The sequence below is a fragment of the Lacerta agilis genome, chromosome 5 (assembly GCF_009819535.1).
Source record: "Lacerta agilis isolate rLacAgi1 chromosome 5, rLacAgi1.pri, whole genome shotgun sequence".
NCBI lineage: Eukaryota > Metazoa > Chordata > Lepidosauria > Squamata > Lacertidae > Lacerta > Lacerta agilis.
In genome coordinates, this window is record NC_046316.1 from 73,482,026 (window position 1) to 73,770,383 (window position 288,358).

General features: G+C 43.0%; 1 protein-coding gene across 16 annotated transcripts; it reads left to right on the plus strand.

Moving 5' to 3' along the window:
- Positions 1-53,300: 53,300 nt before the first annotated feature.
- MBNL1 (muscleblind like splicing regulator 1) lies at positions 53,301-229,812 on the plus strand. Of its 16 annotated transcripts, none has more exons than XM_033150464.1 (12): positions 53,301-53,699; positions 187,594-187,764; positions 191,024-191,116; positions 196,511-196,618; positions 201,325-201,525; positions 207,138-207,395; positions 209,350-209,403; positions 210,408-210,561; positions 215,231-215,266; positions 216,131-216,225; positions 223,693-223,767; positions 227,222-229,812. In XM_033150464.1, the coding sequence occupies exons 2-11, from the start codon at positions 187,696-187,698 to the stop codon at positions 223,747-223,749; spliced, it is 1,125 nt and encodes a 374-aa protein (XP_033006355.1). In that variant the 5' UTR covers positions 53,301-53,699; positions 187,594-187,695; the 3' UTR covers positions 223,750-223,767; positions 227,222-229,812. The 16 variants fall into 16 exon arrangements, 14 of the variants coding, with proteins under 14 accessions (XP_033006355.1, XP_033006358.1, XP_033006344.1 ...); XM_033150467.1 differs by lacking the exon at positions 53,301-53,699 and adding an exon at positions 91,497-91,516; XR_004426678.1 differs by lacking the exons at positions 53,301-53,699; positions 227,222-229,812 and adding exons at positions 91,811-92,698; positions 220,476-220,541.
- Positions 229,813-288,358: the final 58,546 nt, after the last annotated feature.

Here is a 288,358-nt window from a genome sequence, read left to right on the forward strand (position 1 = left end):
ATTAATCACCTGCTGGCTCAAACTGCATGTCAAGCATTTTCCAGGATGTTATATACATATTTTTTAAAGCCCTTCAAAGCTCACATACATTCTGCTTGTTACGGCTGGCATCTTCTTCTCTACTCATGATAGCATAGCAGATGGATCATCACCAGCTTCTATGTCCTAAGCAGAAACTGAATTTTGCACAAACCAGCCCAAAACATCTGGATGTGGATAAAATGTGTGTGTGCAAATGCACGTGTACAAAATTGCAACATGAGCAATTGCCACTCCCATGGAAAAGGTAAAAAGAACTGTACTTCAGTCTGTCTTAGAGTCCATTCAAACTGAAAAAGAGGCTCCAGATCAGGTTGGTGTGGTAGGTTCAAATCTTTACATTTTCCCACCAAAACTCTAGAAGGGAGCTCCAGGTGTGTATCTTTTAGGTACCAATTGGTCCTAAATCATAGGAAGGGGGGGGCTTTTACTATCTTGCCATGGTAAATGTTGGCAGTTCTGAGCTGGGTTTTCTACCGATGCTGCTCCTTTCACTGCTAGAGTAGTGGATGCCCTCCTCTCTCTAATCTGCACTAATGACTCATTTCATCGTCAGGATTTGCACATGCCATATGACGGGGATGACTCCACATTGTGTTTCCTTCTTCTTGTAAAGAGCCCTCCCCCTGCCATCAGGCCCCTCTGCTGGATGGGTGATGTTTCAGTGTGAAACCAACTTTGAATGGTGATGCAATGAGTCCTGGTAACATAAACATTTTGGCCATGATTAGGGGGTAGGGAAATATTTCAGTATCTCGCGTTTCTAATCTTAAGTGCAGCAATCAACAATTCTACATCAGTTAATTTAGAATTCTTTTTTTTTTAAAAAAAATCAGCATTTGTCCTACAATACTCATTTTTATATGCATTTTTGTCCAGTATACACATTTTCGCAAAGCAATGTCCCCTAATGTAATGCATTTTGTATGCTATTTTCATGAACATGCTGTATGTGTATACATGGACACTTTAGTATATGCGTTTTGGTGTGCATTGCTCAGCTGGAGAACTGCACTGCAAATTTCGAGTAAGCGTGAATTTTAAATGATGGTTCTGTTTTGGTTCACATATTGTTCCAGAAAATGCAAATCAGGTAAGTTCACCTTTAAATATAAATTGAAATAGAAATGCTGCCCCATTCCTACTCATGATAACTAAGTTCATCAGCTAGTAAGAGAAGGAAAGCAGAAATGAAATGGTCCTGTGCTGAAATAATTAATGATGGCTTCACCATATGCCTTTCATGAAAAGATTGGCCATGTTATTTGGCCTTTAATGGAAGTTTCAAAGAATGCTCTTTGAATGCGCAATGGCATTCTGTATTTCACCCTCCTCCCTCATTTATTAAAATATGGGTAAAGAATATTTATAGAAGCTTCCAAATACAGATCCAAATGAGTCAGCACCTACATTCAAAACATTATTTTTTTTTGAAACGAGTAAAATAACTGGGGACAGTTTAGGCAATGTAAACGCATTTTAATGTTGATATATGGAAAAGACCAAAAGCAAAAATTTAAATATAAGATGTATGTACTCTGAACTGTGGGAACTATTTGAGGAGAGTTGTCCAAGAACTTTGGGAGTATGGGTGTAGTTCCAGTCATAACATCACCGGACTTACTCCAAACCCATAATAGTAAGCTTAAGTAATGTCTAAATATGTGCTTCAAACCACAATGCCCTATTTCCAGCGAAGAGTTGTAAACTATAATGCACTGTATCTCAGTTCTCCTGCCTTGGGGTTACCAGGGTGCCAGCTGCACAAGACGATAAAGCCAGCTACAACTGCAATCCGAAACACTCTTAACTAGACGAGCACAATTTTCCTTCAAGTAGGCCTGCCAAGGATCACTCTGCTTGAGAAAGATATGGGCTTGAATTTTGTTTCTTCTGCCCATTGTCCTGCTACATTATGTACAGTGTGACCTTGTTTGCACATAATGAGCGTTCCCCCACATCAAATGGGGTGCGCCTTTTGCGTGGTCGCGAGTAGCCCCCTTGGATCACGGTGCAGCTCCTGGCAGTTGGTCCTGCCAGCGCCTTCCCAGGTTTGATACCTGTGGACTCCACCTACTCTAGCAGCTGCCCAATCCCGGCTGGGGAGGTGTTGCCGGGGGGATTGGCCAGGTAGAAGGAGGGATTATACAGTACACACAATAGAACCTGAGTCATACCTGGGAAGCAGCCGTTGGATTCAGAGCTTCCCCACCCTCCACTCCCTCAATTGACATTTACTTTGCAGGTTTAACCACCTTTTTTCCACAGCCACACAGGCACACAGGCGCTGCTATGACAAGGTCGCTGTTGAAGGGCCGGAAAGGACTTTCCCTGCATTGGCAGGTTTCGCCTTTCCCTTAGCAATTCGTCACAACTTTGGCGGTTGCAGGCCTTGGGTGGAATCCTTTAGTCATCTACAAGGTTGGGGGGGCATGGGGCGGTGACCCCTGTCCCCATCGCGGTGGTGATAACAGGGTTCCCGTTAAAGTGGTCTCAGGGGGAGGCATTGACCATACGCCCAGAGGTAGTCACTGCCCTCCCCCTCCAGCAGCGGCGAACATAGGGGGTGGGCTATCTGCTTGAACATATGTTCTCCAGAGCTAGCCCACTCCCCACTCATGCTGGATAACCCTGAAGTTACCCAGAAACCCGGCTGGGGGGCTGGGAAGGATAAACGCCCAATGCCTGAGCCAAGGTCTTTCTACATCTGAATATTAATAAAGTTGTGGCCAATTTAATCCCATAGAACATTGTCACATGTCATTATTTCCCTCAGGGGCTGCCCGGGGTTCGGGGGACTCCGCCTGGCCGCGCAATGTTAAATCATGGTTTACTGTTATGAGGATGAGCCAAATGTTTCTGCTTCCATTTTAAATCAACCACAGTTTTGTGGTTACATCTGAACACTAAACTGTGATAAAGTTAATCACTGTTTAACTGTGGTTTGTAGCACAGTGGTGTGAAGTTGGTTTGTTCCCACAAGCCATTGCTCACACTAACCACAGTTTGACTGGGTTCAGCAATTTGCACTAAAATGAAAACCACCGAACGCCTTGTGGCAATGCTTGAAAAGCCCTTTATGACTCCAAAAATATCTGGAAGGCCACTTCCTTTCCTAAAAAACCATGTTGAGTGCTGAGACGGAGTCGTCTTGGTAGTTTTGCTGCCCCCAGAGGCTAAGGAGAAGGCATTCTCTAAGCCTGACTTTTGACACTTTTTTGAGGTGTATATTTTTAGGACCCACCTTGTTTATGATTGTAAGTTGTTTCAAACTGTTTTTAGTGGTGTTGGTTACGTTCTGTAACCCATCTTGGCATCTTAGGGGTGAAGGGCAGGTGATGAAAAAACAAAGGGTAGCATGCAAGCCTATGATAACACTAGTACATAGGTGTTGTACACAGCCATTGCTTTCTGTTTTGGTTGCTGTGAGTAACAATTTATCACAGAATCTCTTGTTTGTTTGTGGAGAGGCAGCCACTTCCAGCTTGTGCGCCACATACATATAAAGCTTTCTGCAGGCTTATGGGCCACGCAGAACCCTCTGACGTTGACTTTGAGCATGCTGCTAACAATTCCTTGGCAAGCAGCCGTGATCTCATGATTAAAATAGTATGTCTCAGTGTACATTATATTATTTCAAAAACAAAAAATGAATGTTTATATAACTCTTCTAAATTCAATATTTTTAGACTGCACAAAGCAAACTACAAGCATTTTGATGATGATGATGGTTGTAATTTTGCTGGTGTTTTAATGGAAAAAATTGACACCTCATTTTGAAGAGTATACCAGCTCAAAATGTGTGAGGATCTGATACGTTTGATTAAATCCGGGATCTGAATTTCTGTTATTGCTCCTAATTGCCTCCTGTACAGCCTCCAGATTACAAAGCCAACGATTCAGTGTCCGTCCGCAAGTGTGCGTGCATTCCCAAAAACATCTGGAGCCTTGTCTGGAGGTAAAGAATTAATAATGCAGAAAGAATTAACATGCAACCAGAATTAGCAGAATATGAACTGGTTCTTTCGTGGACACTCACTGCTCAGGATCAGGGAGCAGCAAAGAGAACTTTGCCAGCAGATTTTACACATGCCTATTGAGAACAAATAACTCCCGAGTAGCTCAGATGATTAATAGTAGTGCTGCCAAAAATAAATGTGCAGCCTCCTCATTCTTCAGTAAATGAATGCATCTTCTCAGAGACAGGCCACTGTGCAAATATGTTAAGAATGCATAATGCTTAACATTCATGGACTTTTGGAGTGTGTTTTGTTTCCCCTCCTCAAAACTAACAGCAAAACGTCGGTATAAATTATGCAGCGGTGCGTATCAGTGCCACAAATGCTATTCTACTTCCTTTTTATTTTTATTGGTCTAGTGGTGTTTACAGGGGTGACTCACTCAGTTTCCTTTGTAGGTATGTACCATACATATGTACGCGGGTGGCGCTGTGGGTTAAACCACACAGCCTAGGGCTTGCCGATCAGAAGGTGGGCGGTTCGAATCCCCGCGACAGGGTGAGCTCCCGTTGCTCAGTCCCTGCTCCTGCCAACCTAGCAGTTTGAAAGCATGTCAAAGTGCAAGTAGATAAATAGGTACCGCTCTGGCGGGAAGGTAAACGGCGTTTCCGTGTGCTGCTCTGGTTCGCCAGAAGTGGCTTAGTCATGCTGGCCACATGACCCAGAAGCTGTATGCCAGCTCCCTCGGCCAATAAAGTGAGATGAGCGCCACAACCCCAGAGTCGTCAGCGACTGGACCTAATGGTCAGGGGTCCCTTTACCTTTACCATAATATGCTTTTGTAGAAACCTGGACAGGAATCTAATCCTGTCTTTCAGAGGGAGGCTGAGGAGAAAGTTCTGGCTCTGTTTAGCTTTGTTTATGTTGCAGGGCACTGGAGAGTGTTTTTCTGTCCTCTGCACAATCTCCACCCTAGCGTATAAAGGCGAGGTTGGCAGAGTGCCCCCAGGAATGAGTGCAAGCATAAAAACAGAAGTATGAAAAGAATTTCCTCAGTCAGGTGCTGGGATAATTACCTGTCTGTATGTTTCCTCAGAACAACTCTTAGCACCTCTGAAGTAATTGTTTAGCTAGAGGACAGGTGTACATTCTGAGTGTTTAAAGAAATTTGTTTAACAAGCTGCAGCGTCCCTGAATCACACAGAGCGGATGTTTTGCCACAGCTGAAGCTGAAGACAAATGTTTCAGAGGACTGACGTGCTGGTATTTTGCTCCAAAAGGTTCCACTCCAAAACACTGAATGTAAATGATCTATGCTACAATTAGCTTCAGAACAAATCAACAACAACCTGTGCTGTCAGGGCAAAGGGGATTTGTCTAAAAAAAAAGCACAACAAATTGTTAAAAAAGCTCAACAACTTTCGGGGTGTCCTGGTTTTGCAGTCACTTTCTGGATTCTTTCTTGGCCTTGACCTGGGTTTGGATATGAGCCTGGGGCTTGGAATGCACTAGGAAGGAAGTTGTGCTTTGCTGATCCAGAAAGGGATGAAATCAAGGTTTAAAATATTTTTACTCAGCCTTACTGATCCAGAGGCCTCTTCAGGTTTGGGTCCTGGGCCCGCAGCAAGGCCCAGGTCCTACATCAGTGCCCTCCTAACTATGGAGTTACCCAGCATCAAGTATGGAGGCGACCCCAGGCTGCCATTATAAATTTCACACAATGCACAAAGCCTCCAATGGAACAGATTAAGATGGCTCCTGTCCATCGAGATGATACCTGGTTCTGGGGTCTGAAATCACCCGCAGCTCTCGATCACAATAGTCCATATTTGACTAGTTGTGCCAATGGCTCAAGCCTGAAAACGGATCGAGGCCCATGGCACAGGGTCAGCCATAATAAAATAGACATTAAACCATAATAAAATAGGCATTTAAAGCAATAAACCGACAGCATCATTAAGCACAATGCACAAATTACAAGTGCAAAAAAGAGAGAAAAGCATCTACTGTTTTAAAATATAACACTGTTCTGATACTTTTTCACATTGTATGCAGAAAAAAATCCAAGCTGCGAAGAAAAATATCATGGCAATGGATAGCATAAAATCAACACATAAAACAAGTACAAAATGCAACATACCCTCTCCAACATTTCTCTCCGATGAATATAGGGATGTCCTTTTCCATAATAATTATTTTACTATTTATACATTGCCCATCTGACATTGCCCCAGCTGCTCTGGGCAGCTTTTCATTAAACATTGAAAGAAAAAAATCCTATACAGGGCTGCCTTCAGGTGACTCAGGGGTTGCATAAATCCATATCCTCCAACAAAATAAGAGAAGCGGGACATTCCAGGATCAAATCAGAAACTGAGGTGGCTTCTGTAAATCCGGGGCTGTCCGGAAAACAAGGACACTTGGAGGGTCTGAAATCAGATCAGCTTAATGAATCAGCATAGTTGGGATATCCCTCAAGGTAAGCCTAGGTGAGCACAGGGGTTTTAAGCAGGTTCAGCATATTCGAAAGACCATTAAAGGCCCTGGTCTTAGTAGACCTAAGATGGACCTGGGAAGTGTATACAAGGTAAAACATCCCTACAGGTAACCTGGTGACAGGGGCGTAGTAAGGGGCACACTGCCCCAGGTTCCATAATGGAGGGGGTGACAAATTATCAAGGAACAATTACTGCCCTACTAGGGCAGTTCATAAAAAACTTTTTTTAAAAAAAATGCCTGCTCCAAAGGTCTTATCTTACTATACTAGGGATTATATAGCTATATATGAAATTTCATGCACATCGGTTAATATCTTGACCCTCCTCCACCAAAATAGCTGTTTACTTGGCTGTTTTCCTATGTCGTGAAGGCTGAAATTTCAGTTCAGTGGAGCACTTACTGTTCCCAACCCTAACCCTGTGGAAAGCCATCTAATTAGACTTTAAGTTGATTTTGAGATGTTTTTAGGAAGTGATTTAATTATTGTTTGATTTTATACCAATGTTATGTATCTGGTGTTAGCCACCCTGAGCCCGACTTCGGCTGGGGAGGGCGGGATATAAATAAAAGTTTTTTTTATTATTATTACTTGTTATTATTCCTTTGTAAGAAAATATGAAATAACGTAAAACCATTTTTGCAGGGGGGGATTAATTGGGGGGGGGGGGTGACAAGCAATTTTCCGCACCGGGTACCACCTGACCTTCCTACGCCTCTGCCTGGTGACCAAGTTGTTCAGGGCCTTAAATGCCAATAGCAAGACCTTAAACATGACCTAAAAGTTTTAAAGAGAGAATAAAAATGCATTATTCTGGCGCCTTAAGGAATATAAACTGGGCACCAAGAAAGTCTCTTTGAGTAGGGACATCCAAACCATGGTGGTACCACAGATGGGAAAGGTCTTTGCTAAGGTTTCGACAAACTGCCTGCCAAGGGCTGCAGGGCAATGCTTGGAATGGAGAATGGCTAAGGACCTCCTTTAAGCTTTGAGGTCCAAGATGGCAGAAAGGCAGTATAACTATACATAAAGGCTTGCTTTTTTTTCTTTCCCATTTTGAAATGCAATTCTCTCCTCCTCTCAATGCACCACTGCAAGCTACTTGAAGCTTCCTCTTCCCCTTTCACTGAGTTTCAAAAGTGGCTTGCGAAGTGGTTGTGGTTTGGGGTGGGGTGTGGGGGTTAGCGCATGTTCACTAATTGCTCCTGCACTTCTCTAGATTGTGGCCATTGTGCTGGCGACCGATTAGGCACGGAGTCCTATATTTTTGCCCGTGGGTGCTTTTCTAAGATGTGAATTATTATTTTTTAAATAATAATAATAAAAACCCCCGAGTGTACTAATGTGCATTAAAAAAAAATTAGCTCTAAATAGCTGTCATTTTGAAGACATAACGCCATAGAGTGGCGTCTAGAACCATAAAACTGCTCTCTTTTTCTGAGCTATTTAAATGGCAAATGATGTATAAAAATTATTACTTCAAGTAGGAGGCCTGGGCTATGACTCACCCTGCAAGATCTGAGTGCATGCATAAGGAAAGAAACTTATCCACTCTTAAGCCGAGAAAAACAATAGATGAGCCTTGGCATTTGTACAGTGGGCAAAGCACTTCCAACTTCGGCAGCAAACTTTGTCCTGTCTGGCTATGATTAAAACCAGACCGAGCAGCAGGGGCGGTGTGTGTGTGTGTGTGTGTGTGTGAAATCAGAGAAGATGACACAAATGGCATGCATAGCTTTAACTAAAATAATTTTTTAATAAAAAAAAATACACATTTACAGGTATGCTTGGAGGACTAAATGAATGGAGAGTGGAATTCATCACTAATGGTTTTCTGTATGGTTAATGTTCTGTGGCCTTGAGAAATATTCTTTGGAAAACACTAATAATGCAAGTGTGAATGATTTGGTTCTTGTTCATTTCCCCACCTACAATCTATTATCTACTCTTTTTTTCTTTTTAAAGAGCACAAATCTGGGGGCAAAGAGCAAAACAACAACAACAAATCCAATAGATTTAGTTCAATAGAGGGTGGAAAAGGAAAACTCTTTCTGTCTCAACTCCTCTCTCTCTCTCTCTCTCTCTCTCTCTCTCTCTCTCTGTGTGTGTGTGTGTGTGTGTGTGTGCATGTGTAGGAACAGGTGTCCCAATGTTGTTCACTTCCAATTCCAGTGCAGCCGGCGGATGATGCAAGTTAAAGTCCAACAACATCTAGAAAGCTACAGAATTCCCATCCTTGATGTAGACTAAGGCCCTATCTTTAAATCAGTATGATACCACTTTAAATATGCACGGCTCCCCCCTCCCAAAGAATCCTGGGAACTGTAGTTTATTAAGGTTGCTAAGAACTGTAAGGAGAACCCTATTCCCCTCACAGAGCCAGAATTCCCAGAGTGAATAAACAATGAATCCACCATCCCAGGGAGCTCTTGGAATTGTAGCTCTGTGAGCAAAAAACAACAACGTTTCAGGGGAAATTAGGAGACATTTTCACTAAAAATGCTGCTGAGTTTTCAATAAGACCTTTAAAAAAATAAATCACAAAATGATGCAGGTAAGTGGAGAAGTTTAAGAGTTTTAAAATGAGAAACAGACACTGAAAACTGCAGGTCCATCCACCCCTAGCAGAAGTATACCTTTGCCCAACCCAACCTTCCCTTCCAACCTGGCATAAGGGAGGTTGGCTTGCTTGGTCCATCTTGAGAAGCTCAGTGGAGCTTTCTTCCAGGACCGAAGGCTGAAGGAAGAGGGAAGTGGGATTATTTTGAAGGAAGTGGGAAGAAAAAAGGAGTGAGGTTGTTCAACCCGACTCCAGACTGCTGGAAAAGAAGTGGGATTATTATAAAGGTAAAGGGACCCCTGCCCGTTAGGTCCAGTCTCGGACGACTCTGGGGTTGTGGCGCTCATCTCGCTTTATTGGCCAAGGGAGCCGGCATACAGCTTCCGGGTCAATTGGCCGGCATGACTAAGCCGCTTCCGGCGAACCAGATCAGTGCACGGAAACGCCGTTTACCTTCCCGCCAGAGCGGTACCTATTTATCTACTTGCATTTTGGCTTGCTTTCGAACTGCTAGGTTGGCAGGATTGTTATAGGGCTGCCTAAATGAGAAATGGGAGGCGCCCGCAACCTGCCTTGAGCACTGCTTGCTTCTGCCAGCATATATATGGGGTTGCGGTTCACATCTCTGTTGTTCATCTCAACTTACTTGGTTCCCTTTTGCCACAATGGGTGGCTTTGTGGGCACACAGGCATATCAGCCAGCGTGAAGGCAGAAGATGCTCCGGTGGAGTCTGTTGCCATTGCTATGCTGGAAAGGGTTGCCATCTCTATGGCAACTGTGACTCGGCAGCTACTTCTCCTTTTCCCTATGTGACAATTCACAAAGTAGGCCTGTGCCTAGGCAGCCACCGGGAAATCACTCCCTAAGGAAATTAGCATGGCACAACAAAACATGCTCTGCATTTGCAAAGAGCTTCTGAGAACCTCAGAGCTCCTTATTATAATCCCTAAAAAAAAAAAAACCACCCCCCATTATTTATCACGTAATCTAGCTTTGCTAAACGGCTGCGCGTCTTCTTTCATGATTCCTACTCCCATGTGAAAGAGCATGCTTGTGCGGTGAAAAGGGTCTTGGGTTTTACAGTAATCAAATATCCGAGAGTGAAAAATGAGCATTGCAAATGTCTCGAGAGCCAGTGTGGTGTAGTGGTCAAGAGCGGTAGACTCGTAATCTGGGGAACCGGGTTCGCGTCCCCGCTCCTCCACATGCAGCTGCTGGGTGACCTTGGGCTAGTCACACTTCTCTGAAGTCTCTCGGCCCCACTCACCTCACAGAGTGTTTGTTGTGGGGAAGGAAGGGAAAGGAGAATGTTAGCCACTTTAAGGCTCCTTCGGGCAGTGATAAAGCGGGATATCAAATCCAAACTCCTCCTCCTCCTCCTCCTCCTCCTCCTCCTCCTCCTTCTCGAACAAGTGGGGACAGCCACCCCTCACCTCACCTCACCTCCCTGCCACTGCCACTGCCACCTTGAACTACTACAGACCACATAATGTTTCAAGGGCAGAGAAACTGTGAAAGCAAAGCAGAGATGATGGGTTGGGGTATTCAAGATTGGCCATTATTTATTATTATTATTATTATTATTATTATTATTATTATTATTATTATTATTTAATATATTTATTTACCGTCCTTCATCACAAGATCTCAGGGTGGTTCAAATAATAAAATGCAGGATAAAAACAAGTAAATAAGTAAAATAAAACAGCAAAACAATACCCCCCTATTCCCACAGACACATTTAAAAGGCCGTGTAATATTTATCAGCCCAAGGCCTGGTTGAAGAGGTAAGTTTTTGCCTGATGCCAGTCGAACCTCCATGGGGAGGGTTTTCCAAAAACGGGGAGCTGCTACAGAGAAGGCCCATTCTTGTGTTGCCACCCTCTGGACCTCACAAGGAGGTGGCACATGAAAAAAGGCCTCAGATTATTATTAATGCAGAATCCGGGACGGTTTATATGGGGAGAGACAGTCCTTCAGGTATTGCAGTCCTTCAGCCGTTTAAGATGGTTAGATGAAAAGAGGGCATATTTAATCATTTTATAGAAGAAGCAATTCCAGCAGGTCTTGTTTGTCTTGCACAGTACACCTGCTGAATTGCCCTCTTCTGCAGAATGATTAAAGGTGAAAGAGCACAGCCTTCCTATTTGCATCTGTCCCCCGCCTTTCCCTTGCCTATGCAGTCGCTCATTCTGGATATGTTGCCCAGGACTTAGGCTTAATGTGAAAAGGTAGGTGCTTCTCCACAGCTATTATGCATTGCCTACAAATGAAAAGCCCTGTCATGCTACTCACAGAGGTGCCTGGGTGAAGAAGAGTGGCCAGCTGATTGGGCATCCCAGATGATGTCACAACCAACTGATGGCCACTAGGGGGTGAGTCTTTTCTGTAATAGCACCTTCTATGTAGAATCACCTTGCATTTGACAGGCCCCAACTTTGATGGTACTATTTTTTGGTGCCTCCTAGAAACTTCTTCATTTAATGAGACTTTTGTTGATATTTAATTCCTGTTTGGTTCTTTTCTGCCTGATTTTCTCTTGCATCTAATGTTTATACTGTTGCACTCTAGAGTTGTACAGATGGAAGGGACCCCAAGGGTCATGGGATTTAACTGCAGGAATCACTTTTAATGTGTATATACTGCCTTGAGACTTTGGTGACAGGTGCTACAGAACTGTTTTTAGTAAACAGATTGACTCACTTGAGCTCACAGTTGCAACTGCAAGTACTTTATGTGTTTGGATTATGTTATAATTTCCTAAGAAGTTCTGTAGAATAAGGAGGAGAATTAACAGGACAGCAATCCAGTTTCTTTGGAATAGTTGCGGTGCGTGTTCAGGTTATGCCTTTTGTTACTTAAATGGGACTTGAATAAGAACTCGTTTGCTTGTTGGAAATGTTCTCAGCTATATGAATCTTACAACTGTTCAGTCACTGAAAATAATAGGACTCAGATCAATGTCACTGCTCCCACTTGTTTATACAATTTGATGCTGCCATATGCAAAACTGAAGGGGCTTGTACTTTCAACAGGTATGTTGTAGAGAGTAGTTCAGTGTAAATGACTCATAATTCATCACTAGTGTCTTAAGATTCCATTTCTACAGAAGTCCATGAATGAGGCTTTGTATGACAAGAGCTCCAGAGGGCTGTAGCAGCTCTCAGCTCTGACAGCTGCTGCAGCCACTTGTGGATGGCTTCCTTCCAGTACCTTCTCAGCACCTTCTCAGTATCTTCTCAGCATCTAGCTTCTCACAGAAGCAGAAGGAAGCCCGGAAGTTGCAATGAAAGGGAAATTGCAGTAATTTCCTTGTTTATTCTCTGCAACGAGAAGCTGAGTGCTGTGGGGAATGTGTTTGGATGGCAATCATGAGGGAGGGAGAGGGGAAAGGGAATGCTGCATTTGCTCTCATGGGTAGCCCTAAGTTGTGTATTCACAAGATCCTGAAAGATCCAAGCTGTAAGTTATGATTATTCACATCCCAACAATCATGAGAAAGATCAGTTGCATTGTGAAGAAGGTGGTCATCTGCCTTGGCCAATAACTAGGTTAGTCTGTTGTGGTATAAACTCAGTACAGTAACACTGTAGAAAAGGGTGACCAGAGTGATCAAAGGCCTGAAGCAACACACTCAAAGGTTATAACTTCTGGAGCTTTTAAGTTTAGCATAGAACAGTCATTTTCACCATTTTTGGGTCCACAGCTCCCTTGACCAATCACATTATTTCACTTATACTGGAGTTCCATTGCAGGACTTGTGCAAATGGGGATTCCCCCATTCTGCCACTGCCACTTTTTGGCACCATTTTTGGCACACAAGTCACTGGGAGTACATGTGCCAAGGGGAACCCAAGCAACACCGCTCAGTCACATTACCTCCAATACTAGTCTCTGGGAATCGTGAGCATTCTGGACTTCCTGTAGCCATTGTAAGAACAAAAATGGTAGACTAGATGGGCCTCTGGTCTCATTCAGCAGCGCTCTTCTTATGTTCTAACATATTAGTCCTGGTTGACCAAGCATACCCTAAGCTGAAATTTGTTTTGTTTTGCTCTCTGTGTCACAATGAGTCAGTGCAGCTTGTTAACTAGAAGACTGGTGGTTCAAGCCTACCCAGGGACGGCTGTTGGCAGGATTCCTGCATTGCAGGGCATTGGACAAGATAACCCTCAGGGTCCCTTCCAACACTACAATTCTATGATTCTATGAAATCCCTTCAGTTCCAGCCATCATGGCAAGGGGTTAGGGGGGCTATAATCCATTCTACAATTCTAATTTTTTGAGCAGCAACAAAAATTGTGCTTGTGAATCCAACTATTGTTACTGGGAAACGGGGAAACCCAGCCTGATGGGCGAGGTATAAATAATAAATTATGTTGTTGTTGTTGTTGTTGTTGCTGCTGCTGCTGCTGCTGCTGCTGCTCTTTAAACCATGGATGTGTAGTTCTTTATTGTTTTACTTTGTTATATGCTAAGCAACCTTTAAAAGTCACGATTCAGTATTACACAAATCATTTCCTCATCAACCCATGAACATTTGATTGATAGAAATAATATTGAGAATACAGATCTATTTAGGTGTATGCAGTGAAGAACCAGACGAATGGGTTGGATCCTTGTACTCTCAAGAGATGTGTTGTAGTTCAAAATAGGAGACTAGTTAGTCATAACTAATGACTTGAGATCCAGTTTACACAGAAGCCCACAAATTAGACACCATATGACACCTTACTTAGGATACCTGAACAGCAGAATGTCACTTCGGAATATAGAAGTAACCATGGAAAAAATATTTGGTTACTGCAGGGGTCAGCAGTGTGGTGCCCATGGGTGCCAGGGTATCTATTGCAGGGGTCAGCAACCTTTTCCAGCCGTGGGCCGGTCCACCGTTCTTCAGACCATGTGGTGGGCCGGACTATATTTTTTGGGGGGAGATGAATGAATTCCTATGCCCCACAAATAACCCAGAGGTGCATTTTAAATAAAAGCACACATCCTTACATTCTACTCATGTAAAAACAGGCTGATTCCCGGACCATCCGTGGGCCAGATTGAGAAGGCAATTATGCCGCATCTGGCCCGCGGGCCTTAGGTTGCCTACCCCTGGTCTACTGTGTTTGCAGAGCCACTTCTGCCTTCTCAGTCCTGCTGCTCATTGTGGGAGGGGAATGACTGGACTAGCTCCAGCATCAAGCCTGATGCCATTGTGCTATGAGAGTGCAGCTAGCACAGGATTCGGAAGAACCAATGCTGGCTTAGCTTGGATCCTCCATACCCTCAGAATGCCCCAGTTCGGAGCCTCCTGATGGCTACTATTGGTGGGCAAACCACTCCTGTGCATCCTCGCGTTTGGCAGGTAAAAAGTGGGAGGTTGGCTCAGCTTGGAGAACTGAGTTCCTTTGCCTAATACAACAGGAATCTGTCCCCATTGTAAGGATGTGGGTTGGATTGATCTGCTGTGGGTTTACTTGAGCCAGTGGTATTAATAGATTTGTCTCTTGAGATTACTGAGCCGTTGTTTTTTTATGCCATGGGTGCAATCAAAGGATTAATAAATAAATGTTGAAATAAAATAAATATTGGCCTGTTCTCCCGAACAAGAGCAAATAGTTGCTTTTGGTAGTGACTTTTCAGAAAATCTTGCATAGCTAGAGCATTACTGCAGTGAGTAATTTATTTTTTATTTTTTTTAAGGAGAGGAAGGGAAAGGGAGAGAAAGTTGTCCATATAAGAAGAAACAGTGAAGTGCATGTGACTGGAAGATTTAGAAGTTTTAAATATGGGAGATAGAAGAAAAGCTTTCAATAAACAACATGAAGTGACATGGTTTATTAGCATATGAATAAAACACATGGCAAGAAAAATGCTTCCAGGTTTTAGCTTATCTTTTTTAACTGCTCGGGGCAAGAAGACTTGCTTATTTCATAAAATGATGCAGGTCCCGCAGAGGAAAAGACTGAGTTAACGTTATTCCTCGATGAAACCTTGAGAGCTCCTCTGGGTTGTTGCTGGGGTATTTCTCTGCTAAACAAGGAATGCAACCGGTCGTTGTACCGAGTGTGAACAATATCCCTCATAATAGCAAAAGGGAGGCTAAAGAGCAGGGCCCCTGAAAAAGAATTAGCCTTGAATTTCTGTTGATCACTGTCACGGATGTATTTTTATTCAAAAGGGCCTGCTTTTGCTAAATAACTAACTAACATTCAGCTGCCTTTTCCTGAAGAGGGAAGAAAAGGGTTGAGATGTGGCAACATTCCGCTTGCCACATCTTTAAAAATATCCCTGGCAATAAATTGTGTCACTGGTCGAGTAGGTTTATTCCTCTTTGTACTAAGCAACCATGTCAGATATAGATATATAAATATAAAGATGTGCATGCGCGTGCACACACACACACACACACACACACACACACACACTGAGGCTTACCAGGGTGTGCGTTTTTATTGTTTATGTCTGTCTTAGAGACACTGGAGCTCCTAAAATGCCCACATTTTGACACAGGGATAAGGATTCTGTTTTGTTCTTGGTATCAGTGGCAAACATGTTTAGAACCTTTCGCTATATAATCATCGGTTATCTCTCCCTCCCTCCCAAAGACAAAAGTCACATTTCTCCTTTTACCCATTATTTAAGATGTATCTTGGTTTTTGCAGGACATGGGTGGCTAGAGATGGTAAAGAAATTCAGTTCCATTCACGTTTCAGCGGGGATTCCCTCTTCTCAAAATTTTACAATGCAGTTCTCCAACCTCAAAATTTATGCAAATGTGCTTATTAGGGGAAAGTGTTCGTAAAATTGCATATATTGGTTTTTTTTTAAAGTATTAGATTGCTTGCAAACCTATTGTCTTGGGGGGGGGGAAATCATATCTGCAAACTGACACGGAAATGTTGTGAACTCAACTTTAGACTAGGAAAGTAAGAACCTGAGAGAAACCAAAGTTGAGAAAGTCGTATTTCCCAATGTCCAGCCCAATCCTATGTATGTTTACTCAGAAGTAAGTCACATCGTGTACATGAAGTTTGTTCCCAAAAGAGTGTGCATAGAATTGCAGCCCTCATCTACAAGAACTGATATAATGGGCTAATACTGTAAATCATCGTCATCCACCTTTCCCATCTCTTGGATATTACAAATTAGCTGCTAAGAGCTGAGCCACCAATAAAACACGGGCAAATTGCAAGCATTATAGTGCCCTGCCTGAAGAAGAGCTATGCAAATAGTTGGGTGAAGAAGTTACTGTACATGAAATATTGGAGCAAAGTTTAAAACATTTGGGGGGGGGGGTGTTCAGAAATATGAAGAACATATGAAGATCAGGCCAAAGGCTTATCTAGTCCATCAACCTGCTTCCTGCTGTTGCCAACCAAGTGCCTCTGAGAAAGCCCACAAGGCAGCAATTTTCTTCTCTTACTGTTGTTTCCCAGGGACTTAGCAATATACTGGTACTTAGCAATATACTGTTGTTAGCAAATTCACTTAAGTAATGTAGATGAAGACTGGAGAGAAAATAAACCCTGGTAACACTTTGCTGAGATAACTGAACCAAGTATATTATTTGAGGAGAAAGGAACATGTTTGTCTTTGGGCCATGTACATAGCAGGAAGGTAAAAGGTAAAGGTAAAGGGACCCCTGACAATTAAGTCCAGTCGTGAACGACTCTGGGGTTGCGGCACTCATCTCGCTTTAAAGGCCGAGGAAGTCGGCGTTTGTCCACTTCCGCAGACAGTTTTTCCGGGTCATGTGGCCAGCATGACTAAGCCACTTCTGGCGAAACCAGAGCAGTGCACGGAAACACCGTTTACCTTCTCGCCAGAGCGGTACCTATTTGTCTACTTGCACTGCGTGCTTTAGAACTGCTAGGTTGGCAGGAGCTGGGACCGAACAACGGGAGCTCACCCTGTCGCAGGGATTTGAACCGCCGACCTTTCGATCGGCAAGCTCAAGCAGCACAGTGGTTTAATCCATAGTGCCACCCACGTCCCGATCATAGCAGGAAGACATTCAACTAAATATACAGAGGAAAACTCCCTCAGAACTGCAATTCAGTCAGAGCATGTGCTACCTCAGCAAACATCATGCCACTCTGCCTAGTTGCTAAACAACACCACTAGTTATCCCCCTCTCTTGTCTACTTGACTTTGACACTGAGAGAATTAACCCTTCCTTTACAAACTGAATGATCCCCGCTGTTGCACTTCCAACATACTGAAGAGAGTAGTTTTGTTCTGCAGCTACTATCAGAGGCATTAGGGCACTTGAGCACATTACATAAGCATTTTCAGGGATTTTCTGAGCGACGCAGAATAAGTTTGTATTCCTTTTTCATGCCTGTTGCAAAATGTTCAGACTAGGAGCAGGATGTTGGAACTTGACCTTTTCAATATTAGTGAAAACCTGACATTTTTCACAATAATCCCTCATTCTGTTATTTGTCATTTGCCCTTAACCTGTGTGTCAATTTGTGAAATATTTGGTGAAAGAACCTCGAGCTGTTGAACATTAACCTGCTTGAGAAATTCTCTCAAACTCTAGAGTTGGAGCCAGGGATCTGCAGAAAGCCCATAAAAGGGAAGGCATAGAATTTCACTTGCTGGGACGTCAGGGCTGAAATATTCAAACAGGAGAAATTATGTTGCTCACTCCTCTACCAGAAGGGCTATGAACTAAAACTATTCATACTATTCCAACTTTGCATTTTCATGACATGGAGCAAAGTTATAAACTATCATCCAGAAGCCATATGAGCTAATAATCATCTGTAAACCAGATTTGCCCCATTTCCTTCAGCTGGATGAATAGCCTGATACTAAGACAAATAATTACTCAGAATGAGAGGATCTGCAAGCTTGAGAAAGCTCACAGTAATAATCTAAAACCATATAAACAGAACATCCTAGTATTTGAGTGATGCTCTTCTAGGGAAGATATGTCACCATGCAGTAGTACACTAATATACCGTAATATTTGAGTAAGTGACAGGATGGTGTAATGGTTAAAGAGTGCCAGGTTAGGCCTGGGGGGGGGGAGTAACCCTGTTCTCTGCTCAGGCATGGTGCTTACTAGGAAACAATTTTCTCTGCCTAACTACTTCACAGGAAAAACAATGACATGTTGGTGCAAAAAAAGAAGAAACAGGAAGAAAAGGAGAATTCCTGCATGCCAAGATCCAAGTTTGGGGCAAGTACTCTGGAGAAAGAATTCCAGTAGAGATTCAGAATCACAAAATATGCAGCAAAGTAAAGCATATAGACTATAGGCAGTTAAGAGTTTTAAAATACATGCCCTTTAAATTTCCTCCCAAAGTTTCCCACTTCCCCTAGCACAGAAAAAGACCACACATCTCGTAAGCTAAAAAATGGCTTACTTACAAACTCTCCAAAGGTGAGATTCATGTGCTTCAGAAAGTTGCACAGGCAGGCAGTAAAACTTGGCTTAGTTACAGAGTGGTGAAAGTTCCTAAATTATTGGTACAGGAACTCAAGTAGCTTGCGACAGCCATGTGGTCTGGGCTTGTAGCAAGCAGCTCCGACATCCTCATACCTTGAGCTTCTCAGGTAGACTGAAGGGGAACAAAGGCTTGATTACCTAGTCCCTCCTAAGGTGAGCTAAGCCTGGCAGGACACCTTACTCTATGGCTTAACCTCTTTGTGCATTAACTATCAGTTGCAAACATATTGCCCTTATTCAACAATATTAGTTATTTATTTGGAAAAGATTAACCTGACAAATTATATAGGCAGTGGAGCCTTTCTCACAGAGAGAGAACTGGGATTTGGTTTTAATTTTTCACACCGACCTCTGTGTTCTTGAGGGCTTGTAATATATTTCTAAAGGAGGAATCAAGGCTCATATTTATGTGATTCTATCAAGTGCCCAAACACCAGTGTCTCAGGGACCAACTACACCATCTTGGGATTTATGTTGTTCATCCAACCAAAGCAAAAACCTGTGCTTGTGTGGTGTGTGTGTCTGTGTGTTGCAATGTTGATTATTTCTGCATTAGAAAAGAACGCTTATGCAATACGTGAGATTTATATTGTTTGGCCGTCAAAGATTTCCACTCTGATCTTATGTTTCTATACTTGAAACGCTCCACTCACCAGAATTCTAAGTGCTGTTACAATATTGCGCCTGTTCCGTGTCACATGCATGAAACCCAATGTGTTTTGTACTGACTTGCATTTATGTTTCCATCATTAGGAAACAATAAAAACCTTGCTTGAAGAATTCTGTTCCAGAAACACAATTGAAAGGGTGTTGGGTTGTTGTTCCATGCTCTTCTAGTGGTGTTGATTATTCACAGGTTTCCTAAATTTCTTTTACACGGTGTTCAAGGAGGAGGAGGAGACCTGCTGCACCTGGAACTGGGGGTGGAGAGTATAGCCAAATGTTGCACAGCTGTGGGAAGCCTGAGGCAGTAACCGTCACCTTGGGTCTGTTCACAGAAAGCAAGTCTAGAGTGATGTGTGTTGTTTCCAGGAACTCGTAATATCTTGCTTAAGCGCCTGTTGTTGCTACAGCTTTCTGCACGCCGCTTAGAGATACTTTAAATATATTATGCAGTATATGGGAATTAAATAATCAGAATCATTTCTACGCACTTAGGTTGTGGGGCAACAGTCAGTTCGAGCACCTGCTTGTCAAAATTATCCCTTTCTTAAAAATCAGAGACATAGAAGGCAATGTGAATCGAGCCAGTGAGTCGACATGTAGATAAATATTAGCACTAACTAATAAGCCATTGGTCACAGGGTCACATCGGGAAGAAGGGCTCAGAAAACGGCTTGAACGCCCGGGACACAGCTCTGCGGCTGAAGCTAAGCAGACTTGAAGCTGTAAGCTGCCTGGATGTTAGGCTAATCTTTGGCAAAGCAGCTACACGAGTAAAGATCAAAACAGATGTGACATTGTTAATGCAATTAGTCATTGGGTGCATGTTTTGTTTTGTTTTGTAAAGTAAATAATAGCCATGCTTGCCCCTAATGCAGATCAGGCCTGGGTGGGTGGGGGGATGGGGTGTGTGTCTTTAGCCAGTTGTCCCTACCACACTCACAATCCAGATCGGAGACTCCCCATACCGCACTTTCCAATGGGAGGGAAGCCCACTTTGCAACAGTGCCAGCTTCTTTCCCAGGGACCAGGACCCATAGCAGTTTTGCCAGGAATGGCTCCATCTTGGCGTCATGGCAGGGGCAAAGGATGCCACATTCCTGATCCTCGCTGAGGCTCTTCGCAGTTATTTACCAGGTGCAGGGGGAGGCCAGCTGAATTTATGCAATTACTAATTATGTGGAAAGCACCATGTCTCTTTTATCCCTAAGCATTGCCACAGAGAAGTCATCTTCCCCGCCCAGCCTCAAATCTCACTTGGCAACTGTGGGTAATTTGCAACCTCTTAACCTAATCTACTTTGCAGGGCAAAAAAAGAAAAGAAAAGAAAAATCATTCCAGTAGCACCTTAGAGACCAACTAAGTTTGTTCTTGGTATGAGCTTTCGTGTGCATGCACACTTCTTCAGATACGTGCACACTAAAGCTCATACCAAGAACAAACTTAGTTGGTCTCTAAGGTGCTACTGGAAAGATTTTTTATTATTTTTTTTTGTTTTGACTATGGCAGACCAACACGGCTACCTACCTGTAACTACATTGCAGTGTTCTTGTGAGGATTAAACGGGGGCAAGGAAGCAATTCTCACTGCCCTGGAGTCTTTAGGCGAAGGATAGGGGCAAAAAGTGATGGAAATAAATTCAACAAAGGCCGGTCCATTGGGGCAAGGGGGGCACTGCTCCACCAAGCTCAGTCTACCCCCTGTTAGCCCTTGCCTGCCTACCTCCTTACTTACAACCAGTCTAGGAGGTGACAGTGACTTCAGTTTCTTCTTCCTCCTTAGCCTGTTTTGCCCTTGAAGGACAAAAGTAGAATTAGCTGGCTCTGTCTGGCATTGGCTCTGCTTTTACCCAACTCTTGAGCTCCCTGACCTCTGCCTCAACAGGCACCAGGCATCACTGAATAAATTAAGCCTCAGCCAACAACTTTATGGAATTCTTTGCAGTGTTGGAAGCTCCATTTTTAGTGATTAATAGAAAGTTAGATAATTGTCATAAGAGGTCATTCCATTTTTATCAGGCCTTTAGCCTTTAATTATCAATGGTCTGTCTGTGTGTGTGTGTGTGTGTGTGTGTGTGTGATGTTTTAAGCTTGTTTTAAAAAATCAGATTGTTTTTTAGGCTTTTAAAAATGCCAACTTTAATTGTGTGTGTGTGTGTGTGGCTGTTTGTCTAAAACGTCATCGATTTGAGTTGCCATGGTAAAAAGCTAATAACAAATTTTGAATATGATGGTAATAAATGTCCTATTGGAGGGGAAATAAGTACAAAAGACTATTTTCACACACACACACACACACACCTGGGGATTGCTGAACAAATAATCTCAACTTGTAAAGACTTCAAAATAATTTTATTTAATTTTTTAAAATATTTTTTATTCATTTTTAAAAAACACTAGACATAACCAAAAAGAAAAAAGAAAAAAAGAAGAAAACATAACCATACATTCCTTCATAATATACTAATCTCTTTCACACAGACTGGATGATTATACATGATTTTCTTAATCACAATTTCCCCCCCCTGTTCTCCATCACTTCAAAATGGAAAATAATAATAATGATAATGATAATAATAATAATAATAATAATAATAATAATAATAATAATAACAACAACAACATTAAAAACAAAAACATGTCATTCACATGTCATTTAATGATCATGTTACAGGAGCTATTGCAAAGCATATAGCCTGTTCATATCACACCTCATTTTTAAATAACCCAGAAAGCTATCCCACTTTTTTACGACTTTGCTTCTGGGGTTATCTTTAATGTTTTCCGATAATACTGCCAGTTCGATATGTTCAATAGTTTTACTGAACCATTCTTTTTTGTTTTTGTTTTGCTAGCAAAAAAGGACTTCAAAATATTTTTTATAAACAAAATAAATACCAATTTTTGCTCAAGGTGAGTCATTATTTAGTGCATAGGTTTTTGCGCAGAAACTGTTCTAGTTTATTCTATTACAGTGAGGCAGCAGGAGGATGTATGGCTCTTGCTGCCCTCAAATTCTCACAGAGAAGAAATATCTCACAACCTGCTGTCGCTCTGCAAGAGCTATGAAAGGGGGACTTTCCCTCCCCTACCCACTGCCCAACTGGTGCTCAAGGCTGTGAGAGGCTTCACTTAGAAGCATTATTTTGCCTTCCCCCTGCTGCCAAAAAAAAAAAAACATTTTTATGCATAGAATTTCTCTTCTTCCTCGTGTGTGAGACTACATGGCTGTTAAAGCTATCCCTTGTGCTCTTCGGATATTTCACAAGATGGTGCTAGGTTTTCTGTCCTGTGGGCTTTGGGAAAGTAAACCTAAAGCTCTTTGCAGTCTAAATATAAACCTCCTTTCTAAAGTTGGTCTTAAAGGGAGGGAGCACTCTTGGTTGGGTTTAGAAATGCTCTAAAATAGCCAGGCAGCCCACGGGTGGCAGCCTACTCCCCGCCCCTGGAACCCTAATTTTTTACATTTTATTTTATAATTTATTTGTGTTGTGCGTACATGTGTACTGAACATGGAAGAGGCTCAGAAGTGTGTGTGTGTGCGCGCACGAGTTTCCATGGCACTGGTCTGCAAGCATTGTATAGGAAAGTCACATGGGCTCAATTCTGATCCAAGCCCCAGGCTTTGTCACCTATCATAGGATAGCTTGCCTTACTGCCTCAGTTCTTTAATGGCAACAGGGGTGGTTTCAGCAGGTTGGAAATAGAAAAGGCAGGTGGGCAAAGGAGAGACACACTTTCCAGATCGCTCTGTTAATTCACAGAACATGCTACCACTGTCAGTCTAGCTGCTTCAGTCCGCCCAAGCCAGTGTGGTGTAGTGGTTAAGAGCGGTAGACTCGTAATCTGGTGAACCGGGTTCGCGTCTCCGCTCCTCCACATGCAGCTGCTGTGTGACCTTGGGCTAGTCACACTTCTCTGAAGTCTCTCAGCCCCACTCACCTCACAGAGTGTTTGTTGTGGGGGAGGAAGGGAAAGGAGAATGTTAGCCGCTTTGAGACTCCTTCGGGTAGTGATAAAGCGGGATATCAAATCCAAACTCCTCCTCCTCCTCCTCTTCTTCTTCTTCTTCTTCTTCTTCTTCTTCTTCTTCTAGCAGAATTTGCAACTAGGTGGCCTGCCCAATGCCACAGTTTCATCTTGCTAGAGCGGGCAACCCTCTCATCAACTGATTTCACGATCAGTCAAGATTTTCTTTACTGCGTGAACACTGGCAGAGGAAGGGGTTGCGGTGGGTGTGGGTCGCCCCGGGTGCCATCCCTGAGGGGGGGGGCTGACATCGCCACACCACCCCCTGGGATGCTTGCCCCACAGCCTCTGTGCGTGAACAAATGTCTGTTTTTAAAATAAAATAAAGGATTGCCACATAGACCACTGATTGCCTATGATGGACTCCGCTTGAAAAAGAACAGGTGCATTTATCTCTTGATATAATCAGTGTTTAAAGCATCCTAGAAATAGAATGAAGACATTTTGAACAGTATGAATAAGAACTGGCACCATAAACATTTGTGACTTAATGCTGTGTGTTCGTTGCTAGGCTGCAGTGGTAGATGCAAATGAACCTTCTGCACACTGAAGGTAAGATTCGATAGTTGAGATCACTAGTTCATTCTCTATGCATTATTTGGTTCTGCAAATGTTGTTTGAAGATAAATTCGAGGTCCTGGATTTCATCTCCATCGATAACACTGGTACGCAGGTATAGCTATGTTTGTGTTAAAGATTTATCCTGTGTTCCCCTTGTTTAGCAGATGTTTGAGAACTGTTCCTTGCTGCCACGTATATTGTTTATGGTGAGGCTTAGGCATAAAATAAATGTACTAGTTGGCTAAGGGAGGCTGGAACATGTTAAGTGCTTAGCTGTTATATAAGGAGATACAAAGGAAAAAGAATTGGCTTTCTGTTCCATGATGTTTTCCTATTAAAAATGTCTTCATAATCTGGCTGATTATTTCGTAGAAAAGTAGGGTAGACATTAAAGAAATAAAGTAGTAGGACTTGTACAGTTTACTACTAATAGTAAATAAAGCTGTAACTTTGATACAGCAGTGAAAAGAATCTTAACTGTGCTAGGCTATACTTTTTGAATACGTAAAATATTACACCCTTTAAACCCTTTCAAATAATTCTCGATTAAATTTTGATATTTTTCTCCAATGCCACATTATTATTATTATTATTATTATTATTATTATTATTATTATTATTATTATTAAATATCTATACCACCCTTCATCCAAAGATCAGAAGGTGGTTCACAACAGAAAAACAAAAAACAAAATGAGAGCACAAAATACATACTGGTAATAAAACAAAATTCAGGAGGACACCAGCCATTAAAAATCAAAAGCAGGGAATGCCTCCCTCTTTCCTTTTCAGTGCTGAGGTCAGGAAGCCTCCATAATCGTCTTGTGAAAGCCCCCTTCCCTTTCTCCTCCCAAAATGTTCCTTCCAGCCCCAGTCACTGAGCAGGGAGGTGATATAATGGGATAACAACTTCTTAGGAATTCATAAGGCAACAACTCTGTGCCAGCAATAAATCTGGTAGCTCTGACACCAAAGTGATGGAGAAGGATGGTGACTAACCTTTTTTTGACCCAAGGAGCATACAATTGGCCAATCCCTCGGGGGGGGGGGGGGGAGGCACATGCCAACAGTGGGAATAGCCACCCCACACAAACATAATCTCACATGCAAGCCCACAGGACATATACAGAGACAGCCCCTCTCCATCAATCTGTGTCATTAGCTGGGGAGAGGGATTAGAATCATAGAATCATAGAGTTGGAAGAGACCACAAGGGCCATCCAGTCCAACCCCCTGCCAAGCAGGAAACACCATCAAAGCATTCCTGACAGATGGCTGTCAAGCCTCTGCTTAAAGACCTCCAAAGAAGGAGACTCCACCATACTCCTTGGTAGCAAATTCCACTGGATTATAGCCTCCGACTCTTAAAATGACCAGTCTGGTGGTTAAGGAGATTTGTCAGGGTGATGGGATGGGCAGAGAGAATTAAATCTCCTTGCCTACCTTAGCTCTTTGTCTACTTAAAAAAAAAAAAAAAAAAAAAAAACACCTTTGCTGCTTCTGACAAAATTAGCAGGGTCTCCAGAATGCAGAAAAACTTGCTTCAGGGTGTCAGATCAGGGCCACCCCTGATTTCTACTGTGGAAATTTTACTGGAGACCCTGTTAATTTGCTTGCTGCAATGTTGCCATATAAATTGGCATTAACAACCTGTGGAGTTCATTATGACCCGTGTAGGTCATAATGTTGTTGCATTTGGCACATTCCTTTGCCTATTTACTCAGTTCGATGGGACGTAGTCAAGTATGTGCACACACAAAAAAATGCAGCATTGTATTTGTAGCTGCTAGAGACTCTGACAAGAAGATGACAAGGAGAATGAATATGACGCCATTGTTGAAAATGAGTATTGCATTAAGTGATTAATGGGACTGAAGTGTGCAAGCACACGAAAGCTCATACGAAGAACAAACTTAGTTGGTCTCTTAAGGTGCTACTGGAAGGATTTTTTTTATTTTTCTATTTTGTTGGCAGACCAACATGGCTACCTACCTGTAACTGGAGCTAATAGCTAGGAAATGTTCCGGGTGAAAAGTGAATAAAACTTTGGTATCCTCCAACCTTTGCTCGGTGCCTGGTTTTGCTTACTGAAATAACTCTAAGCCAAAGCTCATAATACTCCTAGAGCCTTTCTGGACCAGGGAAAAGGCCGCAGCCCCATAGTAGCCAACTAGATGACTATGAGAAACCCATAGGCAGGGCATGAACAGAATTGTGCCCCCTCCCTCATGTTCCCAGCAACTAGCATTCAGAAGCATGCTGTCTCTGATTCTGAAAGTAGCATATGCCATCATGACTAGTAGCCACCAATAGTCTTTTTTTCTTACAAGGAAAGGCCAGCTGGATCAGGCCAAAGGCCCATCTGGTCCAGCTTTCTGCTCTCACATTGGCCAGCCATATTCCCATGGGAAGCTTCCAAGCAGAACTTGAGTGCAACGGCCAAGTTTCATGGCTGAAGAGCAATTTGGATCAAGTCCAACCCTGGTCCAAATCCAGCAGTCCAAGGCACCACACCAGGCATCGAGGCAAATGATGAGGAAAGGGACGAGCAAATGCGACTGGCAACTTGACAGGAAGTTGTTTAAAATACGAACGGGAAAATGAAATCGTTTTGTGTGAGGGAGAAGTGAAAGAGAGAAGGGAGCCTAGGAACCCAACATGGGGATTGTGGAACCGAGAATATTATGTGTGAATATGAACACCCAACTCCGTAATGCTACAACACCGGCAACGCATACCTTGAAGGCAGAGGTAATCCATGTGGTATCCTCCAGATGCGGTTGGACTAACTCTCATCACGCCCAGCCAACATGGCCAATGGTAGGTATGCTGGCAGTTAGGGTCCAACAATGTCTAGAGAGCACTGTGTTGGCTACCACTGCCTTAGAACCATATCAGGCAGATAAATTGGCCCAGAACTTTAAGGCGAGGCGCAAGCCATTGTTATTAGAATTGCTACTGCTAAGTGAATATGTAGACAGTTTCAGCATGAGTTGTTTAAGGTGCAGTCCATGAAAACCAGGTAGCTGCCACTTAATTCAATTTCTACATATCTTTAAAAATTGTTGAAAACGATAATTTGGCACAAGCTTTTTTGTTTTTTTTTTAAGCCCTGTAAAATTAATTAATAAATTTTAACATTACTCCGATTCTGGATGAGGCCATTCCAAGGAATGTCAGTGGGCCTCAAAAAATAAAAATAATCACGCTTTTGTTGCTCCATTGAAGTGACCCAAATAGGCTGATCATAACTTAGCCACTATAAACAATGGGTGGTGTCCAATGATGTCAGAGTAGACCTGTTGAAATTAATGATCCCTAGTTTGTTGATTTCCATAGGTCTGCTGAGTATGGCTTATACTGGATATCACCCATTGGAACTGCAGTTGGAGGTCTGGCAGTGACAGCGTACTTCATGTTATCCAACAACGTTATTCAGGAGGAAGTATGTACCTACATTTGCTGCCAGCGCTCCCATTTGTTTAAGGCCCTTGGAATTTCGGAGAAATGAAAAGAAATCCATCACGATATGTCAACTAAAGTTTGAAATTCTAGGATTTATGGCCTATTCATATATTCCCCAGCAACAAAAAAAACAACGAGGCACCAAGTGATACTCTGAAAGTCACGGCGTCAAAGAGGCATATCGCCTGCCTCTGCTGTGTGCAGCAGTCTGTCCCTGAATACCAGCTGCTTGGAATCGCAACTGTGGAAAGTAACTACTGTGCTCATGTCCTGCCTGCAGGCTTCTTCACACAGACATCTGGCTAACTACTATGAGGATCAAATGCTAGATGGGCTTTCGGCCTGGTATTCTTACATTGAGACAGACATTTAGTAACATTGTGACATCTTCACATAAGAAATTAAGGACTGTTCATTTCTTATCTTTTCCTGCAATGCATGCTGTTGGTCACTGACAGGAGTGGAGATCAATGCGGGGTACAGGATCCGCACATGAATGTGACAGACAGAGTGCACAAATAGTTCTAACGCACACAAACAATGACAAGGCGCCCGAGCTTCAGCTCGGAGAACAGTTCAGCACGAAAAGTTCATTAAAAAAAAAAAAAAGATTGGCATCAAAGACTGCTTGCGAGCTCTCACATGCAAGGCAGGAGAGAGGTTTTCTGCAGAAGCATGCAAACTTTGACGGAACTTGCTCTCTTACTCAGTTTAACCATTGTTTAACATCCCCACCCCCAGGAAATACTGGTTCTTTTATCGGAGCTCATCTCTCCTCCAAACACTACGGACATCGCATCCTGTCTGAATGGTAACGAAGATAATATTTGATTTCTAGAGGCAATCCTGAAAGTAAAGCTTGCAAGACTTGGATCTCAGCTAACTGGTTTCTTAGGTTTAACAAAGGGTCTTAATCAACTTGCAATTCCCCCCCTTTTTTTACAGCAAGTTAAACAAGGTCTTAGATTAGAATTTAGAAACTTAACAGACCATTATTTCCCATAGACAACGTTTGGTACACAAAGTGTAAGGGCCTTGCAGATTTCATTATTTGAGAGTTTTTGTTCAGGCAACTATCCAGCAACTGAAGTGCTGGCTGCAAAAGCTAGGGAGAGCTCTTTTGGTAGGTCATCGGAGTGTCTGTAACCCTTCAACAAATACTCAGCATTTCTGATCAGCTTTGATTAAAGGAACAGCAAAGCTTGTGCCAGGAGAATGCAGAATTTTTGCCTTAGGCCACGATTCTGGAAAACAGCTATCTCTACACAACTGAGTATGGTGGGTATACTTTGAAGAAGCATCTCCAGAGAAGGAAAGGACACATAATGCATTATTTTCAGATAAATCTACCTGTACTTGTGCATTTCAGCAACTCTCTCAAATATAAATCCCCACACTTTCCCTTGCACATTCTGAAAGTAGGTGTTTCACTCCTTTGAATGTGGGGTGGTGCAGAAATACAATTGTTGACATCCATCAACAACAACAGAGTGCACCTCCAGGGTGTGTGTGTGTGAAATCAAACTGCTGTGTTAGCAGCACTGAAGTGACCTCCTCAGAGCTCAGGCCTGGGAAGTGTGTATGGGGGTCCTGGGCTGCCCAGATGACAAGACACCCCCCCCCGGCTTCCAAAGGAAAGCAGAGCCATATGTTTGGCATCAGCTTGGCTGCAGGAGTTGCTGAAAGGAGGTGTACTGGGCACCATCCAACTGTCTGAGGGACTCTAGTCCAGATTTGTGTAGGGTTTACTCCTTAGTCTTTTCTTCTCCCAAAGATAACCCAGAAGAAGAAGAAGAAGAAGAAGAAGAAGAAGAAGAAGAAGAAGAAGAAGAAGAGAAGTTTGGATTTGATATCCCGCTTTATCACTACCCGAAGGAGTCTCAAAGCGGTTAACATTCTCCTTTCCCTTCCTCCCCCACAACAAACACTCAGTGAGGTGAGTGGGACTGAGAGACTTCAGAGAAGTGTGACTAGCCTAAGGTCACTCAGCAGCTGCATGTGGAGGAGCGGAGACACGAATCCAGATTACGAGTCTACCGCTCTTAACCACTACACCACACTGGCTCTCCACAAGACAGTGGAGGATAGATAAGAAATGACTGGGATAATTTGGTTGCTTCTGGCCAGAGCAGGAATGGGATTATAAAAGAGCATATCCCTGGTTCAGATGTTTCAAAGAAGTGGTGTGAGAAGAAGCATAAGCGATTCCTGCTTCAACTCCATAAACAAACAAACAAACAAACAAATCTCTCAAAGTATATACTCAAAAAGAAAGCATTAAGATAATCCATGCAACCATGTTTGATAATCCATGTTTGATGCGTAGTTCTGCTTTGTTGGTACATTCAGCATCAAAAGAGTTCCAGGAAAACCTCTCATGAAGAGGAATGTCATCAGTGTAAGCTGTAAGATCAAGCTCCCCTATGGGATTACTTATGGTGTGTGGGTTGAGTGGGGTCTTCCATCACTTCCCACTTCTCCCTTCTCCTGCCCACCAAGGCCCTCTTAGAAGAAGGAGGAGGCCAAAGCAGTTGCTGCTGCTTGAGGAAGTTCCCTTGCCACTAAGGAGCACACTGGGATTCCCCAGCATTCTAGGCAGGAAACTTGAGCTACTTGTGTATGTTTCTGGCCAATACTGGTCATATTTCCATGAGTGATTTCTATTCTGGACCACAGTCAAACATGTAAACTGCTGGAATTTCCACCAGAATTCTCTGACGCCCCTTGATTGTAAGTGAGCATTCCACTAACGAGAAGAGGTGCTAAGGCCTTGCAAAGAGTGAGTGCCTGGAGGCGGTTGGAGGACAGATGGTGGCTAACAGATTGAGGTTGAATCCTGACAAGACAGAAGTACTGTTTGGGGGGGGGGGGGGACCAGGGGTGGGAGGACTCCCTGGTCCTGAATGGGGTAACTGTGCCCCTGAAGGACCAGGTGCGCAGCCTGGGAGTCATTTTGGACTCACAGCTGTCCATGGAGGCACAGGTTAATTCTGTGTCCAGGGCTGCTGTCTACCAGCTCCGGGATGAGACCCTACCTGCCTGTGGAATGTCTCGCCAGAGTGGTGCATGCTCTAGTTATCTGCCGTTTGGACTACTGCAATGCGCTCTACATGGGGCTACCTTTGAAGGAGACCCGGAAACTGCAATTAATCCAGAATGTGGCTGCTAGACTGGTGACTGGGAGTGGCCACTGGGACCATATAACACCGGTCCTGAGAGATCTGCATTGGCTCCCAGTACATTTCCAAGCATAATTCAAAGTGCTGATGCTGACCTTTAAAGCCCTAAACAGTGTCGGTCCTGTATACCTGAAGGAGTGTCTCCACCCCCTATCTGAAGAAGTGTGCATGCACACAAAAGCTCATACCAATAACAAACTTAGTTGGTCTCTAAGGTGCTACTGGAAGGATTTTTTTTATTTTGTTTCAACTACGGCAGACCAACACAGCTACCTACCTGTAACATCCACCCCCATCGTTCAGCCCGGACACTGAGGTCCAGTGCCGAGGGCCTTCTGGCAGTTCCCTCATTGTGAGAAGTGAAGTTACAGGGAACCAGATAGAGGGCCTTCTTGGTAGTGGCGCCCGCCCTGTGGAACACCCTCCCATCAGATGTCAAGGAAATAAGCAACTATCCTATTTTTAAAAGACATCTGAAGGCAGCCCTGTTTAGGGAAGTTTTTAATATTTAATGCTGTATTGTTTTTAACACTCGATTGGGAGCTGCCCAGAGTGGCTGGGGAAACTCAGCCAGATGGGCGGGGTATAACTAAATTGTTGTTGTTGTTGTTGTTGTTGTTATGCTCTGATGTGAAATTCTCAGATTTCACAACACTTGCTTTAGTTCAGTTGCTGAAAAACTTGAGTTTTTGCAATGAGCCAGTGCTTTGGATGTAGCAGTTGGGGTTTTGTAGAATTTGCTGATTGCCATTGTCTCTGCTTTCATCTAGCAGGATCTTGCTGTCGTAGGAAATGTGTTTGAACACCTTACAAGACAGATGGAAACCTGAAGGTGGGTGATCAAATATCCTGAAAGTGGTAAGCAGTTAAACCAGTCCTAAAAGAATGTGGCAGATCTAGCAAATCTGCAAAATGATTTGATGAGGTGCAGTTCACCCAAGTGTCGTACTGTGTACTGTTGTACTAACATTAATAGATGTTAGTACCAGGGGGCCCACAGCACAAGACCATCACCACCAACACACAAATCCTTGTCCCCCAATGCAGCTGCATATTTTTCTTCTTCTGCTATTGTTACCACAGTGGTGGCAGCAACATCATTTACTGCCCTTCTCACAGAATCATAGAATTGTAGAGTTGGAAGGGACCCCAAGGGTCATCTAGTCCAACCCCCTGCAATGCAGGAATCTCAGCTAAAGCATCCATGACAGATGGCCATCCAATCTCGGCAGAAGCACATACCGATCCGCGTGCGTGCGTGCGCAGCGTGGCGCTTTGTCAAGCGTCCCTTTCGCCGAGCGTCCGGGGCTCCAATACAGATCCCGGAGTCAAAACAAGGTACCACTGTATTTGGAATCTCCTTTCTTGTAATTAGAAGCCATTGGTTCATGTCCTACCTTCCAGAGCATGAGAGAACAAGCTTGTTCCATCTTCCATGTGACAGCCCTTGAGATATTAGAAGATGGCTATGATATCTCCTCTCAGTCTCCTCTTTTCCAGGCTAACCAAACCCAGCTTCTTCAACCATTCTTCATAAGGCTTGGTTTCCAGACTCTTGATCATCTTGGTTGCCCTCCTCTGCACATGTTCCAGCTTGTAAACATCCTTCTTACATTGCGGTGCCCAGAATTGAACAAAGTATTCTGAAGAAAATCCACATCTTCTTTAGGTATCAATGTAATAAATGCTTCTTTCCATGTCTCTGGGATATCACCCTGTATTCTAAGTATTCCAGCTGCGGTTCTCACAAGGTCTTTGATGCAGCAGCTGCCTGCTGTTTTAATTTACCCAGAATGCAATGCCCTGGCCCATAGACTAAAATGGGTCTAGCAACCACATTGGTAAATAGAGGCACAGCCCTGTTGAACCATCTAAGCTGCTTAGGCCCCCAGCCAGTGCTTAACTTGGACCACTGATTGTACACAGCCAGAGCTTTGTTTGAAGCAACCCATCACCACCTCTTCCTATTGAGATGAAGCTCTCTGGAAATAATTATTATCCTTTTCCATAAATGCTGAGAATTTGAGCTTCTCCGTATAAATAATGCTCCATATAATTCAGCCTTAACTTCATTAAGGCTAAAGTTATTTTTTCCTGTCCTTTAGGACTGAGCCTTCTCTGCCCATGGTATTGTTTCCATTGACGCATCCTTGATACAGTTTCATGGGCAATTGAACTTGCAAAAAAAAAAAAAAAGTGATTCTGGAGATTTCTCCGGAGGGAGAAAATGAAAGGTTATCTTGGAGAGTTATTCGGTAGATCTAATGCTAGCAATATAGTTTTCAGGAGGCTCTGCTAATAACTGAGCCTAATGTTTGTAACCTTTCAGTAATTACTTAGCATTTTTGGCTCCAGCGCTGAATAAAGGGACAAGATATGTGCCAGGAGGTTGCAGAATTCCTGCCAGCGTTTTGACACCAGAGACTCCTGCTTCCATGCCAACTCATGCTGCAGTTTGAGAGTCAGAAATCTGCTATAACATCCACTCTTTCCCTCTCTTTTGAATGGCCAAAAGTTTGCAGCAAAAAATACTGCCATCTTCTTGTTACTCTTCTATGCCTGTTTCACACAGTTTCTAAACAAGATACATTAATTTGGGTCAATCATCTGGTGGTGGAGATCCCCGTAGAACCTTTAAAACAACAACAACAACAACAACAACAACAACAACAACAACAACACTTAATTGTTATGTGCCCAGATCCCTCCTACCAAGTGCCCTCCTGGTGCAGGAAGTTGAATATAGTTGGACTTCTGGGTAAACATATATTGGGCAATGCTGGCAGCCATTATACTATTGAACTTACCGCACAATTGTAGTCGTGTCTGTTAGAAATGGGGAAGAAATTTGGTTCAGCTTGCATTTTAATGGGAACCCACCTAATTTGCATTTCCCAAAACAATATGCAAATGAAAGCACAGCTATCCTTCCAAATCTGCAAATCTGTGAATTTTGCAGTGCAGTTCTCTATCTAAAATACGTCTACCTAAGTGTCCCTTTAAATGTGTTTACAGTATTAATAAAAACATACACATCATACAGGTATGTATATGTGTGTGTGAGAGAGAACAAAAATAGCATACAAAAAGACATTATATTCGAGAAAATTGCCTGCAAAAATATGCATATTACAGTAGGAGAAAAGTACATTAAAATGCTGGTGAATTCTCATGACGACATTAAACAAAAATTGCAGACTGATGGAGAAAAGTGATGAACTGAACTGCAAACTTCAAAAATGAGGAACTGAAAGTTGACAGATACACCCATCCGTCATGTCTACATAGAAGGAAGTCTCATTGATTCAGTTGGACTCAAGTCCCCAATAAGCATGGATCCCACTTCCCCTCTCTTGAGAAGCTGAGAACTCCTTACACCTCCATTTCCTGTGCAGGTACTGACTATGTTGAGGCATCTTCCGCATCAAGACTGTAACAACGTTGTATGCCCTTCAAGTCTGTTTTGTTGCATGGGGATCTAAAAAGTTAACATGTGCAAACATTTATGGTACACTCTGCCATGCAAATATATATACGCCTGCTCCATTGAATGCCCTCCCATCAGATGTCAAGGAAATAAATAACGAGAAAACTTTTAGAAGACACCTGAAGAAGAGTGTGGGAACGGAAGACTGTCTTATCTCTTCCGTCTGAGCATGTTATTGTACTGTACTTTCACTTTTGCAGTATGCACTGCTTGTTCTGCCAGAGCTTGGAGAACACAGACGTGATTATGGATTCTCTGTATAGAATGTAAATGAAAGGTAGTTTAGATCTACAGATGTTTCCTTCTTCTTGCTATGTGATGCCAGAAGACTTGTATGCACTTTTCATAAGAGAAGTGTCGCAGAGAGGCACTCTGGAGTGAAGAGACATGCCATTCCAGAGACGTGCCTAGCGTTTGCCAACAGGCCCTGTATACGGAAGTTTTTAATGTTTGGCGTTCCGTTGTGTTTTTATATTTGTTGGAAGCTGCCCAGAGTGGTACAAATAATAAAGTTGTTGTTGTTATTATTTGGTGGGAAACAACTACTTCTGAATTGAGTTCATCAGAATTGTGTGGTAGCAAGAGCACAAAGAAAGGATTATAAATGCGAAGTGGGCTCTGAAACTACATATTGCATTGGATCCTTACTGGGCTGGGTTGGATTGGTGGCATGGCGCTGGCCTCCCAACAGTGGCATGACTGCATCCTACTGCGTGTAGAATGGCAGTGGCAAGGCCAGGGCATTGCGGGCATACTGACAAGAGCATTGCAAAGCCCCTACACTAGCCCCAGAAGCAGCAATAGCAATAACTCCTTTTTGTGACACCGGAACACAAAGCAGCAGCTAGGCTAAGCTGGCCTCTCCACCAGCCACTCCTGAGCCTACTCTGCAACATGACTGCTCCATCCATGTTATTCCCCAGGATACTATAAGCTCTCAGGAGCTCAAGGAAGGGAATTTCCCCCTTTCCCCCTCTCCAGTTTTATTTTTCATTTTCAACTGACACTCAACATCCTGTGGCTCCTGAGAATAATCAGTACTCCCAAGCTAGGGGCTTTTTTGGCGTGCGGGAGGGGGAGGGGTGAAGGTTAAGGCGTTGTTTTGTTTGTATTTTTTGCAAGAGCACCAGGGTTTCCCGGCTGTGTACTGATACTTCCCTCGAGTTTCTCAATGGCCCCATTTCTCTCGGCACTCACCACCTCCGTTCACTGTTAGGGGGAGAATGTGGCTTGCAAAATCTTGACACGAAATGTGAGGCTTTGCACCTGCTCTGCAATGGGAGTTAAATTCAGTAGTTGGTAGCAGTTTGGGTTTTGCAAGAGTTTATCAGTTGTTGACATATGAAGAGGATGCCAAATCTAAAGGGAGAGAGAGAGAGGGAGAGATGACACAGTTTCCATGAACGTCTACTGATCTTCTTGTCAGTTGGCTGGTGTAAGTGTCTGTTGTAGGGCAGATGTCAGTGGCTGGATTAGCGGCTGGGTCATAAGATAAGCTTCTCTAATTGGCCTGTTCTAAAGCACACAGCCATTACGGAGCAACACCACCTTCATCTTTTAAACTCTATGTGTAAAGTTACACTGCAATTAAGAGAAGTGGCATGGAACACGAAAGCAGTTCCTTTGTTTTTATTTTTAATAAGTGAAATAAAATGTTGGTCCTTCCAAAAAAAAAAAAAAAGGAATATGCAAACCGCAGTCAGTTTCCTTGGTTACAATACAACAGTATCTTTCGGTGAATAGCTGCTTTCACATTCGTGGACCTATAAAGTTGAAGGGGACATAATTGCTCTGCCCTTTCACTACTTCCCCTTTAGTTCCACCTCTGTGGCAAAAAGAAGAAGTCGTAATTAGCACAAAGTGTCATTTGGATCAGCTCTGTGAAAACGTTAAGAATGTATGAAGAGCTTTGCTGGATCAAACCAAAGGTCCACGTACTCCAGCATTCTGTTTTCACAGTGACAACGCAGATCGATAACTATGGGAATCCCACAAGCAGGAAGTGGGTACAACAGAACTCATGTCCTACAAGAAGATTGCTTACTCGGAGAGAAAATGCCCCTGTGGCTCTGGACAAATTAGAAACAACAGAGCATGTGCTTCTCCAGTGCCTATACTGTAGAGACATTCATATTAGCCTCATCTCCCCACTACTCCATAAGTACCCAGGGTGCACAGGACAATTTTATACCCCCTGCTGCTGTCAGATTTCGTACAAAGATTACCACAATTAAGGACAAAAGTGGAAAGGACCTAACAGAAGCAGAAGACATCAAGAAGAGGTGGCAAGAATACACAGAGGAACTATACCAGAAAGATATGGAGGTCTCATACACCCCAGGTAATGTGGTTGTTGACCTTGAGCCAGACATCCTGGAGAGTGAAGTCAAATGGGCCTTAGAAAGCCTTGCTAACAACAAGGCCAGTGGAAGTGATGATATTCCAGCTGAACTATTTAAAATCCTAAAAGATGATGCTGTTAAGGTGCTACACTCAATATGCCAGCAAGTTTGGAAAACTCAGCAGTGGCCAGAGGATTGGAGAAGATCAGTCTACATCCCAATCCCAAAGAAGGGCAGTGCCAAAGAATGCTCTAACTACCGCACAATTGCACTCATTTCACACGCTAGCAAGGTTATGCTTAAAATTCTACAAGGCAGGCTTAAGCAGTATGTGGACCGAGAACTCCCAGAAGTGCAAGCTGGATTTCGAAGGGGCAGAGGAACCCGAGACCAAATTGCAAACATGCGCTGGATTATGGAGAAAGCTAGAGAGTTCCAGAAAAACATCTACTTCTGCTTCATTGACTACGCAAAAGCATTTGACTGTGTTGACCACAGCAAACTATGGCAAGTTCTTAAAGAAATGGGAGTGCCTGATCACCTCAACCGTCTCCTGAGAAATCTCTATGTGAGACAAGAAGCTACAGTTAGAACTGGATATGGAATAACTGATTGGGGTTATGAGTATGACAAGGCTGTATATTGTCTCCCTGCTTATTTAACTTATATGCAGAATTCATCATGCGAAAGGCTGGGCTGGATGAATCCCATACCGGAATTAAGATTGCCGGGAAAAATATCAACAACCTCAGATATGCTGATGATACTACCTTGATGGCAGAAAGCGAGGAGGAATTAAAGAACCTTTTAATGAGGGTGAAAGAGGAGAGCGCAAAATATGGTCTGAAGCTCAACATCAAAAAAACTAAGATCATGGCCACTGGTCCCATCACCTCCTGGCAAATAGAAGGGGAAGTAATAGAGGCAGTGAGAGATTTCACTTTCTTGGGTTCCATGATCACTGCAGATGGTGACAGCAGTCACGAAATTAGAAGACGCCTGCTTCTTGGGAGAAAAGCAATGACAAACCTAGACAGCATCTTAAAAAGCAAAGACATCACCTTGCCGACAAAGGTCCGTATAGTTCAGGCATAGGCAACCTTCGGCTCTCCAGATGTTTTGGCCTACAACTCCCATGATCCCTAGCTAACAGGACCAGTGGTCAGGGATGATGGGAATTGTAGTCCAAAACATCTGGAGAGCCGAAGGTTGCCTATGCCTGGTATAGTTAAAGCTATGGTTTTCCCAGTAGTAATGTACGGAAATGAAAGCTGGGCCATCAAGAAGGCTGACCGCCGAAGAATTGATGCTTTTGAATTATGGTGCTGGAGGAGACTCTTGAGAGTCCCATGGACTGCAAGAAGATCAAACCTATCCATTCTCAAGGAAATCGGACCTGAGTGCTCACTAGAAGGACAGATCCTGAAGTTGAGGCTCCAGTACTTTGGCCACTTCATGAGAAGAGAAGACTCCCTGGAAAAGACCCTGATGTTGGGAAAGATGGAGGGCACAAGGAGAAGGGGACGACAGAGGATGAGATGGTTGGACAGTGTTCTCGAAGCTACTAACATGAGTTTGGCCAAACTGCGGGAGGCAGTGAAGGATAGGCCTGCCTGGCGTGCTCTGGTCCGTGGGGTCACGAAGAGTCGGACACGACTGAACGACTGAACAACAACAACAGCTGCTGTCAGATACCAATCCTGCTACAACATACAATGCTGCCAGATTCTGCACAGCAGCGTTCAAAATTTGTCACAAACAAATTAAACTAGATTTAATAAACACTCACATCAGAGTGCTCTCTAAACTGATAGTTGTAGTTTTTTATATACAGTACTAACCTTTTATGCTCTTCCATATGCACTTAATGTTCTTAACCCTTCTTTTAGATTCTTATAGTCCTTTAGATATACCTTCTGTTTTAATATTTTTTTAGCTTTCCAAAACGTTTTACATATTCTAAATGATTGTGCCCCACACTACTTACTGGTATGTTGGTCTATGACCGTAATAAAGATTTCATTGATTGAACTCATGTCCCTTGTGATTCCCACTGAAGCACCACTGACTTTCAGAGTGCCTTCCTTGTCCTGGGTAACCAACAATTGCTATCAGAAAGCGGGAAAACCCGGGAGCCTCACATAATGAACCACTCTGCCCTTTGCATCTCAGCCTAAGCCATCGACCATTTCCAGGCAATAGACTTAGAGACAAACTGGACACATCATTAAATCAGGAGGGGCTGTAGGGCAACACTGGAGCTAGCCACTGCTACTCTGCTGCACCCTAACCTCGCCCACCCATCCCCAATCTCATCTGTAAGTGGCAGTGATGCTGAAAGTGGGGTGCTAGGGTCAAAGAAGGGGAGAAAGACATAGGTTGCAGTTCCCAGAGGGTCTTTGGAAATCACCTTAGCAATGAGTGCTGCACACTGAAGGGGAGGGACAGGGGTGGCGCTGTAGTCTAAACCACAGAGCTTCTTGTGCTTGCCGATCAGAAGGTCAGCAGTTCAAATCCCTGCAACAGGGTGAGCTCCTGTTGCTCTGTCCCAGCTTCTGCCAACCTAGCAGTCCGAAAGCACGTCAGTGCAAGTAGATAAATAGGTACCGCTATGGCGGGAAGGTAAATGGTGTTTCAGTGCGCTCTGGTTTCCATCACGGTGTTCCATTGCGCCAGAAGCAGTTGAGTCCTGCTGGCCACATGACCCGGAAAGCTGGCTCCCTCGGCCTGAAAACGAGATGAATGCCACAACCCATAATTGCCTTGGGTTGGACTTAACCATCCAGGGATCCTTTACCTTTTTTTTTTTACCTTTACAGAAGAGGGTGACATTTTGAAATGCACCTGAAGGGGAAATTTCAAAAACCCAAAGCAAAGCCCATCTTCTCTATTTAGTTGGAAAGATTATATGTTGCTTTCCAAATAAATGGTTTCAAAAGTTTCCATAGTACAAGGTGTCTTGCAAACATATTGGCAGAGCAAGCCTTTAAATGTATAGTGTGAATGTGGAGGAACAAATAATGAAGAAGTAATACCTTGAAACCATTGTCACGACAGCTGACCCACAGTGGGGGATTATCGGGTTCTGCTGACTCAACCTGGTTAATTAGCACTTGACTGATGTAGATGATCAGCCTGGTGCTTCGGAGAAGCTAATTATCTATGATATCTGAAATTAATCAAAATCGCATTAATGATGATTTGATTTCCTGATATGAAATAGATTGCCAACAGTGAATGTCTCAGCAGTGTTCGCAGATTCAACATACTGCTAGAATTACTATTTTTTTAAAGAAATAAAAATTACAGCACTTATCTTGGATGACTCCCCATGTTTCTGCCGATAGGATATTGACCTGAATTAGTGCAAATTGTTTATTATATATATACTTTTACAACTGAATGAACTCAAGGGCTAATAATAATGATAAAAAATACTTCATCAAATGTCTCCATTACATAGTGGTCGCTGTAATTGTTTCCTGCAATAATGATAGCTAAGGCAAATTTCAACCGTTTGTTTGTAAGTTGGTGACAATCAGACTTAATCACTTGACTTGATAAAAACGTTCAGGTAATTAGTAATTCAAGTTTACAAAGGATTTAGAAAGGAGAAAAAATGGTGCAATTAATGTTCCACATTTGAAAAGTGTGTCATTGCATTTTAAGGCTTGAACTACTTATGATCTTGGCAAACGTTATTTTCCAAACTCCCTTTTGCTGAGGTTACATGAAAAGGCGAGGGGAAAGGGGAGTCCTTTAACAAAGAATAATAGTATTTATTTCCAACCCTGGGTGTTTCCAGTTGATCTAAGTGATAGCAGGGTGGAATCAGGGCTATGGAAAGAAAATGATTATTATCTCCAAGGAGTTCAACGTAGGTAGTTCTTTTACTCCCCAATTTATCCTCACAACAAGCCTGTGAGGCAAAGGTAAATGTAAAGGTACCCCTTACCGTAAGGTCCAGTCGCGGACGACTCTGGGGTTGCGGCGCTCATCTCGCTCTATAGGCCGAGGGAGCCGGCGTTTGTCCACAGACAGCTTCCGGGTCATGTGGCCAGCATGACTAAGCCACTTCTGGCAAACCAGAGCAGCTCACGGAAATGCCATTTACCTTCCTGGCGGAGCGGTACTTATTTATCTACTTGCACTTTGATGTGCTTTCAAACCGCTAGGTTGGCAGGAGCTGGGACCAAGCAACGGGAGCTCACCCCGTCGCGGGGATTCAAACCGCCGAACTTCCAATTGGCAAGCCCTAGGCTCAGTGGTTTAGACCACAGCGCCACCCGCTTCCTGTGAGGTAGGTTGGGCTAAGAGACTGACTGGCGCAAATAACAAAGAGCATCATGGCTGAGTGGGGAATTGAACCTGGGCCTCCCGGGGCAATAGAGTGACACATTATTGGGACTGAATCTGGAAATAGGCAGCGATCTGACATGCAGAATCCAAAGCTATGGTTTCAATTGCCCTTCGGTTGCAAGGCTCAAGGATCTTGTGTTGACATACAAAGCCCTGAACCATCCAGAATATCTTAAGGACCACCTGAGTCCTTGTAGCTTGGCTTGACCACTGAGCTCACCCAGGGGAGTACTGCTAGTTCTCCCTTGTGTCTTCAGATGCATTTAGCGTTGCTGTGGGACACCTTTGCAGCAAATTGGCGCTAAATAGAGTGAGCTCGCAGAGACAGAGAGATTTCTTCACAAAGACTGCCCTATTATCAGGTGTACCCTTTTACGGGACTGGAGCCCAATCAAATGTACAAGTCAAACCTTGCCCACAGCGCAGAGACTCTATTTTCAGGCAAAATTCCTGGTGTGGTGCAAGAAATAGCTATAATTTTGTAATGCTATTTATATACTTGCATGCTCTTGCAGTCTAAGAAAGCACATCCATTGTTCACCAAATAATTCAAGTTGCACTAACAGCACAAAAAAATGTTTAAGTACTTCCTCCTCAATAAAATTAGCATAAAAATATATTGGGTTGATTAAGGTAGCTTCTGGGAGTAGTCAAAACATTCCCATTAGGCAGTCGAGTCCTTGGCAAGGTTCACAGGGGTTTGTTTTGCTTGGATTCTAACTTAATTCTAAAGGCCTACAAATAATGGTAAATTGAATGAAACTTTGGGCTGAAGTTATAGATGAATATCCCTCCCCAAAGCTGAAATAGATCATTTTTTTTTAAGTACTGAGTTGCTATTTATTATTCTGTCTGTAAGAGACCTTCATACAGTTACTGCAGGAGCTACTATCATGTGGGAGATTGCTTAATATCATTCAGATGTCTTTATTTATCTTGGTTGGCCTTCCAGAATAGATAGTAACAGCATAGCACTGAACACATGAAAAATATTGGGTGCTATTAACACCCAGATGGGCGGGGTATAAAATAATAATAATAATAATAATTATAATTATAATTACTACTACTACAGAAAATAAGATATATTACAAGAGGCAAGATCTCTTCAAGAATTCTACTTGCATGTAAAACCAATGGGAAAGAATGGGCCCAGTTGGTTAGAGCATGGGGCTGATAATGCCAAGAAGAAGAGTTTGGATTTGATATCCCGCTTTATCACTACCCGAAGGAGTCTCAAAGTGGCTAACATTCTCCTTTCCCTTCCTCCCCCACAACAAACACTCTGTGAGGTGAGTGGGGCTGAGAGACTTCAAAGTGTGACTAGCCCAAGGACACCCAGCAGCTGCATGTGGAGGAGCGGAGACATGAACCCGGTTCACCAGATTACAAGTCTACCGCTCTTAACCACTATACCACACTGGCTCTTGGTCATGGTTTTGACCCCTTTGCAGGCGATCTGCATATTCCTGCATTGCAGTGGGTTGGACTAGATGACCCTTAGGAGTACCTCCCAACTCTAGACTTCTATGATTCTATCATAAGCACCGCCCCCCCCCCATTGCCACCCCATCACCCTTTACAAGTTGGAGGTCAACCTTCTGGAGTGTGGAGCCTCATGTACTCAGGGAAGCTCCATGTTTTATTTGGAGCCCTGGATGATTAGGGTTCCAAATCATGTAGAGACCTTCCACAGGAGTCTGACACTCTCTACTTCAGAAGTTCACCTTCCAACTCATGGAAAGTGGCAAAAGATGTGTGTGTGTTTGTGTACGCCTAGTTCACTCATGCCTGAAGAGCCACCTGCCTCATCCATTTTCTTGTCTTTTGTTTGGCTGCTTAACAGTTTCCTTATGGTGGGTTGGATATATATTCATTATATATGATGGGTTGAATATATATTCATTATATTTGTAAAGAGTGCTGCACTTTTACAAAACTCCCCAGTAGGATCACAACAATTATGAAATATTATCAAATGCAAAGAAAACAATTGCAAAAACTTTTACAAAACTCTCTATTGATTGATACATAATTAATACAAGAAGAACTACTAAGAACAACAAAATCAAAAGTCCTCATCTAATAATTTAAGGGTCCATTCACACACAGCATCTTACCTCCCTTCCTGGTGACCCAAGAATGTGATGGGATGCTCAACAGAGAGACACAGCTGGTTATACAAAACCGGGCTTCTTGCCCTGGGATAAGTGTAACAACCCTATGTTGTTGAGTACTCAAAGTGAGACACCTGTCAAAGTACAAAACTGCAGTTGGTACCCAATGCTGCTGGATGCGGGACAGCAATGAGATAGAGGCAGCATTGCTCTCTCCTGTAAGCTCTTTGAGAACAAGATGCTGGTTAGGATGGACCTTGGGCCAGATTCAGCAAGGCACTCCTTATGGTTTTGGGTTTTCAAATATTGTTTCTTACAACACATCTAGAACTGCACTCGACTACTGTCAACATCCAACCACTGTTGAAACAAGATCAGATGCAGTCTGGATTGCTGGATGCTGCCCCTCGTCTGGATGCTGCCCCTCGTGAGCTAGCTTAAAGGAGTTTTAAAGATGTACCTCAAAACAACAGAGCTTTTGGAATATTATGGTCATACCTTATTTCACAATTCACAATATGCCAGCTGTAAAGAGAGAGAAAAAGAGGGAGGGGGGGGAAGGCAATTTCTGAGCTAGGGATCACAAGGAAAGGAATTGAAAATAAAATAGCCCATAACATTGTTGCTGTTATACAAATTTATGGTGTGGCTGCATCTGAAATACTGTGTTCTGATTGTCTCTTCTCAAAAATCATTCTCAGAATGCTGAATTAGATGTTCTGCTGGCCTGGTCCAGCAGGCATTTCTTGTACAGTGGTACCTCGGGTTACATACACTTCAGGTTACATACTCCGCTAACCCAGAAATAATGTTTCAGGTTAAGAACAGTTTCAGGTTAAGAACGGACCTCTAGAACTAATTAAGTACATAAGCAGAGGTACCATTGTATTCTAATGTTTTGATTCACCTGCACTGAAGATATCAATTTTGCCCATTGTCTACTAATAAGGATGTTGCGATTATTATGGGATTGGCCATGTATATAGTCTGCTTTAAATTTCATTTTGCTGCTCTTGTTGGTGATGCTTTATCAGCAAGTTTTTACACCTGCAGAAAGGTAGTGGAGAGTTGATGTAAAAAGTATTATAGCCCTGGCCATAAGGCAACAATTTTCCAAATTACGCCCTGTAGTTCCAGCTCCAAATTAAGTTTGTGGGCTTGAAGAGGAAGGAAAAAAACAACAACACAAAACAACCTCTTTGAATTGCACTTTGAAAATAGATTTATGCCCTGTTTAAAAACTCTGCAGTCTCAGGGAGGTAAACATTGTTTGGACAAAATGTAACATTTTGAGACAAGCTGCTCACTGCTTACAAGCTGCTTGGAGCATAATTTTAACATAGGAACAGATGCAAAGCTAAGGCTGAACTATCCTGAGCTCTCTCTCTCTCTCTCTTTATTAAAACAGTGACTTGCAGTATTTTAACAAGAGACTTGGGAAATCAATTTAGGCAAAGTCATATTGAGGCACTGCTACGACGACGAAGGAAAGCCTCGAAATCGATGTATATTTAGGGTTTCATCACGTGAAATGTTTCACCACAGGCATTAACTTCCGTTGCTTCGGTTTGTACATGGAAGCAAGCAGATACTTTTTATTTTAAAAGCTCAGAAACAACTGCAGGTTCTTTTCTTCATGCATACTAAAAAAATCAGATAACTTGGGTTTTTCCTTCCCTACATTTTTTGTAGTTTACAGTCTAATGTAATTTTAAAAAGGGGAAATGAAGAGGGGCGGGGGGAAAGAGATTTTCACAATGATAAATTATTATATTCAGGAGAAAGAGTATGGATAAATATTGTCTTGCTTTTTCATTCCAAAATTGGATAAATAAAGTCCACTTCTCAATCAATTTTCCTTGCTAGTTGTTGCTTGAATTTTCCTTTGGTATGTTTATTTTGTTATTGCTGCTGTCTCCCAGATTCTTCCGAAGCAATCTGCATTGTTGAACAATGCAAAGTTTAGCACTGGTCAATAAACTTTCCGCCAGTCGGAGATGTGTGCTTCTCACTTCTGATGGGATAAAACACAGTAGGTAGTGTATTTCTAGATACTATACATCCTGTTAAAATAAGCAGCTGCTTCAAATACGGAAAGTACCTCTCTTTGGGTGAAATCCCAATCGTGAAGGCAGAGCCTGGGATGTGGGATATAATTATAGAAGCATTTGAACGTTTAAAAAGTTCAGTAGTTTTGAGCAGCTCCTGCAAGAGTACTGAGCCAAGTTTGCCTGGGTGTATGATAAATCGTGTCCGCCCTTAAAGAGGGTACGTATTGCGGTGAGACCTGGCAACCTAATCCCCGTGTTGTGGGTGGGAGTGATTGACAGCCACAACACCCAATTGGTAGGTCCCTCAATGCTGGGTACAATCTGACCAATGGGACGCAAGCTAAACGGATCGAGGGACCTACAAATGCCCATGCACGTGTCTCACAGCTTCCTCTTTCAGTGCGTGCATTCGGTACACCCGCCACCTCTCCCTACTTTTAGGGCTTGTGCGCTTGACCTTGCTATGCCGTTGTGTGTCGTCTGTTGTTGGGACAGGGGCACAGCAGGAATTTCCCCCACTTGGCTGATTGGCTGTTGCCATTTGGGTTTCGCCTGTCGTGTAGCACATTGTCGCAACTTGTAAGGTTGCGGATAGGCTCTGGTTCAGGTGACTGGGATGGGAGAACGCTCTCACCATCCCTATGTGAAGGGTATTCCGTTGAAGGAATCCAGGGACTCGATGGTTTGGTCAACCCCTGAGAGGGGGTTGTGCCCGTGCCTGAGTCCAGGGGGATATTTGGATGGCGGATAGAGCAGGTCCGCTGCTTTCCACTATCCAGGTGTTCACCCTTGGCTGACCTATGCTGGAACCCTGGGTCAGCACTACCTGTGGAGCAGGGAGCTAGTCGAACCTGAGCCTATGCAACCACTCACTTGCTGTAATCGATAAAGTTGTGGCCTAAATTCTACCAAAAACCAAACCTAAAATTTGAGTCGCATCTGAATTTATTTGGGGTTGGGTTAAAAGGTCTGAAGACGCAAAATGGTAAGTAAGCAGATAGGATATTCACCAGAAATAACAAGCACCAAACACTGTTAATGGGGTGAGAATATATTTTGTGGCATTTTCTATTTGTATCCAAATTTAACAATGGTAGCTGTATCAGAAAAGGCCCAGTGCTTTGCAATATCATAGTAACACCGGGTTTGTTTGTTTTTTAACATTTTAAAAGAAGTAGTAATCAAAGTCAAATTTCAAAACAAAATATTGTGGTTTTCATATTCAGAATTTGTAGTGTTGACAAACTTCAAATGTATGCAGTATAAAATTTTGCTTTGGGTCTTATAATTCTGATATATAGTTAATATTCAATAGGTTATACTCAAAGTAGACCTGCTGAAATGAATGGACCGAAGTTAGTTGTGTTTTTTAGTTTCAGCGGGTTGCTCTGAGTACGACTGATACTGGATACACCTAAAGTCATCTAAAGCTTAGACTGCATGCTTTGTTTGGTTTTGACTGTTCTGTGAGTAGTTTGCACAAGCCACTTGTAACAGGTAAACGGTAAAGGTAAAGAACCCCTGGATGGTTAAGTCCAGTCAAAGGTGATTATGGGGTTGCGGCGCTCATCTCGCTTTCAGGCTGAGGGAGCCGCTGTTTTTTCCACAGGCAGCTTTCCAGGTCATGTGGCCAGCATGACTAAACCGCTTCTGGCGTTACGGAACACTGTGACAGAAACCAGAGTGCACGGAAACACCGTTTACCTTCCCGCCACAACTGTACCTATTTATCTACTTGCACTGGTGTGCTTTCAAACTGCAAGGTTGGCTGTAGCTAGGACAGAGCAACGAGTGCTCACCCTGTCGCAGGGAGTAGAACCACCGACCTTCCGATCGCCAAGCCCAAGAGGCTCAGTGGTTTAGACCACAGCGCCACCGGCTCCCCTCCCCTTGTAAAACAGATGCCCCAATCCATTTGAGGGCAAATGCATCTAGAAGATGTGTGCCCCCTTAGCTGAAAGAGCAATCACATGAGTAAATGGGTACTATGTATGGGGTTCCCCACTCCAGTCCAACAACTGGATTGCATAATAGCGAAAGAGCCTTGAAAGATCAGACCAAAGTTCGGTCTAAGGCATGCATGAGGAACCTGTGTCCTTCCAGACATTGCTAGACTACAACTCCAATCATCCTTGAGGCTGGCTGGGGGCTAGGGGTGCCGGAGGCCAGCATAGGTCCCACACCCGATTCACAAAACGTTCATGGAGATCTTTCAAAATGTTGAAGTCCTCCCAGTTTGATGCCCAACAACTGGCTGGTGGGATCTTAACATTTAAAAACATGCTGCTCCGTTTAGATTGGGGGGTGGTGCTATTTCAGAACTAAACAAAAGCTCGTCAGTGTTATGCTTTGGTGTTGATGCCTATGTTGCCATGTTGACTGAGAGCGAGACAGAACTTCACTGTGCCTGTGACGTTGAGGGGAGGGTGCGAGGAAGTCTCGCTTCTGTGGTTTAGAATGGCAAGCTTCTGACGGCTGCAGAAGCTCCTGAAATATTATATTCATCTGCGTAGACAGTTATTTTCTTTGTGGCTTGACTCCTTATGACTCATTCGTAGGTTGGTGTCATGGCAGTGTTCGCTTTCCAGCCTTCTGTACAATGTCTGATGCAGGTGGGGTGGGTCATTCTGCAGTTTTGAGTACAAGGTCACCTTCAGGATATAGTGGGGCTTTTGCCTCCCCTCTAGTTCTTCATAATATGTTCTCTGAAGAATTCCTCTCTGCCCCAAGATGACCTCAAGGCAGCTATTGGCATATTTAGTGAAGATCTAGGGGGACTAAATCGGGAGAGACAAAGTGCTTCTGTGCGAGGACGAGAACAGTGTTTAATGGGGAAACAAACACTCACCTGCTCTCTCTCTTTCTCTCGAGTACCTGAGTGATTTCTGACGAACAGAACAAAAGGAGAGAATAATTGTGCAGTCAGAAAGACATGCACGGTCTTAAACTGAAGCTTGAAGCTTTAAAGGAATGGTCTCTTTTGAAAACATAAGGAAAATAAAATAAAAGTGGAACGTTGTTTGTCACTGATAAAAATCTGTGAGATGGGGCATGTCTTAAGACAGTGGGGTAGTGATCCAAGCTCATGCGGGGAGAGGGTTGGCCGCGTCAAACACTCTTGATTATTTCTTCAGATTCCCTGCAGAATCTGTGTCTCGAGAGTCTCAGAGCTGCCCAATCAGCATGAAAGGGGAGCTGTTTGACCACTCTGCTCTCCAAAGCTTACATTTAAGAACACTGAAAACACAAGCTGCTTCAGTTTCAAGAGAACAGTGTGCAAGGTTTGTTATGCACAATGGGACTTCACAGAAAACACAACAAAAGAAGATACTGGGTTCTGCAAATCACTCCCCCGTGTATGTGCACAGAAAATAGGAGATTTAGCTGAAAGGCAGGCAACTCGTAGAGCTCTGCAGTGCTTGTTGCAATGCGTCCCTAATTATTAATATTGTATAACTATAAGATTTTTTTGCATAATTTCAGAAGGGCCGTGACCTAATGAAGGGACCCTGCACTTCTGACTTTGCCACTGCACTACTGGCCTTATATTATGCTAGCAAGGACTGCCTTCTCCCACATCAGAAAAGGGAAAACTGGAGTCCTGCTGCTGTACCATAGCTGCCATAATCAATGGTCATTGGCCATGTGGCTGATGGGAGTTGTAGTCCAAAATATTTGGCAGGTAACAGGATGGGCTGTACACTCAAGGTCACTGCTGAGGTGAGAGCTAGGTATGTCCCCTTAGATGGTCATCTGTCATGGATGCTTATGCTGTGATTTGTGCATTGCCTGGGGTTCGACTAGATGACCCTTGGATCCCTTTCAACTCTTACATTTCTATGACTTTATGACTCCATAACATTATCTCCAGAAGTGTACGCATCCACGCACATGTGCAGTATGGATGAAACCCACCTTTAGTCATAATCAGAGAAGGCCCGCTGAAATAAACAAAGTCAATTTATTTCAGTGGGTCTTCTCTGATTATGGCTTTGTTGGGTGTCTGTATCGGTTGTGCAAAGGAGGAAAGGATGAGCTGGCTTAGCATCCCGGACCCTCTGGGATCATTCTAAAATCACTGTGGGAGGCAGTAACTCACTATGCTTATATGGAAAGATAGGAAGATCTGTGCCATTCTGCTCAGAGCACCAGGCTGATTGTGAGCACATTATAAATCCCAACACACATAGCTGGTATTATTGACAAGTGCGCTCCTTTTCACAATGGCCGCATAGATTTTACAAGTAGGCTTCAGCAGAAAAGGCACTTCTGTTTAAACACGGACTAGTCAGATTCGAGCCGTCAGGATGGCCTTTTCTAAATTCAGGGCACTGGTATTTAATGTCATTGTAGAGGTCCTAGAAGCTTACTTTACGCTGTCCGTGCTCAGTTTCCTCTCTGTAGTCAGCTTGCAGCTGCACAGAAACCAATCCCAGTTAATGATTGTACAATTGTGGCTTCCATAACCAGACTTGGGTCAGTTCTATATACACATTATGCAGAATGGCTTGGGGAAACTCTGGACTGTACCATTTGAGGCTGTAGATAGGTGGTCTTATTTTCTGCATGCTCCCTCCCACTACACTGAATCTTTATCTTAGGCCAACATTAAACTTTTTCTATGATGTGCTAGCTTGCTACATGGAAGAAGCTTCCTTTTTTTGCCCTGGACTCACTTTCAGAAATGGTACAGCACTTGCAATTTGAAGTGGTGTCTTCCAGAATCCTAACACCCCAGTCCACCATTATTTTTTATGATGCGTAGAATGTTTATTTCATAGAATCATAAAACTGTAGAGTTGGAAGGGACCATGAGGGTCATCTTGCCCAACCCCCTGCAGTGCAGGAATCTTTTTGTCTTGCGTGGGACTCGAACCCACGTTCATGTACTCAGTGCTATAGCACATGCTCTGCATGTAAAAGGTTCCAGGTTTAATGCCAAGCATATTCAAGGTAGGACTAGAGGAGAGACCCTTTTCTGAAACCCTGGAGAGTTGCCGCCAGTCAGGGTAGACTGAGCTATATGAACCAATAGCCTGGTTCTATGTAAGGCAGATTCCTATAGTCTGCTTTAACTGAAGTGAATGTTAGCACAACTATTTGGGAAGATCTGCAGCTCAATAGCAGAGCACCTGCTTGGCATGCAGAAGGTCTCAGGTTCAATTCTGGCATCTCCAGGTATGGCTGAGAAAGACCCCTGTCTGGCACCACTGAAAGCCACTGCCAGTTTGTGTAGACACTACTGAGGTAGATGGCTGGCTGGTCTAAGGCAGCTTCCTATGTTCCTCAGATAAAATCACCATCAATTTACTAATCCTACACAATCAACTCAAGGCAATATACAGCAAAAACAGCAAAACGCTTTTTTTTTTTTTTTTAAAGATAGCTTTTGAAGAAAACAAGGACAATACAAAACAGACATTCATGGCAGGGACAAAAACACCTTCAGTTATTTCTAGAGGGTGTTTGACACTTCTCAACACAAATGCTCTGAAACAGAATGGGCCTTTTCTGCTGTGGCTCCCCATTTGTGAATGTGCTTTCTCTGCAGGGAGGCTCGCTAGGCAAAAACATTCCCCTTCAAGCACATCTTGGGATGATTAAATGATCCATGGCCTTGTAAATGTGTTGGGGGGGGGGGGGTTGTTAGCTATGTTACGTATTTTGTGTTTTAATTTTGTATTTTAAACAGCCCTGCGATCTTTGGGTGAAGGACGGTATTATGAATTTAATACGTAATAGCAACAGGAGCAGCCACAATGAAAGCTCTGCTCTGAGTTACTGTGGAGCAGGATTCTGAGATCTTTGGAACTTGCAGAAGCTCTCTTCAAGACCACAGCGACCTACTGGGTATATAAGGGATAAGGTAACCTGGTGCTAAACTGTATAGTACCCAAACTGTGTTCGTACCAACATCTTGAACTTGGCCGGGCAGTAGATTGGTAGCTCACTTCTGCATCTGAACCTGTAGCTCCAGGTGAGTGTTCTGTCACCAAAAGGCATCAGTAGAAATTAATTGTAGGAGTTTTCGTTGCTATGGAAGTTGACTAGGTAAGCCAGAGAAAATTTTATGCAGCTAAAAAGGAAGCTTTTCCCTATCAAATGGGCATGCCCCCAAAACAAAGTAGACCCATTTAAATTAATGCACATGTTAATTGTGGCCATGAATTTCAATTGGTCTACTCTGGGTATAATATTGGATCCAATGCTCTATCGGGAAACAAGAAGGGGGTGAGCTTAATAAAACATAGATTTTTTTTTTTGCATGTTTCTACTACGTGGAATCTGCTGCTCCTCATATAGTTCTCTTTCAGTTCTCCTGTGTGTACCCTAGAGGTTCCTATGGGATTGGTGCAGAATCAGTAAGTATAAATAGTACTGTGCGGCTTGAGCAGAATGTGCTAAATCAGGGCATCTGATGCCATTTTCACAAATGATGCACCAACCGACTGAAGATCGGTATTTGAATTTTCTGCATCTGCAATGCAAATGCAAACTTTGCACTGGCTAGGACGCACATCCAACTTCTGAAACCCCCAACCCCTGCTGGCTTTGTCCCCCTGGGACCTTCACAATCCCGCCCGCGCTACACAAAATAACATGCGAGAGTCTCAGCTAGAGCCACTGTCTCACTACCAGGGGGCCTGAAGGCTGTGACCGTAGACACAAAACTGTTAACTCTGCATCCAGGGCCCTGTCACTGCTAGTTTGGAAAGTGGTCTACACTCGCCACAGTTCTCCCATCATTTCTGATGTAATACTGCATGTTGATGCCTTTCTCTCTCTCCCTCCCCCCCAAAACCAGCTTCGATCCAAACTGAGAAAAAGAATGACCTTGCTGCTTTTTAAGCTGATCATGTGTACCTAGCTTGTCGGTATTTTGCGGAAGAGATTCAAGTGCATATGTTAGGTTTGCACGATCGAAGTGGATTAAAGGGCTCAGTCACCCTAATGCGATAAAGCCACTCGAAACAAAACAAAAACTTTTTGATGTTTGGAAAGTGTCAGTGAAATATAGAATTGTAGAGTTGGAAGGGACCCTGAGGATCATCTAGTCCAACCCCTTACAATGCAGGAATATGCAGCCGTCCCATACAGGGATTGAACTTGCAACCGTGGCATTATCAAAACCGTGCTCGAACTGAGCTATCCAGGCTGATCATAGAATGTTAAGAGTTGGAAGGGACCCCAGGGTCATCTAGTCCAACCCCCTGCAATGCAGGAATCTCAGCTAAAGCATCCATGACAGATGGCCATCCAACCCCTGCTTAAAAACTTCCAAGGAAGGAGAGTCCACAACCTCTAGTGGAAGTCTGTTCCACAGCCGAACAGCTCTGTCAGAAAGTTTTTCCCGGTTAAGTTGGAATCTCCGTTCTTGTAACTTAAAACCATTGATTCGGATCCATTGTTTTGTCAATGGTTTCAAGTCCGACCCTCCAGAGCGAGATGCAAGATGCATTGAAAAGTGGGGGATGAATGGGAAGATGTGTAAACACCCCATAAGCAAATTGGCATGAATGCAGGTATGCATGCTCATTGTCGAATAACCACTTTGTAAACAAATTAGGACGAATGCTCATAGTCTAGCCACTGTATAGGCCTTGTGGAAGCAAATTAGGATAAATGCTGAATAAACAAGTTGGCTGGAAAATCCCTCAAACTATTTTTTTTTTACAAAGCATATGAATATACCCAAGATTACCAGCACACACAAAAAGGAAGCTCCCATTGAAACAGCAGCAATAACCACCCTGTACCTAGAAAACTAGCACAGAAATGATTTGCTGCTAACTTTCCAGATGCAGGGACGTGTGCATATGCAGAACTGAGTCATGCAGCCACGCCCTGCCAGCGGCAGCCAGGAATGGTACAGTCATCTGCCATTTGGCTCAAGGAGCACCTTGGCTCTAATGCAGCATTTGGGCCACAAATAAAGACACACCAATGACCGAGAAGGTCTGGAACTAAAGGCCAGGAAGCAGCGGGCGTCTGGCGAATTAAGCGCGCCGAGAATTTTAAGTAACCTCACAGCGAAGTGCTGCAAAGTCTGCGGGCTCTTAACCTTAACCTTGCGGGCTCCCCGTTGCCAGCGCGCGCCATGCAAATCCCACCCGGCCCAGGCGCGACCCTCCCCGGAGCGAGCCCCCCGCATGTGCCGCACTGGCGGCGGCGCAACTGCGAGGCTGTTTTTCTCGCTTCCCTTCCTCGCCCCTCTCCGTTTCACCCATGAAATCCGGGAGATACCAAGGCGAGCCTTTTTCCTAGGGGGTCCCGAGGGCGGCTTTTCCGCCGCTTTTGCATCCCCCCACTCTACCGCCGTGCCTCCGGCCGGCTGGATTTGCCAGTTCCTAGCATACTTGCAAAAATGAGAAAAAAGTTTGGCTTCCCTTTTCTTCCTCCCACTTAAAAAAAGGCAACCCCGCGCGGAAGGGTGGATTTTTTTTTCCAAATTAAAACACACACACACACTTTTCTTCTCTTTTCTTTTTAAATGCAAGCCCTCCTCCCTCCGTGTGCATTCTTGCAGGCTCCACAAAGTACGCCCAGCCGCTTCCTGGTCGGGGTTTTTTGCAGCGTGGAGGAGGGGCAGTTGCAGGCAGCAGCGGAAACCAGACATTACAGATAAGAGTGTGCAGCGCACAGCCGTCGGCAACTGTCTCTCTTTTTCTCTCTCGCGCGCGCTCGCTCTCCTCTGCTTCCCCCCCTTTGCACTGCAGTTGCATGAGGATTGGGGCGACGAGAATGCCACTGTGACGGAGGCGTGTGACAAGTCCCCATCTTTTTTTTTTCTTTCCCCCCATATTCTTTCTTTCTTTTTTTTTTGGTGTTTTTTCCCCTCCCAATTTCTTGGTCATCCTCTCTCGCGAATCCCCCACAATGCCTTGGTCGATCTGTCTACAATCTGATGGTTGCCTCTGGAAGGAAATGTGAGAGGTAAGAAGAGCGTGTGTTTTAATTTTTTTTTTTTTAACCCCGCGCCTTTTTCTTCTTCTTCTTCTCTTTCATCATCACCATCTGGCTTTCGATGGTCGCGTTGTCGCCGTCGTGACATGTCGCCGATCCTTCAGGTTCTGGCAGATCGGGGCTAGAGGTGGTGGGGTTTATTTTATTAAAACAACCACGCTTTCCAAACAACACACCCGGTGGCTAAAAGGAGAGGAGGGAGGAAGTGAGACGTTAAGGCAGGGATAAGAAGTGCAGGGATATTGTTCTCTCCCCCCCCCCACACCCCATAGGGGTGGCTTTCCGATCGAGCCTCAGAGAAGAGATTTTTTTATTTAAAAAGGAAGGAGCAGGGGCTGCAGTTCTGCTTCGGGCAGCCGCTTCCTGCCCGTGCGTGCGCGCCTGTACCGCTCTGCAGGGTCGTGCAGTCTTGCAGTCTTTTACGCACGTAGTCAGGACAAATACACACGGAGGGAGAGGGGAGGGAGAGAGAGACAGCCACGCGCGCGCACGGAAGCTTGGAGACACCGGCTTGAGCAGGTGCATGGAAAGGTCTCCCTCCCAATCACTCCCTGACCTTTCTTCCAAGCTTAAATTACCCCCCTGAACTTGACTGTGTGCTGCAATGCCCCCTTATTATAGACCGGGCGCCGGCTCTCTCTCTCTCTCTCTCTCTCCTCCTCCACAGGACTTTTGACAACCTTCCCATTTCATAGCGCCCAGCTTACCTACCGCAAGACATCGTCGCCACAAGGTCTAGCAGGGTTTGAGGCTGGTTTCCTTGCAAGGTGCCCCCCCCCATTTCCCCTCCCATCCTGATTTTCGGGAAGGGGTAGTAGACTCACTCACCGGCCTGTTCAGTCTCACTTTCCTTTTTGAAAAGTGGGCCAAATGCGTTTGCAGAGAGGTTAATTCCTCCTGCACATACATGGTGGGTGACATCTCTGGCTGGGCTTCCTTATATGGAAGGCGCTGTCATTTGGGATCTTGGGGCTTTTGCACAAGTTGATAGGGCAGGAAACCCCCCCCCCCCTTCCCCAAAGGGTGGGGAAGTTTTTTTTTTTTTAAATAAACAAAACAAATTTTCCCGGCGCTCAACTATACGTGGCACATAGTAACTGAAGTTTGATATATATGCATGTTTGCCTTGATAAGGAATGAAATAGCATTTTAAAACCCATCATATTGATTACATTTTAAATCCAGAAGTGTGTGTCAGAGAGATCAAACTGTGTGTCCTTTAATGGGCAGGAATTTGTTAATAGCACTGCATCATGAGAAAACAATATGATTCAGGTTTCTCTAGGGGGATGTTAACTGTGGTGCAGTGTACAGTCTCGTCTCCAAAGTAGTTAACTGGCACAGGTAGGCAGAAAGAGCCACTTCACTCCCTGGTAGATACAGAGCTTCTTAAATGCTAAAAGTGAGTTGTTGGCAGATCAAAACTCTTAAGGGATTTTTTTTTTTAGAGAGAGAATCTGTGTGGGTTTATCTATAGCTGTACCATCTTAATTATAATTAAATTTGTATACTTCCCTTCATCCAAAGGTCAGAGGGCAGTTCACAAGATAAATAATACATACTCATCTTGAGAATATATACATGATATATATATAATGTAATACTGAGTATATATATTCTATATTAGGAGAACATTAGTTTGCAGGTGTTTAGGCCTCTTCATGGGGCTTTCTGTATTCAACTTGTGTGGTTATACGGTATATCCTTACTTTACACATGTTTATGTGTTTTGAGGAATCATTATCAGTGTTTTAGATAAAGCTTGACTGTTCAGTTAGGAATATGATTCGAAGTCTCCCAAGATACTCCTGTTTCCTCTGGTGCTTGGCTGCGTGTTGCAATTTCTTTTGAGCAGTACATCGCCAGGCAAGGCAAAGGAGAGCTAGCTGTCAGTTCACAGGGATTTTCACAACAGCTGAAAAACCTTCTGATGTGGACGAAAAGTCATGTGGTCAATCATCTGAACCATGTCCTAAAGACTGAAAGTGAAAACAGCCAGTATAATCGGGTTAATTGTTGCAGTGGGGAAGATATGAATTCAGAGTTAGACGCATGTGGGGGGGGGAGGGAATGATGTTGCTTAAGGAATTTTCAGTGGCCTGTAAAGGAGACTGAGTAATCCAGTTGCAAAATCTTACAGCTGGCCCACAATGACTAAAGAGAACTTCAGGGAGTCCCAGCCCAGCTCATACACCTGGGCACCAGTGTCTGGAAATTACTTTGGGAAATAAAGTTACAGCTGCTCACATAGAGTGCTTTGGAACAAATGCAATGTCTTTGCTAGCGGATCTGATTTTGGAGGCATTTTATTCCTTACGTTTATTTAGGCCTTGGTCCTATACCTTACTTACCCGGGAGTAAGTGCTGTTGAATTCAGTGGGGCTTGCCTGTGAGTAGACATTTTAATAGGACTAATTCATCTACTCCCAACTACTGTACAGTAAACACATACCAAGGCTGCAGTCCTAGACTGCCTTTTCCGGGAATAAGCCCTATTTGATTAACTTTTGAGTAGACACCTATCCAGTTGTGCTGTGAGATTTCATAAATAGCCGACAGTTAATGCTGCTGCAGAAATTGGTGGTGCTCCTTCACTTGCTAAGCATTTATGGCAAAAGGACTGATCAGGCTAGCTAAGTATCTGATGGAGACTTGCAGGCGTGCTGTTTCAAGGAAAGGTGGCAAGATGTGCATGGAATGATCATTAAATTTTGATATAGGTCAAAGGTGAGAGAATAAAAGTAGGGTGGAAGGAGAGGGGGAAAGTGATAAAAGGACTGTGTGCATTAATTATAGGTAGAAGATAAGCTGTGTGCTCTTCCTTTATTGTATCGTCTTAAGAGGGTGCTTTTGTTGAAAAGCAGATTAAATTCTAGCCCTCTTCAAAAGCAGTGATAACAATTCAATATTGGCGTAATTTAGATATCTGGAGTGCTTTGTGGGCTTCTCTGATCTTCCTTCCTTCCATCTCCTCTGCCACCCCTGGCTTCTCATTTGCTTTCCCTTCTTCCCTTTTTTGTTTGGTTAGCAATAAGGAATTGTAGTTTGCTGTAACATCTGACCTGGATTAACTATAGCAGGGGTGTGAAACCTGTGGCCTTCCAGATGTTGTGGGATGCCCAGCTCCCACCAGCCTCAAACAGCATAGCCAGCTGTTAGGGATGAAGGGAACGGAAGCCCAGCAACATCTGGAGGGCCCTCATCCCTGAACTGTGGCTCCTGGTCCTAGTTGACTTTCAAATCAGAATTTGAAACCAGGTCCTGATCCGTTTTTTGAGGTGGTCGTGGGGAACTACCTTGTGCAGTGGTAACCACAGGTAGCGTGGTTCAAATGTTGCGGTAGCTAGGAAAGGAGGGAATTCATGTAGGAAGAGGAAGAAGGGCGATGGTGGAGTCTTGAAGCCCATCTCCCCAAACCATGGTTGAGTGATCAGCCCAAGGTGGCGACTGAACTAGACCGTTGTCTCAAGGCCCAATTCAGAAGGAGAGTTTAATGGAAGTTTTTTTTTTTTTTAAAGAATAAATATGTGCATGTGGATGAGTGTGCTCATTTTTTTGTTCTTATGGTACCTCAAGATTTCGGAACACCTCATTGCAGCTCTGTGGCTAGAGTTTACAGAAGGCAGTCCTGTGTTTGAAGAAGCCGTCTACTTGACAGGCTGTCTGGTGCAAGCTCAGCTTAAAGGTGACAGAGGAGAGCAAGAGTGGCATTAACGTTGCCCATCCGGAGTCAGCAAGACTGATCAGGCACACAGGGTACCAGGTCATAGACTTTCTGAAGACATCTGAAGGCAGCCTTTTTTTAGGGAAGCTTTTAATGTTTGATGGACTATTGTATTTTATTATTTTTCTGGAAGCCACCCAGAGTAACTGGGGAAACGCAGCCAGATGGGCAGGGTATAAATAAATTATTATTATTATTATTATTAAGAAGAAGAAGAAGAAGAGTTTGGATTTGATATCCCGCTTTTCACTACCCGAAGGAGTCTCAAAGTGGCTAACATTCTCCTTTCCCTTCCTCCCCCACAACAAACACTCTGTGAGGTGAGTGGGGCTGAGAGACTTCAGAGAAGTGTGACTAGCCCAAGGTCACCCAGCAGCTGCATGTGGAGGAGCGGAGACGCGAACCCGGTTCCCCAGATTACGAGTCTACCGCTCTTAACCACTACACCACACTGGCTCTCCTACACCATTTATTTCCCACTGGTGTGCGGTGCATTACATTTCAGTTTAAATAATAGCAATTCTTAAAATTCACATCTATACCTATAAATTATCACATGCAAATTTCATGTAACATTTGTCCTGTTTTTGTGCAGATCACACACACACACCACCTTGCAATGCACATGTGATCCATGGCAGAAAAGAAATTTAAACTTGTGCCTCCCACATACAGATTCAGAGCTTACATCTCTTCACCACTCTAAAATTTCTGGGATAAAAGTATCCCTTTGCCTGTTGGTTCATGTTTACTGCATCTTCGAGAGGTCCCTGTTAGACCAGTGCTTGAGGCCCTAAGATTTTTTCGGCAGGTACCGGTGTGGGGGGGAAATGTAGAAGACGATTAGAAAATCACAGGCACCTCCTTTCCTTGGCAACGCTAGAGAAACGTATAAAACCAGGTTATCCTATAAATGTTCCAGACACCCTAATTGGATTCCATTATTATTTAGAATTACTGTTTCTTCAGACCACCTCTTTACGTATTTGCTGCTAAACAGTTCCTTCTTGAGTGATTAAGGCCAGAGTAGCGTGCAACAAAGTGTTTCTGCGCTAGATCATTTTGATAAGGTTGAGAAGATCCTTGAAAATCCATTTCTTAAGCAGGGTGTCGGGAGAGGTGATCAGTCATTTATTGTGTAGACCTAAAAGGGGCATTTTGCTGGCCTTTTGCTTCTCATGCTGCAGATCATTATGCAACGTGGAACATCTCCATTGGATTGAGTTCCTGAAGCGCTGATTCTGATAGAGGCTCTGGGACTTGTTTGTTGCACAGGTTGCGAATTGTGTTTGCGTGAGGGATGGAGCGATGCGACCCTTAAGTTTACAGGGCAATATACAAATTCAATAAATAATAAAAATAATATGTACAGTTCTATTGAGCAGTTTCGGGTTATAGCAGTATAGGCCTCTGTATATTTGAAAAGTATTTCTTGGCTTCTATGAGGCGCAGAGTTTTAACGCCAGGATCCTTAGAGCTCTGTCAAGAACGTACAAAAGTTTGAACGTACCCGCTGGAATTTTTTAATGCCACCTCTCTTTGAACAGCAGACTCTGCTGACCCCATAAGGCCATATCACAAACAGGTTTTTAGAAGCATCTTTGTTTCAAGAGCCATTTCCCATGTGGTGGCTGTTTGAGGAGCTCAAGATGCTCACAGGCCCCTTCGGGTTGCAGAACTACCGGTAGGTTGTTTAATCCTTCATATCTTGGCACTTTATTTAAATGCATTTTGATCCCACCGTTCTTTCAAGGACTCCAAGCTGTGTTTGAAACTCTCTCTCATATATACAGGTAGGCCTATATAAAATTGCCAAATGGCACCTGAAACCTAGATTATGGTTGCCACAACAGAATGTCTAGGTGCCTTTTGCGGTTGGAATATTATTATTATTATTGATTTCATTTCTGTACCACTTTATATTTTAAAGAAAAAAATCCCCACGTGGTTTACAACACATTAAAACATCCAACAAAACAACCCGGAATAAAACAAATTCAAGCTTCAAGGAAAATATTTCAGATCCTTCTCTGAGTGACATTTTGCTTTCTCCATATTTATTTACCTACTTCATTTATATAGCTACCCCATAGAAGAGGTACTCTAGGAAGATGCTGTGGTGCAGTGGTTGGAGTGTCGGACTAGGATCTGGGAGATAGGGGTTCAAATCCCCACTCAGTCAGGAAGTTGACTGGGTGACCTTGGGCCAGTCACAACCTCTTAACCTACCTCACAGAGTTGTCGTTGGGATTAACTGAGGAGGGGGGGATGAACCATGTACTCCTTAGAGGAAAAAGCTGGGAAATACAGTGGTACCTCGACTTACGAATTACTCGACATATGAATTTTTCAACTTACGAATGGACATCTGTTGGCGGTTTTAGATGGGGTTTACTCGACTTACGAATTTTAGATGCGGTTTTCTCGACTTACGAATTTTTCCGAATTTTTCGTTTCCAATGCATTCCTATGGGAAAATCGCTTTTTTCGACTTACGAATTTTTCGACCTACGAATGTGCATTCGGAACGGATTAAATTCGTAAGTCGAGGTACCACTGTAAATAAGCTCTTCTGCTTACCTGCTTAAGAAACATGGAGGAAGAAGCCAGATGGAGATATCAGCCGCCAACCTGGCATCCAGAGATCTCCACGTGATCATAATTAGACCTGTGCTAATAGCAAAATGTGCCTGGCTAATTTCTAACACTGACTTCAAGGTGGCACACATGGTACTGGGTACTTCCTCCCCCACTAGCCAAGCCCTGTGAAGTGGGTTGTTTGAAATACTTTTCTTTCCACTCTTTGTCCCCAAGGAGATCAGCCCACCATAACCTAAAAACAGTAATAATAATAATAACAGTAATAATAATAATAATAATAATAATAATAATAATAATAGAAAAATGAGCACGCATTGAGTGACAACCAAGGTTAGGTTGAGAGAGAGAGATTGGCTCAAGGTCACCCTGTGAGCTTAATGGCAGAGTAGCAATTTAAGACCTAGTCTTGCACTCTAGTTTGGTCTCACCCAACATAGTTTCCTCCAGATGTTTTGGACTGCAACACTTATCAGCCCCAGCCAGCATGGCTCATAGTCAGGGGTGATAGGAATTGATGTCCAGGAACATGGCGGGGGGGAGGGGGGAGGAGGGCACTGTTGTGATATAAGTACAACCCGAGCTGCAAAGAGCCTCGTCAGCGAGGTGGTCACTTGACTTAAGAGTCATGTTTCCTCTCTGTGGGAATCACACTGGGCATACCAGCTCCCACACATGTGATGTCATTGTAATTTACTATTGTATTCCTTACTTTCTGTTTTGCATCGGAGATGCAAGACGCTTTAATAGACAGCTCTGAATTAACGAGCTGGCTACGCAGACATTCTGCTCTTTATCTACAATAAATTAGGTTTTAGCCAAAAGGCTTGTGTGTGTTGTTTTCAAGCTGGGAGCAACCGCATATTACATTGTGCCCCTGGACTCCAGAAGCCAGAGGGCACAGAAGCTTCGTCCGCCTTGGGGGTCAGTGTCTCAACTTGCCCCCGCGGGAAGTTTTCATAACAGGCACTAGGTTGAGAGACACTGCTCTAGATTCTGCATGCATTTAGCTATATGGATTAGGGATGTGTTGGTTCCCTGTTCTATTGCATTTGAGCTGGGGGGGGGGAGATCTATGTTGGTGGCGCTGTTTCTTTATTTTATCATTTATTGTGTGATCCATCCTAAAAATATGCATATCGAGGGACACTTTGGTTTCTATAAAATAAAATAAAAATAAGGTTTGCGGATCAGGTTTGCAAATGCTCACATGAACGTCGCAGCTACATTTTCACGCTGTGAAACAGGCTTGTGCATTTGTTTAGACCGGGTGTGGAACCTCGGCTTTCAGAGAATCCCACCTGCTGCGTGCTGCAATCTGTTTTGCAGCTATCTTAGGTTTGAAGCATCATTTCTCACATCATGTTATCCAGTGGGCTCCGTGACCATTTATTTATTCATTGCGCTTGCAGGTTGCCTCATAATAATAAAAAAAAGTTTCCAGGGCAGCTTGCAACGTAACATGTGTCAAAAAAAAAGAAAAGAAAAAAGGTTTGCTTTCAGCATGCTAGGTTTGTGAAGTTCCTCGTGTGCTGAAACCATTTGGGCACCTCTTCCTTCCACAGGAATGTGGATGTCACAACCCTCTTCCAAGGGTTAGAAGTTAAGACACTGTGTGACATTGCTAAGTGACATTGCTTCTGTAGTATGGGTGTACTCCCATCCTTTTCAACTCAGTCGGTAGAGCATGAAACTCTTCATCTCAGGGTCGTGGGTTCAAGGCCCGCGTTGGGCAAAATATTATTACATTTCAAGGGATGGGATTAGATTAACCTTGTGGTCCGTCCCAGCTCTACAATTCTATTATTCTATGGCACAGTGTTAATTGGGCTTTTAGCGACATGGGTAGATCTTCATTTGATATGGCACAAATATGGGGGGAGGGGAAATCGCAGCCTCATTTCTGTGCATAAGAAAGGCTACCTGACTTAGTGAAATCCTATTATTATTATTATTATTGATGATAATACTAATTATTAGATTTTGAAAGGAATGAAATATTGCACAAGACCAGTTTCATACACAAACACATTCAAACACACACTTGTTCTTATCCGACCTTCACCAGCAGGTCCCAGGGAGGGTTGCAACATTTTATAATCGAGTATTAAAAAGAGTTAAAGCAAATTACAGTCGCAGGAATCATGCTATTATATAAAATATTAGTCACCTATAACCCAAAAATAACATAATAGCGTATCTGCAATGAGAAGAATGTCCCATTGAGTTCATTGAGACTTAACTCCCATGTAAATGCCTATTATGACTGCAGCCTTAGGTAGCATTCCTACAGCAAGGATCCTTGTTGGGATGAGTAGATTAGGATCCAGTGGATCTCCCGGCACAGCTGAGCTACATTGGCTTAACTCCTGCACCTTCAGCTCAGCGGGACATAGAATCAAAGAATGCCAGCATATCTCCTCCCTCCGAGCTGAGCTTGGTGGATGTCGAGTGTAACTTTATGCTGGTTTAACTTGCATAATAATAATAATAATAATAATAATTTATTATTTATACCCCGCCCATCTGGCCAGGTCTCCCCAGCCACTGGCTTGCTTTAAGGCAGCTTCTTGTGTATAGGATTTCTCCCTTAATGACAGAGCGCCTTTAGAATTTGTTTTTGCAAATTGGCTTTGGACAGTTTTGCTACTGATGGTGTTTGTGGATGGGTGTCAGGGATTTCCCGGCTCCTCGCGAGGGGAGGTCCTACTTGGGAGGAGAGCCGGGGCAGAGGTATTCCTTGTGAGGAGCGAGGGGAGAGAGGTCCTCCTCCCGAGGAGGAGGGGGACAGGAGGACTACTCGAGAGGAAGGGCTGGGAGGAGGTCCTCCTCGGGAGGAGGACTGGGAGAGCAGCCCTTTGCGAGAGGAAGTCTCTCTAAGTTACAGTGAACCCCAGCCACTACTGTCCACGGACTCCTCCTCCTCTAGCATTTCTCCTGAGGTCTCTCCAAGGGAGGAGGAGGTGCAGAGGTTTGGAGACTCTGGGCAAAGACCCAGCAACGCCAGTCAGAGAGGATCTGAGGAAGAGCTGCCGCTTCCGGCGCCAGCACAGCATCGGGGGGTCAGGAGGCACCGCAGACGTCGTTTTAGGGTGCCGAGACTTTGGTGCTGCGCGAGAAACAGGAGAGCGGCACTTCCGGATTCTTCAAATGACTGAGCGGTCATGTTTTGAACAAGCTCTGTAAATAGAAATGCACAATAAATAGTCTTAGTAACTGAAGGCTCTGTCGTTACTCATGAGCAACCCTGGGAAGGATCCTGACAATGGGCATGGGAGAAGCAGCTCATAGCCAATGCCCAGGAATGTGATCTGGTGGCCTGAGAAACTCAAAAGCAATGGCATCCCCTTATTTCTGGAAATGATTGTTTACTTCTAGTTATGGCCTGAAGAATTGGACTGGGAGGGGATGGGAAAGCCCCATTAGGGGTCTGCAAATGTTGCAGGTCTGTCCAAATTTCTAGGACCTGTGTTGTTTTGCTTTTCAGTACGTGGACAGTTTGTGAAGCAGCATTAACTAATAACAGCATTACTGTGGCTACTATTTTGGGTTTCTGGGAGCAGACTTGATTTATGGATTGAAACTCAGTTTATATGGATTGAAATATGAGCTGCTCAGAAGGGATGCATTATTGCACAGAGCAGACTGTGGCTAAAAGGAGACTTACAGAGGAAAAACTGCATTGCTTTCTTCTCTGCTATATGGCATTAGCCGCCATTACATTGGCTGTCTGTGTAAATATACCTCTGGATTTCTGTTTTTTATATGCTCAGATGTAAAAGCTTCTGTTGTGAAATTTAATGGAGAGGTAGCAGGAAAATGTAGCAAATAACCCCCGTGATTAGGTAGACAGGCCTTAACGCCTCTCGATGACTAGAATAGCTAGTTCATTTCTCCTCCACTATCATTCTCCTGAGAAGAAGTAGAAGGGGGGAAAATGAAATAAAAATACATTTTAGGTGAAAAGTTGTTGCCACCATAAGTATTAGTTCTCCAGAGCTTATCTTATATGTACTTTTTTCTTGTGTGTCAAAATCAAAATCTTATGGTATTTACATTAAATTAAAAATTATGTTTTCCAAATATCCTTATTACATGGGAGTCAAGTTTTGCTCTGCAAAATATCTTTGGTGATTTGTGCTGCTGGACGTTGTCTCTTAAAACTGTCTCATCTCATTTGCATACAATTGGTTCAGCTGGTGCGGTCTAACTCGAATGATTCCTCATTTCCTTTCATCAATTCTGCCCTGCAACTGAGATGCAGGAGATGACTTGCACATTCTCACCTTTACCCACTGAGTTAGAAACCTTATTTTTGTAACAATTAAATAATTTGGCAAACTTGGGCAGTTTCCTTGTGAGAGCCGCAATGATCTGGAATCTGTCTGTTCTTTTATTGCCCTTAAGGACATTGTTCCACTAGCAACTTGGAACGATATTTCTCCTTCATGTCATGTGGAAGAGCAGAAACCAAGCAAATACCCTGTTCACTCTTTGGTTGTGTTTGGAAGTAGCACCAACCATGGTTTAATGTTCAGTGGTCCAAATTCCTCCCTCCTTAATAAATAAAAATCCATGCTGTAGCAGCAACAGTCACGTGGACAGAGAAATCAGTCCATTGAGGTCTCAAGTATTTTAAAAACATGCCCACCTCATTTGTGTGATTCTACTGCCACACCCACATGCACATGTCTCATAGTGCCCGGACACTTTCAGCCCGGACACTGAGATGCAGCGCTGAGGGCCTTCTGTCAGTTCCCTCACTGCGAGAAGCAAAACTACAGGGAACCAGGCAGAGGGCCTTCTCGGTAGTGGCGACTGCTCTGTGGAACGCCCTCCCATCAGAGGTCAAGGGAATAAACAACTACCTGAAATTCAGAAAATACCTGAAGGCAGCCCTGTTTAGGGAAGTTTTTAAACTGATATTTTAAATGTATTTTAATATTTGATGGAAGTCGCCCAGAGTGGCTGGGGAGACCCAGCCAGATGGGCGGGGTACAAATAATAAATTATAATTATAAATAATAATAATAATAATAATAATTATTATTATTATTATTATTATTATTATTATTATTATTATTATAGTGCGGCCATGAAGTTTATAACCACCCAGAGTCAATAATGCCACAGTGCCTGGCTGCATTTCCTCTCCTGGCACATGACAGACTATTTCATAATCATAGGGGTTATATTTGTCCCCTACTCTGGTGCAGCCATGGAGAAATCTGGGATTTCTCCTTCCATTTTAGATGAACCCAATTTGTCACTTGAACCCTCAACCGAGTTTAACTACGGTTAGTTGAAACAAACCAGCTTCGTAAACGATGGCTTGATGTTTTCATGTTTCAAGAAACCACAGTTAAAGATTAGCGACAAGTTTGTGTGGGTTTGGGCAACACAGCAAGCTGCAGTTAATACAAAATGGAAGTGAAAGAGTCCTAGCAGCTGTTCTGGAGGAGGAGGAGGAGATGCTCCCTGAGGCTCCCTCTCAATACATCTGAATGAACACACACACACACACACACACACACACACTTTGCCCATCAGCATATCAATTACCTGTTTCTTGTGCATATCTGTGTAGATGTTACAGTGATTGCTCAAAAATGGATGAATGTTGATGTTCACACATGAGTGCAGGCAATCCCAGACAAATTTTGCGAATGTCTGACATTTCAGAAACATGCTGGTAGATTCTGGCAGGCACCTAGATGCTGATTGTCAGCATTTGCTTTTCACATCCCAAAAGTGAGACAATAGTTTCTCTCCAGGCACACCAGAATTAATCTGGGGTGAGTCTTAATATTTGCACATTCAGATTTGGACGCTTACTGTAAGATACACTATTCATTCAGAACCTACTTGATTATGCTAGAGATAAATTGGTAATCGACAAATTCAAGCCCCTTTATTGATTTTTGATTTAAAAAAAAAAAAGGACCAGTTTACATTTTGCAAGAAGGCTGAACTCAATGTGGTCTCAAAGCAGCCTGAGAGTGGATAGCTTCGTACTTTCCCAATGGCAGTCATAGTCATATGTTCATAATCTACCATGAACAATGGAATCTGCCACTATATCAGTACACAAACAGCAGTTCTCCATAGTAACCTGACCCTCTTGGGTCAAATATCACGGAGCCCTTTGATAACATGCAAATTGTCCCCAAACCATGGTTTGTATTTTGTGGATTATGGTTTGTGGGTTATGTTGCAGTCTCTGAAGGCTTTTACTGTCTATGTTATAGACATTTCCCACAATCTATTTATCTAGGCAAATTTCTTAATATTTTCATTTCTTTGTTTCTTGTTTTTTAAAAATATTTTGACTGACAGTGTATATATATATATTGCTTGCCTCAAAAAAAAGAGTCGTTTCAGATTTTAGAATATAACCATTCATTAATTTAGTGCCAGGTTCTAATTAAAACAACCTATCTGTAGACTGCACTACATATAAAAAAAATAAGTGTGCTCTTTTATCTTGCTGCAACACGTTTTCTGTACTGCACATGAAGACACTTTGTTTGTGGAATTTCAGACTTCCATGTGCCAGAAGTTAAATAGAGTCTTAAGTTTTGTTTGCTTAGCTCATTGAGAATAACAAAGTAATAAGTCACATGCCTTAGATCTGCCATAGATTTGACAAAGTAATATCAACATTTGGACAGTGTCCCTGTCGTTTTCCTGAAAGATAAATAAATATTATTAAAAATGTACCCTAAGTGCACTTGTTAATCCTGTGCTGAATTGATCTTAAAAGTGTTTTGATGGGAGTGTGGCACACTGCTGAGCCTAGTCTGTATGCACTTCTACTGGCAATGATGGTCAACAGTTTTTTGTCTCTTGTAAATGTAACACCCAACTCATCAGCACATTTGCTTAGAGAATGGGTGTGCAACCAACATCCCTCCAGATGTGGTTGGAGTTCCACTGCCAGTCAACCTCAGTCAGCATGCCCAATGGTTAGAGATGATGACAGCTGCAGTCCACCAACATCTGGAGAACCACAGATTCACCACTCCCTGGCTAATCCCCTTGTGATTTCATGGGAAAGCCCTTTGTGATTTCACTGATTAACCTGTGCTTCATTTCCCTTTAGATATGAGTACAGTTGTTTCATGTCGGCGGTTCAAATCCCCGCGACGGGGTGAGCTCCCGTTGCTTGGTCCCTCCTCCTGCCAACCTAGCAGTTTGAAAGCACGTCAGAGTGCAAGTAGATAAGTAGGTACCGCTCCGGCGAGAAGGTAAATGGCATTTCCGTGTGCTGCTCTGGTTCGCCAGAAGCGGCTGGCCACATGACCCGGAAGCTGTAAGCCGGCTCCCTCGGCCAATAAGAAGAAGAAGAAGAGTTTGGATTTGATATCCCGCTTTTCACTACCCGAAGGAGTCTCAAAGCGGCTAACATTCTCCTTTCCCTTCCTCCCCCACAACAAACACTCTGTGAGGTGAGTGGGGCTGAGAGACTTCAAAGAAGTGTGACTAGCCCAAGGTCACCCAGCAGCTGCATGTGGAGGAGTGCAGACACGAACCCGGTTCCCCAGATTACGAGTCTGTCGCTCTTAACCACTACACCGAGTTCCCCAGATTACGAGTCTGTCGCTCTTAACCACTACAGCGAGATGAGCGCCGCAACCCCAGGGTCGTCCGCGACCGGACCTAATGGTCAGGGGTCCCTTTACCTTTACCTTACAGTTTCATGTTGTGCTAAATATGGAAGAACACAGCCAGATGTAAGCCTGAGCTCTTCAGAGAGGATCCTGTTGTTCCTCATTCATTGCTGATATTTAGATACTAACACTGATTGTTATGGGAGTTGTTCTTATTTTACAGTGTTCAATACGGATTGTGTTCGGCATGATTTGTTGCATTCCTTCTGTCTTCCTCCTTATCTAGAGCTAGGACCTTCCTGCACTTACCAATTTAGTTGGTGTTTCTTTTTCTTTCTTTCTTTTCTGAGGGAGGTGGGGATTTTTGGCATGCTGCCACACGGTGCTGTCTTTATTCAGCTAGTATTCCAGAACAGTGTACCAGAAAAAAGTCATTTTCTTCAACTGCAAAAGATCTGCCTTTTGTGAAAGATCCAGAATGGATCCTCAACCTTTTCATTTGTGTTTCTGTGTGGAGTGGGGTGGGCGAGCATAGTTTGGGAAACATTTGTTTTGTGCCACTTACCTTTGAATGGTGTGAGCCTCCCAGTTTATGAGCTTGGTTTAGAGGAGAATTATGGCAGATGGAGAGGAGGGTACTGAGGTAAAGTACTGCTAGTGACAGCAGTAATTAGCTGCAGAAAAAAAAATCATTGCAATAATCATGTTATCCATAGTTCTTGCGGATATGCAGTTCCTCTTCTAATCTCCTATACTCCCACAAGATTAGAATTCTGGACTATTATGCTCCAATTTCATACACACACATGTTCATAACACTCCTTTTTGTTACAATTTTTATTAAATTTCTGTTTTGCATTTTAGAATATTCACTTAAACAACCTTAAAATATCAATGACTTCCCTTCCTCTCTTTCCATGGTTCATTTTGCACAACATAAAGCCCTGCATATTTTATATAAACCAAACCATTCAATATTCCATTATAACATCCATCAAAACTTATTTACACGGTTGAATTTATCTTAATGCTGCCCACGTTTTCAGATATACACATTTCCCCTCCATATATTCAATAAACATTTTCCAATATTCTTTAAACATATGTTTTCTTGTTTTCTTATTCTGTATGTTAGGACTGCAAGCTGCGCATTTTCCATCAGTTTAAGTTGCCATTCTTCTTTGGTTGGGGCCTCGCTCGTTTTCCATTTTTGGGTTAACAAAACACGAGCCGCAGTAGTGGCATACATAAATAGCCTTTTTTGACACCTGGGAATTTCCGTCTGTGTTAATCCCCAACAAAAAGGACTCTGGTTTGGGGTTTTTTTTTTTGGGAAAAGTACTTTAAAACATTTTTTCCCAGTTCATTATAAATTATTTCCCAGTACTCTCTTACCCTTTTACAGGTCCACCACATATGATAGAACGTACCCTCAGTCTCATTACATCTCCAACAATTATCTGATTCAGACTTATAAATCTTAGCAAGTCTCTTTGGCGTTCGATACCATCTGTGAATCATTTTCAGGTAGTTCTCCTCTAAGGAATAACATGCTGTAAATTTCAGATCACTCTTCCAAAGTTTTCCCCAAAGATGAAAAATTATATCGTGTCCTATATCTATTGCCCAGTGTGTCAACATGTTCATAACTCTTAACTGGCTGGAAGAACCCAAGGATGTGTATGGAGCGTGACAACAACCACAGGACCTCTCTCAATTTCGGCACAACCTGCCATTAGTGTTGAAAAGAAAACCCTGCACTCTCTAATAGCAGCGACATGCGACTAAAGGTGCGGACAGTCAGCTTCAAATTCACTCTTAACTACGCCAGATCAAACCGCAACTACAGTATTCCACTATCGAAAGTGGAAAAGCAATGTAGCCAGCTGAATCTCTATTGGAAAAATGTTTAGCAGGATGCTGCAAACTTTGAATATCATGCAATACGGTGTAATTGCACTGAGTACCCTAGATTAGGTAAAGGTAAAGGGACCCCTGACTATTAGGTCCAGTCGTGTCCGACTCTGGGGTTGCGGCGCTCATCTCATGTTACTGGCTGAGGGAGCCGGCGTATAACTTCCGGCTCATGTGGCCAGCATGACTAAGCCGCTTCTGGCGAACCAGAGCAGCACACGGAAATGCCGTTTACCTTCCCGCCGGAGCGGTACCTATTTATGTACTTGCACTTTAGGTACTTTTCAAGGGTTTTTTCTTTTACTTTTTTTTAAGGAGAGAGAGAAAAAGAAAAGAATCAAATGACATTTGGTTATGTTTTTAAACACTTAAAGCACAGTCACTCAAGCAATAGATGGAAGCAGGAAAAGACAATTAAAAATTTCAAGGTTTGACTTTATACAGAGGGAGAACTGGGTAGAACCATCGTTATCTTCATTCAATAAATCTTGGCGAGGAGGAAAATAATATTGTAAGGGCATAATAACATAGGAAAGAAAGGGGTGAGTTATTCCTTTTTTTGTTTACCTTGGCCTTGAGCTGCTCTGACTTGACAAGTTAATGTTTGCATAATCAATGCATCCCATAATTTTTATATCCACTTGTTCTGCAAGGACAGGACGGACTCTTCCCACTCACACTTACTGGGAATGTCAGTAGTGCAGCCGGTAGCAAACTGAAAAAATAATATTCTGCGCTGCATACGGAAGATTGTCTGAACTGTTTAATTCAACAAATTGCTTTCTAGATGATCCTTAAGGATACGTCGTGTAAAGATAAGATCCACTTACATTATTGTCACATGCTGACTATATAACATTTTGCTTTCCTCTGTATCCTATCTTTTAGAAGTTGGATTTAATTACCAGTTGGAACGTCTGTCTGATGCAATTCCAGTAATGATGTTAATGGGGATTATTTAATTATATAATAAAGGGAAGGGTTGCCTGAAGTGCGAAAATGCAGAAGACTAAGGTAGAGTGCCAAGTGCTTATGGAAGGCATGCAAGCAGGAAATATTTGGGTAGGGAAGGTTTGTACAATGCTAGCGTGGAAGAGCGACTCACGTGGTTTCATTGCTTCACAATAGGTTCCAATGTTATGTTTGCACATGTCACTGAAGAGAAGTCATAATTTCCTTTTTACCCTCTAGAGAAGTGTCACTGCCAGGCTTGTAAACAGCTTGTGATCTGAGTACCTATGAGTTCAGAAGAAGAGTCTGCTGAATCAGACTAGAGGACTCATCTGGTCCAGCATCTTGTTTTCATGTTGATCAACCAGATGCCTGTGGGAAGCAGGACTTGAGCACAGCAGCACTCTCTCATCCTGTGGTTTCTAGAAACTGGCATTCAGATGGGTACCACCTCTGACAGTGAACGTAGAGCACAGCTATGTTCCTCTCCATTCGTTTGTCTGATCCTCTTCTCAAGCCATCTAGGTTGGTGGCCATCACTGTCCCCTGGAGGAGAGGGTTCCATAGCTTAACTATGCGCTGCATGAAGGAGTACCTGTTTCGATCAGTCCTGAAGCGTCCAACATTCATCTTCATTGGACATCCATGAGTTCTGGTCCTGTGAGAGAGGGAGGACGACTTTCCTTCATCAACTTCCTCCAAGCCACATGTAACTTTATAAACGTCACCTTTTGCTCGCCTTTCCTCTAAACTAAAAAGTCCCAAAGGCGGCGACCATTCTTCATAGGGGAGTCACTCCATCCCCTTGATCATTTTGGTTGCCTCCTGAGCAAGAACTGGTTCTGAGTGATCAGATTGGTAAGAGTTTTTTAAAAAAAGTTTAACTTTTGGAGCTGCAAATGACTAAAACAGGTTTGCATGGATAGGTAGGCTAGTAATTTGATATTCTTGTTTGCAAGGCTGGAAGTATCTGTACTGAGCCTAAAGCGCCTATTGAAAGAGAGCTATAAACTAGGAGGCAGTGAGGAGATACTATTGCTGCCTGGCAAAGTCTCAGCTTAAACATTCACAGTGTACATTGAAAGCATTCATAGGAACACAGGAAGCTGCCTAGACCATTGGTTCATCTGGTTCAGGATTGCCCACACTCGCTGATTGCAACTCTCTAGGATTTCAGGCACACGTGGAGACACTAGGGATCGAACCCAAGACCTTCTGTGTGCAAGGCAGATGCTCTACCACTGAGCTATGGACCTTCCCCAGAGACTCTTGAGAACTGTAGTTGTTAAGTGTGCTGGGAATTTTAGCTCTGCGAGGCGCCTTCTAACAACTTTCAGCACCCTTCATGAACCACAGGTTCCTAGAGTTCTCGGGCGGAAGACATGGCTGTTAAAGAGGTGTACAAGTGCTTTAAACATTTGATGTGGAGGTGAGCAAGGTGCGCTGATGATGCAAAGATTTACCTTGTCGTGCCAGAGCAGTGCAAGCCCCAAGCAGATCAGGGGGATTCATCAGGCAGCTCGGGTAGGTCATGTCCCTGCAGAACCTAGAGACATTTCACTCCGCAGGGAATGCAGTGGGCACATCACATCAAGTAACATCCAGAGATGTAAAATTTCTGGAAATTTTGAAGCTTGGAAAAAAAACCCGTTTTTTTTCTGGGGGAAAAACGGAAATTTTTGGAAAAATTGAAAAAAAATATATCTACATTAGCACTTCTTTTTTCTTTTCCAGATTGAAAGTCATTATGTTACTTTAGAAACATAAAATATAACTATGGTCAATTTTAATGGGCATAAAATTATCACAACAAGCATATTACAAATATAGTGTATCCAAACAATTATTACAAACAGAATTTACTTTTAAAATAATATTTATTTGTATTTGTAACAATGGAGCAACAATCTCCTGAACTGTTTACTAGTTTATGTGGAACAAAAAAACCACAAAACACAAAGCAATTTTTAAAATCTAGAAGTAACAATTATTCATTGGAGAGTTCATTTTGTAACCTAGGACTTGCTTGTCCTCACAGAAATTAGAATAATCTGATACCATACATATTTTTTAGAAATGATATATAAAATATTTGAACTCCTTATCTTAAAATATTTTATTCATCATGTTAAAATAAAACATTCCATAATCTATTTTTTCATTTTTTCAATTGTTCCAATTTTTTGGGGAAAAAAAACAAAAAAGGCTTCAGGAAAAAAAACAGAAAAAAACTGGTGCCCCCCCCGAATTTTTTCCGGTTTCCCCCCGGGCCTTCACATGTCTAGTAAACATCACAGATGCTTGTGGGAATCAGTTGTAGCTCTGGCAGGTTTGGGCATGGTATCACAATTGCTTTGCAAAAGAGAAGCGGGCAAGGAGAACATTCAACCAAGTGTTCTATTTGGGGTTATTTGACCAAGAAGAAGAAAAACTGCAGTACCTTGGTTTCTGAGCACTCCTTTGGAGCTTGGCCCTTGCACTTAAAAATAAGCCCATTTTGCGTAGATATGGAAGGGAAGCCTTGCTTTCATAAAGGAAATAATTTACGTAGGAACTGCAGCACTTGATTTTCTATTACCGGTAAATGTGAACACTTTTGTGAAGATAGAAGAACATGCTAAGAGCATTGGATAACTCGGCTATAAATAGCTTCTCCTTTTAGTACAACAATAGATATGCCTTTGCTGCGTAAAGTGAGGGGGCAAGTGACGCCTACAAGCTCAGATTTGGAAGAAAATCTAGTTCTTTCTCTTAATAAAACTGCTTCAGGAGAAGGAAAAGTTATTTGAATTAATTGCATCTGGGTGCTTCATAGTTTTCCAGGGGAGATGCTGCAGAATATCAGAAGCCTGGTGACTCAGGCAGACTTTTTTTTTTTTTTTGGGGGGGGGTGGATAGTATTTTTGAAGCAACCGTACCTGGGTTTTGCTGTAAAAAAGTCTACTCTTTTTGTTTAATATTATTTAACTAAATAACCCTTACAACAACCCTGTAGAGCAAGCCATCATTAATATCCAATAGGTACAAGAGTGGTGAGGTACAGCTGAGTGTCTTGTGCCTCTGTTATTAAACTACAAGGTGCGCTGGCAACTGTGGCTTTTTGGCCCGGTTCACATGTAACACAAGAAACCACGGTTTCCTACCATGTGAAAGAGCTACAGCAAATCTTGGGCTCACATGCTCCTTTCTCCTCCTCTCTTGTGCTATCCCATTGCCTGTGAACTTGGATAACTGTGATTGGTTTATACCATGGTTAATGAAAACAAGCCAGGATCTGGAACTATGGTTTATTCCTGGTGTAATTTCATTAACTGGAGTTTAAATCAGCTCTCTCCTACTGGGTGCCCTCCATATGTTTTTGGATTAAAACTCCCAGCTGCCTCGGTCAGCAGCCAGGACTAATGTAGCTGTACTCCAGAACATATGGAGGGAGAACGCTGGTTAAAAAAAAAAAACCAAACAAACCACAGTTTCTTGTGTTTGGGCTTCACAGAGAACTGTGGTTTGCTTCTGATCTCCAGTGGTAAACTGGGGAAGGGTGAATCCAAGCCTTATTGCAGCATATGAAACCAAATTCCACTTATATCCGAACTAGTCAGACACAGCTCACTAATGTTCTCTAACTCAGTGTTGAGGCATGACTGAGACGCTGACTAGTTCATGCTTGTCTACATACCGTAGTGCTTTCTTGTCCCTGGATCAAAAAATTACCAAATTGTCCTCCTGCTGCTAGTGAACTCAGAGCATTATAGAATTGCAGGAGGGCAAATATTCCATTTCAAGCTCTGGAAAGTCATCTCCCAGCTACACATCATTAAGTACAGGATTAACCTCACATAAGTGGTCCCAGGACAGCAGATCTCTGAAATGTACCTTTTCTCACATATGCGATTTGTGCTATTAACTTATTGTGAATGTGCAATTGGGTTTTCTTAAAAGCAGCATTTAGATAAATTGCCATTGCTGTGTTCTACATTGCATAATGGTAAATTGCTTACCGGTAAGTTATATGTCTGCAAATATTGCCTTTGTAATATATATGAAAGACGTGCCACCTTTACCCACTTCTGATTCAGGTCCTTGGGGCCTTTTGTTAATTGCCATTTAGGTTTTCAAGCAATTTTATACACTTGACTCATCTTTCCATGGTCCTTTTCTTCCGTATGGGTTGCTAAATATTTATTGTTTCAGCCAGTAAAGCTATAACACCACCCAGAAGGTATTGCACGAGGGGGGAGCAGAATCCTATGCATTAGAGCGACTCATATGTGCTTTCAAAAGAGAAGGTTATACATTTTCCAAAAAGCTTTAAGGGATCAGCTTCCTTGCCTGCCACTTTAAACCCGGTTCCAGTGGAAATCAGCATATTCCAACAAACTTTGGCCTGGCTTTGTGTGAATAACTGTGTCATTAAACCCTTCTATCATCAAAAGCTTCCTATCATCATAGTCTCGTCGTAAGCCTTTCACAAATAAAGATTACAGCCTCCCGGAGTAGTAACCTATATCTTCATGGGTTTTGTTGGGTCTGTAAATGGCTAATGAGGCTGATCCTTGTCCAAAATGTCCTCCTACAAATTGGGTGCATGATAGCGGAATTACAGGATAAGTCAGGTCATCCTCTACAAAAATTCCATTGCAAGCCCTTGCAGATTTGCATCTTATCCTTAGCTCCACACATCTCAGCTTCATCCTAGACAGTTTGCTTTCCTAATGTTTGCTCATTTGTCTGCTATAACCCAAGATCTGAAAAAAGGGAACCTTCCTGAGATCTAATGTTGTGCAGGCAGATGGATTGTTCTGTTCCTGTCTCCCCCATATTGTTGCTTGTTCAGTTATGTCCGACTCTTCGTGACCCATGGACCAGAGCACGCCAGGCACCCCTATCCTCCACTGCCTCCTGCAGTTGGCCAAACCCATGCTAGTCGCTTCGAGACACTGGTCCAACCATCTCATCCTCTGTCGTCCCCTTCTCCTTGTGCCCTCCATCTTTCCCAAACATCAGGGTCTTTCCCAGGGAGTCTTCTCTTCTCATGAGGTCTCCCCATATATCCCCCAGTATATCCCAAAAGCCTTTTCAGAGGGTTGGGAAGGGGCTACCACACATCATGGACTGTGTCATCCAGAACTACAGTGAGACCAAGTTATGTGATACTCAGAGTAGACTCATTGAAATTATTGATCATGAATAACTTAAGTCCATTTATTTCAGTGGGGGTAAGTATTACTTAGTTATATAGAACCCTAACTCTATAGTCTTAAGAGAGTATTGTTGCTGCTCATGGGCAGATGGTTTTAGTAAACATTTTATTGGATTTTATGTGATTTTATTATTTATTAATTCTTTTGGCATTGCTTTATCAAGTGTGTGTGTGTGGGGGGGCTGCCTTCAAAGTTGGGGTAGAAATCCTTTAAATAATAAATAACAAACATTTATTTATTTCGAGCCATTTGATGGAATTTAAAAGCAAGTTCATCGGACCTGACTTGCATACAACATTTCTGCAGAATTTTGAGTTTTTCAGCTGCATCTATCGTAATGCAGATGCAACAGCAGTGCCGGGTAATTCTTGACGCATAACTCTGACTTGTAGTAACTTGAATCGCTTACTCCCACATCCATCACAGCAAAGGCCGGAAGCTTCTCTTGGCCTTCCCAGGGACTGGTGTACAGCCACAGTGATTTTCTCCCTGCTTTTTCACTATGAACCATGTCTGCTCCCATGACATATCACAAAGCTGCTTTGAAACTACTCCTGGAGTTTCAAATGATTTGCAGAACACCAAACTGTTTTGCGACACCAAGGACCTTGCGTTTGAGGGACACACTTCTAAAGTTGAATTGGGGCCGAGGTGCTAGTTTTAATCCTTTGGATCCTGACTGTAATATGCAACTCTCCACTAAGTCACTCATAGTTCCACTGTGAAGTAAGCACCCAGAAGTTAGCACATGCTCCTTAGTACGTGTGCCCTGGCGAGAACAAAAATTCTGAAACCCAATATCATGAAACATGACTTGCACAATTTTCATTGCAGATAATGGGTAGTTAAATTAGTATGTATTAAAAGCCTCCAAGACTGTTATTCCTCATTAGTGTTTCCATAGTAATGATATTATGGCTGCTGAGACATGTTTGCAGTTTCCCCAACTTATTATATTACATCGAGTGACAATAACAGATTGGAAAGGGTGCAATGTTATCTTAACAATAATTGAACCACCAATGGAAACAAACTTCTCAAACACTTAAATACTCCAAGGAAGTGTATCTAAGCACTTGGATTCACCCAAGCATGAAAAGTGACCAGAATAGTTTTAATCACTTGTAAGTGTTGGATTATTTCTGGCTGCATATCAGAATATCACTGATCCAAATTATTCGTTGGGCACCCAAAATCTTCAGGGTTACCCAGAGATTCTGTTGCTAGGTGTATGTTTGAATTCCCATAAATGACTCAAATGGTAAAGCATTCTCTTCTACCTGGACTGCGCCAGTTCAGGATACAGTGGAGCGGGAGAGGTTATTTTGCATGGGAAGAGGTCTGATCTGCACAGGCAAGAGAATGAGCTCATGGTAGCTATCATGGTGCTTTCTAGATGGTGTAAGACTACACTCCCATCGCCTCTGACTATTGCCCAGGCTGATGGCATTTTAGTCCAAATGTCGGGAGGGGCCAGAATAGGCTAGAATGAAGGTGACTCGGAAACTACAACTAATGCAGAATGCGGCAGCTAGACTGGTAACTGGGAGTGGACTTTGGGACCAAATAACACCAGTCCTAAAGGATCTTCACTGAACCCCAGTACATTTCCAAGCACAATTCAAAGTGTTGGTGCTGACCTTTAAAGCCCTAAACGGCATCGGCCCAGTATACCTGAAGGAGTGTCTCCATCCTCATTGTTCAGCCTAGAAACTGAGGTCCCCTCCGAGGGTCTTCTGCTGATTCCCTCACTGCGAGAAGTGAAGCTTCAGAGAACCAGGCAGAGGGCCTTCTTGGTAGTGGCGCCCTCCTTGTCAAGGAGATGCCCTTCAGATGTCAAGGAGATAAAGAACTACATAACTTTTAGAAGACATCTGAAGGCAGCCCTATATCGGGAGGTTCTTAATGCTTGTATTAAGTTTTTGTATTAAGATGTTTGTATTAAGTTTTTAGATATGCTGTAAGCTGCCCAGAGTGGCTGGGGAAACCCAGCCAGATGGGTGGGGTAATAATAATAATAATAATAATAATAATAATAATAATAATAATAATAATAATGATGATGATGATAATAATATAGAATGCCATTTTTGTATACTCTCCCATTATTACTATTTTTTTAAACCCTTCAGATAACCAACACTAGAACACCAGGAAGAGCGGTTCTCATCTGTTCTGGTGCCTGTTGTGCTAGTGTTCTACTTACAGGGAGTTTGTGATGTAGGGGAGACCTAAAACTTGGTTCCCACCTGGTGCTGCCTTTAAAGCCTATCCATTCATTCCCGCCTCATTCTGCTCGTGTATGGACCAGATCCGAATGTGGAAAAGTTCAAGCTCTGTCGAGATTTTAGCATGTCAAAGAGAAGGCTAAGGTGAGCCCTGTACCTTGACTTGGCAGTTTCCTACATGCAATCTGCCTATCTTGGCGGTTTTACAGAATGACAAGTCTTTCATCCAGCCAGCACTCGGTGCTGACATTTTTTCAGAGTGTTTCATTTTCTGGTCAGGGATGAGGAAGGAAAAATTACACCTCCCTCTAAGTGCAAATGGGGAAAAAAATCCCAGTTGTAGGACTTTTGAAACATATAAATCAGACTGGCTGTTAGTCCCAGCCCTGCAATGGGTTAATGCCACTGCATTATTTAAAAAGTATATTATGTAGCTTTGGGGCAAATCCCAACATTTAATTAAAACTAAAAAAAAACTATACCGCGTTATAACAAATCTACAGCTTATTTATGTACTTACGTTTTTTAAACAAAGCATATTCTGCCTTTCAATTAAAGTCCAAAGTCCAAAATGGGTTAACCTTAGTCACTGGATTGCTTAGGATGTACATAATAATTAATGGTAATAATTATTTATTATTGCCCCAGCCGCTCTGGGTGGCTCCCAACATAATATTAAAAAAACAAAAAGCATCAAACTTAAAAACTTCCCTAAACAGGGCTGCCTTCAGATGTCTTCTAAAAGTTTATTTCCTTGACATCTGATGGGAGGGCCACTACCGAGAAGGCCCTCTGCCTGGCTCCCTGTAACTTCGATTCTCGCAGTGAGGGAACCGCCAGAAGACCCTCAGAGCTGGACCTCAATGTCCAGGCTGGATGAGGTGGGTGGAGATGCTCCTTCAGGTATACACGACTTATTAAATTGAGAAGTGCATAAGCCTTTTGTCCATATGTTCTGTTCTTTGTCTCTTCTGCTCTAGTCTTGCCTGTGTTTACTAGATCTAATTCCATCGTTTGCCAGGGCTGGACAAACTAGGATCTTGAAGTTGGTTTAAGAGCTGGTCAGATGTGCTCTGATCCCGGTCACCATGGATTTCTGGTTCAGGAGAAATGGGAGAGGGTTGGGGTTAACGCAGGAGTCTTCAGTCGTAGTGTCCCAAGTTGGGAGCAGAGAAGGCATTATGAGAACGAATTGCAAAGGCATGAAGCTCACGCATGCATGTTGCCTTGGGTTCTATCATGGCAGGAAGGCAAAGATAAAATGTAAGAGACTAGCATGTTTCTAAACTGGGCCCCGTAGTGCCTCCTTAAATGGATTGCATTCCTATTGTTTTTGAGGCTAGGGCTCTGGCAATTTCCATAAGATGCGCTGTCTTTGCCAATATGAGCAAGTTTAACAGAACACAGAGAAGTAGGATGTCTCTAAACTGTGTTGGGTCCCTCCAGTGTAAAGTTTTATAGTCAGGCGGCATTTGAATTAGACATAAAGTCAGCAATGGTTTTTAAGCTTCATTTTGAGGGATCATTGGGCAGTTGTTGGGGTCTTCAGTTAGAAGATCAGTAATGGCTTTTAATGCATCCTTGAGGATGAGTCAGCACGTATAATGCAGTGACACAGAATTAGGCAGCATGGCTTGCAAATGACATTTATAATTATGCAAGTTTATTTTTGACGTTCTTGATTATTAAATTTATATCCCCGTTTTAAAGGCGGATAATGATAATAATACAAATGCAGTGGATAAAATATAATGAAATAGGTTAAAGCTTCAATAAAATACAGAATAACACATGTAAAAAGGCAGGTGAGTCATCACTCAAATATTTATAATCTGTACTTTCATAATGTATATCAAGTCCGTTTACATGAGAACGACAGTTAGAGATCAGCGCAATTTACTTGGTCTGCATTCAGCCAATGTATTACGGATTACTTAAGAGGTTTTTCTTCTAGGATTCAGGTGATTCAGATGTGTGGTTAGCCAAACAAAAGGTTTTGCCTGTGAAAGTGAGTAACAATTTATTTCACTTCCTCAGTGCCTTTTCCATGACTGCTGTGTCTCACGAACAGCTTGGCCTGAAAGCTTGCTTGGTTTATGCAGCATTGTATAATACAAGAACATATTGTGTTCAGTTGGTGAACAGTTTTGGAATTACTCACTATATGTTGTGAGAATATCGCACTCCAGACATTCACATAGCTTCTATGGATTTTTTCACACTGCAGATTAGGCCTAGCTAATTTACAAACTCTGCTAATGAGCCCTTTGGGTTTTGAACATCTGTAGAACAAAACTTTAGTAAGAAAGTCCCAAGTGTATTCAAAACATTCTTAAAATATTTTTACTGTTTTTCGGAGTCATGTGCTGCCTGCTAAGGTTGCCCTGCCAAGATGCAACCCTCTGGTCTGGTGAGTTTACTCCACTGAGCTCACTTTCAATAATACTGTTGTGTGGCACTACTTTACTGTACTAGATCAGTACTGAACTGTGCTTTATTCATTTTGGGAGGCAGGGGGACAAATCACCCAATTTTGGAGCCTGCCGTCAACGTTTCGTAACTAAAATGTGCATATCACATCTTGACTGTACAAGATGAGTGCGAAATGCAATTTTGAGGGGGAAATCAAAATGTTCAACCGCGTGTGCGATTTGAATTTTTGCATCAACATTCGATATTAACATCCCAGAGCTAAACCTTTACAACAACATTTAAGCTTTTCGCCTGGCTTCTTTTGTCAAATGCCACTGCAGTTGCACGTCATCTGTCAGATACTGAAAAACATTGCATGTCCACAGAAAAATCAAATGCTGAATGTCAAATGCTCATGTAGAAAATCGTTTTCAGGGGCACAGAATGGCTCAGTGAAGTAGCTAGATCACTTTTCTCAGTATTATTTTGCCATAGAATATTGCATATCCTGGATAAAAACATAATCCATGAAAAGTAAAAGGTTAGCATATTTAAAAGTCTGGAGCACCTGGCTTGGGTCTGACGAATGCTGATTGTGCATGCGCAAGATCTCATTTAGCATACCGAACCAGAGAAGAACTTCCGGTGGAAATGGTGTTGTTTGAGCTTGACAATTTGTCTACCAAACTAGGTAATTGCAAACTTCATGGCTACAAAAAACACAAGAGAGACGAACCCTGCCACTTCCTGTTTGTTTGCCAGCTTGATAATCGGAATATGGTGCTAGATGGTTTTCACCTAGTGTGGCGTTGTTGTTTTTTTAATACGTAGTTCCAAGTCCAGCCATCTGCCCCCGTGGTTCATGGTTTAATTTTATCTTGTCACCTATCTCTTGACTGCATTCTTGTTGGCTGGTGAAGTAATTACTGCACACTTTATTTATCTGATTGGAACTTTAGCTCATGCTACCGTCGAAGCTTAGAGCCATTTAGAAATCATTTGAAATGCATGCATAAGAACTATCTCATTACAACTCTGTGCAGGGCTGCCAGTCAATCGGGGTGAAAACACAACACAGTTGGGCTGCTTTGGGTTTTTTGTTTTTTTTTTTTTTGCTTTTAGGGTAGAAAATTAAGGAGCAAATATTTTTGGTTCCCAGGCTTCCAGTTCCCTGCCCTTAATGTGAAAGGGTGAGATTCAAACCCTGGCCGCTGCTTAATGGAGCACACCACTGTCTGTAGCCCTGCCACTCATGCTGGCTGGGTCAGAAAGTGGGACACAAGAAAATCACTGCACTTTCCTGAATTGTGTGATGGCAGTGGGGCCAGCTTGGGATCTAGTGGATCCTGGACCAGCTCTGCTCTTCCCCTTCCCCACCCTAGAACTCCCTGTTTCCGGACTTTCCACAGGCTGCTGCTGGCAGGGCTGATAGCAGTGGCACATCAGCCCTCCCACATGTTTGACAGATGGAACGGGAAACTCTGTAATACAGTGGTACCTCGGGTTACATACGCTTCAGGTTACATATGCTTCAGGTTACATACACCGCTAACCCAGAAATAACGCTTCAGGTTAAGAACAGAAATCGTGCCCTGGCGGTGCAGCGGGAAGCCCCATTAGCTAAAGTGGTGCTTCAGGTTAAGAACAGTTTCAGGTTAAGAACGGACCTCCAGAACGAATTAAGTACGTAACCAGAGGTACCACTGTACTCCCATCCCTCTTTGCCAGCAGCCTCGTGGAAAGTGGGCATCATGGGTTTTAGTCCCCGGTGAATAGCAGGACTTTACAGATTTGGGTTGGATGCTAGCCGACCAGTATTTTCTGTTGTTGTTGTTTAGTCGTTTAGTCGTGTCCGACTCTTCGTGACCCCATGGACCAGAGTACGCCAGGCATGCCTATCTTTCACTGTCTCCCGCAGTTTGGCCAAACTCATGCTAGTCGCTTCGAGAACACTGTCCAACCATCTCTTCTTCTGTCATCCCCTTCTCCTTGTGCCCTCCATCTTTCCCAACATCAGGGTCTTTTCAGGGAGTCTTCTCTTCTCATGAAGTGGCCAAAGTATCGGAGCCTCAGCTTCACGGTCTGTCATTCCAGTGCTGGTTTCCTTCAGAATGGATAGGTTTTATCTTCTTGGAGTCCATGGGACTCACAAGAGTCTCCTCCAGCACCATAATTCAAAAGTACCGTAGTATTTTCTACTAGCTGATTATGAAGCGCAGTCCCACTGTGATACTGCGACAGTAGCATAATGCATTTTCAAAAGCCAGTAGCAGGTCCACCAGCTATATATTAGGAATCCAGGCATTATCTAGGCTAATAAACACTCCAGACATTTTTCTTTTTATCTGCAATTCAGTTCACGACTTTTGACTTCTTTTTGTTCCTTGCTTTTCTAATTTCTAAGGCTGATTAATGTACATTAAACAAATGCAGTTTGTACATTTCCTTGCATGTGTGTTTTGACTTCCCATGGAGCAAAACAACCAGTATCTGCTAAATCAATTACAGAACCGTGGATGCATGTATACGAAGCATAAACAGAGGGTTCCTACTCAAATGTGTTTTTCCTTTGATGACAAGTGTAATGAGAATATGAAAATGAATCCATTTCTTTGGAGCAATAATAGAACGTAGTTTAAAGTGAAATCTTCCGTTTGTAGCTGATGTTTGTAATTTCTTCAATGCTAATTCTTTAGCCTCCCCATTTAGTAATCCTCTGAATAACTGATTAATTGAATGGCTGGAAAAATCTGGAAACAAGTTTCAGTTATGTTCCTTAGTCGTTTGAACCCCAGAGAGCAAGATTATTTCTATTTTCTTGTATAGTTTAGGAACAACATTCTTTCTGAGATGCCCTGACACAGGCGGGTCAGCAAACTTTTTCAGCAGGGGGCTGGTCCGCTGTCCCTCAGACCTTGTGGGGGGCCAGACTATATATTTTAGGGGGTGAAATGAACGAATTCCTATGCCCCACAAATAACCCAGAGATGCATTTTAAATAAAAGCACACATTGTACTCCTGTAAAAACACCAGGCAGGCCCCACAAATAACCCAGATATACACTTTAAATAAAAGGACACATTCTACTCATGTAAAAACACACTGATTCCTGGACCATCCGTGGGCCAGATTTAGAAGGCGATTGGGCCGCATCCGGCCCCTGGGCCTTAGTTTGCTTACCATGCTGTACAGCTTCCCACCACAATGCTAGCTTTGTGGCAGTGGCATCCCTGGACCTGGGAGGTAGCAGGGTAAGGGTGAGACAACTGGGAGGTCAGCACTGGGTAGTCATAACCAAGATGGTGCTCCTACTGGTGCGCCTGCAAAACCCTTACCTCCCTCCAGCCTCCCACCTCATGCCTCCCCCATGCAAGCAGCAGTGGCACTATTTCCAGGAAGTTAGTGTAGTGGCTACTCCCCACTGGTGAGCTGCTTCTGCTTGCCACTCTTGCAGGATAGACGTAGCCATGTATGGTGGCCCACGGAAGTCTCCAATGGCTTCCTTCATTTGCTATATGTCTGGGACTGTAAACAACAACAACACTGGTTGGTCAGGCAGGCCTCTTATACATGACTGGAGTAGGGATGGTAGATTCTGAATTTTTTTTGCTCTCATTTCGCAGTCTAAATTTGGCTCCCCAAATCTCTGTAGCAATTTTTTAATTTCCTTCAAAAAAAATCTTCATGGAAATTATTCAGCAATTTTGTGTAAATTTCTCATAATAACTGCATGTTGTATGTGCCATTTTGACCAATGTGCACATGCTTGCCAGTAGTTTCTCCCAGTATAATGCATTATATATTTTCACTAACATATTCATTTTTCATGCACACGTCCTTCTCATATATGTATTTTTGTAAATATTGAATGGTTGGACAGCTGCATTGCAAAATCTGGATAAGTGTGAATTTTGAAGGATGGCAGTATTTCAGTTCTCATATTGTTTCAGAAAGTGTGAATTTGATCAATGTGACTTTAAAGCGAACAGAATCAAATTTATCCCCCATCCGTAGACTGTGGATTGCATTTTGATTACCACCAGCTTCACTTTCTGTCTGCTCTCCTCTTCCTGAATGTCCTTGTGATCTTTCCTGTTTAGTTCCAAATATTCCAGAATTTGGCAAGAAAGTACTGTTGTCTCAATCATGCCCATCTCTTGAGATTACTTGGAATAAAGTCCATTTCTACTAGCATTAAATAGAAGAATGCATAAGCAAATAGTGAAAATGCATACAATTCATTGGAAAATATTAAAATAATGAAAAACTGACTTTAGAAATTGCAACGTGTTATTCTTAGTTCAGCCCCCCTGCCCTGAAGCTACTACTTTGATAAAGCCTGTAATTTCAGATGTTGAGACCTATCTTGATTATGGTTGGGGCTGTGGATTTAGATCAGAGGTGGGGAACTGTTAATCATTCAGATGTTGTTGTTGTTGTTTAGTCGTTTAGTTGTGTCCAACTCTTCATGACCCCATGGACCAGAGCACGCCAGACGCTCCTGTCTTCCACTGCTTTCCGCAGTTTGGTCAGACTCATGTTGGTAGCTTCGAGAACACTGTCCAACCATCTCGTCCTCTGTCATCCCCTTCTCCTTGTGCCCTCAGTCTTTCTCAACATCAGGGTCTTTTCCAGGGAGTCTTCTCTTCTCATGAGGTGAATTACAAATCCCATAAGCATTCATGATCAAAGTTAGGAATGATGGGAGCTGTAGTTCAGTTAACATCTGAAGAGCCAACAGGTTCCTCACCCCTGATTTAGATATTTAACAGGATGGGAGCATGTAGACATCTGTGAAGGAATAATGGGTATGTAGTTTGAACCATTGCACTTGTGGGCAAGTTTATCTTTACCATTTAACACCTGATTTAAACAGATTGTTGGTTCCTTCACTGCTCAGTCCCGTAAAAACAGAACAATAGAAAACCTAGAGAGAGCAACCATTGTTTTACATAGATTCCTATTTTACTTCCATTACATTTTGATTTTTGGGTGTGTATTGACCACAAATCTGGTAATTTAAAGTTTTATGATCTGGAGCTTTTTTTTCTTTTTCTTTAGGTGGAAATATATACCTGGAAAGGTGAATATTAGAGAATTCATTGTCCAGGCTCTGTCACAATTTTCCACATAACTTGCAGAGCCTCATAATCTTCAGCCCATAATCATACCGGTTCAAGCATTTAAGCCTTATTCCTACAGTAGATATAACAGGGGAGCAAAATATTTGTTATGACATACTGCCCATAAAGTGTTGTGTTTTGATTTAGAAAACTGATATAAAAATGTCACCGGATGCTTAGTCAAGATATTCAGCAGAATAATGCAGTGTTCGTGCCCATATTTTTAGGGCTGAGGTGCTCTTTAAATGGCAGTATTTTGCCTTGGTGTTCCCCTTTTTTAAAAAAAACAAAACAAAACTGGAAGATGTGTTAAGGGCAGATGGAAAAAAAATAAATCAGGGCCAGTTTGTGAAATTGGTTTTGTGAAGTATATTAGTATAATTTCATGCCCTTTCCACATGACCCTCTTTAATTCTGCTCTACCCAGCTCATATTCTCCCAAGTTAATGTTTATTTACGTCTTCCTCCTTGTAACCCCAGAAGCTCAGCTTATGTGGAAACATAGCCGTATGAGCGGGAGGGGTGGAAATAACCAAAACATTGCAGCCACTTGGAGCATGCAAGGAGCACACAGTTGCTTCATACAGATTAAGGCAAGCTTGTGAATCACTGCCCTTTATCCTGCTAATTTAGACTTGTTTTAAATATCCTCTTTGGGCTTTGTTAAGCTCTTCAGAATTCTTCTTGGTGTCTTTCACCGAAGTTGCTGAACTGAGGCCAGAATGAGCCTGGAAGCAGATCTTCCCTGTAGCAGAACCTTGAACTTACTTCTCAGTGGTGTCTGTTAAATATTTGCAGTTCAAGGGTTTTCAAACTTTGCCCCAGTGAGACTTGGGGACGGGGAGGGTGGAATGTGTTCAAAGCATCGCAGGGATAAAGGCAAGGCAAGGGGAGACAGCTTAAATGCTCCGTGCTCATTTTCCTCCCAGGTTGGGGGAATGGGCAGGTTAAATGAAACTAGAAGGGATAGGGGAGGCTACACAGCAGTGGATCCATGGCAAAAGGGCCAGTGCTTGCTAAAAGTGCAGAAATAATTAGGGAGTTGTATCATTGTCCACTGGCACAACCAATCAGTGCAACAAGCTCAGAGGCAGAAGGCAGAAAAACGGCATGGTCTAAACTAGGAAGCTGAGATGTGGTCAAAGAGGAGCAGCTTATGAAATAGTGGAAGCTCCACACACTTTGATATACATCTGTAGCTGGGTGTTTGAAATAAATTTCAATTTTAACGTTTGTGGGCATCCTGGAGGTTGATCAGTGTTGGGAACAGGATATTGGGCTAGAACAGGCAGGGGGATGCTATCTTGCAGCCATCCAGGTTTTTGAACTACTATTCCATTCATCTCCAATCGTTGGCCATACTGGTTGAGGAGGATGGGGGCTGGAATCCAACAACATCCACAGTCACATGCTAGTCATTCCTGGGTTAGACCCTAAGTCTGCTTAGTATACTTCTTGTCTTGTATTCTCAGGCTTATGGGATTGAGCACTAATTGTCAATGAACCTCATTGGAAGGGTTCAAACCGTTATCTCTGTTACTGTCCCTGTTTAACATTTATGTTTTTGAAATCTTATACCTTCCCTTCTTTTCAAATAAAATTCAGGGTGGAGGCTTACAAAAACAGGTTGACAATAATGAAATATATGGCAATCCCCATTAAAAACTACAGATGGGGACATCAAACCCCCAAACCCCAAACAGAATCCCAAGATGGCTAATGAAATGAAGGCACAAAAGATACACCAGCAAAAAGAGAACAATCAGGTAATAGCTGTTTGGAAAAAACAAACACCCACCATGTCTGTTAGCCACTTAAAACAACACAGTGGTGTGTGTGATGTACCTCATGTGAAGAGGTATTGAACAGGTTAGAGGCCCTAGCTGTAGTTCCTGGGGGGGTCCCAGTTTCCGTCATGGTGTTCCATTGTGCCAGAAGCGGTTTAGTCATGTTGGCCACATGACCTGGAAAGCTGTCTGTGGACAAACGCCGGCTCCCTTGGCCTAAAAGCAAGATGAGTGCCACAACCCCATAGTCGCCTTTGACTGGACTTGACTGTCCAGGGGTCCTTTACCCAGTTCAATAAGGGATAGATTTCTTTAGGAATATATTTTTATTTTTATTTTTTTTAAAAACCTACTGCTGTTATTGACAACGAACATTCCCGATGCAAAAATAAATAATAACACCACCATTCTTTGAAACAACTTCACCAACTAATAACAACGTTGCTGCCATTTTGATGTATTGTGACTAATACATTAAACAAGCTAGCAATGTAACACTGTTTAATCTTTATCTGTTTAGGGGTTTTAAAGGTTAACACTAACACCTTGAATTTGCTGATCAATAACAATGTGCTGTGCTGTTCAAAGAACAGGGTGGAGTTGGTTTTGCCCTATAATTATTTGCCATAGCCGCATATATCCATGCAGTATGTATCTATTTGCTGCATGAAATACTTGGCAGTGGGTAAATACAGTGGTACCTCGGGTTACATACACTTCAGGTTACATACTCCGCTAACCCAGAATAACGCTTCAGGTTAAGAACTTTGCTTCAGGATAAGAACAGAAATCGTGCTCTGGCGGCGCAGCAGCAGTGGGAGACCACATTAGCTAAAGTGGTGCTTCAGGTTAAGAACAGTTTCAGGTTAAGAACGGACCTCCGGAATGAATTAAGTACATAACCAGAGGTACCACTGTACCAAAGTAGGATGTGCATTGTTAATTTTAGTATTCAGAATCTTGCTACAGAAATGTTGGAGATCCTTATTAAATGGATAACAACATATACAGTTTCTTGCGATCAATCATTTATGGTATATTTATTGTGGCGATAAGCAGGTAATCAAAAACACATGTCTCTTTTCAACTTATTTTTCTGAAGAGCATTGTATGTGTTTTATAGCGTATTTTGAGATAAAGAGAAAGTAATGATTTCCATAGCAGTAGACATAATGAACTAAAAGGATTGCTAGAAAAAGTGAAAAATAAATAAAATCCAGAAATTGCTATTCCTTTAGCAACCTCTTACGTCGTGTAATATTGATCGCTTGTGACTTTGCACGCTGTAACTTTGAGAAAAGGTAGATTTTTATCTCCTCTTCCAAAGAGCATTTAAAGAGTGGCATGGTGATTCCACTGATGAATGACTGAAGGAGGTTTCTGGATTGATGAATCTGGAACTGGGGTGGTGTTTTCACAGACCAAATTCCAATAACATGCCAAGACTGATTGCGGCATGCTCTGCACCTAATCACAGAGGATTTCTGTGTCCTAGCTGGTTTGTGCTGAATTTATGGCTTTTAATTGGGGGTGGTGGGGTGGGAGACCACTGGAGGAGAGGCGAACATTCCTCATTTTACTTTGCTCCAAGAAATCAAAATACTAAAGACAGCAAGGTTAAAAATCTCCCAGTCTCACTGTTTTATCTTCTTGATTCCTTGTCTTTATAAGAGGTTAGGAGCAAAATCAAATGTGTTTACTTAGAAGTAAGTGCCATTGAGTTCAGGGGCTTAGGGAAGAGTGTACTTAAGCACCTTGAACTTCATAAATCTTACTACTTAGTAGGCATGTATAAAATTGCACTGCAAAGCTGCAATCTTTTGCCCACTTCCCTGGCAGTGGTCCCCACTGAACTCAGTGGGACTTGCTTTTGAGCAGACATAGAATCATACAATTGTAGAGTTGGAAGGGACCCTGCGGATCATCTAGTCCAACCCACTTCAATGCAGGAATATGCAGCTGCCCCTTATGGGGATCGAACTTGCAACCTTGGCATTATCAGCACCATGCTTTAGCCAACTGAGCTACGTATTAGCACTGTACTGAAATGTGTGAGGGCTGGAATGGTGGAAGAAATTTGAATATCGCCTGATGCATCAGGCAAGACTAGTATGTTCGTCGTTTTCTTGGTTGTGTAGATGTACTGGGGAAAAGATGGCATAGTAATTCATTTTTATTAGAATAGTCCTTAACTCGTTTTACTGGAGGGGCCCCTTGAGGAAGAGCAGGAGATGGGTGGTTTGGAGGCACTATGCTAGCTTTCCAGGAGGAGGGTTGCTGCTGCTTACAAGGGGGGGGGGGAGGGAGACAGGAAAGGGCAGTAAGGCCAGCATAGTGCAAATGCACCATCAGGAACACAGGATTGGCTTTGCCAGTGGGTTTACACCACCAGACTTCCACATTGCCTCGTCCCTGTTCTTCCAGCATGCAACAGTGACCCACCTCCCAGGAAGCTAGTGTAGTGGCTCACATGGCAAGTCAGAATCCTTCAGGCCAGGATTCTGCTAGTAGTTTCAGGTGTGTGGCTAGGAGCGGCCCCTTCATACATTTCTCATGCCTAGAATTGGCTGCAGATGGCCAGTGGTATTCCTCAGGTGGTTGGACTTTGTTCTGGGCTTGCCTCTTTCTGATCCCATCTTTAGGTTCTGATGGCTGTTGCAAGGATACCTAAAGGCACTTCCATACATAAGGATTAAAATACGCACCTGCAAGTAGAAATCACTGTGCTTTCCCCCATGCTTAGAGAATATAATTGGGCAGGCAAAGGGTGCTCCGAGCTTTCTGAGAGAGAGAGAGAACAAATCCTAAGGAACAAATTCAGCGCTTGTGAAAACACCCTCTGCGTTTCTGAGTTAACTAAACTGGAACAAAACCATGCAATCTTGTGAAAGTCTCGTCAGATTAATTTGGTTTATGAAATTTACAACAGCTCTTCTCTCTCCCACGGGCCGGAAAAATACCGCAGTTGTTTGCCTCTCTGAATATAATCATTACCATCTTCATCTCTCTCTCTCTCTCTCTCTCTCTCTCTCTCTTCTCTCTCTCTCTCTTTTTTTTTTTTCTGGCAGAGAGTATCCTGACTAGTATAGTGCAAAGCAAACTCTTTTCTTAAAGAAGCCATTTTAAGACGTGAGCCCCTGGGAGCTGGGTTCTGGTGTGAACATGAGCCTCAGAAAACCGTAGGCTATCGCTTTAAGTCAGAAGTGTCGACCTGAAGCATATCGTGTTGCTTAAAACCAGATTGCCTGCTTATATTAAGGTGACTGTGGTGGAATCACTTTATCCCCTCTGAGATTGGCTTTGGAGGTGTCCGGGCAGGCTGAAGATACCCACTGCTCCCTCCGTGACCTAGGCTTCTGCCTCTGGAAGGCATTTTTATCCTTCCTAACCTGCCTGGGATCTACTGGCAGGCTCTGTGCTGACTGAACGGAATAGTTTCCAGCACTTTAAACAGAGCGAGAGAGAGAGAGAGAAGTCGTGCTGCTTTCTGTAGAGGAGGCAGGGCTTATGGTTTAGAAGGAAGTGAACTGGATAGGTCAGGAGACTGTACCATTTGTGAACACCCCTTTCCATTTTATATTCATCTGTCAGATACAGTAGGCGTGCTCTGGGCTTCGATGCAAGCAAGGGAGAAAAGCAGCCTAAATGTGATCTGCGTTGGGAAGCTTGCTGCTTTTCCTGCTTTCCTTTTTATCCACCCCCCCCCCTTGCTCTGCAGCCCACCCCCTTTCCTCTGCCTGACACGCAGGCACTTGGTGCTGGAGTTGGAAGCTGTTTTTTTTGGGGGGGGGAAGCTAACATGGTTTATTCCACTCGCTGCATGTTGGGTAAATTTCAAAACCCACATGGTCGTCCTCTTGCAGTGGAATAAAGTCGCATCTGATGGACGTCTTCTCTGCTTATAGCATAGCAATGAACGTCTGACAGGCGCGACCTTTCATAAGACAGCCCACACGACTGGCTTTCTGCCCAGAATATTGCTGCAACACTGTCTGTGATTGGTTATCTCCCTATCATCATGCCTTGCTTCAGAAGGGGAGGACGGCCCCTTTTAATAAGTCCACGATGGCCGGCTGCAATATGCTGCACTGTAAGTGTTTTTTTTTTTGTTTGTTTTGAGCCGAGAAAGGGAGGGGGGGGAGAGAGAGAGAGAGAATCATGCTGTGTAGAGAGTAGTAAGACGAAAGGAGCACATGGCGACATGATTATGCTGTGAGACATCAGTGAAATGCTGCTTGGTAAATTTAACGTATCTGTTTTTTCTACAGGTTGGTACTAAGAAGTGCCTTTCCTGACGTCTCTGCTGCTTGGAACCGCTTCTAGAGCAGACTCTGTTTGCCTTGCTTGCTGCCAGCTAGACTGCGACGACCGCTCATCCACTCTCCACTTCTAGCCCAGCCACCCCTCCCCTCATTCCTACTTATAATCACCAAGAGAAAGAGAAAGAGAGGAGGAGGAAGAAGGAAAAATACAAAAAAACCAAAAAAAAAAAACAACAAAAAAAAAAACAAAAAAAAAAAAGCTCATAAGCCATCAGGCGTTGCCCCTAGGCTGCTTTAGTTATTCTTTTAGAAATTAAGCATAACGACAACAACAAAAGTTTGCTGGAAAAGTGAGATAATCTTCTGTCAGAAAGGAAAAAAATCAAAGAGAGGAGGAGCAAAATAAACCGTTCCTTGATTTATCTCTTTAAACTGCTGCATCTGCCTGTGCCAAACTAATCGTAACCAATTGCGCCACACCAAAAAAAAAAATTGAACAAATCAAAATCTCAATAATAAAATTAATAATAACAATTGCAAATTCAGCCGTGTGGAGATTCCCCTTTTCAGGCAACTTTTTCCTGAGAGCAGCTTGGAAACCCTCTGTTGAAGGGACTGCTGGTTGCATTTTGGCCTCCCAATTTGGCACTCAAGGATGGTTTACTGAGAGCACAAGGCTCATTCCAGGCCACACGTTTAAATGCTCATTTTTCTGACGACCTTAAGTTCCAAAACCAACCCCCTCTTCTGATTGACAGTTTCGTGCTGTGACTTTCTAGTGGGAAATCTATTCCTTGCTGTTGCGACAACACAACTTTACATCTTTTAACGTTGGGCTTTGGGGCTTTGGGGGAAGCATTTTGAAGGTGGCATTTTTCATCGTTTCCAGTCTTATCAGTTTGGCCTCTTCTCTCTCTCCTTTTTTTTAATTTGTTTGTTTCATTGACAATTTTAACTACCTGTAAAAAAAATAAAAATCTAAACATGGCTGTAAGTGTCACACCAATCCGGGACACAAAATGGCTAACACTGGAAGTGTGTCGTGAGTTCCAAAGAGGGACTTGCTCACGTCCAGATACGGAATGTAAATTTGCACATCCATCGAAAAGCTGCCAAGTTGAAAATGGACGAGTAATCGCCTGCTTTGATTCATTGAAAGTGAGTAAATATTACCATTCTTTTCAAAGCTAAGACAAAAATAATGACTGAAACAGTTGTAATCACTGAAGCAATTTTGAATTTTAAGGGATGCTATTTTTTAATCTTATTAATGAGGTTGTGGGTTTTAAATAATTATGCTTTAAGGCAGGAGAGTGTGTGGGCATTTTCAGACGGGCTAGGCTGTTTTCTTGCAGTTTATTATAGTTCCTTCATCCTTACCTTAGAATTACAGTGTGTCTTTAAGTTGGAATGTTAAGAAGCACCATTTTGTGAACCTCAGAAGAGCGTTAGTCCATAGAACTGCAAAAAGCAAATACATTACACCATTTAGGACTGAAAGATAAACTCAGGTCTGAACTGTTAAAGGCTGGGATTATCTACTCTGAAAGCACTTACTGCAATAAATTTGTTAGTCATTAGGACATGAAAGGCTTCTGCTTTTTTCTTTTGTAGAAAAATTTCAACGGATAATTCTCTCTGTGTGTTTAAAGTGAAAAAATAGAATCCTCAAACTAAAGGCCATGTCTTCTGAACAATTGCTTGGTGCTGAGAGCATACCTAGATAGTCGTTGTGTGTAGGTCAGCAGTCACAATTTCTCTCCGTTAACATTTCACTAAAATTCTTAATTAAAAGATCACTTGTATAAGTCTCAGCTTATGAAAGGATCGCCTGTTTGAAAACCATGTTTCTGCACTTATGAAAGAGAACTATAGCTAATGCTCTATGGATACATTACTGCTTCAGGAAAAATAGATGATGCTTAGAACTGCTGTTTTCAAATATGTTTCTGCTTTCATCAGTCAGGCGTGAGACTTATCTTCTGCCCTAGTTTACCATGCTTGAAATCCCAGACTTGTTTATTTGGGGGACAGGTTGTAGCTAAGTGGTAGAGCATCTGCTTTGCATGCAGAAGGTTTCAAGTTCACTCCCTGGCATCTGTATGGCTGGAATTGTTCCTTGTCTGAAACCCTGGTAGCGTCTCTGCCATTCAGCGTTGGAAATTACTGAGCTAGATATACCAGTGGTCTGGCATAAGGCATATGTTCCTAAGCATTACAGATTAGGGCTTCAGTCTAGCATGCATTTACCTGGGAGTAATCCCCATTGAACATGGTGGAATTTACTTCCAAGTAAAAATGCACAGGCTTATGTTCAATGCACCTTGACCTCATGTTTCCACAGTCCATGCAGGCAAAGGGCTTGAATTTCAAATTGCTTAGTCTGATTGACTTAAATGAACTGAACTGATTTAGTATTAGGCTTCATTTAGGGTTCTGAATCTGGTTGAGTAGCCAGGATGGCTTTTGCATGTTACAGAGCAGTGAGAATCGATACGTGGTTGAGTCATGCACACATGTCTAATATAAGTGATGCCTGTAATTGATGAACCTATGGCTGGACAAAGTGGAAGTTGAAGGAGAAATATGTATGTTTGCTTGTTTTTAAAAACAAATAGGTGCTGCCATTCCAGCCAAATATTTGGACTTGGAATTAGACTGCGAAGGGGCAAATGTTCAACTCTGCCTCGTTTATGACTGGACTTGTTCATACTGACTGACTGGACAGCAGTCGCCGGAACTGTGAGAAAAGTAAATTCTCATGCTCTGTGTTTGCTTTGGGCGGCTGAAGGCATGTTGTGGGTTGTGTCTTGCCATTTGGCCATACCACACTCAAGGTCAGCTTAGATTTTCTTGCTGTAGAATAACGTTGTAATACCACTCGTCAGTCACATAGGTCATGTTGGAGTGATGATCATCTGCCTGCCTGCCTGCCTATCTATATATCTATTGCTGTTTCGGATGCTCCATAGCTAGCGCCCAATTTTATTGGCCCCGGGAGCCTTGGTTGCCAAAGCTAGTGAGCCAAGGATTTGTCGTTTCATTCTGCTGCTTGGCAACTATAGCCATTCTTAAGGATTAGGAAAGCTCTCCATTAAGCATTGCTGCTAGGTAACTTCCATTCATTTGATTAAGGGGATCATTGTGCAAGCGCTGTTGCAATGACCGAGGGATGCAGCACAAAGGGCAGATAAAAAACACCCATACTACACCTTAGCCATAGGCCACGGGTAAGGAGTGTCAGCCCCAGCGGCCAGATGTGGCCCTCCAAGCTTCTCTATCTGGGTCTTTGTGACTCTCACCAGCCCTGCTCCAAACCCGTTTCAATAGCTTTTGCCTGACTGGAAGCTTTTGCAGACTACGAGAGAGTTTGTTTCTTTTCCTCCCCACCCCCAAACATTTTATTTGTTTATAAAATTGTATATCCTCCCCTTCAGTTCTGCTGAAATCTTGGAGCAACTTACAGTGGTGAAATAAAACAAGCGATTTGTTTTCTCATATTTGTATCTCACTTCTCATCCATTACGGAACCCAAGGTGAAACGCGTGGTTTCTGGGGTGTCTTCCATTCATTCGGTGTTCCAGGTGTTCCACAGAGTGGGAAGTGGGAAGTGACGGAAGACAGGATGCTGTCTACTGTGTTCCCTGAAGTGGGACTTTTGTCTTTTGTTCTTTTTCTTTGCTGCCTGATGCTAGACAGAGAGGGAGCCATGATGGAGTGCTCTGTGTGTATTATACCTGTATGTAATAAAGTAGATTAGCCTACATGCTGAGTTGCTGTGGTCTGTTACACGACTGTGCAAACCTCTGCGGATCCAGTAAGTGTGCTGATGACCTCCCACATCAGCTGCTGTGATGTTCGGGCTGGAGAAGCTTATGAGAAGCTCCCGAACGATCGTCCACGAAGGAGGGAACATGCCAGTCGGGCATGTGTCTCTGCCAGGGTCCTACTTGTGAGAGGCCATTTCCTGACATCGGAATGGGGAAAGGCTGTAGCTCAGTGGTAGAGCACCTGCTTTTCATGCAGAAGACCCCAGGTTCAATCCCTGGCATCCCCAGTTAGAACTGGGGAGAGATTCCTGCCTAAAACGTTGTAGAGCAGCTGGCAGTTAGTGTAGCTAGTACTGAGCTAGGTGGAGCATTGCTCCGACTCTATATAAGGTAACTTCCTTTGCCCCAGGCTCAGGCGTTCTTAGCACCAGCAAGGTAAGTGCCTTCGGACCATACTCTCATCCATTTAAAAACGTGGATTTTCAATGCAAAATGAAACAAAGCACAAACTATACAGGGAAGGGATGAGATCTGTGTTAGAAACTCAGATATATAAGGCAGACTCCAAATGGCTCCTTAAACCAAGGTTACAGTCACCAAAATGAAATGTCTAGTTGTCATTTTTGGCAAGACAGCTCTAAATAATGGACTGACTGTGATTGAATATCAGTTAACACCTGGCTAGTTCAGATAACAGCATCCCTGCTCCTGTTCCCCTGTTGAGCCTGAAGGGGACTTCAGTCTTCTGTGGCAAGTATGGATGATGTCTCGATGCCTAAGCATGGAAACTTTTAAACTGGTGTGGGGAAGACATGACCCACCAGATGTTGTGGAACTATAACTCACATCTGCACCAGCAAATATAATTGATGGCCAGGGATGGTGGAAACTATAGCTCAGTAACATCTGGAGGGCCAAAGGTTCCTCACACCTGCTTTAAAATGTTGAATAGGACACAAAATGAATATTGTGTTAGGCCACAAATGGTGTGCAGCTGCAGTCAAACTATAATTAAACATTTTATGTCCCTTGATCACGAAATTTTGCTTTTTATGGAACTATTCACAAGGCTGGTTTAACTGCTTATGGGAGTTGTCTACTCATGGGAACAAGTGTGCTGTTGGGAGGAGGAATTGCAAAGGAGACCTCAGCTTGACTTCTTAGAGTGGATTCTAGTTTTTGAGCTCCCACCATGCATGGAAGTTAATGCGGTATCTTACTCGAGGCTCCACAACCACCCTAGAACTAGCACCCAGTAAGCAATGATAGAGTTGTCATGCCCAGAATTCAGAGTCTGGTGAAATTGAAAATCCACGCACACACAATATAGTGTGACTTTATTTTGATTTTGATTGACCATACAAAATTTGTTTTTCCAGTGTTTTGCAAGCCAACTTCTAAGCATAGCTGTCAACTTTTCTCCTTTTCTTGCAAGGAATCCTATTTGGAATAAGGGAATTACCCTTAAAAAAGGAAAAAGTTGACAGCTATGCTTCTAAGACATTTTCCTAAAAGATGTGTTGCAAATGTAAAAAATGGAATCACAGAATTGTAGAGTTGGAAGGGACCCTGAGGATCATCTAGTCCAACCTTCTGCAATGCAGGAATATGCAGCTGTCACATACAGGGATCGAACCTGCAACCTTGGCGTTATCAACGCCAAGCTCTAACCAACTGTGCTATAATACAGAAAAGCTGTGAATCCAACAGATGTGTGTTTGTGCATCGTTACTCTCACATAAATAAGATTATCATTTAACCTCGACCAGCATATTCTGGCATAAATTGGTAATGAACACATGTCCTTGGAGAGAACTCATTATTTGGAAGACTCTGAATCCTGAAGACAGATGCAATCCCCAGATATTTCCCATTTTAACACCATAGCAAATTACTTTCACTCATTTGCTTAGTTAGTGCATCACATGTATGACTCCCTACTGGCATGTGCATATATATATATATATATATATATATATATATATATATCTCCAGGAGGGGGAATGAAAAGCTTGGCAAATGTGCTAACACACATGTTAATTAAGCCTGAGTATACTTTCAAACGATGGAACAGAATCAGAAGATTTCTTTCAAGCACATTATGAATCTTTTCAACTCAATGCAGGATATTTTGAAACGTTAAAGCTTAAGAATTGTCTCTTGGGGTTGATCCATGCGGCTATCAATCTCAGGTCACTGGATTAAATTGTAGAGCTCTTCTTCTCCTCCCTGTGGCCAGAGTGCAATAATTTATGCAGAAAGCTCCAGAGCTCAGTGGTTGGGCCCATACTGTATATAGAGAAGGTCCTAAGTTCAGTCCGTGGCATCTGGCCAATACCTTAGTGACCAGGGCTGTAAGTCAGCAAAATATGTAGGCATCACTGGACTAGAGGAATCAGTGGTTATTTGACACCAATAACCTCAGCACACTCATATACCGGTAACTTATATGACTCCATAATAGTTTAGCAGAGCACGTTTTTCACCAAATGGAACAAGTTAGTAGTGGGGTAACCGGTACCAAGTTATGTGTCTTCATATGCATACTGATTATTTATAGTGATGCATGATTTACAAAAAAATAAAATAAAAAAGAAAGGTAATCGGCAAATAAAACAAATTTAATAAAATCCTAATAAACCACAACGAAAACTAAAGTTTACTGTTCTGAAAAGGATAGCAGCGGAGAGGCTAAATTGACCTCTCTTGGAAGAATGTTTGAGCATCGAAGCTACCACCAAGAAGGCTCTGTTCCTTATAGAGGCTTAACCTAGCCTCTCCATAAGAGAGAATCTGGAGCAGGATACCCTCAGAAGATCTTAAGTGTGTGTGTGTGTGTAAGTTTGTAATAGGAGAAGATGTTGCCCGGGATAATCAGGACCTAAGCTGTTTAGGACTGTAAAGGTCAGGACTTCAAATTGGGCTTAGAAACGAATTGGCAGCCGGTGCAGCTGTCTCAGAATAGGTGAAATATGAGAGATCCTATCCGTGTCTGTCAGCAGGCAGGCTGCCATGTTCTCGCCACAAGCTGAAATTTCTGAACTGTTTTCAAAGGTAGCCCCATGTAGAGAGTATGGCAGTAGTCTAATCTGAACATTGCTAAAGCATGAATGGCATTGGCTGAAACATTGCTAGCATGCACCTTGAGATGTCTGACATACGGGAGTCGAAAGCAGGCAATTCCAAGCTTTTAATAAGTAAGCATTTTAATATTTTACAGTCTATGTCCTGCCTTAGAATCTTTCTGAACCCCTTTATAGGCCAGGATTGTTACCGAATTTCTTTCCTACTCCCAGCAGGAAAATAAATACACCTGCACCCCCTGTTTGTAATTAGCTTTAATGTAAGTAGAGATTACTGGTGTTATTTATTATGCAGGCTTTCGGGCAATTAAAGGGGAAAAAATGAGGTTGTATTCTGAGGTCTTTTCTGCCTCATGGCGAAAAATAATAATAATACGAACTTAAACTGTTGAAAATGAACAGCAAGTAAAACGTTTCTGTAAAAATAAGGTGTATATTGCAAAATAAGCTATACGTTGTATATCATGAACTAAAAAGTTTGGTGATGATTACATTTATGTGAGGTATATTTTCTGTACAAACACCGCAGTAGGAAAAACAGTTACAAAACCGTTAATCTAAACAGTTATAAGAACATTTAACCACCTCTAAAATGCATATGAAAATAATAGTAAATTAGTTCTAAAGGCCTTTCATATTGGAAAGGACATTGAAGGTTTGAGCGTGCCTATGTTATGAGGGTGTTAATAGGGGGGAAACCAGTTATTACTCAGAGAGAGAGAGAGAGAGAGAGAGAGAGAGAGAGAGAGAGAGTATATATATATGTGACTTGTTTAGGTTAAAAAAATAAAAATAAACATCTAGCAAGCTCTCCGGTCTGATAAAAGGTGTTCAAGGTAAGGCAGAATGTTTGTAGTTCTTGTCTAGCAGCTGCATTTGAGTGCAAGATGGATATCGGCCAATATGCTTTTGCTATTTTTAGAATACTGTAGCAGGCAAAGCAAACACTTTCTGAGGAGACCCTGTGAAATGGCAGAACCTTCGGCTGTGCTGTTTCAGTCTTTGGCTATGCTCCCAGGTACCACTGCATTTCATATTCTCTATGGACCAGGGGCATTTGGTTCAAAGATAAAAATGCAGTTTTTAGATGGCAACCTACTGAAACCTACACACACACCACACACGGTAAATCTTTTAAAAGAAGCCCCATGGAACATGTGTACTCTGTATCCACGGGGCCTCTTTTAAAGGACTCACCCTGTATATAGTGTGTGTGTGAGAGAGAGGGAGTGAGGGAAGTGAATTGATTAAAAAAAAACAGGGAGGGAATCTATCTTGGTGGTAGAACAGATGTTTTGCATGTAGAAGGTGCCAGGTTCGATCCTTGGGATCTCCACTTGGAAGGATCACATAAAGAAGATAGAAAAGGCCTAAGGCACTGCTAATTGGTTTAGTTTCTGTAGCTGAACTGGCTGGTATGGGATAGTGCAGGGGTAGCCAACATCATGCTTGCAGGGACTGATGGGAATTGTAGTCCCAACAACATGTGGAGGGGCCGCACATTGGTTACCCCCAGTGAAGTGGCTAAGGGACCGAGCTATGGGGTAGAAAATTCCATCTAGCACAATAAATTCCTGAGGTCAGCTTGTTTAATATTCGCATTCAGCCTCTCAAAGGAAGAAGATCCCCTTTAAAATATCATTTCAAATTATGTAAGTTTTGTGGGATGAAAAGAAGCAACAATTTTGAACAATTTGATTTTGCCTAATTTCATGGTAGCGCAAGCTTTATTTGGTTGGTGGTCAAGAAACAAATTGTGGAAGTGCAATTTTGTTTCTTTGAACTGCAGCAGGAATTGCCTCCCGTTAAAACTCAGCTTGCCTCAGCTTAAAACATTCGAAAGCTTCATTCACTCTAAGGTCTACCTTGTTACTTCCCAGGGGGCTAACTGCTGTTTTCTGTTCCAATGTGCAGGAACACTTTTACTTATGGACCTCAAATTTTTTTCTTGCTAGGACTAAACTACTAAACCTTTGTTACCCATGCTTGAATTTTATTGAAGTCTGTGCGATTTTCACCACATGATGGCCATCATACTGTGTATGCAAAAGTTGAATTGAGAGCGGCATCAGACAAATTGGGGAGGCATGTAAAGGTAAAGGTAAAGGGATCCCTGACTGTTAGGTCCAGTCGCAGACGACTCTGGGGTTGCGGTGCTCATCTCGCTTTACTGCCCGAGGGAGCCGGCGTACAGCTTCCGGGTCATGTGGCCAGCTTCTGGCGAACCAGAGCAGCGCACGAAAACGCCGTTTACCTTCCCGCCGGAGCGGTACCTATTTATCTACTTGCACTTTGACGTGCTTTCGAACTGCTAGGTTGGCAGAAGCAGGGACCGAGCGACGGGAGCTCACCCTGTTGCTGGGATTTGAACCGCCGACCTTCTGATCGGCAAGCCCTAGGCTCAGTGGTTTAGACCACAGTGCCACCCGCGTCCCGGAGAGTCATGTACAGTAATTACTTAAAAAGTAAACTACTTAAAAAGACTTAACTAGGTGACACCATTTTGGTTGGCAGCTGACTAGCTTCCAGCATCTTGGATAAATTTGCTGTTATTATTCCACTTTAGGAATGGAATAGACTACATAACTGGGGCGTGGAGATTGATATTCCCCTATTTGGTTAAAAGTGCAAGTAACTTCCTGACCATCTGAACCGTGCTTGCTCTTTAGCATTAAGTTCATTTTTGCTTCTCCTAGGCTCTAAACAGAAAGGAATCAGACATATATAACGGTTGCACTGGGAGGCTCAAAAAAGTGTTTGTATGTGTACTGTTATTATTACTTATATTGTATATACCCTGCCCATTTGGCGGCGTTCCTCCAGCCTCTCTGGGCGGCTTCCAGCACATATAAAAACATAATAAAATGTCGAACATAAAAAACATCCTGATGCACGGTTGCCTTCAGATGTCTTCTGAAAGTTGTGTAGTTCTTATCAGCAACTTGCTCTGAGCATTGTACATAAAACAAATTCGGGGGGGGGGGGGTGGATATCCATATTCTTTGCCCATTTTTTTCTGTTTCTCCTTAGCATCTGCACTGCTCACACAAGGTAAACAGTTCGATCCTGTTGATGTCTACTGAGAAATAAGTGCCATTATTTGGAGTGCGGTTTGCTCCCAGGGAAGGGCATTTAGAATCAGAACTCATATCGCTTGTCCAAACAAGGGCGTATGGCAGGAAGGGAGAGATGGGTTTTTATGGGATATTGAGGTACAAGTGAGACACAAAAAGGCCTTTAGCCACTGGAAATCATTTCCATGCCTTTGTTGTGTCTCAGAGCAGAGGCAGTGTGTAATAGCGGTTAAACTGTTGTGCAGGGGAAAATCCAGGTTCACATTTAGCTGTAAAGCTTGCTAGGTGACCTTGGCCTAGTCACAATTTCTCATCTTAACCTACCTTACAGGATAGAAGGGGAGCAAGACCTGTGTATGGCACCCTAAGTCCTTGGAGGAAGGGCAGGGTAAACGTGAAATCATATGGGTTAGTTATCAGTTTCATACAAAACAAAACAATGACTAATCTGGAATCTAAAGGACATGTTGGGTACTGTGCTGACAGCTAGATTCCATAATTTACAGCATGCACCAGCATATTGGTGTCTCTGCCTGTTGTTTTTCTATTTACATCTTGCAAGTCCTTTCTGCTTCACAAGTGATGGGTAATCAGCTGAGTATATAGAGCTTCCTCCACCCACTTCCTTCAAACTAAACATGGTCAGCTGAGTTTTTAAGCTGTTCCTTTATCTCTCCCCCCCCAACCCCACCCCAAACTATGTCACACACTGCAGGCGTGAAATGAGCTTGTCGACTCTTAAGTTCTCAGTGTCCACATCATTACAAAAATACAAAGGCTGAGCTTATGCTAGCATACTTGCTGTCAAGTTTTAGGACTGAATTATTTTAAAGTGTGAACTTCGCCAGGGCAAAAAGCAAAGAGACATATAGTGAGCCAACTCAGAGCAAAAAAAAAAAGGGGGGGGAGTGTTTCCCCCCCAGGATATTAATCCCGCATATATCACTTACAGTGAATACACTTAAAATGGTAGGAACCTAAATTAACAGAAATTCTGGCAAACAACAGACACTCTTATTATTATTTTGCTGGATCTCAAATACAAATTGTGATGAAGAGAAAAGGAAATCAGGAACCGATACGTACTTAATACAAGATGTTTGTGTAACATCAATTTTTGATGCTGTTTCACAGTGCATCTGTTTTCAAATAGGTCTCGTTTAGCATGACCCACAGGTGTTACTTGGGCTATTGTGCCACGCTGAGCAAATAAAAGGAAGGAAACTCTGATTAGCAGCACAGTCTTTAGTTGTGTTCAGTCAGAAGTTAAGTCCCATTGATTCAAGTAAGACACGCTTCCAAGCAACTCTCTTTAGGGTTGCAATGTCAAGCCATCAAGCATAAGTGAGTCATATTAAGTTCTGTTTGCCCTGTGGGTTTAACTAGATGTCATGGCTGCTGCCCGCTTGCATCTCCTCCATGCATCATATTGGTAACATCAAGTCAAAGCCTGTTCCTTATCTTGCCCTGGCCAAGATTCCTACAACACATGAATATTGTCGGTTCAGCATATGCCAATTTCTGTATGGTGGATCCGTCCCTGAATACCATTCAGATATTGCAGCTGGTACAGAATGCAGTGGCTAGAGTGTTGTTGAACCTTTTTGCACAGAGCCATATTAGCTTGACCTTATGACACCAAATACTGGCTGCCTGTTCATTATAGAGATTAATTCAGTGTGCTGGTTTTGATGTATAAAACTCTGAACAGTTTGGGACCTGATTATCTGAAGGAATGCCTCTGCCTGTATTTCCCTGTCTGTATTTTATGATGAGTTATGGAGTCTGTTTTGATGACACCATAATTGCGTGACGTTATAGGACCTTTTTGGCATTGGCACCCCTGGTCTGGGATACAGTCACCTCCCCAATTGCCTGGTGGCAATGTTGTCAACCTTTCAGCTTTTTCCTTTCCCTTTATTTCAACATGATTATTTTTGACCTGTGTCGGGACAGATAGGAGATACAAAGTAGTGTTCTGTAATTTTACTGTTTTCATAATGGTTCCCTTCCCCCACCCTCCTCTCTCTCTCTCTCTCTCTCTCTCTCTGTGTGTGTGTGTGTGTGTGTGTGTTGTTGTTGTATTGCAATATAAATTTCATAAACAAAACAAAACTGGCTAGCAGAATTGCACAAAGACTTGGCCAAGATGACTATTTAAATGCTCATATTTTACAGGTAAGTAGAGCTTGAGTTTTCACAGTTGGTTATTGGCTGACTATTATTATTTTGCCTTGGATTTTCCTTTGCTATTGTTGATCTACTGGGGGAGTCAGGAATCCTCACTAATCTTCTGCAATTCACCCAAATATCTATATGTTTCAGTCTGCTGTCTGATCACCCCCATTGAAAGGTAAACAAGTGCTTCTTCAGTTTGGAATACTGTATGTGAGACATGAGTCCTTAAATCAGCCAAAGAGCTTTAGAACAGCCATTAATAGAGGTAACACCATACTCAAATGTTACTGCTTATGAGGGACATTTTATACTAACCCTTTATAGTAACTTACTGCCCTTCTAAGAGTTTGGATCTGACTTTACTTAGCCCAAAATCATCAGCAGTTTGATTTTGCTGAAGGCCAGTGAGAGGTTTGGGTTCGCTCTTCTAATTTTGGAGAAGGAGCCATCACTGGCAAGTAATTTTGTTGGAGTAAAACTTGTCAAATCAGAAGCATATATTCGTTTTGGGGAGGCAGAACAACATCCCAGAGTACTCTGTGGTGGCATTTGTGCTGAAATGGGAACTCCCAGTCCACCAGTACCAAAGAGCAAAGTTGATATCTGTAACCTGACCCTATAGAAATAGATCTATTTTTAATTTGTGCTGAATCTCAAAGACACAACGCTTAAGCCAAATCAATTAGTCACGTAGGTGGACAAATGCCAGATATGGAGTGCAGTCCCCCCCCCCCTTGCTGGCTTTTAAATAATAATAAAAATGCTGTTTCCTTTAACAGGAGAAATTTAAAATCTGGCAAAGGCTAATCACTGCGATAGGGTTGGATCTATCCCAAAATTAAGCCTCTTAAAGTCTGAAAAAACACTTCTTTGGGGTGGGCAAGGCCCTGAAATTCCACCTAGACTGCCTTCAAACAAGTTTGGCAAAACAAAGCACTAAAGACAGATCTTCAGTCAAATAATATGCTAGGTTAAAATGTGTGTTTGAATCATGTGCTTGGGATTTTCTGCATTTTTCTCATTTTAAAAAAGCAGCAGTGGGGAGCCTTGATCTAGGTTTGGGGCAGAGGTAATATGGATTCATCCCTGGCAATGAGTCAGTGCATCTGGCTGTTAACCAGAAGATTGGTGGTTCGAACCCACTCAGGGACGGCTGCGGGCAGGACTCCTGCATTGCAAGGGGGTTGACTCTCGGGTTCCCTTCCAACTCTACAATTCTATGGGACTGTGCTTCTATCATTTCCAGGGTGGATAAAAATCAATTTTTAAAAATGAAAATATTAAAAAATCAGTTTTTAATTTTTTTTAAATAAAAAAATGCTTTTGGAGGAGAAATCTTTCTAAAGATAGTTTTCTATTTAAGTTACAATATAACCCAAAGGCTATTTATCAGGAAATAAGGATTTGTTTTAAGTTTTTCATGAGTGCTAAAACTCAGTCTAAGGTTTTTTTTGTTAAAAAAAGAAGTTTAACCACATCAGTTAACAAACGTGGATACATGATGTTATTGTTTTAGTTAAATAAATTGTTTAAATTGTTATTAAGGAAATGTTTATTTTTCTCCTTCCAATAACGTATAGCAGAAAAGTTGTCCAAATGTAAACAGTTAACTTATTAAACCTCACGATAATTTCACAATTATCTGTCTATGTATTTCTAATAGTGTAACCAAATCAGTAATTTTTTATATAACTGTAAAAACTACTCTGAAAATTTATTATTCCAAAAATGATACCTTTATCTGGTTGTAAATATTAAGATTATACCAGCAAGAATGAGTCTTATCTGTAAAAAAAAATTAAATCAAGTCTTACTGACTCATGATTTAAATCGTGATTTAAATTGATTTGATTTAAATCAAATCCACTGGTCATTTCACCACTAAACATTGCCCCAGCCCCTCAATCTTCAACTGCCCTATGCCCCCAGAAGCTGTTATTTTCTTCACACAGCAGTTTTGGCGGCAGATAGCAGCTCAGTCGTTGGTTGTTTTTTTTTGTGTGTGTGTGTGGGGGGGGTTTGTGTGTGGTTTTTTTTCCAGTGAGAAAGCAGCATGGGGGAAAGGGTTAACCCCCCCCCCCCTCAAGTCACCCACCCACATAAATACATGCTGTAGCCCTCATTCAAACCAGTTCCCGTTTCATCTTTTTATACAGGGAATGTTGTGGGGTATTCCAGGCATGAAATAAAATGCGTGGATCACAATGCTACAACTTCTGAGTGATAGCCAGCCGAAGTCATACTCAGTATAGGCCGACCGAAATGAATAGACAAGTAACTTAAATAATAACGACTTTTAATTCCTTTGCTTTCACTCTTGAGTACGATTAATGCAAGTTTTCTCCTGTCTGTTTTGTCTAGTGGAATATAATAAGCGCTCTGTGTGCAGGACTATGTCAACCATATCACTTGTTTGTCAAATGCAGTGGTTAAAGGTATGGGATGCTTCTCGAGTTAATGGATATAGTATGAACCAGCTGAGGTAAATTAGAGATTTCTTTACCAGTTTGCATATGCAAATATTGCTTCCTATGATATCCAGCAAATTTTCATTGAAACTGTTAGGTTAGTCTCCTGAGGTTTTTAGACACATGTTGAAATAATTTTCTGGAACAGAATAAGAATCGGCTCCACTTTAATTACTGTTTCCTTTAAATGGAAAAAGAGAACACACATTGATACATTGTCCTTTTATTTAAATGTTTGTTTTCTGCCAAGTGCAACTTAAGCAAGTATCCCTTTTAACTTCATATTCTTGCTAAAATTGCTGTTACATGCTCGTAACTTTCAAAAGAGATACTTAAAATGTAACAGTTTCCCTGTGATTTAAACACATTGTCTTTGTCTGATTGGAGTGATTTGAACTCAAGAGAAATTCCATAAATCCATTTCCAAATCAGATGTACTTCTAATATGGAGCTAGGGCAACATAGTCCGTAACCTCACTTTCATGAAACTGAAACATATTTTATATTGTAAACCACCCTGTGATCTTCGAATGAAGAACTGTATAGATATTTTATAAAACAAATAAATAAATAAAACAATTTTAATGCTTTTTAAATTAATTATTTGCTGTTTCAATTAATTTGTGCGTGCATATACACACACGCTATTTCATTTTTAAATAGTTTTCATTTTGTAAACAACCGCGAGGTTTTTATACCATCCATATTTTAACGTGGATTTCTTGTAGTACACACTTTTTTTTGTAAGCAGCTTTGCCTAATAGGCACATACTTGCAAAATAATTTCCCCTAAAACAATTCATTTTTGTATATTTTAACTAATATATGCATTTAAATGCACACTCTACCCTAAATAGATGTATTTTTGTACACATTCCTTGGCTGGAGGAGCGAGGATTTCAAAAGATGGCCTTGTTCCGGTTCATGTATTATTTCGGAAAGCGTGAGCTAGATAGATTTGCCTTTAAATGTGAACAGAATCAAATTTCTCCCCCATCGCTACTAATAGCTAATATGGCATTCCCCAGCTGAGTGATAGATAAGAGCATAATAAAAACTCTGCTGGATTGTGCCAAAGGCCCATCTCGTTCAGCATCCTGTTCTCACAGTAGCCAAACAGATGCCTTTGTGAATTGATTAATAAGCTTTGGTGCCTTTCATCAGATCACTAGTGCTGGACTAATAATCATGCAGCTAGAATGAAACCTTATGGTAATTTGCAAGTAGCTTCTCTGTGTGAACTCTTTAAAGATGTTCAGCAGCACAGGATTTCTAGCCTAGGTAAGGTTAAAATAATTGTAAAGAGAGGAACAGGCACCCCTTGTTATTTTTGGAGGGTGGGTGTTATTAAATCCCCAACAGTCTTTCATATCAAATTCATTTGGATCTAAGCATGCACGCTCTTATAGTAAAGGTAAAGGGACCCCTGACCATTAGGTCCAGTCGTGTCCGACTCTGGGGTTGCGGTGCTCGTCTCGCTTTACTGGCCGAGGGAGCCGGCGTACAGCTTCTGGGTCATGTGGCCAGCATGACAAAGCCGCTTCTGGCGAACCAGAGCAGTGCATGGAAACTCCATTTACCTTCCCACCGGAGCAGTACCTATTTATCTACTTGCACTTTGACGTGCTTTTGAACTGCTAGGTGGGCATGAGCTGGGACCGAGCAACGGGAGCTCACCCTGTCGGAGGGATTCGAACCGCCGACCTTCTGATCAGCAAGCCCTAGGCTCTGTGGTTTAACCCACAGCACCACCCGCGTCCCTAGCTCTTATACCATTGCACAATTCTGTTGCCAAAGAGTACACATTTTCATTAGAATTAGAACATGAATTTTGCAGTGACTTTTGCTGTGTGTACCCCTTCTTACCCAGCCCTAATAATTGCTACATTCCATTTTCAGAGTTAATATTCCCAGCTGCAACGGTGAAGCTCCACTCACCACATTTGAGTCTGATCTGGATACCTCCCCCCCCCAAAAAAAAAAACTTCCCACCCCTTTTCTTTTCTCCAAGTTGTTCTAAGCTGGAGTTGGGAGCATTGTTATAGGAGCAGATTTCATTCCTTGAAATCTGGAAGCGCAGAATGTTGTGTAAGTCATCAAGGACTTAGACTCCACGAGAAATGCTGCAAAGAATATGATTGTTCAGCAACAAAATCGTAGCAATAGCGAGTAACCAAGTAACTGCACTTGGAATGTTATAAAAATACAACGGTTCAGTGGCAAAATAGATCCATTAATTGTTCCGAACTGAATGAATTTCAAATGCTGCATTAATTAATTTATTAGAAATAATAAAAAGTTAGTGAACACTGTGCTAATATATGTATATATATCCTGCTGCAAGAACAGCACGTTTCTTTGACATGTAGAAATTATTCCTATTCCCAGATCCCTTCTGTGTCACAGAGAGGTGCAAGAAGGGAGACGTGGTACAGAAGCCACTGGATTATAAATGGAATGCTGTTGGATCAAACCAAACGTCTATCTAATCGAGCACCCTATTTCTCACAGCGGGTAACCGTGAGCGCAAGGGCCCCTGAGGGCAAGGGCCTTCTTCTGCTGTTATTTCCCAGTGACTGGTCCTCAGAAACATGCCATTGAATCTGGAGGTAGTATATAGCCATCATGAATAGCACTCAAGTTAAGAGCATCTTCATGTGATCTTCAGGTGCCTCCACATTCAGAAGTGAAGAAGATGGCTAAGTGAGGCAGGGACTTTTCAGTAGCAGCACCCCGGTTTTTGGAACTATTTCCCTATTCTTTAGTGGAATATTTCTACTGAAAATGGAGATTCCTGAAAGACTGGATCCCTGACCTCGTGACTACTGTAAATCTCACTCAACAACCCCTACAGGTTCTGAGGTTTTCACCAGGCATTGACCACACACATATAAGCATATTTGACAGTCATAAGGACTGGTAACATATTAAAAAAAAAAAAAAAGAATTGAAATTCATAGGATACTGCATTCTGTGGTTAACACATTTTGTTTTTTGTTTTTCTGTGCTTCCCTATAATAATACTATTTGTACCACACTGGTTATATATAATAATCACAGAAGTTGTTTATCTTCCTTGTGACTGGATGTTAAGCACTTACATTTGAAAACATTAGCAGTTTTGTTACAAACAGCATTCCCTGCTGTTATAGATTGAACTTCCGAACAAAATGACACTGCAAAGCTGACATAGTTAAAAACTGGGAGAAAAATGAAAGCAGGAGGGTTTTTAAAGAACGAGGGATGGGTAAGACAAATGGTTTCTGCCTTTAAGATATTAAGATATTAAGATGGCTTGTAATGAAGGAACAGCTGAAGGGCACAGTGACAAAACAGGGAGACTGGAGCAAAAAGCCTACATTTGTCTGGCATATATTTGTGTTCAAAGTCAAGGAGATTGTGACTCCTTAAAGTTTCCCTTTAAATACAAAAACTGGTTCGAAAAATACAGCATGTTGTTTTTCAGATATCCTGATTTATTTGCTCTTTCCAAAAAAAGTTGAATTGGGCATTTAGTCTTATATTCCAGACTAGAATTTTTTTTTTGATGTTATTTCCAAAGCCCTTAATGTTATCATCCTCTGAAGCCAAATTGTTCACACTCATAGTCAGATTAATTCTGTTAAATGCGGAGTGGTCAGAGATCTCGGAGTGATGCACACTCTGTTGTGACGCTTTATCTACTTGCCATGTGCAAAACTAATCCGTTCCAGACATGTTTTTAAAAGATAAGTCTACGGTTGTATTCAGACCGGTGAGAGCCACTCATAATGCCATGGCAAGATTGTAATCCTTGGGTGGCTTGTCAGGGCTGACAGCTCTATTAATTTACGACCCACGTTGCAGATAGATGGTTAAAAAGGAAATGGTTATAAGTAATTAAGCCACTTGTGCTGAGCGGGTTTCATAGGGCAGGTACCGAGATAATTTTATCTAGCTTTCTAGGTCATAGAGTTATTCAAATGAGGACTCTGACAATTAGAGAAGATGAAAGTGCGAGTGAAAGAGAGGAAATCAGATTTTCACGTTCCTTAAACCTATATTCCTGCATAAACCAAGGCCAGATCGGATGTGGTACCAATATAATCTTATATACTTTTCTGTGCCACAGAGTTACTAAAACGAGGACTCTAAAAACTGGAGAAAGATGAGAGAAGATATATGATTTTTATATTCCTTAATCCTATTTTCCTGAATAAATCAGTGTTTCACCATTTGCACTCTGTTCATATATAAACCAGGTTTTGTGTGTGTCTGTGAGGGGGGAGGGAGTCATCTTTTTTATGGCCACAAAAAATGGCTAGCTCAGGTGAGGGGAGCTTAACTTCATTCCCTTCTCCATGTTAGTTTCCTTTGCTTCTACCATTGTCATCCCTTTTCCTTTAGTGGTTTCAGATTTTGGTAGCATTAGACTCCCTACGATCACCCATCATTTTATATGTGAATGGTGCAGGCATATTTTATGTAATTATTGGTGCAATTATTTCTCACCTTTCCTCACAGAGCTCAAGGTGACCTGCATGGTTCTCCTCATGCCCTCACAATAATCTTGTGAGGTTTGTTGGGCTGAGAGACAAGGACTGGGCCCTAGGTTACCCTGTGAGTTTCATGGCTGAGTGGGGATTTGAACCAGGGTCTCCCATGCCCTAGTCCTGTACATTGGTACCTTTGGTTATGAACAGGATCCGTTCTGGAGCCCCGCTCGTAACCTGAAAGGTCCGCATCCTGAAGCGTCACGTCTGTGCATGTGCGTGACATGTTTTGGTGCTTCTGCGCATGCGCTTGACGTCATTTTGCGCGTCTGCGCATGTGTGAACCGCCGAACCCGGAAGTAACCTGTTTCGGTACCTTCTGGGTTCGGCACGTTCGGAACCCGTGACGAACGCAACACGCAGCATTCGTAACACGAGGTATGAGTGTACTCTAACCGCTACATCACAGTGCATAAGCAAAAATGGGTACAACTGTCATGGTAGGTTCGGCCCCCTTTTTTTGCAAAAGAAAATCAGAACTACATTGCAATCTTATGCAGGTTTACTTAGAAGCAAGTCCCACTGAGTTCAGTGAGACTGATGCCCAAGTAAGTGCCCATAGGAATTCATAATATTGCACTAATTTATGCATTTGTTGTCTTTTGCAAGTGGTGATAATGATGATAATAATAAAACTATGTAATTACACTAGATAGAAGATCTGAGAGAGGAAAAACAGTTGGGGAAGATGGTTTAATCCAACCCAAAACTGGTGCAAAATATAGAGCAAACAGCAACTAATTGAGGACATGCATTTTGTTCCACTCCTTTGCGGGGGAAACTGCACATAAGCTTAAAGAGGTCTCTTTAGAGCAAATGTACACTCTTAAATTTCCTTTAGGGAGGACATTCTTTCCCCACGAAGGAGTTCAGCGCTCTCCGCTATCACTTGGTGGTTGGGTTTAAATCAAGGTAGGTTCAAGGCTACCTGCACTCTGTAATGTTGTGTTTTCCCCATTAAGTCCTCTTTTGTGCTCTCTGATTTACAATCAGAAGAGGTACAGCAACTTACTTGGGTTCAGGGTCAGACTATCCCTGTCTTTGTGGAGAAAGCAGACTTGCAAATAATATTAGCTCTATAGCCTGTTAACCCATGCAGTGCAGTTCTGAAGTGAGATGGGAAAGGTGTTTTTTTTTTTTTTTTGCTATTTCTGTGGCACAGCTTTGAGAAACAGAAACAGAAACGGCAAGATAAGCTTAAAATAGAAGTTATTGCCAAATACATCCTGTCAAGCCACCTGGCATGACTGCAGAGAGGAGCAGAATGGCAAACGCTCCAGTAGTAAAATTTGAACATTGGGTGTTGGGTTGGTTGTTTTTTTGTTTTTTTTTAAATTGTGCTAAAAATATTCACTGACCACATAGACAGACATCTGGCTGTCAGGAGCCATGGCAGTACTGCTGCTCTTTATAACTGATATCTGGAATGGAGTACCTATTATTATTATTATTATTACTACTACTACTACTACTTATTAAATGTATTTATAATCCGCCTTTCTGCCAAATGGGGATTCAAGGCAGTTTACAACATTTTAAAACATCCTTATAAACTATGATGTAATAAAAACTAGTTAAGAACGATAGTTAAAATACATTAAAACATATTTAAAATCAGCATTAATGTACAGTTTGCCCTGACACCTGAAGCCCATACTTTAAACACCTGAAGCCCATACTGTCTCCCCCTACTAAGAACCGTTCCTTTTACCAATGTTTATGATAACCCAGATCTGTTTGCAGGGAAAGGCACGACTAGTGGAATGGGAACTCTGTCAGGCCTCACATTACTGTAGCATCACTTGAGAAAATATTCTTAGTACAAAAGGGAAACTAAACAGAACGAATCAAATGTAACCTTCGCCAGCCCTCCATGGTTTCAAATTGAGTGCGGTGTACCCAGGCTAAAAATGAAATTAGCAAAAGCGAAACCCAACCACTTCAAGCAAATTTGCAAAAGTAGAACTGAAAGCTCCACTTGCAAGACCACACAAACTGACAAAAAGCCCAACTGACCCCCTGACAGAAGGGGAAATCCGTCAGATTTTGACATTGTGCAAGTCTTAAGAATTGGCACTGAAGCCCTTGATTGAGAAAATGCATGTTGCTCCTTGTTCTGGGTTTTCTGGAGAGGGCAAAATGAAAACTGTGTCTGATTTGGAGCCTGGCCCATTCTGTGAAGAGGTGAACCAACACAACATTAGAGCCAGGAGCCTATTGTGTCTTTTTTGGCCACCAAGGCAACTGAGGAACAGCTTGTGGTTAAGCTGCATGATAACATTCTTGCTCCTTTGCATCAGTCCCTGCTGACTATACATTTCCCCTGTTTTCTGCATTCAGTCCTCGCATCTTATTATGGAGGAAGGCTATCTGTCCCATCCTGTCTGTTTCAAGTAGTTCTAGTCATTTCAACCTGAGCAGCCAGAGTTCCTCCATATTCCATCTGTCCCAGTGAATATGGCAGCTCCATGAACATATACCTTGGTTGCATGGATCTGCTTCTTCCATTCAGTATCTTTGGATGGAAGGGAGCTGAACAAAGTGCTTTTGGAAGGAAGGAAGCACAATATAAATTGGGCATTTGGTTTTATATTCCCCACTGCTTGCACAGTTTCTGTGGATATCTCTGAGGTGTCTTGCATTTAGGAATAAATGGGAATAAATCATGCGCATCAGAATGAACATCCAGTCCTGCATGTTGCGTATAACTTTCAGTGAGATGCATATCCAAATGCAGATTCAAGCCTTTGCTTTCAGTGGAATGCAGACCTGGGTGTTCATCCCCATTCTTAACCCCTCGTGCATACAGTCACCAATAAATTTCCCCCCACACCCAAGAAACAGACCGAAAGTGGGTTTGGGAGAATCATCCATCTACTCCAGCAAAACTACAATACCTACTTTAGAAATTCCAGATTACCATGATATACCTAGTCTAGGTCAGTTGTATTCCCTATTAAGTTGGCCTCTGTTCAATTTGAGAGAGAGTCTATTTCTCCACCCTGCCCTCTCCACATTTCCTCTTCTATCTTCATTTTATCTTCTGTGTGGAGATTTCCTCATAGTTACAAGTTTGGAAAACCATCCAAGAGCTGTTGCAGTTTTTTGTGGTTTTTTTATATATATATTGCACTTAATGTCCTGTCCTTTTAGTAGCTTTTTAATGCTGAATTGCAGGTTCAGCGAGAAATTAGGCTTGTAAAGATGTTTGCCTGAAAGTGCAGTGATTGATATTACAAGGAATGCAGTGCTGGGTAGCTGCATAAGCTTTTCAAAATAAGCTACATTTTAACAGGAAAACAAAGGTTATGAGATTTTACTGAATTTAATAGTAACACTTAAGTTAATTTTAAATAACCAAACTTCTTGCTGAATTAAGTTTTTATTTTAAATTTTTAAAAAAGATCACCAACTCTGACAAACCATACCAAAATCTGCAGCAACAGAACTAAAAAATAAGTAAATGAATAAAACATGTAAGTACATCAGAGAGAGAGAGAGAGAGAGAGAGAGAGAGAGAGAGAGAGGGGAATCCAGAAAAGAAGCAATGTGACTGTAAGATGTAAAGGAAAAAAGAAACACTGCGAATAAAACGGATGAATTTTACCCTGTAGTAGTGTATCGATATTCTCCACTTTCAAGAGCCAGCCTCTCCGCTTCCCATACTGAGCTCACATGAGACTTTGGGAAGAACATTTGACAGTAACCACAAAGTGTGATTTCGCTTCTGTTTGAATGATTTGCAGCAGCCTCCACTGCAGAAGGTGTTAGAAGGAATATTCACACTTGGAGCAATTTTTATTTTTTATTTTTTATGGCAGCGTTTCTCAAGGATGGTGAAATGAAAGAGGGAGGGGAGGGGTAAAATACAAAGAAAGTCCAAAACTGGGAGGCGAAATGAATGTAAAAAAATTACCTCCTTCTCTATCTTCCATCTAGAGAAGCAAGGTGCAATATCAAGAGTGCAGGGACACATTCCAGACAGGCAAAAACTTTTTTTGGGGGGGGCAGGACAACGAGGGTCACTAGGATGCGTGTGGCCTGGAGAGGGACATGAGAGTCGGGTAGGGAAGGATCTGGTAGCTGCATTGGGCTCCTGAGCCTCAGATTCCTAAACCCCAGTTGAGCTTTTCCAGTGACCTGTATCTTGTATAAATCTGTTCGTAAGAGCAACTACTGACAGTTATAGCGGTCTTTCCCCAGCTGCGGAAACAGAGAGTAACAGTGTGGCTGCTGCATGAGATTTCTCTCTTCTCTCTCACACACACAGATTTTCTTCCACGACTAGTCAGTAGAGGCACAGCTTGACCAGACATCCCCTGCGACGCTAATTTTGAAAGCTGTTCAGTGCACCCCACTAAAGGTGGAATAGTTTTGTAATGAATACAGTGGTACCTCTGGTTACGTACTTAATTCGTTCCGGAGGTCCGTTCTTAACCTGAAACTGTTCTTAACCTGAAGCACCACTTTAGCTAATGGGGCCTCCCGCTGCCGCTGTGCCGCCAGAGTACGATTTCTGTTCTTATCCTGAAGCAAAGTTCTTAACCTGAAGCGTTATTTCTGGGTTAGCGGAGTCTGTAACCTGAAGCATATGTAACCTGAAGCGTATGTAACCTGAGGTACCACTGTATAGCAAGGACTCATAACTGCTTATCAAGCCTGTTGCAGGTTGTTGTTGTTGTGTAGGATCTGTCATGCCCACATATAATATAACCCACCTGATTCACCTTACTGGAGCGGAAGCATTTGGATCTGAGTTGATTCCCTTCCCCCCACTGATGATGGATCAGATTCCTTCCCTCTCCATCACTACCACCAAATACTTCGACCTAAAATTCCCTCGCCAAGGAAGCTCCCTCCTTCAGATTGCCAGTTCTTCGCCTCGGAAGGCTCTGTTTTATTTCTGTTTGTCTGTGGGGCTGCGATTCCTGTTTTGACTGGCAGCACCGATAATCTACAGGGGTTCTGTTTTTTTTAAATTTTGCTAGCAATTTAAAGGGGCAGCCTTTTGGAGAAGGGGTGCCGGCGCAAATCCGCTTGCAGAGTCTCAAAAGATAGGATAAGAATGGGGAAATTCGAGACAAAAGAAGGCAATATGCTTTAACCTGCTTCCCAAGTGCAAATAAATGATGGAAACAATCATGACAGCTGCTTCTCTCTGGGACTGCAGCAGTCGCCGGGGAGCCAACAATACCTAAGGGTTATGAAACAGATGACAGATGTGCCCATTAAGAGACACATGGGCCTAGTTCCTGTCATGTCCTCTAGCTGTTTCCCCTAATATGTATTATCTCAATCTTGTTCAGCTAACTAGACTTTATCTGTGGCCTATTATCCATCTGACACCAGTTAAGATGCAGGGTGGCAAAGATGCTTGACGCGACCTGGCTGAAAATCATTATGCTCCTGCTTTGCGGTACTTTCTTTCAACGTGCGGTGATGATAGTTAATAAACGTGTTTGTTTATTGTATTTATTGGCATTTGTATTGTGCCCAATTAACCAGGTTCTCTGGGAGGTTGACATATTCTTTTAAAAAACCAATATGATTCTAATGCAATCAAAATTGCTGTTTTTATTTGTACATTAGAGCATTTGTAAATGTTCGAAACACTTTATGTGTATTGCCTTATTGCCGTTCTTATAATAGCTCTTCAAGGTGAGAGAAATGTGTATAAGTAGACATGTTGACGATTGTTCTCTAAAGGCCACATAGAGAATTCATGACAGAGATGAGTTTCTGAGAAGTGAGAATTCCCCTTTTCCCCAAAGCAGCTTTGAATTAGTATCTATCCATTTACTTAAATCAGTATTAAACACCAATGCAACAACAGATAAAATAGCAAACAGTTAAATGCAACTACCAGCAGCAAAATTAACTAAAGACCAGCATGTCAATAAACCAGAAGCTTGGGGAAATAGTCTCATTTTCTTACCTAGACTGAGGCAATAGAAATGTTCCTCGTAATTGCATTATTTTATTAATATGTTCATTGTATTTATTTTGTAGATTTATATCCCACTTTTCAACCAGAGACCCCCAAAGTGCATAAAACACTTACAAAACAGAAAAGTTAAACCTTGCCTGCACACCCAAATATTGAATAGTTAGTAAAAAGTGTTCTATAACAGCAGAAGTTGACTGTTGAAGTGGAAGAATATCAAAACACCACGAGGTACATTTTGTTGTTGTTGTGGGGGCAAGGCCTGCCTCATAAATGCTTCGAACATCATCTAAGTAGGGCAGACTTTATTTGTACCAGGGTGAAATTCCCCCCTTGAGAAAGAGAGAAACTGATTTCCATAATGAAAAGTTTCCTTTTCTGAGCGAGAACAGGAAGCCCCATAAACCTTACAAGGAAGCCTGGCCCTTGTGATTTCCAGATCTATCCCTTGGTGATAAATGTCAGATAAACATCCTCAGAGTTGTATGCTTATCTGAGTCCAGCAAAAAGCTGTTCCCCCCCCCCCCAAATCTCCTGTTGTTCTACGCCGTATCTGTTATAGCCTGAATTAAATTTTCCTATGCCCAGGGTTATTTTTAAATTTAAAAACAGGGATTTTCTTAACTTTAACTTACATTTCACACATTAATATGAATTACATACATTGCAATGACACACACGCTTTGGCTTTTGCCTGGTTTGCAGAACAGCCTTCATCTTGGATGTATAGAGTAGAGCCCGACGAAATCTGAGAACTCCTACAGCAGATTTTTTTTAAAAAAAATGTGGTGGGGGCAGGAATGGGAGGGGAAGTTTTGGGCAGTGTCCGATGCACTTGTTCAGTCAGTGAAAGGATTTATGCTTAGTGCAACAGAATTCCTTTCTGCCCCCCCCCCTCCAGCCTCCTTAAACCTGCTCTGGAGGGTTTGGTGAAGCCCCAGGGCAGATTTAGGGGGTGCACAGTGAGGAGAGAGGGGGAACAGTTCCATTACACAACTCTAAATCCTTGTGCTAATGAAATGAGTTACCTGGCAATACATGGTTGCACAAATGATTGTAGGGACATCTACAAATACACCCAAACGCTCCAGAAGTAAATAACTGAAAGCGTTACAGCTTTTGTACTTTTTCCTCTCTCCTTTATTTTCTCTACCCTTCATCAAGTTTCAGTCAATAGTTCACCAGGGAGAGATGGTGGAAGGTGAGTCCTCCATTTTCTACCCTGCCTGTTTCCTCTCTATAGGAGACGGTTGGCCCCAGCCCCAAACTTGTTGCACACACATTGTTTCCCATGGGAGTCTTGCCCAATGAACATTTGATCTGTGCTGCCTGCTGCGACACTCCTGATGACATATAGAGAAGTCTGAACCTGCCTCTTTGCCTCTACTAATAGGCTCTGGACGTAATGAATAATACTAGTAATAAAGCACCAATCGTATATATCATAGCAGGATAGAAATAAAAAGGAATTTACCTTGATAGTGTAACGGAAGTTTTAGACCTGCCTGGTTATGCCCTCTACCACTGAGCTACGCTCTCTGTATGCACACATATTTCCACATTAGGCCTTTGTAATACATTATATATAAACTTCTTTTGCGCCATTGATCTTTTGTCCTGGCTCTTGGGATTTTGATTTCTTTTGGGGGTTTTGCTGTTTCTTTCTTTCTTTTTTTACTTATGTTGTTTTGTATTGCTGGCTCTCGCTGTAATAAAATTGATTGATTGATTGATTGATTAGGCCTTTGTACACCAGTCTCCAAAATGAACAAACCACTTCTGTAATATCAAGTTTGATATGCTGAGCTCATTAAAGAAATTATTTATTTTTTCACCAGAGGCTTAAGGTGTTCAGAATCAGCTGTTAACAACATTCTGGCATTCTGCTCCCAAGTAGAATATAGATATTTTTGTAATCCCCCTCCCACCCTCAAATAGGTACTTTTGGCATGGTGGCTGCAGTATAAAGCAAAAATCCAGAAGTTACAGTGAAAAAGAAATAGTTCATGGAGGTGGTGCTCTCCAACTCATAAAGTAGCCTACCTGGTACATAAAGCTATGCGATTCCTTCTGAAATTATTTTGCATGTGTGGCAGAAAGCCAGTGATGTTGGTTGAATGCAGACAACATTGTCTTTCCTTCTCTCCGAGGCATTCAGAGCAGAATGGAGGTCAATGACACAGTAGCTTGCAAATCGCATTGCAGAGGCAGGCACAGACAGAACTAAATAGATGGCTGCATTTATTTTCATTAGCTCTGTTGTGTTGTACAGGGCCTTAATTGGTTTAGAATTTGTACTGTGTTGCTGAACATGAAAACTGCAATTAATTGTGTGTGTGTGTGTGTGTGTCATACACGCACAGAAACACACACATCTATATACTTGTCATGCTATAGCTTTAGTATCCTGTTAGTTTTGTTTTGAATATCGTTGCTATATCAGGGTAGCAGTTCAATTGTATCTTGTCTCCCCCCCCCCTCCGTGTGTTAACCTCATGAACCTGCTAATCTTTTTCACATGTTCTGCGAAATGGAAAAAAAAGTGTTGCTGCAGACATCTGTTAGAAATTTATTCTGAAAAGCATTTCCCTACATATTTTCCTATGTTTGGTGTTATGCATGGCTTCTAAGATATATCGTTTATCTTCTATCCTCAATTTTCTTTTTTGGTAGAAAAATTGAAGGACAGTGGTGGCATTTTAATAATATTTTTACAATTTCAGCACTCCCCCCCCCATCCAATAATACCTTGGAATTCAGTGTGTAAATATTTTTGTTTTGTGTTTGTGTGGTCAGTAATTCTTCTCTATTATTTTGATACAATCCAAATCCTTTGTTTCACAGAAACAGCTGATTTCTGCAGCTGTTTCCATTAACGAAAAGCCTGCAGCAGTTCCTTTCCTTGCAATAAAAAATGCAATTAAATACACACCACATTAAGTAACATCAGAATGTGGCCTTTGTGGTTCTGGAAAGTCAAGGATCAACTTCCTCTGAGGATCTCAGACTTGTCTGTATCCATGCCTGCCCGGGACTGAACAGCAGTTTTGTTATTCCATGGTGTGGAGTTGCTTCGTTCTAATTTTCAAATAACAATTATGTAATCTCTGATAAGTAATAAGCTACAAGATAACGATGATAATGATGATGATACTGAGAGCTATATACCGGTACATGTAATGTGGGAGATCCGTGGTTTCCCGATGTTTTAAGTTTTGTTTAATAGCAACTGGTTTGTGCATGGCACTAAATGGGATTGAAGCAATGGTGATAGAAAAAGAGGAATTTATTTCTCTGCCTTTGCCTTTTCCTAAATCTGAATCATTCAAACACTTCCCAAGTAATCCCCAACCCCACTGGGGCAAATAGTAGATTTGCGGGAGGTGATGTAGATACATGTGATGAGAGGAGGAAAGCTTATCGTATTTTTTGCTTCATAAGATGCACTTCTTTCCTCCTAAAAAGTAAGGGGAAATATCTGTGCGTCTTATGGAGTGAATGGTGGTCCCTGGAGCCGAATTGCCCAGGGGCCAAAAGCAGATCTTGCTTTTTTTTTTACAAAGAGAAAAGGGGGTGTTGAAAGGACCCCACTCAGCAGCTGATCAGCAAGAGATCAGGAGAGAGATAAGAGTCCCTGGCTCCATTTTGGCTCCGCCCCCTTGCCCAGGCCTCCATTGTTGAATGTGCTGCAGAGGGAGGTTGTTTGTTTCCCCAGCGACATGTGACTGGCTGATTAGATTATCTGTCTGGAAACTGTAGAAAGGCTCCCTTTCCTTAAGAAGCTGCAGAAATGTGAGTTGAACCCCATAAAAATGGGGCTTTTCCTCTTTGCTTTCCCCCCTTTGCAAAAGAAGCTTTGCTTTTCCCCCTTTGCAAAAAAGCTGCAAAACTTTGAGCTGATTCTCAAAAAAACAAGGCTTTTCCCTTTGCAAAAAAGCTGCAAAGCTTTGAGCTGATCCTCCAAAAAACAGGGCTTTTAGAGGAGGAAAACCAGAAAAAATATTTTTTTTCTTGTTTCCTCCTCTAAAAACAAGGTGCACCCTATGGTCCGGTGCACCCTATGGAGCGAAAAATACGATAATTCCCACCTCCCTGCTGTTTAAGCATTGTTACCCTGATCTAATTTGAAGCTGCCCATGTCTTCTATAACTCAGACATACTGTAGTGCAGCCCATTATATATCTACTTAGAAGTAGGTTCAATGAGCCTTTCTTCAAGTTAAGTGGGAATAGGATTGCAACCTATAAATACCAGGAGCTCTATGAATCTCCCGTACCATTTGGACTTTGCTCATTGCTCAAAACACTTTGCACATTTTCTTACAAAGTAATCCTGTGTCTCCCATCACATAAGCAAGTATTATGCCAGATCTAGTGTAACATAACACATTGCTGCTACCTCTTCAGCAAATGCAAAATAAAGAACAATAGCAATAGAAACAAAAGCTTGCATAGCGACACTGACAGAATCCTTCCAGTGCCCATGACAGAACCCTGTGTTACCCCACTTGTCACTTTTCTCTGGATGATGAGGAACGACTCTGGGGTTGCGGTGCTCATCTCGCTTTACTGGCTGAGGAAGCCAACGTTTGTCCGCAGACAGTTTTTCCGGGTCATGTGGCCAGCATGACCAAGCCACTTCTGGCGAAACCAGAGCAGCACACGGAAACGCCGTTTACCTTCCTGCCGGAGCAGTACCTATTTACCTACTTGCACTTTGACATGCTTTTGAACTGCTAGGTTGGCAGGAGCTGGGACTGAGCAACGGGAGCTCACCCCGTCGCGAGGATTCAAACCGCCGACCTTCTGATCGGCAAGCCCTAGGCTCTGTGGTTTAACCAACAGCGCCATCCGCGCTTCTTACTTACAACCTTGTTACTTACAACCAATGAGATTGCAGCTCTGCCTGTCTTGGGCTCTGGCTCCACCTACTGCTGGTCTTTCTGTGTACTGCCCGATGACCAGACCCAAAGAGTACCTGCCACCATTGGTATCTAGAATATGCCTCTATTAATCCTTGTCACTTAGTTTGAATGTTACGGGTACATTTCATTTCATTTCATCAGCTCAGTTGGATGCTTCACAAAGGAAAGCTATTTCCCCCTCAGTCTCACAGTGGCAAAATGTCTTACTTCAGAGCTGTCAAAAAAAGACAAGTTTCTTTTTACTGAATATTCACATATTTAGTTTATTGCATGCTGCTTTTCTGCCTGCATGAAATATCTCCTAAGTTAGGTTTCAATCATTTTTGTAACTGCAAAATTGGAACATTTATTATTATTGTTATTGTTGTTGTTGTTATTATTATTATTATTATTAAAATATAAGGGATATATTTCGGAAATAAGTGGGTTGTTCCTTCAGGTTTTCAGCTAGCTTCAAAATGAGGGTTTGAATCTGCCCTTTTCCTACCCCTCCTCCTGAACTGGGCATATTTGTCCCATAAATAGTTACCTTCGAGGGCCTCATGTTCCTTCTGAATCTTTATACTTAGCCTTGGCTAGGATATTTAAAAGAGAGAGAGAGAGAGAGAGATTAACTTGAATTTGAGAGGTGTTTTCAGTCTGTTCCTACTGGATCAGCCAGAAGGAGGCCTCCGTTTGGCTCATGTGACAACGTTACGGCATACACACCAAAAAGAGAACCAGGTTAAAATTTGGCTCAGGCGGTTTTGCTTCTCAATCGCATAAGATACCCATGGCAGCAGTGTATCAATTTTATTGTCTCCCATTTTCAGACATGCAGTCATTGGGTTTAACTACCAGCTGGCGATAAATACTGGGCACAGTCCAGCCAAAATTAACCCACTTGCAGTTCAGTTCAAAGTTTGTTCAAAGTCAAGACCATATGTTATAACTAGCACAAGTAAGATGAAAACAGTTTTCAGTGCTTCATGACTCTGGAGACTAAACAGTGCTTAGGAACAGCCAGTACCCTTAGTTATCATTGTGAGAATCTACCACATTTTTATTTAGATATTTTTGGCACCGTGTTGTTGCTGTAAATGGAAACGAGTCTTCTTTTGCAATTGTTTCTCTCTTTCTGCCAGCAAGTCAATTCTCTGCTTTGGGTTGAATAGACCATAATTTGGCTTGAGCTATTAGTTGGTTCAATTATTTAGTTCTTACGTCCGTGTAAATGGAATACCCCAAAAAATAATGGGGTGGAGGTATAAGAGGGGACGACATACCACTTGTAAGTCCCATTGATTTCAATTGAAGAGATACAAGCATGTGCTCAATTTTCACTTCAACATCTGTAGGACTTAAAGGTGATGGATTTGGGCCAGATTTTTGCTTACTATTAATAGTACATACAGAAGAAGCAACATATTGTTTTCTGCTTAGAATCATGCGGTGATCCAACCCAACTTCCTGTCAATACAGGAAATCTACTACTATAGCTTCCCTTATAGGTAAAACATTTTCATGTTTTTATTGTGATGATGTCGAGTAGCATAATTATTAATAAAATAGAACGGAGAAGAATCTTACAAGCATTTCTTTATCTGAATCAATTATGGTTCTCTTTTGGAAATAGGGCTCACCCCTTTTGTATTAATGTTACAGGATAAAAATGTGGGCCTCTGAGAGTCATCATTTTTATTGGTTTTAAGGAGATATCCTCTTGTATCCTGCTATGCTGCACACTTACAAAAGGAATTAGCATCTCAGTACATGGACCACAAACAGCACCTAAAATGAAGTAGGAAAAGAAGCAGAGGGCTGAATGGACAAATAATCTGCTTTCATCTCTTGCAGTGAAGAAGTGTGCATGCACACGAAAGCTCATACCAAGAACAAACTTAGTTGGTCTCTAAGGTGCTACTGGAAGAAATTTTTATTTTGTTTTGTTTTGACTATGGCAGACCAACACGGCTACCTACCTGTAACTGTATCCCACACTGTTACTTTTTAAAGATACATTTGTTCATGCATGCTTTTGGGATATAGATTTGCCCTAGTTTGTAGCAGTCTTTGGTATTGTGCTTACTATGTTTAGCTGTTGCTTTAGTTCAGTATTTTTTTGGGGGGGGGGTGTATCAATTAGTTGGTATAGCTGGTTATGGGACGTAGGTGGCGCTGTGGGTTAAACCACAGAGGCTAGGGCTTGCTGATCAGAAGGTCGGTGGTTCGAATCCCTGCAATGGGGTGCAGCTCCTGTTGCTCGGTCCCAACTCCTGCCCACCTAGCAGTTCGGAAGCATGTCAAAGGTGCAAGTAGATAAATAGGTACCGCTCCGGCGGGAAGGTAAACAGTGTTTCCGTGTGCTGCTCTGGTTCTCCAAAAGCAGCTTTGTCATGCTGGCCACATGACCCAGAAGCTGTACTCCGGCTCCCTCGGCCAGTAACGCAAGATGAGCACCGCAACCCCAGAGTTGGACACGACTGGACCTAATGCTGGTTTTATCATATTGTGCATGGCCCTGGGTTTCTCCAGGATAAAAGGCTAAAAAGGATAAAAGACTGAACAACAACAACAACAATCATCACCATCATCAATGAGTCACTTAGAATCTACCATTTCACAGGACTCTGGGGTTCTACTGGCATATACTCCCCCCCCCCCCCCCGGTAGAGTTTGCCTCTAGGCTAAACACATCTGCCTAGCCATAATATTTGTGTGTCTTATACACGAACCACATTTCATAATGCCCCATTGGTAAGCCTTCAGAGGGATAAATGGAAAGTCTACACAGTCTTCCTGTGGCCATGCATGTCCCCACCCAAATGGTCGCAACATCCTTGTGAATTATGCTTGTTCCACTACCATTTTGAAAAGACTACAAAGAGCACCTGAGTTTTTAAAATTTCGAACATCAGATTACCAAAGCAACAGCTCTTCCTCTTGCTTTTGCATCTTCTGGGCATCTTATGTCCAGGTTTGGTCTAGGGTTAATGTGTCTCTTGACCAGTGGGGTGTAGTGGTTAAGAGCGATAGACTCGTAATCTGGGGAACCGGGTTCGCATCTCCGCTCCTCCACATGCAGCTGCTGTGTGACCTTGGACTAGTCACACTTCTTTGAAGTCTCTCAGCCCCACTCACCTCACAGAGTGTTTGTTGTGGGGAAGGAAGGGAAAGGAGAATGTTAGCCACTTTAAGGCTCCTTCGAGTAGTGATAAAGCGGGATATCAAATCCAAACTCTCCTCCTCCTCCTCCTCCTCCTCCTCCAGAAGTTCTGCTGTTCTTTGAAAAAATAACTTTGGTTAACCAAATTTCAGGCAGATGTCTTTCCCTGTAGAGATGCTTCTGTTTAGGTAGCTGCACGTGTTAGAGCTTTTACACAGCACTCTTTGTTCGCTGGTTAACCACTGAAGAAAATTTTGCAAACATGATCCTTGCAGATAAGCAGCTCTTTTAGTTCCCTGTTTATACTCACGGAGCAGCTCCACCCTGACCAAGCTTTCCCAATAAATATAATAGCACAAGGGTTGCCAACGCAGTTGCTTGTACTTCCTGTGGTGCCTGCAAAGAGTCAGTATCCCCTTGGAAGTTCACAATGAGACTGTTTGCCGTCCCTGCTCTGTACCTATTTGCACTGGCTCAGCCTCTACTACAATGAACACATCACCTTGAACATTTCATTGGCTGTTAGGGCTGGACAGCCACCTTCCCTTCTTTTCTGAACAGATGAGGGTTGGGAAGAGCTTCTCTCTGTGAGTGCATGCGGTGGTCACTGATGCCGTTGGCTTTTTCTGTTGACGGGGGGCTGATGCAGGGGGTATGCCTGCAGTGTCTTGGCGGGTCCTGTCTCCTTTTATGCACTTTGAGGTGTGGCAGCCATTTTGTGTTACATCCACTCCTCACAGCAACCATTTTGTGAAGGACACCCAATGGCACTTTCTCAAAATTTCAAGTGTCCCAACTGTTTGGCAGACTCTGTAATAGCATGTGGCATTAAGCAATTCCCAGTTCTCCTTTTAGCTGTTGCAAGGGTCAGTAGTGTTTCATTTACCTCAATACTCATGTTTCTTCTTATTTATGTATCAACCCCATTCATAGCTCACCAAATAACCACTTCAAGGTCTCAGGTTTGATCCCTGTATAGGAAATCTGCACATTCCTGCATTGCAGGGGGTTGGATGAGATGATCTTCAAGGTCCCTTCCAACTCTGATTCTATCATAAAGTGAGGTGTGCTGCTCTAGTGCAGTCTGTGCACATATTCAGCAACATGCCTTGGGGCATATGCAAAAGCTTTGCCATAAATCAATAAATAAAAACGTGAATACTACTACTACTACTACTAGCTTTTTTTCAGGCATTCTCCCGAATGCATGAGGGCTGAAAGTGGAGAGGTGTCGTGATGTGCAAGCAAAACCTGTCTCTACCTACTCTTCCCATGGTGAGCAGGAATGTCTGAAAGGCCCTTCTGAATGTGTTCAGCTCAGCACACTTAAAAGCCTTCCTGCAATCTGTAATGAAAAAGCACCCGCATGCAACAGGGTGCAGGAGAGCATGTAGGAAGCAGCCTTATGCAGTCAGACCACAGGTCCCTCCTTCTTATTGAATCTGGGAGATTCCACTTGCAAAACCCCTGAGCTATGATGACCCTCTCCTGTAGGTGGGAGGGTTCAGCTTTCTATTTGCACTGCTGAGTATAAAAAAACAAATAAATAGATCACACCTCTGCATTATATGTGAGGGTGACTGACATTAAGAGGAACAAAAATGGCTTCCTCAATGGTGTCTAGTTTGGCACTGGGTGGATGATTGAAGGAGAAGATGCCAGAGGCTGTTTATTGTGTTCCTCAGCACTGGAAATGGGGTCGGGCCTATTAGCATGTACTGTTTTAGAGACCCAACCCTACGAGACCATAAAGCAAAACATTCCTATCAACTCACTGTGGAGTTAGAGATGAGCACGAATGTTCCATTTCACTCTTGTTAGTAAAGAGATGAAACGTTGCATGCTATATTTATACCTTTAGTATTTTTTTAAACAACATCTTTTGGCATGGATGTTGTCGTGAAGCAGCATACTTCACAGTAGCATGCCTGATTTTTTTTTTAATGCAGCTGCTCCAGATTTACAGAGGTGTGGATCACAGTCTTGGGAATTGTTTAAATCTTATCTTTATTTCAATTTTGTATTCCAGCCTACTGGTGCTGTTCTGTTCCGTTATTATTATATTATCTCCCCGGTTCATGAGATAAGCAGTTTTTGCAGGCCCTTTTCAGTGGAGCTGAAAAGTGTGCTTACTCACCAGATAAGAGTCTGATTAGACAGTTATCTGTAGTGCATGGTTGTCTTTGTGAAATATTGATCTACAAAATGGGCAATAAGGCTTGGAAAAGCGCTTTGTGTGGAAAGGCAGTTCTGACTCAGTTCTCTGCTTGTCAGTCGATTGACAGCATAATGCAATTCACTCATTTCCACTAGTGTTTAAAAGTGTGTGCGAGTGTGTGTGTGAGAGAGAGAGAGAGAGAAAGAGAGAGGGTAAGAAAAGATGGAATGCATGACTTATTGATATATTTATCTGTAGCATTATCCATTTAAATTCTGTGCCCTTGGCCAAGAGGTTTGTAGATGGCAAGAGATAACAGTGGTCCTAAACTTAGGTAAGGTAAAAAGGTAAAGGACCCCTGGATGGTTAAGTCCAGTCAAAGGTGACTATGGGGTATGGCGCTCATCTTGCTTCAGGCCGAGGGAGTTGGCATTTGTCCATAGACAGCTTTCTGTGTCATGTGGCCAGTATGACTAAACCACTTCTGGTGCAACGGAAACCAGAGCACATGGAAACGCCATTTACCTTCCCACCTATTTATTGACATGTACTTGCATGCTTTCGAACTGCTAGGTTGGCAGAAGCTGGGACAGAGCAACAGGAGCTCACCCCGTTGCATGGATTCGAACCGCCGACCTTCTGATCAGCAAGCCCAAGAGGTTTGATAAACTCAGTGGGGCTAATTTCCAAGTAAATGCATAGGATCAGAAAGTAAGAATGTATGATAAAGGGATTTTTTAAAAAAGAAAACAAACGTTACAGATGTTCTAATAAGCATAGGTACCCCTGACAGTTAGGTCCAGTCGCGGATGACTCTGGGTTTGCACACTCATCTCGCTCTATAGGCCGAGGGAGCTGACATTTGTCTGCAGACAGTTTTTCCGGGTCATGTGGCCAGCATGACTAAGCCGCTTCTGGCGAACCAGAGCAGCACACGGAAACGCCGTTTACCTTCCTGCCGGAGCGGTACCTATTTATCTACTTGCACTTTGATGTGCTTTCGAACTGCTAGGTTGGCAGGAGCAGGGACCGAGCAACGGGAGCTCACCCCGTTGCGGGGATTTGAACCACTGACCTTCCGATCGGCACGCCCTAGGCTCTGTGATTTTTTAGACCACAGCGCCACCCATGTCCCTCTAATAAGCACAATACTCAGGAACTTCTGACTCCTGAAGGAAGGCACCCTTCAATATGTTAGTCATTGCTTTAGGCCTTGCTGGGACAAATAACATTACACTGTGGTAACCTGTTCTAACGTTTACATTCATTCACTCTGTATTTCGAGTAGTTTAGTTCTTTTCAGGCACCGCACCAGCAAACAGTTGTATATAATCTGGTACTGTGATTAGCTGCAAGCCCTGAATACTACAGAGAAACATATGTTAGTGTTGTAGTTTTGGCCACAGCCCCTTCAGTCGGACACAGTAAAACACACGTTACGGCCTTATGCACAGGACTTGCTTAGCCAGACCTATTTTGGATGTGGCAGTGACCCTACCCTGAGGGGAAAGGAGAAAGGTCTTGTCTCTGTCATCACACTGAACTTGCGAGGCTATCAAAAGTCTACACCTGCAGGAAATCTTTCAGGTCCCCCTCTTCAATTCAGAGTCTTGTCCTTGTGCATAGACTTATAGGCGATCTGAGCATCTTCAAAGTGCAGTGAGATTGTGTCTGGCGAGACTGTTGCCTTTTCCTGCATCGAAGAGAAAAGCACCCTTAATTGATCCAGAACATCATGATGAGTGAATGTATGAGACCCCTGCTTGCACAGCTGAAATGTTGCTTATACATCAGAGAGGGTGAGAGAGGACATGCCAGTGGCAAGAGAGGGATGGCTCAGTCAGTAGAGCATGAGATTCTTGATTGTGGGTTGTGGGTTCGAGCACCGTATTAGACAAAAGATTCCTGCATTGCAGAGGGTTGGACTAGATGACGCTTTTGGTCCACAATTCTAGGTTTCTGTGATTCTATGATGGTTCACACCTCACAATAAGAGTCATTCATGTGGGGAGAAGATATCAAACTGACAATTGACTACAACCCCCATCATCCCTGGCCATTGGTTATGCTTGCAGGGGCTATTGGGAGCTGTAGTTCAGCAACATCTGGAGGGCCAAAGTTTCCCCACACCTGATTTTTAAGGAATATACAGGACTCTTAAAATGAATCCCGTGGCTGGCTAGCCTAGTGCCGGGATTCGTTCTGCTATTGGTTGTATGACACTGCTGTTAGCTGCAGCTCTCGCACGCCATGTACATCACTTGATAGTTTTGCATTTGATTATTATACATGCTTGCAGCTGGCTCTGTTGGAAAGTGTTGTAATTGAGAGGATAGGATAAGATGTGGAAATTCTTTCGTTGCGAGCATCAAACAGTTAACATGTGTCTGAAACATGGGGCATTGTCCATGAAGAGCAGGGAAAATGTGTAACTGGGTTAAAGCATGCAGCAGAACTGCCTTGGGTTTACAGATGCAAGCTCCTTTTCCTTTCTTTTTCCTGCCTTTGGTTTTCTGAGTGTGTCTCTGGTTTCTGCCTTCTGGTTTCTGCCTTCTGGTTTTCTAAGTGTGTCTCTATACCGCATCTCCTAGTTTTGCTTTGTGGCCCTTGCACCACGTGGAGGAGCGGGGAGCTTTGGCAAACTCGCCGTTTCATGCATCTCTGACATGATTTATTAATCCTCTTTACCAGATACCCTGTCACTCTCTTGTGTGAAGTCATTGTAATGAAAACGCCGATAGGCACGGCCAATAATGGGAGCGGTGGCTGCAATCGAGTGCAGAGCTCTGTAGCCAATTTTCGGATGTGAATGACTTGGCCGTTGCTATTGAATTTATACCAATAATTGTAATTGCACAGGAGCTTATTCAGGGTACAGCCATGGCTTGTGAGTTACAAGTTGATAATGAAAAGCTAATTTATGTTTTAAACCCAAGCGGGGCTATATACTTACCATGCCGTTGCTTTTATTCCAATGCGTGTAGAATTTTCGAATGTTAATAGGATATTAGTTTTCCGTCCAAAGCAAACATTGTGCTGCTGGCTAATTATCTCATGTGAACATAAGAAGAGCCCGGCTGGATCAGACCAGAGGTTCACAGAGTCCAATATTTGGCTTCCCACTGCAGCCCTCTAGATGCCTCTGGGAATCCCACAAGCAGGGATTGAATGTTTTAGGGCTGGCTTTTCCTTGCCCCTCAGCAGCTGTTATTGCAGCCCGAGTACATGTTATGCTTAATGTGTAGTAGGTACTGACATATCCAGATTTTCTGTAATTATTTACAACCAGAGATGGCAGTCAGAGAAATGGTTATCTGGCCTGCAGTTGTATCCATCCCTGCCAGCTGCATTCTTGGTGAAAATTGCCTGCACAGCTAGAAGGCTTAAACTAATAGATGCAATGAGCCTTTATTTTAATTTTGATGGATTTGATCACACATGTCAAAAGTTATTTTGATATGTTTGCAGCGTGGTTATTAACACCTACACTATGAAGATAGTCCTGTATTAAGTCACTAAGAAGTCTTAGTTGCCTGGAGTCTCGGCTGAATGCCCGCAGGAATGTATGGGGGTCACCAGTGGGATTGTGTATAAAACATAATTATTTGCACAGTTTGTTAGCCTATAAAGTAAAAAAAAGAGAGACTTCTTTGAAAAAGTTATTTGAGTGATATTTTGCACCTTATGTTAGGCAGAGAGCCAGGGTAATTAGCTGAATGAAACCCACTCAGTATTACAAATCGGCAACAAAAACAGGATTAACCCTATTACATTAAAATTAAATAAGTAAGTTGATCTGAGAATGTGAGATTCTGATCCTGCCCATGCCTAGATCTTATTTGTTTGAATCCTATGTATGCTGGCTTAATTCTGATCCTACAAACTATGGTTTAAAGGATTTGGAAATCCTGACATCAGAATGCAATGGGAAATCCAGTTCCGAGTTTTTTTTAGCCCAGTTAAAAAAAAAAAGTTATTTCAGAACTGTGTCATTGAAGCTAAACAGATATCTTTTGAGATAACTGCTTGGAAGGTCAGATGCCTAGGGCATTGGGTATGTTGCCATTATTTCATTTTATAGTCTGTCATTCTCCATATTATACTCAAGGCAGCTAACGGTACAGTAAAAATTGCATACACTTCGTCTGGTTTTTTTTTTTTTTTAAACTAATCTCTCCTGCTTTTCTCTTAGAAAATCAAGATGGCTAACAAAAATTAACAGAATGTAATAAACAAGTAAAAAAGACCTCCAGACTTGTAACCAGTTAGTTTATAAAATGCAAATGTTCAATAAAACAACGCATGTGCACAAGGCCACCGGCACCTTTGCTGTATGCAGGGATGGCCAACTCCCAAGAGACTGCGATCTATTCCCAGAGTTAAAAACTGGCAGTGATCTACCCCCTTATGGGGGGTTCAGGTCAAAGTTTTTGAGCTTTTTTAGGGGAGCAAAAGTTGATAAGCTTCTTGGGGGGGGAGCAGTGATCTACTGGTGATCTACCACAGATGTCCAGTGATCTACCGGTAGATCACGATCTACCTGTTGGACATGCCTCCTGTAAACAAAAGATTCCCAGCACCTTATAAAAAGTGTGTAATGTCTGGACAGTGTCTCCTACGGTATAAACATACTGTGTTCGGAATAAAATCCAGGAAAAGCAAGCATTATGCATTTCGTAATAAATCTTCACTGAATCTGAGTATTAGATGTTTACATGTGAATGACAACTTTTCAGCATAGCCCACACTTCCAGCGAAACGAAAGGATTATTTCCGTTCTAACAGCTGAACAAGAGCAGCAAATCTATGAGCGTCTCTCACACACCCTTATCAATAGTGTGTGTTTGTCTGCCTGCCTGTCTCTCTGTCTCTCCCTTGCAGTGCTTGCAACTTGACTACTCAGTCACAAGGTTCCTGCAAGTTATCTGTACGCCTGGAGTGCCTAATTATGAATAAACCAGAAGTTCCTTTCTCTCTCTCTCTCCTCCACCTAGTGTATGGAAGGACTCTTTCTGCTCATGGAGAGGGACCGAGATTCAGTACGTTTGGGGGGGGCGGGCAATCTGTGGCTCTCTACATGTTATCACTGGATAGCAACTCCTGGATGGATGGTGGTAGTCCACCTGGAAGGTCACATGTTCCCCACCCCCACAATGCATTTTTGTGTAATAAAAATGTCACTGTGGATAATGGGTCATCCAGAATTCCTTTTGTGCAGTGTTGCAAAGCACAGGTCCACACTTTAAAGCTCTTTAAACACTTTTATTCAAGATAGATGTGGCAGCAGCATACACATCCATGGAGGAGAGATGAGTTGCCCTCCCCTGGATATGACCCATGGCCCCCAGCTTCCATTACAATAAGAAGAAGTAGTTTGAGATAAGAGACGAAATGTTCAGGTACTACTAATCTCATTTTTGTGTGAGAAATTATCCTGTTCTCCTCTTTCATCCCTACCATCGCATGTGGCAGAGATGCATGAAACTAAGGTTGCTCATCTCAAGCATCATTTAGGCCTCTGATGCTCCAGCACCTGAAACATGTTGAGTTATGTGGAGTACTGGAAATAATGCAGAGATCAAGCCTGGCAATATCTCTAGCTTCCACTTTGAATGAGAACCGGATGGCGGAATGATAGGCTGTGTTGCCCCTGCCCCTGTTAAGGGCATTGACCACATTGCTCTCCATTCTCTCAGATAGACCATTTCTACAGACAGTCTGAGAAATCTTCAGGGTGCGATGCAATAGAGCCCAGTATTTTATACCTTGTCGGGGTTTTTTCTGTCATGGAACCCCAGGCAGCCTGAATGTGGTTCCCAGGAAGTCAGTCAACCAGACCCACACTTGCTTAGTTCCAGCAAGGTGGTGGCCCAGTGTAGTTTTAGACCATAACCTGGGTCCATCCCTTAGGACCCTCAGTGTCTCTGATGGGCAATGTACAGCAATTAATAAATATAATTCACTCAGCACTCACAAGCCTAGATAAGACCATCAACTCCCCTCCTTTCATTAAAGCCCTACTGTTATTTTCTCAGCAGCCATAAAGGAACAAACCCCCATTAATTATACAGTTTCGATCTTTCTTTCATTGTTTTCCAGTGTTTTTTTGTTTTGTTTTAAATTTTTATACTTCTTTCTGCCATTAGCTCTGGGTTGTTGAAATGTTCCCAACTCCTGTTTACCAAAGAGGGTCAGATTTTTAATGTATTAGCTCATCTCCAAGTCTCCCCCGCCCCTTGCCATTTCCTATAAACTGTTTCTATGTATTTTATGCCCTAACGAGCACTGATCTTTGCACCTTTAATGACTGATGCTGAAATGCTGTTTGCTGTTTGCCCTGCCACCAGTGTTGCCATTGGTCTAGATGCAAAGTTCCACGCATGAATTTCCTCAAGTGCTCCAGAGCTATTCCTTCCCATCCATCCATTCTGTGGCACTTTGCATTCTCCTAAAAAGCTGTTTTAAACACATGGTAAAAGCAAGACCACAGCAAACATCCCCCCCAAAGTGGGATACAGTGGTCAGCTTCAGCTTTCAGGGGGGAAACCGTAATTAAATAGGGCATTCCTACCAGTTTGGAGAAAACCAGCAGGGAGGTATTTCCCTTGGAAAGGAATCCCATAGCATAGAACCCATGTAGAGAACAGGCATAGGCAGTGGTCACCATCCCTGGCCATTGCCTATGCATGCTGAGGCTGATGGGAGTTGGAGTCCAGGAACACCAGGAGGACCACAGGTTCCCCATCTCTGGCACAATGGATCCATTTGAGAAAGATGAGATAATTTAGAAGCACGTTTTGTTGGAAGACTAACTTCCTTCTATATATAGAAGCTTGTATGCCGGAGGAATTGAGATATTAATTAAGATCTCACTGATATCTGATTAATCTTTGGAAAGGGATTCTCTATTTCCATGCCTATTAACGTTTGTGAGGGTGGCATTTTGTAACTGCCACAGAAATAAGCTCATCCCCCACTCAGTTGCAAGCTAATCAAAGGTTAAGTATTTATTTAGATTAGCATTTTGATCTGCTTCAAAACATTTTAATTTTGTCAAACGCTTCCTTGTGTCCTTTTAGAAAATTGAACGAAGTAGGAAGAAGAAGAAAAAAATGGATTGAATGATTAATTGTGGATTTTTAGAGTGGTTTGGGCAATTTTTTTCTGTTGAGATCAGTCCATCTAGTTTATTTATTATTTTCTTATGGACAGACTTCCTCAAGTTTTGTTTTTTTGTTTATACCAGCTGTACTCTTTGGGCTCTGTGGTTTCATATCATATTCCAGCCAGATACCCATTTCACTTTAATATGGTCACCATCCCATTGAGTTCATAATCTCTTTTTTCAAACACTGTGGCTGCCAATCCCTCCGATTTGTTTAAAGTACAGTAGTCTCCCTTCCTACTTCTGTCTCACAAAAGAACACACTCTTTATTTTTTGTTTCTTCCAGAACTGACTAAGCTTCCTGTTATTCCACTCCGTCAGATTTTCCCCCAATATTCTTTTCATGTTGAGTCAGATTTGTTTGCCAGCATATTTCTTCAGAGTTTCCCTGCTATTTCTCCTTTGTATTTCTGCAACCCTCCTCCATCAGTTAATTTTTATTGGTAGCAGACTTTGCATCCACCCATGTGTGATTTAGCTGAAGTGATTTGTCTACGTCTTCAGCTGTAACCATTTTTCTATATAAATTCAGTCTGCAGAAAAGGGGGGGCACTGAGAAAAAAAAAATCAAATGCCCAGTCCCCTGAAGAGATTATTAAACTTTGGAAGTTAATAACTCATATATATCATTTTCACAGTTTTATATACTCTTTCTGTTTGTGTGTCATGTAGAAATGGCTCCAGTGGGACAATGGAGCATAGACTCAGAACTGCTGGAAAAGTGTCCCTCATTCTTTCACGCTTATCAACGACAAGCACATACGCTCCAAACCAGTGCTATTTATTTCTAGAAAAAGGTGTAGGAAGTCACCATGAACACCTTCTTCGTTCTCTTAGAATGGCAATGGCACTCACCTGAGAGGTGATGGACCTGAGTTCCGGCGAAAAGCCCCCTGCTCCAAACACAAATAGGGCAAATGCTACATGTCTGTATGGGATAGCAGGATGTATAGTTGGTAGAAACTACCCATGGCACTTATAGCATGCTTTTTAAATCAGAAATGAACACACTTCCTTTAGAGGCAGAGCTAGCTGCCAGCACCTGGAGCGGCACACGTGCGGTGCACCCGGGGGCAGGGCGTACCGCTCACGGGGGTGGCATGGTGAGCGTCCCACAAGGGTGGCGGGGTGAGCACAGGGGTGTGGCAGCCTGCGGTGAGCATCCCGGGGGGCTGCGCGGCAAAGCCACCCGCCTCAGGGATGACACCCAGGGTGGACGACACCCCCTGCACCCCCTTCCTCCGCCAGTGACTTCCTTTCCCTAATCTTTCCAGTGTTAATTCACATTCATTCGGACTAAAGCAGGAAGGGGGGCGCCTGTGGCCTTCCAGATAGTGTTGAACTACAACTCCCATCATCCTTGTCTATTGACTATGCTGGCTGGGTGTTGATGGGAGTTGGAGCCCAACAACAACAACAACTGGAAGGCCCCATCCACGACTAAACTGTGGCTTGGAATTATATCTACCTCAGCTATTATTTACCAAAAACACCCTTAAGAACGGCCATTACACAAAGAACATGGTAATGAGCACAGTTTGTCTGCTGCTTCTAGCCTGTATTGGGGGTTTTGTTGTTGTTTGCGTTTTAGTGGAAGTGAGGCGTGTGGAAAAGCACAAGGATTGATTTGATAGCTATACTTGGATCTTAGTGACCTATATTTCTTCTCCGCGTGTTGACCAAGGGGATAAAAAGTGACCCATTTCTTCGTAATTCATATTTATTTTCAGAGAGGCCCTTGGTAACCACCTAGCTGAGCAGCAATGTCAGGGGTATAATATAACATCAGCGTAAACAAGTTATTTTTGCATGCTAAGGGTGACCATGCAGAAGTGACTCACAGGTCTGCTTTGATGCTTATGACCTAAGCAGTCATTCCCAAGACTTAAAAATAACTTGAGTTTTATAGCACACACTGCGGAGTAGCGTGTATGTATTACAAGATAGTGTTCACCACCCTTTGACTTTTTGCAAATCTAACTGAAGACTGCCTTAAGCGACTACAATATATGCTAGGTCCAATTTATTCATAATATGGGCCGGGGAAGGTGCATTTGCCTGTGTAAACAAGGCATCTGTTCTGCTTACATTTAAAAGCATGTACCACGTGTGCCCTTGAGACATCACTGATGGGCTAATGCTACATGCATACGACGCATTGCCTTTGCTGTTCATTTAAACACAATTTGCTCTTCTTCAAGGGAGTTCAGCCAGTGTAGAAGAAAGGTGGGTTTGCAGGCTTCTACCATCAACCCTTCGGGAGAGCGAAGAGCTTAGGCAGAAGCCTACAAGAAGCAACAGTGGTTGCAGTTTGTAAACGTACAAATAGCGTAGCTTTTATCAGTGTGCATAGTAACCAAGAATGCTTTGGCAAGGCTTTTGTGTGCAAGGAGCCCCCTCTATTGAGTTTGCTGCTGCTGTTGCTGCTTATTCTCTGGCTGGCCAAGGAAAAGCTGTTCACCTGGGCATCCCTTGCAGCTGGCTGTACTGAAGAGAGTCAAGACATGAGTTACGGCTGTCTTCTGGATTTTTACCAGAGCAAGGAAACTTGTCCTCCCTGTCAAAGGTAAGGGATGAAGCTGGCCGGTGAATATCCTGCTGGCTGGAAGAATTTAAATAAGCCTTGGGTTAAAAGAATATTAAGTGCAGATTTTTTTATTTTTTATTTTGCAATAAAACACTTTTACTGAACAGTTTTGAATTCCAGTTCAGCTGTGCTTGAACAACTTTTACATATTCATCAGCAGACAAATTGAAGTCACGGCACCACCACATCTGCAATATCTTTTTATTTAATGCATTTCTTTGACATTGAATGCTTGTTGTTTGTTTTTTAATGAGTGTTTGGTTTAAAATTAGTCGTTCCGACTTTGTAAAGCTGCTTTGGGTTGTTGTTGTTTTTCCTGCGCAAAGTTTCTGTGTGTGCATACAACGAAGTGAAAATGGTTGATTTATAACCTTGCCTTTATTCCATATATAAAAGTAAAATTATATTAATAATGATCTAACTCTTTCAAAGGCTAGAGGTAGATTGCAACTGGACTGTTCCTGCACCATGAGAACGCTGTTAGATTGAATTGCTCATGGCAATTCCAAGAGCAATTTACAGTAGCTTGAAATACTGGAATTTAAGAATAAATAAACATTAGTGTGTTTAAGTGACACAGGACCAACTTTCGGTGACTACAGCATTGAGCCATCACCTTCTCAGATTTCAGCTCAATTTAGATGTAAGATTCAAGGTGAGGGTCTTTGGCACAATCTGATGCACTGACAGATTCTCATATCCGGTCAAATCATCTTTTCCTCACTGAAGGAAAGCACGAAGGCTGGTATCATATCTAGTGAAAAGGACCATGCTACCCTCCTGTATTGGTACAAAACCCCTTTTTTACAGGATTCCATGTGCAGCATCTGGTAAAGAAAGGCAAGTTTGTGCTAGTATCTTTCAGCCACAAAGTCGTAAGTTGGAACGGCTGCAGGTTTCTGAAGCACAACACCATAGGGTGAGTGTGCGCCCACCAAAGGGAATAAAGTCCACCTCACAGTTTTGCCTTTCTCCATCCTCATTGCATTAAAATCAGGAAGAGCTACATAGAGTTGTGCTTCAGACTTCTGTTGACATTGCTGCACTCGAAGCATGACTTCTGAAACCCAGCTGCTAGGATGCATTCGTTTAATTTCCGTGACCTCTCCCCCTCCTACTTTACCATATGCTTAATATGCATATCCCACAGGTTTCCAATGGTAGATTGCCATCAGAGTGCAGATTTACACCATAATGCTTTGGTGGCTGGTGAATGGTATTCTGCACTGTAATTTTGGACATAGGTCTCTGTGTTCACTGGGATTACTTCCAGGGAAGGGTGTAAAGCAGCTTGGTGCTTTCCAGATGTTTTGGACTACAACTCCTTGGCCGGGACTGATGGGAGATGTAGTCTAGAACAATGGGAGAGCACCTGGTTAGAGAAGCCTTCTGTAATACTTTGCAGGCATGCAATACAATGGTATGTTTGTTAGCTTGGAAGTAAGTCCCACTGTATCCAATGACATTTACTCCCTAGCTTTGTTTTTAGGATTCCGAGCTTAAGTATCATTATTTGTACACAGACTTCTGGTGGTAATATGATGGCAGTTTTCTGCTAAGAAATTCTTTCTTCCCTGATGATGTCTCAGGATCCACACGTATAAACGCAGAAGCTATTGCATGTTTGGAGCTAGCTTTCCTCAGCTTTCTTGGAAAGGGGAAAGGGGGTAAAATAGGGGGAGATCTACCGCTGAATTGAAAGAAAGCATAGCAAAAACGACCAACAACCTTTGTATTCCGACATGGAATCAGCTAACAGCTTATTTCTTTTAGTGATTTTGCTTCTGTATGTTTTAAATTGTGGTTGTAATTTTTTCTTTATTTTCTTGTTTTATATTTTTCAAAGCTGCTTGAGGGTTTGTTTGTTTTACAATCAAGTAGGTAAAATAAGTATGGGACCGGGTGGCGTGGGTTAAATCAACAGAGCCTAGGGCTTGTCAATCAGAAGGTCGGCGGTTCGAACCCCCGCGATTGGGTGAGTTGTCGTTGCTCGGTCCGGTAGGTACCGCTCCGGTGGGAAGGTAAACGGCGTTTCCGTGTGCTGCTCTGGTTTGCCAGAAGCGGCTTAGTTATGTTGGCCACATGACCCGGAAGCTGTATGCTGGCTCCCTCGGCCAGTAAAGCGAGATGAGCGCCGCAACCCCAGAGTCGTCCGCGATTGGACCTAATGGTCAGGGGTCCCTTTACCTTCCCTGGTAAAATAAACCTTATTAAATAAATAAAATAAATTTAAAAAACCTGAAATTTAAAGCAAAGGTGGCCATGGGGCTGCTGCGTATTTTCTCTAAAGTCAGTGCTTTGTCAGCTATCCTATTGGCATTGCCATTTTTGTTATGAAATAAAATTGAAATTGAAGCGTTTTTTAAAAAAGAATATTAAAATAGGCTCCAGTACTTTGGCCACCTCATGAGAAGAGAAGACTCCCTAGAAAAGACCCTGATGTTGGGAAAGATGGTGGGCACAAGGAGAAGGGGACGACAGAGGATGAGATGGTTGGACAATGTTCTTGAAGCTACTAACATGAGTTTGGCCAAACTGCGAGAGGCAGTGAAGGATAGGTGTGCCTGGCGTGCTCTGGTCCATGGGGTCACGAAGAGTCGGACACGACTGAACGACTGAACAACAACAACAAATTAAAATAGACAGTTAATTTGCAGCCTGGAAAGATTTAATTTCTCTAGCGTTTCTCGGTTGAGGTACCGCAGGAAAACTTAACTGTTGTTATATATCAGAATAACATAGAAGCGATCTTGGTCTCCAAGTTTGAAGTTCTCTTTTTTATTTTATTTTTTCAAATTTTCAAATACACACACACACACACACACACACACACACTTATTTTCACAAAACCATATTCATATCAGTACCTTTATGGGGTTCAGTGAACCCCAGGACTTCCACCCCTTCCCTGGCTTCCAGAATTCTTCCCCTTTTAACTGCCTCTAATTACTTTATCTAACTTCGTTATACTCCATTTTTATCCTTTGTTAATTTAAATTACAAGCGTTATGTGAATCCTGCTAATGTTTCTAAACTTTAATGTATTCAATAAAGTTAATACCATTTCCTACTAAACTTCTTGTCCTCTTGGTGGCAGATCTTCCCAGTTAACCATGCCATCTCCGCATATTCCATCATCTTCAATATCCATTCTTCTTTCGATGGGTCTCTTTCCTCTTTAAATCCCTGGGAATACAATACAGTGGCACCTTGGTTCTCAAACTTAATCTTTTCCGGATGTCCATTCCAAAACCAAAGCTTTCCAAAACCAAGACGCGCTTTCCCATAGAAAGTAATGCAAAACGAATTAATCCATTCCAGACTTTTAAAAACAACCCCTAAAACAGCAATTTAACATGAATTTTACTATCTAACGAGACCATTGATCCATAAAATGAAAGCAGTAATCAATGTATTGTACTATAAAATAAATAAGGCAGTAATTGTAGATGATAAAAATAAAAATAATTTTTTTTTCTTACCTCCACTGATGATAGTCATTGTTTGGATTGGGGGGGGGGCTTTTATCCATTTCTGCAGTCACACAATCAATCATTAGCTGAACTGGGTTCCACACAGTCACAAAAACAAATTAATCAAAAAAGCCTCAAAAACAAAAACACTAAATAAATAGCAAAAACAAAAGCGCCAAACTTAATCAGTTCTGGAAGTCCATTTGACTTCCGAAATGTTCAAAAACCAAGCTACAGCTTCTGATTGGTGCAGGTGCCCCGAAAACAGTAGTCAACAGCTGCACCGGATGTTCAGCTTCTGAAAATGGTTTGAAAACTGGAACACTTACTTCCAGGTTTTCAGAGTTTGAGAACCAAAGCGTTTGAGAACCAAGGCGTTTGAGAACTAAGGTACCACTGTATTCTTGCCGCTGTTGTCCCATATGAAAACAATACTTTTTTATCCTTCTGTATTTCTTCTCCTACTACCAAGTTTGAAGTTCTCTTTGCCCCACACAGTCTCCTGGTCCTTCTTGAACCCAGAGAAAATGCTAAAAATAGTGCGCTGAACATGCCAATAAATAGGAACATGTTCAAGGCCAGAGTCCATTGCCCTTTCGTGCATTGGCTTTTTTTGGTTATTGTATAACAATGACTCACAAAACTTCAAATGATCTTCTTTAAATGAAAATTATAAACAGCAACTCTAGTTTCAGCATGTGTGCAAACGTTGTCCCTAGTGAGCAAAAAATAGAGCAAATTTATTTATTTTTAATCATTTTTTAATTTTATCAATGTATAAATGCTTACACTGGGCAAGAAAAAGGGTACACAACTGATAGCTTTTCTGGGCCTAAATGCAGATAAAGCATAAATAACTGGTCATGGGGACAGCATTTAAAGTTTTGTTTCACTCGGATGGCTGCTTATTCGGGGCACTATCTAGTTAAAGTTTCAATACCATTAAATCCTGTTGATTTTAGTCCGTGCCTAAAGCTGCCCTATTGAAATAAATGGAACAGGCTCCAATTCTAGACACAAGGTTCCTGAGGGTAAATCTCATTAAACTATATAGAAATTGTGTTATTTTAGGATATCCTTAGGCATATTTACCCATATGTCATTGTGTTCAATAGTGCTTGTCTCAGGCAAGTGTGCATAGGATTGCAGCCTTAATAGCTTTTGAAACTTTCAGTTTTTGAAATTTTCTATTAAAATTCCAGGGTGCCGTCCAGCCAAACCAATATGAATTCTTAAGTCTCTTTTGATTTAAGTAGCGGATATGAAAACATGGGCTCTGCTCTCCTGTTGAAATCGCTGGCAATTTGAAAGGGCCCAACACCCCTATGTTTTCACGGGGGGAAATAGAATCCAAAATGCTCATTTATTTTATTCTTTTTCGCGTGAGATAGAACAGTCGAGATGATGTGCATAATAACAATTTTGCACAAATTATTTCCTACAGAAATAACAATGGGCTGAAAAGAGAGAGTTGAGGTTTGTAGCCCACTGTTGACTTGTACCAGAAGTGAATTTGCTCCTCCAAATGTTTCATGGACCTTAAGGGCTTTATACATGTGGCTGTGTAATGTGAATTATAAATCTTGTGTCATTTTTACTGGGTGAACGGAAATGGCTATAATGAACTAAGTAAGCTATCATAAAAGTTAGCTTTTTTGGGGGGCGGGGTGTTGTATTACTGAAAAATACAGAGCACAAATATGCTATATATAGCATGTTCAGTGTAAGAATATATATTTCCATGGCTCTACATCTATGAATGTTATTTACTTGGCTTTTCCTGCAGACACAGAAGCACTGATTTTCTTCCACACCATGCCTGAGATAGCGCCTGTTGGTCCCCTGATGTTCTGTTTCCTACATAGCTGCTGCTTTCAATTTACTTTGGCAATATACTGTGTGTGACTTATAGTTAGGTAGCAACCTTTGGTTGTTATTGAAGCAATATGTTTTCGGTTCAGAAAGTTGGCTTTATTGCACAATTCCTAACAGATGTGCATTTGCAGACATCTGGTCGGAGTTTGTTTTACAACCCAGTCATACCCCCCCAAAAAACCCAAAACAAAAACCAGGACCATACAGTGGTACCTCTGGTTACGTACTTAATTCGTTCCGGAGGTCTGTTCTTAACCTGAAATCGTTCTTAACCTGAGGTACCACTTTAGCTAATGGGGCCTCCCACTGCCGCCCGATTTCTGTTCTCATCCTGAAGCAAAGTTCTTAACCCGAGGTACTATTTCTGGGTTAGTGGAATCTGTAACCTGAAGCGTCTGTAACCCGAGGTACCACTGTAATCCAACAAAGGGTTAAGCAAGCTTCAAGCACATTTATAACTCTGTGTTGGATTGGGGCCAGTTGGTTACATTCTGGTGATGCTGAAGTATACAATGTTCTCATTACCCCCATGCCATCCAAAGCAGATTATACATTAAATAAAAATAGTCTATTTAAAGAGCTGCTTTTGGCAAATCCACTGGGTCCAGTGGGATTTTTACTTTTGAATAGCAGACCTCCAAAAAGAGATCAGAAAAGAGTATTGGTAACTGCTTGCAGAGAAATACGAGCCAAAAACCTTCTTGGGTGTGTACAATTAGTTGTACAGTTCTTTGGATCCTGGCTTAAATAGAGAAATAAATCAGTAGACTCCTACAACATTGTGAAGTTATGGAGAATTGTGTGTTTTTTTAATTAAAACTTTTCTTCTGTTTTGTCAAAATCCCATTCAAAAACCACTTTGATTTCCAAGACTTTAGGAAGGGTTTATCATCATCATCATCATCATCATCATCATCATCATCATCAGAGTTAAATATTCAATACCAGCACCATTCCCTCAAGTTCAGAAATTACCAGGATGTAGCGCTGATTGAAAGGCAGGATGAGCTCGGTTCAAATTTACTTCAGCAATGCAAACTGCTGTTTTCTCAGCCTTGAATTTGTCTTAAGACAGGGATGGGGATCCTGTGGCCCCCAGATATTGCTGGTGGACCACAACCCCGATCATCCTTGACCATTGATTATGCTGGCTGGGATGGGGGCTGATGGGAGTTGGACTCCAACAAAAATTGGAGGGACTCTTGTTTTCCTATCCTTGCTTTACAAGGATACGAATACTAGACTGCCTTATAAGATTGCTGAGAATATGATTATTCGTGTGAAGTCATACTTCGAATACTTAAGTGTACCATACAAATGCTAAATGTTATTATTTTCCCATTTCTTCTCTGTAGTTCCAGTGCTCACTCAGGTATCCAATATCTCCTTTCTTGAAGGAGTGCCAATTGTTCTCTGGTTATTGGGAAATCGAAAGAATGACAGCTTTTTGAATTACCTGTAATGGGAACGATAGCACATGCATTCTTTCTAAGTTTTGCTGCGGGCTTTTTTGAATAATTCTTGCAGCTGTTATTAAGAGGGAGCGGTATTAATTTCCAGGCATATTTTTTTTGCTTCCAAGGCTAGGTTTGGGGTTTTACTGTTGTCGCTGAGACAAAATATATGTGAATGAGGCTAGTTGTCTGATAGCCCTTGGTGTTGGAGGTAAAAATTGAAAATGCCATCAGAATTTAAATCTCCCAAGACATTAAAGTTTGCAAATGACCTGAGTTGTCTATTACATGGATCATGGTGATGGGCTCAGATGTTAGCTATTCCTATCACATTACTGTAGTTATCTTCCTGTCATCTATGATGACAGGAATAAGTGCATCAAAAAGAAGAGTGTGTGTAAGAGAGACTATTTTATGAAAAGGAAACAGGTTGGGCAGGGGGCAAGTGGTCAGTGTGGGCTTCTGTGGGGACAAGCAATTGACATACGTTTGCAATGATGTCAATGACAGAAACCCATTTCAGGCATTGAAACTCCAGTGCAGAGCAGCACCTGAGCAGAAAGCATAGTTGGACCCCGTAGTAGACCTCCAGCATCTGCACAGACAACCAAACTGTCTACAGGGATATTTTCCATGTGACCTGTAGCCCTAATCGGGTAGAATTGCAAGTTGTGCGGAAGTCTTTGCCATTGTGGCTGTACGTCCGCAGCAATGCTATGGATGTCTGGCCAGTGCTGGTGCTTTGTTCCTTGGTATAGCCAGTTGCTCTTCCTGTGTTGCTGCATGTGGGAGCTATGATGCATGGAGGCAATGAAGAACTAGGATCAACTCAAGCTGGAGAAGAAAAGCGGCCTATACAATTTATAATAAATAGAATTAAATACCAGGTTGGCACTATTGGTCCATCTGGAGACCAGTGTTGACTGGTAATGGTTCTGTAAGTTCTTAGGCAGAGGAGGACTTTGCACGTCACCTCAAACAGATTCTTTTGGCTGAAGATGTCAGGGACTGAATTCTGGACCTGGTGAGTATTCAAAGCATGTTGAGTTAAGGCCATTCCTCAGTGTAGATTAGCTGTACGCACCCACTCCCCTCTCTCTCTCCGGGGGTAATATAGATTGTGTCCCTCACATTTTTGTCTCCTTTCAGCTCCTTTCCATTGAAAATGCTTATAACAGGGTTTTGTTCTCCTGCAATATGGTAGTTTGACATGGTTACAGGTCCAAAAGTCAGCAGTAGAGCCATGGCTTCACAGCATCGTACTTTGAGCAGATGAGAAGAAGAATAATGCACATTGTTGTCGTTTAGTTGTGTCTGACTCTTCGTGACCCCATGGACCAGAACACGCCAGGCACTCCTGTCTTCCACTGCCTCCCGCAGTTTGGTCAGACTCATGTTGGTAGCTTCAAGAACACTGTCCAACCATCTCGTCTTCTGTCGACCCCTTCTCCTTGTGCCCTCCATCTTTCCCAACATCAGGGTCTTTTCCAGGGAGTCTTCTCTTCTCATGAGGTGGCCAAAGTATTGGAGCCTCATATGTGGAGCAATTTCAGACCACCCTATAGTGTGAAGCCACACCAGATCAAAGCCCTAGCATTAGACTCTGTAAGCCTGGGGCTGCCACTGCAGTTATGTAGCTGATTATTTTAGCCGTCTCCTGTTGATGCATGTTAAATTGTATACTTTCACCTCTCAACAAGACCCTGCCTTTACAGCAGGGAACAGTTGATCCTTCTAGCTGAGAACTACCATCTGCATTGAGCAGTGTTGTGGCGTTACTGTTTGGATGAGAAGGATGTGTGTGTGGTGTGTGTGTGTGTGTGTGTGAGTTCTAAAGCAGAATGCAATGTATTCTTCTGCATAGTGTTCAAGAAATTCATACAGTGCTTTGGCACATGCTTTTGGATCTGAACCTGGCAATACATTCTTGAGCTTAATTAAGTTTGTTCAATCAATTCCTTTTAAAAAAATGTATGGTTTGTGCATGGCCTTGCCGTAACCACGAAAAGTAGTAATAATTGTTATTCTTGCTTTATTCATTACTTTTACCGAGAACGGTTTCATGGCAACTCACAGCAAAAATATAGTACAAATACAACATACAGGTTTAAAATACAGTAAACAAAACTAAAAGTGACCCCACACTAGGTTTCTCTCTGCCCCTTTGTTCTAAAATCTCCCAAGAAATCATGACCCGTCTTCTGATTCATATATAGCAAAACATTGTGTGCATTAGTCCTTAGTTATATTTTAAGAGGCATAAATAAATAACTACGAATAATTCTAGGACATTTAGTCCGTTGTATCTTTTTTTTTTTGTCCGTGTGAAAAGTTAAAACTGTCTTGTCACCCCTTCTGCCATTGCTCTCCCCTTCCTCTGTTGCTTCCCTGTGTATATTTTTAGATCGGAAGCCTCTTGGGGCAGGGACCTGTCAAACCTGCTCTCTGTAAAGCACCATGTATATTAATAGCACTGTAGAAATCATAATAATCTCGTGTACATGCCCTCTCCCAAAGCACAAAGCTAAACCGGACCCTAACAAAATTTGCACGGTGCTCAGAACTATAGGTTTGTTCGTTCAGTTGAAAGACTAGGTTGATGTGATACTGAGTTCTGGTCTGGAATGTATCCCAGGAAAGTTGCTTGGAGATCGATGAACAAACTGTCTCAGGATAGCTCAGTTGGTTAGAGCGTGGTGCTGATAATGCCAAGGTTGCAGGTTCGATCCTGTATGGGACAGCTGCATATTCCTGCATTGCAGGGGGTCGGATTACTAGATGATCCTCCGGGTCCCTTCCAACTCTACAATTCTATGATTCCAGAGCTGTATATTGAGGGATTGTAGAAAAGAGAGCTTTATTCTCTCTTCCCCCCAACAGCAAGTAGCTCAGTGGTAGAATACATGCTTTGCAAGTGAAAGGTTCAGTCCCTGGCATCTTCAGACCGGACTGGGAAAGACTCCTCTAAAACTCTGAAGGGCAGTTGCCAGTCAGTGTAGAGAACAAAACAAGGCAGTTTCCTTAATAAGGAGCCTTCTACTCATTACTGGGTTGGAAAGACTCTTCAAGAAACACCACTCCCTTTCTCCGAGAATGGAGACATGAAGACTGGTGAAGCTTTAGGACATGGAGTTGCTGATGTGCCGTGCAGAAATTGATTAAATGTTGGTTGGTTGGAAGCTTTAGGAGAAAAGAGGCCAGAATTCATAGCCCATTCAGGGACCAAGTATCTCTAGGGTAAGGGGTAGGCAAAGTGATATTGTTGGACTCTCAGCTCCAGCCAATGCAGCCTAGTGGTCAAGGATGATGGGAGTTGCAGCCCATCAACATAAGGAAGACACTATGTTGGCGGCCCCTGCTGTAGGGCATGTGCTTTTTGTATGTATAGTGTGGTAGAACAGGCATTCATCACATTCATGGGTGATCCCAAAAATAAACAAAGGCTAGAATTACAGCTTAGGCTATGTGGAACTCCATGTACTTCACAAAGAGCCCCTAATTGGGTTGGAGCTTTTGCTAGGACCATGTTCCAGAACAAACCCTTTTGGACGGCTTTGGAATATAGCACATTGATATATGTCAGCTAAAAAATTTACTTTGTGAGTAACATAAAGGCAAGCATATAAAGTGCCTGGACAGTATTTAATGTTCCATAAAAATAAAAATAAAAACTAGTGTGAGAGAACTTTTGAATAATCTGATATACCTGAGTTACTGCACTGCTGAGTATAATGAATTGATGCTATCAAATGCTGAGGAAGTTTTACAAACTCTAGCTGCAGAGCAATAATAAGAGAACTTTGCATTGCTTACTTGGTTTGATATCTCTGTAGCGATCCCTGTCTTGGCATTTTGAAGTCCCTTTCGTAATCAGTATTTTTCTGTGGTCTCTGCGTCGAAAGGCATTGTGTGGGCCAATGAATTTGGCCATTCTCACAAATAAGGATAACCACACATCTTACTAAGCTATCTAGAGGCAACATAACTGAATGCCTCAACAGCACTAGCAGGGATTTTGAACATTAACAGAGAATGAGCATGCACAGACTGCAGTGTTGCATGTTAATCAAACCCAACAAAGAAAGATGCTGAGTTGGAAATTATGTGCTTCCGATGTGTAGATCATAAACATATGAATCCGCAACCAACTGCAGCTTATCATTGCTTTTAATTTACATACATGTAGTGATTTATTTATCTATGTAGATATGCATTTTTTGTTGTTGATGAGTAGGCATGTTCAGACATTCACTTTGCACATTTAATTCACTTATTGTGAACATGCATTTCTTTTACTAATCCTTCTCTACTAGTGACATCCTTTGTGCTTCATTAGAAGAGTTTCAGACCCATAAATGTGTTATGGCAAGAACAATTGAAAAATGAGTATCTGCTTACATCGTCTTTTGTTCAGCTCTTTTGGAGCTTTGCGATACAAAATACAGATGATTACAGAGTATTATCCAAAAAAACTGATTTCAAGTCACTCTTTTTTTACACACAAAAATCATTTCACAGACCTACTAGAAAGATAGCCAAACACAGCTGTGAGGTTGGTTACAACACAGACATCTGTTGAAACAACATAGTTAATAAGATGCAAACTGTAAGGAAGGAAATTAATTTTGTATAGTTAAAAAAAAGACAGTTTATGCTAAAAAGTCAATTTGGCGTATTAAATTATTACAATATATTTATTTGCCCTTTTTGTCATTAACACATTCCAGGACTAATTATTTAATCAATTCATTCCAAGCTACAGGGAGCAGCACATTTTGCTACTGTAACGACCTTACAATGTATTCGTATTTTGTTGGCACTGTTTCACAAAGCTGAGTTTTTGAGTTTAAAGTGCTCCATTTTAGTAAGGAATACTTAAAAGGACAGCGAATGTTCAGTTTTGTTTTTGGGCTTGTGAATGTTGGTATTGCAGTATCTCATATTAGAGACAGCCATTTTTAAATTCAGCCATAATCCATACCTATGTGGCTATGATTTGATTTGGCTGCTTGATAGGTTAAACACCACGACCCCAGTCTAGCAGCTCTGATGCTGAATGCTAAGTTGCTCAAATGCCTTGTACAGATACTGTTCAGGATTTCATACGTGCATATTATCAGCCACGCATCACGAGTCACATTCCCATTGCCATCTATGGAATGGCTTGGATTTTGGATTTTTATTTTTATTTTTTTACAGTGGGATCCTGCCCCAATTTTACTGGCAGTTTTCTGGATTTCAGATCATATCTGGCAGCTGTGTGATGAGAAGACCCCTGTGCAACATTGCAGTGCCCAATATGCACATGCAATGGATATTGTGACACAAATATAGAAGGGTTGTTAGATACTAATCTGCAGTATGACTAGCACATCTGAAGTTTTGCCAGGGAATCGAATCAGTGCTCACAGGGATGCCAATAAAAGCCTGCTAGGTATTTTGTAACCCGTTCCCACTTCTTCTTCCCAGTTTTCTTGCCCCTTTAGTGCAGTAATATCTGAGAACTGAAAGTCTTAACAATGCCACACATCAAACCCACCACAGTACAACATTACAAAATCCATAAGACAATTTCTACGTACGGTCGTACCTTGGTTTTTGAACAGCTTAGTTCTCAAACGTTTTGGCTCCTGTACGCCGCAAACCCGGAAGTCAGTGTTCAGGTTTGTAAACTTTTTTTGGAAGCCGAACACCCTGACGGGGCTTCCGATTGGCTGCAGGAGCTTCCTGCAGCCAATCAGAAGCCGTGCTTTGGTTTCGGAATGTTTTGTAAGTTGAACGGTCTTCTGGAATGGATTCACTTCCAAGGTACGACTGTATTGCTGCTGTTTGACACCTCATAAAATAATGGCCCTGTTGGGAGGGATAATAAGATGTACGCATCCCATAGCATGACCACTCACGAGGAATCAAAATCCAACTCGGCCAAATTTGCAATTGAAAAGTCTTCCAAGATTCAATTGGAATAAGGACGGAGAGCAAATGAAGACGTGGATCTGCCAAAATGACACGAAAAAGCCCAGCACACCAGTTCTCCTTGCAACAAATGCCCGCATATAACTTGTATCTTCCTTTATCCAATCTCCCACCTGTAGCTTCTGTCTCCCTTTACTGATGTTCTGAAAAGAGCAAGCAGCAAAACTGCTTCAGAAGCAGAAATAATGGCTGTCAGTTTTTACTGCGATCCTACTTGCACTGGTAAAAGGATTCTTTTTTAAAACGGGTGAATTAAAAGATTTGTGAAATAAAGGCACGTTGTAACAGCCCACGGCTAAATTCAATAAATGTGACTTGACTTATAAATTGAAAGCAACAACAGCAGCAGCAACAACCTAAATAGAAACAGCTGGCTGTTGGACCATTAAATGAGTGAAGTAATTTACAGCTAAACTGTAGACAGTGGGTAGAATTGTTGATAAAAGAGGGCTGATCGCTACCTGCAGCTGGCTGAGCCTTTAACAGTATTTCTTTGTTCACTGCTTCCCTCTTGCCTGACCCTTACGAAGCTTTAATGATAAATGAATCAAATTTGCCATGTCCTTTTGCTTGATCTGGAAGCCGAGTGACTGTTTTTACTATTAAACTGTTAGTTCTTACATGCTCCGGGTAAGGTTCATATAGATTAACGCAGGTCGTTAGCCATTGAACTTCATGGTTCTAGATTTTCGTCTGTTGGGTTGCCGAGTGCAGAGCTCTGCATAATCCCCCAAAGGTTTTGTTTTGTTTTTAAATCAATGCTCAAAGAGGGAGCTGTTTTTATCAAAACGTTAGCAGTCTGCAAGATGGTTGGAAAATAGCCAAACAGTAATTCTCATAAAATCAGGAGGGGGGGGGGTTAATGGTGATGACACAGTAGTGTTGGTGCTGACCTTTAAGGCTCTAAACGGCCTCAGCCCAGTATACCTGAAGGAGCGTCTCTACCCCCATCGTTCTGCCCAGACACTGAGGTCCAGCGCAGAGGGTCTTCTGATGGTTCCCTCACTGCGAGATGTGAGGTTACAGGGAACCAGGCAGAGGACCTTCTCAGTAGTGGCGCCCACCCTGTGGAAAGCCGTCCCGTCAGATGTCAAGGAAATAAACAACTATCTGACTTTTAGAATACATCTGAAGGCAGCCCTGTTTAGGGAAGTTTTTAAAGTTTGACCTTTTATTGTGTTTTAATATCCTGTTGGAAGCCTCCCAGACTGACTGGGGAAACCCAGCTAGATGGGCGGGGTATAAATAATCAAATTACTACTATTACTTTAAATACTTGAAGGGCAGTCACCTAGAAGACTTGTTCTCTGCTGCCCCAGATGGCAGGATTATATATATATAATGTGCTTAAATTCCAGCAGATTCCAGCTGAGCAACTAATTGGCAGTGAGAGAGGTTTATCAATGGAACCAAGGGTCTAAGGGGTGGTGGGTTGCCCCTTGCTAGTGGTCTTCAGACAGATGCTGGAAAGTCAGGTTGAAGATGCTGTAAGCTCTTAGCCTCCAGAATCAAACAAAGAGTTGGATTAGACCATAAGATATCCTCCGGTCCTATATTCTGTGGCCACACTTGCACCATAAATTTAAAGCGCAATTATATCACTGTCACAATCATGGATTTGCCCCCCAAAGGATCCTGGGAACTGTAGTTTGTTAAGGGTGCTGGGAGTTGCCAAGAGGCCCCTATTCCCTTCCCAGAACTACATTTCACAGATTTTGGTTGGGTTTGATTTCTTTTAATATTTGTTTTCCTCTTTTTCCAGCAACCAAGTTGAGCTCAAAAATGTCTCAAAATGGTAACATTAAAATTGCAACCATTGTCATCATTATAACCATACCAAAGCACAATAGTGTATAAATAAGGCAAAAAACTAACAAATCCATCAAACAGTAACATTCAGTACATGATTCAAAATATCAGAAATGACTGCTGAGCACCAGCCTTTCCCCGAGTGCAAGAAGGGTTGACAGTTAAACCACCCTGGGAATTGTAGCTCGGTGACAGGAACGGGGGTCTCCTAACAACTCTCAGCACTCCTAACAAACTAGGCTTCCCAAGATGGTTGTATGGTTTGGATTCAGTAAAATAATACACTTACATTATATGAAATCAGAGTTTGGACAGTTCATTTTAAAAGGAACTACTATAGTTCAACTTTAAAAAGAAATAAATTTCAGTTCAAGTGTGAGCAGCCTACAGTCAAGTAAACTTTGCCCTGATCCAAACACACACAGATTGGATAGGGACTGACCATTCACTTGCATGTGCAAAGCACTTTCTGATACGGAAGTGAAAAATAAAATTCCTTGTGAAGAACGTTGTGTTTTCTTCAAGTAACTCTTTAAACGGTTCACTGGATCAGATGTGTTATCAGGTACTTTTTATTTTTAAAACATTGAGCCTACTTCCTAGGAGTAAGTCCCATTGAATTTACTGGGGATTACTTTTTTGTGATGCGTAGGATTGTACTAGTAATGTCTCAGAACATCGGAACTGCATTTCTGCTTATCAGAAATTCTCATATAATGCTGTGCAAACAGTAAATAACTGGAAGACTTCTAAATGAGGGAGATACTACAAAAACTCAAAGATGTCATTAGGCGGTCAGTTTATTTTATTTTATGATTATATTGGATCTGAATGAATGCAACAAAATGATTAGAAAACATAAACCTCATAGCTAAATCAGCGTAATAATTACTGCAGTGAAAACAGTGTGCCAGAAAGGAGACTCTGATAGATTGGTTTGGCTAATTTGCAATTTAAAAGAAAACCTTGCTAGTACAAATAGTGAGTTCATGATATACGGAAGGCTTTGATGCGCTGAAATGCTTCTGTGTTTTCAAAATGAAATATAATGTAGTCTTGCTACCCGTAGGAAGCCCACACGTCCTGCTGTTATATCTAATTTTTTATTTTCTTTTTTTGGCATGGTTGCAGTGGGCAATGTTCAATTATTCATGCTTTAGAAAATATAGCTGTAACCCTGCCAATACCCACACCAAATGAGGGCATAAATCAAGAAGTGAGAAAAATATCACTGATCTTGCAGTCCTAGTAAGTAAGTAAGTAAGTAAGGCTGTGTACACGCGGCATTTTATTCTAGATGCAATGCACATGGAGGACATGCTTTTTCCACATAGTCCAAACACAAACTAGATCAGAGTTTTCCAAACTAGGGTCTCCAGCTGTCATTGGACTACAACTCCCATCATCCCTAGCTTAGAAGGACCAGTGGTCAGGGATGATGGGAGTTGTAGTCCAACAACAGCTGGAGACCACGTCTGGGAAAGCCTGGTCTAGAATCTTCTGCATATTTTTTTGTACTTTTTGAGAAATTGGTTTCATTCCAAAAATAAAAAGCTCAGTGTAGATTCCACATTACCCCCACAGTTTGCCCATTTTGGCAGTCCTGGAAACAGAGAAGATGTAACCGCACCTGCCCGGTGAAGTTGTGGGTGGGTGTATACCAAGATCGCAATCACCATTTCCTTCTTCCTTCACCTAGGGCACATGTGCAGGGAATAAAAGGCTTGAGTAATCAAAGGGAGAGTTTTCAAGCACATCACAAGCAACTACACCCACCCTTGTGGGTGTCAGGATCTAGAACCAACCTAGATTTTTTTTTTTAAGATAATTTTTTATTGTTTTATACTAAATTACTACCAAAAAAATAAAATATACATTCACATACATTTTCCAGTTTTGGCTAACATAGCCGTGACTTCCCTCGGACCTTCCACATGGCATTCAGAATTATATCTTAATATTATACTTCTTTAATCTACCATTGCTTACATTATCATAAGTCTCTTACTCACTCTATCTGCCATAATTACAATAATATTTCTACATACTAACTACAAAGCTTCTTGCAGTCCTATTAGCGTATTCAACTGCAAATTGTTTGTCAAATAATTCGTAAACTTTAACCAGTCTTTGATGAATTTCTGTTCCCGCTGTTCCCGGATTCTTCCTGTCATTTTGTCCAGTTCTGCATATTCCATTAATTTCACTGTCCAATCGTATTTTGTCGGTATTTTAGAACCAACCTAGATTTCAAGTAGCATGTTGAGGACAAGCACGAACGATTCCAAACTGATAAAAGCTACTTACTTTGTGTGTGTGTGCGCACAAATGGGTTAATATATATGCAGCCTGAGTCCTCTTAAACTCAGTGGGACTTCTGTGTAAAAGTTCACAGGACTAGGGTGTAAAATAAGAATTTATATAAGTACTTCTGGAGGGTCAGGAAAAGTTTCTAGAAGAAACAGCCCTGCTGTCAAAGACAGCAATACTGGCCTTATTATAGAATATATTCTGTGTATGCCTTAGTATCTGACATTCTAGAGAGAATAAAGGACTCTGAATTCTTGGCAATGAATTCTGAGGCTATATTGACTCAAACCTGTGCTTTAAGTTTGCTGACCCTTTGCGAATGGGTTCTGCAGCATGTCCTGTCAGCTTTCTGAAGAGGAAAATGAAACCACAATGTAGCTCTCCATTTATCAGTATTTTCTCCATTATGTACATCAGTGTTTTTCAACCACTGTTCCGCGGCACACTAGTGTGCCGCGAGATGTTGCCTGGTGTGCCGTGGGAAAAATTGTGTTTATTTGATTCCTATTCAAGAGAATTACTTTATATATAGTCAATATAGGCACAGAGTTAAATTTTTTAACATTTTCTAATGGTGGTGTGCCTCGTGATTTTTTTCATAAAACAAGTGTGCCCTTGCCCAAAAAAGGTTGAAAAACACTGATGTACATGATCAGTGAAGAAGTGGTTCAGTTGCCAGGGAATAACCACTGTTACACAGAGATCTTTGGAATGATATGGCTGACTGGAACGTTCATAAAACGGTATGATCTGAGGACTTAAGGGAACTTAAATGCCTTCTGGGCCCGCTGTGTATCTGCAGAGAAGCAGAGACCTAGGAACAGCGTAGGTGCTGCATCAGAACTCAAGCAATCTGCAAGTCAATCTGACTTAAATTGATTTTTATAAATGAGAAACATTACATCAATCGGAAAATCTCAACGATTACTGTCATGTTTTCACTGATTAGAGCCTTCTAATTTCACTGGTAGAACATGACTTTGCTGAGTAGAACACCTTTTACATACCGATCGCTGGTTGGGAGAGATGTATTTCTAATTATAGTGCCTGGGCTTCTTTTAATCTAATAAACCCACTTTTGCTTTTAACAGCAGCGTGAAACTAGCTTGTCTCCTTGTAGTTGTCGCTATATCTGTTAGGAAAATAAATTAAGTAAGGGTTATCAGTTTCTTTCCTTTTCTGAATCCACGCCTCTGTTTTGCTAGGGACCTAATAGCAGCAGAGCACTTCCATGGACTTCAGTGAGGTGGCCAAAAGTTAAGCAAGTGTTAGGCAGTTAATTGAATAACTTAAGTCCAACAGTAGGCAGGATCATCTAGTCCAGGGTTTCCCCTAACTTGGGTCTCCAGCTGTTTTTGGACTATAACTCCCATCATCCATAGTCATCAGGGATGATGGGAATTGTAGTCGAAAAACAGCTGGAGACCCAAGTTTGGGAAACCCTGATCTAGTCCAACGCCCTGCAATGCAGGATTGTGCAGCTGTCCCATATGGGGATCAAACTTACCCAGGCTGTTTAACTGATTTTAATACTGTATTTTAAATAGTTGTAGCACATTCTGGGACCTCATGGTGTGAAGGGCAGGTAAGGAATATGATAAATAGTAATTAATAATAATAATAATAATGGCAGAGCAAATGCATTTCTGTACCGCTTGCCCCCAATACACACACCTCTTCAATCTTCATCTAGGCATGCAAGAGATGTTATCACAGTTCAAGGACATCTTCCAGCCAGGCAAAAGCCCTTTAGAAGTGTAGAGATCATGGTCAGTGAGGGTGTGGCCTGAGGAAAAAGACATGGCTTGGGGGAAAGGCGAGAGGGCTGAATAGAGAGGGCTGAAGTTCCACATTTGCCCCACAGGACTGATGTTCCTTAACCTGCCCCCTAAGTAGTCCTTCTGAATATGGAAACTCCTGGCACAATAACTGGGTTAGCTTTCGATATCTCACATACAGATCTTTTAAAATTGTCCTTCTCTCTGCCTGTTGCACCTTGCGAATGCAGCCGCGTGCTTCCATTTTCATTCATTGCCTTGTTAAGAGAGCGCACTTCTTCCCTTTCGACAACATGCCTATGGCTTTTTAGATAGGGAATCTGGTATCCATAGCTGGCCTGGGTAACTAAATAGTTCCCGCTGTACAGGCTGCCAAAGAGCAGCTCCAGTTGATGGCAATTGTGATGTTCGTTTTCTTTTCCGAGGGACACCTGTCCAACTCATTTCACACTAGTCATCCAACAGCTATTAGGAGCAAATGACTGTTAGTGCAAAGAAGTGGCTGATCGTGGGCGGCTTCCAAACCAGAAGCCAAGTATTCGGTGAGCAGAGCTGCCTAAAGCGTTCTGCCTCTGATTCCATTAATGTTCCATACAGTCAGAGGAAAAGTCTCATTCTTAGTGATTTTGATACCATTGTGACTTATTTTTGAACTCCACGGTGTTTGGTTGTGCGCCTCATACTTCCTTGTTCACATGATGATGTGCATGATTTGGAACAATTATTTCTAAGGCTTCTTGTAAATGAAAGCATAACCTGGGAGCTGCCTTGCTTGAAGTGGTCACCTGAAGTTTAGCTTTCTGACACATGGTTTCTGCGTTGTCTCAGCAGACCTGGGTTCTCAAACCTGTGTTGGCTGAGATAGCCTGACTGCAGGAGCAGAGGATAGACTACACTAGCAAGGGAGGACCCATGGGAGAAATGCTTATCCCCTTTCATGCTCAACAATTGTCTCCTGTAAAAGGCCCCACTGAAATTAGCCACTTCCCCAGGCGGGTTGGCTTTCAGCTAGGGAGGGGATTTAAAAAGCGGCTAGAGAGGAAACTTGGGTGGAATCTAGACACATATATACTGAATTTGCCATAGCTCGCCATCGCCATCTAGTGTCGTATTTGTATAATGCACTTTGCAACACACTTAAAATGTTCTGCAGCTGGAGAGGTGAGTCCATGCATTTAGCAGGTGGGGTTAAATCAGGGTTAGACACCCACCTTCTTCCTGCTCATTCTTCCCCGTAATTGCCTCCGTAACAGTCTTTGTACTTGCCAGGAAAACATGAGATCAACAACCCTTTATTCCTTTTATAATGTGTAGATTCACCCCTTAGATTAAATTTAAAACATGCATGTTGGGAATCAGGAGTTTTGTTACGTTCCAGACATCACTTAAAACCATTCGTATCATAACTAATGCACTAACCCAGGCATAGGCAAACTCCGGCCTTCCAGATGTCTGGGACTACAATTGCCATCATCCCTGACCACTGGTCCTGTTAGCTAGGGATGATGGGAGTTGTAGTCCCAAACATCTGGAGGGCCGGAGTTTGCCTATGCCTGGCCTATGCCTGCGGTAACCATAAATAACTTATTTAGGTTCTGAACCTGCACAGACTTACCATCTATGGAACAACCACCCTCGGAAGTTTTGCGCGGTCCCAACACTAACATCTTTTTGGCTCCAGGCAATGGCATCCCTTTTCTCCTAAGAATTCAATTGTTAATCTCCATGCTGCATGGTATTGATTTTGAAACATTTACCAGTATTGTATTTTATTTTGTAAGCTGCTATGTGACTTCCATGTAAAGCAACTAACAAGGACTAATAAGTCAAATCATCATCATTGAACTGTACTCTTTTTGTTGAGCGGTCTGGGCTGCACTCAGTTAGACTTGCATCTGAGCAAGCATGCATAGGATCGCACAGCCAAAGGCTTTTTTTGGTAGAAAAGTGGCTTTTCAGTATTTGAAATATACATGTGTACAGCTTGAGCAGCTATCAATACCTTAATCAAGAGACATTTATATTTGTCTTTTGTCTGTTCCCAAGTTTTATATACCTATATTCTGGAGGGGGGAGGAGAAAATACGTGTTCTCTCCCTCGGTACATTTCTGTGTATTTCTCTTTTGTGAAGTGGATGACGAATATTTATCTTGCAATTTAGGCACAGGACTGGGAATCGGGAGACCAAAGTCTTGTTTATCTTTTGACGGCATGCAAATAGCTCACTCAGACATTCTGTTCTCCCATTAGTTTGTGTGTTTAAAAAGGAAAGAGATATGTTTCAGGGCATTTTGGGACTTACTCAAAGCTTACTGAAGTTTACTTATCCGTTTGAGAGTATATATTCACTTTGTCTTCAGCGTATGATAGACAGATATGTGGCAAGTCTCAGATCTGTTCTGAGGTGTGTGTGGTAAGAATTCTCCATACCCTTCAGAATTACCAGTGGAAATGTACAGGTTAAATTATAGAATAACACTTTATAGGGATGTAGGACAGGCGTAGAGCGGCTTCCATGGAGTCTGGCTGCTGACATGCCCCACTACACATTTAAAAATAACTTTTAAGGTTGGGTGCCTGAAAATGCTAGTGCTTGAAAGCAGAAAGCATATATTTTCCTTGTGCTATCCTTGACCCTTTCCTTTTCCTTAGGTAGAACATACTCAAAGTCTGATTTCTCACAACTCTTTGGGTGTTGTGGTCAAAATGCAACTACCTAAAATAGATGTTTGTTAACAACTTGTGTGTCGCCAGGCTATAACCTCGTCAGTGTTTCATGCAAATCCCTGAATAAAAAGCTTTTTGCAAAACTTAATATTTCAATATATTCATTAAAAAGCGGTCAATTCCACTACTGATGGGCGTGCAAACAAAGCTTGTCTCCCAAATTCTAGTATTCGCTCAGTACAGCAAATTGGCACCATAGTATAACATATATTTTATTTAATGGGGCTATGCATCGCAGTTTAGGGCAGTAGTTACTTTTTTCAGCCTATTCTCGTCATTGATAAATGTCAAGAGTTGATGTAATTGCAGATTACACTGAATACGTGAAGTAAAATGAAACGTGAACAACAACAACAACAACAACAATGCAAAACATTGTAATCCGTGAGGAAAGTTTGTACGTAATTGTTTTAATGACATCTACTGGTAGAATCATAGAGTTGGAAGAGACCACAAGGGCCATCCAGTCCAACCCCCTGCCAAGCAGGAAACACCATCAAAGCATTCCTGACAGATGGCTGTCAAGCCTCCGCTTAAAGACCTCCAAAGAGGGAGACTCCACCACACTCCTTGGTAGCAAATTCCACTGTCGGACAGCTCTTACTGTCAGGAAGTTCTTCCTAATGTTTAGGTGGAATCTTCTTTCTTGTAGTTTGAATCCATTGCCCCGTGTCCGCTTCTCTGGAGCATTGGTAGCTTCTAGCTTCTCTGGTGATTGGTAGCTTTCCTGCCTCTTAATTATAGAAACAATATCCATTATTTTTGGATATCAATTATCTTCTATAAAAAATAATAAAAATTCCTTCCAGTAGCACCTTAAAGACCAACTAAGTTTGTTCTTGGTATGAGCTTTCGTGTGCATGCACACTTCTTCAGATACGAAATACGCATGCTGGAAGGAATTTTTTAAAATTATTATTATTTTTCCGATTATGGCAGACCAACATGGCTACCTACCTGTAACTGGAATTATCTTCTATGTGAGTTTTAATGCAAAACAATAGTCAGGCAGAGTGGGTCCTATTTCTGCCCTTAATTAACAGAAACACTGTGATGCTTCCTATTTTTAGAGACAGCAGCTGTGTCCGAGGCAGCCATTTTAGGTTTGCTGGACATTGTGAAATGTAATCATGGCTGCAATCCTATACACATTTGCCTGGGAGCTTGCCCCATTGAAGTGAATGGTGCTTCAGGGTGAGCATGCATAGGATTGCACCGTTCAGTTCATTAGAACATTTAATCCTTCCTACATGTTGGCATTGTTTACTTTGCATCTCCCCCCCCCCCCCAAGTTGGATTTTAAATTTGGAGTAGGCTAGAAAGGAGGTGAGAAGTCACAGACAGTTTTCCCTAAAGCCTGTGGGTGAAATCTTAAAAGCTATTAACAGCTCCATTCACTGAATCCGATTAAAGGAGGAGGATGCGGAAAGGTGCTTGGTTCTTTTCTGGGGTTGTTTTTGCGAAATGCTGGATTTGGGTAATATATGTCACTGTGCTTCATAGAATTCAGATCCGACCCAATTATACACACAGGAAACTGGTCTCGGTGCGGTTGCTAACAGTAAATGCTACTGCCTAGAATGTCATGTTCTTTCTCTGTTCCCGCTCGGCTACTGGACAGACATGATCAGCACGTATGCTCTCTTGCACTTAGACTGGTAGAAAACAAAGATGCTTTGGGGCATTTAAAAAAAAAATCTGCAAAACATCTGTGCAGCTTTCTGCAAGCTGTGTCAGACATGGATATCTGAAGCGCTTGTCTGCAGCATCACACACAGTGTTGTTGTGTTTCTCCCCTCCTTTCTTTCTTCTATCCCTTCTCAAGCTGTATTACACATTATTAGACAGCAGCCGCTGCAGTCTGTCTGAACCGCCCGGCTGACATACGGGATGCTGGCAGCTCCCTTATTTGCCGGGGCCAAGCTCTGGTGTCAGCTCATGGTCAGAGGAAATGGGCTGAAAATGTGCAGGATGTGATTGTCAGGGACGTGAAATTGATCTGTCAGTCACTGGGTAATTTAGATACAATGCACCAAACAAGAGGGAGAGGGGTGTGTGTGTGTGTGTGTGTGTGGTATGACAATAATAAGTAGGCGGGAGAGGGCGGAACAGCAGGTTGTCCAGAAGGGCAGCTTCAATTGCTTACAAGACAACCAGGACATAAATTGCTACATGTATCTTCCTTGACTTCCCACCGCTTTCCTGCGTCTAAGCTGTTCCTTCCCACCCCACAGCCCAGAACGGTTCAAAACAGGATCGCCACAGACTAGAAAACAAGGTGGTTTTCATTGAGGACTCCCTTGTTGCATTTGGAGATTTTTTTTTTGCCAAGGGGAACCCTATCTGCAATTGCAAACTGGAGACAGGCCTCTTGGATCCTAATGAGCCCACGCCAATTATCTCTGCGCTTGCTTAATTGGTGTAAACAATGCTGATTTGCAATAAATAAGCAGGAGCTGGCTTCAGCCGACTCAGGTATTTCTGCACTCTCTGCCTTCGTAAATAATCTTCCGCAGCAAAGCACTTGTCGGTTGCAAAACCGTTGCCGGCGTATGCTTGTGGAGTCCCATCACCATGGTCTGGGTATGCTGTGGTCTTATTTGCCCTACAGTGCAAGTGAAGGACTAGTCCCAGCCAAACGCATAGCGTGATATGGCAGGGTGTTCTGTTCTGTGAGCTCAAGGTGCACGGGGGAAATCCAGTTGTGTTCCTGCAGGCATGCAAGGCACCTGCAGAACCTTGGTAAGACCCTGCAGTTAGCTTCACAAGCTGTCATCCTTGCAAGCGCCTATTATTATTATTATTATTATTTTATTATTATTTGTACCCCGCCCATCTGGCTGGATTTCCCCAGCCACTCTGGGCGGCTTCCAACAGAAATCAACTACAAAAATATCACACATTAAAAACTTCCCTAAAAAGGGCTGCCTAGCTCCCATCGAAGCCTTATATGTTTTGGCAGGACCATGTTGCAGTCAGCCCTCCTTCCCAGAAGAGCCGACTGCCTATAAAGGGTCGACTTCTTGTTCTGCTGCTTTGGGTTTGTGAAGACATAAGGGTACCGTGGGAAACCTTCTCCGAATCAGACGAGCTGTGAGGGTCCTGAAGATAGTTCTGGCAGCTTTCCCCTGCCCCAAACAGAGTTGAAGCCTTATCACCCTCTGAGTAATTGCATAGATTGTTAGCCTCTGCGCCATAGGTCAGGTGGGACCACTGCTGCATTTGAAGCCCCTGCGCTCCTGCCATTCGGGGTGGAAAGTGGGCATCTGGGGCTCTTGTGGGGTTGGGCTGCACCAGCTCCAGACTGACACAGCAGATGAGCTCCGATCGGACCCTTCACCTGGCAATGGGCTCCTTGGCTTGCCCAGTTTTGCCCCTGCCCCCACAGTGCCCTGTTTCAATGCATTCTGGACCTAACATGAGCACCTATCAGTGGTGTTCCTCTTTGCCAGTGGAGGGTGGTGACTAAGGGCCTGCACTTTATCCTACGCCCCCCCTGCCATCGCAACCAGGGGCTTAGAAGTGCTTCCAAAGTTAGTTGAACTAAGGCCCCATTGAAATCAATGGGATAAGTTAGTCATTATTTATTTTGAAGAGAAGTCAACTACCTTAGGTTGAATCCAAACCATTGCATGTGTGTGTGTGTGTGTGTGTGTGTGTGTGTGTGTATGTAAGTAAGCATGTATCTAGCTGTCTAGCTATCTAGCCAGCCAGCCATTTTATACATAATATTACCAGTTATGAGAAGGTTTATACTGGGGGAGGGGAAGTATTTTCTGAAGTTTTAAATGACAGATATGCAAGAACTACTAGATGCCGGCTGGCTTCTGCTAGTGGATCTCTTTAAAATCACATTGAGGAAAATGTAACATTGGCAAAAAAAAAAGAGTCTTCAACATCATTTTTCAAAATGCAATAAACACAGGGCCTCATAATTCTAAAGTTTGCTGTTCTTGGAATATGTCGGCTTGATAATATCTTTGTCTGAACATTTTTCAGTCTGTTTCAGAAGACCAGGTGAAAGAGATTGGTCTTTAGGGAGTATGGTTGTCTTGTTTTGACAGTCAAAGCACAAAGACTCCACAATAAGAGAACATAAGTGTTTTATTTTTCTCCACAAGCAATGACATTTTCCAGACTCACCATTATCGCCTTGATCAATGCCCTGGAAGTAAATACAAAATATATTAAGTGCACAGTTAAAAAAAAAACCATTTGTTTTCTCTAGTAGGAAACCTTAAACTATATTGTTTTCTGTTCAATGATGTAATTTGGCCTTTTCACATTTCTCCCACATGCGTTCCACCTCAAGGGAGAATTAGAAGGCGTTCTTTTTAACCACCCCATTCCCCCACCTCACCCCACTGACTTTTCTTCATGCCTGCTGTTGTCCTCACATAGAATCTCTGCTTCCTTTACCTCATCACTAGTTACCAGAGCAACCACACTGCAATTCTGGGGCCAAGACGTAATCTCACAAAAGCTACCTTAGCACAGATCTTGTCAGGTGCCGAATCTTGTTTTAAATACTGAATGCTGATAGTGTTGGAATTGGGTTAAAATTCCAACCACTTGAATGTAAAATTTGCATGCATTGTGCCATGTTGATGGGCAGAGTACCTCCCACGATGTACCTGCCACTTCATCTCCTTTGTATGCATGTTAATCACAGATTACATGAATGTTAATGTCAGCAGCATTTTAGACCATAGCTTATCATCACAGGAATAGGCTGTGCCTCAACTCGGACTTTCAAATTCCTCCACTCCTCTTGCCTTCCAATTCAGTTCCAGCCTTTCCAAAAAATTTTTTATTAACCATGGCTTATTGTGTGCTCCAGATCCAACAAACTGTGGTTAATGTAAATTGTGGTTTGTTTGACATAAACCAACATCAAACCATGGTTTATGATGTTGACTTTTTTCAATGTATGTTAGCCGTCTTGCAGGGGGTGGTGAGCAGGGAGGTGTTTTTAAAGGTGGGATGCAAATTATTCAGACAAATCAACCAAGAAGACCCTGAATATCTTCTAAACTGATGCTTTGCTAATTGCCTTAATTTATATATTTACCCTCAGCTACAGCCTCAGTCTACTAGTACAACTTATACTAACTTCCAGGCCCTTCAGCCACACATGGAAGGAGTTTTGTGGGACTGTATTCACAATTTCAGACAGAAAGCCATATTAGTAGCCTGTGGCATGAAAAACAATTTAAAGAGTTTTAAGCCCCTTACAAATTCTCTCTTGTCTCCCTACTTTATGGTTTATGGTTATCATTTTATCATTTATATTTTATTATTTATATAGTGCCACCTGGATCCATGGTACTTTCCAAAGTAAAAGAGGAGAGGTTTGTGCCATTTGGCAGAAGGAAGAAAATGGGGTCAGGATTGGTGGGGGTGGGGGTGGCATGCATTTATTTGCGTTACAGAGCTTTAGTTACAGCTGGATATGAGACAAAGGGGTTGTCCCCAAGGTTTCCCGTGGAACAGAGAGAGGTGCAGCACATTTCTAAACAAAACCACCTGAGAAGTCTTCTTTCTGCTTACAGAAATCTAATAGAATCTTTACAACGCCAAGACTTCAATGATTGGTCACAGGCTTTTCTCCTCCCAAATTAGACATCCTCCCTCCTCCACGGTCTACAAAGAATTTAACAACTGAGGCTCATGCATTGTTTCCTCTCTCTCCACCACCCCCCGGTGCCCTTCAGCTGAAATTGATTTGAACAAATTAAATTACATGCCAACACGCCCACACGATTACCGCTAGAGCACAGCTAGAATGGTGCCTTTCTTTGGGGGGCGATTGCAATAACATTATGCTTGGTGGAGCTGTGAATGGAGCAGATGAAAGAATGCCTCAATTTTCACTAGTGCCCATGAAATGTGATAAGTTAAACAAGAACGAGGTTTGGCAAAACGCTAGGGGGGAAAAACAATACCCAACAGAAGGGAGATGAAAGGGGAACTTCAAACAGATGGCCATCTAGAAAACATTGGATGGAAGTTTTGCCCCGGTATGGGACAAGATCACTAAGCTGTGGGAAGCCATGGAGGACGCAAGGCGCAAAACAGCAGAATAAACTGTCCTGGAAAATCTGTAGTTTTCAGTTTTAAAAATCAGAGTCAGAATTGGATGACGTAATCTGTTGGAGCGCAGCTAGGCACTGGCTAACTGCAAATTGGTCTTTTATTGACGGACTCTGGTGTTTCTGGTGTCTACTACCTGGATAGCTCAGTTGGTTAGAGCATGGTGCTGGTAACACCAAGGTCGTAGGTTTGATTCCCATATGGGGCAGCTGCATATTTAACCGTGCTCTGTGCGAATGAGTACTTTCTTCTGTCTGCCCTGGACCTTCCAACAATCAACTTCATTGGGTAGCCCTGGTTTTTAGAATTATAAGAGGGAGAAAAATGTAAACTCTTATAATTCTGCCCAGATTTGAAGGGAGCAATTATCTCAGGTGTGCTACCGCATGACAGCCCTCAGAAATTTATGGCGTACATTGTGAAATAGCCAGTTTTATCTATCTATGCTCCTAGGATTTTTTCTTAAAGGACAAATTCACTATATTCCCTAAACAGTTCGTGCAAGTGTATAAACGTATATGCAAGTGTACACCGGCTTTGCTCTGGATCACCTAATGCTGAGACAACTCATAGCAGCTTGTGGATGTACACTGAACCAGGCAATTGAGCTGCTTTATTTCCTGATCCACCAAGGTGACATTATTCTAATTATTTTGCCACAAGTCTTGCAAGCTGGACTGTATTCCTCATGAGTGACATGTAGCCCATAATGGCAGATGATCTGGAACTCAGCTGAATTTTATGTGCTGCCCCCTCATTTGGTTTTCCTTCACTGCAGTTGAAAATAGTGCAGCTTTATAGGATATATACCCATTTCCACCAGATAACAAGTAATTCATAGAATCGTAGAGTTGGAAGGGACACCAAGGGTCATCTAGCCAACCCTCTGCAGTGCAGGAATCACATCTAAAGAATCACTGGGAGATGTCCATCCAACCTCTGTTTAAAAACCTCTGATGAATTGCAAGCGGTGGCTATTTTGTGCAGGCTTCCTCAACCTCCGCCCTCCAGGTGTTTTGAGACTACAGTTCCCACCATCCCTGACCACTGGTCCTGCTAGCTAGGGATCATGGGAGTTGTAGGCCAAAAACATCTGGAGGGCTGAGGTTGAGGAAGCCTGATTTTGTGCGTGCCCAATTGATGTGTGCCTGCTGATGCATGGGTCCTTTGGGACTGGAAGAGGGTAGAACAGGGGTTGGAGCAGGCTTATGCAAGCTCTGCCAATGACCATGGGGGCCAGGAATGGAACCCCTGCACAAAATGGTTGCTACCTAAATAGGTGGACACCTATGTCCTGTATAGGCCACTCGCTGCATTGGACACAAGATAAGAGTTTCTTTCTAGGAAGGCATACAGAGGGCAGTGCAATAAATCTTCAAAATCCTCTCCATAGCCACGATCCCAGTTAAGAATCAAATGCCAGGCTTAACAGGAACATCTTTGCCTAGTGCCTAAAAGTTGATAATGATGGTGTCAGGCACATCTCTCTGAGGACAGTATGCCACAATTGGGAAGGTCCCTTCTTCCACCGCCTCCCTGCATTCAATCCATATTCTCGCTTGCTTCTCTGGGTGCATTTGTTCATGCTTCCAGGAAGGCTGTTTTGTTATGTGCTGTTACAGGGCAGTTGATAGTATTTCTGTGTTGTTGTTTTTAATTTGGACAGTTGCCTCCTGAAATCTTTAGCCCAGCTATAGATTTTTGCAGTAGCGGTCAGGTAATTAGGTCACTAGGTAGTTGGTAATGAGATTTAAGTCCATCACTTATACTTGCAGGATATCAAATTCATACTCCAGGGAAGAAGAAGAAGAAAATCCTCCATTTTTTGCCATCACCCCCAAGCCTCTTAACAGTTTAACTCCACAAAGAAGAGTGAAGCCGTATAATGTGTCTGAGGAGGAGAACAAGGAGAGGGTTTGGGGAAATGTATTTCGTAGTAGATTGGATAAGGTTAGCAGGCAGATAAGAGTGTAAACAGTGGGTCATCTGGGAAGGAAGCTTCCTTTGGGTTGGAGAACGGAAGATACAGCCCATATGCAAAGATGAAAAACTGCTGGGCTAGGTGAATATGCTTGCATTGCTCATGCATCCTAGTGGGATTTTCTGAAGATCTTCCAAGAAACGTTGATTTGTGCTTTTTTTCAGTTTGAGCCACTGGGAATTACCGGGTCTGTCTCTCACATGTTCTAGAACTGATGTGTCTCACTATCGTCTTGCTATTATTATTATTATTATTATTATTATTTATTAAGGTACTAATTATTAGGGCCTAAATAGCAATAAAAGTATTAACTTCTCTGTTTAGTCGACTGATAGGCTGATCTAAAGCAGAGCACAGAGCACCCATCTGCCATTGTCAGAGTGGTCATCATTGTCTGAGACTGGAAGCCTTAGAGCATAGCTATCAACCTTTCTTTTTCTTGCACTGGGAAACGGTGCTGGAATAAGGGAATTTCCTGCAAAAAATGGAAAATTGACAGCTATGCCTTAGAGCAGTGTAATGACTTTTAAAAGGCTTAAAATGAGTGACTGCAATAATCCAGTCCCCCCCATTAACCTGTCTATGGTTGGCTGTGGCTTAAAAGGTCCTTTTAACCACTTGAAGGGTGTAAGTGAGCATATTCAAGGGCTTTCTTTGACCTAGAAGTTTCCACTTGCCAGCCACTAGTCTATCCTGAACAGTTAATTTGCAATGTCTTGCTGAGCAACCCAAACCACCGTTACACCAAGCCTGGTTTATGTGTGGCAGACACCACTGGAGTGACATGGAGTGACACCATCAACCCTGGAATAATCCCTGATATTATGTGAAGATTTGCAGAGGTCAAGGAAAGTAAGAAATCAGTGTAAAAACAGTTGCTAAATATGCCAGTCAAATATGCTGTGAAGGCATGGGGAGTGGGGAAGCAAGAAAAAAACAGTCATTCCTGAAGATATATCTGTATTCATGCTGTGAATGTTTCGATGTGAATTTGAGACGACTGTTCTTCTTCCCATATATCACTTATTTTGTTCTGATGACTGCACCAATGCCCTTGGGTCTACTGAGAGCACATTCGCAATGGTGTTTATTTAATGCTAAACAAACAGAATTATCTGAATTTATTTCAGCGATGTCGGCTTGATGTTAGGCATATAAATTCCACTCATCCTGGATCGCATGGCATTTCTTGTGACTCCAAAGGAAGGCAAATCTCCAAAAACAACACTCTAAATATTGGGAGTTTGCTGGTAGTTCCACTGACCTTTGTGCCACTGTTCAAGCAGGTTGGTGCTCTCAGCCACTGCCAGTATTTTGCTTTAGTTGCCTGCTGCTGTATGATTGCCCCAGGCTGCAATATTAAGACACATTTACAATCGCATTGGAATTATCAAAAAGGATGCTGCCAAAGTATTTCTGTTTCCTTAAAGCTAGTTTTAATTGCCTTCTGCTGGCAAACAGTAGAACACACAGCCAACGTTTCCCATGGCTTAAGAGATGGCAAAGGTACTAATAGTTTGTTGGCAAGATTTGATTGTTCTCCCAAAACAATAAAAGGAAACACAGTGGAACCTTGATTCTTGAATGGCTTAGTTGACGAAAAAATGGGCTCCTGAATGCCGAAAACCTGGAAGTAAGTGTTCTGGTTTTGGAATATTTTTGGAATGTTCTAGAATGGAACGGATTACGTTCCAGAAGCAAGGTACCACTGTATAGTAAAAAGTCATTAACTGTTAGGTGAAGGCAAACCATTAACAACGCCTTTTTCCTATCACAAGCCAATGTCATTTTGTTGTCCTGCATAAATCTCTACAAATTTACTGGTACTCGTAAACTGATTGCCATATTAGCTTAAATAAGGGCACAATCCAAACTCGCCCCCCCCCATACCCACATGGCACTGAGGACCCACTGCTGCATCCACAGCAACAGTAAACCCAATGCCAACAGGTGATGATGGCAGTGAGACTGACTAAGGACGTGGAAGATCCTAGGCCAACTCAGTCCCACCCTGCTGCACCCTTCAAATGACCTATTTAGGGGCTTTCCACTGGCTCCTTCCAACAAGGTGAAGCCTGTTGGACCCTCCTCCCACACCTGTTGCTGTCCTTGGACTTCAGTATTCTACACACACACACACACACACACACACACACACTCCCTACAGGACCAAGTAGCTTCTGGCCACTCTATCGCATTTGCCTCCCCCAATGCCCTAGAAGTTGTGGCACTCCACAGCATTGCAGGAAGGAAAATGTGGCAAATGCAAAATTAAATATGACAGCCAGAAGCCACTTGGCACTGAAGCACCATACAAAAAAATGTTGTTGTTGTTGTTGGAGGTGGTGGTGTTTTACAGTTGTTCATAGTGGCACAGGGGTTATGTTACACAGTTTCTTTGCTTTTGTATATATACTCATTTAACCAGTGATACTTTTTTCTTTATAAAACAAGTTTTTTAAGCTTGCTTCCACATCAGCTGAACCACTGAATGTTTTTCCATGTGTGTTACTTTATTATTTGCAGGGGGGTGGGGAATCTACAGTCTGATATGACACATATTTTCCAATACTGCTTTGAGGGAGCAATGCTGACAAATTTGATGCATTGATTAGATGGCACCACCCAAATATTTGTGTGTGTGTTTGTGCGTGTGTGTCTGTGTCTCTCTCTGTGTGTATTGCATGTGTGTTTGCTTCTTTCCACTGGGAAATTCCCCTGTTCACTGCCTCAATAAAAATAACAGGAGAAATGAGAATAATGGCATATGCACAAAGCGTGAAGTGAAAATGGACAGTTAGTATCTGGCATAATTATGGCTGTTGCTTTAATCTCAGTGGGATAGCTAGAAGTTTTGTACATAGTGGTCTCCAGAACGGTTAGAATGCTTTGTTTTTTTAAGTCAACCGATTTTGAGAGTTCAGTACAGGGTAAGCTAAAATCTAAATAAAATACAGCAGCCATAAGAAGAGTGGAGGTGGACAGGTGTTCTTTGCAGCTGCCCAGCAGGTGTATTACATCCTAACCGTGAAGGGTCACTGGAGGGCATGTCTGTATATGACACTCTCCACTGGAGTGGACACACGTTTGGGGAGTTTGCACCCTAAACTGTACCATTACGTAAAGCAAGCCAACGTGTTGTGAATTTGCGCTCTTGCGATCCAGGTAGATGATACTTGGTGCCAGGAGTGGGCGAAATGATTCTGTGGTTGCCCCATTCCATGTGGTGAATTATACTAAATTTCAGCAGGTGAAGTAAATAGGTAAAGGACCCCTGGACTTTTACGTCCAGTCAATGGCGACTATGGGGTTCTGCCGCTCATCTGGCTTCAGGCCGAGGGAGCTGGCCTTTGTCCACAGACAGCTTTCCAGGTCATGTGGCCAGCATGACTAAACCGCTTCTGGTTCAATGGAACACCATGACGGAAACCAGAGCACACAGAAACACTGTTTACCTTCCGGCCGCAATGGTACCTATTTATCTACTTGTACTGGTATGCTTCCAAACTGCTAGGTTGGCAGAAGCTGGGACAGAGCAATGGGAGCTCACCTCGTTGCACAGATTTGAACTGCTGACTTTCTGATCAGCAAGCCCAAGAGGCTCAATGGTTTAGACCACAGCGCCACCCCCATCCCTATCTTGGATATTGTGCTGGTTGCAGGCAGATTCACCAGCAGAACATATAAGCTTGAAGTGTGTTTCTGATTTGAAGCAACACTTATTTCACTGGAGCTATTTAGATTTCAAGCAGAGAGTCTGAGACTCCGACTACTTGATTTAATGCAGTCAGAAAAGGATGAAATCAATGAGCCATATCTTTGACTCGTGTAGCTCAGCATAGCTCCATTGATTTCAGCTGAAGGCATAGTATCTGGCTCAGTAATCCCGGCTGCCTATAAACAATGCACTTTTCTAGTTTTGATATTAAAATGTAAATGACAGAATTATTATCCTAGACTGCTTATGTTATCTATGTACATATATTGAGTTTTGTTGCTAAAGCAGTCTGGTTTAGCAGGAGGTTTTGTAAAAGGCTCCTCTTCCCTGTAAGCATTGCTTGGTGAAATAGCAAGAAATGCTTTTGAAACTGTTGAAATACAAAATGCTTTTTTTATTCCTGGTTGATTTTAGATTTGTTCTGCATTATATATTATTTGAAAGCACTGTGTGTCGCTTCAAACCGGAGTGCTGTCTTAGCTATGGTGCCAACAGGGCTCATATTTCAAGGGATGTGAACATTCAAGGTCAATATTGGTGTGTTTTAAAAGCATTTGTTGTTGTTATTTCTATATTTATGCTGAATGTTCACAAAAGAATATTTTGGGCACAATTTTGTTGTTGGTGGTGGAAAGTCTATTTGTCTGTTTTATTGGATCTGTATCTCACCTTTCCACCAAATGGTGCATTCAGCTCCCTTACTTTTTGAATTGATTGCTATTTTAATGCCCTCCCCTGCCTAATTTGCTGCAGCTTTGGCACCGCTACTTTAAAGTGGGGCTCCTTTTGCTAACTATGTGAACCCATCCAATCGGGGGGGGGGGGGGTTAGCTTACATGCTGATGATGCACTATCACATAAATAAGCAGACTAGTATATCTGGCATAAAGAGAAAGCCAGTTCAGGGTGAGAGCAATGCTTCTTCCCTGCCTGCAGAACAATTCTCCCTGCCTCTTTGCAGGCCCTCTCTGCTGAAAAAAAATATATATGAGTGAATGAGGAATTGCTTTTCATTGTTTGCAGTAGCTTTTTCAAAAAGCAGACACTATTTCAAGCTTGTCAAAGCAAGACACAAGCACCTCCCATTCTTGCTGTAAAAAGACTTCGATCCTCGCCATGCATCCCTAATAGATAGGTCCGTCTAATGGTTTACCATAATAGTCATAATGGTATACCTGTATCCTTGCGAGTCTCCTGAAGCTTATTTTCAGCTGTAGACTACAGCCATTTGAACAAATGCACTAAGCCCCAATGCCCCACCTATTCACTCTGCCGCTGAAGTTTCCAATTGTTGAATGCGGTGTTGTCCTGGTTGGTGAGCCAGGACCATGCACTGATGTGGGTGGCACTGTGGTTTAAACCACTGAGCTTCTTGGGCTTGGTGATCAGAAGGTTGATGGTTCAAATCCCCGTGACGGAGTGAGCTCCTGTGGCTCTGTCCCAGCTCCTGCCAACCTAGCAGTTTGAAAGCACACCAGTGCAAGTAGATAAATAGGTACCGCTGCGGCGGGAAGGTAAACGGCGTTTCCATGCGCTCTGTTTTCTGTCACAGTGTCCTGTTGCGCCAGAAGCGGTTTAGCCATGTTGGCCACATGACCTGGAAAGCTGTCTGTCGATAAACACCGTCACCCTTGGCCTGAAGCGAAATGAGCGCCACAACCCCATAGTCGCCTTTGACTGGACTTAACCATCCAGGGGTCCTTTACCTTACCTTATTGAATTAGACCATTGGTTTCTCTAGCATGGTATTGTCAACACTGATTGAAGTCCTGGAGAGGCATGGCCAAGCCCAGGTCTTTCCCAATCCTAGCTGGAGAAGCCAAGGATTGGATTTGGGACCCTCTTCATTCAATGCAGATGTTCTTATCACTGAACTACAACCCTTCATTCATAGGAACAACAGAATCATCCATAACAACAATCACATTAATTACAGTGGGAATACATCTGCAGGTTTAGGTAAATGTAATTCAAAGGGCTGCAATGTTTTGGAGTACCAGGCCATATAATTTTAAAAGAATTGCAGAATTAATGCAGACATCTCAGACAGCTCCCTAAAATGATATTAGTGGCTAATTGTGTTACTCTGTCTGAGCAAAGAGGTTTAATTTGTTACCCTAGGGTAAGAAGTAGAAAGAGTTATTCAAATAATGTTTCACCTCTTTTAATAAACAGCATGTTTGTTCTGGCAGTTCTGCCGTGTTTGTGAAAATCCACAGAGATACTATAATGGCAAGGACGCGGTTGATTTATGGAAGACAAGATTCTATACAATTGCCTTTTTGAAACTTAAAAAAACAGCAACCCACAGTTTGTTTTGTGTAAACACAGTTCAAAACTGTATAGTGAATATTCTGTAGGTCTGGTAATGCCCCTGCAGTGTCATAAAAATGGGGTTGCAGTGGGGATAAGCAGCCACAGTATGCTGAAGCTGTTTAATTTTAAGATATTCCCCCACCTAATTCAGCCGCAGAGTTTCTTCAAATATATACATCTGAGCTACATTTGAATGAAGCATAGTTCAGCCAGGAAATACTTCACTTTGGGATAATCAAGTTGTCCCTCTTAAAAAAGAATGAGTGGCGCTGTTTTTTGAAGTTTTCAGAGTTTATGCTGTGCCTGCTTGCTGGGACTGTTTATTTTAGCTATTTTTATACCACTGTAAGGATCATAACCTCGTACGAAGCTTGCAATAATGTTATGCGCTCCATGCTCCACAGTGTTTACAGAATGACACCCAATAACTTTGATCTTTGGGAATAATAACATTCCTCTTATAGAGCTGAGTTCTCCACAGACTGGCTTAGAAGTTTAAAGGAGTGCAGCTGCAGTATAATATTGCAAAGTGAAAGCAGTTTTACAGCCTTTATTCGTTTAAGTTAAAGACGTACCTTTATCTTTGGCTGCCCTCTCCAGAAACACGTAACAGCATTCGGCCCTGTACATGTAAAAATTAAGTTTTCAGTGGCGCTTACTCCCAGGTACGTGAATATAGCAGTAATTCTCACCCACCCCAAGCCTGGATTTGGCCTGAGGTGACTTTGGCTCTTGCTTGTAAGAAGGCATTAATTTCCATTCTGACCCATGTTCACCGCACGCAACACCGTTTCTGCTCCACTGCAGTTCAGCTTCCGACAAAAACTCCCATTATTCAGCTCTCGGCTTGATTTTAAGTGATGAATTATTCCACACCATTCATTTCAATGCAGATGGGGGAAATGCCATTAAATAAGTAACAGCTTGTAGACTGAGAACAATAGCAAATATCAATCACAGGGTGAATAAGTGAACAGCGGCAAATTCTGCTCCCTTTTCTTTTGGAATTCTGCGACATCCCTTATTAGGCTTACAATAAAAAACGTTTGCTGGGGCGGGAGACACAGCTAGGGAGGGAATGGTTAATATATGGTACCAATGGTGAAAAAGAAATACCCATAATGCATTTAGCTGCAGGGGTTGGTTTTTGCTAGGAATGAAAGACAAACGAGAAAAAGGGGATGGAGAGGGGGGCACATCTTTCATTTGAATAGTGCAAACTGTGGCCCTTCCCACTTCTGGTGTGTTGTCCCCCTAAAGAATACACTTTATGTACACTTACATATCCCTAGTGTACAGGATTGCAGCCTTCCTTGGCTCTTGCACTTGCCACATCTGTGTCATGAGGTTCACGTTCAGATGTTGGTGATTTTGTGTCCTTAAAAATAAGTGTTTCACCTCCTATTATGAGAGTTAAATCCCACAATGGACCGGTGTGAACTGCTCGGGGACTGGCTCCTGTTTTGAATAAAGTAAGGACAGCGACGACAATGATAAAAATGGTACAAATATAGAAGTAGTTACGAAGTGGGTACTAGTAGGCTGATGCCCCTAAATGTGACTCTTTTAGGCTCTTTCAGGCTGTGCTTATTTACAGATATATTTGTGGGTTTCATGGGGGGAGCATGTGGGGTCATTATATTGATCTGTTCTGCTGCTGAGCTACAGCCCCTGAAGACTGAACATAACAACTGATCTCCTTCCCGTCAGCTTGGACACAATATCCAGAAAGAAAGAAAGAAAGAAAGAAAGAAAGAAAATGAGGGGAAACTACTGCCATAGCAGGCTGGAGGAAGTATTGCAATAAATTATTTCTTCCGCCACGGGAGAAAACAATCTGAAATACTTGCAGAGGTCACAGTGCCCTAATCAAATGGTTGCCCAGATAGCTGTTTAGCAGATCCTCGGCTTTTGGCCTGAACTTCGTTGATATGGCAGAAGAAGCGAAACATCATATGATAGTCACCTGCCCTTTCCCCTCTCCTTTTCACGTTCCTTCTTATGAAGACGTACGTATGGAACGGCCACAGCTGGCATGAGCGGAGTTCATAATGACTCCATATTTCTCTCTTCCCCCGCCCCAGTATATATTTATGAATAGTCTGTGCACAGAGGCTAATTGCAGTATCAAGCGCACAGCTATCTGTGTAGCCCTGTTGCAGAGAGTCAAGCACTTGGAGTGTTATAAAGTGGTGTAATAAAAAGGGGGACAATTACGATCTGCCATAAGGGAGCCCAATTACATAACGCAAAAGTAAGCCTTGCTTTATGTACGACAAAATGGCATGCTGTTTCTTACAAATGCAGGCAGTATTTCTCTGCCTGAAATCTCGCCAAGCATTTCAACCAATAAGCTCTGACTGCCTTGTGAATAAGCCATAGAGAGAGAGAGAGATTGGTTGAACAGTGGTGATAAAGCCCTTCGCAACTTGGGACCAGTTTACCTACGAGATCAGCTTACCTCCAAATGTGCCCACCCGGCCGCTTTGATCGGCAGAATTGGCACTGCTACAGGTGCCACATAATACCCACACCGCTAAACTTTACTGTTTGGAACTCCCTGCCTATTGAAATCAGGCAGACACCTTCACTGTATTTTCCCCCCCTGGTGCCTACCGAAGACATTCTTGTTTAGACAAGCTGACCCAGATGTTTAGAAAGTTCGTGTGAGTTTTAATTTGTTTTAGTGTATTCTATTACGCATTAAAATTTCCGTATGTTTTAAACTATGGTTGTAAAAAAAATTCTGATCATTTTATTATCATTTTTGTAAACCGCTTTGAGGTGTGTGTTTTTTCCCCTCCTACAGTCAAGCAGTCTATCAGTTTTATGAAACCAGCAGATAATAAAATAATGTGGGCCGGTTGAATCTAAGGGCAATTTTTTCTACCTAGGGTTGCATGCCAGTGTGAGAAATACACGGCTTGGATTCAAAGATGGCTTGTACAAACAGAAAAGCACTTGCGCACAAAAGAGAACTGCCAGATTCTCCCCATTTACCTTTCCTGCTGCAACTCTCTGTGCTCCATCTCTTGCCATTCCAGGGATGGGGAGTGTTGACCCTTGAAGAGGTCTGCAGTGGAGGGTGGGAATCAAGCCTTATAGCACAAAATGGAGTTCCACTTGAACTTCTCCGGATCAACTCTGTGAATGCCTTTCTAAACATCCAACAGATTTTTCAGTAGCCACTTCTGAAACACACAGGCCAATTTACATTAGATGGGACATGCTTGTTTAGCTTCTTGGCAGTAGCAATTAGCTATTCTGCTTCTTCTGTCCTTCCTCTTTGTCCCACTTAGGAAGAGGAAGTGAAGGAGAAAGATAAACACATCCTTCTTTCTTCTCCCTCACAACTTCTGTGGTCCCCTGGGAGGAGGGACAAGGCAGTGGAGAGTTTAACAGGAGTATTGAGGGTGTTAGGGTGCTTCTGAGCTCTGAATTGGGGGCCCCTTTCCCATATATTTCCACTCTACGCATTATATCATTTTCAGTGGACCCTCTGGATACAAATTAAATTTGTTCCGGGGGTCCGTCCACAACCCAAAAAGTCCATAGGCAGAGGTGCTGCTTCTGTGCATACACACGGCGAAACCCGAAAGTATACACTTCCAGGTTTGCCACGTTAGTAACCCGAAAGTTACATATCCAGAGCGGTACGTAACTAGAGGGTCCACTGTATATGTTTATTCCTTTTCCTGTTTAAGCTTATTTATTGGAGTTCCATAGAACAAAACATTCATTTCACCTTGCTTGACTGAGTTCTTTACTTCTAAACTGTTGGCAAACAACAACAAACAATCTATTTGTAACCTTTAAAAAAAATCGATTGATAAATTGGAGAATTAAGACTTTTCTAAAAAGTTTCTTATTTGCATTTGATTTACTTGTTCGTTGAAAACAACAACAACAACAACAACAACAACAAAGCAAAACCAAACCACTCCATTATTAAAAGTCAAGGTTGAAACCTACAACCCAACAAGGTCAAGCAGCAAATCTTTGGGGAGTTTAACGACTCCGGAACTATATTATGTGAGCTTTCTGTAATAATAATAAAAACCTGCCTACGTGACACAGCTGAGGTTTGGGGGCCACTTGCGTCTCTCTGCAGTGGCTGCAGCCCAAAGAGAAATGTTAACTTGCTAATGCACCTGCAGTGTGATAGCTTCTCTGCAGGATAAAAATAGCATGCCATCCATTAGACCACAGCAGCTTTTTCCTTCTTAACAAATTCTGCACTTCCTTTATATTATTTTTTGTCATCCAGATTCTAGATTGTCATGTGTAATTCCAATTATTTTAATTAATGTAATATAAAGGTGGAATTTAAATGTGCTGGGATAGGGGGGAGTTTTTTATTTTTTTATTTTTGCAGCTGCTTTACTTAAAAAAAAAGCTGCTCTTCCTTTCCAACCCTCCCCCTACCTTCCCTTTTCTAGAATAATGCACTGCATAATAGATTTCCCAGTCAAACCCTGCTCTTCTAGTCTGTATTAAACTGAACACTGAAGGCTAGCTGCTTTTTGAAGAAGGTCGTCTGAGGGATGCTCAAGGTTGCTTGAAATGCATTGTGATATGTGTTTCGTCCCGTTCACCCCCACTCCCCGTATCCAGATTTCATCAAAGCAAGAGTCAAATTGGAATTAAAAGTGCCTTCCGGGAGGAAATGTGAGTGAAGCTAGAATAGTTTCAGTGGATTGGATCCAGTGATCCATGATTAGTTTAGATTACTGCAACTGTCTGAAGACAGTTTGGAATCCTCAGCTGGTATGGGATTTGGCGGCCAAGTTGCTCACGGAGCTAAGACGGTTTGAGCATATTACACCGATCCTGATCTGACCGCACTGGCTGCCAATTAATTTCAGGGCCCAATTCAAAGTGCTGGTTTTGACCTTACAAAGCCTTAAATGGCTCAGAACCGCAATACTTCCAAGGACCTCCTCTCCTCATATGAACCAACCCAGACCCTGCAATCATCATCTGAGGCTCTTTGCGTGCCTCCTCAGAGAGGTGGCAACACAAGAGCAGGCCTTTTCTGTAGTGGCTCCCCATTTGTGGAATACTCTCCCCAGGGAGGCTCGCCTGGCACCTTCATTAAATATCTTTAGGCGCCAGGCGAAAACATTTCTCTTCAACCAGGCCTTTGGCTGATGAGCATTCTACAGCTTTCTAAATGTGTTTGTGGTAGGGGGCATGCTATTGGGTTGTTTTCGGTTTATTTTGCATTTTGTGTTTTCGTTCTGTATTTTTATGTGGTGAACTGCCCTGTGGTCTTCAGGTGAGGGGGTGGCGTACAAATCTAATAAATAATAATAAGTTTCAGGGGTGTTGTTCTTCTCCTTCCCTTTTGCTTCGGATGGTTGGAAGACACCTCAGAAAAATGTGAGGCATTATGTGTGAGATTCATCTCCTTTTCTAATTGTGCACACCTTTGCTGGGTTGTCCCCATTCTGTAAACAGAATGGTTATTTATTTATTTGGTCTTGTATGGCAATTACGGCTGTGGAATAGAATCTCTACTGCCTTTCCTCCTGTCACCCTCCCTTCAATAGACACACTTTCTCTTGGAAGACCCACCAGCGTTTTGTTGCCGACACTGCTTTTGCATGCTGGCATCTCATTTATAGACCCGATTATATTATGTGTTCCGAAGTGCTACTAATACATTTTTGCTGATTTGTTGCTGAAACACCCGGGGGCTTTCCAAACTGATGGGAAGTTGGTTAAGAAATGGGAGGAAAGCAAATAAATGTATCTCCCGCACACATGGCCAGTACTTTCATTCACTGATTCAGAGATGGGTATTATAGCTGTACAAGTGGTGACCATTTCAAGTGGGGGTTCCCGTGTGCGTTGGCAGAGCACACAATAAGCCGCTCCACCCCCCTCGTGTCCCCCCCCCCATTCTGCCCTCCTCCGGGTCCGAAAGGACCTGCACATTAGCGGTCATGAGCCAATGGGGCATGTGCAAAATGGTCGCTGCCTGAATCCACCCAAAAATAGTGTCTGAGGATTTCAGCTACTTAGACTACTTAGAGGATTTCAGCTGAGTCTAATGGCAATTGCAACCCAAAGCCTCTGGAGGGGGAACCAGGTTGGGGAAGTCTAGTTTAGAATGAGATGTGCGGGCAGATTCAGAACCTGGAAGTTACCTCCGTGTTTACTCTTTCCATGGCTCCCGTCCTTGCTGCCGATCTGTTGCGGCCATTCTTGCACTCCCAAGTGCCTTCCTAGGCAGAGCCCAGGGTGGTGTCCATATGAACACAGCAGATCCCAGCATCTGTAGAGTTTAAGCCGCTTGAGCAGAACCTGTTGCCTGATGTGGAGATCCGGGGCAGTGTTTTCAGATCCTTTGAGATCCAGTGTGGTGTAGTGGTTAGAGCGGTAGACTCGTAATCTGGGGAACCGGGTTCGTGTCTACACTCCTCCACATGCAGCTGCTGGGTGACCTTGGGCTAGTCACACTTCTTTGAAGTCTCTCAGCCCCACTCACCTCACAGAGTGTTTGTTGTGAGGAGGAAGGGAAAGGAGAATGTTAGCTGCTTTGAGACTTCTTCGGGTAGCGAAAAGCGGGATATCAAATCCAAACTCCTCCTCCTCTTCTTCTTCTTCTTCTTCTTCTTCTTCTTCTTCTTCTTCACTGAAAAGTCATCATTGCAAAAGCATAGCAGAACCAGTATGAGCGCAGGAGGGGTTGTGTCTCTGATGGTTCTTTGATGGTTATATCTAAGTGTGGGAAAAGTAACAGGCCTCTCTAATTGATACTTTCCACCCGCAAATATTGCACATCATGTGATGTTTTCAGTACTCTGGCTGCTGTTATCCAGTCATCTGATTGTGCCAGTAGACACAAACTGTGCTCTGTTGCTGCACAGTTTTCCCCAGTGTCTACCGTACTCTGTACTGCTCCTGAAATTGTATGCATACTTTTTTACGTACTTGCTTACCTGCAGTATTCATATATTGACAACCGGCTCCAATGACAATAACTGAAAACTGAAAGGTAGTAGTAACACAATACAGTAGTAAGATTCTTTCACAGGGGTGGACGCTGTTGGTAGGGATGTGGGATAAATTCGTTCAGCGCACATTTTTGCGGAACCTACTTAATTCACACAAGGAGCAAACTGAAATTCAGCTAGCCTCCAGAATTTCTCCCAATTTTGCACTGCAGTATTGGGGGTAAGTGTGCACACAAGCGCATAGGTTGGCGAAAATAGTACCAGTATATCCAAATGGATTCCATTAAGTGAAAATGCTTGTAAAATATATGTATTGGGAGAAATGCACACAAGAACGCACACAAATTTTCACGTGATTTTTTTTTCCTTTGTAGAAAAATTTGCATACTGATGCCGAAATGGAGTGAACTGGAAAAAATGGGAGAAACTGAAATTGACATATTGGTCTGTTGCTAGTTAGTCGCAAATGCCCTCTGCCCAAGCTTTAGATGCTGTTGTTGATGCTCCTGTGGCTGATTCAACTTCTGCCCTTTCCATAGAGCACATGTAGCCACACTCACCTTACGTTTTCTGTTACTTAGCAACCTAGGTTAAGGATGTACCAGCAGTTTTTTTCCATGCATCCCCTCACCTGTGCAAGTGGTCATTTTACAGCTCCTGGCTTTTCCAAATGCAAGTGTGGGGCTGATGGAGTTTCATGGGGGGGGGGGGTTGGCACTTTGGTAGCAAATGTCCTCTGGCCAGTCCTGTTGTTCTTAGGAGACCTAGAAAGTGTGTGTGTTTTTGGACCTGAAACTTGTATCTGGCATATTTAGCCATGTTTTACAATGCAGATAGGGCATATAAGTTCCATGTAAAGTTAAATCACACTGCTTTCATTGGGGGAAATTTGAATCACCTGAGGTTGAAAGAGAGAAATCAACAGTGCACTGAAAGTGCTTAGCTTTGGGTAGGTTTTGCATTCACTGGAATAATTGTGGGGTTGTGCAGAATTCTTTGCCGAGGTGTAGGAAAAAGATCAAAACCGGTTAATGCATATTCTTCAGAAGGGTGTTACTCGAACACCCACCCACACTCCTGCGAATTCCAAACACGTTGAATCAGAAAAGCTGAAAAGCTTGCTTTTTCAAGGCTCGTGTAAAACTTTTCTGGCCTGAAGAGAAAACTGCACAAAATTCTTCAGAGGGCCACTGTTCTCAGGTTCCCAAGCTCCGTCCAGTTTATGCTGATATATTGCTTGACTCAGAGCACCCTGCTACTACACAGCCTCAGTGTGCAGTCTAAATAGCCACCCATTGCATATGTGCAAGGTGCTCAGGAGAAGAAATCGATCTCCATACATAAAAGTGGAATGTGTCAAATTCTGCAAACCTCAGTTGACAACACACATACCTAGATTTCAACTGTTCGTTCATCAGCTATAATGCAGCTATTACCTATGGGCAGGGATGGAAAACCTGCACCCTCTAGTTTTTGGATTCCCAACTTCTACCAGTCCCAGGCAGCCATGGCCCAATGGTCAGGAATAAAGGGAGTTAGAGCCTAACAACACATGGAGAGCTGCAGGTTCCTCATCCTCACCAAGTAGACCCTACCCCTGGGGTCCATGCATAGAATCCAAACTTGCACATATGATTCACTCCTTTATGCCTGGAGAGATGTCCTCAGATGGGCCTAGATCGCCCTCCAGTGATGGAAAGCAAAAACACTGGTGAAAGTTACTCCTCCCCCTTTTGTGATTTTTTTTTTATAGAACTGTCAAATTGAAAGGGACCCTGAGAATTGTCTAGTCCAACCCCCTGCAGTGCAGGAAAATGCAGCTGTCCCAACTTCACACTGTGAACACCACGCTCTAACCAGCTTTGCTATCAAGCAGTGCACTGATCCTCTGCGGTTGCACATAAAAGTTTCCACTTGGTTCTGAAACTGAGCAATCAGAACTCCATAACTGCATGGAACGCTATATGTGTACAGGCTAGCCCCCCTCGCTCCATACATTTGCGTTACAGGTGTGGATGCCAGAAGTAGGGGCTACTCAGCATGGCATCACTTCTGGCTTGCGTCTTGGTGGTAACAATGAGTACAGTGCCCTGATAGGGCTGTTGTATCTTATAGAAACAGAGAATCCGGCATCAGTGCCAGGTGTGGACTATCTTTCATCCAACCAACTTCTCTAATGAGTTTCATGCTGAAAGGAGATTATTTTAGTTTACCAGTCCAGACTGTATCCTGTCTCCCTGGGATCAACTTGTATATTTGTTCCTGTCTTATTTAGATGATATATTTAGCTAATTAGGCCATTTTTTTATTGCCACTGGAGGGACACTGCAGGAATTGCATAGATTTTGTGCCAAAGTGGATGAATTCAAGAGGAGATGCATTCTCTGCCAGAGATCTGCATTGATTTAAATAGGCGAACGGTACACATGGGGGATGGAAAATGGGCTTAAACACGCACACTCGCACACACTGGCAACAAGCCATCATGAGTAATTGTTAGTAAGAATACATGAAAATGCATTAGGTTTAAAAGTGTGCATGTGTGAGTTGACCTGGCAAGGAAATTGTGTTTGGTCTCTTAGGGTTGTTTACATGAAATATATATTTCAGGGTTGCATAATGGCCCTGGTGATACATAAACTCTCCAGCGCTGATGTGATTGGTTGTATGATAACTTGGGGGTCCTTCTCAGATGCCTCCTGAAAGCCTCTCTCCGATTCTCTGATCGTCCCCCCTCCTGTCACATTGCAGTCCCTGCTGCTTCTGCAGTGCTTTTTTGTCACCCAGTGAATTCACACATGTGAAGAAATTCATGGAGGGCTCTTAGTCTTTATGGCTATAGAAGAACTTTCTGACAGCAAGAGCTGTTCGGCAGTGGAATGGACTCTCTCGGAAGGTGGCTGGCTGTTTCTTCACTGGAGGTTTTGAAGCAGATATTAGATGGCCATCTCTGTCATGGATGCTTTAGTTGAGATTCTTGTATTTCAGAGGGTTGGACTAGATTACTCTTGAGATCTCTTCCAATTCTACAATTCTGTGAATACTTTCAGGATCGGCTGTTGGTGAGCCATATTGGGAGAGGGCTATTGCACTTATGTCCTGTGTGGGGACTTTTCAGACATCTGGTCAGCCACTGTGAAGAACAGGTTAGGAACATAGTAAACAGCCTTATATTGAACCAGAACATTGGCCAACCTAGGTCAGTATGCCTACACTGACTAGCCATAGGGTCTCCAAGGTTTCAAACTGGAATCTAACTTTAAATACCAGGGATTGCTCACGGGGCCTTTTGTATGCAAAGCAGATGAGCTACAGCCCCTCTTCCGTCTAGGATGCTAGACTTGATGGGTCTTTGGTCTAATCCAGGACTCTTATGTTCTTAAAGTTCCCTTGGCTTTGTTTATCTGACTCACTGTTTTCGAGCCTCTTAGGCTTGCTGATCGGAAGGTCGGCAGTTTGAATCTGTGTGACGGGGTGAGCTCCCGTTGCTCTGTCCCAGCTTCTGCCAACCTAGCAATTCGAAAGCATACCAGTACAAGTAGATAAATAGGCACTGCTGCGGTGGGAAGGTAAACGGCATTTCCGTGTAATCTGGCAGTCATCATGCTGCTCCGTGCACCAGTAGCGGTTTAGTCATGCTGGCCACATGACCCGGAAAGCTGTCTGTGGAGAAACGCCGGCTCCCTTGGCCTGAAGCGAGATGAGCGCCGCACCCCGTAGTCCAGTGTTTTTCAACCTTTTTTGGGCAAAGGCACACTTGTTTCATGAAAAAAATCATGAGGCATACCACCATTAGCAAATGCTAAAAAAATTAACTCTGTGCCTATATTGACTATATATAAAGTAATTTTTCCATTTTTCCCACGGCACACCAGGCAACATCTCGCGGCACACTAGTGTGCCGCGGAACAGTGGTTGAAAAACACTGCCGTAGTCACCTTTGACTGGACTTAATCGTCCAGGGGTCCTTTAGCTTTTTTACCTTTTACTCTCACTCAGGGCTAATAAGATAAACATTGCTGCCCCCATGCAGAAACTTTCAGAAAGCACTCCCCAAAGGCAGCACTACACACAGGAGACATAGCACCTTAGATGCCCCAAAGGCAGCTTGTCAGACAGTCAAAAAGTTTGCATTATCTTCATAGCAGCACCAGGTTTGTTGGACCTGAATCTTGGGAACATTGTGGGAGGTGTCAAAGGGTGATGTGGTCAAATTTCAGGATGCTGGGCAATTGGGGACACAGGCTTAATCCAGCAGGTTCTTCTTATGGTTCCCAAAGTAGAGAAATGGCTCTCTGTAGAACTCTATAGTAAATCCTGTTGTTGAAAAGTTAATTGCTTCATTCCCCTGTTAATTCAGGTCACAGGTAGGTAGCCGTGTTGGTCTGCCATAGTTGGAAAAAAGTCATTCTAGTAGTAGTACACTCCCCCCCTCCCAACACTGCATATTCAACCCTAAAAAGAGAGTCTGCGGTGTCTATTGACCTCCCGCATTCTCTGCCTCAATATGCTCTGGCCATCCTGTATTTCGTCTATGAAGTTAGATAAACCTTCTCCATATTTGACACATTTCATGGCGCTTGGGTTGATCCAGACTGGGGTTTCCAATGTAATGATGAGAATGTGTTTTGAAAGGCATATCGGCATAGTCAGTCGGTTTGATTGACTGCTCTACTGCTGCTGCTTAACCCCTAACAAGATCTCGAGAATTATGTAAAATCCCGTCATCAAACATACTGTGTTATGCAAATGCCAACTGGCTAGCTGCATAAATGAGAGTCATATGTGCTTGGCTGCTGAGAGCAGAGGCAGATGGGTTGAAATAAATCATATACACTGACACAAGAGAGCTTTGGGTTGGATCGCTGGCAGACCTATAACAAGGAGAAGCTTTGTAGCTTTCTGTGCAAAAGTACGGCATAAGGGCATGTTGTACTGCATTAATTTGTTCTTTTTAAGAAAAGGGGGGGGGAGAGAGCGAGCAAAGCAAAGCTTGATGCAAGCAGCCCTTTGCTTAAATTAAGGTTCTGTTTTTCACTGCCACGGCTGCTTTTGGATTGATTACTGTGGAAAAGAAGGGAATTGGAACCTTTCAGATTAAGCCATTTGTTCTGCCAAGAAGAAATTTGTGCCTCTTTATATCTTTGTTTTTCGCGTGTCCCTGGGAGAATAGACTCTACTGTTATACATTTAACCGTGATCATTGGAAACATTAATTTTGTTGACTAATTGCTGTTTTTCAAGATGAGAGTGCGTCTGAAGGGGGCTTCTTTCAGGGACCAGATGTGCTCATTCAGCTCAGCCACTCCCCACAAGTCAAATGCAGTGGCCTCATCTGTGCCTGCGGTAGAAATGAGGCAGGCAGGGGCAGAACTGTAACACTGAAGCGTGGTATCAGTATGGAATAGGCGATGTTACATCACACATAATCAATATCCCCCCCCTGCACATTTTCTCTCTCTCTCTCTCTTCTTTTACTGACTCATCCCATAAGTAGCCCACTCTTCTGCTTGAACGGCAAAGGATTTTGTGTCCCTACCAAGGCCCCACAGAATTTATCTGTTTAAATTCTTTTGAAACTGTGGAGCAAGGCCCACTTAATCAGCCCCCTCCGTGGAAGCCCTGGGTATACAGAACTTTCATTTGTGCAATGGGGCTGCCTCCCCCCACCCCCAAAACCCCTGCCCACTGAAATTGGCTCAGGAGTGGTATTGGAAGAACCCCCAGAACAGTGTGTAGGTTATATTCTACTTGGAAAGCTGGGGTGCTTGCACCGGCAGGACGATGGGAAGAGAGTGCTGCTGAATTTCACCCACCACTTGCACACACACTTATACACGTGCACCCATACGTGTACATACTGATCATTGTCTCAGACAACCCCCCCCCCCCCCGTTATGATTCTGTGGTGCCCAAATGTCACTGACCCCCAGTTTGGGCTGTGAAGGACCAAATATATGCTTTTAAAAATAAAGGTGGTTTTCCACGCCCACTTTTGCACTCTGGCCACACCCATTTTGCACCCGGGTTCAGTATGGGTCAGTGCAGGCCTCAGCCCATAGAAGCATAGCGGCCTTCAGGAGTGGGGACGTTTCTCTTCATTTTGCATTGGGAGGTATCAAGTGTGTGGTCTCCAGAAAATTACTGACAATTGTGATATGACGTCTGCTTTAGACTACACTGACGTGAATTCTTATCTGGGACTGAGTCTTGTTGAATACTGTAGGGTTTGTAAAATTAAGATTGGGGTTTGTGCAGCCCACTGGGGAAGCAAGTCCCATGAGGTTCAATAATTCTTTGTGCAGGATTGGGGCCATACAAGCCGTTCTTCTCTGCTGTATCCTTAGAAAGGTCACAGAGAATAGGATCAGTGACATGTAGTGTTACTTATCTGCAAAAAGATCTAGTACAGAGATGATCTCGTTACAATAGATGGAAGGTATGAAACTGACCATTAAATTCGAAGGAAGGTTCTGTATACAATTAATTTTTAGCGGCCATATGTTGCTCTATTTTAATTTTTTTTTCTGAAAGGTTTTCAGAATTGGAGGTGGGACTTGGACATTCTGTTCTAAGGCGTTGTTCTTAGCTGAATGAGAAGAATAATTTATTTCGTTAACGAAAGAAAGGCATTACCCAGAAGGGCAGTTAAATTTAAACCTGAAACTTATGCTCGTGGGTAGGGGATTTTCTTTGGCTGTGTCATGTTTAAACTCAAGAGAGTCAATGGCTAATTGCTGCTGCTAATATTACTCAAGGTTTCATCATTCTCTGCAGTGCCCTGGGCACCATCCTTTTAATTCAGACAAAATCTGCACACGAACAACACGCAGTGCTATGCGCCTCTCAAAAATCGGGGCTGTTGTCCTTCTCCTACTTGTGCATGTTGAGGCCTTGTTGTGTATTGAGCTAATCTGTTAAAAGACAAGGGTATTGCCTAGGACTTAGAACAGGCATAGGCAAACTTGGCCCTCCAGCTGTTTTGGGACTACAACTCCCATCATCCCTAGCTAACAGGGCCAGTGGTCAGGGAAGGTGGGAATTGTAGTCCCAAAACATCTGGAGGACCAAGTTTGGCCATTCATGACTTAGAAGGAATCCAAATTTGACATTACCTCAGTGTGCTTCAGAATATGTTTTCTCCCTTACCTTTCCATGAAGTCTTGTCACCAGCATTATTAGGAAGTACCATATTTTTCGCACCATAAGATGCACTTACTTTTTAGAGGAGGAAAACAAGGGGAAAAAATATTATAGCATATGAAGGTGACGCTGTGAGCAACTCTGGAGCATGAGGAGGAGCCGTGTACAGCGTCAAGCGAGCTCCCCTCCCCTCCTCCCCGGCTGCCTTTAAAGCAAGCGGGGGGGGGAGCCCGTGCGGCAGCCCCATGCGTCCCTCCTCCCTGCTCGCTACACGGAAAGAAAAGTTGCAGCCACTTACACGCTGTGCATGATAGCCGTCCACAGCGTGTAAGTGGCTGCTGCTTTCTTTTCATACAGCGAGCAGGGAGAAGGCGAGCAGCCCCGTGTGTCCCTTCTCCCTGCTCGCTGTACAGCAAGAAAAGCGGCTGCTGCTTTTCTTGTTGTACAGGCAGCAGGGGCGGACAGGGTTGCTTGTTCCCCCCTTGCCCATTTGGGCTGCTCTTCCCCCCACCCCACTTTGCCGATGCTTTTGGGCTGTTCGTTCCTCCTTTGCCCCCTTTGCCACTGTCAGCGGGGGGGGGGGGCTGGTGCCGTCTCTCGCCGCGTTCAGCGAGAGGCAGCGGCGGTCAGTGGCGGCGGGACCAGCGGCCCCTCCGCCTTCGCTCCATAAGACGCACAGAAATTTTCCCTTACTTTTTAGGAGGGGAAAAGTGCATCTTATGGAGCGAAAAATACGGTAGCTGTGAGAAGCAGGATACCAAATCTAAATTTTACTATGTCTGTACAAATATACCTATTTATTTAAGAAGGGCTGTGGCTGAGTGGTGGAGGCACATACTGTTTGTTTGAAATGTCCTAGGCATCTTCAGGATGCACCACAGTGGTGCAGCCTTAAACCATAATAGGAACGTGGTGAACTTCTCCTTCTTTTTAAACAGATCCATATCATCTAGTAGAAAATGATGCAACTGGGCATCTGACATGATCTGCCCTATTTCTCCCAGATGGTGGCGGTACATATAGCAAATATAATTGCTGGTTGTACGCCAATGTTAGGTCATTTTCCATGGTGATGTTGACATCTGGGAACTGTGCTCAGTTAGTTGTGGTATATGGCTGCTCTTTTTTATACTAAAAAAAGTGTGCTGCAAAACAGCACTTTGAGGCAGAGGTGAGGTACCTCTGACCCTTCCTATGTCATCAGATTAATCAGATTACTGCCTAAATCATCTCTGACCACTGGCCATGCTGGCTGAGGCTGACGTGGGTTGGAGTTCAAGAACGTCTGAAGGGCCCCAGGTTCCTCCAACTGTTTTTGTGCCTCACAATAGCTCACCTGGAATAATTAAATGTATTAATCAATAGCAGACAAACCTAATTTGTTTTCTTCTCTTTTGCTGTGTTCCAGGGACGATGCTCAAGGGAGAATTGCAAATACCTTCACCCACCGCCACACTTAAAAACACAGTTGGAGATCAATGGACGCAATAACCTGATTCAGCAGAAGAACATGGCCATGCTGGCCCAGCAGATGCAACTAGCCAATGCCATGATGCCTGGTGCCCCGTTACAACCAGTGGTGAGCATCATTTGGACCTTTCTTCTCTTGTGTCCCAGTTCACTGTCTGTGCCCTAGTCTTACTCTCTGCCAGTTACAGAAGCAGTCATGTGCACTCAGTATAGGTTAAATTAGCTGATAGACGCAATCGCTCACCCAGACTTCAGTGTGGTGCATCTGCAACATGTAGAGCCAGGCTAGCCAAGCTGGTGTCCTCCAGATACTACGAATGACAGCTCCCATCATCCCCTGCCAGCATGGCCAATGATCAGCGATAGTGGGAGCTGGTGTCCACAATATCTGGAGAGTTAACTGGGTGAGCTCAAAGACCTACCTTGCCCACCTGCAGCTGTGGGCCCTGTCCGCATGGTGTGATGTGTTTCTGGCTCGTAGCTCCATGGGTTCATCAAAACTGAGCCCCTGAACTTCAAACAGCTGTAGCTCCAAGCAGGTTCAACCTCAGTTACTCAAGATAACCTTCCCGGTGGTTTGCACAGAGGGATAGAGGAACTAATTTCCCCCACACCTGAAATACAGCATCTTTTGAGAAGATCCTAAACCTCTATAACTCTGCCACTGATTTTTCTCGTGGTGGAATGCTGTGCTGCCTTGCTCTGCAAGCACAAGAACATGAGAAGCTGCCTCATACTGAGTCAGATTACTGGCCCATGTAGCTTAGTGCTGTCTACACTAACTGGCAGCGGATGTCCAGGAGATGCCAAAAGATTGAACCTGGGACCTTCTGCATGCAAAGTAGATGCTCTGACACTGAGCTACGGCACTTCCCCAGGCAGAAGAAGAGATAAAGAGCATACCTCCCATCTAACCACCATAGTGCCGTATTGTACATCTTGGGCTTTGAACATCAATTAACAAGGGCAGAGGCCACAGCTGGAGGGTCAGTGTCGCAATTTGCAGCCCCGATGCTTGTCAAGGGGCATCTTCTCAAGTGACAGGTTCTAATCCATAGTGCTACCTCTTCCTTTGGGAAGAGGGTTTCTGGGGAGGGTGAGTCCCCAATATCCTGTTTTCATTTCAGTCCCATATGCTGATGTCCGCTCATAATCTTCTCTTTGGCTGTCTGGTGTCACTTAGATAATGCAAGTTTTAACAGCTCCACCTTGAAAATGCTTTCAAGCCCACGGAGCTTTAGGAAGCCTGCAGTGCTCTGAACATTTACCACTGTGCACAGTGCAATTTACTTCTGAATAAACATGTATGAGATTGAGCTATCAGGCATTAAAAAAAGAGAGTAGAAAATAACTATCTGGAGCTCTCACCCACAAACCAGTTTCAGTTTAAGTACCCTCAGTTTATCTGATTTGTGGGCCAAGCGATAAATGCTTCGTGTTTTCCAGTACTGAATGCTCACAAACAGGCAGCAGTGCAGTCAACTTAAGAGACAAATTTGAAAGCCTGGTTTTAGTCCTCTGTGTTTAACAACAATAATAATAATAAATGTGCAAATTAGCTGGGGGCAGGACCAGCAAATTGAATCGTGTTTTCCTAAAAGTGATAATAAAGAGAACCTAACAGAAATCTGCACTGTGACTGCAGCACAGTCTGACTGATAATAAAATGGGCCATGTTTGCTTTTGCCAAAATTTTCCAACATGTGCACAGCCTAAAAAAAGTGTTGTCTCTAAAGGGAGTGTTTAGTTAACTAAAGGTTGTAGTTAACTGGAGATCTTCTCATTGTGGCGTTTCTGTAGTGAGATTCCCACACACCGCAAAATTTAAATGTACAAAGTTACCTTATGCTGAAGTAGATCTTTGGTCCACCTTGTCCGAAACTGCCCTGTTTTAACTGGCGGGCTGTCTACAAGGTCTTGGGAAGTGGCTTATCCTAGCCCTCCTACCCAAGAGAGGAGATGTGGGGGGTTGTCACTGGGGCAACCCAAATGTGCTCTTCCGCTCAGCCCACAAGCCCACCTCCATATTGTTTACATTGCAACAGAGAACGGGATTGAACAGCCTCCTCAGCCCATCATATAAAGAAATATGGAAATCCAGATAGGACATGTTGTCATATATAAAAATGCTTAATGTGGAATCCCTACCAAAGTTACCCTAAAGACAACCATGGCGTTAAAAGTATCGTTGGATACTGAACATATTCCGAAGAGGCCATAGTGCTATTGCTGGGTGGAGGGATGTTACCTTGCAGTATTAATTTTATTTCATAAAATGTATATACCGCTTGGTTGCAAACGAGAACAAAAAAATCCAAGCAAAATGTACAACAGTATTTTAAAAACTTGGTAATGATTCCTTGTCAAAAGCTCCTCCATAGCTTTGTCTTGCATTTCTGCTTACATTTCTTACAGACACAAAGCATGGATCATAGATTATTCCAGGGGTGAACGATCTGTTCTCCTCCAGGTGTTGTTGGAGTCCAGCTCCCATTGTGGAGTTTTGCCACAACATCTGGGATCTACTTCTGCTGGACATCTGGAGGATCACAGACTGCCCTTCCCTGGATAATGCAGATTGCTGCAAAATGCAAATTGAAAAATAAATGGGGGGTGGTGGTGTCCCGGGGAGTAGGCTAAGGCCACTTCCAAGCTGCTGCTGTTTTGCAAGAGCGATTCAAGAGCCTAATGGCAATTACAGTGGATTTGTGCAATTAAAGTGGATTTGGTGTTCTAGCGCTACAAACCCACTTATCAAAAAACAAACAAAAGAAACCTGACTTTTTTTTTTGAAATAAGGAAAGTGGTGAGAACCATTGCTTACTTATAACCCTCCATGCAAACAAATCAGAGCAAATGCTCAGCAAACAGGTCATCTGGAAGTGACCCCAGAATTGCATGCAAGCTACTTGCAAGGTGCAAGTGTGTGTAAGCAAATGCACACTTTTCAGTGGCTGGCGTCACTTGACTATGAAACGTCAGGTCTCGGCAGTCATGAAACAGCAACCAGGCTACTTTTAAAGTATAGAGAAAAGATTAGCAACCTATAGAAAGCAGGGCTGAGTCCAACCCTCCCACAGTTCTTTTTCTCTGTTGCCATGGTTTGTATTGACTTGCATAACTGCTAATTCAAATAAAAAGGTCTGCACAATATTTTCCTTGTCATCAGAGCATTTTAAATAACCTGTGGATTATACCTGCATTCAAGGAATGGTACTATTGTTTTATTGCACAGTTATAACTTTCCGTCACTTTTTAGATCTAAAGTATCGGTCATTTATCTTTACTATTTTACCGAATATGGCTGTTGATGACTTAGTTTAATTGTTTTAATTAGTTAACTCGCTACTGTTATTATTTTTTCATAGAACCATATGCCTCAGACATTCCAAAAAAGAGGGGGGGAGGGATCTCCATATTTCATCGACACTGATTCCATTTATCAATACCAAACACTAAAGGTGAGAAAATATTATGATTTTGGGTTTTCTTTCTGCTTTGTGAGGGTTTTCTTGCCGATTAGAATGTTAGTTGCTCATACTGACGGGTTTAATGTGTGTTCATATCGTGACAAAGAGCCAGCATTTCTAGCTATGATGGTTGATTTATCTTAGAACAGTTCGTTGCAAAGCCAACGATAAAGGGTGGGTGGGTGGGGGGTCACCTTTGATTTAATGCTCAGAGTTGCCCAGGATCTGGTTAGAAAGCGAAGTGTTCCTGAAATTCAATCTATATGAAAATTGCTTAGAAAGTTCAACATGCGAAAATTTCAGAAGAAGGAATACCCTAGAATGAAGAGATTGGTTGAAAGGGCAGAGTCTGGAAAGCCAGATTGAGCCTTAGCAGATGCCAACGTGGTTGAACAGCAGAGTAAAAAAAAAAGTACAATGTCAACCGAGAGGGGGAAATTAGACAGCACCCTTGAAACACAAATGCAATCTGAATACAGGGAAAGATAGGACAGAATTTGGGAAGCAAAGTCCTTAAAGCCCTGAACATTTATTTAAAACCTATCAGGATTGGGAGAAAGGAGATATGGCTTTTAGGTGGCAAAAGCAGTGGAGATGGACAGAAGGCAAAGTCTTAGATGCAGCGAGAGGCTGGTTTAAACTCCACCCCCCCCCTTGCTGCATTAACAGAGCTGTTGGGAGGGAAGCTGGCTTTCTGTTCGCAAAGTCCCTGTTACAGCAAGGGGGTGATGTTTTAACCCCAGTCTCCCTGATTCTGTGTTAGACTGCAAAGCTTCAGCTGCACCCAGTCGGGACTCCGCGCCCTGGTATGAAAGCAGCAAGAGGGCAGTCGGGGCCTCAGAGCCAGTTATAGCTTCTGCGACATGTCAGCTTCTGCTTTTCACTTAGGAGATTTGTTGGAGCAGAACGAACTCCATCCCAACAAAGATGAATAGACAAAACAAAGGCTTCTCCCGGAAATTTTGGAGGATCGGAGGTGGGCAGCAAGTGGAGCTCCAAGGGTCCTGTGCTGCATCTTAGCTGGCTGGGTGTTAACCGCTGCCTCACGTGCCCTGGGCAGGGATGGGGGAAAGTCACCTCTCCTTCGGTGCCGCGGAGAGCACCTGGACCTGTTTTTGCAATGGCTTTGTCCCCAGCAGGTGCCATGCTCCCTGCCCAAATGGCTGCTATACCTCCCTCCTTTTTAGCTGCAACGTTGTATTTTATTTTGTGAGCCAGTTGTTTTTATTTATATCCCAACCTTTTCCTCCAAGGAGCTCAAGGTGGCAAACATGGTTCTCTGCCCCCTACCTCATTTCATCCCCACAGCAACTCTGTGAAGCAGGTTAGGCTGACAGGGCAGCGCTGTGCCCAAGGTCACCCAGTGAGCTTCATGGTCAAGTAGGGATTTGAACCCTGGTCTCCCGGGTCCTAGTCCGGCAGTCTAACCGCTACACCACACTGGCTCCCAAAGCAAGTAATAGGACTGTTAGTATGATGACCGCAAAGGGATGCCTGGCAGCCCCCCCCCCCCAGCTTGGTTTCTGGGTCATTCCATTAGGAGAATGACTGATGGCAGAGTGCCAGGGGGTTGCTATGCATCCCTTCGTGCTCATCTTATGCTGTGTGTTGGTCCCTCTGCAGACACGCCTAAATTCAGGGTCGTACCATATTTGGGGAGCACAAGTAGGTGAGCAGAGCAGGTTCCTGCTGGATATGGAGAGCCAGTTTGGTGTAGTGGTTAAGAGCGGTAGACTCGTAATCTGGTGAACCGAGTTCGCGTCTCCGCTCCTCCACATGCAGCTGCTGGGTGACCTTGGGCTAGTCACGCTTCTTTGAAGTCTCTCAGCCCCACTCACCTCACAGAGTGTTTGTTGTGGGGGAGGAAGGGAAAGGAGAATGTTAGCCGCTTTGAGACTCCTTTGGGTAGTGAAAAGCGGGATATCAAATCCAAACTCTTCTTCTTCTTCTTCTCCAACCCATGGGGTGGCTAGAGAGAGCACCGTGCTCTCTCCTTGCCTTCTCTGTGCAGATAGGAACCACAGTCCTCCTCCCTGCACCTCCCTTCTGCCTAATCGCTTTCCCTCTCACCTCCGGGCCCCGCTGCCACCCAGAGAGAAAGGGGAACATAGGAACCTGCGTTATACCAAGTCAGAGGCCATTAGTCCCCCTAGCTCGTCTACACTGACTGGCAGCAGCTCTCCCAGATTTCACCAAAGGGAGTCCTTTCCCAGTGCCCCCTGGAGATGCTGCAGATTGAACCTGGGACCACTGAGCTACAGCCAGCTGCAGTGGCTCCTCCTCTTTCCCTTTGCCAGAGAAGGAGAGAGGAGTGGGTGGGCAAGAGGCACAGAAGCAAAGTCAGGGAGCCCATCAGACAGGCAGCAATGCCAGCCTTGGTAATCAGGCGCAAGGCAGGGCAGGACACCGTGCTGAGATGTGATTCTCCTCGCCGTCGGCAGGGCTGGCTGGGTGGCAAAAGCGGCGTGGAGCAGGGGCAGCAATGCGTCTCCTAACATCTTAAGTCATGTGCCGAGACAGTTTGTGCCATACACACACACACACACACATATATATATAGCCCGAGGAATGTATCAATTATTTATGTGGTACATCTTCCTCTCGTCATTCCAAAACCTTAGCATTTCCTTCGGAAGGTCGCTTGCCTCTACGCTCAGAGCTGTTGTCTGTGTGTAAAGGTTACATGTTAGAAACTTGTGAATCCCCCCCCTCTCCCCTCTCAGTTTCCTTTTTAAAGCAAGCCTCATGTTTTCAAGGTTGCAAAAGAAAAAAAAAGTTGATTTATTTACAGCTTGTTTGCTTCATTTATGAATTGCAACATCCCAAAGCGATTTAACAGTGAAAACCCTTTCCTTACTTTTCTCATCTGTGGGCTGCAAGTTTTAAGTACAAGAGTAAAGAAGAAATGCAGGAGGTCCACCATGTACAACTTGGTATCTGACTCACGACTGAAAATAATATGCAAATCATGTTGGCTGCATGCAATTAAAATCTGCTTAATTTACATTTTGCTCCTGATGTATTTCCAGCGAGGCTCTTGGTGCCACAGCAGTTTGATTTTATTACTGTGCAGATGTAGGAGAGATTTCATAATCCGGACCCTGTTATCTGCAGCCCCTTATGGTGCACCCAGATACTCCTGCAACCCAAACAGCACCCCTGGATCTCCCATTGTTTGTGCTTGACTTCATGCAGTAAATAATATTTTTATCTATTCAAGGGCTGCTCAGAAAGTACAGACTGGTGTACAATTGTTTTTCATAAGATACCCAACGTTTCTTTTTGCTGTTCTGCCCTTCCTCCTTGATGATGCTGAAAAGTCATTATGGTTTTTGTCAAGGCTTTTCGTCCACCACAAAAGGAATCAAATTATTTTTGGCGCTTTCATTGGGGACGTGGATGCAGTTGTGTGAATGCATTGTCTATAAAGGAAGTCGTACCTCAGACCACGGTTCATACAGCCCCCACACCTCACTAAAAACTAGAAAAGAAATGCAACAAGGCACGCCTTCCGTTCCGGGCTGCTTAGATGTCTCTGCAAAGTGTCTGTTTTCTATATTGAACTCTTGAGCTGCTTCTCTTGTTCGCTTTTTTGCCTTGCTTGCTGTCTCTGGAAGCATTTCCTGCCTCTTGGGTTTCTGACATTTGTAATAATCAAGAAAGAGATACTCGGCCAATATGGAGTCTGGCTCTCTAACCCCACCTCCTTAGTCGCAGGAAAGCTGTAGGTTTAGAGAGGCCAGTTACTTGGACCAAACGAAGGGTTCGGGGTGCTATTCTGAGAGATGAAGTAGTACCTACTTGCCTGTCCAGTGGCAGGCTCCACATTTTGATTTCGGATTATTCCAGCAAAAAGGGAAACAAATAGAAGAGCTACAAGACCCGTTCCCTAAAAAAACACACAAAAAAAACATATCCACCCCCCACGAAGGTAGGAGGGTCATGTTAACTATCTAGCTATGCCTTTTAAGTAGCTGGATTATTATGCAGGTGACCAGTCTAGGGGACTTTAACCCTTTGCCTCTGTTACAGCATGATCAGAGTCACATTTAAACCATTTTTTTTTATAGTGGAGCTCATTGGCTCTGGCTCCACCTACTGTTGGTCTCCTACCTTGCACCCTTACAGTTCCAAGAGACACCATAAATTTAGCATTTAATTATGTATTAAGGACTTGGTTCCTGCTCAATTGAGTTAGCAGGGTTACTCTCAGGTTTCTAAGGTGGCAGCCAATGAATCTGAGATCAGCTGGAGTGTAAACTGAGAAGGACCACATCTTTGCGACCTAAAGTCCAGCAGCACTGAAGATAGCTTTAGAAAGTTGAAAAGGTCATGTTCTAAACCTGTATCACGTAGGCCGTGATGCGTTCCAACATGACTCATTGTGGAATGGGTGGGGCTGTTCTTTCCTACTATAATAAAATCCATGGGCTCTTAAGAGTTTTTCACCTCCTGCAAAACAACTCAAGAGTATATCCTTACTGTGAGGAGCAGCTGCAATAACAATGGTGCTTATAGTCTTCATACTAAGCTAAAATCCCACATAGTAGCACATGGAGCACTGATTGTTTGCATGCATTGAGGGCAAAGCTACAGGAAACACATGCAAGAATTTAAAGTGCATATCCTTTAACTATCAGTTGGGCAGATGGCAAACAGTACTGGGGCCATCACATGCAGAGGAAAAGATACGATGTGGGCCTCCACTGCCCTGGTCCTCCCACCTACCTTCTGAAACTGGGATTAGCCCCAGGAAGCAAGCGCCCGTCGGTTGGTTTCTTTCCTGCGCCTTGTAGCATCTTGAATGCACCTCGCATGCTTTGGACCCAATACTGCTTCCTCCCAACTAAGATTTAAAGAATTAAATACCATGCACAATTAAATGTTGATGATGGCACATGTGGTTTGGCCCTGAATTGATTTTTATAGGATCTTGGTAGCTAATAAGGCAGATCGAACAGATAAGTTCAAAGTTCAGGTGTACATGGAGATGAAGCTTTGGGAAAGAAAGCCCGATCAATAAGGGCCACATATTCTTATATTAAAATATTTCTGCCACAGCCACTTAACGCTTGTCAGCACATCAGGAACAGCTTACCATAACACCAGCTTCCCAGCAGCCATTTCACTGCTACTTAACTGGGAGGTAAGAGGTGGCAATGAGCTCTGAAAAGACCTAGCTTGCAAACATTGATTCAAATAGGCACCAGCTACTTAGTTTACAAGGCCAGGGTGTGTTCCTTACATCACTTACATGCTCCCCCAAAACAACAACAACAACAACAAATTTTTAAAATCTCCCAGTTTTGCTATAAACCCTTATAGGAAATCTTCCTTTGTTTACGTGAGTTATCATTGTCCGTTTTTCTACTTCCTGTACTTTAGAGAGCCCTAGACCAATGGTCTTCAGCTGATGGGTCGGGACCCACTACCGGGTCGCAGACTGATCTAAGATGGGTCGCAACAGCAGCACTACCACAATACAAATATATGGTAACAAATAAAAAAAAAAGTGTCCCCAAATGTATGTTTTGGTTATAGGTGTTTTCCCAGATCTGGGAACAGAAGTCACTATTACCCTAGATGTTTGTGTGCGGTTTGTTATCCTGGGATAGTGTTCAAGATTGGGCTAACTCTTCTGTAGGATGAATGCCTCCATTTCACCAAGGTCTTTAGACAACAGGAATTTGCAGCTTGCAAGTTTAGCGACTGCCCCCTTACCCTAACTCTCATACTGTGGTGACTCCTAGGCCTGCTGCTTTGTTTACTATGGATCCAAGGGCGAAGGGAAATGTCTTATAAGGCTGCAGTCCTATACACACCTGGGAATAAGACCCATTGAACTCTATGGAGATTACTTCTGAGCATGCATGTATAGTAGAGTTAGGGAACCTCAGGCCTAGGGGCCAAATGTGACCCTCCAAGCTTCTCTCTGGTCCTTGGGACTCTTCCCAGGTCACACACCCTTCCCAGTTGCACCACTGGCTGGCCCTGCCTTGTACCCCACCCCCTTGACCCCCCCCCCCGACTGGAATGTGTCCTTGGAACTTTGACCATTCTTCTTGCTTCTCTGAATGGAGGGTACAAATGATGTGCTGAAGCTACCCTACCGTCCAAAGGTAAACTTTCCATTGATCTCTCGACCCACTTGTGCCTCCATCCCATCCAACACCCAGAAGGTTGCCCAGAAAGGAGTGAAGCTCCCAGACTGAAAAGGGTCCCCCACCCCTGAGCTATAGCATTGCACTGACTGCTACCAAAGACCGCTGAGTTGGGGAATTCTCCTGTAGTGCCCAGCTCGCAGGTGTGTGCTTCTAACCCGAGAATCCTGGGCTAAGAATATTGGGAATGGTGGCTTAAGTAAAGAAGCATAAAACATGTACACTACTCTGGACCCAGGAAAAGAATGTTTAGGCATTGTGTCTCCTCCACCAGCACATCTCTTTTAGAAAAGGAGAACTTTCTGGTTGTGCTACTACGGAGACATCATTTTTTAAAAATAAAATATCCTTTATACTGGAGCAGTATCCATGCAAAATGAAGCAAGATGACATTGCATTATCACCAGGGAGTCAAGGACATGAATTTTAACTAGCGATTTGGCCACTAAGCACACAGTGACTCAGCAGACATTGGAACCGGAATGAATGAGTTCCTATTTCTTCACTGCGTTTCTTGCAGCACGCTAACTTTCTTGATTGTGCCCTATCCATCTGACTGTGTACCGTAGGGAAATGTTGTTTGGATTATTATTAAATATTCCTCAGTGCAGAGAAAGAGAAGTGATGCCAATATGGGCAGTAAGTGTTTTCTTTCATATGCTGCATTACTGGAAATGCTGGCTTTTCAGCTCATGCAAACAACTTGATTCCCCCCTATTTTCACACACACACACACTCCATCAAACTGAGTTCATTTTTAGGGTCTAATTTTTTACAGTGCAAGCCTTTCTTTCTTGGATGTGCTGGTATGTGCAGCCAAACTTTGGAAAACCTAAGATCCTGGTGCTACAGCCCATGGAACAAGCACCAGTGCTTCCCAATTCCTAACTGGGAAGATTTTCAAAAAGCTTTGGCTGGAAATAAAGAAGGCATGTTTTGACAGCTCATCTGGTTCCTGGTTTTGCAAGGTGTTTGCTTCCCTTCAGCTGTTGGCCCAGGCTAGTCAGGCTGTTGATATGCTGTCCTGGGTCATTGGAAACTTCCATTTTTACCTGCAAGTCCTGCTTGAACTTCTTTATTTGATTACTAAACCTTAAATCAAATGCTTCCAAATTTCAATTTGCCTTTTAGTCCATTGAAGCTTCACTGACAGCCAGAGATGGAGGGCTGGGGGGAGTCGTGTAGCTGTCAAGAAATGCTTCTTTGTTTATTCTTGAGCAGTGGCTTTTGGTGGATGCTAAGGATGTAGCCAAGTCTCGGAGCATGTTTCTCCCTCCTCCTCCTCCTCTAAGGCTTATTCAGCGGAACTGCACATTGTGGTTGGGCTTGGGTAGCCAACAGTATTTTCTACATGTGTCCCTCAGCCTTATTGCATGCATGCAGCCCATGGCTTCTCCCATTAATTCCCATGCCTTTCGTCCGTACTGCAGGGAGAGTGGCAGGTGCACAGGCAGGTACACATGGAAGGACAGAGGCCCAATCACAGAAGGTGGCACCTACTCAGTCCGTTAATAGGAAGCCAGGGAGTGTAGCAGAAATAGTGACTCAGCAGCAGAGACTGGTCTTAGGTAGCCTAGATTGCTGGCTTACAATAGAGGAAAAACCAGTAGGGTTTCTTTCTCCCACTCCCTTTAAGAGCAAAAGACTGCAACTTAAAAGTATTTTGGGTGCTGCTTCCCAAATTTAAATGTGTGGACAGCCTATCAATAGCTGTAACCACAGCTATTGATTCTTGCATGTATTGGCTGTGACCCAGTGAGCTAGCAGTTTAGCTGATCAGTCTATTCCTTGCCCTTAAGGCACCTCTTAAAATTTCACAGTGCTGGTTGCCGTTCCTCCTGCACTCCCCGGATGTGGCAATGCGAACAGGGCTCGTATGACAACCCACTGATGGGAGTAGGAAGAACTTGAGGCAGCGAGGCTGTTGTATTTTGTAGGGAAAATAATGTTTAACATTGAGAAGACATGCTGGATCGGGGGGTGGGGGGGTTGTCACAGAACAGTGGCTTTGTTCACATTCCATCTCTTCATTTGCAGTATCCCAGGAAGAGAAAACCTGCAGCCCTACAAATGGTGTTACGCTAGAAGCTGCCACCAACCTTGGCCATTGGCTCTGCTGGCAGGGACTGATGGGTGTTGAGCTGGCCTACCCATTCCTGACTTAGCCTTTGATCACACCATTGCTTTGTCATCCTTCACATTAAGCTCTCTTCTCCATACCTGTCCCACGTCCTTCTCCTAAGCCTCGGTCTGATTTTTATCAAGCACTAGAAAACGATACACCTTTGATGGATGGGAATAGTTTCCTTTTCAGCCCAAAATTGTGGGCAGTATCGATTACCCAAGGAGAAGATGGCACATTCAGGAAGGAAGTGAGCATGATGTTGAGGGACCACAGCAAAGGATGAAGCACATGCATGTAGAAGGTCTCCGGTTCAATATACAGCATCTCCAATTGATAAGTAGCAGAGCTGGGAAAGATCTCATTCCCTCTCTGCCTTTGAGAGCTATCGCCAGTCAGAATAGACAGTAATGGCCCAGACCAGTAGCGGAAACATCTAACCTAATTAAACACACCATGGCTCTACTTGGCCCCACAAGGCCATTTTCTTAAAAAATGCCCACATGCCCCACACCTGTCATATATTTAATATCTCTATATGGAACTGCTGGGAGGTGGTATTTGGAGTGTGGTGCCATCAATATGCAGATGACATGTGAATCAGGAGGGGATGTTCAAGTGCTGGACCAGTATCTGGAGAGAGTAACGGGCTGGATGCAGGCCAACAAACTCAGTCCGAATTAGGTCCTGTGGTTAGGCACTTCCTGGGTCCAGGAGTTGAGGAAACAACCTGTTCTGAACGGGGTAGCATTTTCCCTGAAGGAGCGAGTGTGTTGCTCGTGAATACTCATGTCTAAGCTGTTCCCTGGAGGAGAGGAGGGATTGTGCCCTGCTCTTGTTTGTCAGCTATACACCCCCATGTAACTCCTTCCTGAGATACGGTTGTCCCACATTGCCAGCATTTAGGCGTCAACTTAAAATGTTAGCTGCTTGTTTTAACAGATAAGGTTTTTGTTGCCTGCCCTTTTGGCGCTGAAAAGGTTATTGTTCCGTTGATAATTTTTTAATTACTTTTAATTGTATTGTTTTTAAACATCATTGCTTTGGGCTCCAGCAAGGGTGCATTAATAGAGTAATAAATAAATTATAGTATGGGACAAGGCCTTGTCTGCACTGCAACTTTCTTCAGAGTTTTTTTTTTGTCCTAGGGATCATAGTGGGGGTAGGACCCCCTTTAAAAAGTGGGGGTGGGTGGGCTGTGATGTGATATGTTTCCACTGTGAGTATTCCCGTACCACTCACTTTGTATGCCATTGTTCCCATCACTACCAGAACTCCACTGGAAAGCGGTAGATGAGGGTTCTTGTGTGCCACAGGTGGGTGCCATTAAGTGGTGAGCAGCAAGAGAATGTGCTCATTCCATTCCCGGCCTGTTCCTGATTTTACCAAAGTCATGGCTAAAAACAGTGGCTTAAAAGGCCAGACCCAATTCCAGTGCCTCCGGTCTGTGCAGTGCAAATTTCTCCAATGCAGCATCTGTGTCATGGTCAGTGGCACTCATTGAGTTGTGGCTATCCTGCACATGTCTCCCAGCACTTCAACTCACTGGAGGCTGCAGGTCTATTGGCCATGGACTGGTTTGTCCTTTGTCCACCACCCAAAATAGCCGAAGAGCCAGCCAGAATGGGGACGGAGTCTCTGTAGGGGAAGGGGAGATTCGGCAAAAATAGCCTCCGCATACTTCCGTGAGTGGGATCGGCACTGGATCGAAAGGCTTCCATTAGCTGAAGCAGCCTTTCTCTTCATGGAGGTGACTGCTGGGGTCCAAGCTAATGTGTGCAAGTCACTCTGAATATCATGATAAAGAGCGCAGGCTCGCTGTCTCAAATATGGCTTTGTATGTAGCGTTATTGATGTGATGCTCTGACTAATATTTACTTCTTTTTTCTCCTCTCCCACCCCCACCCCCACTCCAGCCAATGTTTTCAGTTGCACCAAGCTTAGCCACCAATGCTTCAACAGCCTTTAACCCCTACTTGGGGCCTGTCTCTCCTGGTTTGGTCCCAGCAGAGATCCTGCCGTCAGGGCCAATGCTGGTTGCGGGGAATCCTGGCATGCCAGTTCCTGCTGCAGCAGCAGCAGCCGCACAAAAGCTAATGAGGACAGACAGACTGGAGGTAGGAAACGACACGTTACGATTTCGCTTTGCAAAGCTTCTGACCACCCAGACCGGCATTGTTTAGTCTTGCAGTGGTAACACCCCATAAACGCCTTGCACGAGAAAGGCATCGCTCTGTGACCCTGGGGGACATCCTTTGCAAAGACGGTGATGTAATAATGTAGCCCTGTGTCTGCATAACTTGGGGAATTGCAAACGATATTATGAGCTTGTTTTGCAGTCTGCTGCTATTCTGTTTTGCTGGTGGGTTTGGGGAAGTACTCCTGCAGGAGAAGACACCAACTTAATCTTTGGCAGTTGACAAAATAAGTAATGCTTTTTCAAACAATGATTATCCAGAATTGAAAACCTAGCACTTTTGGGGAGGGGGGGGGGGTTGTTATCAAGCTCTTCAAACGTTTTAGGGTGCAAATCACTTTATAGTCCTTCCCTCACACATTTTCACCAAGCCACTGTTGTTGACCCTTAGTACCCCATCTGTAAAATGGGAATATTAGTCAGGAGTTCATGGCTGACAAGGGTGAAATATAATCCCTCCTTAAGTCCCATACACTGCAGTCTAGAGCACTCTAGAGGAAGTAAAAGTTTCTGAGCATCAATAGTATTACCATCATACCAGGATGGCAGCATATTTTCCGCAGACTTTCTCATTTCCGTTCCACGCCTGTTGCCAGAATCTTGTATGAGGTCTCATATTTTTTATTTATCAGGTTTTGCTACATCCCTAACAAATGTTGTTCTGCTATAGCAGATACTCTCCTTTGCCCTCAACAATTCCTTATCTGAGGGAGTCTGACAGGAGTTTTCAGCATCTTCTGACATCAGTGGCGATGTGGGCCCTCAGCCAGCCTTGTGCTGCAGCTTGGTACTGCACTAAAAAACTGATTTACAAATGAAGCCTTCTTCGTGCTAGTCTAGGCACTATCTGAATTGTCCTTAAATGGATGCAGGCATAATGCTTAATCATGGTTAGTGCTAACCATGGTCTGTTGGCTTAATTTATCCCAGTGAAATCATTGTTTACATAGCAAACAAAATCATAATGCAGCAAAAAAAATCACAGTTTAGCTTTCTGAGTTATAAACCCTGCCCCATGGTGGATATATTCACTGTCACATTGCAAGCAGGGTTTGCAAACTGGCTTAAGCCATGGTTTTGTCGGTGGAGGTGAAAGGTTACACTCCTCCCTAGGCACTGCAAATCACGGTTTTTCAAAACCACTTCAAACCATGGTTTCAGACCCTGGTTTGTAGCCTCTCCTTTACCTGCCGCACAAGCAGTCGACATCCACATTTTATGTAGCCCCAGATGTTTGCTGAAGTGCCCCATTTTTCCGCCTCCCATCAGAGTTCCCATTTGTTTCTCCTTTTCCTCCTGGCTTCTAAAAGTTGATTCTTACATAGCAAGAAAAATTGTACAACCTACATTAAAAAAAAAAAAATGCCAGAGGGAGAAAACTGATTTTGCTAAAGTTGCTTGCATGAAGGAACTTTCAATTTCTCGAAAATTCCCATAAGGAAAATCTCTAAAGTAGCACCTTATTACTTGTGAATTGTGAGGAGAAATTGGCTAGTTGCATGGGGAAATGGGACGTCTGGGTCTTTATCTGTAATCTGTGCTATTTCAACTATAAAGTCTCCCTGTGCTCTGGGGTAAGATCATTACCTTCTGCTTGCTGCCGAAAGTGGGTAGAAAAAGAGACTGACAGAATCACTTTTTAACATACATAAAAATAATAACACTGTGTATGCAGGGAACAGCCTTATCCCCTGTCAGACTCTTCGTCTGTCTAGCCTAGTATGGTCTGTTCTGGCGCGCAGCAATTGTCCTCTGTCTCAGGTGGAGGTCTTTTAAATGGTGATGTCAGAGATTGAACCTGGAGTGCTCTGCACTCAAGGCATGTGCTCGCATCACTGAACTCCCCTGTGAAATTTGCACAGCCTTTTAAGACTATTTGGAGCCTGGGAATGGGGCGGAACCCAAGAACCAGATAAAAAAGGCCTGATTTACATGGCACATACGGGTTTTAAAACACACAGAAAGGGACCAAACAACAACAACAACAACAACCACTGGTCTGGAAAGAGATAACAGAGGATGGTGTCAGTACCACCTTCTCCGATGCCCTAAGATGCTGCTATTTCACCTTGCAAGGAAAAGCGTAAAATCCATCGGCAGTCTTTCCACTCACGAAAAAGTGGTAAATGCCATTCTTGTAAGGTTGGCGTAGTTTCAGACATTCATTTTTGAACCAGGTCAGTCCAGTTAATTTCCATTTGTGCATACCTCTCCCCTTCCTACACCAGCCCCCGTTTGTTTTTTGTTTTTAATAATAATAATAATAATAATAAATTAATTGACTTGCTGTTGGCAAGCTGCGCTGATTGGGTACTAGGAGAGCTGAAAGTATGAGCCAGGCCTGTGGAGGGAAAGGTGCATTGATCAGACTTTGGAGGAAAGAGCAGCAACGAAAGAGAAGCAAACGGCTAGGGGTGGTTTTCTTTTATTTTTCCAAGGCCAATTAGGCGATTTTCGATCTGCTGCTGTTTGTTTTGCCGGAGTTCAGAGAGCCTTTTTTTCTCTCCAGAGCAGGGCACTTGTTCTGCTGTGTGTTAAGTGGCGAAGTGGGACTCTGCTGGCTCCGCTGTCATTTTTGCAACTCCCAAAGACAAAACTGCTGTCAGCCAACCAGCTAAGTGAGGTTTTTTTTTTTTGTCCTTCTAGGGCAAAACGTCTTTGCAGCATCTTTGGGAGTTTGCTGCCGCTGTTTTTAGCCAGCCCGTTCCAGCCTTTCAAAACTGTTGTTTTGGTTATGAATCAGCGCTGTCTGTTCCAACGGTCATAAAACTCTTTTCCCACTATAAATAGGCAGCAGCTCTTACGGTATTTTTGGATCCGATTGCCCCCTCAGCACCCCCACCCCTTCCCGGTCACATTAACGCTGGGCCAGTCTTTGCCCAGTCCACCTTCACAACAGCCCTGTGAGGTATGTCCATTATTGTTCCCATTTCACAGGAGTGAACTGAGTCACGGAATCATAAGAGTCTACAGACCTGTTCTGTTGTTAATAACCTGTGGGTAGCATATGTGGAAAGGAGTTTCCCTGGCTGGTCCCACTCTCTAGATACTGACACATGTGCCATCCACACACTCGGAAGGTCATGTGATGTAAAAGCTTTGCTGAAGCTAAGTAGGTCAGGGCCTGGATAGGAGGCCACCTGAGAACTCCACATATACTACCTTGAGATCCGTGCAGGCACAGGGCAGGGTATGCATTAAATAAAAAGCAGCATTGGTAAATCCCTTCCGTAGCAGTCGAGTGTGACTTCCTTGGAAGCATTTCAGGTATAATTATCCTGCTGAATCACAATGTCTATAGAATTTAGGTGACTCAGACCTGCCTCCTTCCCTACAGACTCTCGAAGGTGTTAAGATCAGCAGAGGGGCTCCTCTTAGTAGTTTCTTTACCCTCACAAGCTACATTGCAGAAGGGGAGAGGGCATTCTCAGTGGCAGCCCCAAGATTGGGGAACTCCTCAACTCCGCTTCATTATACAGCTTGCAACGATTGCCAAAGAAACACCTCTTTACCATGGCTTTATAAACTTGAGGTGTATATTTAGTGGCAGACGAAGATGATGGAGTATGCGGAACTTGCAGAACTGACCGGCAGGGTCAGAAACCAGGAAGACTCAAGGTTCCAAAGAGATTGGAGTAAATTTGTGGAGTATTTAAGATTGAACCGTGGAAGTTTGAAAACACTAGTAGGGTTGGAATAAACCTTGGACATAGTTCTGTAGATTTAAATGATGAACTGCGCGATAGGAATGGACTAGAAAACCTGCTGACGAGAGGGAGGGGAGTCGTGGCTCGGCAGAGCAAAGATTTAAAAGTGTATGTTTGTAGAAGTTTTATTGGATGTAATTTGAATTAATTGGAAAATAAAAATTGTTTATGAAAAAAATAAAATAAACTTGAGGTGTATATTCTTAGAACCCACCTCTCATTGTTTTAAGCCATTTTAAATAGTATGTTTTAATGTTGTAACTCATCCTGAGGCCTTAGGGTGAAGGGCTTTTAATAATAATAATAATAATAATAGCAGCAACAACTTAACAACAACAACAACAACCCAAACGTTCCCAACTGGAAAGTCATTTGGATTCTGCAAACGTATCCCCCCCCAAAAAAAAAAACCACCCTAAAAATATATATTGAAGCTTTTCTGGCTTCCCTCAGAAGTCCCTGAATGCACCACCTGAGGAGAAGCCTCCAAAATTTCATTCAGCGGGAACCAAGAGATGTGCAGAACTTCCCTGGTCTTCTCAAATTCTTTTGGCTCCCCCTGAATTTCCTCAGATGTTTTGTGTGAAGAGAAACCCCTTAGGTCCCTTTTCGCCTTTCACTACAGCACTAAAAGAGGCGGACATCGGCCATGCTCGCTTTTGTCCTAGGCCCAGAAGTTGGGGGGGGGGGTGCATGCCAGCAGGGAAGGTGTGAGGCTCTGGATCTGACCTAGCAACGACATCGCTCCCATGGACCAGGATAATGAGAGGGCAGAGCAGAGCAGGGTTGTGAGGTTTGGGCGCCTTGGACACACCAGCCAAGCTACTTATCACTTGATACCATTTGAAGTTAAATGATGACATGCCCCTGCCTGCCATGTGCCTTGCGGCCAGCAATTGCTCTTTTTGCTTTTTAAATGAAAAGGCTCGAGGTGGCAAAACACACTTTTTAAAGATGTTGTTGCCCCTTGCTGCTTGACTTTCATCTAGAACGAATTCACAGGTTTTGGTTTTTTTAAAAAAGTCCCTGGGGTAATTGGAAAAAAAGGTTTCAGGTGTTCCCATTGCCTTATATTCTTCTCTCTTTAATATTTCTGCATGCATGAGTGCAGCCTTAGTGAAAGAAAGCAGCAGTAGCAAAGTGATGTGAGAAACTAAAAAAACAGAACACACTTTGACAGGGAAGGAGGGAACATGGACACTGAAAAAGCATTTCATGTGTCTGCGCTCCCTCGTGTGGTAAAATCATGGAATAGCAGTGTTAATATATTCTGCTAATGTGTGCTGGCAAAGCTTTAGGTGCAACAAAAAATGTGTGGAAAGGTAATGCACTTCAAAGCTAGAACTAAATGCAATTGGCTGAATTAGAAATTCTGCTTTTGCATTTAGGAAGGTTATAACCTGCATAAGGCAAAGCAGCACGCTAGACTTCTGATTGCTACTAAAGAGTCTCACTCGAAAGAAACTGAAGTTTTAATAGCTGCATAATGGCAGCAGTCAGGGGAATTGTTTTGCAGCACAGAATTGTAGAGTTTGAAGGGAACCCTAGGGGCATCTAGTCCAACCCCCTGCAATGCAGGAATCTCAGCTAAACCATCCATGACAGATGGCCACCCAGTCTCAGAAATGCTTGTTTTTTTTCTGCTCGAAGTGCATAGGATTCAGCTGCTTTTAAAACAGCCGCAAGGTGGGACAATGTACAATTGCCAGGGTGAACCTGACGTTTCCTTGCCAAGTGATCTAGGTCACTTTTCCCAGATCAGGTTTTGTTCTGCATCGTTTTCTTTGTCGGAGTAACTCGGTTTTGCTTTTGAATCCCGCCGCAGGTATGCCGAGAGTACCAGCGTGGCAATTGTAACCGAGGAGAAAACGATTGCCGGTTCGCTCACCCTGCCGACAGTGCAATGATTGATACCAATGACAACACCGTTACCGTCTGCATGGATTACATCAAAGGGAGATGCTCAAGGGAAAAGTGCAAATATTTCCACCCTCCTGCACACCTGCAAGCTAAGATAAAAGCTGCCCAGTACCAGGTCAACCAAGCAGCAGCTGCTCAGGCAGCAGCTACTGCAGCAGCCATGGTGAGTCCAAAGAAAGAAACGATTGCAAAAGCAGTAACATTGTCATTCTGCAGGACAGTATTAATGTATTAACTCTCCTTGCTGAAGATATTATTGTTCAGGTATCCCATTCCTTACGTATTCCAGTAAGCTTCCACTTCTGCTCTTAAGTAGTTTCAGGTTCTCCTTCAAAAAGGAAATTATCATAGAGTTTTTCCGTGTGTACATGGCTTGTGTATATATGTATGTACACAAATGTACATAACATTAGCCATGTGCCTGTGAATATACCGAGAGGCGGGCATTTAGCGTGATGGTAACGCACATCCGTTTATACCTGCCCAGCTATAGCTTTTGATATGCATGTATATGCTTGTCAGGATCAGTCCATATTGGCAGTTTTTCCGCAGCATTTCAGACGTAAGAATTGCACAAGCAGTTGGTGCATTCCTCATCAGATCTCACGATCTGCCATTTCCTTTTGCTTCATTTCCTGTGCTATGTTCAAAAGATAATATGCCTTTATAAAGAGGTACATTTTTTTTTGCCTCACTTCCTGCACAATATGCCCCTTCCCCTCCTCCTCCTCCTTCTCCTCCTCCTCCATCTTCTTCATTGGAGTTTTTATTTCTGTTTCCCTGATGACAAATCTGCACGACCCTCCCTGTGCATCTTATTTGCCTTGTAAATGCTGTCTGCTAATTCCTTCCTGAATATAACGGGTCATAACTGGCTATTTCATGATTCCAGAACACAACTATTTCACAAACCCAAGGACCCTCTCCAACTTTTTTTGCTGGGTGAGGTGGGGGAAACGAACTTATTAGGAGCTGTTGTGGGTCCTCTGTTGCAGGGGCACAAAAGCAACATTTCACATGAAGAACAAACCCTCACAAAGCCTGAGTTTCAGATGGGTGACACACCAATAATAGTCTTGGTAGCAGAGAAGGAACATCCAGAGTTCTGCTCATTTGGACACACCCTGAGAAATATATATCCATATTCCAGTTATTGCTTGTCTAAAACGTACACATCACTGAATAGATATGCATTAAATATTTCGCGTTTGGGCCTTCTTTCCATGTATGAGGTTTCGCAGTAACCTTAAAACATATGATTTAATTGGCGAGGGGGTGGCGATAGGATCTGGAACTACTTAGGAGCAGGCAAACCCAACAACGAGACTGTTAACTTGAATTGAGGGGCCTGAAATCATTTTATTTTTATTATTATTACTGTGTTTCCCTTAAACATAACTATGGTGTAATGAATAATTGCAAAACTGGGAAGTTAACCGTGACATGGAGTTAACCGTGACATGGAATAATTGCAAAACTGGGAAGTTAACCGTGACATGGAGTAGCAAAAAACATGGAGTAGCATACTGGGGCAGGGAGCAGAATTAGTCGGTGCACACACTGCTTAAAAATGTGATGGCGGGGTTATCAAGCCAAAATAGCTATTTTAATGGGCCCCTTCTCCATTTGCTTAGCTGTTAGTGTCGTCCTGTATATTTTTCTACATAACCACATGATTTGACCATTAAAATACTACTTCATGTGAAACGTTGTTGTGTGTGATCTTCATAGCACACTGCCGGACTACAGGAGAGAGGCCTTTTCCCCCCTGTGTTTATGGATACTTGAGCAAAAATACAGAAGGCAGACTCTCTTTCTCACTCTCTTCTCCTTCCTTCACCCTTTTTCTCCCCCCTGTTATAGAGTATCTTGTTTGTAATTAACTACATTAGAGGTGTATCCTCACAATAACAACTCAGTAGTGCCTTTATTGTGCATGCTTAGTCTTGTTATTCGTTGTATATGGCATTCCGATGATTTGTTTTTTATTTGTTTTTTTCTCACCTACCCAAAAATGCACTGCTGCCCCCATGATGCACCTCTGCTTGCTGTTTATGTTAATGCGCTTGAACCCCACTGGCCCATTGCCATCATGTGCTCGCTGCCTGCTAATTAAGACTCAGTCGGCTGTCAAATCACTGAAGCGACCCCTCGAGGCAACCTTTGACCTGGTACTATGACCTTTCACCTTTTAGCTTGGCATGTAGCTTTACTGTAGATGCATTTAAAAGAAAAATTAAATTCTTTTAGTAAATATTCCTTATTTCCTGTTATTAAAGTAACTGAAGCTCAAAAGGGGGGAAAGAACTGAGTGTGGCTTCCTGATCCCATTCATGGGGAAATTAAGCCGATAATTCTTGCAGCCCGCGTCCCCTAGGATGTAGGAACCCCACATTCAGTTTAACTACCTTATAGCAATTTCTAAAGGGAGTAAGATGGGATTTTAAAAATATATATATATAAAGAAATGTATATAACATATATGAGATATATATATATTTGTATCGGTTTGGTTGGCATGGCTTAACAATATTCTTAAAGTAGATTTAACATTTGTAATGCAATGTTAAAAAAATGAAGGAAAAAGTACCAGCATGGAATGGTACATTTTTATTTTTACTTTTGCATGAGTAGTTAAGACTTTTGGGGATTGCGGGAGTAAACTTCTAATATTATATTAACCTGTTTCATTCACTCTGTTAAGATTTCTCTTTAACATGGCTTTTACTTGTCAGTTCTCATGGAGCTAGCAGTGCAGCTTTCTTTATTTACACCCCACCCCACCCCGACCCCCACCCCGACCCCCGTTATTGCTGCCTCCTTAATAGAAACCTGAAGCTTTATATATGCTAGTGTATAGATCTCGAGCACTGTCACTACACAATGCCATATTTTGGAGGGCAAATATTCCTTACTTTAAATCTTCAGCTTTGCCCTTTTCCTTGAATAGTAAAGTCCGCTCCGCTGCTTGCTTGCTCAAGGATATATATAAATATATATATATTAAAAAAGATGGTGCCTGTTGGTTGTTCCTCCTACTGATTTTTCTGTTTCTTTTCTCTCTTTTTCTCTCTCCCTGCTCCATCCCCACCTTCCTTTTTATTTTCTTCATTATTATTTTTTTTTTAAAAAAAAACAACAACAACTGGGCTATCTTATACTCATCTTCCATTAGGGAATTCCTCAAGCTGTACTCCCCCCATTACCAAAGAGGCCTGCGCTTGAAAAAACCAATGGTGCCACCGCTGTCTTTAATACTGGTATCTTCCAATACCAGCAGGCTCTTGCAAACATGCAGTTGCAACAGCATACAGCCTTCCTTCCACCAGGTAAGTGATGCAGCTTCCCTCTGCCCCCGCGGGAGCCAGGCACAAGCCAAGGTCACAGGAGGACTTTCCCATATCTTAGCAGACCTCGGAGACTAAGGGTTAGTCGCTAGCTAGAGAGCCAAGGAAAAGAGATTCCCCGCAGGGTTGGCCCTTTGTGAGTAGGGAAGGAAGACAGTCTTGCTGCTAAACTGCAGATTCTGCATATGTTTGTCTTGAAAGCAAGGTGTCTGGGTGCTTTCCGGCCTAATGTGACAATCTGCATCTTCAAAGTGTGTGATCTTACGTTTCAAAAACAGCATTTGAAGTCTTTCCCCTTGTGCCTCTTTTGCCTAATCCTCCATTTCACCTCTCTTCATCTGTTTGGTATGGTTCTTTTATATATATATATATAAAATTGTTGTAAGACCCCTTTGCTCTAGACCGCGTAACAAATCATTCCTGTATGTCGTAACCGCTTTCTAAGGCCTATTATGGAAGACAATACCCATTAACCTTTTAATTGTTTGGGGGGGGAGAGAAACCTTTTGAAGCTTTGCCATTGATTTTATCATGAGCAAGACCAACTATTATTATTATCCATTTCTATACCGCTTGATATTTTTAAGGGGGAAAATCTCAAGGCGGCTTACAACACATTGAAACGTCAAATAAAACAACCCAGAACCAAACATTTGCTGAAGGAAGTCAAATTCAGAATGTAAATTCCACCACCATTTAGTCTGAAAGAAGACCCACTCTGGTGCTTTTGTGCTCCTAGAATTTATGTCCTGAGATCGCTAAGTCGGAACTAAACTGGAGGGTCCATTGGGAAGATCCCTGCCAGAAGGATCAGCGGCAGAATTGGGCCGCTTTGTCCATGCTACTGTATCGTATACTGCAAGACACGGATTTCCCTTAATCCACTCACCCAGCCACTTCGCCTAACAGGAAAGGAAGGTTGAGACTGAACCCCAGAAAGAATGCTCAAGCGTGGCCAGTGTCACAGATATATCACTTGCAGCACAGCCATTGGATTTGTGGCGTACCTGGGCAAGAGCAGGGGCCCCCACTGTGCTGGCTGTTAATAGAGACGCTGCCACCTGCTTTCCAGTTCATTCCGCCCCCCACTCCAAAGGAGGGTGGCACTCTAACATGCCTTGGACTTAATTTCCACACTTATTTAAAGCCCGCTTCAAACATTACTCATGTGAAGGAGCAACATACCGGTAGCTACAAGGAAGCTGCAAAGCTGGCCATTACATCCCACTTAAGGGTTGTTTGCCTCCTTGCACCTTCGGTGGTGGAGCAAGCCAATTGGGCAGAGCAAGCCAGGGCAGGACGCTCCGCGGGGCCTCCGGAGTCTGCCTGCCTCCTCCCACTCAGCCGCCCTACAGTGGAGGGGGAGGCGGCGGGCGGACTGTTTGGGGCATCGCGGAGCCTGGGGGCACCCAAGCCAACGCGTCACTCCCAGGAGAGACACGTGGCTCAGGCATGCTGCAGGCCCCGCCGTGAATGCCGTCCAACATTTTGTCACACACACCCCAGTGGTGACACCCAGGGTGGTCTGCCCCTACCGCACCCCCTTCCTCCGCCCCTGTGCACCCCTACATGCCAAGGAATAACCAGGGTTATTCCAGGGTTCTAAGTTCCAGGGTTCCAGGGGCTGCACGGGTACTAAAGGCTCGCCCCTGCAGGTGTTTTATTCCTAAACATACGAGAGGATAGGAGGGGACCCCAGGAGCAGGACTAAACACACGGCTCCATAGCCCCTGTGTATTTTGTTTCGCCCCTTCAATTCAAGTAACGCGTGAGAAGGTGCTAAGAAGATGTTCCCAGGGCCCCCATTGACTTTGTGTAAAAAGTTTGCTTTGCGCAAAACCCTGCACGTAAAACTGATGATTACGTGTTCAGGTGAGGATGGCAAAGTCATACGTAATCTCTTTTAAAGGGTACCGAGTCCTTGCTAGACCCATTTGTGCTCCATCTAAAATCAATGGCAAAAACTCGCTTAGGTTTCCATTGTGATTTCCAGTGCTTCAGCAGGAGTGAAACAGTAATAATAGCTTCTGGAAAGATCTGGCCTGCTTGGTCTCTTACTGCATTTGTTGGGATAAATATATGGAATGGTATGTTGGCACTATTTCACATGTCGTTGTGTGAAACGAACTGTTTCGTATCCTAATGAGAACATATCTCTTTGTGTGCTAAATTCTGCTAGAGAAATATTGAGGGACTCTTAATGGGTTTCTTCCCCCATTTACTACTTTAAATCAAACTTTGTCTTGAGCTGGGGGGAAATGGAAGATAAAGTTTGAATTAGCAAGTTTTGAATTACCACCCTGATTAGTGAATTAAACCTTTAGAAGTCAAGGTGATGATTGTAATAACAGGGTTGTTGTTTTTAATCACTGATAAACAAAGGGGTCCTACACAACTGTCTTTTTTTTCATACCTGCCAGTTTTTGCACCATAGGTTTTCATTGCTGCCTTACATTCATTTGCTGCAAACCCTGTGCAAGAATGTGTGTTGGTTTAAAATGTCAGTCTAAGATTAAAACCGAAAGCATGCGTAGTTAAATTTCAGGAAATAATTTATAAATAAAAGCAAATGCTTTTTTCATTACATATGTACAAGTAAATTAAAAATGTACAGATTATAGAACTAATAATATGTAGGTGAAAATGGTATAATAATAATAATAATAGTAATAATAATAATAATATAATACAGATAATGCTGGTGGTGTATAATATGTGCACATTATGCTTGTCAAAAGAAGAAGAAGATAGGCCTCAATCCTAAGGGACAATTAAAGAAGAAACACAAGGGAAGTGGAGGCAGAGGTGAGCCAGGAAAAAATATGCCCTTTCAGTTGTAATAGATTCAATCCAAAGCCCTTTGTTCATAGAAATATTCCTTCTGTGATTGCAAGGGTCTTTGACCCAGAGGACACCTCCACTAACAAAAGAGGTGAAGCTTAATTTCTCCAATTCTGCCTCCCTTTTCCTGTCAGGTGGCCAAGGGGGTAGGGTTCCCCCCCCAAAAGCTGTAGAACAGTTTTCAGAGCCACAGAGCGAAGGGGTATTGGCCAAATTTTTTATGATCCTCTCTTTCATTAGCAGGAAACAGGAGCGCTATCTCCATCAGCAAAACTCCACTCACAGAAGATGTGTGTGTTTGCATGCACACAAACAATGGAGAGGGGCTATGCTGTCCTGCTAAGCCCAGAGAAAAGCAGCTAAGCTATATCCATCCGAAAAAAAACCAACTGGCCGATATCACTGGCTAACCCTGTGTTGCATCCAGACTAACTTAAGCGGACTTAGTTCTCAGGGCAATCAGTGGGATTTAAGTCAAGGCAAACTTGTCCCCTTCCTTTCAATAGGATCTTTGTTCAACTTAGTCTGGATCCAGCCCGATGCCTTCAAAATAGATTAGTACTAATAATGCCGCACAATAGTGACTCGTCATTTATAAAGTTGTTTTTTTTTAGTTAAAATTTCAAAAGCAACTTCGTCTATCATAATCCATTTGTATGGTAGTGATAATTGTATATAACAGATACAAGATAATTATATAATTTAGGACCAGTTTCCCAATAACTCTCATAATTTCAGCATGTGTTTGTTTCCGCTACTTCTTTAGTTGCAAAACCGCTAGAAAAATCTGCAGAAGGCATTATAGTAACATCCAGGACATTTCCCTTTGCAGAAAGTATCAGCACACCTGCTTACTAAGGGGGCAGTGAGAACGGTTGGCCTCCATCCTGACAGAGTGCCCTCTTTGCACAGCCCCAGATGCAGAACCCACAATTAGTGTGGATCTCAGCAGCATAGAACACCTTTGTGTGTTTAGTTGTCAACACATAGGTGCCATTAAGCTCGGATCACTCTTGAATCTGCATATATGGAAGGGTGCGTTGCTCTCACAGGTACATTTCCATTTGCAGACATCACACTAAATGTGCATCCATTGAAGGGTGGGGTCAATGCTACATGCAACGTTGAAGCAGGCACTTAGCCACACTCCCTCCTTCAAGGCACTGCAATTTAGGTGTGCATGTAGCCTCATATGTAGAGAATCACAGGGGCGCAATGGCGCCCCTAAATTATCCTAAGATATCCTGCATGTGCCAGTATTTAGGGTGGCACCTGCCTGATACGCAGTGTTACAAACTGTTGTAGTTCTGATTTAATGTCTGAAATCAAGGCACTAGATCTCTGTACAAGTGAAAAGTATCACGGTCCAATAATGTCCTGCAGGTTTAAAAACAAGAATAATAATTTAAGCCAATTTTCAGGGAAATTGGTTCGAGACCCAGCAGACATTACGGACTTAGTAAGGAATGGATTAATTAAAATTGGTGATATTAAAAACCAACAACTCAAGCTTCTTCTCATGCTGTTAGAGCCTTCATTACCCTTACTGCCCTAGCTCATTTTAATCAAAATGCCAGCACACAGTTCAATCTGCTTTTCCTCCTGCCCTGCTCATGTCAGACTAGTTCTAATTGACCACCACCTTGCTGTTTGAGTTGACTGTGCTGATGGTTACATGCCACTGTTTCCCATAATAACCAATTTTTTCTTCTTTGTTCAAATGAGATTTTCCTAATTACACGTGTGATGGGTTGTTTTAATTCTTTTCCCTTTGCAAATCCACCTTCCTGTTGCAATGCATGATGGGCAGGCTCAATATTGTGCATGACACCCGCTACAAGTGTTGGTAGGTGCCAGCTTTGTTTCTTGATTATCTTTTTTTAAAAAAAATCTGTTTAGCAGCTCACAGACTCTCAAAATCCACTGCTGGGTCTTTAACACGTAGCTATTGTGCCAATCCATTTCCCCTCCTCCCCCTTTCCCCTTGCACTAACAACTCGTCAATTAAATGCACTTGCTTCTATTTAATTGACTCAGAAATCCTAGAAGCCGTTTAGCAGACCAGGTGGCTGTATGACACATCCTCCCTTGCCCTGTCTCTCCCCACCACCACCACCAACACCCCCCACAATGCCACAATCTCCTTAGCAGCTCTGGTGGATTTTGACTGGACTCTGAGTTCCAGTTTTTTAGAAACTGTTGTACATCTTTATTTCTTTCTTTTGAAAAGAAAAGAAAACATTCAGTTATATACTTCGTGCAGAACTAGAATTTCAAGCCAGGAGATTATGAAATGTTAAAAGCGGTTAAAAAAAAAAAGCAGGGGGGCCAGAGAGAAGGGTGGTGGCAGCGGAATATTTATCGTGAGATGTTAAAGAAAGGGGGTTACATCAAGTCTGTTGGTTGACTATGAACTGAAATAATTGAGCTTGATTGTGTTGATTCCCGTGATTTGATGGTAACGAGCGTTTCTCCTCCTCTCTCCTCCTCCTCTTTCATCTCTCTCCCTCCCCTCCTTCCTCGCTCTCCGGAATGTTGTCCCGCTTTTTGCGCTGCGATTGCATGTCACTTTGCTGGCGGTGATATCTCGTCCCCACGGCTTATCTGCTGATATAAATACCATACTCGACGATTCCGCCACCTGTTGCCATGGTTTCCCATACTGCTACACTCTCCTGTATGTTTGCTTATATGATTTTCCTCCCGAAAGTTCCCATGGTGCACGGCGGTACGCCCACCACTGTGTCTGCAGCAGCAACATCTGCCACAAGCGTCCCCTTCGCTACAGCAGCCACAGCCAACCAGGTTTGCTAATTTACAGCTTTGTTTCTTAAAACATAACTCAGAATCAGTGCTTTTCAGAAGCATGGGGTTTTGTCGTCGTCCCCCCTTTTCGTTCTGTTTCGTTTTTTGTTCGTTCGTACCTCTTGTTGGCCTACACATTTCCCTGAGATCCGCAGCATAGCTTAACTAGCCTTTTGCCCATGCTCAGAAAGGTGCTGCAGCTCCATTTCCAGTACTAAAATATTTGACACAGTCCCTCTCATGAATTACTCAGCATAGGAAGGACCCACTGCCTCCCCATCTGTTTTTAGAATAGTCAGAGAGCTTGGTAATAGAAGGAATTCAAGGCTACACTACTTGGTTTTGTTTTACGTAGAATTTTACCAGCCTTGGTTAAGTGATGGATTAGAGTCTGGATAGGACTCCAACTCCCGCTCACCCCAGCCAGCATGGCCGGTGACCAGGAATTCTGGGAGTTGGAGTCCAACCAAATCTAGAAGGCTACAGGTCCCCCCATTCCTGGAATAAAGGATCAGGGACGCAGTAATAATAAAATCATTACTACTGATGGCTGGAATGTTCCGAAGCTATCAAAATCTGAATGCTTAAGCCATTATAGCACTGCGGCTTTCCTTTCAAATCAGTCAGGGGATTGACAGCCATGTCCATTGCAAACCAGATCACAGTTACTCTTAGAAATCTATCCCAATTGATTCTCTACCTGGACAGTATAATTACAACAAACAGAAACATGGTAACAAGCCAGTAATTAATAAAACTATTGCGCTTCAAATATCAAACTTAGAATCAAATCTGACTCAAATTTAAGTATGTGGTTAATCCATTTGCATGGCTCTTAATCCCACCATCAATTACACAGGCCAATGATTCAAATGTTTGCACAGGTGCTTGACTATTAGATAGACAATATTTCAGGGCAGGTGCTTGACTATTAGATAGACAATATTTCAGGGCAACGCAGCACACAGTTCATAGGTCATGAATAGTAGACCATCAGCTTTTTGATTAAACCATTCTGTTTGCCACACAAGTGAGCAAAGCGCTGTTACACTCAGGTCCTGCTTGCAAGGCTTCCTATAGGCATCTGGTTGGCCACTGTGAGAACAAGGATGCTGGACTTCTTGCATAGGCAAACCAGAAAATCAAAGGGTATTGATTGCAACACAATCCTTCTAATCTTTTCTTGGAAAGAAGACCTGCAATATTCAGGGGGCTTACTCCCTAGTAAGTTTAGAATTGCAGCCCTGATATACGCAGGACCCTACTGTTGTGCATGAATCAGCATAAATGCAGGTGTCCTACTCTTTTGGATTTGATATCCCACTTTATCACTACTTTGATATCACTTTTGCCACTGCACCATCCTTTGCTCCACAGGTGCTCAGCAGAAGAATTGGTTGCATTGATGGTGCCGCGTATATATCCCCATTATTTCTGCCCCCCCCCCCTTTTGGCGAAATAACACATCTGTTTTCAGACACTGAAGGATCACCCTTTAAGACTAGGGTGTTTGAACATGAACCAGCTTTCACTTTCTTCCTAAATGGATTATTAGTTTGCATTGCACCTTGCATTGATAAGTGCATTGTGTGGAAAGTGGGAAATTCAAGGCAGACCACACCGGCAGCTACACTGGGACCTGAGCACAGGAGAATTTGTATAAAAGGATTTCTAGGGAATCGTCATCAAGACAGGCCATAGCCTTTCCAAAACACTTGATGATGATCCATGAAACGCTGCTGGCCGGCATGCTCTGCCTTCCCCATGCCTGAACCTTACATGTGTAGAAAGAGTTACTTTTTGCATTCCTGGGGGATCCTTCCCCTCATCTTCCAAAACATTGTGGGTTCAGCAACCTACCAGCTTAGACTGAGGTTCACCTTAGCTTTGCACTATACGCTGCTGAATAACTGAGAGATGAAAGTTTGGGAGCTGAAAGCAAGCATACCCTTGGGATTGCAGAAAACAGCTTATACCTCAGTTGAAACAGAGTGGTTACAAAGACCGTAGGTGCTATGGCAACAGATTCATGCACATTTGCTAATGGTTCCTCTCCCACTCACACCTGTGCAGCTTCACATTTGCTGTACAGTAGTACCTCATTTTGCTACCAGGATCCATTCCAGAGCCCTGGTCGCTGTCCGAAAAGGACGCTGGACAAAGCACCGCATCTGCACACACTTGTGGAGCGGTTTGCGCTTCTGCGGTACTTCCGGGTTGGCCGTGGACGTTCTATAAAACGGGCGCTCAATGAAGTGGACACTAGACGAGGTGCCACTGTATAGGAAAGCAGGATCTGATCAGCCCTATTCAGACATTCTCAATCAAACAATTCCAATCTTAGGGGCAAAAGGCAGTGGTATGCTTGTTGGGCTCAACCGCCCATGTTGCATTCCCGATGACCCACTCCTGCAGCAACCCGTGCTAAACGTCTGTGGTGAACTGGCTCTGTGTTGGTTTCTCGCGCATCGTAGACTGATCATGCAGGGTTCTCAGTGGCATGTGGTGCAAGTTCCCTGCTGCAAACATCTGCTGTCAAGCAAGGCAGAGGCTGTCAGTCCAGTAAGTGCTCCCCTGATGTCCCCCCTCCCACGTACACAGTTGACATTGCACAAAGGAGAATTAACGGGATAGGGATACAGAGTTCACAGAGCAGTACAAACGATAGGAAGCCAATGTAAATTAGGTGTAAGTTATGCAGCTGTATCTTATCCGTAGTCCAGACTCCATTCAGGATAAGGGCTACTGTCAGGTGAGCTGGCCTTAAAGAGCGGAAACAAGCTTTTAAAATGGAGTTTTGACTTGGCAGTATAACATCAGCTGGGTCACATGGTTGTGTGACCCAGTTGAGCAGAGTCTTCCCCTTGTCCCATATTGCCCCTGCCACTCACCCCAAATGCTCCTTTTTGGGGGACTGGCTTAGCCAGGATGGAGCATTTTTCTCTCAAATATTGCTTGAAAGGCTGGCCATGAGCCTCTCGCAGATAGGGTACTGCTTATGCCAAAATTAAAAGTTCCGCACAAGTGGCTCGCAGATACAGACCTCTGCACAGGGCACCTCCTTGCGTATGTGCTCTGGAAATGGCAACTGTTGTTTCTTCTTTCTGTATGATGATCCCCAGCATACAGATGGTTGAGATGTCTTGCTTCCAACTTCATCAAGACTCCACACAGTAATGTCAATGAAAGAGGAGTGGTGGGAAATTGCACCTCGGCTGTATGCCCTTTCTATTGGTTAAGGACCAAAAGGAAAACAGCAGCCAGGAGGGATTGGGCAAACCTATCTAATTTGCACATTCCCAGACAGTATGCAAACTGAAACACAACCACTCTTCAAAATTCACTCTTCTCTGAATTTTGCAATGTGGTGCTCCCATCAAGTATTGTGTACACAAATGCATATACTAGGTTGAAGCATGCATAAAAATGCTTATATTCATGAAAATAGCATGTGGGAATTCATTACAGTATGGAAAATATAAAAATATACAATATACAAAAACATGTATGTTAGGAGAGATTTGCACTAAAGTGTTGGTGAATTTTCATGAGGATTTTTTTTTAAAAAAAATTGCAAACTGATGTGGAAATGTGGAGAACTGAATTTTAAAAACTGGAATTGATAGACTTGCCCATCTCTTGTGGCCCATTCTGAAGGGCCCCCATAGGCCCCCACATGGGACTGTTGCCACAGCCTTTGCATTGGTTCCAAATCCTAATATAATGACTGATTCATAAGCAACAAAACAAGGGACTGTATATTAGGAATCCCCCTCAGTTTAGTATGAATCAGTTGATAAACAGTTCAGCCATCTTAAAATGTTGGGTTTTTTAATGTCTTTTAGGCTCATTAACGTAAAACCTCTGGCAAAATCCTCTTTCCCTCCCACAGATGATAATGTAACTTTTCTGTATTTTTAAAAGACACCGCCCACCCCCATGCATTTTCCAAGCCAGATTCTGGGAGATTCTCTTTTTGTTGTGCAATCTGACCATTTCATGCGTATCTCTCTGGGTCTTCATAATGCACTGCAGCCAAGTTCCGCAGCCAACCCTCAGTATATGCATATATGAGCCATATATGTATATAGTATGTAAGCATTGTTGACATAATGTAACGCCACCAAAAATAGCCCACCCACCCCCACCTCCCGCAATGTGCATGCATGCAGAAGTTTTTGTTTTTTTTAAAGAACTGGCCCCTTCGTCATCACTTGCCAGTGCTCAAGGTCCTTGGTCTGTTTCAACAGCACTGCTCTTGAAGCTTCTACACAGCTGGGTGCAACATCCTCTCCTGCTGCCGTAGAAAACAAATGGTATGAGAAGCTCAATTACACTTGGCACATGTTTCCGTGCACACGCACAAAAAAATGTGCTGTGGAAATGTATACAGTACACCTAAAGAACAAGTATATGGATAGGGGGCAGTTAGTCATGCTTGGTGGGTGGGGTGGGGGGCTCAGTTACAAGATGTGCCGCATCTCTTCGTCTCCCATCTCCTGACCTGTCTGGTGGATATTATTATTATTATTATTATTATTATTATTATTATTAATACAATTTATACACTGCCCTATACCCGGAGGTCTCAGGGCGGTTCACAACAAGACCACAACATATAAAATCAAACCAAAAGGAGTAACCCAATAACTGCCCCCCACAAAGTCACATTCTAAAAGGGTGTTGGGTGTCAATAAGATCAACCAAGGGCCTGGTTAAAAAGGAATGTTTTTGCCTGGTGCCTAAAGGTATATAATGAAGGCGCCAGGCGAACTTCCCTGGGGAGAGCATATATACTTGAATAACAGCCAATGGGAAGTGTATACACTGCAGACTTGAGGGAGTAGTTGAACAAAGTACAGTCATACCTTGGTTGTTGAATGCCTTGGTACTTGGACGTTTTGGCTCCCAAACGCCACAAACCTAGAAGTAAGATTTCTGTTGTTTTTTTGAAGCCAAATGTCCGACGCGGCTTCTGCGGCTTCCGATTGAGTGCAGGAAGCTCCTGCAGCCAATCGGAAGCGCGCCTTGGCTTTCGAACCGTTCCTGGAGTCGAACTGACTCCCGGAATGGAATAAATTTTGACAACCAAGCTACCACTGTACCGTAGTGCAGAACCTTGCACCTGGTGAGTAGGTCCTTTATCCTTTCTGAGCCAATTCAGACTTCATTTCAAGGAAAGGACGTAGTTCTGTCTCAGGTTTGGTCCCAGATGGCATCTCTTGGCATCTGAAGCCCTAGAAAGCCACTGCCTGCCTGTGTAGACAATACTCAGCTGAATGGACCAATGGCCTGACTCAGGATAAGGCAGCTTCCTGCATTCCTAACTCTGAAGTGCAAAGAAACGCTCCTTTGTTCAGACCACATCTTGGGAAGGGCCAGGCCATTCATGGTTTGCATAGTCCTATATTCAATGGCTATGGCCCCCAGCTTGTGCAGGATTCCCACTGCCAGCTGCGGAAGAGCAACACCTCATCCCTGCAGTGAGACATTTTGCTGCTGATGACCAACAAAGAAGAAGGCCCAGTTATAATCACCAATCCATATCCCACCAAGTTGACTTTGTTTTAACTGTTGCAACTATAGTTCAAAGTACTAATTTTTAGAAGAAGAAAAATACTCCAAGTTGTGCACCGTTTGAAGACTTTATTTCAAATGGCAAAGAAAGAGAGAGAATAACTGTGTATCTTATGGTGCAAAACGCTACATTTCATAACAAAATACATCTAAAATATCACTCCAGGTAGCCTTACTTTCCCTATTATGGAAAATTAGACCCTTGTGGGAGAAATTTAATATGGATACTAACAATTCTATACTTTTAATCCACAATTTAAAGACACTTGACAGTGTGATGCTAACCATGTCTACTCAGAAGTAAGTCCGGTTCGAATTGCAGCCTTATTTTTATAAATAACTTCCCCTGCACAAAGGTATCTGGGGTAATATTTATAAAATTTAAAGCAGAAATGCCATTCACAAAAAACATCCAGACAGTGTCAGCTGTAGTAAAAACAAAATATTAGCACCAGACCATAATCAGTAAGTCCAAACAGTCCCTGCTACTCATCTGCCAGCAACAAAGGATTCTCTTTACTTGCTAGTACGAAGGCATTTGTCTAGCGGAAGGCTGCCCCACAAGACGAATAAGTCTATGGGGCTGCCTCGAAAACCTCCACGCTCCATTGCTGCTTCGCTAGACGAAAAATTCGCTCTACGAAAAACTCGTAGAACGAATTATTTTCGTCTAGTGGGGCACCACTGTAGACTACAGTTTGAGGGACGCTGGTGGTGCTGTGGTCCAAACCACAGAGCCTAGGGCTTGCCGATCAGAAGGTCGGTGGTTCGAATCCCTGCGACAGGGTGAGCTCCTGTTGCTCGGTCCCAGCTCCTGCCCACCTAGCAGTTCGAAAGCACGTCAAAGTGCAAGTAGATAAATAGGTACCACTCCGGTGGGAAGGTAAACGGATTTTCCGTGCGCTGCTCTGGTTCTCCAGAAGCGGCTTAGTCATGCTGGTCACATGACCCAGAAGCTGTACGCTGGCTCTCTCGACCAGTAAAGCGAGATGAGCACCGCAACACCAGAGTCGTTTGCAACCTAGACTATAGTTAGGTGGATCTGCATTGGAAAGGCATTTCAAAGGTGTGACACCAGAATAGAGATAGATGGTTCTGTTTCTTGCTTTGCTAAGTTTACTTGTCCCAAATGGAGTCTTTAGGAATCTGGGGAAGACGTACTGCCCCCCACCGCAGCTGGGAGAAGAATATATTGGGAATAAATCCAAGAACCTCATTAGGAGGTTATTCTTGGGAAGATATTTAAATTTGATATGTGCCCCTCCCCACCAAATGTTTTTGTGTGTGTTTGTGTGTTTCAATGCAAAGATGGAAACGAGTATATGATTCTTAGGTGCATGATAGCTTATGTACTTGAGATTTTATTCTAGTTCAGTTCTGGAGTGGATATTCTGAGTGTTGAAGATTCCAGCTCTGCCTTCCAATATGCCTTTCGCTTGAATATCAGTGCAGCTTAACCAGAAAATGAAATGATTTGCAACAAAACAAATCTGGGTCAAAGTATCTTAAAATTGAGTGTGCAAAATGCATGGGCCGAAAGGTTGTCAATTTTTTCTACAGCGAGTTAGGCAAAGTCCCCCGAACCGTATAAATATGTGTAGGCCAACAAAAAGGACTTTTGAAATTATTGCACTGCATGAACTTTTAACTGTTAATTTTATCCTTCTTTCTAAACAATCAGTAATCATTACTAAACATTGGTTGATATACTACTTAACAGAACATTTTTATTTAAATTGATACCTGTGTTTTTGTTAACTTGCTGTTCCGATATAGAAGTCCACCATCTTTCACCTGAGCTGTTAGTAAAAAAATTAAGAATAAATAAATCCTGCATTCTTGTGGAACGCATTATTCACAGGTTACATTCCTTTTCTTGTTCTTCAATAGATACCCATAATATCTGCCGAACATCTGACTAGCCACAAGTATGTTACACAGATGTAGACATATAATCATCAAACAGTAAGTTTCTAAAGTGTGCTTTATATTGCATTTTGATAGTGCTATTCTAGATTTGCATTTTCTCCTCCTTGGAACAAGAGCCTAGTTAGCAGCCCAGTTTGGACAGCAGGCCAGAGAGCACACTAGTACTCCTCCGTGGTATTTGCAACACAGTCCTATGCATGCCTACTGAAAGTAAACCCAAATGAGTTGAATGGCAACCCAGGTAAACGAGAAGTGCTGTAGTTTTTTGGGTGAGCACCTGCTTTTTATTCAGAAAGTCCCAAGGTTCAATCTCCAAGTAGGGCCGGTGTGTAGTCAGTGCCAAACTGCATTTCCTTAAACGTGCATAGGATTTCATCCCTGGTTTACCACGGACAGGTAATTTTTGTACTTGGAGGAAAAAATCTCACCTTCCCCTGATGCCCACACCCATGCAGTCTGAAGTGTCCCTTCACACTTTTTATCCTGTCAAGAAAGAAGATTCCACCTAAACATTAGGAAGAACTTCCTGACAGTGAGAGCTGTTCGGCAGTGGAATTTGCTACCAAGGAGTGTGGTGGAGTCTCCTTCTTTGGAGGTCTTTAAGCAGAGGCTTGACAGCCATCTGTCAGGAATGCTTTGATGGTGTTTCCTGCTTGGCAGGGGGTTGGACTGGATGGCCCTTGTGGTCTCTTCCAACTCTATGAGTCTATGATTCTATGACTGTATACGCAGGCTAGTTGTAAGTGGCATTTGAAAGTATCATTTTTTTAAAAAAATGAATACAAATCCAAAATCCCATAAATAATACTCTAGATAATGTACTATGCCCTACTGTCTAACAGAATCGGCAAAAGATTTATGCTTTTGCGTGTATGTCCTAAAGGAATGTTGCATAAATTCCAGGTGCCGTGCAGGTGTCATTTTTAATGATTACATAAGGATGGTTAATGACTACATAAGGAAATGGTTCCTATCAAAGAGCCTTTGATTTTTCTTTCACTGCCACAGATTCCTCCCACCCCAAATTCTCTGTAGGGATAAGCATCAAATCGGCAAGGTGGATCATGCAGCACATGAATGACTCTCAGGCTGTCATGCAATGCAGTTCAAACCTGCATGGTCCCTACTAGCCGCAAGTTAAGTTGCCTCTGTCATCACACCAAAAAACATCATGTCCTTTCAGTAGGTGCAGGCCTTAGTCTCCTTTTGTGTGAGACTCAGAACAGGGAATCATCAAGCTGATAGTCTCTCCCCAGCACAAATTACCAAATGATAATTGAATTTGTGTGTGTTTTTCGTGACTCCGGCTGTCAGGAGAGATCAGGCAAAGACCACAAACTCATCCAGTTGCATAAATTAATCTTGAACTGCAGCTCCAGCTACTGAATGTCAGGTCTTTATAAGTTAACCTTCTGCTCTGTGAGAAAAGGTTTCACTTGACTACACCTGTCTGCTTGGAAGAGAGTTTTTCTTTCTTTCTGCACTTAATTTAAATTTGTGATTGGAGTATTCAGTACTGGTTCTGCCTGACATCATGTCTTCATCCAACAAGACTATTTTTAAGTTTCCGGTAATAGCTCCTCTGCCATCTCCTCTCCCCATTTCAAGGGCAATGCCTGCTGTGGAAATGGAAGTCTCTTCAGAACTTTTCCCTCTTCCTGCTTCAAGTTTTGTCTTGACATCAAATGCATTCACACGACAGCGCTGTGAGGCCACTTTAACTGGCATGGATAATCCTGGGAAATGAAGTTTTTCCATGGCAGTGACCTCACAGAGCTACAGTTCCCACAGCCTTAAAAAACTACACTTCTCAGCATTCTCTGTGGCGATTAAAGTGCCATTCAAAGAAAGTTGACCTTTCAAATGCAGGACACTTCACTGTTAAGGCAGGCAGTGTGGTTACCACCTAAAAATAAAATAAAAGGCAAGAATTGCCACTCTTGGGAATGGCAGGAATCGTTCTGTACACTGTACCTTCCACAGCCACTTGGGTGTATTCTGAGATCTGCAACTGCCGTCCTTGCTCCTCTGGCCCAGAACTGTCATCCAGGGTGATGGCATGAAGTTGATTTTGCAGCTCCAGTGACACAGCATGGCTCCTGACAGCCCTGCTTCTGTGTGTCACGTTCCTCCAGGGGTTTGTCTCCTGCAAAGGCGACCTTACTTCTCCCTAGGGGCGCCCCGCTTGTGTCGCTGTTCCCAGGCAGTCCACTCTGCTCTATAGAGAAGCCCCTCATCTTGCCCAGTAGTTTGAAGTCTGGATAGATGGACCTCAAGTTGCTGTGCCTTCTCTTCCAGCCAGTCAACCACCTTGCACTTGCTGCAGGTGTAGTTTCTCACGCTCTCAGGCAGGAAGACCAACATGGCACTGGTGTTGCCGGTTACTGCAGCAGCTCTCTCGCCGTCCGTGTCTCTCGGTCCTTCGTGCACCATGAAGACAGCACTCCAAGCCTCAAAGCACCTTTGCAGACTCTCCCCATTTGCACTCTCCCTTTGGGCCCAGTTTGCATCGTAGCTCAGAAGGATATTACAAGTTGGGTGGATGCTGCCACCGTTGCTTCTCAGTCTGGCTACGGTTCAAACACTTAAGAACATACGAAGTGCCCTACCGGATTGGCCAAAGGCTCATCTAGTCCAGCATTTGTTCTCACAGTGGCCAACCAGATGCCTATGGGACCTGATAGCAGCAGCTCTCTCCCCACCTGCGATTCTAAGCAATTGGTACAAAAGAGGCATGCTGACTCTTAGAGAAGAGAGAGAGAGAGCAAAGCTGTTGTAGCTTGTAGCCATTGATAGCTTAATCCTCCATGAATTTTCTTCCTCTTTTTAAAGCCATCCAGGATAGGTATGGTGGAAAGGGTGGGGGGGAAATGAGATAAAAAATATCGCAAATAATAATTAGTACTAGTTATATCCTGGTTTGTGCTCAGGTGTTTAGCAAGCACTGATGGGGTGAAAGCTAAATAAATAAAAAAGGGGAAAACTTTGCATATCACTTCCCATTTTAACTCTGCACAGATTTTGCAATCAATGTTGATTTAAATGCTTAGTTAAATAATTAGCAGCGTATGTCATATTTCAGTGCATTTGGATTAGAAGTGTTCAGGGGCTGTCATTGTTATATTTGAATAGCATCGAGGGTGGTGGTAGTGGCATTTCTTTCTTGCGTGGAAGAAAAGTGGAGGAGGAAATAGCTGCAGGTGTCGAATAAACCAGTGTTTTTCAACCACTGTTCCGCGGCACACTAGTGTGCCACGAGATGTTGCCTGGTGTGCCGTGGGAAAAATTGTGTTTATTTGATTCCTATTCAAGAGAATTACTTTATATATAGTCAATATAGGCACAGAGTTAAATTTTTTAACATTTTCTAATGGTGGTGTGCCTCGTGATTTTTTTCATGAAACAAGTGTGCCTTTGCCCAAAAAAGGTTGAAAAACACTGGAATAAACGAAGGCGACCCCTTTCCCACCCTCTTTATTATTTTCCACAGATCATATAAAAGAAAAGAGGACAGTGTGACTGAATGAAGAAACGGAACAGGTCATTAGCCATAATGTATATACCGTCAGATAACAGCACCCAAATTTCCTCAGCAGTAAGACATCCACATATTGCATGTTAACAAGATGAAATGACAACTCGGAAATCCACTGCACACTGTTGCCTATATAGTTTGTACATTGAATAGATATTTGTGCTGGGGTGATCATATTGTCTAAAGACTACAGCATTGTCTATCTTTTCTAGCACACAGGTAAAGCAGCGCATACACAGCAGAGGTATGCGCTGGCAGACTCGTTCCTACATAATCATGTACGTCATCTTGAAAAGACAGACTGTGATGTAGCCATAGATCTATTATGTATTGGTACGTCTGTAGACCAAGATATAATTTTTTAAGTAAGTTTATTTCTTTCAAGGTTTACAAAGAAAAGAAAATAACGAAAGGTGCACCTTGTATTTAAAAAATTGCCATTATAGAAGAGAGCGTGCATGCACAGTATAATTTTTATTTTCCTTTCATTTTTTTGCTTTTAAGAGTTAATATTTTTAAATGTAATAGATTGTAAGAAGTGGTAAAAAGAGGTATCTGACAGAGATGAATGTGCCAAGTATAAACCACAACTGTGTATATTTTTAAAGCACATCAATGGCTTTAAGTACCATGTTGTTAAAAGATGCTCATGAAGTGCCATAGACAGTAATCAAAGTAGAGTATTATTTCTGCAGTGTTACTTTTAAGAGCCACGTTTTTAATTTTGCTTGTTTTCCTAGTTGCTAATCAGTCAAAGGGCACCCCTTCTGTTTTAAACCAAAGCTGTCTCAGAAATGGCCAGTTTTACCTTACTTAACAGTAGGCAGCACATTTTTAAAATAAGCAAAAACCAGTCTTAAACCCAGGTTATTCCTACACATACTGGATATATAAACCTATATAAATTATTATAATCCATAATAACAGTTATGCAAACTATACCATATAACAGACAATATACATTTTTTTTAAAAAAAATATCTTTTTTTAAAAAAGGGAAAAGCCATTTCTGAGACACTGTTTGCAAAACATTTGAGGAATTTTCTTTCGCTTCGAATTTCTAACCTCTGTCAGAAGTCCAAGAGACTCTAAAAGTATTGGAGGAGACGGATTTTTGCTTTCTTCTCAAATGCATCACTTCAAAGTCACGCACTTCAAAATGAAATAAAATAGTGACTCTAATCATGAGAGAAGCACTGACATCAGATGCACGATTTTTTTAAAAAAAGAAACCAAAACAATGAGATAAATGGAGATGTTAATTAGAAATAGGTATCGGGTGGGTTAAATATTGGGATGAATTTTATATGTGATTTCTTCTGTTCAGATTTAACTGCTTATAGCCTTAGAAAGCCTTTACAAAAATGAAACAAAAACATAGATGTGCATTCAAGTTTTAAAGAATGGATTCATCCAAAGGAAATCTTTTTTGTGGTTTGGATGTTGCAGCTAGTAAAGGATATATTTTGCTCTGTTCAGCAAAGCTAAAGGGTTGCTGAGGTGGGGGCCAGGTCACTGGTAGTCTATGGAATGGAAGAGGAGAGAGTTCAGTTCTAGAACTTTCCGTACTTCCAAGTTTACTTGCAGGTTTTTATGCTTGAGATGCTTTCTAGAAAAAAAAAAGAATGATGTGTTGATTTTACTGATTGTACTGTACATCTATTAAAGCCTTAGATTATTACATTACGGGTTAAAACCCATACCAATGTAATTTCAATCGTGTTAAGAAAGTATAGGTGACTTCACATGTTATTGTAGTTTACTTACATTAGAGAATACTACTTATTTTTTTTTCCTTGTTAAAATAGTAGTTTTTATTTCTTACATTTATTAGATCATTTTCATTTTCTATTACCAGACGAATGCCATTTCAGTTTATAGAATTTTGTTTTATTAGATTTTAACTAATGAATTTTTCAAAATACGGGAAAAATTTAAAAAGTTTTTTTTCTTCATAGCATATGCAGTTTTGAATTTACATGTAGTGTCATGAATATTCGTATTATTGTTAACTAAATGATTTATATTTTACTGATTTAATATTACAATGTAAGAATATCAGTCATTGTTAGTTCTTGTCTAGTTTTCATTAAAAGAACAAAGATCTTTTATATGGATATCTTATATAATCATTGCTAAGTAAGAAGTTAAGTTGTTGCTATTGCAACGATCCTGGCAGACAACTGAGTAATATTTTGATGATTTATTTTGTTTGTAATTAATTATAAAAGAAAAAATCTAGTTCCTAGATATCAGAATAAAAAATTTATTTTCTACTGTATCCATTTCAAATGTTAAAATATTGTTTAAATATTTTTTTGAAATCCCTGAATATCAGGCCTTGTTATAAATAAGCTGCATAATCAATAGATCAAGGGACTTTTTGTTGATAATCCAAATACTCAAAAGTTTACGTATAACAAGAATTATAATATGTATGAGTGCGTGTGCAAACTCTTGAGGGTTGATTATGCTGCAGTTTAGCATGTGGGAAAGTATAGAGAGAAGGTTGACCTTTTGCACTTCTGTATATAGTCAAAAAAAAAGAGAGAAACCTGTATAATAGTAAGATCTTATTTTGAATAAAAATGTCTATAAATACAAGGAGTTTTGTTAAGGCTAATTAAAAAAAAAAAAGACAGGCTGAACAAAATTGCTTGCAAAAAAGTGGCACAGAGTTAGCACTCCAAACCCCTTGGGGGGGAAAAGTTGCTTTGCTTTATGTGAACAGCTTCTAGTTTGCCAGGATTCTTTCTGCTGGAAAGATTGGCCCTCCTTCCCAGTTCTCGTGACTAAGGACCCTTCTGCACTGTACAATTAAAGCAGTATCGAACTCCAGTCGTACCTCAGAAGTCGAACGGAATCCGTTCTGGAAGTCCTCTCGACTTCCAAACCGTATGGAAACCAAAGCATGGCTTCCGATTGGCTGCAGGAAGCTCCTGCAGCCAATCGGAAGCCATGGAAGCTCCACCGGACATTTGGGTTCCAAAGAACGTTTGCAAACTGGAACTATCACTTCCGGGTTTGCGGCGTTCAGGAGCCAAAACGTCTGAGTACCAAGGCGTTCGGGATCCAAGGTACGACTGTGCTCTAGACAGCCATGGCTTCGGCTATAAATTCCTGGGAGTTGTAGTATGTTAAGGCTGCTGAGAGTTTCTAGAACACCACTTCTCCCCTTGCAGAGCTACAATTCCCAGAGTTCCTTGAGGAGAGGGATTGGTTTAAAAAGCCATTGGGAAACTGTGAGGGGGGCAGGGGTCTTCTAACTACTCTTAGCACACCCGTAGGAGACTACAGTTCCCAAGATCCTTTGGGGCAAGCCACGGCGGTTTAAAGTGACATCGTGCTTTGAATGTATAGAGCAGTTGGGGCCTTAAAAAAAAAAGCTGCACTGGTCCAAATCTGCCTGAAGATCATTACTAAATAAATAAAAATTATTTTTTTAGAAAACAAAATTTCAAACAAACAGGTACTTCAAACCATTAAAGGGAAATCATGGATCAGATATGTCGTACATTACTCAAGACAACTACTGCATGTTTAAAGTATCAAAGAGAGAGAGAGAAAGAGAAAGAGAAAATATATATAGATATAGATATATATAAAAGATATATATTCTATTCAAAACAGTTTCTGACAAATTTCAGTAGTTTTATTATTCACACACCGACACACAGAAATACACACACACACACACACACACACACACAAACAGAAACCAATATTGACTTTCACATGCTCACAAAAATGTTTTAAAAAAAAACTCGTCAACAGGCAAACCAAAACAAAACATCATAGCTGTAGTTGTTATGTAATTATTTTTATTGCTGTAGTGATCCTGTTCTTTTAGCAGGTGGAAAGGAAAAAAAAAACATTATCAAAATTAATCGTTTCTAACCTAAAGCACTTGAGAAACCATGTAATATATATGAAGCCAAAGTGAAGGGGCCGGGGTGGGGGGTTTGGGGAGAAAACGATTGGATTGGATTCTCTCTGGTAATAATTCACACAGCGATGAATTAGAACATGTTGCACTTCCTGGCAACCCCTGCAACTTTCATCTGCTGAAAGGACAGGTGTGCTTGGTTTTTACTATTATGTAATCACAGACTTAAATTTGCTTGGTAGTTGCTCCAAATTATGTACTCTGTCCTGGGCCGCAATTTGTTTTTATGCTTATTTTATTATTACTGCTATAGTTGACCTAGCTGTATGGAGAAAAAAAATAAAATAAAGTTAAATTGCCCTAATAAAACTTCTCTTTTGTAGTATCTTCTTTTCTGTTTTTAAGGTGGAGGGTGATGTGGCGTCCTTTCTCGTAGCCTGGCAGGAAGAGGGGTGCCGTCTTGGTATTTCCGCCGCCCTCAGAAGTTTGGGGGGTGACAGCCTGGGAGATGGCATTCTGCATGGCAGCCCCCTAAGTAGTGGAATTGCCTCCCCACCGAGGCTCATCTGGCACATTCATTGTGTGGTTTCCATCACATGCTGAAGGGACAGCTCTTTACCTTTTTACACTTGAGCTACATATTTAGTGTCTTGATAGTAATCTGCTTTTAATATCATACTTTTAAATTTGTTGTTGCTGTGGCCTTCGTGGATGAAGGGCAGATAACAAATATAATATACCTTTAAAAAAATGTTTTCTAAATGTATCTCATTTGGGGGTGGGTGGGGAGGGGGGGAAAGAAACCTTCTCAGTTAAAAAGTTTATTCAGAAAAACCAAACACACCAGAGCTGGCCAATCTCTTCTTGCGCTGAAATCTTTGCAGTGACGGAGTGCTCACCTTAGCGCTGCATTGAATATATTCCTTAGTACTCGGCTGCTACAGCACAGTCAATGGCAAAAAGGAGCACCACACCCCTACTGGTGGAAGGAATGGGATGTGCTAATAACTGCTGACCAACAGTCATGCATCTATGACCCTGCCTGGCATGTCTCACCTGCCTTCCATGACACTCCGGAAAGGTCACAGGACACCCCCCCCACACACACACACCTCATTTGAAATGGCAATTAAGTACTACATTCTAGTAGTGGTTCGTGTTGGAGTCACCAACGTGTGGCATCTCAGAGAAATTTGGGGCTTGTCAGAAGCAAAGCCAGGTCTGCATGGAGGCCCCTGAAGTGCTTTAAAACACCTTGCCGATCCAGGCATTTAAATAAATAAATAAAAATGGACAAGTGTTTACCAAAACTAAAGGTCTTTAAACACCACCCATTATTATTCGCTGTTTCAACCCCTCTTGAAAAATCTGTAAAAAAATAAAAATGCATTTGGCTTTGAATATATGATTCTGCATATATTGCTACATCATACATTTGGTTTATTTTTAGTTGACATTTATCGTTCCATCTTTTCCACCAAAGAGATCAAAGCGGCAGACATAGTTCCCCCCTCCCTTTTTATCTTCACAACAACCTGCGAGGTAGGTTAGGCTGAGAGACAGTTAAGCGGCCAAAGGAGATTTGAACCCTGGTCTCTCAGGCCTTAGTCCAGCACTCTGACCATTTCACCACACTGGCTCTCAACATACCATGCATATCTTTTCTCCTTTGAATGGAGTATTAGGAAGACGAAAGGAGTTCTGAGTAGGTAGCCACATGAAGGCTCTGTATTGGGTCTCAGCTTAGCCCAGGGGTGCGGAGCCTCTAGCACCACAGGCCAAATTTGAACCACCAGGCCTCCTCCCCTGGCTCATGAGGCCATTTCAATAAAGCCATCCCCATCTGCCTACACCTGGCATCTATAAGGTCAGGTACCGGCAGCTGGCAGTGCCCGCAAAGGCCTTGTGCAGCGTTTCCCAAATGCCTGACAAATCAGCTGGTTTGGGGGTGTTTGAGAAGCACTGCACAGAGCTAAACAATCCCTTTAAACTACACCCCCCCTGCTGCCCCACTTGCAGGCCAGCACCTTTGTCAAGCACCTGACATGTGCCGGATTATCGTCAGGTGGGTGGACCTGCCCACCTGTCAAAATTGGCCCATGAAAGTGGGAGAGTCATGTCACCAGGACGCAAAGGGTCCCCACTCCTGACCACAGCTTTTCCTTGAGCTCCCCCACTTTTGGGGAACCTGCTTGTTAAAACCAAGCTGACACTCCACTTCCCTCTTCCCTTGTTTCACGCCTTTTCTTCACTGGTCTGTGAAATGAAGAAGGCGGAAAAGAAATCCTGTGCAAAATAAGGCAGGTAAGTCCATTGCTGCAATCTGATAGTTACATGTATTCTGTATGGGAAGAAGAGAAGAGTTTGGATTTGATATCCCGCTTTTCACTACCCGAAGGAGTCTCAAAGCGGCTAACATTCTCCTTTCCCTTCCTCCCCCACAACAAACACTCTGTGAGGTGAGTGGGGCTGAGAGACTTCAAAGAAGTGTGACTAGCCCAAGGTCACCCAGCAGCTGCATTTGGAGGAGCGGAGACGCGAACCCGGTTCACCAGATTACGAGTCTACTGCTCTTAACCACTATACCACACTGGGAGCACAGATTTACACTTCTAGGGCCAGTTCATTGCTGCCCAAAGTGCATTTACCTGAAGAGCTGTCATGAAGAAGATGAAGCAGACTTTTCCTCTGTTGCAACAGAGGGCAGGGTTATCACCAACTGGTAGAAACGGCAAGGGAGAAGGTGTCGGCTAAACATAAGGAAAAATATCTTCATGGTAAAAGCTGCTTGGCAATTAGCCGATTTGCACTTCACTTTAAACCGTAGTTAAACTTAACTATGGTTTAAAGGTGAGTTTGCCGTGTGCTGTTGCATTAGAAGACTATTGCGGCTGCTTGCTCCTTCTCTACTACTGTGAGCTAAGCCATGGATTGACTTAATGTTACATTTGAACCCAGGGATTGTGGTTTCTCCCCCCACCCCAACTGCAAGCGGTCAGCTATGAGGAAATCTTGGTTGTAGCTCATTGTTAGTTTGGAGAGAAACAAACCAGGATTTTGGGTTCAGACTATTACAAACTGTGGCTTAGCTCCCTGTAGCGTAGCAGGAATGGCTATAATTGCCTCCCTGTGCCCCAGTTCACCTTTAAACTCTAGTTAAGCTTAACTGGGGTTTAAAGTGATAGGCAAATTGGGCCTTTGGAACAGACGGCCTCAGAAAGTAGTGAGCTCTCCTTTGCTGGAGAGCAGAGGCTGGATAGTCATCTACCAGTTATGTTGTCGTTGCATCCTGTGCTGCAGAACCAGCATACCACAAAGGGTTGGACTAGATGACCACCAAGGTACCCTTTTTGGGGGGGGTCATAATTTGGTTAAAGGATAAAGGAAGAATTCCCTGGATGCCTAGGTCCAGGTTTGGCGAAAATGCTCTCATGGTGACAACACCCCAGCAGAGATTTAAAATCACAAAACATGCAGGAAAATAAAGGGTGGAAATATGAGCTGTCAGATCTTTAAAATGTCCCGTTTTAAGTTTCTTCCAAAGCTTCCCTTAGCATGGAAAAAGAGACCACGTGTTTGGTAAGTTACAAATGGCTTACTTACAAACTTTCCCAAGGTCAAATTCATGTGCTTTTCCATACGGCAGCAAGAAAAGACAGGCAGTTTAACTTAGTTTCAAAAAGGTAAGAGTTTCTAAATTGTTTGTAGAGAAACAGAAAGGTGGCTTGCTAAAGCCATGTGGTCTAAGCTCGGAGCATTAGCTGAGACATCCATTCTGGCTGGATTCACATGGAGGAAGAGAATGAACAAAGGCTTGGGTAACCCTCCCAAGGTGAGGGGATGTGACCTAGTCAAGTTTGGCAGGACTGCTTACTCTATGGCCTTACCCCCTTAATGCACTAACTAGAGCTAAACTAGTACTGTGATTCTGTTGCGTGCATGTGAGCCCCATTCCAACCCATTTAAAGTCTTGCAGCTGCACTGCAACATCCCTGCCACCTTTTATTAGTGCCACATCTGCAGGTAACAATAACTGCTTGCATCCTTGTCTAGAGATCAGTTTGACTGGTTTCTAGCATTTTCACCCCATCTTGCCTATTAAAAACAAAGCAGCGTAACAATAATAAAAAAGAGTAAAACTGCAATTAATATCCTCACATGGCAACCCGACAGAATTCGGATCAAGTGTTAGTTGTTTCTTGCGCCCTAGGCAAACCACCTTCTGGCGCCCCCCGCCAAAGCCTGCTTCAGTGGGAGGTGGGGGGGGTTGGAGAGGCAAGCAGCAGTTTCTCCACTGTAGCGGAGAGCTGCTGCTCGCCCGCCCCGCCGCCCGCCAAAGCCTGCTTTAGCGGGAGCCGGGTGGTGGTGTAGGGGGCAAGCAGCACCTCTCCGCTACAGCGGAGAAGCTGCTGCTAGCCCGTCCCGCCCAAGCCTGGCCAGCGCCCCCTCCATTTTGGCGTCCTAGGCAATTGCCTAGTTCGCCTAAATGGATGCGCTGGCCCTGAGCACCATTAATATATGCAGTGCCTGAGGCTGCAGATATAAATGCAGTACAGATTAAGCCCCGTTGAGCAGCAACACATTTATTCACTGCTTAATACACTAAATGCACATTTATTTACTGCAAACAATGCAACTTCTGAATGTGTTGGGCGGTATTCAGTTAAATAATTGCACAAGCGGAACAAGCCTATGTTGTAAGAGTGCAACATATGCCCCGAGGGCCTGATAATATAAATTGCAGCAATGGAGGAGGATATAAAATTAGAGGAGGGGAGGAAGGATGGGTGCAACAAGAGGATGGATGAGACAAAAATGTATTTAGCAGATATATAAAGTCTCTGTTTTAAAAGCTACTTATTTTTTTGGGGGGGGGAATAGTTCCAAATGATCTGTCCCTGCCTTTTCTTCTGCTCCAATCGTTTAGGAAGAAAAGAATCAAAGCAGGCTTTGGAAAAAAAAAAACAACTGCATGGAGAGAGATTACAGCAAAACTGCTTTGGGCTGAGCGCAGTTTCCTCCTCTGGTTTGATCCACCCATTATCGCTGAGCTGAACCTTCCAACTGGGTCAGCACTACATGAAACAGGAGGCACAGAGCAATTGGAAAAGTGCTTGTCATATACAGCAGACAAGTAATCACACTCCTGCCCTTTGCTCCGCAGATTTAGAACTGGGCGTTCTGATTTGTCCAACCTTTCCAGTGTTGTATGCCAAAGGCACGCACGGAAGAGAAAGGGTTTTAGAAAGGACAAAAACCTGGAACATGACCTGTAAACATAGGATAGGACTGTCGTTTAACAAGACCTTCAGATTCATTTTTTTTTAAAAAAAGACACATACACAATTTTGCTTTACCAGTTTATTTATTCCAGCAGCACTGGTTGGATTTGACCTCTATTGCAAAAGCATATGAGTATTTGCAAAGCTGTTTACCACTTTTCTCAAAAATCAAATAGACCACCACAGTACTATCTATTGATGTTAAAAAAAAAAAAATTAAGTAAACAGGCAATCAGGCTTGTGTAAATTGAGTGTTGCAACTGCAAAGCAGGCTGATTTTTCCTGTCACCGTATCTTCTCTAGGATGAGAAATAGCTTGGCGTAACACATTGCACCAGCAGATGTCAGCATTGGAATGCGGTGCGATTTGGGAATGTTCCTTTAACACAAAAAGCGAAAATGTGTATTGTCGAGGAAAGAGGGTGTTTGTGGAAATTTTTGATTGTTGATCGGCTGAGGAGGCTCAGGCTATTATGCCCAAGGGATGGTGCTACATACTGTCTTTTGCCAACACCATCGGAGTTTATCTACTATTAAATGTGTCATTGTAAGAGATGCTGTTAGACTCCATCAGCTTCAGTTGGCATGGCCTAAGGATGATGGGAGTTGTAGTCCAACAACATCTGCAGAGACACAGGCTCCCCCCCCCCCGCTTTAATGCATGTTCTCTGGGCTAGTAATATGCGACATCTGAACTGGAGCAAGGTTCCTTTGCGAATTGTCTTGCTTGCTTGAGAGCTGTGTGCACCAAACAGGTCTAGAGGGTTAGCAATGGGTATCTTTGAGGGAAGGCCTCCTGGGGTGTTGGGAGGGGGAGAGTGTGTGTGTGTGTGTGTTTCTGCAGGCTTTGGGGGTGGGTGGAAATGGTGGTAGCAAGCTGGTGGCTCTTAGAATCATAGAATTGTAGCACTGGAGGGGACCATGAGGGTCATCTAGTCCAACCCCCTGCAATGCAGGAATCTCTTGCCCCACATGGGACTCGAACCCATGACCCTGAGATTAAGAGACTCAAGCTCTACCAAATTTAGAAATAAGAATTTGAATGCAGTCTAAGTTTTCAAGGCGTCATGTTCTGGTTCCTTCCATGCATATAGCAGATTCCCGATCTTTTTTTTCTGGGATCTCCTCTGTCCCACCAGTCTAGTAGGAATCCTGAGATGGGAATGGATCTTTCACAAACACTGCAGAGGTCTCCAGGCACACCTCTGCAGAGGGCAGACGGCCTTACAGTCCCCCTCCCCTCAAAAAGTGGGGTTTGCATGTAGAAGATCCCAGGTGTTCCAAAGCCACAAAATTCTCCTAAAACTTTTAACCCAGGGCTACATCTAATAGTCAAATATCAGAGCCTCCAAGTTTACTTCCTAATGAAGAGTCCTGAGCAAACATAAAAATGCGTGAGGAGAAATGACTTGTCAAAGATCTGTTGCTAACACCTTTCAGTAACACATGGCAATTTCCAGTCAGAATGCAGGCTCAGTTTATACAGTAATTATCAAGAAGAAGAAGCATGCACATCCAAGCATGCATATATTGTGGGCACTCCCATCATGGTTTTTAAAAAGTCTAAACTCTTTTTGTGGGTTTCTAGGCTTAGAATGGGTAGCTTACATTGAGCTGCAATGGGGATGGTCGCTATACAAGCCCACCGCACCTTTCTTTCCCTCTTGAATTCAACATAGACGACTCGAGCGAGATGTGCTCATTAATGTGCTGCTTTGAATGCCTGGGGATTTAGCCAGGGGTGGCTATGGTTTGCTAATCGTGAAAACAGTTGCCTGAAGATGAGCAAATGTTCTCTCGAAAACCTTTCTCCAGACAGCTGGGATTTCAGCCCTACTAATTAATGGAAACAATATCCGAGAAAGTTATATAATGATTACCACCTGCTGATTGCAGTTCTGCGGTTCGGCACCTTAATCCTACTCACAATGGCTGTGATCCCAGCCACCTCAGCGCCTGCTGCTTGGTGCCTGTCCAATAATCACCCGGCTCGTGCTTTCTCTGTGCGTTTTGAGGCAGTACGTGGAAAACACTCCGTGGGAGCAAGTATCTAGGAAATAAGATCCTCTGAACACCTACTTTCTCTACTTCCTATCAGGGGCACCAGTCCAAATACACCTGCATCCAAGCAGTGCATTGGGCCAAAGGAGGAGGAGATATGTTGTTGTGTGTTGTGTGTTGCTACTGAAAATTGGTCCATGCTGTCCGCTTTGTTATTTGCAGATTGCGTGAAAAGGCACCCGAGCCACAAAGTTCCCAGGAGAACAATAAAACAAACAGACATGAAGTATAAATTATTATTATTAATTTGTACCCCGCCCATCTGGCTGAGCTTCCCCAGCCACTCTGGGCAGCTTCCAACAAAGCTTAAAATAACATTAAAATGTCACACATTAAAAACTTCCCTAAACAGGGCTGCCTTCAGATGTCTTCTAAATGTCAGGTACTTGTTTATCTTTTTGACATCTGATGGGAGGGCATTCCACAGGGCGGGTGCCACTACCAAGAAGGCCCTCTGCCTGGTTCCCTGAAGATTTGCTTCTCGCAGTGGAGATGCTCATTCAGGTATTACTGGGCTGAGGGCGTTTAGGGCTCTAAAGGTGAGCACCGTTTAGGGCTTTAAAGGTCAGTATTTGGGTTTATGGGTTCAAATAGGCCACAACTTTATTGGTTACAGATGTGAGCAGTTTGGCTTAGGCATTGGGGTGAAGCCAAGCTATATCTTGACTCCTGCCCATCTGCAGGGAGTCCACTTAAGGGTAAACCTCTGATAGGGGGTGCCCTATGACTTACATCAAATAAGGGCACACAAGGGATCACTGTAGGGGCTGTGACATGGCCTTATCCCACGCCCAGGCTTCAGATGGTATTCACACCCTGGATCCCTTTATCAGGATACCCTTACTGAGGAGGGGCAGGCGAAGGCCACAACCTCCCCTCCAACCAAACAAAGGCTCACCCAATGCCTAACCTCACAAAAGTTGCGACAATTGCTACTAGGTTACCTGGCCCCAACAATATGTAAACTGACAATTGTCCACAGTAAGGTTGGATCTGAGGAAAGCATGAAAAGAGGGTGGGTGGGTGATCCAGGGATGGGGTGAGAGAGAGGGTCCTGGCTGGCTGCGCCATAGTTAAGTCGCCCGTGGCCACACCCACCTCGAAAGCTGATTGGCTGGGGCTGTCTCACAGGGGGAAACAAACCCCAGCAATGATGACACGGGCGGCATGACACAGGGGAGAGGTGGCATCCCTCCGCCCCTTAGGCCGGTAAGATGTTGTGACCTGGCTGCCCAGCTGCAATGCCGCCCACCGGGAAAAGGTGAGTGGACTTGTGATAAAGAAGGAGCAGGATCTGGGTTCCAGATGAGGCTGAGAGCAGAGGAAACATCCACTTTGGGAGCTCATCACAGCTGAAGTGAGATTTGAAGAGGTGACATTCTAGTTCACATCCTTAACACCAGGCATAGGCAAACGCGGCCCTCCAGATGTTTTGGGACTACAACTCCCATCATCCCTAGCTAACAGGACCAGTGGTCAGGGATGATGGGAGTTGTAGTCCCAAAACATCTGGAGGGCTGAGTTTCCAGCTTTCTCCATGCTGAGATTTAATGTTAATTCATTTACCCACCTTGGCAGGTAAACAGCAATGAATATGTAGCTCAGTGGGAAAGCACATGTCTCCCCCGTAGAAGGTTCAACAGCCAGCATGTCAGGGAGTGTCTCACAGAATTGTAGATTTGGAAGGGACCCCCATGGGTCATCTAGTCCAACCCTCTACACTGCAGGAATCTCAGCTAAAGCATCCATGATATAAGGCTCACTCTCCTTTTCTGAACCCTGGAGAGCCAACACCAGCCAGTGAAGAGAGATGGGACAATAGTCTGTCTCAGTACAAGGCAATTCCCTATGTCCCTATATGAAACACAGAATTAAAATATTTTAGAATAACGCAGACCAAAAGCATCATTTTGGAGGAATAAGGAGCTCATCAGACTTTCTGGCCTGGGTGTCCTTGGAATAGTATAGAAATTGGAAAGGAATCGTCTAGGAAGTGGGAATCTTCTTTCAGATATGCTAAGACTGCAGGCTCTGTGCTGACCCTCTTGGCAGCCCACCTTGCAGAGCGAGGGAAAGCAGTGAAGCAGCTAACGAGTTTGACCCGTCTCTCCTCTAGGGAATTGTAATTGGATGTGGAATCTTTTCCTTCTAGGTCATTCCCACCCAGCTCAGGAGCAGGACAGCTGGATTCGGCGGCTCGTGTCAGCTTCTCGTTTTAAGAGTTCAAAGACTGACATCACAAAAGGTTGCCATTACACTTGTCACTTCCTGGCACTCAAATCCTTACCAGAATAAGGCCAGTAGTTGCTGAGGGAGCAATGTGCCTGCTTGTAAGCCAAGCAAAGTAACATAGGAAACATGCTGAGAAGGAGAAGGGAGGATTGTGTCTGGAATGGGAGAAATGGATGCAGAAAAAAACGGGGCTCTGATTAGGCTTAGACCTATTTATAGGGGTAGGCAACATCTGTCAATTTCAGTCTCTCATTTTTCTAATCTTTCTAATCTTAAAATCAGTTCGCCTTATTGGTTTGCCATTTAAAATAAGTAAGTAAAATGGCAGGGGCGTAGCAAGGTAAACTGGCACACGAAAGCTCATACCAAGAACAAACTTAGTTGGTCTCTAAGGTGCTACTGGAAGGATTTTTTTTTTATCTTGTTTAAACTTTTGATAGTTAGCAAATCAGTTAGTGACGGAACAGATTCAGCAAAGCACAAACTGTATTTTCTCTCTTTGTGTATAAGTTTATTTCTTAGATTCTAACCCATGGACGTTTTCATTAGTTAAACATGCAAGCCTGCTGCTTGATTGTTATTAGATCTGATCTGTACAGCCAGCAGGGCAGATATGTTTATGCTGCTTATTTTTTTACTACACACAAATGAGAGGTTTTATGGGGACTAAAACGTGAGGACTCATCTCGGAGGCTGACTTCCGAACCACATTTTGTCCGTGGGGTTTCCTGTCTCTAGTGGATTCAGTTCATCAAGGCCTCCTGCTGCAAAGGTTCCCTTCACTTTAATGGGTCTCAGGGCTGTTGTCTTATCTTCCTCGCTAGGTGTGATGGGTACATTGCTTTTTGCAGGGCAGGATTATATGTGTGTAGGGGTGTGTGTGTCCCCCCCCACAGGTTTTGTGTGTGGCTTTATTCTTTATCTTCCTTAAATATTTTGTGTTGGGGGTACCCTTTTAGCCACTGTGGTTGTCAATTTAATAAGGAGTTTTAAGAGTATTCGGTAACTTCAGCTCAAAGTACACGTTACACTAAATACATAGCGTGCTGCTATTTTTCTTCTTCATTTAGTTACAAGTACCACCACCACTCCATTTCTCATTGAGACATCAGCATCTAGGGAGGGAAGATTTCACCCTCCCCTCCAATGGTGCTACACCAGTGGAAAACCTTCCCCCATCCACAGTGAAGTTATAAGTGAGGTTAAGTTAAGTTAAGTTGTTGTTGTTGTTGTTGTTAAATTTGTATACTGCCCTTCATCCGAAGATTACAGGTTCACAACATAAAAATACAAAATGAAAATACAAAATGCGCAACAAAACAAAAACGAAAGCAAAACAAACCAATAACCGCCCGCCCGCCCCGCCTGCAGACACATTTAAAAGGCCATCAATTAGTCAATCAGTCAAATGCCTGGTTGAAGAGAAACTATTATTTTTATTTACTAAATTATGGGGGGAGCTCCCACTGGTTGTCAAATAGAGAATTAAAGTAGCATCTAGTTTGGGCCCGCCGGGTGGTAGTTTTCCAATATCATTTTAAGTTACTCCTCCTTCCCTGTTGAGCAGGCTGTCCTAATGGCTACTGGGACATGGGTGGTGCTGTGGTCTAAACTACTGAGCCTCTTGGGCTTGCCAGTCAGAAGGTCGGCAGTTTGAATCCCTGCAACCGGGTGAGCTCCTGTTGCTCGGTCCCTGCTCCTGCCCACCTAGCAGTTTGAAAGCACGCCAAAGTGTAAGTAGATAAATAGGTACTGCTCTGGTGGGAAGGTATACATTGTTTCTGTGTGCTCTGGCTTATGTCACAGTGTCCCGTTGTGCCAGAAATAGTTTAGTCCCGGAAAGCTGTCTGCAGATAAACACTGGCTCCCTTGGCCTGAAAGCCAGATGAGTGCTGCAACCCCACAGTTGCCTTTCATAGAATCATAGAATCATAGAGTTGGAAGAGACCACAAGGGCCATCCAGTCCACCCCTCTGCCAAGCAGGAAACACCATCAAAGCATTCCTGACAGATGGCTGCCAAGCCTCTGCTTAAAGACCTCCAAAGAAGGAGACTTTGATTGGACTTAACCGTCCAGGGGTCCTTTACCTTTTACCTAATGGCTACCAGGATTTGTTGTAGTTCAGTGTGACTTAAGCATAAGTGTGTTTATGATCCTGAAAAGAAAATCCACCCTGAGTCAGGAGTATTCTTGAGCAAACAGAACTGTGCCAGGTGGGTAGCATTCAAGCATTGTTGCAACTTTGGTGGTGGGATGGGTGAGGTTGAGCACCAGCAACTCTACATAAAAATAAATAAATCCAGAATTGTTCACATTCTTAAAAACAAGCTGAAACAAAATAGAAAATTCTTTCCAGTAGCACCTTAGAGACCAACTGAGTTTGTTCTTGGTATGAGCTTTCTTCAGATACACGCATACAACTCAGTTGGTCTCTAAGGTGCTACTGGAAAGAATTTTCTATTTTGTTTCGACTATGGCAGACCAACACGGCTACCCACCTGTAACTTAAAAAAAAGCTTTCATTCATTAACTAGAGGTTGTCATCTCATGAGTTAAAAAAAGCCAATTTCACACAACCAATTTCACGTTGGGCAAATAAGTGTTCCAGGTGGGCAGCGCACCCATTGGCCCCATCTTGGCTACAGCCCATCTTGCAAGGCACCCAGTCAAATTAAATGGACTGGGATTGCACAAAAAGGAGCATTTGGCCAATTTCACAAAGTCTCTCTCTCTCTCTCTCTCTCTCTCTCTCTCTCACACACACACACACACACACACACACGGCTCATTTTCTTTTCAGCATCAAGGTGGAGGAGGAGGACAGAGGCAGCGCTGGCACTGCTGGAGATTGAAAAGCTCTAGGGGAAAACTAACAGCACGGAACAGAGATGCATGCAAATTTTGGGAAAGTGATTACATCACCTGGTGCTCACGCTACTATGTAGCCCAAAGGAATTAAACATACCAGTCAGAACTCGCAGAAAACGATGATTTTATGGGCCAAACGATCTGTGTTGGTAGTTTTGAGGGGAAGAGAGACGGATCAGCCACCCTCATAAAGTACCTTGCAAAGTGGAAAAATGAATCAGTGAAGATATAACCCAATGTTAAAAATAGTAAACGAAAAAAGGAAAGATGCGGAGAAGGTATTGAGATATAGCAATTAAACCTGTCTGCCTCCAGATTCCTGAATGTGTTTTGCACTCCAGATAACTAGCCTTGGGGGAATCAGACTCCAGTCTCTTCGACAAGGTGATTCCCCACCCCGCCCCGCCCCCCAGGCATGCTGCAATAAATAGTTCAACTCCTGAAGCTGGTCTATGGAGCTCCCATTATAATTTTCTGAAGTCTCAACATGGGATATTCTAAAGGTGCAATAACATAACGCAATTCAATAGTGAACTTGACTTCCAAATAAGACAATAGCAGTTGTCAAATCTAAAAATGCTAAGGGTACCTACCTACCTATAAGAGAGAATGAGAAGATGTGTGAGCCATTTAAAACTCCCTAACCAATCAAGAGATGATTGGTGCTGTCCACTGAACACTGCAGTCCACCTCTCGGGGCCCACATATGCTCAGGTGCCTAGGTGCATATCTCTGCATTAAGGTGATTGAAGCCAATAACTAGCTCCACCTCAGCACCTCATTTTCCTGTTCTTTAGAGCAACCTCCCGAAATCCAACACCTTCCAGATATTTTGGATTACAAGTCTCTCTGATCATTTACCACACTAGCTGGAGTTGATAGGGGTTGTAGTCTAGAACATCTGTGGCTCAGGACTGCAATACCTCAAGGACCGCCTCTTTCCATATGAACCTACCCGGACCCTGAGATGATCTTCTGAGGCCCTCCTTCATGCACTCCCTCCTCGAGAGGTCTGGACGGTGGCAACACAAGAACGGGCCTTCTCTACAGTGGCTCCCCGTCTGTGGAATGCTCTCCCCAGGGAAATTTGCCTGGTGCCTTCATTATACACCTTTAGGTGCCAGGCAAAAATGTTCCTTTTTAACCAGGCCTTTGGTCAATCTGATTTATATCCTATGCCCTTTTAAAATGTGGTGTGGGTGGGGGGGGCTATTGAGTTATTGCTTTTATTTTGATTATGTATTTTGTGGTTTTATATCTTGATTTTATTCTGTGAACTGCCCTGAGATAAATCATCATCATCTGAAGGGCACAAAGCTGGGAGAGGTTGCACTTCTCCACACACAGTTGGCTTAGACTGGTACAGTGGTACCTTGGTTCCTGAACACCTCCGTTGTCGTACGTTTTGATTCTCGAATGCCCCAAACCAAGAAGTAAATGCTACCATTTTTGAACTTTTTTGGAACCCGAACGTGGCTTCTGCTGAGTGCAAGAAGCTCTTGCAACCAATGGGAAGCAATGCCCCGGTTTTTGAATGTTTCAGAAGCTGAACAGGCTTCCAGAACGGATTCTGTTTGAGAACCAAGGTACCACTTTACATAGATGAAAAGAAGATGTGTTGAGTGTTGGGAGCTTTATTGAATATTCATTTCCCCTTGCATTGCACTTGGAAGAAAACTGAACAGTCCTGATTGTATCTTGCATAATCGTTACAGGTAGGTAGCCGTGTTGGTCTGCCATAGTCAAAATAAAAAATTCCTTCCAGTAGCACCTTAGAGACCAACTAAGTTTGTTCTTGGTATGAGCTTTCGTGTGCATGCACACTTCTTCAGTCTCATTAATCACGTAATGCAATACTCATTTTCAATGGGGGTGGGGGTCACCGCCCCACCCCACCCCCAATTTTGTAGATGAGTAAGGATTCCGCCCAAGACCTGCAACCACCAAAGTTGTGACGAATTGCTACGGGAAAGGCGAAACCTGCCAATGCAGTACTGGCCCTTCAACAGCGACCTTGTCATAGCAGCGCCTGCGTGGCTGTGGGGAAAAGGTTGTTAAACCTGCAAAGTAAACGTCAGTTGAGGGAGTGGAGGGTGGGTAAGCTCTGAATCCAACGACTGCTTCCCAGGTATGACTCAACTTCTATTGTGTGCACTGCATAAACACCTCCCCAGCCAGGATTGGAAAACACCAGGAAAAATACATTACACAATTTTGGATTGCCCTCTTCTCAACACCCTTCGCAGAGATCTCCTAGTGACCCCCTTACAGCTCAAAATATCGATTTACAAAGAGTAACCCAATATTTGTTGAAACAAAATAAATTTTTTTAAAAAAATCCTTCCAGTAGCACCTTAGAGACCAACAAAGTTTGTTATTGGTATGAGCTTTCGTGTGCATGCACACTTCTTCAGATACCAATATTTGTTGAGGGATGATACTCCCGAAAATACCAGGATATTTTTGTGGTACTTAGCCAAGATCTTTAAAGCTAAATTTAAAGTTTCCAGATTTATTCAATGGTTGGCTATCCAGTCTTTTATATATTGTATGTGCTTGGATTATCAATGTATTTGGATGACTTTGCATGATTTTATGATTTTACTCTTTTAACTTATGCCAATAAAGGCTAGTAGCAGTAGAGTTAATACTGTTCTGGCACAGTAATTCAATCCACATGACAAGCCCCGATTCCCTTGAAGAGCAATTTATTTGGTTGCATCAGATTATATTTGTTTACAGAACACAGTGCTGTGCGCTGTAATAAGCACAGTGGCAATATGATATATTCACCAGAATATAGAAAATACCACTTTTGACTATAATAAAGTGTGCAGATAAGCATGACTATCCTTCATTGACTCTCTCCATTCCTCTAGGCAATGAGGTTTCCAATTCTAATATATTTACTTCCAGACAGCCTCCTAGCATCCGTTGTATGGTTTTGTGGTAGGAGAAACAATATCATCTGGAAGAAAAGCAGCCCTGGAATAGCATGGCCTCTATTAGCTTCATGAGATGTGGAATACTATCCTAAAGAAATTCAATTCAGTTCCTAAAGCCATTCCAAAGGTGGTTGTAGCCTGTATGTATATGTAACAAAATTGTTGAAAACAAAACAAAATAGTAACAGTCCAACATTTCCCTGATGAAACTTCAGATGTCTTCTAAAGGTAGTTACTTAGCTCGGTGGCTCAGGGTTAAATAACTACATGCCCTCCAACATTTCTCTGATGAAAATAGGGATGTCCTAAGGAAAAGCGGAACATTCCAGGATCAAATCAGAAGCTGGGACAACATCTGTAAATCCGGGACTGTCCCTGGAAAATAGGGACACTTGGAGGGTGTGTAATAGTGATAGAACCATAGAATCTTCCCTTGTAGCCAAAACCACACCACCTCCCTCCACATGAGGGAGGTATCAGAAAATTCAGGGTAACCTCAATGTTTGCAGGAGGCAGAAGAAGAAGTAGTAGTAGTAGTAGTATTGGCACTGTAAACCTCCCGGGGAACCTAATTATATAGGAAGTATATACATGTGTAATAAGTAAATAGATATTTGGGAAGCAAGCAAACTTAAGAGGAGAACCTCCCTTCCCAAACAGGACTGAAAACCAGGTGTTGAGGGGTGGGGGAATAAAATGGGATTGCTGGAAAATAATGGTGGAGGAAGCAACCACAGAGATATTAAAGGCTACAGAGAGCCCCCTCATTTTCTGGATAGGCCATTCCCTGGGTCACACTGAGAAGCTATTTTAAAATGTTGCCAGGGATGGAGCTGAGAACTGGCTATGGAAATAAATGGAGAAATTCAAGGTTTTAATATAGCTTGGACTGGCCACAAGCGTGTCCATCCCAGTCTACATCATTCCAAATGCAGAAGAAGGGTGCGGGTGGGGGAACAGCTCTGTGAAAACTGAGCATGCTCAGTGGGCACAGAATGCTGACAGACTGTTGTGGGGAGGGGAGGAAGAAAAGTAGGGGAGATGGAATGGAGTGGAGTGGATGCAAACCTGAGTAGAAGAAGCACACACTGCAACATTTTGTTGCGGGGGGCCCTTTGTAGAGAGTCTAATCCCTTTCTAACAAAGTAGGTTCTTTCCTGGTGAATCTTATTTGAACTGGGGAAATTTGACTATTGTGCTTTTACTGACACACTGCCAAAAATCTGAACGATACTGAAAAATGCCCAGAGGAGGCCAGGGGGGTTTGAATATCATGCTATAATTATCTGACAGGAGAAGCCAATTTTTTAATTATTATTATTTTATTATTGTCCCATGTAAATTAGAAAAAGATTGTGGGTTAGTTAGAAATGCTTGCAGCTGCGAGATGTTAAGCTCAGCCACAATTAACCAGGCTTGATTTATTTGTTTAGAGAAGTATGTATATGCCTCCAAATCACACTGTGTTGTACAACGTGGCAGCGCACATTAGTGTATACCATAAAGCATCAAACACCAAATAAACAGTAGAAAATGATTAAAACGATCGGCTGATGAACCTATATAGGGCTGTCTACACAAAACGGTCTACGAGAAATACCATTTCTGTGGAAAGAAGAATCAATATCAACAGAGAAGTTTAGAATCCCATCTGTCAGAACTCCTGATTAGCTTTCCGTGGTTAACCTGTGCGCAGTAGCCAGGTGGGAGATTCATGTTGTGTCATCCTAGTATGATTAAACCCTCTATGTGGTCTCTGAGATATCAAAGAGGACTTGCAAGTTCTACAAGCACATCTAAGACCCGGTAATGAGCTCCCAAGCGATCGCTCCACCACCCACCACCAACTTCATTTCTCATCCTATATCAACACACAGTATTAATTACAGAATGCTTCTTGATTGCACCTTTCCCTCTGTCTTACACTGATGTCAAGGCTGCATTTCATCCACTACAATCAATCCTGAATGTATCTGTCGTCTAGACCAGGGCTTCCCAAACTTTCTTTCTTTCTTTTTGAGCCACTCCCCCTCCCCCACAGCACAACTTGGTTTAATAAAGTTACCCCCAGTGCCCCATAGCCTACCCTATAGAAAGCACGATTCAGATAAGAACCCAGTAAAGTTCAAAGGAGTAAACAGTCATACATTTGTTCCAATTACAATTGAAGCTATTTAATTAATTCAACATAGTTGATGAACTTGATCCTGTGATACCAGTTTGGTCATTTACACCTCCAGTGCCCCCCCTGCCACCCCCTTGCCTCTTAGCGCCCCCCCCGGGTAATCCCACCATCCCACAGGTGGAGGTGCCACCCACTTTGGTAGGGTTGCCATATTTCAAACAGTGAAAACTCGGACAGAAAAGCTGTTGAGCTTTTATTTATTTTATTTTTTAAATGAGGTTTTCGAGCTCCTGCCCCTCTCCCCAGAAATCGCCAAAATTGTCGCAGTTCGTGATGGCCAAATTCCAGACATGTCCAGGAATATCTGGACATATGGCAAGCCTAGGCATATCTGTTGATGAGTTGTAGATCAAAATGACATGTCTTTCCTATGCAGTTTCAATCTAATAACCTGGTCTGCCATACTTCTAATAAACAGAGACACTTTTAGTTCAAATTAAATCTTTATGTTCCTTGGAACATGGAAGCATTGTGCAATCTGCAAGGCATGTATCAGAGCTTGCTGCTGCAAAACTCAGCCTGCAGCTTATTCAAATTAAACATCTCATGAAGTCAATACATGTTATACTTCCAGCGAGGAAGCTGGCATTTAACTTGAGATGGCATTCACCTTTTACCTGCACGCGAAAGAACTTAGGATGCAGTTGATCACTGTCTGATGAATTCTTCAAAGGAAATGCCAGCTATTTCCTATATTATTTATGCCGGGTTTCGTTTTGAAGCCGAAAAGTCATGCTGTGCTTTGGAAAAGTCAAGATGTGATGTATAAAGAGAGGTCTTCTCAGGCCTTGGGCCTGGATTCCAACAGGCTGCCGTGAAGTCTGAATCCAGCACAGGCAAGGTGGGGGGCAGGCACACAGGAGAAGGGCAAGAGGCATGGTCGTAAAGGCAGAAGATCAGGAGCCAGAGCAGAAACAGAGGGCAGGAGAGCCACGGATAGGATGGAGGTCAGGCCCAGGTTTGGGTAATAATTTGAGGTAGGGCAGGGCTGCATGTTAGCCTTTCAGCAACAGCAGCGGCGTTTTTGAGGAGGGGGGGTAGCAGTGATGGCAGGAGACCCATGATCACAGCTCTTGTAGTTTTTATTTTAAGGAACAAAGTTGAGGAAGCCTGATCTAGCTCATTGTCTACACTGAATGGCAGCATCTCTCCAGCGTTTCAAACAGGAATCTTGCTCAACTCTGCTGTCATGGATTGGTTGGTCACAGAGGAATGGAGGGAAGCACCAGCTGGGGAACCCCCAAAGGAAGAAGGCTCAGAACTTAGGGAGCAGTGATGGGAGAAGAGGGAGGAGACTGGGAAGAGGACGTATCAGAAGCTGAAGAGGTAACAGGGCTTAGTGAGAAGGGAGAGTCAGTAGCAGAGAGAAGTTCAGAATCAGAGGCAGAAGCTGAAGCAGGAGGGTGGGAGGGGAGAGACCAAGAGACTCAGGCTGGTGAAGAGTCACAGGCGTCTCCCTCTCTGGCTGTGACAAGTTCCCCTCCCTCTTGGTCTCCCAGAACAGAAGAGGCATGAAGTGGAAGGAGCAAAGATTTTGGGGGGAAACTCTGGAGAGGATGGGACTTGGGCAGCTGTGGGGAGGCAGGGATAGTGTCAGCCTGTCAGCCTGACACTCCTGTGCATATCCTGTTTTCGCTAATAAAGAGTTAACTCTTACTGGCACAGTGTGATTTACTGCTGGCTCGCTCCTGACATGTATCTGGAGATGCCAGGGATTTAACCTGAGACCTGATTGAAATCAGGACCACGGTGATGGGGTTGCAGCAACACATACCATCCAACCCAATTTATTAGGATCAGATGCTGGTCGTAAAATAGTAAGCTGCCTTCACTCTCTGACCATCCCCATGCTAATGGGACACAATCAACAGTAAAACTTAAAAGCCTCATTATTGCCTCAATCAGTTGCCAGAGTGAGGTGGGTCCAGTCCATGAATTATCCTGGTGGATGATATCATCCCTCCTGCTTGGAAAAATGAAGTCCTGGAGCTATACTGCTCCACGTTCCTCCTCTGCTAGACCACTGTTTGCCGCTTATATTTCATTAACCAGGCACCTCAACAAAGCACAACACAGCACAGCTCCCAGTCTTAATCTGGAAAACTGCCTACTATGCATAGCATTTGATATCAAGAGTTTCAAGGTTTGGTTTTAGATTGAAATCATGTTGACTGGCAAGGAAGCCCTGGTTTGTGAAGATGACAATAAGCAATTGACTATTCTAAATGGGAATGTGCAAAGGAAATTAAGAGCAAGCAGCCCTGAGCACCTGAGCTTGTTTATGCCAGGAAAGCATGCTGTCAACGTTTTAACTTGCACCCAACTTGAAACAGGCCTTCTTGCTCCCGTTAAGGTGAGTCATGTTATTTAAATGTACCTCAAAAACTTACCATCTGCTTGTTAGTCTTTCTGCTTCCTTAATTATGCAAATAAAGAATGACGCTGATGCAAGCCAGATCCAAGCCCTGTATTATGATCTGTTGGTGTTGAGAAGGCCTTCCCTCCCTGCTTGCTTTCTTCAAAAGCCAAGGCAAAACTACCTGCTCAGTATGGATTCTTTTGATCGTGGGCTTGCAAAATAACAAGTGCGGAAGCGATTGGGTGAGATGAAGATCTCATTAAAAAAAAAATCCCCAGTAGGTATTTTGGCCTAATTGGAATGCAGCACCTAACACCTGTCATGGCTGATGTTCTAATCAGCTATTCAGTTGGCAGGATAACCTAGGAGGACATCCCAGGGTTAGAGCAGCATTCGCACTATCGGAGCCATCTCCCTCGGCCAAGCTTCACTCCAATGACAACCTGAACGATTTCAGCACAGGCAGAAAGCAGGTAACAGAAGCATCCGTATCTGTTGCCTGTTGCTATGCAGCCAGTTATGCAGCAGCCAATTACCAGCCAGGGAAGGGAGAGGAGATTCTGACAGGTGTGCCACAGCACTGGTGGGAAAAATAAGCAATTCCGCTTGCATGTTTTTTTAAACACCCAACCGAGCATTAAATCAAAATGTTGTATTAATGAGAAGGAGCCAGCAGCCCTGAGAGAATTTCACAGTGGCAAACCCAATCAACCCCTAGGCAGTGTCCTTGTCCAGAATACAACCTCGTGTGAGAAGGAAGCTGGCAGAGTTAGAAGGTCTGCCCCGATTTGTCACTCTGCATCCCTAGGCAGATTCATACGACCCCACTTTTTTTTTTGGCTTCCAGAAGAACCCTAAACACATTTAATTTGTTTTTATCTCTGCCTGCTTTGGGCTGATTGTATGACACGGTGTTGTAATAAGCATTAGGAAGAACTTTCTGATGATAAGAACTGTTTGACAGTGGGATGGATTCCCTTGGGAGTTTTTATGCAGAGGTTGGATGGTCACCTGTCTTTAGGGATGCTTTAGTTGTGATTTCTGCATCGAAGGGGTTGGACCAGATGACGCTTGTGGGTCTGGTCCAACTCTGCAATTCTATGATTCTATAATTCGAGTCAAGGCTATGCAGATAAATGGGTGGGGTTATGAACCAGGCATTGTTTCTTTGGTTTCTTCTCCTGCCAGATAAATCTTGAGATATCTTTTTATTTTTTTATTTTTGGTCCCATCACCTCCTGGCAAATAGAAGGGGAAGAAATGGAGGCAGTGAGAGATTTTACTTTCTTGGGTTCCATGATCACTGCAGATGGTGACAGCAGTCATGAAATTAAAAGACGTCTGCTTCTTGGGAGAAAAGCAATGACAAACCTAGACAGCATCTTCAAAAGCAGAGACATCACCTTGCCGACAAAGGTCCGTATAGTTAAAGCTATGGTTTTCCCAGTAGTAATGTACGGAAGTGAGAGCTGGACCATAAAGAAGGCTGATCACCGAAGAATTGATGCTTTTGAATTATGGTGCTGGAGGAGATTCTTGAGAGTCCCATGGACTGCAGGAAGATCATACCTATCCATTCTGAAGGAAATCAGCCCTGAGTGCTCACTGGAAGGACAGATCCTGAAGGTGAGGCTCCAATACTTTGGCCACCTCATGAGAAGAGAAGACTCCCTGGAAAAGACCCTGATGTTGGGAAAGATGAAGGGCACAAGGAGAAGGGGACGACAGAGGATCAGATGGTTGGACAGTGTTCTCGAAGCTACCAACATGAGTCTGACCAAACTGTGGGAGGCAGTGCTCTGGCGTGCTCTGGTCCATGGGGTCACGAAGAGTCGGACACGACTAAATAACTAAACAACAACAAAATCTTTTTGCCATTCCTTGAAGTGTCCTGCACTGCCGATCACCAATATCGACTGAAATAAAAATAACATTCTTGGCAATCCATTCATTTTTATCACTGATATTCTTATATAAAGTCCCTACCAGAGAGGAAAGGCAAGCCAAGCTGATGGACTATGCCAAAATGGCAAAGCTGACTGGAAGGCTCAGGAACAAAGAAGACAAAAACCTTTTTTAAAAAAGAATGGGGAAAATTCATAATCTATTTAGAAGACCACTGCAAGCAGATGAAAACATTAGCAGGATTTTAATCTCACTTGTAATGTAACAAATACTATGGATAATATGGTTGGATACAAAATATAGAATATGGAATAATATGCAGTTGTAAATGTTGACAATTGGACCCATGGAGGGGATGGGGGAAGTAATCTCTCTATATAGAAATGTTTTTGGATTGTTATAAACTTTTATTTGTAAAATCAGATAAAAAGGTTTTACCAAAAAAAATAAAAAAATGAAGCTAGGCATTGTTTCCAACGCGTCACACAAGGCCCACAGGACTCAGCAACTGGTCTGCAAGCTACAACATCATCACAAAACACCATTGCACACCAGGGTTTACTTCCCTTTCTCGTCACGTACCTGCCAAAACAATGGGCCTTATGTTATTAAATAAGTACTAGGATACCGAGAAATAAGTACTAGGGGACGTGGGTGGTGCTGTGGTCTAAACCACAGAGCCTAGGGCTTGCCAATCAGAAGGTTGGCGGTTCGAATCCCTGTGACAGGGTGAGCTCCTGTTGCTCGGTTCCTGCTCCTGCCCACCTAGCAGTTCGAAAGCATGTCAAAGTGCAAGTAGATAAATAGGTACTGCTCCAGTGGGAAGGTAAAGGGTGTTTCCGTGCGCTGCTCTGGTTCTTCAGAAGCAGCTTAGTCATGCTGGCCACATGACCCGGAAGCTGTCTGTGGACAAACGCCGGCTCCCTCGGCCTATAGAGCGAGATGAGCGCTGCAACCTCAGAGTCGTCTGCGACTGGACCTAACGGTCAGGGGTACCTTTACCTTTAGGATACCGATAGACAATGTATAGTTTTCTTTTGTTAATTCAGAAAGAATAATGCGCCCCCCATGCCCCCGTACAAAGACTATGTCATTGCAATCCATTGCCCAGCTTTGGCCTTGACATACATGAAATGGCCTTGGCTCCCAAATAGCTTGCCTGTGACTTGCAAGATGCTGATATGCAAGTTTTTATTTTTATTTTGTGCAGTTAGGCTATTTTCAAGTGTATGAGGAGGGGGAAATTTGCAGATGTATTCTTTTGATAATGCTACTGTCACAATGGATGGAACAGATGGCGTCAAGGAACTTAAGGCTCTCTGAAAAACAGGGAGAGAGGAAGGAGTGCTAAGAGACAGAAAGACGACAGCTGAGTGCCTGGGGGGAGAATGAGTTATTGTTACTGACATTTCTCAGCTAAAACAAATTGAGGGGCTAACTGCATGTTCCTAGGGATGTCGTGGGCATATTAAAAGAGTGTGTGTGTGTGTGTGTGTGTGTGTGTGTGTGTGTGTGTGTGTTGCAAGACCGGTGAAGCAAGTGGGGCCCTGCCCATCTTCCAGATGGGAACACCAAAGGCCACCCACAACTGCCACCTTCAATTCTACACTTCATTCTTCTGCAGCCCCCCCCCCCCCAAACAAAGAACCAGTGGCCCATCTAGTCCCTCATGTGGCCAAGCATGTACCTGCAAAAGAACACAATGGTGGACTGGATGGGCCACTGGCCAGATTCTGCAGGCTCTTCTTATATTTTCACCTGGGACAGGAGAAAGGGCAGTCAGAGGTGGTGAAAGCAGCAGCACCGGCTTTTCCCGGCTGAGCAGGGGGGTCGGGAATGCATGTTGACATTCCCAGTGTCAAGGTTATGTTGTTTGCATCCTTTCTCCACCCGGGAGAAGGTCCTCCCGCCAGAGATCCTGGGTTTATGATCCCAATCCTGTCTCCAGGATGGAGGGTGCTTGACCGGGAAGCTGGAATACCTGCATTTGCCACATCCACTGACTCTCCTTCCCTTGCAGAAGCAGGGGCTCTGCAAACACTTCTGAGCATTTTGTGAGCACTCAAGCCAGATGCTTGCAAAAATATAACTCTTTGGGTGTTCCTGGAGAGCCAGGGTGGTGTAGTGGTTAAGAGCGGTAGACTCGTAATCTGGGGAACTGGGTTCGTGTCTCCACTCCTCCACATGCAGCTGCTGGGTGACCTTGGGCTAGTCACACTTCTCTGAAGTCTCTCAGCCCCACTCACCTCACAGAATGTTTGTTGTGGGGGAGGAAGGGAAAGGAGAAGGTTAGCCGCTTTGAGACTCCTTCGGGTAGTGAAAAGCGGGATATCAAATCCAAACTCCTCCTCCTCTTCTTCTTCTTCTTCTTCTTCTTCTTCTTCTTCTTCTTCTTCTTCTTCTTCTTCTTCCTGTATCCCCACACATTATGCACGAACAGACCAATTCATATCCCGGCGGTATTTGAAAAGTAGCTTTGGCGAGGTGGGGAATTTGCAGCAGAGAAACAGCAGTGGGGAGGGGTACTCAACTTCAACCTCACAACAACCTCTTTGCTCCAAATTACCCCACTTCTCTCAACCTGTTTTTCTCTCTTCCCCCGCTACCTGGTTCAGAATGAGTGTTTAGTAGGGTTGCCATATTTCAAAAAGTAAAAACCCGAAAGTTGTTCAGTTGGAAATGTCCGGGGAAATCTGGACGTATGGCAGTCCTATGTTTAGCCCAGGGCCGGTGCGTCCATTAAGGCGAACTAGGCAATTGCCCAGGGCGCCAAAATGGACGGGGCGCTGGCCAGGCTTGGGTGGGGGGGCGGGGCGGGCTAGCAGCAGCTTCTCCGCTACAGCGGAGAAACTGCTGCTTGCCTCTCCACCACCCCCCACCTCTCGCTAAAGCAGGCTTTGGCGGGCAGCGGGCGGCGGAACGGGCGAGCAGCAGCTTCTCCACTACAGTGGAGAAACTGCTGCTTGCCTCTCCACCACACCCACCTCCCGCGAAAGCAGGCTTTGGCGGGGGGCGCCAAAATGTGGTCTTCCTAGGGCGCAAGAAACCCTAGCACTGGTCCTGGTTTAGCCTCACAAACCTGGGAGCCTGTTATTTGGAGCTAGAAAAAAAAGGCTGTACTGTTCAAAATGCTCCTCTTCCAAACTGCTTTCCTTTTAAAAGCAAGCAGAATGGGGATGCTATCCATTTGAACATAGTGTGTAGTTAGCTGCTCAGCCTGTTGTAACTGAGAAATCCCAGTAACAACTCTCTCTCTCTTTTTTTATTTTATTTGAGTGCTCAGCTGTCACATTGCTGTCTTGAAGCCCTCCTCCCTCTCTTGCCCTGTTTTTCAGAAAGACTTAAGTTCCTCAGTGCCATCTGTTACATCCATTGTGACAGAGGCTGACATAAAGTAAAGGTCAACGTTTCGGCGGAAGTGAGAGGTTGTGCAACAAATGGTTACAGAGCCTTGCGAGAGGCAGGCAGTTTGATTCTTCGTAGCCTCACTTTTCAGGCATCTTGGTATGTGCTTTGAACAAACTGTTTTCTTCCCGTCTTCCTGTTTCACCTCCTCCCACACGCCAAAGGCGCACTTGCAGAACAATCCTACACACACTTACTCAGTTAGTAAGCTCCATTGAGTTCAGTGGGGCTTACTTCCAGGTAGGAAGATCAGAGAATTCTTGCAGAAATGGAAATGGGAGCTGAAATTGTCAGTGTTAATTTATTTGTTGCATAGCCGGAAAGGAAATTGATCCAGCAAATACGATCGCTATTTGCTGTTATTGCTTTCAATATGCAAACAATATGTAATTGAAGACTCCCCCACCCACCCTGCAAGCCACCATTTCCTTTGCACATAAATAAATGGTGTGGAATAACACAATGCTTATGTAATTACTTCTGCAATTATGTAACATTCTGCTACAGCGGACAGCGAGATGAGTAATGTAGACAAAAGTTGGGACGAACTGAGGGAGTGAACAGCAAAGTGAAGAAGAACAGGAAGAGAGAGCGCTAACAGACTGTCTCGCTGGAAGGTGTCCAGCCTATCAGTCCAAGGTCACATAGAGCAGATAGTGTGGCTACGCAAGTAGCACAGTGGTTGCGAGATCAGATTGCAAGATATGGAAGTGACTAGAGGGGAAGTGGGTGGAAACCTTCTTTGGGAACACCGTCATTCTGTTCTTTTGCTGTGATCATCAAAGACTCTTTAAACGGTAGGTGACTCTTTTCACTTTATCCTGCTTATCTACGGCTAAAGGGGGAGGGGGAGGAAGCCGAGTCCCCAAAGCCTGACAGCGGGGTACAAAGAATAATATCATCTTTGTCATCATTAGACAAACATGGGTTGGAATGGAAATTGATGCCTTCTTACCAGAGGCGTAGCAAGCCGCTTTGCCGCCCGGGGCGGAAAACTTGAAGGCACCCCTCCCCGGGGGGCAGTGTGCCGCTCCCTAGCGCTTGCGCCCTGACATCATGACGCATGCGCAGCCTCCTGGGTGGACTGTGCATGTGTGGACATGCGCAGTCCACCCAAGATGGCGGGCGCGATCAGCTGGCACCGGGCTGCACCGCGCCGCATTTTAAGGCTGCAGCGGGCGAACAGCAGCGCGCAGTCCACCCAAGATGGCGGGCGCGATTGGCCGGCACCCCTTCTGTGCGATGCGGCAACCTTTAAGGCTGCAGCGCGTGAACAGCAGCACACACACTGTGCTGCTGTTCGTGCGTTGCAGCCTTTTAAAAGTTGCCGCGCCGCCGGTGTCGATCGTGGGGGTGGGGCCTGCTCCCAGAGTGTCACCCCCAGGGTGGTACCCGGGGCGGACGCCCCGCCCCCTTGCTCCGCCCCTGCGTCTTACATCCCTCCTCCGAGGTTGGTTGTGGATAGGATGGCAGCCTCATGCTACATTTACGGAATGGGAGGTCCTTTTGCAAAACTCCTGTCCACACAGCAAAGGCAGCATCAGAAGCACTGTACCACATAGCAAAGGTGCCCCCCCCAAAAGCACCTTCTACCAGCAATGTTGCTCCTCTTGGAAACCTGGTTCCTCCCTCCTGGCCCAGCAGGGTCACTGTGGGTTGTTTTGCCATTTGAGGTGAGCAAGCAGTGGTGAGCATCATGCTACTCATAGGTTGGATCTGCCACCCGAGGCGGCTGCCTCACCTTGCCTTGTGGGTGGGCTGATTTCATTATCTCACCTTTGAACCTCTGGGAGAAAGTGTGCCATTGTTGATTCCATAATGCAGATGTAAAGCAAGAAGAAGACCTATTCTGTACACAGGATGAGATCGTGGAATTGTGGAACGTATCATTTCAGATTGCAGGCGGGGCATAAATCTACTGGACAATTTCACACAGTTTGCTTAAAAAAGAAAAACTGGCCTGATTTGCACTTCCTGGATCACAGGTGAGAAACCTATGGCCCTCCACATGCTGCTGGACTCCAGCTCACTTCATGTCTATCTAGTGGACATGGTGGCTGAAGCCAGTGGGAGTTGGAGTTCGGCAACCTCTGAAGATCACCCTTGTTCTAGAACAGATGCAGATTGGAATGCTGTTATCCATCACTGCTCACACTTCTCTGAATTTTGCAATATAATTCTTGAGTAGAAAAATGTTCCAAAATGTGTATAGAAATGCATATTTTAGAGTCAAATCTGCAATTTCTTTATATACAAAAACCCATGTACAAAAAATGTGCATTTTAAGGGGTGGGGATAGAATCAAACAAGCATTTTGGGTGCATTCCTAATGAAATCACAGATGGATGCTGAAATGAGGGAGAACAGACTTTTTGATGAACTCATGCAAAACCTGACATGAAGCAGAAATAGACTGAGCCATCCATTCCCGGGGGAGTGTGTGTTTTTCCATGTTGGGGGGAGTCTCTGCATATATGCAACTAGTGTATCAAGGAGAGGGATATTTGATGATGAGCTAGCCAAGACAACTTCCTGTTTTGCATTCATGCCTGGATGCCCACCCCTCCTCAGTTAAGATCAAGTATGTCCAAATTGCAGGAGGCAGTGAAAGATAGGCGTGCCTGGCATGCTCTGGTCCATGGAGTCACAAAGAGTTGGACATGACTGAGCGACTGAACAACAACAACAAATGTCCAATGAATGCAACATGTGGCTTCTTCTTGACTGGGGTGTTATTGATCAGTGATAAGTCATTCTTAAATCATCATGGGTCTCAGTTTGTTTAAAAAAAGTGTGTTTTTTAAAAACCTATTTGGAGATTTTAATTGTATTAGGTCTGGGGAGAGAACCTCAGGCCCGGGAGCCCAAGGTGGAGGCCTGAGGCTCTCTGGCCCTTGAGACTTTCCCTGGACCACACCCATTTATGAAGCCACATTCTTCTCCCCAGGACACCCATTTCATTGGTTCTGCTCCATGCCCTCCTTGAGTGCTTTTGCCGGGCTAGAATTTGTCCTTGAACTGTGTGATAATGCCTCTGGGTTGTTTAAACAAAGGATGGTGGAGGCTATTTTGTGTGTGTGTGTGTGTGTGTGTGTGTGTGTGTGTGTGTGTAGAAGCTTCTGACTTATGTGGCTGGAAGTTAGCATTTCTCTGCCAATTTTGGTCTTTAGCCTCACTCACAACTGACATGCAGCCTGCAGAAGGTCCCCCAAGGGAATGTGAAGCCTTCAGGCTGAAAAACTTTCTCTACCCCTGGCATTCAGCAGTATTTTAAAAATGTATTTATTTAAAGTTAGCTGTGCTTTGGTTTTAATGCCATTTTTCTTTTTTCTGACCTGTCATTCACAGATCTTGGTGGTTTACAGAAAAGTGGCCTAATCGCCAGCCCCAGCAGGTGCCACACACTGTGGGCAGATTAATTTGAGAGCAGTGGTGGGTTGCTATAATATATCAGCAATAGCTGCTGTAAATAAATAAGAAGGGAGTCAGACAATGGTCTTGGCATGCAAATGTACTGAAAATGGGAACACTAATATTGCCATGTTTCTCCTTCTGGATATGCTAGTGGGAGGCTGGTGGGGAGGAGCCAGTGAAAACAACTCAAGGTGGGAGCACCCATGATTGCTTGGCAAATCCTCTCCTGCCCCACTGCTTTTTCTACAGATCAGTTCTTCTTTCAGCCTCTCCATGACCCGAAACAAGTCGCTCTTACTCCAGTGACTAAGGCTGGGGCAAATGGGACATGACAAATGAACATGAATTCCAGTTGTGGGGAGGAAGCCATTGTCAGGGAGAGTCAAAGTAGGTTATTAAGTCACAGGGGTAAATGGAGCCCCAGGACTCATGGTATGCCTTGTTTTGAAAAAACAATTGCAGCTCCAAGTCGCAGCAGACATCCCCCACATCTCCATACACAAGTACAAGTCTGTACATTTGTGACAGTAAAATCAGTGTAGGGCCACGGAATAATCTCTCTGAGCTCCCTTTGGACAACTATCCCTGCCAAAGGTGTGGATTTGCATAAATACGCCTTTTTAAAGGCATTGGGAGAATCTCATGTGGCTGGTTCTGTCTCTTAAGAGTTCGTGTTTTCCACTCAGTAAACTTTGAAGTCTAGTAGACAGCATAATTTAGAAATCTCTCTAGTGAGATGCTGTTGGCAACGTGTGCGTCCCTCGGGGAAAGAGTTACAGCTCCAACCATCTCCTTTCTCCATGAAGGGAACATGCATCTCACCAGAAAACAGCATGACCAATGGCTAGGGATGATGGGTAGTTTTAGTCTAGCAATATATGGAGTTGACCCAGGCCTGTTTGATGCTGGTGGGATGAGTTAAAGAGCAGGAGGTGGACCTTCTTCTACCATCCTTACCACAGATGACATTTTTTTGTGGTACTAAGAGTGGATGACATGAGAGTTCAAATGCCTTATTCTGAAGAAAAAAACCTGTTTGCTATATCGTATCGCTGAGATTTTCCTCACTGGCATGTTAGAAGACATCTGGGGTTGCTTTGGGACCTGAGGTGGGTTGGGTGAGATGGTGCTGCAGTCAAGAAGAAGTGGTGAGTAGCAGGGTAAGGCAGCCCGTTCTGGCACAACACTCCTTTGCTTCAAATGCCACCCTCCCCACACCACTTCACAGCAGAGAGAAAAAAATGTGTGGGCTAAGATTAGTGAGCTCGACTGTCTAACTTGATCTTCTATGTAAGACACAGTGAAACCATTTTTTTAAGAGGGAAAGAGGCACTGAAAAATGCACTGAAAAATAAATACTTCAGCCATCCATTCCTACTCAGAACCAGTACATTCACCACCTCCACATTGCCAAGGTGCATCTTGTTGTCTCTTTAAAATATAGGAAACAGGTGCTTTACCTGCTTTGAAATTTGTTGTTGTTGTTGTTGTTGTTTAAATTGATTACCTACCCTTTGCCCCCAAGGTTCCAAGCCGGGTTACAGCAAATGAAACACAAAGTTAAAAACTGTTTAAAACAACTTATGATCACAAAAAATAAATACACTCTGCAAGATACATTTTTTGAAATATAACATACCTGTATTCTTTCATATCCATGCCAAAGTAAGTTTCGCCTGCTAAATATCTGTGTGCTAGGCAGGTGTTAAATGCCCAGAAGCCTCTTTTATTTAACATTTATAAGATTTACAGCCTCTTGAATGGTAAGAACCATTTCTCAGTAGACACGCCCGCCCTGTGGAAAACCCTCCCATGAGAAGTCAAGGAAATAAATGTCTGCGGACAAACGCCGGCTCCCTCGGCCTATAGAGCGAGATGAGCGGCGCAACCTCAGACTCTATTTGGTCCCTTACAGAGCAATCCTATTTAGCCTAAAAGAATTCTCAAATGTTGCCCTGTATTTGGATGGTTATGAAGAGTGACACAAGACTGGCGAAGGGTTTGTGGAGGGAACCACTGAAAGAAATAAGCAAAATTGGTTGCAAAATCGGTCGCAATGGAAAGATCCGTCGTCTATCCCTAGCAGACAGTAACCTCATTTGCTTCATCCAATTTGGTTGCTGCATGAGAAGCAGTATTTGATGCGAGAAACTTGAAACGTTAAGCGTGTGCTATGCAAATGCCACCTACCACTGAGATTGGAAATAGAGACAGAGGTGTTTTGGGCTGATGGAAGAAGCAGCACATGCTCTGGCCTCAAAGGCCACTAGCACATCAGGTAATTAGCACAGTGATGGACTGAAATACTTTGTTCCTTAATATCCCCTGGCTCAATACACCTATCTGATTTTTAATAAGTGTGAGATACATAGAGGGAGGGAGGGAGGGAGGATATTATGGAAATGTACTAAAAGCTTCCTCTTTTACTGTCATTATCTATTCTAATACTATGGTTCCGTCTCAGTTTTTCTTTTAAGTTAAGCAACAGAATGCACTTTGTGTCTCCTGAAAACTACATGCTAATTGGTTGCTCTTTTAGCTAATTAGGGCATATTTTATGCAGCAAGGAAATGATTCCAAGTAGCTTAACCATTATTTTGCCATCGAAAGTAGAGCCATTAGGGAGACAGTATTAATTAAACTTCAGCTTTCGTTAGGAAAGTGGCAAGGTTGGCCCCAACCTGCCGCTTCTAGGGTTGTACAAAAGTGGCTCAATCCATTCTGATATTCATTTACACTTCCCTGTGGCATTTTCTGCTCCGCTGCAATGGACTTGTTGTTAGTTTCTCCTGCTTTGTGATCAGCTGATGCGAAAATATGTGTATTTCTACCTATATTAGAACACGCATAACAGACATGCATGCCTCAGCTGTCAACAGATACTTAAAAATCTGTTGTCTTCTCATTTAGCCTTTTGTAGCAAAAACAAAGAATTTGGCAGCACGTTAAAAACAGAGATAATGAAGTCGTCTATGGCTAGGGATGTAATGTTTTCCCTTCCATACTGGGTTGGTTGCAAGGAGCTTTGAGTCCACTCTGCTGCACTTTGACTTTTGCTAAAACCTCTGTTATTCTTCTCTTTATCCACTATGGTTGAAAATTACATAATTAATGATGTAATTAATTTCAATGCATTTCAGTGAAAGGAACACATAAAAAGAATGCAGCAAACAATGTAATTATTTATGAAACATTTGCAGACTAAAAAAAAAAAATAGTCTGATTTCATGATTTCCATTCCTAACTTCAGAAGATCATGGAAAATGCAGAAATTTCAGCTCCCATTTCTGTTTCTGGCAGAACTCTCTGACACCCCTACTGCAATTCTAGCCATCTGCTCAGAAGTAAGTTGAATTCAGTCCAAAGGGGTTTACACCCAGGTAAGTGGCGCTGTGGTCTAAACCACAGAGCCTAGGGCTTGCCGATCAGAAGGTTGGCGGTTCAAATCCCCATGACGGGGTGAGCTCCCATTGCTTGGTCCCTGCTGCTGCCAACTTAGAACGTCAAAGTGTCAGTAGATAAATAGGTACTGCTCTGGAGGGAAGGTAAACGGTGTTTCCGTGCGCTGCTGTGGTTCTCCAGAAGCAGCCTAGTCATGCTGGCCACATGACCTGGAAGCTGTACGCTGGTTCCCTTAGCCAATAAAGCAAGATGAGAGGTGCAACCCCAGAGTCGTCCACGACTGGACCTAATGGTCAGGGGTCCCTTTACCCTTTACCTTTAAGTAGGGTTAGGATTGCAGCCTGCCTTGCTCACTTAACCACATATATGACATTTCTTATTGCAACATTTTCTTTCATAAATGCATATTTTAAACAGAAAATTTCTCTGCTGAAACAACACTCCAGCTTATTTAACTTTTAGATGTTTCCAGTATACATGATTCTGTGTCTGACAGCTTTAAATCCCCTGTTTTGTGCCAATGTATTCCTGCCATGTGAAGCAGAACAATAATGAATGACGTGTTTAATCGGTTTTAAAAAGCTATGGAGATTTTCCTGGGAGTAGGGCGAGGATGCTTTTGAAACAAAATATTTAAAACAAAGATTTAGGGGATGGATGGATGGATGGTCAAAGATGAGCAGTGAAATCTAGTTATTTCTGACAAAGAAAAAGTCTACAGGTAACAAAAGAAAACACATCTTTCCTCTTGATACTGAAGCACCTTCAGCATTTTCAGCATTCCTAAGCTCCTAATTTTGGAGCATACAGTTGCCCCAAAGCTCCTCTTTCACAATGATTGGGACAAGGACCCTGCAGAAATAGTACTGAGTCTTTGACCCCCTGTGACCTCAGGCCACCACACCCACTGCATGTGATTAAATTGAACACTTGGTTAGGGCTATGCACGCTCTAAGCAAAAATACTTTGATACCACTATTTGAAAGAAGTGGTTGATGGCAGCATGAAAGGGCTAGCAGAAGAAGAAGAAGAAGAAGAAGAAGAAGAAGAAGAAGAAGAAGAAGAAGAAGAAGAAGAAGAAGAAGAATAATTTGGATTTGATATCCCGCTTCTTTGGTTAGCTTGCAGAGTATGTTGTCATGGATATTAGTCTTTGCTCTGGAGGAGATTCATGCAGTGAGTAAGGATCATCCCACCCCACACATCCAGCCTCTCCATTCCCTTAATGGAATGTGGTGACGTGAAATGTTGTTGTTGTTTTTTTGCATGCAGGAGACCTATGAAACAATCCATGAGTGGCAACTGAATTTATACATGTAGCAAAGAATTTATACATGTAGCTTGGCTCAAAAGCAAACACTGTCCAAATGAAATATTACCAATGACTCCAAATTTATTTTTGTTTTTTTGGACAAATGTTAAAGAGCTGTCAATGCCCAATACTTCCCTGTGCAGGAATTCTGCTTTGTGGGTTGCAGTGGAAGTAATTCTGACAGAATGAATACTGTTTGCTCAAAGAAAGGAAGGATCAGAAGCAGGGACAGAATGCATCAATAGTCAGATCCAACATCAGCACTTGAAATCCTTGGACAGCTGCTAGAGCTTCAGTGCTTTTTATTTCATGGGCCTCGTGCTCCTAGAAGCTGTGTCGATTGGCCATTTTAATTTACCACAATCCTTGGGTATTGTGGGAAATTTAAAGGGGCAGCATCCAAGCATTTGTCCAGTGACAGCTTCCCAGTATCACTGCCACATGAGCCTGCTAGGGCCCTCCAGGTGAAGAGGGGGGCTAGATGGACAAATAACTTGTTTCCTATTTAACAACAACTTATTAGTATGCCTTAAACCTAACAAGAGGGGACGTGGGTGGCGCTGTGGTCTAAACCACTGAGCATTGGGCTTGCCGATTGGAAGGTTGGTGGTTCGAATCCCCGCCACGGGGTGAGCTCCTGCTGTTTGTTCCCAGCTCCTGCCAACCTAGCAGTTCGAAAGCACATCAAAAGTGCAAGTAGATGAATAGGTACCACTCTGGCGTGAAGGTAAACAGCGTTTCCATGCGCTGCTCTGGTTTCACCAGAAGTGGCTTAGTCATGGTGGCCACACGACCCGGAACAACTGTCTGCGGACAAACGCCGATTCCCTCGGCCAGTAAAGTGAGATGAGCACAGCAACCCCAGAGTCGTTCACGACTGGACTTAACTGTCAGGGGTCCTTTGCCTTTACCTTTTTAAGCCTAACAAGACTGAAACACTAAGGTAAAAAACAAACAGAGCAGCAAGCTAAAACAGTTGAAACTGACAAAATTTGGAACAAAAAACAAAAAACAAGCAAACAAAAGCAGGCAGGGATTGGATGGGATAAGATGAACCCACTGGATTCCAATATGGTCTTACTACCATTGTGCAACAGCGTCAGGCTTATGTGTGGCAGGAATGCTGGTTCAGTGGTGGCTCTGCTGCTTTGTAAAGCCTCACCAACACGGTGGGGAAATTTGGGTTATGCCCTAGTGTTGGTGCCATGTAAGCTTCCCTGGGGAGAGCATTTCAGAAACGAGGTGCCACTGCTGAGCATGCCCTATCTTCGGCCATCACCTGCTTCATCTTTGAACCCAAGTTCTCAGTCAAGATCTCATCATGTTCATATAAAGCATCTATGGAAATCTGCCAATTGAGCCTAAATTCTGCTGACAGAATAAACCAGGTGTTATAAAGAGGTATGCTAATCATTTTATGTGTCCCACCTTGATCCGTCAAATGCATGCCTAACTTATGGCTTGCTTTTGAATTTCCTTATCACGCATTTATAAGCTTTCCTTCAGAACCATAAGTATTTGAAACCTTCCTTCCTTCCTTCCTTCCTTCCTTCCTTCCTTCCTTCCTTCCTTCCTTCCTTCCTTTCTTTCTTTCGATTCTGAAGATACCAAGCTTTGCACCAGATGCCATATTTTACACTTCAAAACTGAGGGTGTACAGAATACACAGAGTCCCATTTGAATGTATATTTTTATCCACATCACAGAATATTATTCAACAAGACCTAAAATCTATTGTAATGTCAGAAGATTGTGTTTAAAGAGAATTTCTTTAAAGAGGAGAGTGGGAAACTTGCTTTGCATCTTATTGTCCCACTCTGCCAAGTTTATTTGGGCTACCTGCCAAATTATACTCCAGCGAACCTCCTCTGCAAAAGCCTTGGCAGATCAGCACAGGCTGTTCGGAGGGCACAAGATTTGAAAGACAGCAAAACAATTTTAAGTGCTCAGTAGGTATTCAAGGAAGCTAATTATAATGGTGGTAACTGCGTATAGACCATATGGAATCAGAATCAGATAATGGAATGATTCTTGATGTCTTTTCAAGATACCACTCATCCATGCTCCATAATCTTTGCCCTTGCATACAAAACTTCATCCCACAAAAATCTATCTCCAGCACTGATTTAACATTATAAATAATCTTACATTCAGCCGAGATGCAATAATTCATTGCCAACTAAATTTTAATGAGTACTTTCTCCTGTTGTGATCGACATTAGATCTTACTTTCAGAACAGAATGCATAACACCATGATTTCACCAGACTAGAAAAACACACACACTTCTATTACAGTCTAAGACAGGCCAGGGATGGCCTAAGACATCATGCCCCTCCAGATGTTGTTGGACTACCAGGATAGGCAATCTGTGGCTCTCCAGATGTTGTTTGACTATTCTCTCACCATTAGACACACTGACTGGGGCTGATCGGAGTTAAACAGCATCTGGAAGTGGCAGCCCAATAAATTTTGGCACCTGAGGCGGACCGTAGAATGGGTTCCTCCTTCCTGCCAGGGAAGAAGGGGTGAGGGAAAATCTATGTCAGGAACAAGGAGTGGGGGAGCAAGATCTACATCATGATCTGCTGCCCCAATGGACCCTGCAGCCTGAGGCAGCCGCCTCACTTTGCCTCATGGGTGGGCCGACTCTGAATAAAATTATACTGTTGGGATCTGCTGCCCCTGTGGATTCTGTCACCTGAGGCAGTTGCTGCACCTTGCCGCATGGTGGGCCAGTTCTGGCATCTGGAGTGTCACAGGTTACTCATTCTTGACTTGGACAAACAGAAACAGTTTCCCCCTTTCCTCTAGCTCAACAGCATAAAAGTCACAAGTGCGTTCCACCCTGTATAATGGTGGCTGTTCCTGATCACTTTTAGAGCCATCTGACATGATGACATAATCATGATAAGACCAGAATTTATGCATGACACCATCTTATTGCCTGATGGACTGGTGTTTTTTGGAATGCCAATCCAGATAACAGGGGAAGGGATAATTCTCTTGCTCATTTGTTATGCTTTTTGTAGTGAAATGTAACTCAGAGACACATTTTATCTATCAGCGATTCAGGGTTTTAATAATATATAAATGTGCTTCTCCTTTTTCATTTGATTTGGCTTATGGTGCATGCTCTCTCTCTCTCTCTCTCTCTCCTTCTTTTTCTCTCCTTTTGTTTCTTTAATCTGAAGCAGGAATTAGCCATGGGAGAAATTCCTAGGTTCCTTATCACTAATGTCAGCAAATCAAAATAAAGAAGTACAGTACAAACAAACAAACAAACAAACAAACAAACAAACAAACAAACAAACAGGAATAGGGTTTTCTGAACATTTCAGTGTTGTTTCTTTCCTAATTTCTGTCTTGCTTCTTAATCTCAGTGAAGGATGAGATCCCCACGCACCCAGTTCTACTAATTTTTTTTGAAATATTCTTGTATACAAGATGCATTAATTTTTATATACTATTATACACATAGACTCCAGATTTTCTAAAGCAAACAGCACATTAGCAGGTAGATGTAACAATGCAACTATGTAAAAATACAGATTTATTAACACACTTGTAAATCTGTGCTGTGGAAATATAGTACAGCAAAGGGCTTGACACGTTGTAAGGTATTATACATATGATACACATTTTGTTTTGTGTCTGATTTAGCATATAATTGGTGAGACTTTCAAACAATTGGCAAGGCACGTGTGGCTTGGCAGAAGCAGCCACTGATTGGTAGATATCCGGGTTCTATTTTAAAAAGACCCAGCCAGTCTGCCCATCCCTGAATTAGAGGGATGGAAGTAGATACTATTAGTCACTTAGTGCATCAATCCAAATGAAAATGTAACTAAATTTTGGTGTGTCCTGGGAAAGAAACACAATGGGCTGTATCTGATGAAGTCATTCCATTGGTGCAAGGTCTTTGCCTTGCTCAATTTTTATTTTTTTGTTTGTTTGTTTGTTATTTAAAAAATACTTACATACATACCACAATAATACCATGGCAGCAAACAGATACAGACAGATACAGATAGATTGGGAAGGGAGAGGGAGAGTGGGAGAGAGAGAGAGAGAGAGAGAGAGAGAGAGAGAGAGAGAGAGAGAGAGAAATGAATGAGAAACTTCCTCTCCTTCTCCTCTCCCCAATAGGCAGGGCACTGGGGTAACATAGTAATACATTAAGACCAACTAAACTGCCATTGAATGTATATACTTCTTTGCACAAAAGCCCAGCTGGCAAATGTACACTGTGGTATCCAAATATTTGCACAATCAATAGCTGCAAATCTATTAAACAATCACCACTGTTAGCACTGGGAATTTTATTCCCACACCTGACACATGGCGTAATTATAATCAATGGTACAAGAATCAGAGGCCTGTAACTGTTGGACAATCTCCCAATAATGTTAATTTCTAGAACTGTGTGCAGCTTCTCTTTAATTTTTTTTCCCCAAGGCAATGCAAATATAATGAAATACGTGCAATGCATATTCAACCTCAGTTATGCATTTGAATTTGAGCATGGACTTTATTCTGCTATATTTGTAAGGAAATTAATTCAAGCAGAAATAAATTGGGTACCACAACCTCTATACCTTTGGTCTCTATGTAAGGGCACAAAGCAGATAATACTGAGAGATGACATTTGGAAGATATTTCTTAACCGCATGAAAAGAAGCTAACTGAAGTGACTTCAGTGATCTATTTAGCAAAAGGCCATATTGCAAAAAGTTGCCACGTTGCCATCAGACTGTCTCTGGAGACAATGGAAGAGTGCGCCTTCAGAAGTAAAGTCAAACAATTGGAGAGTTACAGTGTCTGCTGTGGTTTTAGAGACCAATACAGGAGAGAGATGTTTTATTACAGGTGGGACAGATGAAGGCTTCCGGTTTTGCTGCCATAGGTAGGTAAAGGTAAAGGTATAGGACCCCTGGATGGTTAAGTCCAGTCAAAGGTGACTATGGGGTGTGTTGCTCATCTTGCTTATCAGGCCAAGGGAACCAGCGTTTGTCCACAGACAGCTTTCTGGGTCATGTGGCCAGCATGACTAAACCGCTACTGGTGCAATGGGGCACGATGACGGAAGCCAGAGCACACAGGAACGCTGTTTACCTTCCCTCCACAGCAGTACCTATTTATCTACTTGCACTGGTATGCTTTCGAACTGCTAGGTTGGAAGGAGCAGGGACAGAGCAATGGGAGCTCACCCTATCATGCGGATTCAAACCGCTGACCTTCCGATCAGCAAGCCCAAGAGACTCAGTGATTTAGACCACAGCGCCACCCACTGTCACAGGTGCAGCTTGGTGTTTCTTCACTCTGTGCTCCTCCCACTGATCATTCCTCCTCTGGTCGCTGCCGTGAATATACAACCTGACCCTCTGCATTATGGTCATCTGCAAGAGATTCTCACATTGGTGTTAATGTTGTCAGACATCATGTCATATTTGTGGACATCTTTGTAACTCAGAGTTGGTCTGCAAACCAGCTCCCCATAGAGTGCATGGGGGATCCTGCCATTTTCCATTCTGTGGTCCCGACCAAGCCAGGGTAGATGTCGCTGAGGCAGGAGTGCAAACATGCTGGGAATGTGGGCTTGGAAGAGCACTTCCTTGTTTGAGACTCTGTCCTGCCATGTGATACCCAAAACCTTCCTGACGCAGCACATGAGGGCCACCCAAAGTCAATACACATATCTCTCTCCTCTGGCACCATGAAATATGTGTCTACACCAGATGTGGGGGACCATTTGCATCTTAGCATGAGGAGAGTAGAATGCCTGAGCCCCTCTTTGGTTTTTCTACAGGAAGTGGGCGTCATTCACTCATCCTCTGTCTGCTCTTGCATGTGACACTCAAAGGTGTCTTCTGTTAAAGAGGGTAATACCATTAACAGACTAGAAATTATTTGTTTTCCATGTCTAGCTTTGATGATAATGAATGGCACATGACAACACCACTAGTAGAACCGTACAATCTATGCACAGTCAGAAACAGTAACACTTCTGAAAACCATTGCTGGAAACCACAGGGGAGGGGAGAGTGGTCTTGTGTTTGGGTCCTGCTTGCAGGTTTCTCTCAGGCATCTGGTTGGCCACTGTGAGAACAGGATGCTGGACTAGATAGGCCATCGGCCTGATTCAGCAAACTCTTCTTATGTTCTTATGCAGCATTGGTTCTGCACACTCCAGCCAATGTGGTGTCATCCAGATGTTGTTGGACTCCAGTTTCCATCAGCTCCAGCCATCATGGCCAATGGTCAGGGATGCTAGAAACTGTTGTCCAGATACATCTGGAGAATATCACATTGGCTACCCATGATTTTAGTTCCATGCCTTCCAAAATGTAAGCCAGCGTGGACGACAACCGTGAAGGGGTAGAGCTTTGCAGGTGGTCACTGGTTCCCTTCCTAGTGGACCTGATGAATTGGCTGCAATCTGGGAGGGGAAACCTGCTTCTTAGCCAAGAAGCTGAAGTGATTAGAGGAAAGGGGAAGGTAAAATGTCCACCACACAGGTGTCAACAAGGCTGCCATCTATTCATAGTGGCCGGGAATAAAGACTTTACTGGGGGACGCCATTCCTTTGGGATAAAACTCCACTCATCCCCCAACAAAGGAAGGTCTGGTACTCAGCAGCAGAGACACCATTATTGTTTAGTATTTATTAAATTTGTTAGTCGCTTTATCTTGTTCAAGGCAAACAAAAGCACCATGGGGAATGCGCCATTCTGGACATACCTTAGAATGGGCCCTTCAACGGACCATTCCTCTCTCTACAAAAATCAGTCATCACCAAGGTAAGAATTTTATTTGTACAGAGAACAACCTTTTTTTTTTGCATATTCAAAGCACCATGCATGTATGTGCTGTTTTTGGACCCATAAGAGGGCAGAACATGGCAGGGCAGGCTTATGCATGCTCTGCCGACAAGCATGATGACCTGAAATACAAATCCCATGCAGATCGGGGGGGGTGGTGGTGGCCTGCACTACAAAAGCATGGGCGAGTCTCTCATTATTTGAGCTCATCTATAAAGGATTATGACTCAAGTTGGCCAAAATTCTGTCTCCCCGCCCCCTCGCCTGCATCCCCAAGCTACCAACTGCAATTTTTTTTTTTTGTCTTCCTTTTAAAACAGCAGCACACAACTTTTGAGCTGCTGAAGGGTTTTTATCAATGAATTCCAGAACTTCCTCTTGCATCCTTCCAGCTTCATTCCTACCCATATTTCCAACTTCCTTCGGGTTTCTGGGGTGGGGAATCACGAAGAAACCCTGCTATAAAACTGACAGCTAAGCTGGATTGTCTTCTTGTCACACCAATTTCCCCAGGACACACAGAGGAAATGACAGCTATTCATTGTTCCCCTTCTCTTCTGCCGTCACTTCAACAAAGAGCTGAAGCGATCTCTAATGCACCTTCAAATTTGGGCACATGGATTTTCCTTGTCCCCCCCGCACTCCAATTATCACTTGTCATGTGCAATATGAATGACTTCCACTTTGTCTTATTGTCCAAAGAAATGTGTTCTCTTCAAATGAGATACAGTGGTTTTCAAAGAGCCAAGCTATACATTTGCTCTGAATGGGACCAGTCGCGGTGAGAATTACATGTCTTATCATGTGTAAAAGGCAATGTGCAATTTTTTCCCAAATGGGCGTCGTGTTTCTGCAGTCATTTATAATCTATCAAACATGCATTGATTCTCCAACCGAATATTTTATATATATTTTACATCATTATTTTGGTTGTTGCTCTTTATGTGGGGTTCCCCCCCTCTAAAAATGAAACTCAAAGCAGATTACAAAAATGAACCTTACAAATAAGAATGGAAACAAGATTAAAACGGCTTAAAATAAGCAAATAATGTATATATAAAATAAATGAGCAAATAATATATAAAATACAGAGCCAACTCCACCCCACCCTGCTAAAATTAAGATTCAAAGGCACGGCTGAATAAGAATGTTTTCAAGGGTAGGAACACCAGGGCAATCCCAACCTGAATTTGCTGGGATGTGATTGAATTCTACTGCCCAGGATTGCCCGGAATCTGTATCATAGTTAACAATGTACTGAAAGTTCTAAGTCGCTGCTTAGTTGTAGAATGTTCTATTTTGCTGCACAACATTTTGCTGGATTTGAAGCAGCCTTTGTTAGGACTTGGTTGTGAATCTGTGACCACAGTAACAGAATACCCTAAAGAAAAATTGGCATAATGAATGACCCAAATTGTAAACCTTTAAAGCACATTAGGAGGGGGATTTGATGCAATCAAACATTTACAGTTAAATTGAGTCTGCTTAACACAATGGTTTTCCCACAAGACAATAAGTGTTGGAAATAATGAAGAATTTAGTGCTCAGGCTTCACTGCACATTTTTGAAAGACTTTAAAAGACAAATTTCAAGCTATTTAGCCAAGAAGGGCTTAGCTTGCTGCTGGCCTTCCATTTAATGCTGCATAGGGATGTTATATCACCAACTGAGGTTAATGCAGGAATAGCGTGCATAAATGCTGGCACAATATTGATTTGACAGTCTTAGCATAAATTAATATGAATTCAAAAATTTGCTTTGCTTTCAGTAACCACATAGAAGGTCTCATCTTCCACAGCCACCACCAGTTCTGTTACAAAAAGAATCATTGTCAGCAGAGCCAGTGCAAGACATGCTGCAACACCAGTGAGTGTGCACACACTTCTCAGGCTGGTTGTGCCCTGTCATATCTGCAAGGAGTGGGTACCCCTGCCAGCCTCATTCTGCACTAGCTGAAGCTCCTGCATGATGATTAAGGATACGCCCATGGAGAAGATGCTGCAGTAATCAAATTGGGAGGTTACCAATGTGTGGACCACAGTGACCAAGCTATCATTGTCCAAGAAATATGGTGCAGTTGCTGTACCAACCAAAGCTGCTCATAGGTTATCTTTGCTACCAAAGTTACCTGGGCCTCTGAGGAAAATGGTGGAGCTTTTTCCAAAGGAGTTGCAAAACATCTAGAACAAATTTACTAAGTCTCAGACTGGTCAGCCTCAGAGTCTCTGTCTTACTCGGGTCCAGTTTCCGTTTATTAGTCCTTATTATGCTTGACCTCTTCTGGCTATTATCACAATTCACTTCATCTCAATTCTCCTATTGCCTGCTCCCAATGGCTTCATGTAGATGTCAAATACTGTTTGGGGGTAAGATGGTATTCTATATCACCCTACAGCAAAGCTGCCAGGATGACCCCATAAGTAGGAGCAGATCCACTGTCACACAATGCCTTCAACCCACAACTCACTGTGATAGTCCAAGATGATACTGTCATTAATGGTATCAAAAGCCACTGAGAGACCTGGCGGGATCATTTTCATCTGGCTTTCTCCTGAAGGTTACAGAGATGTCTGCAAACGTGGCATGAAGGCCGGCAACATCAACCCTGCCATGTGGGAACCCCTTGCAGATGACCGCAGTGACTGGAGACAGACAGTCAAGGGGGTTCATCCATAGCAGTGACCTGAGGAGAAATGATTGCTGGGAGAGCGCTGGGAGAAGAAATGCCATGGTGCATCTATGGTAGCACAACCAGATGCCTTCATCTGCCCCAACTGCAACAAAACATGTCTCTCTGGTATTGGTCTCTACAGCCACAGCAGGTGCTGCAACCTTCCAACAGTTTGACTTTACCCCCAAAGCACACTCTTCCATGGGTTCTGAAGACATATGGATGCCAACTACACCCATCAGAGCAACCAAGGCTGGTTTTGGTCTCAAAATGGGGTCTGAACCAGATTGAAATGGGTTGTAATAATCAGTTTCATCCAATGGCTCAGGGAACACTATATTTACTGGAAGCTGGTGAAAGAGACAGGCAGCTTGGAGAACAACTAGCTTCAGAAATGGGTTGGTGGGAGAAAGGTCCAAAGGAAGCAGGGGGTTGCTTGTCCTGAAAGTGTGCAGACCCATGGAAGATTGAACAACCACGCATGATTGTTACTAGCTGCATATGCTTGGCATGGCTGCAGACTTTTACCTTTGCCAAAGTAAAAGTTAAAGGAGAGTACAGAGCAGGGTGGGATGTGCCAGGACTTCAGTCAGGCTCACTTCCTGTGATGTCCACCCCCAGCTAATTACCTTTCAGAAAGGAATTATCCAGTGCCTCAAAGCAACAGCTCAGTGTGTCGCTTGCCCTCTTTCAGAAAGGCAAATAAGAATGCTGCCTGCAATTAAAAACTGCACGTAATTGCCAGAGGATGGCTGATCCCTCTATTCCTTAGCAAACTTGTAGTAACGCAGTCCTGAGCACACAGCAATCTACTGGCACTATTCCTCCTCCATCAGAGGGTCGGTGTTCAAAACAGGGCAACTAATCACATTCCTTATAGATCTATGTTAACTGACAGCTCCAGTTAAGTATAAGATTCCCTTGGATTGAATAAGACAAGCAGGGGGAGAACCAGAATGCTCAGTCTTTCAATAAGCAACCAGCATGGCAAGTCTATTCTTGTTATTTCTGCAACAGAGTGTAGCCTTTGCAACAACTGCTTGTTGAAATACTTGCATTCAGAGACAGCTTTGCACTTGCTGTGATGTTAGTTTAGCTTGCTGATTTCCCTCCAGTTTTGTCCCAAAATAATGTGTCATCAATCATGAAATACACTTTGGATAGAATGAATGTCTGTGGATGAAGTTGACTGAAAGCGTAGCTCAGTCGGTAACGCACCAGACTCTTAATCTCAGGGTCATGCGTTTGAGCCCCACGTTGGTCAAAAGACCACAGGGGGTTGGAATAGATGACCCTCATGCCCCCTACAATTTTGTGAATCTGTGGTCAGCCCAAGGGTGCCTGGTGGGCCACTGGGAGTGTTGTTGTTGTTTTCTATGTCACCCTTCATCTGAACAAGATAGAAAATTCTTTCCAGTAGCACCTTAGAGACCAACTGAGTTTGTTCTTGGTATGAGCTTTCGTGTGCACTATCTGAAGAAGTGTGCATGCACACGAAAGCTCATACCAAGAACAAACTCAGTTGGTCTCTAAGGTGCTACTGGAAAGAATTTTCTATCTTGTTTAGACTATGGCAGACCAGCACGGCTACTCACCTGTAACCCTTCATCTGAAGATCACAGTGTGGCTTACAATATAAAAACACAAACATGCATGCCATAATAACAGACAAAAGCAACAACTCCCCTCCCCACACAGTACAGAATGATGGACCAGAAGGGTCTTTGGTCTGGCTCAGTAGGAGACAATGCAGTCAACTACTTCTGCCCAATTTCCCCAAGTATTTTGTCAAACTGTTGCATTGGGCAAAAGGCCCTTCTTCTGAGCTACGCCAATAAAACTCAGAGACTAGAGGAGCTAGGAGTCCATTTTATTTTCTTTATTGCAAAGCAATAAGGGTTACAGTCGAATCATTTCCGCAAGCCCGCAAGCCCGTTATAAATGGGCAGGGGTATTTATAACATTTCAGACAAAGCATTTCAATTTAACCAATCATATTTCATTACATCATTTCAGTTTAGTACGTATGTACATTACCTAATCTAATTCGCATGCGCAATAAGCATTTCTAACTGAACCTTGGTTCTCACCGATCTGTTACATCTTCGTTAGCTTGCATGCATGGGAATCTGTGTTAGGCCTGTTAACTAAACCTTGATTCTCAGAGATTATTACATTTTCGTTAGTTTGCGTCATGGGAAACTGTGTTAGGCCTTTGTTCTATGTATCAACTTATGTTCTAGCTTTATGAATGTGATTGACGTATTTGCTGTCCTTCTTTCCCTGTAGGGAAGGTATTATGCCAAATCATCAGTTTCCTTAAAGCAACAGGTTACCATAACATTTCTATTATAGCATATTCAATGATTTATTGGGGTTCACATTATATTCATTGTGGCCCCTTTGGGCCACTGCTACAAAACCACCATCTCCACTCGCAAATAAGCAAAAACAGAGTCCTGGTTTGTGGAGGTAGAGACCGTGGATGGACAAAAAAGGGTCAGGATGGGAGCAAGGACCAGGTAGAAATAGTAATGGTGACCTCATCTCCTGTTTGAATGATGACGGCAGCATCCCGCAAAGAAAAGAGGGATTAAAAAATTAATAAGTGGAAACATACCAATACTCCACCATATATGTAAAACATGTACCCTAAAGACTCTAGATTTCAGCATTTACATCTAGTAACAGAAATTAGCCTATTATATTGAGCTGGTGTTAAATACTATCAATAGAATAATTTACTTATGCTAAGTTTGCCCGGCAGTAAGGCTAAGTGATACTGCTTTGATTGACTGAAATACTGTCTTTTTTGTTGTTGTTCTGAAACCAGAGTACCTTCTTCTCTAGAAGCTTGTCCTTTGTGCTTAAAGCTACTAATGAAATCATGTGTCTTTGGCAGTAAACATTGTGACTATGTGGGTGGTGTTCCATGAAATTTTACTCAGGTCTACTCTGAGTAAAGTTAGTTGAACTACCTCCCTGTGTGATTGCACTTCCCCCAAATTATCAATAACCTGACTAAATCAGCAGGCCTTAACTTAGAGATTTAAAAGTTTCTAATTCTTAAGTATTGAAAAAACAATGGAAGCAGCTTCTGAAATCTGACCCTTATCTTATCTTGATAAAATATATTCTTTTTCTATCAAGACTTCAGACTTATCCGCTGAATTAATTTTCCCATTTGCAAAACAGTGAGCACAATCTTATTGTATTAATTTTTTTCTCATGCGCAAGTGCAGATATATCTGGACTTAATTTATTGTTGCACCTGATTTCTTCTTTCTTTGTTAGCACTCCAAAGTAAAACTTCCAAAGAAATATCAGACTAGATTTATTCTAATTCATGCAAAATGTTATCAGAATTTTGTGAAATTTGTCATGTGAGCCAGCATAATTGAGCTGCCTCGTCACATGAGATCAAATTAGGTACCACTAGGCCTCTCATATATGATTTAGAATACATGGTATTTGTATCGATTCTTGTTCACTTATCCTCCCAGATAAAGGGGAAATTTAAGCTAAGCCCTCATTCTTCACAAATGTTCAGCTTCACTTAATTCCTTTGCTAATTTTACTCTTTCTGCTCCTGAAATAGTCCTCTCTCATATATTTCACGTCACTACTGTAAGTATTTCTTGGATTCCTTTCCTGCCTACCTTGCCTGCTGTGGAACTCAGCAAACCAGCTAATAAGAAATCAAATTGGATTATTTTTTTAGGGCAAGGCAATGACTGTTTTTTGTGCATGCAAGTTTCCAGAAATAGAAGTTCAGATTGGAGACTTCTTCTGTTTGAAACGGACATTAAATATTGCATTTGGAAAGAAGGCAATGTGTTGGTGAATCAATGCTTGGGCAAAGTTTCAGGTAGGACTGTCCACTTCTATGGGCATGATTGATGTCTGAAAACTGCTTGACATCACCAATCAATGTGTAGCTTGGCTCCCTTGAAGAGTATTCTGCTTGAGGGCATATGAAACATTATTTGGTATGAAGGTAGTATGCCATGCAAACTACTTGCCCCAAGGCCCACTGCAAAGACCTGCAGGATGCTAACTTATACCAATACCAAATCAGCCCATTTGGTCCAGCATAGTCTACATTAGCCCTTTTCAACCAGATGTTGCTGGATGACAGGTCCTCTCATGCTTGGCCATTGATCATGAAGGCTGGTTCTGATGAGAGTTGAGGTTCATCAACATCTGGCGAGCACTAGGTCAGAGAGTTTGTGCTGACTAGCAGTGGTTTTCCAGGGTTGTAGACAGGAGCCTTTCACGGCCCTACCTAGACATCCTGGGGATTGAACCTAGGTGGTTCATAGTACAGAGCTTGTTTTCTGCCAGTTAACTGCTATCCTTCCTACCTTTGAAGGTGACCCGTAAACTACAACTAATCCAGAATGCGGCAGCTAGACTGGTGACTGGGAGTGGCTGCCAAGACCATATAACACCGATCATGAAAGACCTACACTGGCTCCCAGTACATTTCTGAGCACAATTTGAAGTGTTGGTGCTGACCTTTCAAGTCCTAAACAGCCTCGGCCCAGTATACCTGAAGGAGCGTCTCCACCCCCATCGTTCAGCCCAGACACTGAGGTTCAGCTCTGAGGGCCTTCTGGCTGTTCCCTCATTGCAAGAAGTGAGGTTACAGGGAACCAGGCAGAGGACCTTTTTGGTAGTGGTGCCCGCCCTGTGGAATGCCCTCCCATCAGATGTCAAGGAAATAAACAGCTATCTGACTTTCAGAAGACATCTGAAGGCAGCCCTGTTTAGGGAAGTTTTTAATGTTTGATGTTTTATCATGTTTTTAATATTCTGTTGGGAGCCACCCAGAGTGGCTGGGGAAACCCAGCCAGATGGGTGGGGTATAAATTATTATTATTATTATTATTATTATTATTATTATTATTATTATGCCCTGTGGTGGCAGCTATAAGAATGTCCTGCAGCCCACCATGTGAATCCAGGTATCTTCACCATGCCGTTATGATCTGTGCCTGCCACCATATAAATAAAAAGAAGTCTGAACTGGCTTATTCCTAAAATGCATGCTCAGGGTGGTATAGACACAGACAATTCCCATGACACCTAGTTTTGCTCACACATTCAGAGCTACTGAGTAGAATCACAAAGCCATGGGTCATGGTTTTGCCGTGTTTAACAGTCTGATCTGTTTAAGCCATTAAATAAACTAAAACCAGGACTTTTTTCAGTTGGAACACAACAGAACTCAGTCCCAACACCTCTCAAGTGGTCACCATTGCAGTATAAGAGAACAAGGGAGGCATTCATAGTGAGTTCATAGAAAAATAGTAGTGACTAAAATGATGGCCCCAATGAAAGACCGTCAGATGTTTGGAATATGTTTGCAAGTGCTTATAAAAACTGCTGATGGCAAGCAATTAAAATTCTCCTGCGCATACGAGGTCTTCCCAGATAACCTAAAAACAAAGAAAACATACTTATTGCATGCGAAGAACTGCTTCATATGCAAATGTAATCAACCAATTGCAACTGCAGCCCTAGTCACTGTACTTGGTGAAAACAACACACAGCTACACTCACATGAAATATGAAAACTATGTTAAGGAATTTGGAAAGGCTAGTTAGTAGCTAATTAATTAGAACCTTCAGCTTCCCAGCATTGCCCTAAAGGAATATGGGATTCCTAGGTAATATTCTTAACACTTTGTTTAAAAATAAACATCAAACACTGCCAGCCTCACTCTCACAAGTAGTCTTGCTACCAGGCTATTTTCAAAAAGAGAGAGGCAACAGCTGTTTCATGCTTGCTTTCATTTATGTTCTCACCAACCACAAGTCAAATTGTTAAATTGGGCAATGTGTGCCTCAGCCCTTCAGTTCTAATTTGCAGTTTAGGATGATGAAGACATGCACTAATATTCTTTTAAAAGTGCCCAGCAGCTATAGAGGGCGAACGGAGCAGGTGGGTGACTAGGATGTGTAGAAGCAAGTCTAAAACATTTAGTGTGGGAGCCCTTGGATTGATTTTTGTTTTTGCATGGTTTTTTTTTTTAAGGGTGGCTTCTTAGTCAGATGGGTGGCGCTGTTGTCTAAACCACAGAGCCTAGGGCTTGCCGATCAGAAGGTCAGCGCTTCCAAACCCACCACAGGGTGAGTTCCCGTTGCTCAGTCCCAGCTCCTGCCCACCTAGCAGTTTGAAAGCACATCAAAGTGCAAGTAGATAAATAGGTACTGCTCCGGCGGGAAGGTAAACGGCATTTCTGTGCACTGCTCTGGTTCCCCAGAAGTGGCTTAGTTATGCTGGCCACATGACCCGGAAGCTGTACACCGGCTCCCTCGGCCAATAAAGCAAGATGAGCATTGCAACCCCAGAGTCGTCTGCAATTGCACCTAACGGTCAGGGGTCCCTTTACCTTTACCTCTTACTCAGATTGTGGCTTTGTCAAACAATTTTTGTTGGTGTGAAGTTTTTGCATCCTTCAAGCAGAATGGCTTTGGCTGATCATTGTTGCTAATGAAGAGAATAGATAAGTAGAGGGCTATGCATAAGAATTCTCTTGCTGGTTCATAACAAAGTTGATCCAGTCCAAGTTTGTGACAAGGATCACTGGTCACATAACAGTCACCATGGGTATGTTACTAAGGATCTGAAGGGATTCTGGAGATTGTAGATTCGGTTCCCACCTCTGCTCTGGACTCACTGGCCTTGTTAGAACAAATTGCGCAGGAATGGGGAACCACGTGAGCATTCCGATTATACCAGACTCCAACTCCCATCAGCCCTAGCCAGCATGTCAAATGGTCAGGGATGATGGGAGTTGTAGTCAATAACAGATAGAGGGTCACAGGTTCATCATTCCTGGTTTATAATTATTTGAACAAGCCTCAGCCTTATGTGCTTCTCCTTTGCTCTTCTGCTCTGGTGCAGCCACGAGGAGGCATTCGGAAGATCTCACTTCCATTTTGAGCATTATTTCTGAACATGGACAAATTGTGGTCCGCCTAATTTCAGTCTACTGAAAACAAGCCAACTTCAAACCATGGTTTATAAAGTTGGCTTGTTTCAATAAACTGTAGGTAAGGGTTATGGTCATGCTCTGCATGTGAGCTTCCAGAAAATGCTGCACCAGATCAAAGAAGGCAACTAAAATCAAAGGGATGGAGTACCTTCCTTATGCTTGGAAGCTTTTTCGTTTAGGAAAAAGACAAGCAAATTTGCAATTCCAGACACACTTACTAGTGAGTAAACCCTCTTGAGCACAGAGGCATTTACTTTACATCTTGCCAGTGGGAAATAGAATGGTGGATCCTTAGTCTGATTCATTAGGGGTCCTTTTATATCAATAGGGCTTTTGTTCCTACCCAAAGGAGCAGCTCTTTTTTTAAAGCACAGAACTAGGGAATGCAGCCATTTTATGCTGCTTCTGATCACGACAGATCTCTGACTTTCAAAGCATGGTTTCTATATTTCTCAGTGTTTCCATAAAGCACTGGCTCATATTCCACTGACTGATTCGCAGCACAAGTCAGACTGATTTGTATGCAGTTTCTGGTGCTCATTGCCCAGCAACATTGCAGCACCAACACTGCTGCTTCTAATAAACAAAAGATCCACATATCCCAGGGCTGCATTAAAAAAAATAAGGAATAAATACTTGTAACAAGAGAGACTCAATGAGAAAGCACTTGGGTTGACTTAGGTAGCCAGTTCTATTTGGGCTCATGACATCGTTGAAAATTAGAGCAAAGCAACAACATATGATTGATGAATCGCAACACAATTTGTGAGGCTATTGTGAAGACTGGCCTGAATGAATCCTCGTTGAATTAACATAATATTAGGGCTGCCATGGAAATCTGTCAGCTTCAATTTCTTTTAATGTGGATATTGTTGTTCTGCTGGTGTGGACAATATCCCAGAACCCCACACCTTATGTCTGGTTCTATCTTCCTTAATTTCCCTTGCAACAGAAATGATCATTGGCTGCATGTGCAAAACAAAGTCTTTCTCAGCCGGTTGGAGAAGAGAAGCTTAGTGGATTAATGCTGAAACACATATTGGTGGTGGCGGGGGGGGGGAGTAGAATGGTTTGGAGGCATACCTTGCAAAAGTTTGGAGAACTGCCTGTAAAAGCTGCAAGATCAGCCATGAAACTGGCATGCTCTCCTCCCACATTTGCCTTGTGGCCTTGTCTGGGAAAGTCCCTCCATTATATAGATGGAATTGACAAGGCATTAGTAGAAGTATGAAGCTGCCTTGTACCAAACTGCTTGTCCTTCTATTCTGATATTCTGATCAGCAGCAGCTTTCCAATGCCAGTGTGGTGTAGTGGTTAAGAGCGGCAGACTTGTAATCTGGTGAACCGGGTTCGTGTCTCCGCTCCTCCACATGCAGCTGCTGGGTGACCTTGGGCTAGTCACACTTCTTTGAAGTCTCTCAGCCCCACTCACCTCACAGAGTGTTTGTTGTTGGGGAGGAAGGGAAAGGAGAATGTTAGCCGCTTTGAGACTCCTTAGGGATATCAAATCCAAACTCTTCTCTTCTTCTCTTCTTCATGCTAAGGTCCTTCTTACCACCTGTTCCCTGTTCCATTTAACTGAAGCTTTCAGCAATTGAAACTGAGCTCTTTTGCATGCAGAATATGTGCTTTATTGCTAGGGATGGAAGAAAGGATTGTTTTCCATTCTGCTCTGTATTCATCACATGCAGTGCTGTTTCCAATCTGCTGCAGTTCACCTTCTACCCCAAACTGCATCATTTTCACTGTGGCGCAATTATATAATTTGCATAATTAGTTATGTCAAATACATTGTCGTTACATTCTTCCACCCAATTCATTTCATTGTAAAGGAAATGCAACACAAAAGATGGGAGGCGCAATCAATTATGCATCATTTGTGGACTGAAAGAAAGAAAAACAGCAACTACCAGTATTCTCTGAATTGATTTCTGCTCCAGATATGGGACTGTAAGTATACACTGGCAATTTCTGTTCCTGTTTTCATCAATTTTTTGGGCAACCCTACTTACCACTGAGCAAAGAGCCATTGCCAATTGTACTCTAACAGTAAAAGGACCTCCCTTGAAGGACTGAGAGTAGACCTCTTGAAATTAACGGACCTAATTTAGTCATGTTAATTAATTTCAGTGGTGTCATTTATTTATGAAAGAATTTTTAACCTGCCTTTCAGAACACACTGCCTTCCCATGTTGGTGTACAAAAATTCATTGACCAAACATAATACTATATAAAATCACATATTAAAACCACATTACAGCCTTAAAAAAAAGCAGTAACAATGACCAAAACACAGTGGATTAGTAAATAGGGATCAAAATAAAAACATCTAAAGAGCTTTCTTAAACAGCCTAATATCTGTACAGCTCTTGTGCTTAGGAATGGTGTGACTAGATGTGTCAGAATGTGGATGCACATCTCAGTGAAAGCAAGGTGGATACCCATACTCAGATGTGCATTCCAGTATGTTTCCGAGCACAATTCAAATTGTTGGTACTGACCTTGAAAGCCTTAAATGGCCTTGGCCCAGTATACCTGAAGGAGCCTCTCCACCCCCATCATTCTACCCAGACACTGAGGTCCAGCAACGAGGGCCTTCTGGTGGTTCCCTCACTGTGAGAAGTAAGGTTACAGGGAACCAGGCAGAGGGCCATCTCGGTAGTGGCACCCGCCCTGTGGAACGCCCTCCCATCAGACTATCTGACTTTTAGAAAACATCTGAAGGCAACCCTGTTTAGGGAAGTTTTTAATGTTTGATGTTTTATCGTGTTTTTAATATTCTGTTGGGAGCTGCCTGGAGTAGCTGAGGAAACCCAGACAAATGGGCAGGGTATAAATAATAATAATAATACAGTGGTACCCTGGTTTACAACCATAATCCATTCCAGAGGTCCGTTTATAAACAAAAACAGGTTGTAACCCAAGGCACGCTTTCGCCAATGGGGCCTCCAAATTTTTTTTGTTTGTAATCCAAAAAAAAAAAAAATGGGTTGTAATCCAAAAAAAAGGTTGCAAATCAGGACACACACTTCCGTGTTTGACGTGTTTGTAATCCAAAATGTATGCCAACCAACACATATGCAAACCAAGGTACCACTGTGGTAGTAGTAGTAGTAGTAGTAATAATAATAATAATTAATAAATTACTATCCTCGTTGTCATTGTCGTCATCATTCTGATGTACATTTGGATGCATATCCGATTTGTGGGCATATTTCTTAGTTGACCATGTGATTCCTAAACATTTCCGTTGCATAAGAACAGCCCGCTGGATCAGACCAATGGCCCGTCTAGTCGAGCATCCTGTTCTCACAGTGGCCACTCAGATGCCTCTGGGAAGACAGCAAAGAGGACATGAGCACAACAGCACTCTTCCCAATTACAATTCCCAGAAATCTCAGCACTGCTCTCTGCCCCCCCCCTCCCGCCCATGGATGAAGTGCAAATAACGAGCGTATAAATGGTGGTATGAACAGGGCACAATATTACACTTCTCTGTTGCATGTAAAGCCCTAGCACACATGTGTTTAGCTATAATGCACATCCATTCACAGGGCAGCTCGTTGGGGATGTTGTGAAATTTCATACACATAGCTTGTTCAGCTAAACAAGACCATCTGAGACAACATACTTAGCTGAAATTTCTCAGACAAATTATCTGACAATATTTTTTCGAAAAAAATCTTCTTCAAACTCCCTGGTAGAAGATTTTAGCCCTCCCCTGGGAGAATAGCTAGTTAAATTGTCCCCCACAACTATTCTTTTCATATTGTTGAAGGAAACAGTGGGCTTGTCGCCCTTGATTCCTTTAACCACCGATAAGAATGGAGTTTCATTCAACATTAAGTGAGCAGAAATTTATTGGGAAAGGATCTTCTGAATTCTTTGGAGGAGAATTTTACCTCTGCTCCCAAGAACATGTCACAGGCTACCGCTAAATTTCAGCACCATAAATAGCATGGAGAAATTGGGGGAAGCAACTTTTGCTGGCTTTCTACAGAAATGCAAGGCCGTTCTGTAGAGATGAAGGGAACTGCAAAAGGAAAGAAGGTGTTTTTACAAAGCTGCACAGTCTGTCACGATTTCCAATGTATGAAAGCATGAAAACATTTATTTAGATTTGCTGCCACTAAACATGCAATGTTTGTCAGACCTTGTAGATGAATTCGAACTAAAGGGATGAGTAAATGTGATACATTATGTACATGCTAACTACAATTACCATTTACAATTCTGACTATTGCTTCATCAGCTGTCACAATGGATCAGAGTTAACATTGCCAAGTGCAAGAACGAACTGTAAGGTTGTGGGCTGTGATTTGTGCTGCGCTGTGCATATAATAAATCAATCAGACACATACAGCATCAGCCAAGGAAGGAAACACCAGCCAACATTTCACAGGAACTTCTGAGAAACTGGAGAGTGTGTTGTGAAACACTAAACAATTCTATAGAAAGACCTTTCATCATTGAACCATAGAATAACAGAATTGTAGAGTTGGAAGGGACCCAAGGGTCATTTAGTCCAACCCCCTGCCATGCAAGCATCTCAGCTAAAGCATCCATGATAGATTGCCACCCAACTTCTACTTAAAAACCTCCAAGGAAGGAGAGTCCTCCACCTCTCATGGGAGTCTGTTCCATTACCGAAGAGCTCTTACTGTCAGAAAGTTTTTTCTGAATGCTAGTCAGAATCTCCTTCCTTGTAACTTGAAGCCATTGCCTGGAGTGCTACCATCCAGAACAGGAGAGAACCAGCATGCTTCCTCCTCCACGTGACAGCCTTTGAGATATTTGAAGATGGCTATCATATCTCACAGTGTTCTTGAAGCTACCAACATGAGTCTGACCAAACTGCGGGAGGCAGTAGAAGACAGGAGTGCCTGGCATGCTCTGGTCCATGGGGTCACGAAGAGTCGGACACGACTAAACGACTAAACAACAACAACATCATATCTCTTCTCAGTCTCCTCTTTTCCAGGCTAAACACACCCAGCTCCTTCAAGCGCTCCTCATAAGGCTTAGTTTCCAGACCCTTCGTGATCTTGGTTGCCCTCCTCTGCACACGTCCCAGCTTATCAACACCCTTCTTCAATTGTGGTGCCCAGAATTGGACACAGTATTCCAAGCGTGGTCTGACTAAGGCAGAATAGAGTGGGACTATTACATCCCTTGATCTGGACACTATACTTCTGTTGATGCAACCTAGAATAGCATTAGCTTTTTTTGCAGCTGCATCACATTGTTGACTCACGTTAAGCTTGTGGTCCACCAAGATCCCTAGATCATTTTCACATGTGCTGCTTGTAAGCCAGGTGCCCCACATCCTATATTTGTGCATCTGGTTCTTCCTGCCTAAGTGCAGAACCTTACAAATGACCTGTCAAGGTCATTTTGAATTTTGATTCTGCCTTCTGCGGCATTGGCTACCCCTCCCAGTTTGGTGTCATCTGCAAAGTTGATGAGCATCCCTTCAATACCTTCATCCAAGTCATTTATAAATATGTTGAACAGAACCCTATGGCACTCCACTTGTCACTTTTTCCCCAGGATGACAAGGAACTAACTATTAATGAGTATTATTATTATTATTGCATTCAATCAGTCTACATTTTACTGACATCCAGGATACACTGAGTCCACAGCATCTTCTGTTGGCCACTCAGTTTAAAGTGCAACATGGAAACCCTCTGACCACAAGAGTAAGAAACGTTCTCAAAGCTCATCCAGTTCAATTCGTCACATTAACTTCTCATTTAAATCACAGGGTTTTATCTAGTGCTGCAAGACTCAAACAATGAGACTTTCCTTTTCTCCTCCCTGCCTCCCAATCTGCTCCAGAGGGTCCCTCAATTATCTGGAGCCAATTTTGAGTATGCAGGGGAAAGGAGAGGAGTTGGCAGCTCCATTGTGCAAGCAAAGGTCTGCTGTATGAGTGGAGACCCATCACTGAATACAACCCATATATTTCGGTAGCAACATTTGTGGGGCTTTATTTTTGGATTCCATACTTCCCAATTTCCTCCATTGTAAGGTACAGTGCAAATAATTTACAAATGGCCTCTTTAAATTGAATTGAGTTGTTGTTGTTGTTGTTGTTGTTCATTCATGGCAGTCCTTATCCAAAGATCATGTAAGCTTTTAAAGGGGCTATTCAACGACTATTTACTTTAAGGCGACATGGTGATATTTGCCTGCAGCCAATCTAGATGGCCCAGAATTGCCTTTCCAGGAAACAATTTTTTTTTAAGGAAAAGTATTTTTAAAAATATAAATTGGTTCGAAAGCCACAACAAAGGAGCATTGCTGGAGGACGCACAAGTAAAACAAATGCTGTTCCACATCTAAACTATACCCTATGAACTTTCATTTTCCTGCTAGACAGAATTTTTTTGTAATTGATTTCTGCCCCGCTCCCCCAACCTTAAAGATTCCAAAAATGTGCACGAGGAGAAAAGAAATAAGAGGATTCTGAACTGTTATTCACTGGAGGTCTTCAGAGTTATTTTTCCACAAAAAAGGAAATGCAGTACAGAGACAAAAGGGCCACGATCGCAGAGTCTCATGTAAGCAAGAGCCACAATAGAGGCCTATGCATGTTTGTTGTTGTTGTCGTTTAGTCGTGTCCGACTCTTTGTGACCCCATGGACCAGAGCATGCCAGGCACTCCTGTCTTCCACTGCCTCCCACAGTTTGGTCAGACTCATTTTGGTAGCTTCGAGAACACTGTCCAACCATCTCGTCCTCTGTCGCCCCCTTCTCCTTGTGCCCTCCATCTTTCCCAACATCAGGGTCTTTTCCAGGGAGTCTTCTCTTCTCATGAGGTGGCCAAAGTATTGGAGCCTCAGCTTGAGGATCTGTTCTTCCAGTGAGCACTCAGGGCTGATTTCCTTCACAATGGATAGGTTTGATCTAATTGCAGTCCATGGGACTCTCAAGACTCAAGAGTCTCCTCCAGCACCATGGAGGATCATGGATCACTGCCTTGTCGTGGAGAAGGGGCTTGAATAACTCAGAGAAGCTATGAGCTATGCCGTGCAGGGCCACCCAATATGGACAGGTCATAGTGAAGAGTTTTGACTAAACATGATCCACCTGGAGCAGGAACTGGCAAGCCACTCCAGTATCCCTGCCAAGAAAACTCCATGGACAAAGACAACAGGCATATGCATGTTTACTCTGAGGTAAATCACATTGAGTTCAGTGGGGCTTACTCTCCAGTGCACTTACCTTGGTAAGTGCTATTGAATATAATGCAACATATTTCTGAATAAAGAAGCAGAGAATGACAGCTGCTGGGGAATAAGCCCCAGTGAACACAGAGGGATTTACTTGTGAGT

What these genes read in the sequence shown, in the direction of transcription:
- MBNL1 (XM_033150453.1), top strand. Translation starts at nt 92,525, where the DNA reads ATGGCTGTAAGTGTCACACCAATCCGGGACACAAAATGGCTAACACTG. An exon ending in GTGCCCCGTTACAACCAGTG is followed by an intron (nt 187,765 to 191,023) that starts GTGAGCATCATT and finishes ATTTTTTCATAG; the next exon opens with AACCATATGCCTCAGACATT. An exon ending in CAGCAGCCACAGCCAACCAG is followed by an intron (nt 216,226 to 223,692) that starts GTTTGCTAATTT and finishes GTTCTTCAATAG; the next exon opens with ATACCCATAATATCTGCCGA.